The sequence below is a fragment of the Crinia signifera genome, chromosome 11 (genome assembly GCF_055691185.1).
Source record: "Crinia signifera chromosome 11, ASM5569118v1, whole genome shotgun sequence".
Classification (NCBI taxonomy): domain Eukaryota; kingdom Metazoa; phylum Chordata; class Amphibia; order Anura; family Myobatrachidae; genus Crinia; species Crinia signifera.
Genome location: NC_139227.1, coordinates 77,819,647 through 78,060,555, shown reverse-complemented (window position 1 = coordinate 78,060,555; position 240,909 = coordinate 77,819,647). Strand labels below are relative to the sequence as shown.

General features: G+C 43.9%; 5 protein-coding genes and 1 long non-coding RNA gene across 8 annotated transcripts; 5 read left to right on the top strand and 1 right to left on the bottom strand.

The window, feature by feature from the left end:
- Positions 1–14,704: 14,704 nt before the first annotated feature.
- SLC25A45 (solute carrier family 25 member 45) lies at positions 14,705–124,205 on the bottom strand. 2 transcript variants are annotated; one of them, XM_083165214.1, is made up of 8 exons: positions 124,107–124,205; positions 65,922–66,032; positions 30,799–30,866; positions 29,924–29,967; positions 26,420–26,491; positions 20,949–21,131; positions 18,793–19,060; positions 14,705–15,611 (listed from the first exon to the last, which is right to left on the bottom strand). In XM_083165214.1, exons 3-8 carry the CDS (start codon positions 30,833–30,835, stop codon positions 15,343–15,345), a joined length of 873 nt encoding a protein of 290 aa, XP_083021340.1. In that variant the 5' UTR covers positions 30,836–30,866; positions 65,922–66,032; positions 124,107–124,205; the 3' UTR covers positions 14,705–15,342. The 2 variants fall into 2 exon arrangements, with proteins under 2 accessions (XP_083021340.1, XP_083021341.1); XM_083165215.1 differs by lacking the exon at positions 26,420–26,491.
- LOC146046043 (sulfotransferase 1 family member D1-like) lies at positions 40,093–70,398 on the top strand. Of its 2 annotated transcripts, XM_083165212.1 has the most exons (8): positions 40,093–40,169; positions 53,554–53,702; positions 56,189–56,314; positions 56,442–56,539; positions 61,032–61,158; positions 61,237–61,331; positions 65,944–66,124; positions 70,242–70,398. In XM_083165212.1, exons 1-8 carry the CDS (start codon positions 40,147–40,149, stop codon positions 70,352–70,354), a joined length of 912 nt encoding a protein of 303 aa, XP_083021338.1. In that variant the 5' UTR covers positions 40,093–40,146; the 3' UTR covers positions 70,355–70,398. The 2 variants fall into 2 exon arrangements, with proteins under 2 accessions (XP_083021338.1, XP_083021339.1); XM_083165213.1 differs by lacking the exon at positions 65,944–66,124.
- Positions 79,301–107,036, top strand: LOC146045065 (sulfotransferase 1B1-like). The gene is made up of 9 exons (XM_083163755.1): positions 79,301–79,323; positions 81,952–82,100; positions 84,126–84,251; positions 85,514–85,642; positions 87,795–87,877; positions 103,873–103,999; positions 104,075–104,169; positions 105,786–105,966; positions 106,433–107,036. The coding sequence occupies exons 1-9, from the start codon at positions 79,301–79,303 to the stop codon at positions 106,543–106,545; spliced, it is 1,026 nt and encodes a 341-aa protein (XP_083019881.1). The 3' UTR covers positions 106,546–107,036.
- LOC146045498 (uncharacterized) lies at positions 118,070–120,815 on the top strand. The gene is made up of 4 exons (XM_083164350.1): positions 118,070–118,140; positions 118,764–118,829; positions 119,418–119,821; positions 119,902–120,815. The coding sequence occupies exons 3-4, from the start codon at positions 119,420–119,422 to the stop codon at positions 120,448–120,450; spliced, it is 951 nt and encodes a 316-aa protein (XP_083020476.1). The 5' UTR covers positions 118,070–118,140; positions 118,764–118,829; positions 119,418–119,419; the 3' UTR covers positions 120,451–120,815.
- Positions 124,206–124,817: 612 nt separating the features above from the next.
- Positions 124,818–145,874, top strand: FRMD8 (FERM domain containing 8). Its single transcript, XM_083165208.1, has 11 exons — positions 124,818–125,040; positions 129,032–129,113; positions 133,560–133,727; positions 133,818–133,919; positions 135,719–135,777; positions 138,972–139,138; positions 142,005–142,217; positions 142,308–142,431; positions 143,198–143,341; positions 143,678–143,861; positions 143,993–145,874. The coding sequence occupies exons 2-11, from the start codon at positions 129,032–129,034 to the stop codon at positions 144,100–144,102; spliced, it is 1,353 nt and encodes a 450-aa protein (XP_083021334.1). The 5' UTR covers positions 124,818–125,040; the 3' UTR covers positions 144,103–145,874.
- A 24,510-nt stretch (positions 145,875–170,384) lies between these two features.
- Positions 170,385–173,917, top strand: LOC146046035 (uncharacterized). The gene is made up of 2 exons (XR_014465727.1): positions 170,385–170,737; positions 171,095–173,917. It is a non-coding gene; the product is annotated as an uncharacterized LOC146046035 (long non-coding RNA).
- Positions 173,918–240,909: the final 66,992 nt, after the last annotated feature.

Genomic DNA, 240,909 nt, shown 5'->3' with positions numbered 1-240,909 from the left:
ACCCCATATACACCCCCTATACACCCCATATACACCCCCTATACACCCATATACACCCCATATACACCCCATATACACCCCCTATACACCCATATACACCCCCTATACACCCCATATACACCCCATATACACCCCATATACACCCATATACACCCCCTATACACCCCATATACACCCCATATACACCCCCTATACACCCATATACACCCCCTATACACCCCTTATACACCCCATATACACCCCCTATACACCCATATACACCCCCTATACACCCATATACACCCATATACACCCCATATACACCCCCTATACACCCATATACACCCCATATACACCCCCTATACACCCATATACACCCATATACACCCCATATACACCCATATACACCCACATACTCATGAACATATTTATAAAAAGAACAGAAAACATTGCAAAAAAACGCAGACATACTAGTAAATAAAAACTTACATCGGGCAATATGGCGGCGAATTGTTGAAAGCATCACTGGCTGCCGCCGGCGCAGGTCAGACCACCGGCGCTCAACCTGTGCCAGGCTTCTGCGGACGCCAGTCCGGGCGTAGATTAGGCGGCGGGCAGCATTATATGCCCGCCGCTTGTCCATGTTGGACACATATGGGCCCCTGGGCCCCAGGCGCCGGTCCATGACCTCAACCAAGGCCACCAGCTCCTGGGTAGAAAACGCGCTAGCCCTGGTTGAAGTCATATTGGCAATGGCGCAGTTATTAATTGCAGGTACATATATCACTTTTGGTGCTTGCTGATTGGTCTAAAAAATTGTTTGTTTAGTATTAACTTTATTAATCCTTCTTACATTAACAAACTGGATGCGAATAGAAACTTACGCGGACCGTTCCGATATACACACACCATAACCAACAGCATGCTTTCAATGTATAGAGAGACGAACTGTATATACAGTGTGCTGAAAATAATACACGCAACCGTCTACTAATAAATACGCTGCTAAAAGGGCACAATACACCGATTTCCATGGAGAGACGTACTGTATATACAGTGTGCTGAAAATAATACACGCAACCGTCTACTAATAAATACGCTGCTAAAAGGGCACAATACACCGATTTCCATGGAGAGACGTACTGTATATACAGTGTGCTGAAAATAATACACGCAACCGTCTACTAATAAATACGCTGCTAAAAGGGCACAATACACCGATTTCCATGGAGAGACGTACTGTATATACAGTGTGCTGAAAATAATACACGCAACCGTCTACTAATAAATACGCTGCTAAAAGGGCACAATACACCGATTTCCATGGAGAGACGTACTGTATATACAGTGTGCTGAAAATAATACACGCAACCGTCTACTAATAAATACGCTGCTAAAAGGGCACAATACAACATGTTGGTGTATGACAATTTCATACTCATTACATATGTATGGAAAGCATTATAACGTGATGTTTTGAAATGTGACTCAGAAAGCATACACGAACTCCAACAGATACCAGCTGACAACACTCATCATTGGAATGACAGGTGCACACATGTCACCATGTAGCACACAATGCTCCACAACCTGTGTATGTGCATATACAGGTGAATGATCAGGTGCGTTGAGACCTGCGTAATTTAAGCGGGAATTATCGGCGGGAAATATCGGCGTAAATTAGCAACTACATTGCGGGGAAAAATATACGCCCCCTTGTTCATGGCGGGAGATTAACATATAAATATTCAGTCAGATGCAGGCCAGAGTTGCTGCAAACATGTCTAGCTCAGATGATTCCGCAGCTGAGGACGCTCTACAGAGAGCTACAGCAGAATCCCTGCTTGAAGCTTTGCAGAAGAGGGAACAGGAGCGGAGAAGGAGGGCCCAAGAGAGAAGTAGCCTGCAAGACCAAGCGGGCCCCTCACTAACAGGCCCTGTTCAAACTGCACCAGCTCCACAAGGGCCAAGCAACCAGCCAGAACAAGAGGTTGCATCTCTCCAAACAGGTGTGACCCAGCAGGTGCATGGTGAGAGAACTGGGGCCACCAGAAAACGTGCTGCAACATCTAGGGTGAGGACTGAGCAGGATACCACCACTAAAAAGAGAAACCCTGCATTTGTAGAGGCAGAATTGTGAATTTTAGTGCCCAGGGCACGCGAATGGATAGAATTGCCAACCAGGAAGCCGGGTGCCAGTGCAAGGAGAAACCTTTGGGACAAGATCACAGAGGAAGTGAACCAGGTGTCACCAGTGGTCAGAGATTGGCTAGCAGTGAAGAAAAGGCAAGTGTGTTTGTCCCCCTGATAATGTCATATGTGTGTACATATGTTACATGTATGTTTTGAGAATAATAGAAAGGTGTGTTTGTAGATAGTGCTACACTTCAATGTCACATGTGAACACAACCATGTCTAATAACCCACATTTATATATGAAACATGCACCATTGGTGTGATGTGAGGTTATGGGCACAGTTCTGCTCATGTGAAGTATGTGAAGTATGTGATGGGACAAGAGAAAGTGTGTTTTTGAAAGAGTTGTTGTAACATGTTCCATATGATGCTACTGAAACAAGAATGACCAAACTGTGCACATGTATCTGGTGAGAAACTACACATCCCAGTATGCCATCCCATAGTTAAATTACTCCATAATAACCACACTGTCAAGCTATGGTGGAATGTGTAGTTTCACAACAGGTGGAGGTGCATAATTTGGCCATGGATGATGTCATTTCTGCATAGTGATCTATGTATGTGCATTTAGTGGCCTAATGAATGAGATGAGACACTGAAATGCCTCCTAATGGAGACATTAATGTGTGTGTGGGACACATATGGCTAAAAAACATAAGATCACCCACACTAGGAAATGTAACGTAGTCATGATGTTCACTAGCACAGTGGTGCACATATCTCATGGTGATATTTGTATTTTTAAACTTGTAGGTGGACAGACTTCAAAACGACACTGAAGAGGAAGATGACTGACCGGTACAACCACAGCATGTCCACCGGGAGGGGGCCTATGCCAGACACCTTGGAATATACCCCCCTGGAGCAGGATGCCTTGGATGTCATTGATGTGGCCGAGGTCAGGGGGATATCCAATATGGATAGTGAGCTCCCGGTGGAGGTCTTTGCTGCTGCTTTTGATGGTAAGTCACAGTAATGCATTGTATTTGGAAAGATATTTTTTAGTGCGTATGCGATGGTGACATTGTTTTCAATTATTATCCTAGAAGAAGCAGAAACCCAGGATGAACCGGCAGCATCTTCCTCTGCAGAGCCACAGGTGGAGCAAGTGGTCCAGCCTCCACCAAGACGACACCCCCAGACACAGGACACATGGGATGCCAGCTTGATGGTGACGCTGGAGAGGATCGAGAAGCAAGGGGTGGATGCTGCGGTCCGTCAGCAGCAGGTTGTGGAAATTCTGGCGGATTGGAAGGCCACAAACAGGCAGCAGTGTGAGGCCTTCAACCGCATGAATGACACTCTGGCGGCTGGCATGCAAAGCATTGGCCAACACCTCAGCCGCCAGAATGAAATTCTTGCGGAGCTGCTGACCACCGCCAGGTCCCTAAGGGACAATCCCCCATCTGCTGGCCCACCCCAAGCTGCTCCCCAACCTTCCACCTCTGCTGACCCTCCTGTGTCCACTAGGGGAAGACGCCGCAAGCCATCTGAGCCAAAGGCCCCTGTCCCCAAGGCCCCATCTAAAAAGGGGAAAAAAGGGCCCAAATAATGAGACCTGGTTCACTTCCTCTGTGGTTGGACCCCAAATGTTTAAATTGCACTGGACATCCACTTCCTGAGTTGGCCATCGATCCATTTTCGTGCCATGGGCATTAAAGTTCTTATTTTGACCTCTACAAATGCAGGATAAATTTTTGGTGGTGTGTATCTTGCTTAGTATTCACCCTGGTTGTTGCAGTATGTATTCTGGTGTCCCCATTTCTTTCACCATTGCATTTGCAGGGTAACACATGTTTGGAGATATGCAACCTCTTGTTCTGGCTGTTTTTTTATTTTTGTGTATATTTTATTTGTTTATTTGATTTATGACATTAAAGTGTCAAATAAGCTGTGATGCTGAACAGCAAATAAATTTATTTTACCAATTAAAACACAATTGTTGTATGTGTAATTTCTTGTGTGAAACAAATACTACATTTATGTGTACTTACTGACCAGGGTATTTTTGAGCATTTATTGAAGTGTGGTCGAAGTTTCCCATGTGTAACCCTCTCCATGGCCATTCCCATGTTCCTATCCAACTTTTCCCTGCTAATTAGTTTGTGTCAGCACATGTGCAGAGCAACTTAATGGGTGACATTCTATGGGATGAGATCTGCTTTTTTTGGCGTTAATTAGACCACAAAATGGCGATATCGCATTTTTCCCTGAAATCGCCAATTTAATGGTATGCGCTAAGGGGCTGAAATCACATAATATGTGCGTTAAGGTATGCGGACCAAAAGTGCGAGATTATTTCGCATTTATATCGCATCCAGATGTTTTCGTATAGGAAAGTATACAAATCGCTTATTTAATGCAATGCGTTTTCGCAAATCGCACTTTTTAGGTGTCTAATTATCGCACTTATTTCAGACCAGGTTCTGTTTGGCGAATTTGCACAGAACTCATTTTGGTCAAGTGCACACATGGTTAATTTCACCACAGGTGCCCTCATTTTCACTCACAAACACCCCTACATAAACCCCAACAGCATTTAGGACACCTGTGAGGGTTTGAAACATGGAGATTTTGCAGAGTGGTTTGGAGTTGATGATTTGTGATGTGGCCCATTTGGAGGAGCTGCGCAGGAGGGAGGAAGCTGCGCGCCAGATCCAGGTAGCCCCCCGACTACTGCGTACCCCACGTATGTATCGTGCTCGGCTCTACCTGGACTCCCTCTCGGATCAGCAGGTTGTGGGGATGTTTAGGCTGAACCGCATTAACCTGTTGGACTTATATGAGCAGGTGAGATAGGATTTGGACCCTTTTGGGGAAGGCAACTATGCAGTGTCTGGGCTGCACAAATTAATGTGTGCCCTCTACTATTTGGCCACAGGCTCCACTCAGTCTGTGACCTCATGGGCCTTGGGGGTATCACAGGCCACTTTCTCTAAGCATTTCACTCAAGTGTTACTTGCTTTAAAGAAGTTGTGGCGGACATACATCAGATTCCCCAGTTCTGAGCAGGAGTGGCAGGACCACAAGTTGGCTTTCTATAGACTCTCAGCATTCCCTCGCGTGCTGGGAGCTATAGACTGCACACACATTGGGATTAGGGCACCGCACGTGCGGGGACACGTCTACGTCAATAGGCGTGGGCGGCACTCCCTGAACGTGCAGGTTGTATCCAATGCAAATTTGAAAATCCTGAGTGTTATTGCAGGCTTTCCGGGAAACTGCCATGACGCCTATATTCTGAGACACTCAGCCCTCTGGAACAGATTTACCAACCACCAAATGCCAGAGGGCTGGCTACTAGGTAAGTACCTTTTAACATAATACCCTTTCTGTCCCTAATTGTACCTGCTGCAATGTGTATGTTTCCTCTTTCACAAGCATATTGCTCTTCTACCATTGTGTCCTGTTTGAAAGCAACACATACATTACCATATAAGGCAATCACTTCCTATCTGTGTTTTAGGTGACTCAGGATATGGTTGTGTTTCCTGGCTCATGACACCTTTGCGCACCCCAGAGGGCCCTGCACAGCACCGGTATAATGAAGCCCACATTGCAACCCGCAATGTGGTGGAGCGCACATTTGGCGTCTTGAAGAGTCGCTTCCGGTGTTTGGACAGGTCGTCGGGTACACTGCTTTACCACCCTGGCAAAGTAGTCATGATTATCCAGGCTTGCTGCATGCTGCACAACATAGCCCTGTCCCAACCTGCCTATGTAGAGGAGCAGCATGCAGCAGTCGTTGAGGAAGCCCAACCTACCACACCTCCGGTAGTGAGGGGTACGCAGAGGGGGAATCTGGTGCGCACACACATCATCAGCCGATACTTTTCTGGTAAGCACATGTGCCCTGTACTGCAAAATGTACCTGTGCTGTAAGTGTACTCATTAACTAATGTGTGACCAATACCATCTGCTTCCACCCACATTTAGCCTAATACACAGAGCCCAACGGATGCAGATGGTGGTGCTGACCTATCCCTTGCTGATATCTAGCTTGTAAGTACTTTTCAGACATGTATGAATGATGTATGCAGTCAAACATGTCTCACTGGTGTTGTGGAACTACACGTGCCAGCATGCCCTGACACACTCTAAGCATTACAGTCCAAACCATGAGTGTCAGAGCAAGCTGGAATATGTAGATGCACAACCTTTGCCAGCCAAGGAGATACCCCACACTACTTTAGTGCAATCCCATTGTCATATACCATTGCAATATTTTAGACTGCACACAATAATTGCTTAAAAAATAATACACAAACACAATGGTATGCGGCTAGACATTTTTACTTCTGTCTACTTTGTCAGACGCAATCTGCATTTTTGCAGGTGAAAAATAACAACTCTGGGGGCATGTTACAAGATGATTGGGAATGGGAAAAATAATGAAACATATGTAGGAGCTACCTTCTCCCAGCATCAGGCACCCCTACACCACTTCTAGACCCTGTACCAAGCCCACCACGGGTCCTAACACTCCGACGGGGTGGGAAAGTGGGGGAGCCACTTATTGGGGTGCTGGATACACTGCTGAGGGTGGATGCTGTGCCACCTCCCACATTGGCTTCCAGCTGCTGGATTTGGGCCTGCATAGCTAGTAAGGCATTAGTCTGCGCTGTGCATGATTGGGTGAGTGCAGCAATACTTTGCGCCAGGCTGCCAATATGCCTATTCTGCTCCCTTACAGCAGCAGTTAGCTCAGCAAGACGGGTGTCAATGCTGTTAGCAATGCGCACATGAGTGCCTACACCTACCCGTACACTACGTGCCATTTTCCGTAACTGAAGGAAGGTGTCACGCATGTACCCCTGGATATTACCTATTTGGAGGCTTTGGGAGGCCATGAATTCTATCTGTTTTTCCTTGAAATTAACCAAGGAGTTAGCTACTTGGGAAGCCGAAGCGGCTGTATGGGGTGTGTTGGTGGGTGGGGGTGGGTTGGGAGACACCCCACTTGGGGGAAGATCACTCTGTGACGAGGTCTGTATTTCTTCCTCTGCCGCAAAGGTGTCGACTGGTTCAAGAATGATGTCCATTTTGTCTAGCACCATCATTGAAGAATCTGTTTGGTTTGACCCTAGTTGTATAGCACCTGTGGATACAGAGAAGAGGTAAGTACTCATGCATATATAGGCCACACTGTCCTCTATACTGTTTTACATAGGGCTTGAGATGCTGGACGCAAATACCTAGGGGTGTTATGTACTTACACATGTACCCCGATACAGCATGTAACATTCACATTAATAATATGTCACATGCGTAGCTCAGATGACATTCATTTCCGTTGCAATGTAGCAACAGGAGTTGAATGTGGTATGAGATATTGTTGAGGTGACATGGGTGTGTGTACTGTATGTGTAATGGTGTGTTTTTTGTTCATTTACCTGCTTCCGCAGATTCTGCAGCAACGGGCCTTCTGGTCTTGGATGCGTGAGCACTTCGGGATTGACAATCTGTAGAAGGAAAGATGGGCAGGCATTATGGACCTTGCAATGGGGAAGCATTTTGTGCAAACAGGCATTGAGATGACAATAATGGACAATACCCTTTGGACAAGGACTGCTTTATTTCTTTGGCACCATTTTGTTTATGGAACCCACAGATTTTTCTGTGACATTAATAAAATTACACTATTGTACACATGACAACTATTGTATAATCTTTGCTATGTAGGCATGGCAGCTAAACCACCAGTACACCTCTGGGTTTTTGTCCACATACATGTTAGGCTGCTAGAAAGAATGTTACAGTGTTAATCAATGTGAGCAGTTGTGGAACTACAAGGCCCAGCATTATCAGCAATTTTAAAGGAGTAGCAGGCAATTTCTTGTGCATGACCTTGCTGGGCTATGTAGTTCCACAGCAGCACTTTACTTAGCATAACAATACAAGTGAACATTATAGTTATAATACATTAGCATGTATGTTTAGGATTGCATGTGGTCACACTTACCAGCTCTAGATGGCGTTTGTGGCCTATCGGTATCCGCCACGTGCATGCCAGGCAGGACCTCAGGGGGGATGATGCGCTTGAGCTTCACCTCATACTAATTGTAGCACACAGTGGTGGGGCTTCCTCCTTCAGTCTTGGTGGCCTCCTCCAACTCCATGGCCATTTTATTCTTCAACTGCCTTTTGATGTCGTTGAATCTCTTTTTCACATTGCGGACCAGGCGCTTGTGCTGACTCACAGCGTTCACCGCCTGGGTGATGTCCTTCCACATAGCCCTTTTGCGCTGTGCAGTGGTCTTGTGGTGAGATTTGCCAAGCAAACGCTCAAACACTGGCAGGATAGCCCGGACAAGTGCTGCATTTTCTTCATAGGAAAAACGCACCTTTCTGCCACTTTTGGTGCGGCCAGCTTCAACCTCCTCCTCCTCCTCATTTTCAACACCAGCCATGTAGCCCTCCTCCTCCATGGCAGTGTCTTCCTCCTCCTCACCACCATCTGCCTCCACCTCTGACATGTGGCCCTCCTGCAGCTGGTGTGGGGTATGGTCAAGGTCTTGGCTGTAGGATGGGGATGCCAGCGGATCCTCCACCTCCTCCTGCTGGGGCTGGACGCCCAGGGCCTGGTGTGGGGCTGCCCTTGCTGTGGCCATGCTGCCTGCCACACTGCTGCCTCTCACACTTGTCTGGCTGCTGCCACTGGTCCCTCTGCCACTGGTCCCTCTGCCACTGCTCCCTCTGCCACTGCTCCCTCTGCCACTGCTTCCTCTGCCACTCCTCACTCTGCCACTGCTCCCTCTGCCACTCCTCACTCTGCCACCAACACCTGTTCCTGAACGCACACTGCCACTGCTCCTCTCCATGCTCCTTACTTCCTATCAAAGAGTGAAATGGTCGCCAATGACCCTTTATATAGGGGGTGTGATGCATAATGGAGGGGACACAGGTGGGCCAATAGGTTGGGGGGTTCTTACTCATGCGGAGACAGTTTTGTATATCGCACTCCGGTTGGTCCAAAAATCGCACATGACCGGCGGAAGAATTCGCACTATTTTGTTACTTAAAAGCGCAATACTTCGCCGCAAATCGCACCTATTCGCACTTTTCAGCCTCCAAAACGCATCACATTAAATATGCGAATTATGACTGAAAAGTGCGATTTGTAAAAGTGCGATTTGCGGCGATGTGGTGCGCTAAAAAAACATGCGCATTTATGTGCAAGCATAGAATGTCACCCAATAGGTGAGAAAGCAGTTTGTGTGCAGGTGAGGTAGCTCCTACATTAGTAGGTAAAAGCAGGTCCAGAACAATGCTTTCCTCATGGAGTGGGTGAGGTAGACAAACAAGGGTCAAAAGGGACATTTGTGTAGGAATGCATATGTGTCCTCCCTAAAAAAAGATGTGTGAATCGGCCAAACATGATAAAATTGCTTGTGGACAAACATGTTTAACTTTGTACATATATATGATTTTACAGTGTCATAAGCAGATGTAGGAATCCTTTGTTAGAGAGATGTGAGTGCAATAATGTGATTGGTGGCATCTTACATCCAGAGTGTAGTAAAATCCAATTCATAGCAGATCAGATAGTGGTACAGGTCTGTATTTTGGGTACTATACAAAGATTGTGTGCAAAATAGTGGGCATGGGCTTAAAACATTGCTGAAACATCCTTTGTAGGTGTTAGATGTGGTTTATGTTATTGTATCATAAATACAAAACCTATGTTTGTATTAGAGTGAACACGTTGACACATGTCGACTTGTGTAGATTGAGTGTGCTACTGTGTAAAGTCTATGAAAGCACGTAGTGAATGTGTATAACTGTTTACCAAATACCTACCTTAGCATATATAAGCAGGTCTTAAAAAGATTCTTACCTTAAATTAAACAAACCTTTAAATGTCGAGAAGTATAGAAAGATAAGCTTCCAATGTGTTTGAGTGCTGTGTGTGGCTTGCAGGTAGTGAAATCATGGTTTGGAGTTAATAGACTGCAGCATTGGTTATTACATTCAGGTGTATGTGTTTGAGTAGTAATCAGCGTAAATTAGCAAACCCAGGCGCACGCTGGCATGCGGTATCTGTAGGGGTGGTCTGAGGTGGCGGTTGGCGGCCGCCTGTTTTGTGTCCGAAATGAACGGTGCTTTAGCCGATCGTGCGGTAGTAGCACCGTTCATTTTTGGTGCACACCCCCGTGTACGCCCATATTTACGCCCATTTTCCCTCATTATTTCAGCCGCTCCCCTCATCACGCCCCTATGCCGCCCCCAATGCCCGTACTCTCGCGTACAGGTTTTTTCGCACGGAGAGACCCGTCCGTAAGCGTTGTGGAGTGTTCGCGCCTGCGCATTGGAGATGGTACGCATGCGCAGATCATTCAAAACCCCGGAACGTACGCGTACGGGCCGGCCGCACCAACCAGAATAAGGCCCATAGTCACACTGCAGCACTATTAACACCACATTAGAACACTGCAATTCATGTAATAAAGCATCCCTTACTGTACTTCAATACAAAGCAAAGTAGCACTTTTGAAAAGTAACATCTTGAACGCCTGTTGTCAGAACTTCCTCCTAAATCCTGCATAGCAGAATGTATTGGTGCATAGGTTGGTTGTCAACTTTCACTTGTATTAGTACACAGTGCTAAGCACTTCTGTGACTTTTATTGCCACTTTCCACATGCTCTTATTGATGTTAATCTGCGATTTTGCCCAATGATGGGGAAAATCACTGGGGTGGACAATTTTCCATAGAAGGACACTATGGAAAACCGTCCAACCCTTTGCTCGTGTACTACCAGCAGATGAGCGGCGGCGTTGATGATGCGGGAATACACATCAGCACTCACCGCACATCTCTGGCCCGTACACACTGGGCGGCTTTTGAGCTGAAAGCAGCGCAAACTACAAAACTGATTTGCTTTCAGCTTAAAATTGGCACGCGCGTTATAGTTTTAGTGATACAAATGTTTTGATTTCTTTACTCTTCCATTTTGTATATCTATAGAGTGCAACGTTAAATCCCTATTGTTGGATGATGCAAGGCACCAGAGAAACAGTCAGATCAGAGGAACCTCCCAACATTGGCCTACCACAAATTCAGCAGTACCCAGTGTGTCAGAAGTGCTAATCCACCGCCAACCCCTCCTTTACTGTTGTTGTTTTTACTGTTATGTCAGGTTCCTCAAATCACTATTGTCCCACCTTCATTTGTTATGCATGTATACGTCTCACCCACAGCTTAGCTTTGCAGTTGTAAAATTTTGGTGAAAGCCTTGCCTTAGCTAGAGACTGACATTTTGTTGACTTGCATTCACATTTGCTTGTCCTTTAACTATTATATGAGGGTGGACAGTGTTTCCAGATGTATTATATTTACAAAGCGAACATTATATTTCTTGAAAGTGTTCGTATAAAGGCTCCACTGGGGCTGGGACTGATGCGAATGTTCGAATATTCTCTGAAAAGTGCTGTGGAATATGTGTGCGCTATATAAGAAACTGTTAATTAATAAATAAACAAATAAATAATGAAGAGTCTACGAAAATTTGCATGCACTCAAACCACTTGGAGAAGCATGTGGACTAGTCCACAGCTATTTAATTCTACACACTGCACAACGGTCTCCATTACTCCATCTGGTGCATCACAACAAATCCCACGCATTTAATTTCTCAGAACACAAAGTCGTCACAGGGGGTTAGGGGGGTAATTCAGACCCGTCCGATGTTAGGGGTTTGCATTGTCCAGGATGAAAGAGCAGTGGGCTGGATGTACCCCTGAGAATGCAGGTGTGTCGATGCCTGCTTTGGGAGGGATGCTGACATCACATGATGTCAGTGCCTGCCCTGATTTCGGCCTTCTCCGGGCAGGGACATCTTAACACATGGGCTTGCTGGACAGTTGCCCTAGGGCCCTACAATTCTAGGGGCCTTTGAGAGGTTAGTAGAGATTGCTGCCCAGCTGCTTTGGTTGTGAATGACACAAAATCAGAGCTGCCGGGAAACATTCTCTACCCGCCTGCAGGCAAACAGTTACTGGCTGTAAGCGAAGGCTAATTGCTGGATGGCTGATAGCAGGTGAGAACACCGCAGGAAGTTATGATTTTTTTTATCTTTAGTAGGAGCCCTGGTGCAGGGCCCACAATGCCGTTAAGATGGCCCTGTCTCCGGCCAGGACAAAAGTCAGTATATACTGACCTTTATCTACCGAGGGAAAAATCATTAGCTGTGAGCGACCATCAAATGATTTCTAATCCTGTGCAGCCATATGCAAGCGAATGTCTCTGCAAATGCATCCGCTTGCATGCTAGAGAACAGATTCGGTCAGTGTGAGGGGGCTGGCGTTCGGGGGAGCGGCGCTTACCTGCTTGTTAGGCTGCAAATATACGCATTCTAGAAAACAGGTCTGAATCAGGCCCTAGGTCTGGATTGTACAGTGTATGAGCAAGCTCCATTGATGTGTTCATGGGCAAGAAAATCCACCACTTTCCATTACTTGTGGGCAGGTGTATTGTCATGATAGAGAAGGGCCCCACTACAGTGAGTTCCTGGTTGTCCCCTGAAATTGGGTTCCAGCACTTGCAGGAGGTATTTGTGGGCAAGAGTAACGGTGTTTTTTTCCATGAGATGTATGATAGCTACATGATCATGGCCACACAAAACAGCCACCATTCGCTTGGCTATGCTGCACTTACATCGGAACATCTGATGGCACACCTTCTATTGGGGTCCACTGAGTCGAAACTGTCCTGCTGTCGCAGATTACCCTTTTACCCAAAGAAGATAATGACTCTCCAGCAGCCACTGTTGAGCTCCAAAAGATTTGGTGAAGGCAGTGAACATGTTGTCTTCTTCCCTGTGCAGTGCCACTAATGGTTTTTCAAAGGAAAGGGAATTCCACTCCAGGCGCTGCAAACTTTAAAGCTGCATATGATACTTCACAAAAAAGGTCACCGGACCTCAAAAAGACAATACTACAAAAGGAAGAGGAAGTCTCACGTGCGCTAAAAAGTCCATATGTAAATAGATGATCCTTGTAAGAATATGGGTTCTTTTTCTTCTTTCTCGTCTCACACCATTCCAAATATATGGGGAAACAGAAAAAGAATACACCAATTATTGATGTGTATATACAAAAAGCTCCTCTCTCTCTTCAGTGGGATCTATAAAGAACAGAGAGCGTATATCCAAGATCTCCAAGAGTGCTCCAAAATGATTTTTTAGTGGGTCACCCCACTCGTGCATATAGGGACTGTGCTCACATGTATGCTTACACAAGACAGGGTGTGTGAACTCTCATAAAGGTATCTTTGGTTAAGATATGACTCCACAAGTCACGATGACAACAGAATTCTTTTATTCTTTAAAATCACAGCAGGGTAGGGATGGTATACTGACAGCCTTTTTCCCATATAAGATGTAACCCGGGTAGAAATATGGTACCAGATACTGCCAAATACTTCTCCACAAAAACTCTGCTGCTTGCATAAAAGACCAGACACTAGTGTCTGGTCTTTTATGCAAGCAGCAGAGTTTTTGTGGAGAAGTATTTGGCAGTATCTGGTACCATATTTCTACCCGGGTTACATCTTATATGGGAAAAAGGCTGTCAGTATACCATCCCTACCCTGCTGTGATTTTAAAGAATAAAAGAATTCTGTTGTCATCGTGACTTGTGGAGTCATATCTTAACCAAAGATACCTTTATGAGAGTTCACACACCCTGTCTTGTGTAAGCATACATGTGAGCACAGTCCCTATATGCACGAGTGGGGTGACCCTCTAAAAAATCATTTTGGAGCACTCTTGGAGATCTTGGATATACGCTCTCTGTTCTTTATAGATCCCACTGAAGAGAGAGAGGAGCTTTTTGTATATACACATCAATAATTGGTGTATTCTTTTTCTGTTTCCCCATATATTTGGAATGGTGTGAGACGAGAAAGAAGAAAAAGAACCCATATTCTTACAAGGATCATCTATTTACATATGGACTTTTTAGCGCACGTGAGACTTCCTCTTCCTTTTGTAGTAGTGCCACTAATGGGCCTAATTCAGCCGGGTTTATTAATGCGAGATTTGAAGTGGACTGTTTGAAGAAAGCCGCTGCCCAGAGAGCTAAATTGCGAATGGATCCTTAATTGCTATCCATTCGCGAATCCATACGCTTTTCCTGAACCATCTAAGAGTTTTTGCTGTGTGTGCAATTGTGAGTAAGGGGGGTATTTAATCCCCCGCCGCTATTTCCGATGGGGGAAATAGCGGTGGGTGCCTATTCAATGCAGTCTTTCTTGACAGTATTGAACAGGCATCTCAGCAGAATGGACCCGACTTTAGAATCAGTCGGGCCCGTACTGCTGGGAATGGCCATGGATTGTTGAGTTCCCGGCCGTATCTCAATGATCCACAGCCGGATCTCATGGCCACACCCACTTTTCAGCATTCGCCAGGCAGTACATTGAATCCCACCTGCCGAGATGCAGTTGAGCAAGCCGAGAACGGGACCGGGTCACGACTGTCGGGCCAGCATGACAGTCGTGACCCAGGATTGAATACCGCCCTAAGTCTGGGACTTCCCCCGGGACTTTTCACTGATGTCATGGATCCTCCTCAAAAATGCCTGAACACGCCTGCGTTTTTTCCACCACACCCAGAAAACGGTAGATTTCCACACCCAAACACCAGTTACCTGTCAATCAAGCTCCGACCGTATTGTGTTTATGATCCATACCCAAATTTGTAGCTATTTCCCCTCACACATGCGGTACACATGCATATTGTTTGGATGATTCTCTATTTATTGATCCATTCTAAATTAGCCGCTATATACGGGTCTGTGCCTTGACATTTCACAAAAACTTTAGTCAGTCGTCAGAGCTTATAGTTCACAACCAGACAGTCAGATTGTGTTTTCCCTACCTACATCTGGAAACCTATTACACACATCTCGCACAATCTCTTATTATTTGACCATTTCCCACTATTTGTTTCTTTACTATTCTTTATATATTAACCCTACTAAAGACTGTCTTGGCAGAGATTGGCTAGAGTGCCCTATGTTTTATTTATTGCTAAATATCTATAATATGTGTTTAATGTGCTTGTATTGCTGTAGGTATGTTAGTGTTATTTAACCAGTTAGTGTTTACTTTCAAAGCTAGTTCGTTACTTTTTACTGTTTCTTGGAACAATGTAACTTCCATTTATCGTAAGATTTGAAGAAGCTTTTCGTAGCTGAGGAAAGTCACTGCATTAACAGGAAAGGCACGGAGGCTATTGACTGTGAGTCCTTTTAAGAGCACCCTGAACCCTTCTTGTTTAATGCTCTTGTAAATACAGTCAAATATCCCCCGATATTGGACACGATACATCCCATCCATCTGCAAGCGAGACTTCATAACATCCATTGGATTTGCAGCGGCCCATCCTACAGTTCCTGCACAGCCTCCAGCAAAGAGCATAATCCATGTATCTAGAAAGATGAAAAAACAGAAGTGCATCAAATAATTTTGGATTCTGGTTAGTTATACCATTGTCTACGATATATTGCAACCACAAGTCTCGGTGTTACAGTCTAACAGTCTTTTACTGCGGTGAAGTTAATAGCACCGATGACTAAATATGAAATAATCATTCTTTCATACTTGGCCAAATGTAATCGGGTGTGAAAATCGGAAAGTGAGAGATTTTGGGGGAGTTTTCCCATTTTGTTAAAGCAGCAATCATTTAGATTGAAAAGAACAGGTTGAATTTGCCATGTAATTGATTGCCGCTTTAAAAAAATGGTAAACATCTCCCAAAATCTCACACAACCTATTACATTTGGCCCCTGTTCTTAAGCGCAGACACAATTGAATATTGAAAATGCATATATGGAAAAGTGAAGTGGGATCTAGTGAAACAAATAAAAAGAAAACATGACTTTATACTATTGCTTACTACATAAACTAGCACAACTGCAAAGAAGACGTAGAGAAGAAAGGATGTCAGGGGAGGCGGAGTGACGTGGGCATGAAGCAATGTATATTGAGATAAAATTGGAGAATTAAAGGCTCGAAGACCATGTAGGTGAGACAGAGGAGTTTGAATTTAAGTCTAGGGGGGGGGACATTTACTAAGATGGAAGTTCTATTTCACATGGGATGTTGTTATGGCCAACCAATCAGATACTATCTATTATCTTCTAGAAAGTACTAAATAAATTTCCCCCTAGATGTGATTGAGAGCCAGTAGAATAATTGACAATGGTGTTTAGCAGAGAAATACCAGTGACAGAGGAAATTAAGATGGACAGTGTAATGTAGAATGGATTGGCTGACACCCAGCTAGAAGAGCGGTTGATGCTGTCATCACAGAAGGAGCAGTGTGGAGGAGAGAGGGCGCCTTGAATGGGTGAAAGACAATGAATTCAGTTTTAGAGAAGCTAGGTTTCAGGAATCGTTTCATCATCAGTGAGGTAATGGGCAATATTGATGATGCAGGAGTGGACAGATGGTGATGGAGAGAAGAAGAGCATTAAATGTGAGTGCCATCAACATACATGTGGTATTGGAAACTGGAGGAGCTGGGGATCCCTCCAAGAGTAGATGTTTAGATGGAAAAGAGAAAAGAAATGGACCAAGGACAGATCGTTTGGGAACACTAAAAGAAAGAGGCTCAAGGTGGATGCAGGTGTAAAAAAGAACAATCAGTCAAATAAGACATATGCCACTAATGCCCCTTTCAGACCGCACTTAAAAACCGGTATTTTGCCGATTTTTAACCGTTTTAAAACAGTAATCTGTGCGGTCTGAAAGGTGCACAACCACTTTACCGTTTTAAAAAAGCAGGTTTTTTAAAACGGTTAAAATGGAGGGTCCTACCCGTTTCAGACCCGGTATTTTGGCATCAAAATCGGGTCTGAAACGGTATTTGTGACCCAGTGCAGTGAATATTTAATGAGTGCTCATTAAATATTCACTGCGCTTCACCCCAGCTCCCCCCCCCCCCCGCCGTGCGCCGGTTAGCATCCTCCCCACCCCCCACCCCCAGGGCTAACAAACCCCCTTATAAGAAAAGTGACTGCCCCCATATGAAAGACAGGTTTTTTTAAAGGGGCTTTCCTATAGGGCAGCCATTTTCCGAAAGACACTTTTTTTTACAAGTGCAATGCTTCCGTCCATACTGCCGGGATCCTCAACGCGTCGCAGGAGGTACCGGCTGAACGGGGGGGTTCCTTAAAAACATTGGGGGGGTTCCTTTAACACATGGGGGGGGCGGGTTGTGTGTGTGTGTTAACCCGCGGGGGGGGGGTGCCCGGTTGTGTGTGTTAAAAACTGGGTTAGAGAGCATAATGGAGGAACTGGCAAAAAAGGGGGTGAAGCTGGGTCAAAGGAGGCTTTTTTGAGAACTGTGAAGACAATGGCCTGTTTACAGGAAAAGGTTAATGTAACAGAGGAAGAAAATAGGATAATGAAGTGTTGACATGTGTAAAATATGAGGAACCAGATGCACAGCATGACCCCTAGACCTATGACGAAGCTTTGGACAAAGACACAGCTGTACCAATCAGGAGAAGCGAAACCTGACCTCTTGGCCAATGAAGAACATTACTGTACCCTATTGTCTGGACCCTATATAATCAGGACTTTCTATTCTATCTTCTATTTTGGACTGTGCTCAGGACAGAATACAGATACTTGGACCGAGTAGCGCCCGCGTGTTGAGAGATGGTAACTGTGATTTTGTATTGTTGTATTTGTACTGTGGCTGATTGTGCTTACATCTGTTTTTCCCCTTTTCATTAGTTATTGTTAAGTATTGTATAGTGATTCGTATATTCTGTTATTGTTTTCTTATTTCTGTTACCCCCTTTGTCCATTAGATACTCAATACATACGGTGAAGGACTTTGTAGCCTATTCCAGAACTTATACCAAGTCTTGTGTAATTATTCGCAATAAGCACAAGGGTTTACAGGAAATTATACCTGGTGTATTTACGTGTGTTTAAGTACTTAGTACTGCGAAAGGATACCGCCGGTATCGGTTTAGCATGAGAGATACGCTGATAAGGTTCACTACGTGGCGCTATGTATTAGTTCACCCGTAGTTAGGAATAATGGTTATAAGTTTACGGGCACAGTACGTAAACCGAGCAACCTCACTTATTATCCATCTGTTTGGGATTAATTGGACTTTAATATGTGGACCATACTTGCCTCTCCGGGAGAAGCCCAGAGAGGCAACACATCAGGGGGGGAGCGGAGACAAAGCGGACATCACTTGGCCCTGCCCTCATGCCAGAAAACTCCATGATTCGCGGGCCGCTGAGAAGGGGCAGGGCTTAAATGACATGAAATGCAACTACCACGTCATTTTAGCCCCGCCCCCTCTCCGCAGACCTGTGATTTGCGGTAATTGAACCAGCACGGATGGGGTTTGCGGGGGCTCTGGCCAGCAAGTGGGAGACTTGCCCACCTTCCTGGGGGCCAGGAGGCTGACCCGATTTTCTGGAGTCTCCCGCCCATTCTGGGAGGGTAGGCAAGCTTGTGGACACAGTGAGAATTAAATCTACCAAAACTTGCATTTCTAGTTGGATACTCAATCTGTCAAAAGATGGAACAATTGATTTTGTAGGAGAATTTTCTCCAAAACAATTGCTGTAAAATCTTACCAGGCATTTCACCATCTCTGGTCATCCATTTACAAAGAACTTCATAAGTTAAGAAGTATAAGCCAACAGTGGGCACATCGCGGAGAGCCAAAGCAGTAGACCCCCTGTAGAGACCGATAATGCCTTCCTCTCTGACTATGCGGACTGCACAGGAGACAGGGCCACGGTATTGCGCCTGCAGATTGCCAGGTTTTGCTTGGAAACCAAATGACTCCGTTTGGTTCTGCAACCTCACTTTAATCAAGTCGACTGGAGCTGTGAAATATACCTGCAGTTGTAAGAGTGGATATACATGTTCATTCATGAGTTAGTCCTCCAATAAAATAGCACCTTACAATGAGAGATGACCTGTTCGGATCAGCAATTGCATTATGTGTTTATATTAATATACAGTGCCGAGCCATTGAAGACTTTATTATAAGTTGGGAATATGTCACAATTTATAATTACATTGCGTACAGACAATGTTGTCAATGTTAATGCAGCTGAGCCGAGACTCTAAGCTTTATCTACACAGGGGCGGGATGCACTAAAGTTAAAATGGGTGTTTACCACATTTCCGAATGCACCAAAGTTAGGAGGACACTGGTGACTGTAGGAGCTAGCAGCCGCCAGGCATAGTGGTAAACCCACTATTGAAGATTGAAGATTCTAACCCTCATTGTGGCCTAACCTTAAGACTAACCCAAATATTGTCCTGCCATCGGATGACAACATTTTGTTGTCAATTTACAGAAATGTTGACATTATGTCATGTGAACATAAGAACAAAGAATTTGACCTAAGATACCACTTAGCCCATGTAGTCTTCCCTTTTTATCTTTGTTAACCTCAACCCTACTTGATCCTTAGTTCTTTGTAAGGATATCCATATGCCTATCCCAAGCAGGTTTAGGGCCCCATTTATCAAGTAATATTTGCGTCTAAAATCCCTGGTTAACCGCAAATATTAAGTATCACCTAAATGCATTAAAGGGGGACCGCAGCAGGAATCTCCGATCCCTGCTGCGATCCCCCCTGCAGCCCCGCTGGCCGCATCCCCCATAGGTTTCTACGGGGGATGTGAAGCTGCCTGATGTATCAACATCAGGCAGCCCGGCTTCGCATCCCTGGGCTATCGCCATTCTGGGTTCGCGATAGCCCATTGTAGCCTATGGCTACACATTACACTGCCCGGGCGGCAATGCGGTGGCGACTTCTGGGTCAGCGCTTCTCAGGGATGGGCTCCTTTCGGAGCCCTGTCCCTGCGGCCTCTAATTTCATACATTGCACCGTGTGATCTAATTTTACAATGCGATCCTGGGCAGTAATATTCCGGCCAGATCGCATTGTAAATGCGATCTTGATAAATGTGCCCCATGATTTGCTCCCAGCCTGCATCCCGCAAAACCACTGAACTCGGAGGCTATTCATCTGGCCCATGGTCTCAAATCTACAAAATGTCACCATATCCTTTTTTCTATTACTGACATCATAAAAAAGGATGGCTATTAACGGGCAGATGTATAAGGCAGTGAAAAAGTAGGAGAAGTGAGCCAATGGAGAAGATGCCCATGGCAACCAATCAGCACTGAAGTAACATTTAGAATTTGCATAATATACAATTATACAGAGCAGCTGATTGGTTGTCATGGGCAACTACTCCACTGGCTCACTTCTCTTCCCTTATCACTGCTTCATGCAGTACATCTACCCAGAGGTGGATTTTCCACAAGGCAACCAAGGTGCCTACCCATGGCCCAGTAGATCCCAAGGGACCCCATAAAGATATCCTGGCCCTCCAAAACATTCCCAGAGGAGCATTTCATGAAATTGAGTGACTTTAGGACATCACATAGACCTGCCCAAACTTTCAAAACCCTTTGAAGTTCTTTGATATGTGGGCTGTCAGTTTACCTGACCCAGGTATTAAGCCTACTTCCAAAGGACCTAGAGCTTGATTCACATTTGTACGCAATGCATCTGAGCATTTATCTATAGATTGTGCACACACCAAGGTACTTTATGGATGCCACCTACAGTTGGAACCAAAAATATAGTGCTATAGATTGTTGGAGGAAGGAGGGCCCCAAACTGGTATCTTGCCTAGGGCCCCATGAGGTCTAAATTTGCCTCTGCACCTACACCAGTCTTCAAACATGTAATGCAAAACTTACTTGAACAAAGCCTGCAAAGCAGCCTGCCAGGAAAACGTGATGGTTTTTTGGTGGGTTTGACCAGTCCTTACATGTCGTGCCAGATAAATAGTATAATGCATTGCTATATGATCCAAACATTATGGAATTGCTGACTGCCACACTGCCCACAGGAAAACTCATGCCTTTAAAAAATCCAAAAATCTAAAAATGAACAGAAAGTCGAAGTAAGACCAACTGTAAATTGAATTTATAAAGTTTGAAAACAACATACACCTAATCTGACAGCTACTGTAATTAAGGATATCTTTCAATTGAATATATAACTTGAAGCTTTAATCCTATATAGTCAAAAATAAACTTTCCCAAAACACTGAAGGCATAAATAAGAATTCATAAGAAACAAATTAATGTGTATGTATATATATATATATATATATATATATATATATTTAAATATCACATACAGTACACTCAATTTATAACGTTATCACTATAATAACACAACTCTAGGTTGATTTACTGAATTCCAATAAGGATCATCAGAACACTACACAGCTAATAGAATTAATAATATAGGACACTGGTATAATTTACAAGCACCAAAATAAGCACCGATAGCACGGTAATAGGATGATAAGGAGGAAAACTGGGAACAATCATTAAACAATAATAAAGAAAAAAGGAAATAGAAGACATAAATAAATAATAAACATATTATGAATATCACAACACAGATATAACACAATCAATGAAAACAAAAAATGATAAATAAATGCAAGAAAAGGACAGTTAAGCCTCATTAGTCCAAGAGAACACAAAATGCATTTCATAATAAATAATATAAAATATAAAATGAATGTATATATACACTAAAAAGAAGACATCTAACAAAATTGAAGGAAACATACCCACCTATAATGACGGAAAAAATTAAATATGTATCAAATACAAAATACAAAAAACAGAAAAGTTAAATAAATAAAAAATAATAAAAACATAAAAAAAAACAAATAAATAAATAACAAAAAATAAACACCAATCAATGGATAATGAATAATAAATAATAACAAAAATTGACAGGAAATAAGGATATAAAACTACCAAATATCTGAGAAAACTGGAGAGAAAAAGAAAATAATACATCTCCAACATTGAAGGACAACAAACCCAAAAGGGTTAATCACTAATCCTCCCCCAGACAACAGTTACTAAGAGAAGGGAATAAAGACACATTTGAAGTGGCCGTTCGGGTTCCCTGATGAAGCCGGAAGTCCGGTGAAATGCGCATAGGCGCTTGATGTGTGATGTTCTGATGTGCTAATAATGTCATACTTGCCTACTTTTGAAAAATAGTTTCAGGGAGATTATAGTTGGTAGAAGAATTTTGCACAGCGCCCCATTGAGGGGGCGTGTCATGTTCCACTTAAAGGGCGTGTCCAGTTCCATATATGGAGAGATTGTGAAAAGATATTGTGAACATGGCACCTAGAAGCGTGGGTGGGCACTGCAACATTTGAGGGGAATCTTTTACAATTATTTATATCCAGATGTAGATGAGCCCCAAAGCAGTTAGTAAGAGATACTATACTTGGTAAAGTGCTGGGAAATGGTGCTGATGATTCAATGTAAATGTATCTGTCTCTCATTCCTTTTTCCCCCAAAAAAAGCAACAGTGTAAAGTGGGCTAGGTGAAATAAGGGAGATTGCTAGACAAATGAGGGAGAGAGGGAGATTGCTGCTATTTCAGAGAGAGTTTCCTACAGAATGCAGTAGGGTAGGCAACTATGAATAATGTTAAAAATACAAATGCATGTACCCGGAATATGATAAAATAGGCTAGGAATCAGTAACCTCTGTTAACAGTGCGGGGATGATGCATATGTAAGGGGGAAACTGCTGACGGAGCCGTGAAAGCCTGCATGCAGCTAGACACGGACGCCAGCAGCGGGAGTGATTTAATACACCAGCTAATGTCTAAACACATAAGAGGACAAAGACGCTATACTAGTGAGGTTATGAATAATGACATAACCGCTAATTACAGTGCCTGACGGAGACGCCGCACAAGCAAGGGAGAGAAAAGCTGATTGAGCCGTTAGAGCCTGTAGGGGGCTAAGCACGGACAATGGGGCAGATGTATTAAGCCTTAACAAGAGATAAATGCAAGGGTGATAAAGAGGGATAAACATCCAGCCAATCATCTGCTAAATGCCATGTTACAGACTGTGTTTGAAAAATGTCAGTAAGGAGCTGATTGGCTGGACGTTTATCTCTCCTTATCACACTTGCATTTATCTCTTGTTAAGGCTTAATACATCTGCCCCATTAGCAGCTAGAAACAACTACTGCATATATTAAACATCTATCAATGGGGCAGAGGTAATAAACCTGTAGAAGAGATAAACTGGAGATAAAGTGGAGATAAAGTGAAAGGAGATAAAGCACCAGCCAATGAACTGTGTTTTAAAATGACAGTTGGGGGCTGATTGGCTGGTGCTTTATCTCTTTGCATGTTATCTCCAGTTTATCTCTTCTCCTGGCTTAATACATCTGCCCATATATGCCTGTTCATTGTGCCCAATAGAGGGATAACCTGAGAGGAAAAAAAGATTTAAAAAAGCGGCATATTGCACATATACATATGTGAATGTAAGGGGCATTCTGACTAAAAATGTCAGCTTTGTCGGATTGATATGTAAGGGACAGTTACAATAAATATATACACACAAGAGAGAGTGCATAAGATATAGTAACCCTACATATTTGCCCTGCAGATATATAAAATATCAGGAGCATTAAAAACATATAAATATATTAATGCCAGCTGACACACAAATGATGAACAGGTAGTCATAATAATAATAACATATGTGTATACGGTTCAGGCAATTCCAAATAAAGAAGGATTGTTATAAGGTCAAAATAATGAAAAAAGCTCCAATAAGCGTCCCCAATGAGATAAATATATGCATTGATCAAAAGCTATTGAAAATATAAGAATGCTATATCTCCCATAAAAAGCTTGTGTAATATAACAAGGCTGAACGAAAACAAAGCATCATAAAACAGTTATAATTGAAAACTGGCAGCAAGCCCAGGAAGAGATCAAAAAGATATAAAAGATACATGAGTAGAACTGAAAGTGATACAAAGTAGTAGTAAAGAAGTGTCAAATGAGACACATGTTAACAGGGAATCCACCCTATTTCTTCTAAGATAACCAAACGAAGAGAAAGTAAAGGTCCATGCACATGGGGCGACTATGCCCAGCATGTATGGACAGTGATGGTATCGTTCATCGCTGAAGGGAAAGCCGCTCAGTGCCTACACACTGAGCGGCTTTCCCCCTGCACTGACGGAGGGGGGGAGGATTGCGTTGCATAGCGGAGCGCTATGCAAAGCCATCCTGAAAGCCGCGCGCAGCAGCGCTCATCGCCAGGCCATACACACTGGGCGGCTTTGAGCTGAAAGCCTCTCAAACCTGCTGTTTTGAGCGACTTTCAGCTCAGTCACCCAGTGTGTATAGGCCTTAACCTATTCAAGAGGAATACAAATAAAGTATATCCTCATTAAGGGAAACAACGTTTGGAAAAACATAAGGGGCAGTGGTGTAAGTTCTTCCCAGTTGCCCAGAGGCAAAATTAATATTGGTGCCCCCCCCCCCCCCCCCCACAGACACACACACACACAGCACCTTATGTAAATATGTATATATATGCATGTGTGTGTATGCATGTATGTATATTGTGTATATTATGTTTAAAATAAAGAGAGTGTGACGTCTATGGAGGGAGAGTCAGCCACAAAAGCAATATCGACAGCTTTCAATTAACTGATTTAAACTTGCAGAGGAGGAGAGGTGCCCCCTTGGGAGCAGGAGCCCGGCGGCAGATGACTCCATTGCCTCCCAAAGTTCTGCCTCTGATAAGGGGTACATAACACGCTAACATAAGCATACAAATAAAAGCACGTATAAATCAGAACATCACAATCACGTTTTTTTTACATCACTATTTCTTATCTTTATTGCACTTCTTTACTTTCTTTTTCGTGGAGAGGAGAAATGATACACATCTCCCCTCTTTTTAATGAGAGTATAAATAAAGGTTACATTTTAATAAAAATATTTTTTTCTCAAACTAGTTGAATGGACCGCATAACTCTCCCCAGTGGGCACCCAGAATATCTCAAATTTTTTCTTTTCTCACCATACATAGTCAAAGACTAACTCTGATCCTCACCTCTATGGGGGGAATTCAAGTGATGTGCGCAATGGCGGCCTGACAGAGCAACTCAAGTGTTTCAATGCAAGGGGTGCAAAATACATTTAATTGTATATATTTTGTTTATTGATTTATTATTTGTGCTTGCAGGGTAAATACTGTCTGCTTTTGTAGTTGGGAATTTGTGTCGTTTTATAGATAAGCACAAGTATAGTAGACACTAACGGTTATAATGTAGGCAATGACTAGTCCAGTTACTTCATCAGGTATTATGGATGATTGGCGTATATGATTATACAGCCATACTCACTGATACAGTGATTGAATGACAGATGGAGTGGTGACTGTCTTGCAGTTACAAGGTAGTGGTGCAGGGTTCTGGAACAGCGGCCACAAGGGCGTAAACGTACGGGTCTCGGGAAATGAAAAGGAAAATTCCTTCCTACTCAATGTAGGTCTAAGAATACAGTTCCCTAGAGAAACCATTTTGTTGGAGACTGTGCAGTAGCATATCTACCATGTATCCCACAAATGCTGGACATCTTGATTTTTTATACAATCCAAATTTTTCTGTACAGTTTAAGTCTGCTTCACCTACACCTCACTTTTGCCAGATTTACAGACTTTTGTTTGCAGCACTATGAGTCTGTAAACAAAAATCAGTCAGTCTAGGGTGAGATTCGCCACAATAGGGATGAGTCCTATTTATGTTGCCTGCATTTATATGCTGTCGCAAACCACAACCTTCATCAGTATTTCAATTGAACCCTAGTGTAAAACAATTTTTTTCCCTATTGTTCATTTTAAAAGTTACACACCATTTCAACTTCTAAAGTGAATAGGAATAAGTCTCATATTCTAAACGTGTATGCCTTGTGTTACATATACTGATATAAGGCCTCGTTCAGACTTGATCACAAAGAACATTTTTTCTCAAATGGACAACACCATGTGCACTGCAGGTGGGGCAGATGTAACATGTGCAGAGAGAGAGATATTTGGGTGAGGTGTGTTCAAAGATAAATCTAAATTGCAGTGTAAGAATAAAGCGGCCAGTATTTACCCTGCACAGAAACAAAATAACTCACCCAAATCTAATTCTCTCTGCACTTGTTACATCAGCCCCACCTGCAGTGCAGAATGGTTTTGCCTATTTTAAAATAAATGGGATTTGCGATCAAGTCTGAATTAGGCCCATCATTGTCTAGTGATTTTTGGCATAATAGCTACATTATACTCTTCAACTGAATTGCACACAAAACTTACTGTTTCTTTCTTATAAGTTTTCACTATGCAGTCTATAATTCCATGATACCTAGATTGTGTTTGTAGACGCACCTGCAATATAACAACATTCATCATTTTATTATGTTAATGTGATCAGTGGATTGAGACAAGCTGCACACGCTGCCGGTAGCAGCATGTGGAATGCTAAGGCTCATATAATGTTACAATACAAATATGTATTAATCAGCTTGCAACATCCATAAGGAAAACTTAAAAAATATTTTTAATGGTATAATTGTGCAATCAAAAATGTGCATATAGCATACTTGCCTACTTTTAAAGCTGCACTTTAAGGGCGGGGCCTGATGTAGACGTCATCAAGCCCTGCCCCCAGTACCGCTAATTCCTCCTTTTGCATGTCCTGAAGGAGGGGGTGGGGCAGTGGTGTAATTATATATTTTGCTCACCTAAGCCAAAAATGTTTGAGCCCCCCCCCCCCCCAAGACACAAAAAATACCAATTACACTTTATACCTCACAATGTAAAGCCCATTACATATTATACCACATGCCGTAATGCCTATCACACATTACTTTGCATTCCATGATGCCCGTTACACATTATACTGCACACTGCAATGCCTTTTACATATTATGCCACACACCGTCATGCCCATTACACCTAATGTAGCACACCATAATGCCTATTACATATTAAACAACACATCGTAATGCCCATTACACATTATACCACAGTCCGTAATGCCCATTACCCATTTCACTGCACACCATAATTCCTATTACATATTATGCCACACACACAGTGATGCCCATTACACATTAAGCCACATACGGTAATTTCTATTACATATTATGCCACATAAGGATATACTAGGACTGTCCCCTAAGGGTCAGAACTTAGGGGCGCTATGTCACGAGTATGCTTGACCTGCAGCTGTTCGTTGAACGGGGTAGTTATTCCCGTATAGAATTGAATAGAAACCAAAAAGATGAACAGCGCACTAGTGATGAGAATCGATGCAACAATTTATTTAATAACAATGAAAATAACAGAAATTCATAAAATACATGTGTTAAAACTGTAATTGATATATTGCACAATTGATAGCAAATGGGTATAGAATATGGGGGTCCCCCTGCAGTTGGAATAAAGCTTGAGAGTCCGTTCCTATGTTCCCCTGGACAAAATTGGTACGGAATATAGTTACCACCCTTGATGGATGTGAGGATGTCCTCGTCCGAGTGTCCATTAATCGGCCCAAGTTGGCACAAATTACCGATGGTGGAAAGATGACAACGTGCTGGAGTCTCAATGGAGACACGAGAAGACAATGTCCTGTGGTGGTATTTGTAAATCCAGGGGATGGTTCGGGCTGCAATCCAAGATTTTGTGGGTAAATGTAAGGGGGGAGGGGTTCCCCAGTAGCTCCCTGACGTGTTTCGCCACTCCTGGTGGCTTTATCAAAGGTGGATAGCTAGGTCTGTCCATGTTGGTCTTATATACCCCATGGTGTGGGTCACATGGCTCATTAGCCGCAGCTGTGGTGCAATTGCTCACATTAAAATAACATATACAATACATATTTGAACAGGAGGCAAAACCTAAAGTACATAACTGTATGTTTTTAGAGATCTAAACATTAAAAATGACAATAACAATTCATGTTTGGGCCCATAAGTAACGGGACCATAACTCTGTTTTAACATGTGTGAATTACATTAGTAATAACTTGCAGCTGTGTGCTGCTACGTGTGGCCATTAAAGGACAAACATCTGCCTTGGGCCGATTAGTGGACACTCGGACGAGGACATCCTCACATCCATCAAGGGTGGTAACTATATTCCGTACCAATTTTGTCCAGGGGAACATAGGAACGGACTCTCCAGCTTTATTCCAACTGCAGGGGGACCCCCATATTCTATACACATTTGCTATCAATTGTGCAATATATCAATTACAGTTTTAACACATGTATTTTATGAATTTCTTTTATTTTCATTGTTATTAAATAAATTGTTGCATCGATTCTCATCACTATTGCGCTGTTCATCTTTTTGGTTTCTATTATGCCACATAAGTGCTGCTTAACTACATGATTTTTGCCAGGAGTTACAAGCTCATCAAGGGTTTCTTGCTTGACGCCAGGGTTTAAATGCCAAGGCGGAAACATGCTTATTGCCAAAGGGAATTACATGCTTGTTTCCATGGGGAACTACATGCTTGTTGCCATGGGGGATTACATGTTTGTTGCCATGGGGGATTACATGCTCGTTGCCATGGGGATAACAAGATCAAGTACAACTCCTCCTATCCCATTGACAGGGGGGCTTCTCCTGCCTGCATCATGTGCATAGTGGTAAGTACTCTGTGTGTCAGCACACACAATGACAGTTATAGCCTGGAGAATGTAGGGATGGCCATCGTTGACATCGATGGCAATTCGGCAACTGGCCATCGATGCAATGGATGACCATCGATATTTTTACATATTGACGGTCATCCATTGTGTTTGATTGATTGGCCTGTGGCCCAATCAAAACACGGGGTGGGGCTTCGTGGGTGTCAGCTATGCTTCGTGTCCCGGCACTTTGAAAAAAAAAAGCAAAACATTGTTTTGCTGTACCATCGATGGAGGGAAACCATCTGGTTCTCCCCCATCGATGGCAAAAGTATTCCACATCGGCCATGAACCATTGATCATTTCAAATCATTGATAGTTGATGGCCATCCCTAGTAGAATGTACTGGGACACCAGACAGCAGCAGCAGCCACCAGTCACCGCTGTCTATTCCCCAGGTACTGCCAGCTTTGTGAGCATTGGCCCCTGGCTACAATATGAGCAGCAGAGGATGGCTCAGGCCAGTAGCAGCAGTCCCCTCTCACTTTCCCCTCACTGCTTATCCTCCTCTTATTTATTTTTTTGAACAGAAAGCGGGGGGATAGCGCACCCCGCCACGCTTATTAGCTTCCACTGGCTTCGGGTTACGCAGTTATACTGCAGCACCGCGGCGTGGCATAAACGTGGTCAGCGTCTCTGCTTCATTTAGCTGCACAGCATTAGCAGCCGGTGGATGATCAGAGGAGGAGGAGGTCCAGTCTTCCGGCGGCAATATATCAGCGGGGTGAGACCTGCCACGCCCCTTGTCATAACGCCCAACAGCTGTTTTGGTGCAACCTGATGCACCTTAGTCATGGACATAACATCAAGTTGCACCTAAACAGCTGTCGGGCGCTATAACTGGCTACTGAAGGGATGTCTTGTGCTCCATACTGGATAAGTACTTATGTTCTCCCTTCTGCCATTGAAATGGATGTTGGACTTTGTATTGCACTATATGCACTTTTTTATTGCACTATTATGCAATTAAAAAATATTTACATTTGTTTTCCTTATGGATGTTGCAGGCTGTTTAATATGAATATTTTTTATGTTATGTAAACAGGTTAAAATTTAAAACATATCTAATTTTAGTAATAAACTACACTGTATATTACACTTTAATTAAACCTTGCTTGGTCACCTTAATTGTGTCTATTGGATGTCCAACAACAAGCCCGAGAGCTCCTGAAAAAAATACACAAAAGGAATTTTTTTTAATATGGATGTAGTGAGTATTGTAGTATGGCATTACTTTTCCTAAGACACTGGTATCTTCACTCAGCGTAAATGTCACTTCTATTGTCTGATAGTAATGCTGGTTTCCTTTCTCCATTAACTCTGTCAAACTTCTTGCCCTAAGTGGACTTGGAAACTTGGAGAGAGCTAAATTAACAATCAAGCAGCTCCTGCCATTTTTCGGGTGTGTGATCACCAAACACTCTGAATGATATCACTACCCAGATTTAAACACTACGTGATAAAAGAATTCAGAGATCTTGGTTACATATGTTTGCAAATATATGAATAAGCCCCCATGCTACTGTCAAGGCTTCTGTGGGTATTGTGCGTCCCTATTGCTATATCTAGGTGCGGGGTGCCTGGTGAATACCACCAACATGTTAGACTTGCGTCTTTGTGAACCCAGGTACAGGTAAGCATCTATTAGCCATCCGTGACCTGTGACACCCAGCTTAATATGAGCACACCAGGAGGATGGCTTATTATATTATTACTATTGAGAAAACATTGAGTACATGAACAACAACCTTTTTTCACAATAATTGTCACCTTTATCCATATGTATACAGTACAAGTAAATAAAGAAGCCACTTGACAAATATCACTGTACTTTCCGCTCCATTCTTTTCTGAAGTGTTATGAAAACACATGTCTTTATCTCACTACATAGACTGATTGCAAAGGTACTCTGTTAATCAATGTGAAGACCTCTAGGGCAAGTGCTTGGGACATACTTTATAACACATATATTATGTACAGATGAAATGTATATATTACCTGAAATCCAACCAGCGATAAATTCCGAAGACTGCATTACAGAAACTCCAGGTCTGCATGGATGTTTCCTTTAGGAGATAGCAGAAAATACAATGTTTTAAAGTTCAGACAACTTGAACTTTGATTTGTGTGTGGTATTTGTAACATTAATGCTGGCATGCCCCCATTCCCTCTGTCTTCCATGGATAAGCAAAGCAGCAAGTGACAAGGAGCCTGCCAACTGTACCTCAATACCACGGGACATTGTGAGCCTGGGAGGAAAACAGGAAAAGCTTAATCTATAAAAAATAATTTATTAAGGTCAATTAAACCATCCAGTTAAATTAAGAGAAATCAACTGTCCATACTAAGGGGGAAAATTAATAGGATGTGAGATTCTGAAAGTGAGAGATTTGGTAAGAAATCTCCAGTTTTTTTAAAGCAGCAATCATTTACACTGCAAAACCAGTATGATTTTGTAGTGTAAATGATTGCCGCTTTCAAAAAACCCGGAGATTTCTTACCAAATCTCTCACCTTCTGAATCTCTCATCCCATTACATTAACCCCAAGTATCTAATTTAGCCCATAAATCTAATGGGCAAATCTACAATGCCGATCCATTTATCTACAGACCACCAGGTCAGGAAGAGGAACTGGACAAGAAACTATTGGAGGACATCACCAAAATTGTAATAAAAGAAGAGGTAATAATCATGGGATATTGTAATCTTCCTGATGTAAGCTGGGAGGTAGAAAAAAGAGGTGTTTGAGTGGTGCGCTATCAATAGCAGCCGGCACTGGGTTTTCAGGCCCAAAAAAATATATAGGAGTATAAACAATGGTGTGCCAGCGCTAGCTGTTTCAATAAGATATACACGGCGGTTCTAATAAAAAGTAATTATTAACACATTATATATCTATCATAGATATTAAAAAACACATATAAAATAAATTAGAAGCTGCAGGAATTTAGAGCAATGCATACATTTCAGGTGGGTGTATAATAGTCTACAGAGCCGGCCCTAGCCCAAATGATGCCCTAGGCAGGATTTTGGCTGGTGCCCCCTAGGACTGCCACTAGTTCCGCCTCTGACCCTGCTCCCCTTTCCCACCACCATCAACCCTCATCATAGCAGTCATCATTTTGGTGCTCCTACCCGCAATATTTTAAATAGAAACAGTGCACACATTCAGTGCAAAGCCCAAACAGGGGTGTGTTCTTGCTGGGAAGGGGCATGGCCACACAATAGTACCCCCAATTCAAATTATGCTACACAGTAGTGTAACTTTATTCACATTACATCATGCAATGGTATCCCTTATTCACGTTACATCACACAGTAGTACCACTTTACCTTATTTACATTACTCCTCACATTATTCACAATATACCCTTAGAAAAAATCCTGAGAAAATATTGTATTTTAAGCACCTCCATGGCCACACTGCAACCCAGAACAAAGCAGTGTGTGCTGGGCAGAGGAGAAGATCTGCAGCTGCTGTTGTCACTTAAGGGAGGGGGCCTGGTGCCCCCACTGGGCCCTTCCATCAGACTTTGGCCTGGGTAATTTGTACGCCCTACCCCTTTCTCGCGGCACCCCTGATAATACCACACAGTAATGCCCCTTATACATGACACACATTATTAATGTCCTTATAACCATAATGCCCCTTACACATTATGCCAACCTTTATTAATGCCCTTCATACACATAATGACACACATAATGCCCCTTACACATATGTTGCACATTAATAATGCCCTTATACACATGACACACATAATGCCCATTACACATATGTTGCACATTATTAATGCCCTTAAACACATGACACACATAATGCCCCTTACACATATGCCGAACACTATTGCACAACCAACCCACCCGCAGACAGCACTCGCACAGCCACTAACACTGTGACCTCTGCCTCTGCTTGGATACAGATGTTTCCTCATACATATTGCTTCATTAGGCCATGCAACTCCTGGCCCGTTCTGCTAACGTTGGGTGCTTTTTTTTGCTGAAAATTTGTCTTATTTGCATTGTTATGTGACCAGGACACACAAGGAGCTTCCGATGATTCAAAAGATATGTGGCATAAATATATTCTGTGTGCGACTGTGGCTGTACCTGCATACGGAATGCTATGTTACAATGATTTCCATGCATTCCTTTCATATGCAGATACAGCCTCACTGATACACAGAATATAGGCATGCTGCATATCATTTTAATTAGCAGAAGCTGCTGATGCCCCTAGGCATTCCAAATGCCCTAGGCAATTTCCTAGTTTGCCTATGCCTAAGGCCGGCTTTTCTGTCACCTGGAAATGATGATTAGTCCAGGGAAAGGTGACCCCAAGTGTCCTTTGCCCTATAGTTCCAAGGGCTCAAGCCTCCCTATTTGGCGAGTAATCTCCTCTGCGCTGGAATTAGGAATATAGCAGGTATCCCAAAATGAGAAAGTCCAGATATTAGGAGTGGTAGTTCGTCATCGGGAGAATGGACTGGACACTTATACGGATGGATGAGAGTCCAGACAGAAAGGTATCAGGCTCAACGCGTTTTCCCGGCTTATCTGTGGCCGGCATTATCTGCAGTATAATGGCAGCGTGTACCAGTCCTGACCTATCTATAATATATTGCCACTACTGGGTTATGGCAACCTGTATTATTCTCACACACCTGCGCCCACCCCACATCTGCCCCGCTGACAACTGCAGTAACTCGGCACCCACCACTCCCCCACCCACGCCACAAATCATGGGCATCATGTGTGGCCTTATGTGTAATGGGCATTGCGGCATTTGGCTTTATGTGTAATGGGTATTACAAAATTCGCTAAAATGTGCAATGGGCATTACTGTGATTGGTATAATGTTGGTCCCACCTACTACAAATCGGGGTGGGGGGGGGCGCGAAACATGCCCTTGCTCCAGGCACCGTGGAACCTAGCTACACCACTGGAGACTGTACAAAAAAGGGCAACTAATATGGTGCATGGCCTACATCACAAAACGTACCAGGAAAGACTAAAAGATCTTAATATGTATACTTTGGAGCAGAGAAGGGAAAGGGGGGACATGATAGAATTTCAAATATATCACGGAGCAGCAGAACACGAGGACATGCACTGAAACTAGAGGGAGGAAGATTCAGGGGAAATGTGAGGAAGAATTACTTCACAGAAAGACTAGTAGATAAGTGGAATAGCCTCCCATCAGAGGTGGTAGAGGCACATACAGTAATACAATTTAAACATGCTTGGGATAGGCATATTGATATCCTTACAAAAAAATAAGGATTAAATATGGTTTGAGGTAACATGTATAAAAAGGGGCAGACTAGATGGGCCAAGTGGTTCTTATCTGCCGTCACATTCTATGTTTCTATGTTACACAAGGAGCAATAGGATTGCTGACTTTTCATCAGCAACCAGAGAGGGTCGCTGATAAATACAAGACACTTTGCCTGCGGAAGCCGCTGGTGACCAGTGAGCACCCCAAGGCTGGTCGCGGAAGCAGACCGTTGCCCCGTATGCACGGGGATATGATCGCTCAGCGACCATATCCCTGGCGATATAGGCTAAGGATTTCTACTGAAAAGGATGGCCATAAGTTGGAACCTATAGATAAGTATGTATGAGTGATTGTAGTATGAATTCAAGTTTTATTTTTCTAATGTGTCTGTGTGTTATTTCATTATTTAAGCTGTGGAACTACAAATACCAGCAGGCCCTTTAATGCTCCGCATGCTGGGACTTGTGGTTCTCCAAGTGCCTGCATGCAGGAGAGGCTTGCTGGGTATTGGAGCTCCACAGCTTAACTCAATCATTCTAATTTTACACAAAAAAATCAGCCCGGTGCCCACTGGTCAGGGGCACTGGTGACAGCCCTGAGCTTCTGCACTTTATTTGGGGTCCCCAATCCCCCAGGTTCCTTGCCCTGGGGATTAATTCTTTGGCCAGGGAAACTTGTATAAAAAGTTCCCCCGTCTGTGACATTAGCGTACTGGCTGTTTGGGTTTGGTGCTGGTTGTCAAAATATATTGGGACCGTATTAATTTTGTCCCCTGAATTTTGGGAACCAGGGCTGGGCTATGAGCCCGATGATAGTTCTAGAAATATTGGGGGGACCCCACTTTTTGGTCGCAATGAAGTTCTAAAAGCAGGAACGGTTTAATGACACAGGGGGTGGTTTCAGCCTGGCGGGAGGACCCCACATCATTTTTAAAATTATTTATTTTCTCTTTATGACTTTTTGATCTGGCTGATCAGTACGATGCAGCCGTAAATACGGGTCGCCAAATACAAATGGATACGAATGGCTACGACATCAGAAAATAAAAATGAAAATGAATATGACAGCTTTGTAAATTTGACGTATTCTCCATTTGTATTTGCAGTTCATGTACGACCGATCCCAATCATACAGGGATTGGCCGTATATGGCCGTATTAGTAAATTTGCCCCTAGGAGTCTTGTTGAGGGAGACAATGTAATTGCAGATTGCGATTATCCTGAAGAAGCCAGTCATCTGTCTGTCGAGACATCGTTAGTATCTGGACCCGCCGAACACCCCTCTGGCTAAGAGGACCTCGACGGGAGTCTGCCGGCAGACGCTTCCACGTCAACTCCCCGGGAAAAAGGTACCCAGCTAACAAAGGCACTCATTTAAAATACTGAGAATATTTAAACACCACTTGCTTCAAGGAGCACTGGACTCAACCCCCAGGACATAACCTCAAGTGTGTCTCCCCTTTCCCTATATCCACCGTGTGTATGTGTATACCGGTATTAGTATATTATTATTTGCATATTCATATTAAATATAATACTGCATCATTATTTTAGAATTGCATTAGAGATTAGCTTTTAAAGAACCCTTTTTTATATTCCCATCTTTGTTTTCCTCATGTTAAAATGAAATAAAACATAATTTACACATTTTTAATCAGATGTGCTTATTCTCATTTATTACCACTGGTACAGCACACTAATAACTACCGACAGGTATCCTTAAGCGCGAAGTGACACCGCAAGGTGTAACCCCTCCCAATCCATTACTTCAGAAGGTGCCAGTAGTACACCTTCCACACTTTGCAGCTAGCAACCTTCCCGATAACCCATCCCCCAAACACTCTAGTGCGGCCATTTTGATCTATGGGAATCAGACGCCATTTCCACCTCCTAATATTTACATTCTGATGTCTTGGTGGTGAGTGTTGTGCTAGCCACCGCTCTTCTGCCCTTACTGTATATCCGCAGTATACATTGACTGTACTTTATGATGCCTGATTATTTGCACCAAATACTCGAGGCTATTACTGCCTCTATGCAGAAGATTCTTGCCGCATTTGGAGAGGAGGAGATTACATCTAAAAATCCTGCAACTGGTACTTCTGTAACATATGTGGATCAGTCCTGCTGGAAGGAGATATCCCCTTTGCCTTCTGTTATGACTCAAGCTCCTGTCATGGGGGTGTACCTCAAGCTCACTCGTATTGCTTCAGTGGCTATCCTGCTATTAGAACATTCCGTATCTGCCTATTTCTACAACTACCAACCCCTTTGTGTGTACCCTAAGATGTATGATGGAGGGACTACTGAACATCTGCCTTTACAGGGGAAGAAACCTTGGCCCTACTAATATTTATTTTTGGTAATTTTCTTAATGTTACGGTTCTGGTGCTGCCCTACATCCTACTGATAGCTTCTGTTATTATTACTAGTTGGCCGGTGCAGCTTGACCTCCATATCCTTGTGTTGGTGGGGAGGACGGGTTTGTACGTGTTTTTTTTGTTTTTTTATAAATGTGTTTGTGTTTTTTTATATCCTGCTCATAGAAGCTTTACTGTTTTCTGACGGCTTATATAGAAGTATTTGCGTGTGCGAGCTTCCACTTATTCTAAGTTATTCCCCCTTTGTATTCATTCTTTCTTTAGTTCTTTGCCCCAGTAGGTCTATACAACAATTATCCTCCAGTTGGGTGAGTGCGTAGGGTATTTGTTTAGATTAGTTTAGAATGGGTTAAGGGTAAGATTGGTGGAAGGGCTTTAAGTACACCTGAGTTGGGGGTGGGTTGTACAGGGTGGGGGGTTATATGGGAGGTTTGCTTTGGGCCTTTTTGGGTGGTTTACTTTATTAATAATAGTGGGGTTAGTGGGTTATTATAGGTTAGACAGTAGTGCTTCCACCTGTAGACTCTTTTGTGTTACAATTTGATAGTGCTGAGTGATTCTTCATGCGCTCTGATTCTATATATGTACCTCCAACTGCCTCATTGTTTGCGACAACCCAGATGGCGCCCCGGGTAATTGTATAATTGTCTACTTATCCTTGTCATGGAGGGTCGATATTTGCTTTATACAGAATACAGGAATTTGGTATTCACCACAGTGCGCAAACCAAATAAGCTGCTTGGAAAGAAATATTCTAGGGTGTTTCTTCAATACCCCACAAATGTTAAATTGGAAAAGGTGAGTGAATAATCCCTTCAACCAGTGCTTGTGAACAAAGAAGGTTACTTCCCTTCTGGAGTGTTTCAAATGATTATCCTCCTCATATATGAGTCATATCACAATATCAGATCGATGTTTCATGTGAAAACAAGATTAAAAATCATCGCATAAAACTGTATTTAATTCACATGAACATATAAGAACAATGCATAAAAATTCCATACATAATCACTAAGCATACAATAAAGTGACGTAGTGCATGAGATCAATGAGGAATAATTACCAGATGGTAATGAACTGTTGTGTAAAGACAGTTCAAACAGGCATGGAAATATGGATCCCTGGTCACATACAGCATTCCAGTCCATAGGTAAGTGCCTCAAGGAACCGGAAGTGTGACGTCCGCGACGGGTACACCCAGAAGAGACTTCACATACACCCGCAATTACGCTGGTGGGACACGCATTGCGATTGGATGGCGCACCTTTTAAAAAGTGAGTTTGGGAGACAAACTAGCATACACCTTGAAAAAGGACCCAGCAAGGGGTCCGAAACGTGTCGGTGGAGGTGACTGGCAGATATCCTTGAGGCACTTACCTACGGACTGGAATTATTCACTCACCTTTTCGATATTTGCTTTGTTTATCCTGATATATATGCGCACGATTACATGTGTATGATCTTATATGTTACTCTATACAGTTCATATATGATTACGGATTTTCCATATCTCTTATATGCACCTATTGTAGCACTACTGTCTGTATTGTTTCTGTTGGCTCTTTTATGCAAAATCAATAAAAATTTACTCAATTTTAAAAAGGAGCAGACTAGATGGGCCAATTGGTTCTTATCTGTCGTCCCTCTCTATGATTTGCAGACTCCAATGATTGGTGATTTTTACAGTGTACCAGCCAAATACCACAAGTATCCAATTACCAGTGCTAATGTTTAGGCTATTTGGATACCATCCTCACCAATCCACTGACACCAATAAGACTGCATGACAACTTTTATAGTCTATTGCAGTCTTGTTTTGGTATAATTTAAGAATAAGCTCAACAATGCTATTGCAAACACATATGTAAATACAATAGATAAAAAGTATACTGCTTCGGCGCAAAAAGGGTCAGCTTAACACTAAAACCAGGTATTACCGGACTGGTTGAAAGAGGTACACAATATATAAAAAAGGGATAGTGAAGCGCCCCACTGGTGGGATCATCAATGTAAAATGTATAAATCATGCCATCCAATTGTGTCGAAGGGAATGTCCATATATTTGTTCTTACTTCCGCACTCCAAGAACATAAAGGAAAAAATGAAAAAATATATAGGGTATCGGGTCAGTCCAAAACTAATACATATAAATCCTAAATCAGGGGATGGATGCTGTAGTTTTTTCTTTTAGAACCCGATGTTTTTCTTGTACACTTTTAGGGTTCACCACGTGCAGTCAGAAAGGATGCAAACTCACATGTGTGCTAACACATATAAAACGGGGGATATACTCATCAAGGTTTCTTTAGGGGAATCAAATTCACATCCACTTACATTTCATGTAAGACCTCCATGTAAGACCATGTAAGACCTCCAAGGGTGCTTACATGTATGCTTACTTTATTCCTCTCATAAAGGTATCTTTTACATCCAGGCGAAAAGGATTTCTCTCCATGCAGTGGTAAATGTAAAAAAAAAAAAATATTTTTCTACAGATACCACAATGACAATAAAATAAAAGCCCGGGATAACTCACCAGTTCAGAGCAGGGTTATTGGAAGAAACAATTAAAAAGCAAAAAGGCACCCCACCAACGCGTTTGCTTTTTAATTGGAGGTCTTACGTGAAGTGTGAGTGGATGTGAATTTGATTCCCCTAAAGAAACCTTGATGAGTATATCCCCCATTTTATATGTGTTAGCACACATGTGAGTTTGCATCCTTTCTGACTGCACGTGGTGAACCCTAAAAGTGTACAAGAAAAACACCGGGTTCTAAAGGAAAAAACAACAGCATCCATCCCCTGATTTAGGATTTATATTTATTCGTTTTGGACTGACCCGATACCCTATATATTTTTTCATTTTTCCTTTATGTTCTTGGAGTGCGAAAGTAAGAACAAATATATGGACATTCCCTTCCACACAAATGGATGGTATGATTTATACATTTTACATTGATTGATTCCATCAGTGGGGCGCTTCACTATCCCTTTTTTATACATAAGTAAATAAGCAGTAGGGAACTGCGGGATGCAAGTTAGGCCTCTGTGTGCCCCATGGGGCCCTATATACTCCTGTTGCCCATAACTGCTTTAGGACTATTTGAATCTGCAAACAGGTCTGGAAAATTGTCTCAAAAATGTTACTTAAGCCATAATTTTAATCATTATGAAAGAAAGGTTACTGAGTTTGGCAAGAACGTCAATGTAATAAAATTCCTGCAGTACATTTATTGGTCATATGAAATAAAATCCTCTAACGTTTAAGAATTTCTATGATATATTAAATGAGCAGTTTATTATAAGAAAAATAGTGAAGTATGATGTAATGTGGCAGGAGGTCCTATTGCTTTAATACGCCTCTTCAGTTCTCTCCGCAATTCAAATTCCTATGGTCCAATAATTGTCATTAACATGGCAATGGGCGTACACAGACGCCTGCCCAAAGCCATAAATCTGTGGGCATTAAAAGAATAAATCTCACAGTTGACGAGTGACCTCCAATCACCTCTGTCTTATGTGTGCCCAACATCACTGTTATGTGTGTGCCCAGTTCTCCTGGCAGATAATTTTGCATTGGATTGGTTAATATTTTACCTGATCCATATTCATTACAAAAACAGGAAATGATGCCAGTGGAACGGCAACTCTCAATTCTCTGCTCAAGATTCTTGTACGCAACTCAACATGATCAATTTTGAAGAAGATATGTAAGTTTAAACTTATATAATTAATTCTGAATTTAAAAGTAGACCAAACAAGTATATTTCTCAAAATTGTAACATAGTATTTATTCTGTAGTGAGTTATACAGGCGTTCTGGATTTTATACAAGTAGTTTTGGTGAAGTCTCTTACACAGCATAATATTATTTTTGCTCTCTTCAATGGTAAATGTAAATTTCGTTGGGATTTGCCTTGTATGACAATGGACTACTGAGCTATATGGTGCAGATAACTTACTACATGCAAATGTACATAGGTGCTGTATACAGTAGCAATCAATCCATTTATAAAATTTTCATTGTTACTACAGTTTGGAAAATGAAAGCATCTGGATGGTTGCTAGAGGTTCCTTAGTTTTGAGTGTGGGCTCATTCAAGCAAGTGAAATGAGTCTGTTTCAAAATAAACTTCTGCCTATTCCCTTGTAATATCTCTGTTTGTTTAGTGCTAAAATAGAGTTGAAGGAGAAAAATATACAACAATACAATGTGATATGATTGTAGATGGCAGATTTTAATATCTTAAAACCTTAATTTATTGCAGCATAAAGCAGCACGAAAATATCAAAATGTATATAAGCTGTATTCCATTATTGGGGCCTTATTTAGAGTAGGGGTGTACACCGGCCACTTTTTGTGTTTTGGGTCAGTATCTCTGGCTGTGTTTTGGATCTGGATTATTATTATTTTTAACATAAAAAACGCTAAAATTGCACACATTTTTTTTTCTCCTACACTTTTATTAACCTCAATAACATTAAATTCCAATCATTTCCAATCTGAAGCACCTCGCAATATTGTTTTTAGGCCAATAGGTTGTACGAGGTAGCTGGATGACTATGCCAACCGACACAAGTGGGCGACACAATCACTGGACTGATATGGCTAACTTAGTAGCACACCTGGACTGATATGGTGCACTTAGCTGCACTCCTAGACTGACACTACACACTTAGCATCACCCCTAGACTGACACGACACAGCTAGCATCACCCCTGGACTGATACGGCACACGTAGCATCACCCATAGACTGATACGGCACACGTAGCATCACCCCTGGACTGATACGGCACACGTAGCATCACCCCTGGACTGATACGGCACATTTAGCATCACCCCTAGATGATACGGCACAGGTAGCATCACCCTGCCTGGACTGATACAGCACATTTAGCATCACCCCTGGACTGATACAGCACAGGTAGCCTCACCCCTGCACTGATACGGCAAACACAGCATCAACCCTGAACTGACAGCACCCCAAGAAATATACGTCAGACTTGGCTCACCCCAGGAATTATACGGCAGACTGGGTTCACCCCAGGAATTATTCAGCACAGATGGCGGCACCCCTAATCTGATACAGCACACATGGTGGCACACATGGAATTATACGGCTCAGATAGCGGCACCCCTAGACTGATATGGCACACATAGCAGCACACGTGAAATTATATGGCACACATAACAGCAATCCTGAAGTAAAAAAAAAGAAAGAGAAAAACTTTTTTATTCTTTCAATAAAAAGGGCAGCTCCCAAGGAACTATACAGCTGATTTAGCAGCACCCCATGCTGACACACTTGGCTCACCCCAGGAAACACAGAAACAAATAACTCACCCAAATCTAACTCTCTGCACATGTTACATCTGCCTCACCTGCAGTGCACATGGTTTTGTCCATTAGCAAACCAAATGTCCTTTGCAAACAAACCTGAATCACCCCTCTTAGTGTGCAAATGTATTTAACTAATTTTAGGAGAGTTTTTGTTTTACCGCATAGGGGTATAATCAATTCCAGAGGAAACTGCCATCTTGTTGGAAAGATTATTCAACCTGTCGGTAACCCACGTTGATTGGCAGAATAGCCACCAATCCACCTGCTTTTGACTAAAATAATCTGACAGGTTTTGGCCCCGTTTCCGCCAAACGCAATCCAACTTGAAAAAATGTCAGATTGAGGCAGGGAGGATGGCGCCGTCCTCCCGTCCACCTCCCGCATCCTCCTCATCGCTCATGGGGTCCTGCTGCCGGGCCAGGTGAGAGCAGCTCACCCTGCGCCGTCCCACCTACTCTCCACCTCCCACTGTTGCTCACCCGGTCCTGGCACCGGCCGAGTGAGCAGCACGAGCAGCGGCCAAATCCAACATTCGGATTTGGTAGTTGATTGAATAGATAGTGTTGGTCCATTCCGACAAATGAATGTCAGAATGGATCCGAAACTAATTGAATTTACCCCATGGTGTATTGTACTGTATTGTGTGTTCTGACTATATTTTACAGGGCTACTGCTTTGCAAGCTAGAGGATGCAATAATGGTGGAGATCATAGCATGTGATGACTACATGTAAAAGATTGTAATTCGTCAGCACAATTTAATCCATTTGTATTGCTATTCTTTTAAACACAATAATTGTCAAATCATCTGCAAGGTGAGTTTTCACAGCAGCTTCTTAACTAATTAATCAGCACTACCCAGAACCTAAGTTCCCTAAAATGCCCTAAGTAGGGGGGGGGATGCTCTAACATCCCTGCCCCCTTACCGCCGCCCATCGCCGGCTACCGCAAACATAATTATCGCATATGCTCTAACATATGCGATAATTATGGCAAAGGACAGCTCTTGCGTTAAGAGCTGTCCTTTGCGGTGAGAGTCAGCGGGTCCCATGGGGATCCGGCGGCTCTCCCCTCCCTCCCTTACCCGGCTCTGCTGCTGCTGCGCTGGGCTCTCCTCCTCCCTGCACCCAGAAGAGGATCATAGTGCAGAGGAGGTCACAGGTGCTGGGTGACGGGGTTCAGTGCGGCGGCAGTAGGTCGGTGCGGGGCAGCAGTGGGTCACGTTAGAAGCCCATAGGCTTCTATGGGGCATCGCCAGACTTTTCTGTCGATGCCCCCCGTCGTGATAACCCAGCGGGGGATGCTTAGAGCATCCCAAAATGCCGTAAAAACACAGATAACGGTTTTTACAGCATTTTTAGTTTAGAGAATCTCCCCCGTAGTGAGGAACTACTAGCTGTTTTCAAATCACTTCCTGCTGATACAAGTCACCAGTGCCCAGTTGTTGCTAGGCAACCAGGTCATAGCATCTTCTTTTTGTAAGTTGCTGGTCTCTGTTGCAGGTTTCTGGTGATATTCTGTCCATCCGGAGAATATATCTGGTTCGAGTGAATATTCTGCATGTCTTTTCCTTGCCTGTCTATCATATCCTGAGTTCAGCTTGCAGTGGTTTTCAGCCTCACTATGCTTAGGGTGACCAACTCATCCCTTTAATCCGGGACACATATTAATTACACAGGTTCTGTGGCTGGCTTTCACCTGGTTTTAAACTGCCACACCTCAAGACTCCATTTCACCTGGTTTTAAACTGCCACAGAACCTGTGTAATTAATGTGTCCCGGATTAAAAGTATTAGTTGGTCACCCTAACTATGCTACACATACCATCTCACAGTATAGCTGCTTCACATACACTTTGCCTGCATATCAACCCATGGTGTCACAATTATTAAACGCAAGCAATATAAATATCCGCTAGTTAACCCCTCGGTTCCCAGTACTGTGAAACCAGTTATATATTGAGCCAGCCAATACCCTGTGTAGGGTTACCCAGGGCCGGTGCTGGCCATCTCAGCACCCTAGGCAAATCTTCTAAATCACCGCTGCCGCCCCCACCCCCCCCCCCGGCGGGCGTGCGTGCGTGCAGGCTGGGTGGGTGTGCAGGCATGCAGGCTGGGTGGGCGCTACCTGCAGAGCAACACTGACCAGCAGGGAAGGAGGGGGAAGCCATCACCCGCACATTGCCGCTAACCAGTGCGGGGGTGCGGGCGGCACCAGCCGATCAGATCCAAGAGCAGGGGCAGATGCGGGGGGATGGGGGGTAGTGGTACTGCTCACCTGTTCCCTGCTGGGTCCGGGAATAGCTGCTGGTAGTACTTGCTCTCCTCGGGCGGGAGCGCTGCTGCTGCAGCTCAGAACTACAGCTCAGTACCGCCCTCCAGTGGCCGGCGCCCTAGGCAAATGCCTGAAGCTGCCTAGTGGTGGCGCCGGCCCTGGGGTTACCACCTCATCCCTTTAATTCCGGACACATATTAATTACACAGGTTCTGTGGCTGGCTGACTTCAAGGGGGGTATTCAATCGCCGTCGAGCATCTCCCGTGGGGGAGATGCTCGACGGGCCCTATTCAATGCTGTCTTCCCCGACAGCATTGAACAGGGTTTCCTGGCAGAACGAGCCCGACAACTCTAGCTGTCGGGCTCATTCTGCCGGGAAGTGACGAGCTGCCGGCTGCATCTCGTCACTTCCCGGCCGCAACTCGCGGCCACGCCCCCTTCTCGTCCCACTGCAGGCGGGACATTGAATCCCGCCTGCATGTTCTCGGTCGAGCTGACCGAGAACGGGACTGGGTCACGGCAGGCGAGCAAGCTCGTCTGCCGTGACCCGAAGATTGAATACCCCCCCAAGACTCCATTTTACCTGGTTTTAAACTGCCACAGAACCTGTGTAATTAATAAGTGTCCGGAATAAAGGGATGAGGTGGTAACCTTACCTTGCTGTCTCCAGTTAACTGGGTAAGCCCTACTGCTGATGTTTAAGTCCTGGCGTCATTCTAAGTACGAATGGGTACATCAAACACGGTATGAAAAAGAGGTGGCTCTTATAGGCAGAAGACCCTCTGGTTGGCTCTAGGGGACTTACACAATTGGCTGGAGTTCCATAAACACCTGCCTGGTGTGATTGTATATTCCTTCACTTGGGCCAAGAATGAACAAGCAAAATGTCTTCTATGTGCAGAGAACGCAGCAATGGAGGCTTTGCCATGCCTAATTTTAAAATATATTACTACGTGGCCCAATTGACTCACCTTGCAACATGGATAAATGGTGATGAATACTCTGCGTAGTTGGCAAGCTGCATTGGTTGCGTATTTCCCAGCCATTCTCCTTTACAGGCCATATTAAAACCGGGGTGTTAGTATAACCTTCCCCCATTTATTAAACAACTTCGATATATATGGCAGTGGGCATGTAGAAAAATGGAGTTTGATAGTATTGATCCCGATACATAAATATTTTCTATGGCCCAGTTTTCCAGTTTAAATGCAAGTCAAGGAGGAAGAATATGGGGGCATTATGGAGTTTGTTCCGTTGGGCAGATTTTCAATAGCAATGAGTTGAAGCACTTTTCTCAGCTGCAGTCGGAATTTGCACTTCCTAAACATATGTTTTACAGATTCTTGCAGCTGAGGAGTGCTTCAACACAACAAAACCGGTTGAAGCAAATCTTCCTGGCGGAGTCCCCTATGAAAAAATTTATTAAAACTATGGGCAACAGTAAATGCCTATCAAAATGTTATAAATACCTTCTGATAAACACTCAAAGAGACGGTATGGAGGGGTTGATTCATAAGTGGTCGAGTAATATTCTAGAGATCAGTGCCGAAAACTGGAGACTAGCTCTCGACGCTCCCTGCCTGGCTACGAACTCTTTAAGAAATCAGCAGGTCCAATTAAATATTTTATATCGTACTTATCTAACTCCGGATAGGATCTCTAGATTCTCACAGGATAGCTGTAGTCGATGCCCAAAGTGTCATGCAATAGGCTGTGGTTTTTGGCATTTAATGTGGAAATGCTGTGTTGTACAGAAGTTTTAGCAAGAGATTGGGAAGATATTGGCGGATATTGGGCTGGCAAATAATGATTTTCTCCCCCTGGCAATTATTCTTGGGGCATGGCCTAGAAATATTCCACTGGGATTCCGACAGCTACTGTTAAATCTATGTGCTATTGCCAAGGTCGTTACAGCCCGCTGTTGGATGGTTTAAAAAAGGTCCAGGGATCCAGGAATGAATTGCTTTGGTTAATATGAACATGGTACATGAGCAGTATGTGCATTTTCCAGGAACTCTATAGACACATTTTTTGGTATATGGGAGAAGTGGTATTATTCAAAATATGACACTACCAACAAATAGCAGAACCTGAGACTTTACGCCTGTCGTTTAATTTTTTGTTTTTGGTTGTATCTCTTTACACTGTCCACTATCCACAATATGCTATCATTGCACTGGTAAATGCACTTTTAACTTGTATAGTTTTCCTATATGTCCACTATTCCGGGTAATGTAACACTTTGGTTTGCACAGATATAATTTTATATATATATATATATATATATCTATTACACTGTCTGGTCGAAGTCAGACTTGACAAACCACTTAATGTTTAAATGATCGCTGCTCCCAATTTTGCCTGAAATGGCATTAAGAATCCTAATCACCTTCTGTTGTTTGTAACACTTGATTTTGTTTCAGTTGCACTGTTATATATCGTCTATCGATCGAACGTGACACTATAGCACTGGAAACTTTACTTCAATGAATACAGGCTTTGTATTTTCTTATTATCCTGGTTCACGGAACAATCTGTTCTCGTCTTGATAGAGTTCTTACAATGCCGCTCGATCAAAACTTATCTTGATAAAACACTTAAGGTTGAAACGCTCTCCCTCCTGTTCCTGGAAAAATGCTTATTAAATATGGCCCTGGCAATATACCTGGCACTAGCTATAACCTGGGGAGTACTGCACCCCCCAACTTAATTTATCTGAACCATGAATGTAACTGAAGCATATCAACATATTATGCACTACTTATATGTTTATTGTATGTCCAATTTGTTGTCTTGTAATAACTGTATTTGTTAATGTAAAATTTTTTCAATAAAGATAAATATAAAAAAAAAAGAATGAACAAGCATCGGAAAAAATAGCAGCTGTTATGCAATAATGTCATGCAAACAAATAACCACTAAGCAATTCACCCTACAGCTACTGAAAACAGCACTTCTAATCAATTTATTTGCTTGAGTAGTGTTAGATACATTGGTGCCCTGAATAATGCATGCAAACACTAAAACAGCAGCCCCAGACATATGTGTGATATTTATGCCCTATGATGTAGGCAGGGCCGGCGCCACCACTAGGCAAATCTAGGCATTTGCCTAGGGCGCCGGCCACTGGAGGGCGGCATTTTGTGCCGCCCGGTTACCTGTCCTACGGCGCTGTGTATTTAAATCTGGCGGCGGAGGCAGCGGGGGTCCCTGCAGTCCATTAAAAATCACGAGCGCTATCCGCCGGGCTGTGCGGAAGCGCTTCTAGTGTGAAAACTCTGGCAGCACGGCGCACGCTGATCTCAGCCAATCAGCGTGCTGCCAGTGTTTTCACACTAGAAGCGCTTCCGCATAGCCCGGCGGATAGCGCTCGTGATTTCTAATGGACTGCAGGGACCCCCGCTGCCTCCGCCGCCAGATTTAAATACACAGCGCCGCAGGACAGGTACCCCCCCCCCCCCCCCCCCCGCACCGGGGCGCCCCCACCCCGACTCGCCTGGGGCACTCCGGTGCCTTGCACCGGCCCTGGATGTAGGTAGTTATTTTAAAACTTGCATTACCCTATTAGTACACAATAATGCAATAAAGCGTCATTTAGACGAGAGTAGTGTCTTATCCGTTAATAATAAATGTTAATTACACAAATTAAATATATTCCCTTCAAACCATTGAAATGGGAATGTTCTTTCCTTCAGTACTCCAATTGGCAATGTCAATCAAGTAATGTCAGGAGATGGCCACAATTTTAGGTTAGAGCTTCAATAAAAAAAATATATATATAGCATCAGCCTAAAGCTGGCCATACACTTATATGATTTGGGCCCTTTTCACCCGATTCCAACAAATCAGGCTAAAAAATCAGGTACAAAATGTGCCCAAATATATGTGCATAACCTCCAATTCCGAGCAGATAAAAAATCAGGTAAAAAATGTGCCCAAATATATGTGCATAACCTCCAATTCCGAGCAGATGAGTGGTTCTGTGCGCATCAAACCGGATTAGGGTGGATACACTTGCTGGGGGTTGCATACAATACATAATGGAGGAAATTTACTAAGATGTGAATTCTACTTCACATGTGTTGTTGCTATGGGCAACCAATCAGAATCTACTTCTTATTTATTTAGCACTCTCTAGAAGATAGTAGACAGGATCTGATTGGTTTCCCATAGCAACATCACATGTGAAGTAGAATTCACATCTTAGTAAATTTCCCCCAATATGTTAAATGACCACAGGTATCGCATGTGAGGCTGCCTGCAATACCTCGGAGTAGTGTATAGGGGCCTTTAGAGGACAATCTTAATTTGTATAATTAGAAGCCATTAAATAAATTGTCATCATCATCATTTTGCAATATGCCTCGGTAAATGCATGCCCTCTTCTGTTCTTCCTTTTCCGGTGCAAGGAGTTCTAAGTGTAAGATCACAAAATAATATGGGTATGAGTGCATGTATACTTTTGTGGGGAAGACTTGTCTAATGAGCAAGCCAGTTAATTTGCATCATTACAGGGGTGCGGGCCCCACTCGGGTGTCACGCACCAAGGGGTGAAACCAAAATACTGGCTACTGCTCAATGACAGCAGCCTCCAGAGGCCGCCTGCATCCCCTGTAATTATGAAAACGGGGGTCAGGATGCTAAACCACACCCCCTCCGCCAAATCCATACCCACTTCCCCCTTTTGTATGCAGGGACCCTCCTCTACCACCTTGTTGGTCAATTAGGTAAGGGACGTCACTGCGGCCTTTACATTAATGTAGGTCCCTGGGCAAAGCAATGCATAGGGTCTCCAACCTTATATTATCATCTGTTATCATCTGCAAGGCGAGCTCAGGGAGGACAGTAAGCTCTTGTGGAGCAGAAGGGCAGCGATGACTCTGGCTATGACTAACATGTCCAGGGATTGCTATCAATGACTGTCCAGTGGGGTGGAGGGATGGTTATCAGTCATGGGCCATTACAGCCCTGTGAATTCACCAGCCGAACCTGGCATTATAATCACTGCGGGTTTTGTTTACTTTTTTTTTTTTAGTAAATGTGTCCAGATCACATTTCCTATTCAAAGTATGGGAAATGTGATCTGGTAACAAAAATAAATTAAAATTCAAAAGCCCTTTAATGCGTTTAGGTGATACTTACTGAAATATTGTGAATAAAAGTGCAAAAACACTCTTTTTCATATTATTTTAGTAAAAAAACTAAATCTGCCCTTTCATTCTAGATTATATGGAATAAATAGCCTGATTCAGCATAAATTATCATTTTTTGAGAATTCGCAAAATTACAGCAGCCGGGCGTGAATGCGCAAATTAAGGGGAAATCGCTATTAGCGATTTCTTTAGGTAATTTGCTACTCATACTGAATTAGGCCCAAATATGTATTTTAAAAAAAATCCAGGAGGATGTGCATACCTTTTACAGCTTGGTCTTAATTGGTCAATAATACATAGAGGTGAGAGGTGAAACAAGCAATAAAACTAGGTAGGTGAAAGGATAAAAAAAAAAAGAAAAGAGCTGAAAGAGATTATAGGGCGAATTCTAATATAGTGATAATTGGATCATCTATCAACTTGTTTTAGTTTTTAAAGCTTTTGCCCAAAGGCCATCCCTCATTCTCTATGTTCACTTAAGGTGCCCATATACTTATGTGATATGGCCCGTTTCACACGATTTTATCCCATCGGGCCAATAAACTCATGTAATAAGTGTCACATCATATGTGTTTTAGCTCTGATTCTTATTCAATGCGCAGTCCACATCAGATCGGATCTGAAGATCATTATGGCTGACACAAAGATATGACGGATACCGCAGATGGCTTGGATCGGATACAGTGCATTGTAAGACTCGCATTCGCTGTATCATAGGTGGAGCTGCCGGGTCAGTTGGCAGGATATTGCATGCAGGATTTTTACGTTATACCTCACAGAAGTGAATGGGGGTCTTAACCTTAATATTTCCCCTATCCCTTTACTTTTCTTCTCTATTCTTCTTCAGTTTCTTCCTCTGCTTTACTCAGTTTATCCCTTTTGATGGTTTGTCACACCATCCAGAGGCATAACTCCGGGAGGCAATGGAGTCATCTGCCACACATGCATATATTTATATAAGGAGGTGTGTGTGGGGGGGGGGGGGACCAATGTTTATCTTGCCTCCGGGCAACTCGGCCAAGCTTATGCCACTGACACCATCAATGCAATATTCTTTTCCCTCTGTTATACTCTTTTAAATACAGGATCGGGCCGAGATCAGGCTCAAATTGGATGTGTCTGACACATGATCCGATGCCTAGGGTGCCTATTTGGCCTCTGTGGGCTATTTAACATTGTTTCCTATGGAAAAATCGGGTCAATTGAGGCATTGAACAGAAAAATCGGGTCAATTGAGACATTTAACATTGTTCCCTATGGGAAATCGCGGGCATCGCGTCGCACCCGATTTTTTAGTGCATTCAATGCCCGCGATGGCCGCGATGGGCGCCGTGCTAGGTAAAGAGTACCGAATTTTTTTTTTAATTCAGAAGAATGGCCGGCCACTGATTGGCTGAGAGAGCTCTCTCAGCCAATCAGTGGCAGTCCATTCTTTGAGTGTTTTTGGGGATTTCTCCGGCGTCCCATCTTTCAAGTGTCAGAACGTATGTGAGCCCTTCCAGGGAGCTGCCAGGGAGCTCAGGGTATATTGGGTCTGACTTGTCCTTAGGACAAGTCGGACAAGCGTATGGGGCCTTTATAGAAGGAAACGGGGGTTGGATAAAGGTATATACAGTATAGGAATAAAAATAGGAAATAGGAAATATATAGTTCTATAACCATATGCCCATGGAGAGGTAAATTCCATTGACCAGTATTATGATAGTATGCTCTATCAATCATTCTAGGTGGCACCAGTGGCCCATTGTATATTACACCACTATAACTGGATAACAAGTGATCAGTTTATGATGAAACTAGTACAGTGGTTCCCAAACTCTGAGCCCGGACTAGCAGGGGTGTCCTGGATTGGTGGTCCATGATTAATTCAAATTATTTATGGCCGGTGTAACAGGCAAATTGTGTACAAACAGAAGTGAATCCTGTCTATTATCACATAACTGATCCTAAGACAATTTACTTAATTTAAAAAATATTTCTGACTTTCTTGATGAGAAACTTTAGGCAGAAGGGTGCAATGATAGTTGGGAACTACTGGACTAGTATAATTATTTTGATTTGTTTATGAACTATCAATCACTCTTTTGCCTGATGTTACTGGCTAATTGGACTCTCTTGCCAGTAGATTAGAATATGCCATTGATTTGTTTCTCTGCTAATCATCCTGTGATGAACTGTGACAAGCCTTGTTGTGGGTGAAATGCACATGAGGCAGACACAGGTCCTGCTGTTCGCAAGCACGCCTATACACTGCTGGTACACACTTCTTGAAACTCTGGTATTTTTTATAATGCTCTCTTTTCTGGTACCCAGAACTTCATTGCATTGCCCGTCAACATGGGTTACCCCAAAACAGAGCAAAAAGGATCTACCTTTTCCATACTTTCTTTCCTGGAAAAGCTATCAGACATCCTCTCATCCACCATTCAATGCCCAAGCAGCAAACAAATGGAAAGCAGAAATTCATGAAACCCTAGTACAGGACATATTTCTCTATTAGCTATTGACAATACAAGAATATCCATCTAATTTAATGATTATATTGCAGTTTATACATATGTGGTAATAGGTATCTGGTTTTATGATGACAAAATAGCTGCTTCTGTATATTCATTCCAAATAGCTAGCAGGCTAGGGATAGACATCAACCATCGATGAATCATAATCATTGATGGTTTATGGTCGATGTAGAATAGTTTTGACATCAGCGGGGAGAACCAGATGGGGCCCCCATTGATGGCACAGCATAACCAAACAGGATTTTTTATTCTCCCAAAAGTGAAGGGGCAGTCAGTCAAAGGAAAAAAAATGACCATCTAAAGTCAAAATCATTGATTGTCAGCCATTAGATATTATGCTGCCATCGATGACCCCAAGGACGTCCATCCCTATAGCAGGTTACAATGTTATAAGATCTCTATACAGCTGTGAACCCTTTTGGAGCAACACTGACATTGATTGATTTAAAATGGGATTTTTTGGTCTGATTCTAAGTGATGTAAGGGAATATTTGAAGTTTTTTTTATACTTGTTGTAGAAGTGGTTAACACTAAATGCTATTTACCATTGTGTATGTATAGCAATAGGATATGGTAACACATTTTTCAATGTGCCATTGACAGTGGCGGTTTTTACCTATGGGCTGAAGCCCCCCCCAGGTAAAATCCACCACTGTCTCTGCCTAAAGTGAAGCCAGTTGCAGTCTGTGAGACTGCACTGGCTTCACTGTGACTGGCAGTGACTTCCTATTGGAAGTCTGACCTGCCAGTCACTCAAGGCAGTCCCATTGGGAGGTGTTCCCTCCCTCCAGGATGCCTCTCTCTGCAAATGCGCGACAGCCCCCAAAACAGATTCTGCGCATGCGCAGTACCGCGGAGCATACTGCGCATGCGCCGGACCCGATCAAGCCTCCGGGGGCTGCTGCAAAGGCAGTCCACGGAGGCTTGAGCCAGCGCATGTGCAGTATGTATGATGTTACTGTGCATGCACTGGCCCCGTGCAGGGGACTCGGGAGGGGTCGGGGAGCATGGCAGTGGCCGGGGGCGGCAGCGGAGGGGGGGGGGGCACATTACGGCAGCCCCCTCCTCCATACTGGTAAGAGCTGCCACTGGCCATTGATATTGTCACTCTTATCTAACAACTTTATATGTTGAATTTCACACTAGGAATTTGATCCATTTATAGGTCCTGCTAAAACTGGTCCTTGATAAAATATTCTACAGTATTTTTAGGTCTATATATTTGTTGCTATGTTTATTATTTACTAATAAAATTAAAAGTAAAGTTTTAATTATTTAGCAATATTTAACTTTACTTACTTCACTAATGAAGAGTGCCTTGACACATGCAGCTCATCCCCAAGAATGAGGTGAATCCCACTAACATGGGAGCTTTGTGCCTGATAGGTTGTACGCTCCTCCATAGACACGGGTGTTATGAATTTAACATGTGCGTCTATGGCCGGTTATTGCCATAGACTTCCATGTTAATACTTTAATATGGATGTCTATGGTGGGAACCGGAAATTCAGCCAGACAGCAAAGTCAATTGAGGTCACCTTTATGGCTGACCCCAATTGACTTTCCAGTCAGGCTGATTTGCCAGTTCCCACCATAGACGTCTATGATAAAGTCTTAACATGGACATCTATGGTTAGAACTATCCATAGTTGCGCATGATAAAAACCTGAAAGACCAAAAACTGCATCAATGTGGGGCTTTACACGTCCACTGTGGATTTGTATCTGTGTATTATTTAGTAGGATTATTAATTTATACTTGAAGAGAATAAAAACAATTATATTGAAAAAAACATGTTTTATTCCACAGAATAAAAACCATGGATATCCATTCACTTCAGGCGTTGGCTCCTGTGCGTGGGATCCCAATAGGGATAGAAATTGCCAAAAATTGGGAGAGTGTGGAAACCTTTCAAGCCAGGTCTGATGATGTGGTCATATCAACATATCCCAAAGCTGGTAATGCTCTGATAAAACCATTACAGTATATTAACTTATGAAGAAAAAATATGGGGGGTATTCAATGTGGCTGCCGATCAGCGAAAACTGACTATTTTCACCAGCTGTAAATGGGGTCCTGTGGACTGAGGTTGAGAACCACTGCACTAGTGTTTATTGATCATGTGACAAGACCAGCCCGATAAGTGTATATAGATATGCTGTCTGCTCAGATTCAGTCACATTCAACAAAGTTGGTAAGAAGGCACTTCATAGTACAGATGTACAATTGTCTAAAACATCCTGTGGAAGCAAGCCAGGAGTATTTTAAGGCAGAGAAGAAGAATATTCTGCAATTGTCAATCACTTGATCTAAACCCAATTGATCATGCATTTCGCTTGCTGAATACAAAGCTGAATGCAAAATACCCATGAACAAACATCAACTAGACAGCTGCAGTAAAGGCCTGGCCAAGCATAACAAAGGAGGAAAGCCAGCATTTGGTGATGTCGTTGGGTTCCAGACTTCAGGCATTGTCTGCAAAGGATTCTCAACAAATATAAAACATTAACATTTTATTGTCCAATTTCATCTGATCCCCTGAAAACAGGGTACTGTGCATAAAAATGGCAACAATTTCCAAACATTTTACGGTACTTATGTAGTATCTGGGCTGCCGATTTTGTGATTGAATGCCTTACCTTAAGGCATACAATCAGATGCGATGCGATGCGATTCGATGCGATTTTGCATAGGATTCAATGTTACGAAGGTCCTGTTCATTTCCCCACTATCCAAGTGGGCATAGAGTTGATTTTATATAGCGTGGCGAGCGCAGCGAGCCACCGAGCCCTAAGCGTGGCGAGCGAAGCGTGCCCCGCGAGGGGACGCATATTTCTTAAAAAGTATTCTGTGTCCCCTCGCGGGGCTCGCTACGCTCACCACGCTTCGGGCTCGGTGGCTCGCTACGCTCGCCACAGGTTTATATCCAACTCCATGCCCATTTGGATAGTGGGGAAAGGAAAAGGACCCCTTTTTGCCATTGAATTCTATGTTAAAATGGACTCAGACCATTTTAACATTGAATCCTATGGAAAAATCTTGACCATCGCATCGCATACGATTTGGTCGCATGCGATGCGATCCGATCCGATTTCTAAATCGGACGCCCAGATACTACATAAGTACCCATTTTACAGTACAGGTTGACTCTCCCGTATCCGTAGATCTCTTATCCGAATTATTTAAAAAAAACTTGGATTTTTTAGAATATTTTTATTTTTATTTCTATTCCCCCTGCCCCTTTTTTCATACTTACCAAGTCCCCCAATGTCCATGTCGGGCTTCAGGATATTCGTCAGCATCTTCAGCTGTCCCAGGAGCGCACTGCACGAGTGTGTGGGTGCACCGGTGATGTCACGGCTCGCCCGAAAACTCACGCAATGCACTCCTGGGATTACTGAAGAGGATCCTGAAGGCCTCCGGCGGACACTGTGGATGTTGTGGGACCATCGTGGCACCAACAGGGAACCAGATAAGTTTAAAAAAATATATATTCCAAAAACCTTAAATATCCCTTATCCTCGTGGTCCCTAGCATTTCTGATAAGGGATACTCAACCTGTATTTTTAGAACTGATCAGAAATATTAGCAAAGTATTCACTATACCACAATGAACATCTACACGCCCTCATTTTGGTTGACACCCCTCCCCCCACCGCATCCCCTGGCAACTATGCAAAGGGATGTATTATGAAAACACATCCCCTTACATGTCCCACTGGTGGAGAAAAAATTTGATGGTCGACGACCATCGAGTGATTTCTCCAAGGCTCCCAAATATAAGTCAGTGGAGAGTGACTTATATTTGCGGCCATCCAGCCGAAGACAGGGCAGGCGGCTGTTGTCATGTGACGTCAGCCGCCCAGCCCCGACACCCCGGGTTATGCCGCAATTTGTATGGGAATGCTTAGCAATTGCATGGGAACGCCCATGAAACGCAGGGTGTTCCCATGCCCCATAACCACACCCTGCCACCACACCTGTCTGCCCATGTCCACCACCATCCGTCCATATAGACTTGTGCAGGCAAGTCAATATTGACTAGATGCCACATTGTGAATGTGCCAAAACCTGTGAAAAATTATCACTGCCTACACATACATCACTCGTGAGTGGATGACAATGTTATATAGCAAATAATATAAGATTCAATGGGGCAGATGTATTAAAAAGAGATAAATGCCAGGATGATAAAGAGAGATAAACATCCAGCCAATCACCTGCTAACTGCCATGTTATAGGCTGTGTTTGAAAAAAGTCAGTAAGGAGGTGATTGGCTGGACGTTTATCTCTCCTTATCACCCTTGTATTTATCTCTTGTTAAGGCTTAATATATCTGCCCTAAAGTATTCCAATTGTAAAGAGCAATAGAATTTGCTGCGCTATACTGTATAAGAAACTGTTAAAAAATTATAATCTTTCATTTCAATTATTTTTTTTGTAGGAACTACGTGGATGAGTGAAATTTCGGACATGATTTATGCTGGCGGAGATCTTGAAAAATGCCGTAGAGACACCATATATAATCGTGTACCATATCTGGAACAGCAATTTCCAGGAATGCCTTCAGGTAACGGAACAGGCGTTATAATATAACATTCTGTTAGACAGTGATTTTAGCAATGCAAATGTCAATGACATAATTTATTGGTCAGCCTAATTATTTTATCTAAGCAACATATTATTTAATTTGCTAGGTGTAGAACAACTCGGGGCCACACCATCTCCAAGACTTGTGAAAACACATCTCCCCATTCAGCTGATGCCAGAATCCTTTTGGAAAAAAAAATCAAAGGTAGCAACAAACTCCAACATGTCTTAACTCTCAACTGTTGTGTTTTGTTTTTTTTTAAGATAAAATATGTGGGTGCCTACATGGGATACGGTCATTAGGTCAACCCTATTAAAATAGACATTGAGGGGGAAATTTACCAATATGAAAAACCTAGTTTTTCGTATTGGTATTTCCCCTCCGACTGCATACGACTGTTTCAGTCGTATGCACAGTCGTGTTCCGGAGGGGAAATTACAAAGCAGTCATATACGACTGCTTTGTAACCCTCCGATGGTGTAACCATTCGTATTAGCGGCACATATATACGGCCGCTAATACGAATTCGTACAGGCAGTCTGCACGGATCAGTCAGAGTGTAAAAAAAATAGAAAAATTAAATAAATAAATAAAAAAAACAGCGTGGGGTCCCCCCCACAGCTGTAACCAGCACCAGGCTGAAGGAGCCGGGGCCGGTAATTAAAAATCAGGGAACCCGACAAATAGGGGTTCCCCGATTTTTAACAACCAGCCCCAGGCTCCAGGTCCGGGGCTGGTTCCCAAAATACGGGGGACAAAATGACTAGGGGTCCCCCGTATTTTAAGAACCAGCCACAGGCCAAACCAGCCAGCAGGGTAATGTCACAGCCGGGGGACACTTATTATATAAGGTCCCGCAGCCAAAACATTAACCCTACCGACCACTCAGCCTGGCCAGGGGCCCTGGGGGAGTGGGGACCCCCCCAATAAAGGGGTCCCCACCCTCCAGGACTTACCTGACCAGGCTGAAGCCTGGTGCTGTCCTCGATGCCCCTGGGCGGTGGGCATCGAGCTGATAGTGGTGTAAAAAAAAGATTAAACTATTGTCTAATACTGGGGCATTATGAGTCCCAGCAAGCCTCCCCCGCAAGCTGGAACTTGGAGAACCACAAGTCCCAGCCTGCGGGGCATTAAAGGGCCCGCTGGGTCTTGTAGTGCCACAGTATTAAAAATAGTACAATAAAACACACTGACACATACTTAAAATAAAACTTTAATACATACAAAGCCCCCACATACTAATACTTACCTATCTTCTTCCCGTAGGTAGCCCTGGTCCTGTGTCGTCTTCTGGTCCTGTGTCGGCTTTCTTCTTCATGTCGACGTCCTTCTTCAAGTCGACGTCGCTGTCGGCGATGGCGTCCGGAGTCCGGAGTCCGACGAAATCCATGTGGAAGCTGTGGAAGGAAACCATACTCACCTGTCCCAGGGCGACGTAGTCCAGGTAAAGGTCTTTGCAAAAAAACAAACCGACACCCGAAACCAGCCGGACAGCAGGAGCAGCACGGTGTTTGTGTACATCGTGCGGCTCCGCCTCCCGAATGCCGCTATTGGCCGCCTAGCGGCCAATCAGGAGCCGCTAGGCCGCAAGGCGGCCAATAGCGGCATTCGGGAGGCGGAGCTGCACGATGTACACAGAGTACCGTGCGGCTCCTGCTGTCCGGCTGGTTTCGCGTGTCGGTTTGTTTTTTTGCCAAGACCCTTACCTGGACTATGTCGCCCTGGGACAGGTGAGTATGGTTTCCTTCCACAGCTTCCACATGGATTTCGTCGGACTCCGGATGCCATCGCCGACAGCGACGTCGACTTGAAGAAGGACGTCGACATGAAGAAGAACGCCGACACAGGACCAGAAGACGACACAGGACCAGGGCTACCTACGGGAAGAAGATAGGTAAGTATTAGTATGTGTGGGCTTTGTATGTATTAAAGGTTTATTTTAAGTATGTGTCAGTGTGTTTTATTGTACTTTTTTTAATACTGTGGCACTACAAGACCCAGCGGGCCCTTTAATGCCCCGCAGGCTGGGACTTGTGGTTCTCCAAGTCCCAGCTTGCGGGGGAGGCTTGCTGGGACTCATAGTGCCCCAGTATTAGACAATAGTTTAATCTTTTTTTTACACCACTATCAGCTCGATGCCCACCGCCCAGGGGCATCGAGGACAGCACCAGGCTTCAGCCTGGTCAGGTAAGTCCTGGAGGGGGGGGACCCCTTCATTGGGGGGGTCCCCACTCCCCCAGGGCCCCTGGCCAGGCTGACTGGTCGGTAGGGTTAATGTTTTGGCCGCGGGACCTTATATAATAAGTGTCCCCCGGCTGTGACATTACCCTGCTGGCTGGTTTGGCCTGGGGCTGGTTCTTAAAATACGGGGGACCCCTAGTCATTTTGTCCCCCGTATTTTGGGAACCAGCCCCGGACCTGGAGCCTGGGGCTGGTTGTTAAAAATCGGGGAACCCCTATTTGTCGGGTTCCCTGATTTTTAATTACCGGCCCCGGCTCTTTCAGCCTGGTGCTGGTTACAGCTGTGGGGGGGACCCCACGCCGATTTTTTTTTAATATTTATTTTTTTTCTATTTTTTTACACTGAAGCCTGCACGGATCTGACTGATCCGTGCAGGCTTAAAGCAAATACGACAGGGAAAGCAAGGTGTATTTTCCTGTCGTATTTGCATGGGTGTTTTACACCACTTATCAGCCGTATTATCAATACGGCTGCTTAGTACATCAGGAACCACCATTCTTTTGAATGGTGATTTCTGTCGTATTCTATCGATGGTGTAGACATTCGTATTTGTAAATACAAATACGAATGTTACATCTTTAGGAATACGAATTGTTGTATTTTCGGGATTGTAAATCCCGAAAATACAAATTCGTAAAAAAAAGGTGTATTTCTCCCTATGAATACACCTTTTTTCTACGAATCCATTTTGGTAAATGTCCCCCTGAAGGTCGACACCTGAATAGCTCAACATGGTTAAGGTCGACATAAGTTTTTCACCTTTTTTCGAGCCAATATGTTCCCGACAGGCGGCATTTCGTGTCCTACCATCCACTAGGGTGTGGAGGGAAAATAGAATAGTGTGCCAAGCGCAGTGAGTCACCGTGCCATGAGTGGGGACATGGTACATTTTGCTGAAGTCCATGTTGAATAAGTCAACAATCGGGGGGGGGGGGAATTGTGAAAAACGCATGTCGACCTTTTGACTGTCAACCTACCCATTGTAGACTTTTGTGTTCATCCAACCCTGTCGACCTTAGCCAGTTCGACCTATTTTAGGTGTCGACCTAAGGTCTGTCGGCCTTCAGTGGTTGATCCAATGCATGCGTTACATAGTTAAATAGTAGTTAAGGCTGAAAAAAGACATGCGTCCATCGAGTTCAACCTTGGTTAGTGAGTATGATCTATTACAGTGGTTCCCAACCTGGGGTACTAATACCCCAGGGGGTACTCTGCAGACCAGTTGGGGTTACTTAAAAATAATATTGGTAATGGCGTAAGATGAAAAAGTCTTTCGATGGCAGAAGACCCATTGCCATGTAGACGAACCACGTTGTATCACCTATGGTTATGTCTTCAGCGTCTCCCCGTGCTTTTGCCTGACCAGCAATCCACTGTTTGCTAATGTCTGAGAGCAGCATGGGAAGCTATCATCTGCCCTGTGCTGACACAGGTGGAGGAATCGGTGGCATTAATCCTACGGGTGCTAGTGGGAACCCTGGAGACAATACACAACCAGCGGCCAGACATGGAAGGGCATGATTCCTGGCCGCATACTACTACTCCGCTGCTCCTTAATATAAGCACATGAGTCTACGCATAACGCTCACTTCCGCCCCACTTGTAAGTACTGTCTATATTTCAAATTGAGAGGAGGGGGTACTAATCAATGAAAAGCCTAAACAAGGGGTACGGGAGAGAAAAAAGGTTGGTAACTGCTGATCTATTAGCTTTATCCCTTATTATATGTTGTGTATTTTGATATATTTAGACAGATTATGATTATTGTTTGTACCCCTGGATGTTTTTACCCAATAGATGTTTGTCCAACCTTATTTTAAATGTATTTATAGTGTCTGCGCTCGCCACGCTTCGGGCTCGGTGGTTCGCTGCGCTCGCCACACTTTCTATTCTCAACTCCACGCCGACGTGGATAGTGGGGGTATGAAAAGGTCGGAGGACACGTACCGCCGCCCCTCGCGGGCTCGCTGCGCTCGCCACGCTTCGGGTTGGCATTGATATTGGGGGTGGTACACAGTGAAAAATGACAGTTGGGGGCCAATTAACATGTTTACTACACATTTCAATGCATTTTGATGCATTTCAGTGCAAAATCGGGTGCCATCGCATCGCATCGTATGCCATCGTATGGCATCGTTTGGCATCCGATGCGATGGCATACGATTTTTTAACAAAAATTATCAAAAATCTGTAAAAATCGTATCGCATCGTATACCATCGTATGCCACTACATATGGCATACGATGCCATACGATGGGAGCCGTGATACTCCACAAGTACCGAAATGCAAACACTATAAAATGTAAACAATTGTAATTTTCTCTTTGATTCTATTCAGAGATCTACTGAAGCGGTACACTTATTTCAGTGACCTAGTACACAACCAGTAAATAAACAATTTTGGCCACAAAGATTTTTCATTGGCTTAACATGTCTTTTGCTTGCTCTTCTCAGGTTATTTATGTTGCAAGAAATGCCAAAGACGTGGCAGTGTCATATTTCTTCTTCCACAAAATGGCCAAACCCATGCCTGATCCTGGTCCCTGGGACGTATTCCTTGATAACTATATGAAGGGTAATGGTAAGTAAAGGAACCTGGTATTAGTATAGAGAAGAAGGGACTACTTACCATACATAAACATTTGCATTTCTATTATAGTGTGCTATGGCTCTTGGCACAACCATGTTAAAGGCTGGTGGGAAAAGAAGAATGACTACAATATCCTGTATTTATTCTATGAAGACCTGAAAGTGGTAAAGTCAACATTTATTAAGCCACATGCAAAACTATACAATTAACCAATTAACTAAGTAGTGAGAGGGGGATATTACTAAGATGGGAGTTCTATTTCACATGGGATGTTGCTATGGGTAACCAATCAAAATCTACTTCTTATTCCTTTAGCACCATCTAAAAGAAAATAGATAGTATCTGATTGGTTGCCTAGAGCAACATCCCATGTGAAATAGAACTCCCATCTTAGTAAATTCCCCCCTCCCTGTTCACAGCTGCTTTGCTAAATGGGTAATTGTCCAGTATATTTTCCCCTAAGAATCTTACACCTTCTCCTTGCAACTCTGCCATTATTTCCCATGGGGACTGGTCCTACAGTACATCCAACAGCTTGTGGATGGTGTTTATCTGCTGTTGTCCTACAGCATAGACCTCACTATCCAGTATACTGCTAAGACCGGACCTCTGCTGGTGTACCCTGCCTCTACTATCTATATGTCGCATGTCTGATATTTATATGGGCGGGGTTACGGGGCAAATAGGCTCTCTATATAGCCGGCCCAGCTCAACAGGAAATCGACCCTTATGGCAAAAGTGGCAATAGCCAGTCTGCTATCACCATCTAGTGCCTTGATGTGGTACCAAGTGGTCAGTCATCTGTACGGCATATTCTCCTGCTTCTATTGGAAAGTTCACTTGATTAATTATTACTATGTCAAGTTTCAGTCCTGGGGACAGCCAAATACTGGTGAACACATGGGAATGGGGCTTGGTACAGGTGAAGGCCTTGTCAAGATTGGTTCTTGTAAATTGATGAAGCCTGACAATTATGAACTTTTATTTATATGGCAAGTAGTGAACAGAAGAACATAGTGTGGAGAAAGATGGGAAGGTATTCATATGTAAAAGAGAATCATTGTCACACATGGGGAGCTAGATGCACATATACAAAGTCAGAGACACACTATGGGTGGTGAGTCATTGTCACGCATGGGGAGTCAAAGGCACAAATTGGGATTCAGAACACAAATGGGACTAAGGCATTATTACACGTGGGGAGTCAAAGGCATGTATGGGGAGCCAGAGGCACACATGGGGAGGTGGGTCACTGTCACACATGGGGAGCCAGAGGCACACATGGGGAGGTGGGTCACTGTCACACATGGGGAACCAGAGGCACATATGGGGAGGTGGGTCACTGTCACACATGGGGAACCAGAGGCACACATGGGGAGGTGGGTCACTGTCACACATGGGGAGCCAGAGGCACACATGGGGAGGTGGGTCACTGTCACACATGGGGAGCCAGAGGCACACATGGGGAGGTGGGTCACTGTCACACATGGAGAGCCGGAGGAATACATGGGGAGGTGGGTCACTGTCACACATGGAGAGCCAGAGGCACACATAGGGAGGTGGGTGACTGTCACTCATGGAGAGCCGGAGGCATACATGGGGAGGTGGGTCACTGTCACACATGGAGAGCCAGAGGCACACATGGGGAGGTGGGTGACTGTCACACATGGGGAGCCAGAGGCACACATGGGGAGGTGGGTGACTGTCACACATGGGGAGCCAGAGGCACACATGGGGAGGTGGGTGACTGTCACACATGGAGAGCCGGAGGCATACATGGGGAGGTGGGTCACTGTCACACATGGAGAGCCAGAGGCACACATGGGGAGGTGGGTCACTGTCACACATGGGGAGCCAGAGGCATACATGGGGAGGTGGGTCACTGTCACACATGGAGAGCCGGAGGCATACATGGGGAGGTGGGTCACTGTCACACATGGAGAGCCAGAGGCACACATGGGGAGGTGGGTGACTGTCACACATGGGGATTTGAAGTACACATGGAGAAGTGGGTCACTGTCACACATGGGGAGTCAGAGGCACACATGGGGAGTCAAAGGCACACATGGAGGGGTAAGAGACACACTAGGTGAGGAGCAGGCAGAGGTAAAAAGAGGTGGTCTGCAGACTGAAGCATCCCTCCTATGAGCGGAGGGCCCAGGGAAGCAGCTGTCACTGAATACTGACTCAGCAGCAATGATGATTCCTACCTGCCACAGACAGACTTCTTCATGTGAATATGCCGTTTGGAGGAGGTATTGGGACAAATTTAGCCCTACTAGCAGCCCCTGGGACCCACCCGGCCCCAAGCAAAAACTTTGGTCACATAGCGGTAAATCCACTACTGCATGCAGTAGATTGAGAGCTGCAAAATATCAACAGACTAAAGGTTGACAGTATTTAAGGTCGACAGCTTCAAAAGGGTGACATGACAATGGTCAACACCGAAATGGTCAACATTTTGGGGAGTTTTCATGTTCCCAACATTTGCATGATTTACAATCCACATTGAGAATAATAACCTTGCAGAAAGCGTAAAGTAAATATATGACTTTGTACATGTACTGATGGTGTTCACATATATATACTGTATATAAAAGATTTGGCCATAAAATTGTGCTGACCATGGTCCTGCACCGTCTCTGCCCCCATCTGCCTCGGCCCTCTCTCCCCACAAGGAATGGCCCGGCGAGTGTGTACCTGTTAGGGTCTCGGGTGACCTCACCGAACCTGACTCCGTTGATTCCCAGTGAAATTGGCGGACGCGTGCGGTGCTAGGCTTCACCAATAATAGCCGCGTCCGAAGGAGCCCGTTAGTCAGGCTCCAACCCCGATGCCACCTGGTCTTATGAGTGACAACGCGGCCGCCAAGGTCAAAGGTGTACAAGGGGAAAACTAGCTAGACCCAACCGGTGAGGTGCACCCAGCCCTTTAAGAGGTCTTGTACGTGCCACAGGCTAACCGGGATCCCCCTGGGAACAGGCAGTGCCCAGAAGTCAGACTGTATCCAATAACTGGCAATGATTCTAGACTATACCGAATTACAAAAGGTGCTAGAGCTAGCACCGTTTAAGTACAGATGGGTGTAACAATACACAACAGCTGGAATGATATAAATCCTGACAGGTGTAACAATACACAAAAGCTGGTATAATATAAATGCTAATAGGTGTAACAATACACAGAAGCTGGTATCATATAAATCCTGATAGGTGTAACAATACACAAAAGCTGGTATAATATAAACACTGTTCGGCAGATAAGAGAAGAGAGAAATTTCAAACTTATCTGAACCACCGCAGGCTGATTGCCAGGATAACGAGCAGCCAGGACTATCTCCAAGATACCGACACTGGAACGCTGATGACACAAGGCAAGGGTACTGCAACCGAATGGGAACACGAGGAGACAGATGCCAGGAACCGGGAACACTCCAAGCGCCAAGCAAGGAACTATAACCGGCGCTGACTGTCCTGGTCCGGAGGTTTAAATAAGGCGCCAGAGTGACGTCAGCCATGGCGGCACACCCCCTCCTACCCGCGGCTGCCTGGCGTCCCCCGTCGCCTAGGCAACCGCTGCGGTAAGGGAGGAAGGGGCTGCGCTGCAGTAGCAGGCAGCGCGTCCCTGCCGGGCGGAAGTACGCGTCTAATGACGCGGCGGCGTCCCGGCTGCCTAGCAACAGCCGGGACGTGCCGCCCAGAGGCTGCCGGGGATGCGAGAGGATTCCCCGTGCAGCTTCTAACAGTACCTCGCTGAAGCCGTTCATTGATGGGGCCTGCACATGCGCAAATATGCACTTGCAAACATCGGAAAGGGGCCAAATTCCCCCCGTTGAAACCCTGCAAGAACCCAAGGGTAAGAAAATGTGAGTGGCTAATTTGAACACTTTTAACCTAGCATTGAACGCTTTCCTGCTATGGGATGTGAGACAAAACAGCCAAAATGTTAATTGTTGTTCCCCAATGCCACTCATCACAGAGAATTGATTTCCTAACCGGGGGGGTAAATTTACTAAGATGAAAGTTCAATTGAAGGTGTGATGTTGCCCATAGCAACTATCACATTCTATTTTTAGCACCTTCTAGATGATAAAATCTGATTGGTAGCTATGGGCAACACCAGGGCTACCAAGAGAGGGGAGCGGGTACTAATTAACCGGGCTTGCTGGAGGGGCCTAGTGGGGGCCCTGGACCGACTCCCCCTTCCCCCTCCATCCCTCCCAAGCAGCAGCAACAGCACACATCTACAGCATGTGCTGTGCTGACAGCAGGCTCAGCATGAGCGTCTCACTGTCAGCACAGCACATGCTGTAGGTGTGTGCTGCTGCCACTGAGGGGGGGGGGGGGGGGGGGGGGCAAACACTCCACCCTCGACTTTACAGTGTTTTTCAACCCCCTTAAACATTTGGGGGGGGGGGGGTAGCCTAATTGCGGGAGATGGCCACGCCCCAAAATGATATCGGGGCCTGGCATACCTCTCGGCTGCCCTGGCAACATCCCATCTTCAATAGAACTCCTATCTTTGTACATTTACTTCTGCATGTCCAAAGAGATATCAAGCAGTGTTGAGTAATTGTGCAGTGGTTTACTGGGTTCACCTAATAAACCCTGAACCACTGGGCATTGTCGCAAAGGGTTTAAGGATTTAAGTAAGACATTTGCAAGAATTGTATGTTAAAGAACATTTCATTCTGAAACAATATTTACAATAAACATTAAAGGTTTGCAGTGAAAAGTTATAACCATAAATCTCACCCATAAATGTGTTCTTTAATAGAAACCAAAGTGTGAAATCGGGAGGATCCTACAATTCTTAGAAGTAGAGATGAGCGATGATATTCTGGAGAAGATTGTGCACCACACCTCCTTTGAGGAAATGAAAAACAATGATATGGTCAATTACAAAACCATCCCCAATTTACTACTAGACCAGTCCTCTACTTCGTTCATGAGAAAAGGTAACATTGCATTTAGCAAATACAGTTTACACAAATATTTAGATTTCTGTGCAAAATTAATGAAGACCCAATACACTAAGGACTCTATTCAGGTTGGCTCGGTAAGCAGCGAACATAGCAGTTTACTGAGACGTTGTCTGTCCATCCAACCCCCACCCCCCTGCCGCAGCTGATTCCCCTCGGTAAAATGCGAGGGTATGTGCAATGAAAACACATCCCCTCACATGCCTCCGCTGCAGGAGAAATCATTCGATGGCCGCCAGGGGAGACCTCGGAGCCAGGTTTAGGTTGGTCAAGACTTATATTTGCGAACAGGGGAAAAATAATTTGATGGTCGGCAACCATACGCTCCCCTGTGAATGGATGGCTATGCTAAACATCCATTCTCAATGTGGCAGGGATGTTCACATGGGGGCTAGGGGGGTCGGTCATTTGCTCACAAATATTTGCTGCTTAGTGAGTCACCCTGAATCGGGCACTTACCGTAATGTTCTAATCTAGAAGCAAAACATTCATATGCAAGACTGCTCTTTGTCATCTTACACATTAACCGATAACATCTGCTGATCCGATTAATGTTTCAATCTGACAGACAGATTATCGGGTTGTACACCCTGACCAATTTCTACCTCAGTGTGTACTTCCTTAAGAGGATCGGGAGGTTGGGAACGAGATATTGTGAAGCATTTCAGATCCGGATCTCCCAGTCTGAGTGAAGCCATGAATTAGCTAATGCTCCTTCATACACATTGGGGGTTATTCTGTCCGATTCGTAGCCTTCTGAGTCCTCCAAACCCCGCACAGTGAATGCTGGGCCGCCCGCCCCTCATATAGGGGTTCGCCTGCACTGGTTTGGAATGGATGTTTAACATAAATATTGTTGAAAGTGCACCCATATATAAGTGATGCTTAGGTCACTAGATATGCATGCACCCTCGGGAGGAAGTGGGCAGGCAGCTGAGATCCGGTGATGTCAGCTAACCACTCCCCTCACCCGCGTCACCGTGCGATTTGCACGGGTACGCCCAGAGTTTTCATGGGAATGCCCATGAAACGCTAGGCATTCCCATGGGGTAATCACCCGGCCTGCTGCCACACGCCCCTCCACACCCCTGCCCGCAAACCTGGGTGCATGCGTCCAGTGAACACCCTGTTCGCCATGGCCACACGCACCCTGAGATGCGCAGACGCAAAACATTGCTCCCCCGTGCGAATGGGAGGGGGATCGAATGGGCATGAAAAAGGTCCACAACAATCCTGATAATTGCATAGTGTGTACCCAGCTTTATGTGTAGTGTTTCTCCCAAAGTAAAAATCTGTTAATGTAAATAGCTTTATCAACAGTGCAATACATCACATCATATAACGCAGTGGTTCCCAACCTTTTTTCTCTCCCGTACCCCTTGATTAGGCTTTTCACTGATAAGTACCCCTGCTCTCATTTTGAAATATGGACAGTACTTAGTGGTATGCGGATCCTTATGCATGTCCTTATATTAAGGAGGAGCGGAGGAGTATCATGCTCTTCTGTGTCTAGACACTGGTTGTGTACTATCTCCAGGATTCCCGCTAACACCAGTAGGATTAATGCCGCTGCTTCCTCCACCTTTGTCACTGCTGGGCAGATGACTGCTGATGTCTAAGGGCAGCATGGGAAGCTCCCAGTGGATTGCTGGTCAGGCATATGACACAACATGGTTTGTCTCCATGGCAAAGGGTCTTCAGCCATCAAAAGACCTTTTCATTGTCCGCCATTACCAATATTATTTTCAAGTACCCCCAACTGGTCTGCAGAGTACCCCCAGGGGTACTAGTACCCCAGGTTGGGAACCACTGATATAACGTTTCAAGGGGAACCCTTAACTGATGCTGTGGGAAGCAGCAAGTGTAAAATTACAAAAGTACATAAACCACATTTGCAACATTTCTTTAGCTCAGACTTAAGCCAAGTATGAGTGCTTCCCTCAGCTTAAACCGATTTCTATCCTTTCAGATCACCATGTCCTTTACATTTCAGTCATGTTTTTGACATATCCTTGCTGCCTGCAACACTGTATTATAATCAGTGTATTCAATTAGCAAATTATTATGAAGAACATCATCAACCAAATTCCAATTGGAATGTAAGGATATTTATAAGCGTCTGATATCCAAAATGTTTTGACAGCTACTCTTCCTGCCTGTGGACAAACACCTTTAAATAGCCACCTTGTTTTATGGGAAGTGTATGAACCTGAAAGACATGGTGGGATGTAGAAGTCAGATTCAAAAATTAGATTTCTTTCAGAGGACAAGATTAAATATGATCGAGATAAATGGTGATGCACTATGCTATATTATTAGTATACTGTATATATATATGAGAGGTCACTAGGAAATCCACTATTCATTACAAAAGAAATAGAAAAGTAAATGATTGCAGCAGCAGCTCATAGGGTGAGAAGTACTAAGCCTTTAAAAGTGATAAGGGCAGTGGCAAGCACAGGCTTTTTAGAAGGGGGTTTCCAAATGTAATCCAAAATCTCCCACTCTGCAGCACATTGGAGTAAGTATGGCCGTTTGGGGGGAGCGGTAACATCCCTGAAAATTGGTATTTTTATACACTGGATAATGGGGCAGATGTATCATAGCAGCGCTTATCGCGCCGCTATGATACTTCCTGCTTCGCCTCAATAGCGAGGCGAAGCAGGAAGGGACATCGACAAGATGTATTTACATCTTGTCTGCCGAAGCGGGGGAGCGTTAACTCCCCCCTCCGGCGATGTCCCTTTCTGGAGATAGCGCATCAGTTATTACTGATGCGCTATCTCCTGTCCCCCGGCCGGCCGCACTGGGCATGCGCGGGATCTCGCTGTTCACGCAAGATCCCCCAGACCTAACAGCAGGGACAGCGCTGTCCCTGCTGTTTAGATAGGGCTTCGCCAGCCTGATGCTGGCGAAGCCAAACCCGGTGCTGACCGATGCTGACCGTTCATACATTCGGCCAATAGCAGCGCCGATATGGACAGGGGCGAATAGCGCCCCTGTCCATTACCGCATCCCGGCCACTTCATACATGGGGGAGAAGCGGTATCAGTGCACATAACGTGCGCTGATACCCTTCTCCCACATATCGACACATCATACATCTGCCCCACTGTATGGAATACAATATGAATATTTTACAGTACAGATGGTCTATCTATAGTATAGGCTCAGCTGTTTCAAACATTTAAATAAGATAAGTGGTCAGGAAAAGGTTAAACATATATTAAATAAATACATTCACAAACATAATAGAACCAGTACTGCACTAATCACACAATCTCCCACTTCTTGGTAAGGCTCCTGTCTCCTCCTCCTGACAGCTCCTCTTTGGTCTATTGTGATGTTTGAGGGCTCACATTTTATCACTTTTCAAGGTTAGTACATCTGGCCCAGAGACTGGTCCATGCATAGACTGAGCATCTCTTCCTATTGTGGTGTCACTGACAGTACAGAGAAATATGGGGTTAAATTATTCATGTGTTTTAGCATACACTAGTCATAATACACTAAGGGCCTGATTCTGGCTTGATTGGTCCCCAGCGTACTCGCACCGGGGGCCGATGTTTGAGCTCTGCGCATGTGCAGGGCTGCTGTGCGGATGGCTTTGGCGACCTTCACAATTGACAAGGCGTTCCCACAGAGGTGGCCTGGATGAAGGCGGGCAGGGGGCTGGGGGCACCCAATGTTTCCAGGGTGTTCCCACAAAAACGGTGGGTGCGCCCAGAAAAAGGCTGGGCGTCCCCATGAGAACGCATATGATGTCTGCATTCCAGATGCTTCCAAATATAAATCACGCTAGCCTAAACATCCATTTGCAATGAGCTGGAAATGTATGCGCTGCGGATAGTGGGTGGGCATACGCTCACCTGCCAGGTGGTGTTAGATGGCTCGCTAAGCAGCACATTAACGCTGCTTAGCGAGTCAACCAGAATCAGGCCCTAAGTACACAAATCTCCAAGCACTGCACATACAGTAAGAGATAACTTACATCTTCAAGCTCCATTTCTAGTGTATTTGAAGAAATATAACCATGCTATAAAGACAGATAATACTGTAATATAATGGAAATAAACTTGTTTTCTGTACTAAGGTATGGTTGGTGACTGGAAAAACCATTTCACTGTTGCTCAGAATGAGACGTTTGATGAGGACTACAAGAGACAGATGTCGGGCACAGACCTTCACTTCAAGACTGAGATTTGAGAATACAATGCAAGATTATTTTTAACAAAATATTGCAAAGATGATTAAATACAATTAAAATGTTGAATATCGAGGTTATTGTTTCATTTGATCACACACACATAGATGTTGTTGTAATTGTTAAGAATGCATTTATGAAATATAAACAACCCCAATCAGAGAACAAAAAAGCCTCATTTCCCCCCCCCCCATGTTCCTGCAGGTCCAGCCTCCCACTCTCTCTCCAGCCACCCACCCCCTCTAGTCTCCCATTGTCTCCGCAGCCTCCCACTATCTCTGTATCCTCCCACTGTCTCTTTACCCTCTCACTGTCTCTCCAGCCTCCCACTGTCTCTCTAGCTTCCCACCCTCTCAAGCCTCCCACAGTCTCTCTAGCCTCCCACTGTCTCTCTACCCTCCCACTGCCTCTCTAGCCTCCCACTGCCTCTCTAGCCTCCCACTGTCTCTCTAGCCTTCCACTGTCTATCTAGCCTCCCACTCTCTCTCCAGCCACCCACTGTCTCTCCAGCCTCCCAATATCTCTGTATCCTCCCACTGTCTCTTTACCCTCCCACTGTCTCTCCAGCCTCCCACTGTCTCTCTAGCTTCCCACCCTCTCAAGCCTCCCACAGTCTTCCTACCCTCCCACTGCCTCTCTAGCCTCCCAGTGCCTCTCTAGCCTCCCACTATCTGTCTAGCCTCCCACTGTCTATTTAGCCTTCCACTGTCTATCTAGCCTTCCACTGTCTCTCCAGCCACCCACTGTCTCGACAGCCTCCCACTCTCTCTCCAAGCTCCCACTCTCTCTACCCTGCTATCTCTCTACCCTCCCACTGTCTCTCTACCCTCTGTCCCGCCAATCTGACTGATCCGTGCAGGCTTCTGCCAAAATATGCCTGGAAAATCAAGTGTATTTTACCAGCAATTAGCGGCCATATCCCACTTATTACCGGCAATTAGCGGGCGTATATTACATACGGCTGCTTAGTAAATTAGGAATCGCCATTCTTTTGAATGGTAATTCCTATTCGTATTCTATTGATGGCTTATATATTCGTATTCGTAACTACCAATACAAATGTGCCATTAATACAATTACGAATGCACGTATTTTCGGCATATTAAAAGCTGAAAATACGAGTATGCATAAAATAGGCATACTGTATTTTCTAATACGAATACACCTATTTTATGCGTATTTTAGTTAGTAAATTTACCCCATAATATTGGTAACATTAAGCTATAATAATATGCTGATGTGGTGTAAATTATGTTTTTTTTAATTTTTTTTAAAGCGTGTCTGATATTATGGGAAGCCGCAGGGCAGTGATTGCCAACTTGATTCACTTGGTGGGGGTGCATTGGGTAGTCCTCGGTACTTGTGTATTTTGGCGGCGCCCCCGATGTCCGTCGTACGACGAACAGATCGCATCGCATCGCATGCCATGCACCCGATGGCATGCGATGCGATGCGACGCGATTTTGACCCCCTATACGACCAAAAATCGTATAAGCACCCTAAAGGGTGCTTTTGAGCACCCAAATGGGTGCTTACAATGTTAAATGCACCCCCACGCCACCCCCCACTATAAACGTGGCGAGCGCAGCGAGCCCGCGAGGGGCGGCGGTACGCGTCCTACGACCTTTTCATACCCCCACTATCCACGTCGGCGTGGAGTTGAGAATAGAATAGTGTGGCGAGCGCAGCGAGCCACCGAGCCCGAAGCGTGGCGAGCGCTTACCTGTTTACCTGTGAAGGTATCCGCGTCCCCTCGCCACGCTTCCGGCTCGGTGGCTCGCTGCGCTCGCCACACTATTCTATTCTCAACTTCACGCCGACGTGGATAGTGGGGGTATGAAAAGGTCGTAGGACGCGTACCGCCGCCCCTCGCCACGCTTCGGGTTCACGTTTATAGTGGGGGGTGGCGTGGGGGTGCATTTAACATTGTAAGCACCCATTTGGGTGCTTAACATTGTATAAGCACCCATTAGGGTGCTTATACAATGTTTAATCGCATCGCATCGTATGGCATCGTATGCCATGTACAATGGCATACAATTTAAAAATTGTATGCCATCGTGCACTATCGTACGATATCGCGTCGCATCGCATACCATCGTATGTGTTATGGTATGCGATGCGATGGGCGCCGCCAAAGTACACAAGTACCTAGTCCTCTAACCCTCAACAGGGCAGCAGAGTCATCTTAATATCTAATAGAGGCGGAACTCCCGAAGACATGGAGATGCCTAGCTCTGTCCTGAAGGGGGCCTTCTGCATTGTCTCTGACTCCATGTTCTGCTGACCTGTAACATTGAGGGGGGGGGGGGGGCAAGCAGAGATCCATCAGCATCAGTGATTCTATGGCGACACAATATGGACACAATATGGTCCACATACAATACTGTATATGGAAGGCGTGAAAAATGATGCAAAGTAAGAATGCTTTTAAAAATAGAAGTGTTTGTTTTTAATCTATTAACATAATGCTCACGCAGTTTTAAGCCGCCTACATAGATGATTATGTTTCAGTTAAAGACTGTGGGCCTAATGCAGGTTGGCTCGCAAAAATAAAATCTCTCTCTAATGGGCATTGTGCACTGCAGGTGGGGAAGGTGTAACATGTGCAGAGAAAGTTACATTTGGGTGGGGTGTGTTCAAACTGAAATCTAAATTGCGGTGTAAAGATTAAGCAGCCAGTATTTACTCTGCACAGGAACAAAATAACTTGCCCAAATATAACTCTCTGCACATGTTACATCTGCCCCACCTGCAGTGCACATGGTCCAATAAGGAAGGAGTTTGCTTTTACAACTCAACCTGAATAAACCCCTGTGTTTTAACCTACATATGAAAATGATGATCATTACCATCTGTTTGGTATCATTGGTAAATCATACACCTAACATATTTTAGAAAATGGACAAAACCATGTGCACTGCAGGTGGGGCAGATGTAACATGCAGAGTTAGATTTGGGTGAGTAATTTTTCTTCCGTGCAGGGTAAATACAAGATAAGGTCATTGGGTCACCAGCATGATGGTCAACAAGAATTTGGTCGACACCATTAGGTCAACATGACTTAAGGTCGACCTGGGTTAGGTCTACAGGGTCATTATGTCGACCGGGTCATTAGGTCGACATGGGTAAGGGTAACAGGTCATTAGTTCGACATGGGGTTTTTACATTTATTTGCGCAAAAATGTGCCAACAGGCGGTATTTCATGCCCTACCATCCACTAGGGCGTGGTGGAAGAATAAAATAGTGTGCCGAGCGTACCGAGGCACCGTGCCCGAAGCATTCCCGAAACATTCCGGTTAAAAATTTTTTTTTTTACTTTTTCAATGTCGACCCTACCCATGTCGACCTAATGACCCTGTCAACCTTACCCATGTCAACCTAATGACCCTGTCAACCTTAAGTCATGTCTAACTTAACTCATGTCGACCTAAATGCATGTCAACCATAATGCTGGTGACCTAATGACGCATACCTGTAAATACTAGCTGCTTTATTCTAACAGTGCAATTTAGATTTCATATTTACACACCCCACCCAAATCTGACTCTCTCTGAACATGTTACATCAGCCCCACCTGCAGTGCACATGGTTTTGTCCATTTGCTAACATATGTGCTTTGCGAACGGGTCACCCTATACTCCCTGACTTTGTACAAGTGTACCTAGAACAGTGATTCTCAAACTCGGTCCTCAGCACCCCAACCAGTTCACTTTTTCCAAGTCTCCCGACAGATTCACTCGTTACTGACTGACACATTTTAAAAGATGCACAGGCGGAGCTATTTCACTTGCGATGCTGTGAGGTAACCTGCAAAACATGCACTCTGTGGGGTCCTGAGGACCGACCTTGAGAACCTGTGACCTAGAAGACTTGATGGTGTTTTGAAGGCAGAGGGTGGTCACACCAAACGTTGTTTTGATTTAGATTCACTTTGCATCTTGTTAATTGATAAGTTTTCTAACTATGCAGCATTTTTTCCATACCTACATAAAACTTTTGCACAGTACTCTACATATTGTCAACATAGTCAAAAGGTATCCACAAGCAAAAGGTCTTTGTGGCAAAAAACTTTACCATCATCATTGACTCTGATTGGGATTGGTAAAGTGTGCCAAATGCACTGGTAGCAGAGCGAAGGGCCTGGTCCGAAGCATGGCCAGCAGCGCATGTCATGCAAGGAGGTGCGGTATACTATCTGGAGGTCCTGGCGTCCCCTTACATGACACTCTTCTACACGGTGACCTGGTGTGACACAAAGAAACCTTGAAAAACTCATGTCCACCGGTTCTGTGTTGGCCCTTTGCCTGTCAGCATTTTTTTTTCAACCTAATTTTCCACACCCAGCAGGAACATTCTGGGGTCTGCAAATTAGGCCTCTGAGGGCCAGATACAGTGGCGTAACTATAGAGGGTGCAGGAAATGCAACTGCTATGGGGCCCGGCCGCTTGTGGGGCCCGAGGACCTAGCAGGCAATCCCCTGCATCTATAGTTATGGCACTGACTGCAACCTTTATTATTTGATAGTGCCGTGCTGCCGAGTGTGACAACAGCCTAGGGTCTTGCGCTGCTAGTTTTTCCTGGTAGGAGCCTAGGAGGTGGAGTAAAGCAGGCTGCATACAGTGCGTAGAGCAATAGAGTATTGGCTGCTGCAGCTGCTTTCCATAGTTGCCGGGTACTTCCTGAGACTGTAACCAGCGGGCGCCCAGCGGCTCCATTACGCGAAGACTGAGCAGTTTCATATATGCCGCGCTGCTGCAGCTTTGTACGATGGAACTCGGGAGGGAGGACGGCACAGAGCTCCATGACAGCGCTCACAGTGCAGCACACACTAAAACATAGCTAAGAGCAGGTAAATGGGTGGGGACGGGAGGGGGACAAAGGATGGAGGGGCAAGTGGTACTAGTCTGGATCTAGTGGTGTGATTGCTACTTATTCCTCCCCCTTCCTGTGCATCACATACTTTGCTCTCATCCTGCCTGCCGCTCCCTTGCCTCCACCTCACCCCCTGGAAGTCATCCCTCTCGCCTGAAAACCCCACAGGACAACTTCTCCCACCTGCAGCACTTCCCTGCCACTACCCCCACAAGTGATAGCCTCCCTACCCTGCTCTACCTTGCTTGTAATCCACCCATAAGTGACAGCCTGGCCTTTCTTGTGCCTGGGGGGGGGGGGGGGCCTTGTGTGTGTCTGCAATCCCCCCTCCATGCAAGTGACGGCCTGCCACCCCTTACCTTCCAATACCCCCATTACATCCTGCCCCCTCTCCCACTTGCACATGCCTTCCCACCCCCCACAAATAACAGCCTGTCCCGCCTGCCTTCTCTTGTGTACTGCATGTGCCCGTGACCCCCCCCCCACTAATAACAGCCACCTCCCCTGCTCTGTCTTGCTTGCAATCCACCCATTAGTGACAGCCTGGCCTTTCTTGTGCACGGGGGGGCCCCCTATCAAGATTTTGGGTACTTGTGTAGTTTCACGGCGCCACCATGGCGCCGTGCTACTTCCGGGTGTACACTCGCCACGAAATATGTCCAAAAAAGTAACTTAACTCCATGCCAACATGGATAGTTCATACCTCCACTATCCATGTTGGCATGGAGTTGATTTCAAATAGCGTGGCGAGCGTAACGAGCGACCGAGCCCGCAGCGTGGGCGAGCGAAGCGAGCCCCGCAAGGGGACTCAGACGCATGGCGCCATGCTGGCGCCGTGAAACTACACAAGTACCAGATTTTGCTATGGGGCCCTCAAGGTTCTAGTTACGCCTTTGGCCAGATAGATATGTGCATGCACAATTTCCTAATGTCCAATCATTTTTCAGAAATCCAGCAGGGGCACCGGGGACATCCCCAGGTTTCAACCCAGGCAGGGTTAATCCTGGATGGGGGGACTCCTTTATTGGGGGTTCCCCACTCCCCCAGGGTCTGACCGGTCAGGGGGTATAATGCTTTAGCCGCAGGACCTTATATAATAAGTGTCCCCCGGCTGTGGCATTACCTTGCTGGCTGGTTGGGCCTGGTGCTGGTTCTCAAAGTACGGGGGACCCCTAATCATTTTGTCCCCCGTATTTTGGGAACCAGGACCGGCCCTTGAGCCTGTTTTTAAAAAAATATGGGGATGCCCAACTCAGTTTGAGCCTGGGGTTGGTTACGGCCAAATGATTTATTTTTATTATTTTTTAACAATGTAGCCAGCACGGGTCTGACTGATCCATGCAGGCTGCCAACTCGTATTTGTATTTAGTGTCCTTTAGTGTGTGTATGACACGGGTGTCAAACACAAGGCCCGTGGGCCAAATCCGGCCCGCCAGACCTCGTCATGTGGCCCGCGCGAGGAGATAGCACGCAGTGGCAGTGTGTCTAAAGCAGGAGTGCTGCGGCCCGCGTCCACGTCCGCGGCCGCCTTACCTGTTCCTCCACTCTCGGCGGCCATGTTCCTGTAGGCACATATGTATGCGGCTACAGAAACATGGCCGCCGGCCTCCACGGCTACGTGGAGGAGGGCCCCGGCCGCCTGTTCCCTCTGATGCCCGGCAGTGACAGACACTGGGTGGGGACGTCATGACGATGACGCTGCCCGCCCATGCGTCTGTAGAGAAGTAGGAGCAGGCAGGGAAGCTGGACCAGGAGTCGGGGACAGTGTGGCCGCAGCAAGCAGTGAAGAAAAGCTGGAAGCCGCAGCAGCTGCAGGCAGTGGCGGATTCAGGGGGGGGGGGCACCCGGGCATGTGCCCCCCCTGTCATTCATTTTGTAGATGAGGACCAGAGCTTTCCAACGAGCCCAGCCCCATGTCTCTAGCCCCCTGGGAACCGGAGATATCGCCTGGTAAAGCTGTAACATTTTTTCCCCATAGGATAATATGGGACCCGTCAATTCCGATCCCCACCCGGTTCCGACGGCTGCCAGTTCCCCCCCTGGAATCGCAGGAGCTTTCAATATGCGCTTTCAATATGGTACCAGGATGGTCCATATCGGTCAATCGGTTCTAGAGATATAGCGTGTAAATCGATGTTCTTTGAGGGCAGATTACTCTGGAACCAAACGTTCACTGGACCAAAATCATTCAAAGCCCACTCAAAAGTTCTTTAATATGATACTTGTCTCATGTAAATGGGTCAGTTTGTTCCAAAGATATACAGCCGGTTAAATGAGATAACTGGTTAAAGGGGGGGAGGGGTGGTTTTCTCTCCCCCTCACACCAGAAAATGCAGGGACTAGGCTGGTGTAAAAGGGGCCAACCTGGGAATGCATTTTCTGGTGTGAAATGGGTATTATTTCAAATAGCTGGGACCTGCAGTGCTCGGAATACAGCCAGGCTATGCCACTGTCAGTGGCTATCACTTCTGCCTGGCGGCGGCTGTCCCCCATTTACCACGAGCATGTATTTCACCGTTGGCAATGAGCATGTAATCCCACATGGCAACGAGCATGGAACCTCTGGCAATGAGCATGGAACCCTTGGCAATGAGCATGTAGATAAGCAGCACTTACTGTATGTAGCATCATTTTTAATAGGCATTATGGTGTTTGGCATAATACATAATGGACATAATGGCGTGTAACTTAACGTGTAATGGACATTATGGTGTAAATGTTTAATGCGCGCCTTTGGTGGACAATGTCCCTGTTTATGAAGCGTGTTGTGAATTTTGTCTTAATCTGTGTGGCATTATGTGATTTCTAGCTCAATCTGTGTGGCATTATGTGAATTCTGGCTCAATCCGTGTGGCATTATGTGAATTTTGTCTCAATCCGTGTGGCATTATGTGAATTTTGGCTCAATCCATGTGGTATTATGTGAATTTTGGCTCAATCCATATGGCATCTTATGAATTTGGCTCAATGCGTGTGGCATTATGTGAATTTTGACACAATCCATGTGGCATTATGTGAATTTTGGCTCAATCCATTTGGCATTATGTGAATTTTGGCTCAATCCGTGTGTTACTATGTCAATTTTTTGGGGGATTTTGACACAATCCATGTGGCATTGTTTGAATTTTGGCTCATTCCATTTGGCATCATGTATAAGGGGCAAGTATAATGGGGTCTATTATTTTGTTGCATAATGTGTAGAAGTTGTATATGGTGTTGTACACTACACTCAAGGACATGCCTCCTGTTGAGTGGCCACACACCCTTTTGCAGAGCGCGCCTTTGGCGCGCGCACAACTACATCCTTCACTTTTGTTGCCATGGTGGGCCTGCGTACTTTAAATGCCAGGGCCTATTTTTAATCCCATTGCCACCCTCTCTCTGACGCTCTCTTAGCATGTACACTGGCACCACTAACAATCATGGTGCCCCCCCTGTCATTTTATCCTGGATCCGCCCCTGGCTGCAGGACAGACGGAGAAACAGTAAGTGAGGATGAGGATCACACTCACAATAAAAAAAATATATATCTGCTGTTTCCTGAGGTGTCCCCATGTATAATAATAATAATAATGTCATGACACCACAGGCTGCTCCTTCTGTATAATCATTTATGTGTCATGGCATTACTTTTATTATATTATACAGGGGGAGCAGTCTGTGGTGTCATGGCATTATTATTATACAGGGGGAGCAGCCTGTGGTGTCATGGCATTATAATTATACAGGGGGACCTATAGATACAACCGGCCCTTTGAGGGTGACCAAACTGCTGATGCGGCCCCCGATGAATTTGAGTTTCACTGTGTTCATTTTCTGTATTCGTAAAAACACTGTATGGGGCTTTACAGTTGATGAATGATTTGAATCACCTTTGTCTTATATAAGGCCAACATCACTGTTAAGTGTGTGTCCAGTGACCCCGGCAGATATTGCATAAATCTGGCTAATAATTTACCTGATTCCTATAATGTATATAACCCATCTGGAATATTTTTACGAATACAGAAAATTAACACAGTGAAACCCACCTCAAGCCCCTGCTCATTAAGAATCTGGTACATAGCTCACAATGATCGATATCGAAGATGACATGTAAGTTTTCAATTTAAAAGAAAAAAACTAACTCCAAACAAAGATATATGGCAAACTAGTATATTTTGTATATATGTAAGTGTTTAGTGGGAGTTATACAGACCGTCTGTATTTTATACAAGTTATATGGTGGAATCTGATTTAATTTATTGTATATGACTATTCAGTTGTAATTTCCCAGATTTTCATATTGGTTACGGCTAAAGGTGCATACTGGGCGTTTTTGCCCAGCATGGATGCACAGCAATGATGCCGAAAATTGCATGACTTGAAAATTGCTCAATGCATATTTTTAAATGTAATTAAAATTATTGTTAGTGCAGAAAATATAGTTATGTGATTAATTTTGTAACTTCCTTGGATCAGGGCCTTCTTCTCAACAGTATTTTTCAACCACTGTGCCGTGGCACACTAGTGTGCCTTGAGCTGTTCTCAAGTGTGCCCCCTGATCTAGAGATGCCCAAACCAGTTTACAGCCGCCACCAGTTCAACTGTTATGTACCGGTCTCTTCTTTTCATGTAAAGAGCCAATGTATTTTATTTTTGTTACCTGTGGGGACCAGTGTGATTGTTTTTTATATGGGGACCTATAGGTTTGGTTTTTTTTCCTGTGGGGGCCAATGTGTTTTGCCCTATGGGGATCTCATGGTGTGCCTTGGCAATTTTAAAATATTATTTAGTAAGGTAAAAAGGTTGAAAATCACTGCCCTAGTAGTATGCATATACCTCCCAACTGTCCCAATTACAGTGGGACAGTCCCACTATTTGGAGACCCGCTGTCCCTACCGCGAGTGGCAATGACCTGTGAGTGAGGGTAGTTGGGAGAAGCCAGAGATCACCGGAGATCTGCTCTGTGCAGTGAGGAAGGGAGATGGGAGCTGCCTTGTCGCTAGGGGATTGCAGCGCTAGGCCACGCCCTCTCTCCCCAAGGCCATTATCCATTAGCTCCAACCCTTTTCAGGGAACTGAGGCTTAGGGGCAGCAGGTCCCGATTCAGAAACTGCAAAATTTGGGAGGTATAGTATGCGGACACCTCCTTTGTTTCCCTACATCTCAGCTGCATTGGTAATGAGAATTGTGCTGCTAATTGGTACCTGTGCTCTGTTTTAGTTTTACAGTTACTGTAATGTTAAGTCTTGTGTACCCTGTATTGTTCTAAAATGCACCATATATGGCGCTGTGAACCACTTGTGGTGCCTTATAAATACAATGTAATAATAATTAAGGTTAGAAATATTGGTGAAGAGATTAGGATATTTAATTAAAGAACATATGCAGCAAGAAGTATATACACATGTTTTATAAATTCAAATAAAAAATGGGTAAAAAAAGATTATAGGTGAAATTTAGTAAGAAATCACTGGGTTTTTTTTTAAAGCGGCAATCATTTACACGTCAAAATCAAACTGTTTTTGCAGTGTAAATTATTGCCGCTTTAAGAAAACTGGAGATTTCTTATCAAATCTCTCACTTTCTGAAACTCTCAACCTATTAACTTTCCCCCTATATTTCCTATACTGTATAAGGTAAACATTACAGGTCATTATGATGAATAAAAATGTTTGCTTGCAAATTTTTACACCTATTTGGAAAAATTCACTTGGCACTCAAAGGGTTAAATAACATGCCAGAAGCTCATAACAAGCTGCTTTGTGGCTAACCTATATTTACCAACTGACCAGCAAAATATAAAACAATGACATTGTTTCAGATGTGATCAGAAAAACACAATGTGAATGTCAGCTCTGCAAGCTAAGCAGAAAAGCGCTTTATGAGGCCACACGCTAAGCTTGCAAAAAATCTGTCCCACATGCATCCATCTACCGTCACAGTGGAGCAGAGGCTAGTGATTGCAAAATGGACCATCTGTCAAGTAACTTGACATAAACTGTGATCCCATACAGATGGAGCGGGACTCCATCTATCCAGGGGATGGCGATGGCGACGCCAGCTGCCATCCCCTGCCCCGCGCCATCTGTATGCCGGCGGTGCTGCCGGCGGTCGCCCGGTGTCTACATCGGGTCCCCGCATGAAAAGGGGCATGGCCTATACTCACGAGGCCAACACCCCTGTTTTCACCTCTGTGGGGGCATGAATAGATGCTGTTAGCATGCGCACAGCCACTATCCACGGGTGACAGAGGGGACTCCAAACTGCCCCTCCCCAAACTGGACAAAAAATGGGACGTTCCCGCGGAAAACGGGACAGTTGGGAGGTATGTGATCCTATATGCATATTTAGATATAACTATCCTTATATTGATTTTTCATACAGCCAGTGCTGGTATATTTGTATTTCTCATACTGTGATTCTCTTGTACAAATGACTACAAACAGTGCGCCTGTTTCAGACCAGTGCGTAGCCTAGTGTACAGGTAAACACTGACCCGCCACCCAGAGGCGCTTCAGAGGTAAATAAGACATGATATAAAGAGTATTCATAATCCAATTGTGTCCTACTGTTTTGTTCATTTTGCCAGTACAGTTAAAATACTGAGACACAAAACTGCCTTAATGTGGGTTGACAGTTCAACAGTATATTTGATGAATTACTTGTAACTGATAATCATTTCCTATAAAAAGAGAATGTAAAGCAATTGAATTCTAATAAATCTTTTTAATTCCACAGGATAAAAAGAATGGACTTTAATTTAATTCATAGGTTGGCTCCTGTGCACGGGATCCCAGTTGGGATGGAATGCGCCAAAAATTGGGAGTGTGTGGAAAAGTTTCAGGCTAGATCTGATGATGTGGTCATAGCGACATATCCCAAATCTGGTAATGCTCTGATGAAACCATTGTATAAATGAATCATATTAATCAATGCGCGTTGCAGAAAGATTATTGACAGATAATATAATATGAGTAGCCTAATAGAAAAAAGGACCAAAACTCCCATTATGATACCCTGGTTAAGGATAATCAGATCCAGATGATGTCAACATAGTCAATAGGTCAACACAAGCAAAGTGTCAACATGACTATGGTCCACACATGAAAAGGTTACCATTAGTTTTTCATGATTTTTTCAAAATTCTTGGACTTTTTAATGCTTTACCATCCACATGAACTCAGTAAAGTGCACCAATTGCAGAGCAAGGCACCTGGCCCAAAGCAAAACTCATGTATCCGCATTTCGCTTGTGTCTACCTTTATCCAAAATCATCTTTGTGCGTGTGGACCAGTAATCAGTGGATCCAGTAATCGAGTGCTACCAACAGTTAATGTTTTCCAGGTCTTGTCACAGAATCACAAGTGAACTAATTAGCTCCACCTGTGAATCCTTTAAAATGTGCGGTGAGTAAAGAATACACCTGTGCACCAGCTAGGTGGTCTGGAAAATGTTGGTAGCTCTCGAGAACTGGTTTTGGCTACCCCTGCTGTAGACCTTTTGGTTTCAAGAGATGAAAGAACAAATAGCCTCTGGTAGGGGGCACGCTATTCAACAGAGAGGAAGAGCTCAAATGCTGCTATTAAAATATCATTTTTATTAGATATGCATTTAGAAGAAAGAAGAAAACCTTGCATGGTAACGTCTCTTGCACTACTGCCCTCTCCTACAAGCCCTTCACTGGTTCCCTTTTCCTTTCAGAATCCAATTTAAGCTTCTCACACACACTTACAAAGCCCTCACGTCTCTTCCATTTACATCTCTGACCTTAATTCCCTTTACACGTCCACACATCTTCTTTTCCGCTGCTAATGCACACCGCCTCTCCCCCACCTACTGATTACTTCCTCCAATTTCTATCTCCAAGACTTTTCAGGTGCTGCTAACTTTCTCTTGAATTCTCTACCTTTTTCACTCAGACTATCCACCTCTCTACAAAACCTGAAATGTTCTCTCAAGACCCACTTCTTCACCAAACCCAGTCAACCCTCTGTTCCATGCTCACTGTCTACCCATCTATTTCCCACCTGTATTTCTGCCCCCTCCTTTAGAATATAAGCTCTCACCAGCAGGGCCCTCTTCCCTTAGGTGCTTTTCCTTCTCTTACTTAAACCATCTTAGATGGAACCAAATCCTGGGATTTCCGCTAATACTTATTTCAGTGTCGTCTGCTGATGGAGCTATGTTTATGTACCCTGTATTTGTCGCCATATAAAGGATAATAATTATAATAATGTATCATTTATTGCCTGTGCTATTCTATGCACTATTCCCTGCTGTTAATCACATGTATAGTGGTATTTATTAAGGGTTAAGATAGCTCTTGATATGACCAGCAAGTCCTATTGCTCTTGCATGGCTATCAGCCCATTCATGTGCAAGCCGTGGCAAGGGGTAGCTCTACCATTAGGCAGCTAGGGGCTCCAGAATATGGGGTGCACCCCTGGGTTTAACTATCACAAATTTAAGAATTACTCTGAGAGAGGCATCCTTGATGGCATTGCCTATCTGGCACAAGCTTTGTCAATTTTTGCTTTCCAGAGCTTGATGCATTTGGGGATTGCAGCAAAGGGCAGTTATCTGAGGTTGTGCTTAGTAGTTCCTGCCCTAAATGAGTAAAAAAGAATGCAATATAGAGAATATATAAACAGATCTATGCATAGTAATTTACTGGTTGATTTTTATACCAATATTGTAATGAAATAGTACAAACACAAAAAAAGCAAATTAACAGTTAATAGGTTCACTCTGTGAAAGTGAGGGACCTATGGAAAATTAGCCATGCCCTCACAGATATCACAGAAGACGGTCTGTCACTCATGAGCGGATGACAATGTGATATAGCAAATTATGTGGGATTTAAGGTTTTATCTGCATTCGCCTTCAATTTATATATTCATTTATTTTTTGAGGAACTACATGGATGAGTGAAATTGTGGACATGATTTATGCTGGCGGAGATCTTGAAAAATGCCGTAGAGACACCATATATAATCGTGTACCATTTCTGGAATTACAAATTACTGGAATTCTTTCAGGTAAATCAACAGGGGTTATAATTCAAAATACTGTTAGACCAGTGGTTTCCAACCACAGTCCTGACTAGGAGGGGAGTTTCAGCTTCTAATGCTGAATAGTGAACATTGCTATCTGGTGATTTTAGGTAAAAATCGGGTCTCAGGGACCATTTTTCCATTGGGTCCAATGTAAAAATCAGGTCGGTCGCATCGTATGCCATTATAATGGCATGCGATGCGACCGATTTTCGAAGTGCGATAAAAACGTCTTTAAAGCCCAAAAATCGTGTCGGTTGTGTCCCATTGCATACCTTAAGTTAAGGTATGCGATGGGACCCGACGGGCGCCGTGCTAGGAAACAAGAACCAAGACTTTAAATCAAGAACTTTAGAATGTTGTCCATATACTATGAAGAAGGGTGTAGAATCAGTAGCAGTATGATATTGGAAATTATAAGCAAATTCTGTCCATGGCAAAAGTTTGAACCAATTGTCCTTAGAGGATGTAATTGAAAGTCTTGTGAAGATCTCCAACTCCTGGTTTACTCTCAGTCTGTCCATTGAACTGAGGATAATAAGGAGAAGAGTAGTTTAATTGCACGTGTAAAGTATGACTTTTTAAAACCAAGCCACGAATTGGACACCTCGATCAGAGACCATTTTTGTTGGAAGACCGTGTAATCTGAGCACTTCACAAATAAAAATTTGGCCTAATGTGGGTGCTGAAGGTAACCCGGAAAGGTGTACATTTCCAACCAGGGGAGGAATATGGTTGTATAAATCATTTCTGTAAATTTTCAACAATGTAGTCTGACATGGCTTGGGTTTCCAGAACTGATAATGGATATGTTTGTCCCACAGAAGGAGATTTACTGGGTAATAGACCAATGGGATAATCCCATGGATGATTGGAAGGCCCTGGTTTGTGTATGTCTGATGCTATTAGGGGTGGAGCAGTGGCAACCATTTCTCCAAATGTCAAAGTGTCGCCACAATTGCAGGGGAGAGATGAAGCCAGGATCTCTATCAGCGGATGTAGATTTCCTAGCCTCTAGGTAGGACTTGTGGTGGCCTGCTTCCTCGACTCCATGGGTCATAGAGCCTGCCAATGTGCCGTAGAAGGACCCGGTTTGGAGCATTAATGTAGCGTGACGCCTCATTCTGCATTACCATATTAGTGTTATCACTGTCAGTAGCAACAATAGCATTTTTTAATTCACATCTTAATGAGGGCCAATCTCATATCTATTCTGTTTAAACAGTATTTTCTTTAATTTATTATAGGTGTGGAAACACTTGATGCCACACCTTCTCCACGACTTGTGAAAACACATCTCCCCATTCAGCTGATACCAGAATCCATTTGGGAAAAAAACTCAAAGGTATGTAAACAAGCACGGCATGCTGCACCACGTTTGCATCGCCATTCCGCTACATTAAGCTACTATAAGTAGCAACAACGTAGTTGGACACATCAATATACATCAGAGCAGGGGCGCTGGAACGTTTTTATGTTGGGGGGGGGGGAAGATATAATCTCATTTTGGCGCCCCCTAAATTGCTATATGTTACCCTCGGGCACTATACACACTGGCAGCGGCATATACACGTGGGCATTATACACAGGGCAGCGGCATATATGCATGGGCATTATACACAGGGCAGCGGCATATATGCGTGGGCATTATACACAAGGCAGCGGCATTTACGCATGGGCATTATACACAGGGCAGCGGCATATACACGTGGGCATTATACACCGGGCAGCGGCATATACATGTGGCCAGAGACACCAGGACTGACATTAATCCAGGGGTTGTCATTTACTCGTAAAAAGTGGAAAAAGTGGCAGTGTCACCCCCAAACAGATTTATGTGATTATGTCTGATTATGATAATCAGATATAATTACATAAACCTGTTTGGGTGTGAATCCAGGGGTAAATGACAACCCCTGGATCTGTCAGTCACTGGGGAAGGGAGGGTGAGAGGAGCAGCATTTACCTTTAAGTTTTAGTTGTGGCAGCACAGCGTGATGGCTGCTGCTGCGGCTGTTGTAGGATGCTCCCGCGGCTCCCGCCCATGCACTGATCCACGCGACCAGTCTCCCTCCCTACGGCCCGCATCACGCCCGCCAATCACTGTGGACGCATCACATCCACAGCCACTATGATTGGCGGGCGCTGGTTCTCAACATCTCCCCGCAGCAGTCATCCATGTGGGCGGACGGCTGCGAATAGGAATCGGATTCTTGCTGAGGCGCTAAAGCAGCTGTGCGGGCGGGCGGCTGCGATTAATCAGTAATATAGGCGGACGGGCGGGAGGCTGGATCAAGCTTAATCAGCCCACCGCCCGCCCGCCTATATTTCTGATTAATCAGCCGCCCGCCCGCACAGCTGCTTTAGCGCCTCAGTAATTTGGGGGGGGGGGGGGGCAAGCTGCCCCCTCGCCCCCCCCCCCCCCCCCCCCCGTTCCGGCGCATCTAAAGATCTCAAAGTTATCATCCAAACATCTCAATCTGGAAGATGAATAAGAATACCAAGGACCTCATTCAGGTCCACACGCAAAGCAGCTTTGTGTGTGGTTTAAAACCGCCCACACGAACGCCGGCCCCCCTCGCATGCCGAGTTCCCCTGCACTTGCGCAAATGGATGTTTAGCATAAACATCCATTCGCAGCAAGCGTGCGGGGAGGAAATCATTTGATGGAGCCGACCATCAAATGATTTTTAAGGTGCACGCAAATCTAAGACACTCTCTGGTGTCTTAGGTTTGTGTGCTCCCTGTACGGGAAGCGAGCGGACAACTGAGTGTATTCATGGGAGTGTATTCATGGGAAAACCCATGAAATGCTGGCCGTTCCCATGGGCACAGTCCCTCGCTGCCACCCCACGCTCGCACCATGCGGCCGCACATGTGCATAAATGCTTATGCACAGTCACTAAAAATCGTTCCCCTGTGCGAACGCGCAGGGGACCATGCAAACCTAAATAACGTTCCAAAGTGTTAGCCTGTGTGTGCCCACCACTCCCAGGAAATTCTGAGCTGCCCTGCTCAGGGTGCAAGGCATCTTTACACCAACTGCTCTGTACAACAGCAGAGGTAAAGTAGTGCCCCTCCACACACACACACACCCATAGAACACAGCCTGCAGGAGGAGCGCAGTAACCCAAAAACACTTGACAGTTGGGGAAAAGGATCTTCTTACCTCATCATCATCATCATCATAAAATGTAAGTGGGTCAAAGTTTGCAGGGCCACCAACAGGAGGGGGGGGGGCTATGGGTACAACTGTCCTGGGCCGGCCGCTCTAACAGAGGGTAGGGCCCGGGCAGCAGCCCGCCAGCACCCCGATTCACTGCAGCTGCCCCTCGCCCACGGGTCAGCTGGCCACCATCCCCCACTTCACAGCAGCGGCCTGCGAGTCCTCCACAGCCTGCTGCACAGACACAGCAGTCCCCAGGCCCGGCCGGATCCTACTGCTGCCCACTGCCTGGGGACATACACAGGCAGTGGGCAGCAGGAATGCTGGGCGCCTGCACTGTAAGCCACGCGTGGTGTGACGTCATCTCACGGCTTACAGGGCGGGTGCCCAGCATGCCAGATGCCAGAGGACTCGGGAGGGTGAGCCTGAGAAGCCGCGGCCACAGGTATACTTTTAATACACGTGCACTATAGCGCATATTTTACCCAGAAGTACCTTTCAGGGTCTCACTTTTTTAGAATGGGTGGGTCCCATGGGACCCATTCTGCTCGGAATGTACAGCGGGTGCCTTGGCCTGGGTATGGCTGCTACAGCAGCAGGGGTAACAGCGCAGTGGGGAAGGCAGAAGGCATGTTGCGTGTTGACCTCACGGCAGCGCATGAGGAGCTGGCAGGGGGGGGGGGCGCCTGGTGCGGAGGATGGGGTCCAGCAGCAGCTTCCTGCAGAGCTCCGGCTACTAATAATCACCGCACTGAAGCAGCAGCAGCATGGGAATGCTGCTTGCTCCTGTTCTGCTGCTTCAGTGCAGTGATTATTAGTAGATGCCAGTGCTGAGGCTGCCGAGACCAAGAGCCAGAGGTCAGGTTAACCCCTGGCAGAGAGCAGGTTCACCCCTGGCAGAGAGCATATCCCTGTGGCAGAGAGCATAACCCCCTGGCAGAGAGCAGCTTAACCCCTGGCAGAGAGCATGTTAACCCCATGGTAACGAGACAGAGCATGTTAAACCTTGGCAGAGTAGGCAACTACTGGAAGAGAATTTAACCCCATGGCAATGAGCATTTACCACTGGTAGATCAGCTAACCCCATGGCAATGAGCATTTACCACTGGTAGATCAGCTTACCCCATGGCAATGAGCATTTACCCCTGCCAGAGCATGTAACCCCAATGTAACAAGCAGGTTAACCCCTGGCAGAGCATATTAACCCCTGGCAAAGAGCATTCAACCCCTGGCAACAAGCATGACATACAAACAGACATTAGCTCTATGAGGAAAGATATCAAATAGGTTAAATATCAAATTAAGGAGGCTGAGAGTCAGGTCTCCAAATTGGAAGACGGCAATAACATATTACTGACACCCTCTCAGATCAATTGCGAGATGTAAAATACAAATGATCTGATACTGAGGGGAGACTACACCGAAATAATGTGAGATTCATGGGACTGCCGGAATATGAGGAAGGGACAGATGCCATAAAATTTATGGAAAAATGGATTATAGAAAAATTAGCAAACGAGTCATTTTCCAAACTCTTTGCCATTGAAAGAGATCAGAGTCCCATTTAGACCAGAACCCCCGGGGCCCCACCACAGATGATTATAAAGTTACTTAACTAAAAAGGAAAGTCTGAGGCTCCATTGTATTCCAGGGGTCCCTGCAAACCGGCTAATTGAAGTATTGTATTGAGGTCCTGGTAGTTAAGTAACTTTTTTTGGGGTTGAGTTGGATTGGCACAGGTAAGGAGTGATGTGTTAAATTTAAATATTAACCAACATATGTGCCGTTGCTCGGTTGTATGATTAAACGGCAAGGGCTAACGGTTGGTGGTGCTCCCAAATGGAGTTCAAATGTTGAACTAAAAAGGAAAGTCTGAGGATGACTTAAAGGGAACCCGACAAGGTTTTTTGGGGCACACTTGAAAATAGTAATAAACGTTTGATATGGTGTCAATTAATTAAAACGTAACTTTTAATTTTTGAAACACTTAAAATATAAAATTAGCATAAGAGGGGGTATACATTTGCTGAGGAACTTCAGGATTGTTTAATTAATTCCTCCTCTTCCGAGCAAAAAATCAAAGTTATACTGACTCTGTCAGGTACTTAATAGTAGGTAAACTTGGCGAAAATTAGTCACTCATATAGCTATTTCTTGGCATGAGAACTATAGCAAAATATGATTGTGACATCCGATTGTCATCAAAGTATGAAATAGCAGTTCTGATGGCGCAGGACACACCTCCCCTCAGTAGTCAAATTAAATTAATTTTATGAGGTGTCAAAAGAGAGAAAAAAGATAGAGTCACAGCATAACAAGAGGGAAACAGGGTGAGAGGAAAAGGTATGGGTATAGATAAAGCGTCACTCTCACAGCTAATTGACCTCTGCTGTTATGAAAGTTTACGGCACCGACTATTCCCTGTTAGTTCCCCAGACAGGTACTTGGCCGGCCCTTCACTGTTTAGCTTCTGGGTTCGGATGGTACCAGGCGATTCAGTGAGGTATGGCTGTATGATTATAATGAGAGAGCCCTGCTGGTGGAGAGTGAGCTCAAGAGTGCTTCTGCTGTTGGTCCTGCAGCAGAAAAATCCTCCCTGTTACCATCGGGGCCTTGCAGGGTGAAAATTAGCAGGAGGGCCAATGAGAGAGCCACTAAATAAGAGATAGAGGGTGGTCAAAAAAAGAGGGAGAATGTTGTGCCTGAGCCCAACTTCTGCTGTCCCCAATCTTACAATGTATAGGATTGGGGATGAGAGAGAGGGGGTGAAGCCATCCTCCCTGGAGTGGAAACAAAAGGGCAGTTTGCCCTGGATAGAGAATGAGAGTGGGTGAAAATTCAGTAGATATCTGAATGTCAGGGTGGAGAGATGCTAGATTAGAGTAAAGATGGTGAATGTACCCTCAGTCCAGAAGCTGGCTAGTGTTCTGGGTGTCAGGATTTTAATTGGTCTGATCACCCAGTTTACCCCGGGGTTTGTTTAGGTACTGTTTAGTGAAAAAGGGGAAAAGTGACAGATTCTGACATTTAGCCAAATTGGCAGATTCTTGTCACTGTAGTGTTACAGGTGTATGCAATGGATCAATTCAGATATGGCACCAATCTCCTGTCAGTACTACAAATGATGCCACCTGCATGTGGCTTTCTCTGTAAATAAATACAGCTTGTAGCATTTGTAAATAGATAAACCGAATGGATATAGTCAGGGTTGGCATAAATATCCTAACAACAACACTCGCAGTATTTTATAGCCATAGATATCGCCTGCTGGTGTCTTAAGAAGATGGATTTTTGGGTACACCATGTAGTAAGTAGTAATAGATCCAGACTGTTTCTACAATGAAAAATTAGTAGATTGGAGCTTACATACAAGATATACTAAGCAGTAAATATATCCAGACTGTTCTTACAGTGACAGATTGGTTGATTGGATCTAACAGGTCCTGGCCGTAAGCCAAGTCAGCAGATCAGAGTACGTACGAAATACAGCACAATTTGTGATGAAATATCACCTGTACATCATATAAGCACAAAACGTAAAAAACAAAACAAACAGGCAATCCTGTTAAAGCTGCGTTTTTTAACATGTGCACATATTGTACACGGAGCTGTGTTTAGTAAGCAGGCTCTGGTATGTAAGTGCTGTCAACTAATATACAGCACAATCTGTGATGAGATATCACCTGTAAATCCTCTAAGCACACATAATGAAACAAAACATACAGGCAATCCTGTTAAAGCTGCATTACTTTACATGTGTACATGCTGTACACAGAGCTGTGTTTAGTAGGAAGGCTCTGGTGTATAAGCGCTGCCGTCCAGTAAATTACTTGCAGGCGCAGCCTGCTTTACCTTACTGCCCAGATGCAGTGGAGAAGGCGGGAGACAGCCGGACGCCAGAGCGGGGTGTCCGTGGAGGACACGGACTGTGGGTATCCTGAGGGGGGGGTGTCCTGCGCCATCAGAACTGCTATTTCATACTTTGATGACAATCGGATGTCACAATCATGTTTTGCTATAGTTCTCATGCCAAGAAATAGCTATATGAGTGACTAATTTTCGCCAAGTTTACCTACTATTAAGTACCTGACAGAGTCAGTATAACTTTGATTTTTTGCTCGGAGGAGGAGGAATTAATTAAACAATCCTGAAGTTCCTCAGCAAATGTATACTCCCCCTTATGCTTATTTTATATTTTAAGTGTTTCAAAAATTAAAAGTTATGTTTTAATTAATAGACACCATATCAAACGTTTATTACTATTTTCAAGTGTGCCCCAAAAAACCTTGTCGGGTTCCCTTTAAGTCATCCTCAGACTTTCCTTTTTAGTTCAACATTTGAACTCCATTTGGGAGCACCACCAACCGTTAGCCCTTGCCGTTTAATCATACAACCGAGCAACGGCACATATGTTGGTTAATATTTAAATTTAACACATCACTCCTTACCTGTGCCAATCCAACTCAACCCCAAAAAAAGTTACTTAACTACCAGGACCTCAATACAATACTTCAATTAGCCGGTTTGCAGGGACCCCCGGAATACAATGGAGCAAAAATTGCAGTTTTTTAAAGACATTGCTATCGAAATCCAAATAGATAGAGCTAAATATGCAGAGTTTAAAAAAGAATACGTAAAAAAGATCTAAAACATTCCATGCTATATCCCGCGATACTTAGAGATGTGGTAGGGGGTGAAACAATCTTCTTTCAGACAGCAAACGAAGCAGCAACTTGAATAGACAAGTGGGATCCGGGAGTTCGGCATAACAAAAAAATATATGGACTGTCAGGGAGCTAACCGTATTTTGGTGGCCTAAAGTAAAAGCTCCACTCAAGGGAAGGGAATTAAGTATGCCATTGGGAGGTTGGTATACAGGGAGAGGGGTTGGGGGGAGGGGGGAGCAAGGGGTTAGTTTTGCATATTTGTATTTGTTCAGAAGTGCCCAGTTACTGTCATAAAATAAAAATATGGCTATATAGAGTACAAGGTCCGTACTCAATGAAAAAAAGATCTTTGAAATGGTGGTAGTTATGTCCTGGAAGATTAGGGGCATAAATGACAAAATTAAGAGGTCACTGGTCATGCAACAATTAAAACAACATAATGCAGATATAATTTGTCTGGTTGAAACTAGAGATGAGCGGGTCCGGATCTCCGGGTTCCGTCAGATCCGAATATGGTGATCCGAGTCAGGATCCGAGCCGGCTCGGGAGTTCCCGCCTGAATTCCGGACCGAAAACGAGGCAAAACGTCATCATCGCGCTGTCGGATTCTCGCGGGATCTGGATTCTATATAAGACGCACGCACGCCCCGCCATCTTCACTCCATTATAGGAGAGGGAAGAGGGTGGTTGGGATCTGTGCTCCGTGCTCTGTGCTCCGTGCCCTGTGCTGTGATTTATTTAGTGACTGATTTTTTATTTTGTTGTAAACTAGATGCTGCAGTGCTCACACGCAGGGGCTGCAGTGCTGCTGACTGTACACTCAGTGTACAGGGGCTGCAGTGTCCATAATACAAGGGGATGTGTCCAGTGTGTCAGGGGCTGTGTCCAGTGTACAGGGGCTGTGTCCACTGTCCAGGGGCTGTGTCCAGTGTCCAGGGGCTGTGTCCATTGTCCAGGGACTGTGTCCAGGGTGACGGGCTGTATCCAGTATCCAGTGTAACGGGCTGTGTCCAGTGTCCAGTGTAACGGGCTGTGTCCAGTTTGATGGCATATATCTAGTGTCCAGTGTGACTGACTATATCCAGTGTCCAGTGTGATGGACTATATCCAGTGTCCAGTGTGACGGACTATATGAAGTGATCAAAATTGTCTAGAAATGAGTGGAATTTAATGTTGTTACGCTTAATAATACTTTAGGGGCAAAAACAGGCCCAAAATCTGTTATTTTAGCAATTTTTAGCATTTTTCCCAAAAAATCCCGATCCAAAACCAAAACCCGCAAGGGTGGTTTTGCCAAAACCAGTCCAGATCCCAAACACGAAGGGAGATCCAGATCCAAAACCAAAACCCGAAAAAGTGCCCGCCGCTCATCTCTAGTTGAAACCCACTTTGTGGGCAATAAGCTTTAGTCCCTTAAAAAACCATGGGTGGGATGGACATATCATGCTCCATTCACCTCAACATCAAGGATTAAAAAAATCCCTTCCCTTTGTTTGCAACAGGGTTAAAATCGATATGCTAGGGCGATTTGTGTTTTTGAATTGTACAAATTCAGTACAAATGCTCCTATTGGAGATTTACATTCCACCTCTTTTCTCTTATGAAGTATTACCAAAAGCAGTAGAATTTATGGCCATGACCCCAGATCTGCCAGTGATCTGTACCGGAGACTTCAATAATGCCCTAGACATGCATTTAAACAGATGGAGTAAATCGCCAATGGGTACAAGTAAAGGCAATGGAAGGTTTGATGGTATTGTGCAGAACTTAGGATGGGTCAATTCCTGGAGAGAGAGGAACCCGGAAGGGACCCAATTTTCAAATTTTTCAACCTCATACCAGGCATTTTCAAGAATCGACCTGATGCTAATTTCCAGTAAAATAATGCCAAGAGTAATCAGAGTGAAATATTAAAATAGAGGGATATTAGATCATTCCCGTGTGTTATTGGAATTATCTGATTTTAGAGGTAGAGAACATTATTTTTTGAAATTTAATCCTAGGTGGTTGGACAGGATGGAAGAGGTGCATAAGCTAGAGGAAGTATGAAAGGAATTCTGGGTAATAAACAAAGGCTCAGTCTCAGTTGCAGTTATCTGGGACACTTTTAAAGCATTTATGAGGTGGGTATTAAAAAGGAGCATTAGTGACATAAAAAAATAAGGGTACTTGTGTAGTTTCACGGCGGCACTGGGAGCGCATCGCATGCAAATTGCATACGATGCGATTTAGCAAACCCCCACTATGCACGTCAGCCTGAAGCATGGCGAGCGCAGCGGTACGCATCCTCCCGACCTGTTCATACCCCCACTAGAGCCGATTTTATAAAGTGTGACGAGTGCAGCGACCCACTGAGCCCGAAGCGTGGCGAGCAGACGAAGAAAACGAGCTTGAACCGTGGCGAGCGGATATGCATTACTTGACGTGTATTACGCGTCACCAAGTGGGGATCGCTGTGCTCACCGTGCTTCGGGCTCGTTTTCCCCTCGCCACACTTTATAAAATCAACTCCACGCTGATGTGGATAGTGGAGGTATGAACAGGTTGGGAGGACAAGTACCGCGTCCACTCGCCACGCTTCGGGCTGACGTGAATAGTGGGGGGGTGCTAAACCTAGATAGTGGGGGTGTGCTAAATCGCATCGAATCGCATGCAAATTGCATGCGATTTGCATGCAATTTGCATGCAATGCTATCCATGGGTAGTCCCGCCGTGAAACTACACAAGTACCATCGCATTGCATGCAAATCACAAGCAATCGCATGCGATTTGCGTGCAATGCGATCCCAGCACCGCCTTGAAACTACACAAGTACCAAAATAAGAACAGTAAAAGTATTACAGCTAGAAAATAAATGTGGACTACTTGAAAAGCTATACATAGAGAATAACTCTAGCGATGAGACTATTTGGAATTGGAATAAGGTTCATCAAATGGGTGCAATTGCTATTTGCAGCTCCTAGTGCCAGAATGGGAATAAATGGGAGGGTCTCCCAGTGGTGTAACTATAGCTCCGCAGCCCCCGCGGTGGCGGGGGGGCGCAGAGAAATTGGGGGCGCCGCCGGGGGGGCTGTGGGGCTATAGTTACCCGCGGTCTGCGTCTCGCCCAGCTCTCTGCCGGGACCTGCCTGACCGTCACGGTCCCGGCCGGCTCCTGCTGCAATGAAAACTGACAATTAGAAAATGGCTGCCCCCATACTGCAGACAGTTTTCTGTCTGCAGCATAGGGGCAGCCATTTTCTAAGAGTCCGTTTTCATTGTAGCAGCAGGAGCCGGCCGGGACCGTGACGTCAGGAAGGTCCCGACAGAGAGCCGGGCGAGACGCAGACCGCGGGTAAGAAGGGGGGGCAGGTTAGGTGTGTGGGGGGCGCCGAATAAACGTGCGGCGGGGGGGCGCTAAATAGTTAGTTACGCCTCTGGGGTCTCCCAACCCTTTCCCCTTTACAATTTGGATTCACTAGTAATATATATAATTTGGATTCACTAGTAATATATCTAAGTTCCAAAATAAAACTATGGTGCAAACTACCTTTGACTACAACGGAGAGAGTCATACCCCTTTCAGACAGAAAATGAAATTACCGGGTGAAGCAGTTCTACCCGGTCATTTTGTGAATAACACGGGTCCTTTTACTTTGTGAAAGAGCACACTCGTGTCGTAAATCCTTTGTCTCCAACCCTGGAATTGACCAGGGTCGAAGACATGGGATTTATGACCCATGTTGATCCTTTCACACAGAAGAAATACCCGTGTTATTCAGCAAATTACCGGGTAGAAATTTTTGTCCCGGTAATTTGTTCTTCTGTGTGAAGGGGGGGGGGTTGGCTGCTCCCGGCAAAATGACATTTGAAATGCTGTGTATTTGCCGGGATTTTCAGACTTTTCTGTCTGAAAGGGGTATAAGTCTCCTAAAAATAATAGTTCTTCCTAAATTTTTATCTCAATGTTATATACCAGACGTCTATTTTAGGAAGGTTAACAATATGTTCTCTTTGTTTGTATGGAACAATGTGCACCCTAAAATCCAACTTTAGGTTTTTCTGAGAAAGGGTGGAGATGGTGGGATGGCCCTGCCAGCGAAAGAACTGGTAGCACATGGCGAGATTGGGATTACCCCACTGCAGAAATTATTGAAGGGTCAGATAGGCAAAAAAGATCTCCCTCTGGCAGTTCAAGCAGTTAGAATTTGTATAGAAACCAATACACTTATTCAATTCCATGAAATAGATGTGGACCACCCAGTAAGCGACCCACATGGTTTTAAAGAAATAAAAGATCTTTAAGTAACTAAAATATGGGGTCTATCTCATATATGAGATAATCGCACTGAGCCAGTTATACTGAAATAATGGAATAAAATTATTCAATCGATTACAAGAGGAATTTTCCTTGCCAGTAACACATTTCTTTAGATACCTGCAAAATGAGATGCGCATTAGATACCCATTTTAATGGAGAATCACCAATTTTTGGGGTATCTCCAATCAAAAAATGGCTAAAAGCAGAAAGCAAGGTCAAAATGGTTTCAAGAATATATAATCACTTACTTCAGGCTAAAAATAAGGATGGTTTGAATTAGAGATGTGCATTTCCAAATTTACCCAGATCTCAAAATGGGATCTTATTGACTATCTGTCTTGCCTCAACAGAATAGAATTGTGACACTAAGTCACTACATACAACGCTCACTGTTTCACTGAACAGGCACTCAATTTAAAGAGAGTCAAGACATGAATTAACTCAATACTCCTTAGTTTATTATACAAGTATCAAGCTAAAACATAATACAATATAATTCTAACAGTCTAGAGATTATTGGTATAAGTTTTCAGTTAAAAGCATCAATACATCACCGGATATTGTAGCATCACCCGAAGCTTTGTCCTTGATTGGGGAATTCCAGCAATCAGCACGGGGAAATACCGGGACTCACGTAGCACGTCTGCTGCGTCCAAGATGAATTCCAAATTCCCCGTAGAAATCCCCAACCTTATATACCTAACTTTTAGCTAACGAACTATTAACTAACTAGCCAATCTTATATATCTAACTTTTAGTTAACGAACTATTAACTTACTAGTGTCGCCTTGAGCAAACATCTTGCGACCACGCATCATACTGTACTGTTGGTTTAAACTAGTTTTAACAGCTTTTGCCTCTTGTAGGTTTGAACTTTAATAACCCATCCTGCATAAGAAAGTTATGGCTCGCTGTAGCACAAGATGGAAGACAATTATTCTTCTTTATATCATACACACCATACAACATGCGCGTCACAGGCGTATCCACCACAATCGGTCCTTAATTGTTTCCATCATGTGACGTACGATGTCATAACTGATTTTGGCCCTTTACAACATATTTTGTAAAAAACCACACAGTTCCAGATGGTGATTACCAACATCAAAATACATATTACTAAGATAGGGTGTATTAAAACTTCAAACAGCTTTGAGGCAGAGGGTGAGAGGCCAGTAAATGCATCCCACCAATGATGCGAAGTTGCATCTTGAATGTCAGATCCGATTTTGATCAGTTTTCAAGCAATGATTGTTGTGGTCACTTGATGTTCCTTAATACTAGTATTTAATAATTTTATATGTGCCTGAATATGTTCTGATTTATTAAGCAAAGATTTCAATTTGTTTAGATTAAAATCCCAATTAGGTATGTGAGTATTTTGTGGCCTCCAAAATGTAATTACTTTCTCATGTTGTTCTTCAAACAATATATATGTTTGATTCTCCCAAATTAAGGATGATATATTTGCTAAACATCCTACAAAAGGAACTTTCATTCCTGGAACAGCCACTTGGTCAGTTACCAAACATACCTGCTGGGGAGCAATCTCAATCATCATTCTATAAGCAAGAGGTAATATAGTCCATTGACAAACATTAATTCCTTGCTGCAATAAACATGGTTCATATGCCGCTGATTGTATATTACAAATCTTACCTTCTAAAGATTGTGTGCATATATCTAAGTTATGTGTTCTATTTTTCTCATCTAAATACATACCATTCATTTTAGGCATCCAGTACCACTGATGACCTGGAGGGCCCAAAAGCAATGGCAGGACTATATACTTACACATTACTGATTGTTTCGTTACATTATACATTACCACTGTTCCCATACACATTGTATCATTACATTGCATTTTCTGAGCATCAATATGTACCCAAAAACTGCTCATGACAGTCTTGTTAAACATTTGTCTCCAAATCTGTTCATTACCGGTCATCAACATGCTTTGCATTGACACCTTTTGTGACTGTTCATTCATAGTCTTCAGAGTACATATTGTCCAATTAACAAACTTAGTAACATTGGTGTCAAAACCTTGATCAAAATACAATGAGGCAGAAATCAATTGGTTAGTCAATGTATGTACACCAGCTGATATTTTTGCTGGTTCAAAAATAGTTGGCATCCATTGTGCCTGTAAAGTCAGTCCATTATTGATTTTACTTCCAGCATTATGCATTCTATTAGCTAAAGTTTCAATGTCCCAACTATTGAGTACTCCAGTTACTGTTCCCACCCCTCCCAACAAAGTGTCATACCATGCTCATTTTCTCCTAGCTAAACATTCCACATTGGAGGGTGGAAACACAATTTGGGCTAATATTACAGTCTTTTGTGCATTGATTCCAACACGTTCACAAGTATCTGGCAGTCTTTTGACTTGGCCTGGATCTATTTTAGCAGAGTCAATGTTTATAAACACCAGATATTGTCCCCAAGATGTGCGATTATCAATTACTGTAGCATTAGTACACACCAAAGTATCAATTTCTGAAATATTAAATTTCCATTCATATTGTCCTTTATGTTCCTGGGAACAATTTCTTACACTTCTTACTCGATCCCGTAGGGGCCAATATGGAAAGGTTGACCCTCGTGAGCAACAACTAATATTTACACTGGATGTTATGTTGATAGTCCCTGTTGTATTATGCAAAGCATATGTGGGACGGTATCCTGTATTATCAGCCACCGATCCACTCCATCGAGTTCCTCCGAAAGTTAAATTGGCAATAAAGCACCTTGTATTGCTGGCACAAGTAAAGTTGTCCTGCTTTCGTGGTTTGGAATCATTCTTCCATCCCCAATGGGTCACAGAAGCGTTGTCTCGTTCAACCGGAACTCCAGGCGTCCAAGCTTCTCCGACGTTTACAGCCAGTAACAGCATACCAAGGATTCCAAGGGGTATAAAGATGGATGTAGGAATCTGTAATGTAAACAGGTCTGATTATTCACGTAAGTAACATTTTTCTTGTGGAACGTACTCCCACTTTTCCTGACCTGGCTTCATTACCAATAAGACTCGGTCCTTGCCTACTGCAATGACTTCAGCTTGCTCAGGCGGTCCGTGAGTCTTCTGGACCCAAATTTTGGCTCCTACATTGACAGTGTCAGAGGACCCAAAACCTTTGTCTCCTCTTACAGTCAAGGTAGTGGGGGCTTCTCCCTCCTTCAAATTTTGTATTAATATTGGGATCAATAGCAACTGGGCTATACGGTCCCCGGCTGCTACTATAAAAGGCTCTTTTCCAGAGTTATGTAAGATTACCTTCAACTCTCCTTGGTAATCTTGGTCAATAACTCCTCCTACAACCATAAGTCCTTTACTGGTCATGCCTGATCTGGTTGATAATTGCCCATAATACCCTTCTGGTATTTTGCATCCTATCCCTGTGGGAATCACCTTAGTGGCTGATGGTACTATAACTTCTGAATGTAGTGCATGCAAATCTGCCCCTGCTGAGTAAGGGGTAGCTCTAAATGGTTCTTTTGCCTGTTTGTCTGTTTTCCAATATATCAAACTGTCTATTTTGACAGTATTGATAGTTAGATCAGGGATCAACATTTGTGTTTCTTTGCTATTTTGCATTTCAGCTACTGTAGCAGTCTTGGGTTTAATGACTGCCTGGGCATCTGCTTGGGAATTAAATAAACATTCCAATGAGTCAAGAGGCATGTGAGCATCTACATGAAATACAGTCACTTTAGTACTTTTCACAATATCTTCAATTTCCTTCCATATCTCTTTCCCATGAATTTTCCAATCATGGCTTTTCCAGCTCATCATCCAAGTAGCCAGACCATTGGCCACTGACCATGAGTCTGCATACACATAACACTGTCCTCCTTTTTCCTGTCTTATTGCCAAGAATACAGCATACAATTCAGCATACTGGCTACTCTTGCCATCTCTTTCCATCACCAAAGTATTTTGTAACTTAGGATTTAAAGCTACTGACTTCCACTTTCTGGATCCTGCAACGTACCTGGCTGAACCATACGTAAACCATGCATGTGCTTGTTCTTTTTCTGTTAACTGGGAATATGGTATTCCCCATCTCACAGGTGACTCTTCTAATTGTGTCTTACCCTTGGGTTGACTGTCATATGTAAGGGCATCTGCTACCTTTTCATGTAGTGTAGCCACTCCTCCCTCTCCTGCTTTACTTCTTTGGGATATGTACCATTTCCATTTTATGATACTCTGTTCCTGTGCATGTCCTATCCTATTTGATTTTGGATTTGACATTACCCAATTCATAATTGGGATCCTAGTTCTCATCAGTACCTCATGTCCTAGGGTTAACTGTTCTGTGTCAACTAGTGCCCAATAACACCCTAACAATTGTTGTTCTAAGGGGGAATATTTATCACCTGCTTCTGGCAGCTTTTTGCTCCAGAATCCTAACGGCACTCGTTTTCCCTCCTGTTTTTGCCACAAGGACCATGTAGCATACCTGTCCTGTACAGTCACATGAAGCTCTACTGGGCCTTCCTTAAGAGGCCACAGGTCTACTGCCTGTTGTACTGCCAATTTAGTCTGATCAAAAGCTTCTTGCTGTTCCTCTCCCCAGGTAAACTTAATCTTCTTCCGAGTTACCTTGTACAGGGGAGCCAACAACTGTCCTAAATGAGGTATATGCTGTTTCCAAAATGTGAACAATCCTATGTAAGATTGTGTCTCTGTTTTATCCCTGGGTGTTGCAAAATCTAAGATTTTCTGTCTAGCTTTTGGTTGTGTTTCCCTATGTATCTGCCGATATGCGGACAGCAATATCCAGCAGCATCTGCCTAAAGCAACTGCATCACCTGTCTTAACAGGGAGACTCTCGAGTACTTTAACAACATCGAGAGGTTCTGAGTCTTTTAACTGCCTATCCCAATTCTGCCGATATGCGGACAACAATATCCAGCAGCGTCTGCCTAAAGCAACTGCATCACCTGTCTTAACAGGGAGACTCTCGAGTACATTAACAACATCGAGAGGTTCTGAGTCTTTTAACTGCCTATCCCATTTCTCTGCTAGCCCTGCGTTTAAAAATTCCTGTCCTAATTGGTGGTAGGGTGCCTCGGTCCAGCCGGGCACTTCTACCTTAGTCTTTTCTACTTTTTGTGCTTTTCTACACATATTTTAAAACTTTTGTCAAAGTGCCAAGTGCCCAAATTTGCTCTATAAATTCGTTATATCTTCTTGACTATGGTGGCAATATTATTTTATCAACACACTTGCGATAGGCTGCCACGTGCAGCAGACAGAGTCTAATCGCTGATTTTGATGTATTAAATATGAAGCCTCATGTAGCGTTATCCCAGGAGATTGGGAAGCATAAGACCGCTAGTCTGTTGGCATTCAATACATCAATACATTTACAAGATACATCCCATCCTCGTCGCCAATTTATGTCTTGCCTCAACAGAATAGAATTGTGACACTAAGTCACTACATACAACGCTCACTGTTTCACTGAACAGGCACTCAATTTAAAGAGAGTCAAGACATGAATTAACTCAATACTCCTTAGTTTATTATACAAGTATCAAGCTAAAACATCATATAATATAATTCTAACAGTCTAGAGATTATTGGTATAAGTTTTCAGTTAAAAGCATCAATACATCACCGGATATTGTAGCATCACCCGAAGCTTTGTCCTTGATTGGGGAATTCCAGCAATCAGCACGGGGAAATACCGGGACTCACGTAGCACGTCTGCTGCGTCCAAGATGAATTCCAAATTCCCCGTAGAAATCCCCAACCTTATATACCTAACTTTTAGCTAACAAACTATTAACTAACTAGCCAATCTTATATATCTAACTTTTAGTTAACGAACTATTAACTTACTAGTGTCGCCTTGAGCAAACATCTTGCGACCACGCATCATACTGTACTGTTGGTTTAAACTAGTTTTAACAGCTTTTGCCTCTTGTAGGTTTGAACTTTAATAACCCATCCTGCATAAGAAAGTTATGGCTCGCTGTAGCACAAGATGGAAGACAATTATTCTTCTTTATATCATACACACCATACAACATGCGCGTCACAGGCGTATCCACCACACTATCCATATGTCACATGTTTTGGAGCAAAAACATGTGACAACATATAGCCAATAAGATCCCATTTTGAGACCCAGGTAAACCCGGGCCTGCACATCTCTAGTTTGAATAGCTTAAGAGAGATATAGGAAAATTACATTGGGCATATTGACACAGAGGAATGGGACAGTGCTATGTCATTGGTGCAAAAGGCCACAAACTCAATGAGTACAACAAATACAACTGTACATGCTGCACAGGTCATATACCACAACTGTTTGAGGAATAGCCTCAGGCAAATGCCCAAAATGTAATAACGTTTCAGGAACCTTTTACCACCTGGCTTGGGAGTGTCAAGTGGTCTAGGAATTTGGGTAAAAGGTTAAACAGACCCTGAGAGATACAGGAGTAAATGAGGAGACGTTGACATCCAAATGTTGCATTTTGAATATGATTGTGGACAGGTAGAGTTATGTATATATGATTTTGAGCAGTTTCATATACCTTTGTTAGAAAATGATTAAGGTTGTCAGGGTGAGGGTCTACGGAGCACACTGCCTTGCAATGCCTGATGGTAACAGGGGAGTACCCTTGCTGTTGTTTACCTAAAAGACCACCCCTCTTTCTGGAATTGTATATAGGCACGAGACTCTTTCACTCCTCATCCTATACTGCAAAGCACAACGAGTTAGCAGCAGAAGTTCCGTGTACTATAGAAGTCCCAAATTTGTCTAGAAATTTGAAAGATTTCTTTTTCACAATATTCTTGAAAAAAAAAATGTTATTAATTTTTATAATTGTTACCTGTGACCCATGATTATATCCTTATTACCAACTCATACTGAGTGACACACAAAGAATACCGATGGGGTATCGGGAATAAGGAGATATGATGGTCCTCTTTATTACCACAACCTGGTTGGCATCATTATTCTAACTATATATTGTCAGGCTAATCAAGGCATGAAATTATCCTTCTTCAGGAGTATATCCCATTCAACATGTTAATATTTCTAATAAAATATCTTAAATACATTAGTTCTTGGGTTTCAAGCGTGTACCCCACCTGAGTTTCTTTTCTCTTTTTTTTGTAGTATATATTGACTTATGTATGTGACCTAGTGTAGTAAATCAATAATTTTACGGGGCATATTCAATGAGCTAATTGTTAGTTACTTATGACATGGCACAGGGAGAGGTTAGTCACTTGAAAAGTCTTTCCTTGCACTAAAGTCATGGTTACCATGTAGAAACTAACTGATTCTACATAAATGGCGGAATGTTTTCCACGGAGCTGCAAGTCTGCAAGAATCCCAAGTTGGACCAGGCCAGGGCGATTATTAGCTCAGTGCAAACCCGCCGGCTAATTGAATATGCCCCAATATTTTTATTGGTCTAAAAATCTCTATTTGCTCTTCTCAGGTCATTTATGTTGCAAGAAATGCCAAAGACGTGGCAGTGTCATATCTATATTTTTACAACATGGCCAAATTCTTGCCTGATCCTGGTCCCTGGAACGTATTCCTTGATAACTATATGAAGGGCAATGGTAAGAAAAGGAACCTGGTGTTGGAATAGAGAAGAAACTACTTATGTAGCATAAACATTTGCATTTCTATTATAGTGTGCTATGGCTCTTGGCATGACCATGTTAAAGGCTGGTGGGAAAAGAAGAATGACAACAATATCCTGTATTTATTCTATGAAGACCTGAAAGTGGTAAAGTCAACATATATTAAGCCATATGTAAAACTGGACACCCAATGAACAAAGCAGCTGTGAGAAGCCAACACCTGAACCCCACTGCTCTACCATTATTTCTCAGGGGGATTGGTCTTGCATGGTTAAATAGGGGTATGCTTATAAGCCAACATCTTGGGGATGGTGTCTAGTCTTCTGTTGTGCTGAATCACATATAGATGATTAAACAATATGCACGCAGCAATTTATGGCCATCCGATTCCCCTTGAACCCCGGGTGGCAGGATCACATGTGGTCCTTTTGGATGTGATTTATCGCATGCGACCCCATCCCAGGCTGCCGGAAGGAAGTCTGAGTTGGAGGTCGGACTTTCAAGCAGGTCCAACCTCCGGATCTGATCCGATGCACATGGTGCTGTGCATTGAATCGGATTGGATGTGAAATGCATGCAAAGCAGCTTTCTGACTCCCAGATGGCCTGCCCTGCTGCCCGCCAAATTGACACACCCCCCACCACCATATCACCTCGCATGTGCCCACAGCAGGAGAAATCATTCGATGGTTGCCGACCATTGAATGATTTCTCAAAGGCAGGCAAATATAGGTCAGTGGAGACTGACTTATATTTGCGGGCTTCCAGCCAAAGACAGGGCAGGCGGCTGACCTCATGTGAGTCAGTGAGGCCGAGTCGTGTTCGACATCTGAGTTCGACAGATGGTGTAGCCATACCTTCTCCCTTTGGGGGGCATATGCCGCTGACTTTCACCCGGAGCCCTGCGTTGATCACTTCCTCTAGGAGTCATGACGGGACCGTACTTGATGCGCCTCCTGTCCCGGCCGGGGGGAGGCGCACCATGTGCCGGGTCCTCCTCACCGCATCCTGTGCCGGGTCCTCCTCAGCACTCCTGTCCTTCTTTCCTTCCACCTCGTCTGCTGGGGCAGTGGCTGATGCGCCTCCTGTCCCGGCCGGGGGGCGTCCTGTACGGAGAAATGTAGAGACCAGGAACACTGAATAAAGGTTCCCCCAGGACTCCCTTTTGCCTAGTACCTGTATGATATGAATATTATTATTGATTAATAATCCTTATGTAGAGAAATTCACTGGCAAGACACATTTGGTATATTCAGTCTATGGGTCTGATTCACACTTTGGTAAATGCAGTACGGCAGGAATCTGCTGATATTTGTAGCGAGACACTAATGCTGGGCATACATTAGGGCAACTTCCCCCCATGGAAAAGTTGCCCGCGATATATGGCCTACGATCCCAGCCAAGCCTGCCCGGCTCAGAAGCAATCCAACAGATTTCTTTCATGCTCTGGTGCGATGCACACGGGACCCTGCATCGCATCAGACCTGCTGTCAATCACATGCAATTTGGGCACTTTTCTTGCAATTGATCACCGCAATTGTATGAAAAAAGCCCAAGGTTTAGTTATGTGGTAGTGTACAGTTGTGCTTCTGATTGTCTATATGTTTTATGATTGACAGCCACTAGCATTGGTTTTATCTATCCCTTTGGCCACAAATGATTTGTTCCTGGATCAGCAACCCAAGCCATTCCTGCAAGTGTCCTGAGGCACCATAGAAACACAGTTTGGGAAGCTATAATGTCTCAACTATGTTCTTTAATAGAAACCAAAGTGTGAAATCAGGAAGATCCTACAATTCTTAGAAGTAGAGATGAGTGATGGTATTCTGGAGAAGATTGTGCACCACACCTCCTTTGAGGAAATGAAAAACAATGATATGGTCAATTTCAAAAACATACGCAAGTTACTGCTAGACCAGTCCTCTACTTCATTCATGAGAAAAGGTAACAATTCTTTTTAACTAATAATATTTATGAAATAAAGGGGGAAATTTACTAAAGGAAATTTGTAAAAAATAGGAGTATTTGTATCCAGAAATACACTTATTTTTGACATTTACTATCCCAAAAATACGGCAATTCGTGTTCGTATTGATAGCACATCAATACGAATACGAATTGCCGTATTTTCGGGATAGTAAATGTCAACAATAAGTGTATTTCTGGATAAAAATACACCTATTTTTTACAAATTTCCTTTAGTAAATTTCCCCCAAAATACATATCTGTGCAAAGTAACTTAAGATTAGTTAATTTATAAATGTGTTTTGGCATTTACTAGTCATCATAATACACAAATTACACAAACCCCCAAGTTCCAAGTATTGTAGATAATAGATCCTATACTGTACATTTACTAGTTAAATTTACAGTTTAAATGAATGGAAATAAACTTGTTTTCTCTACTAAGGTATGGTTGGTGACTGGAAAAACCATTTCACTGTTGCTCAGAATGAGACGTTTGATGAGCACTACAAGAAACAGATGTCGGGCACAGACCTTCACTTCAATACTGAGATTTGAGACAATGCAAGATTCTTGTCTCTCAAGATCACTGTTTAATTTGGTCACAGTCATGGATGTTAATGTAATTGTGAAAAAGACTAATTAATGCATTTAAGGAATATAAACAAATCTAACTAGAGAATATGAAAGCATAGAAATCTAAAATTAGACAACACGCAAAATAAATGTGCAAAATGCTGGCCTTAATCCCACACACATTTCTAAGCACCTGTTTAAAAATGCAGAGAAATCATATACGACAACAGAGACAATAGAGAGCACCATCCTGATTTTCCCACCTAAAAAGTATAGAATCCACCAGATCAATGAAATGGTGAGTTTAAAGTAACTAAAATAAGGCACAAAACCACCCAACAATGATGAACCTGTGTCAGGTGATTGCCAGGACACGCTGCAACTGGCAGTGTCACATATACAATTACTTATTCCTACCGTTAATTATTTATTGCCATAACACCTAGCAGTGCTGATGAAGTTCCAATGTTCTCACCCTAACAGTGGGGGCCTACATTTCATTTGTAAGCCCAATTCCTCCTTCTAGTTAATTCTTTAGTTTAAAACAAGCTGGGCTGAGTCACATTATGATAGAGTGAGCGAATGCCATGGATTTTCCGGATAAAGTGTGACCACCGCCACCTGTCATGTCCAGATGCAACAAATCCATTCAACTGACAATGAGGCTCTTTATGTGCTAAGTTGCTAGGGATATATTCACACTGTCTTTATCGTTTTTACTTTATTGTTCATTTACTTGTAATGTGAAAAAAATTTGCTACTTTTTTCTAAATGGATCAACTATTTTAAATTTGAATGCCCGCCCCCCCCTCGTGTATATATGCAGCAGCATGGGAATGGATGTGTACTCTCACACATCCATTTGCATGCAACCGTACGCAGGGAAAATCGACCATTGCATGATTTTTCAACCCCCCCATTTGCACAAAAAAAGTCAATCTATACTGTCTTTTATTTGCTTCGGCTATGGCCGAGAACGGGGTGGGCATTGACGTCACGTGACATCAGCCACACCTGCGTTTATATGGGAATGTCCAGCATTTTTTCTGGGCGCACCCACCGTTTTTGTGGGAACGCCCAGGAAATGCTGGGTGTCCCCTAGCGCCAGCCCCACGTCCGACCCCTGCCCATCCCGAGTATAGTCGCCGAAGGCATTTGCACAGCGGCCCTGCACATGCGTATGTTTGCCCTGCAGTGCCAATTGAACCTGAATCAGGCCCTATATGCATCCAGTTGTGTCATTTAAAAGGAGAAAAAAATGTATTTTACTGAAACTGTAATGAATGCCATGTTGCCTTTGTATTCTATCTGCATGTACTTCAGCATAGGCAACAACTGCACAAATACAGATTATAAAGCACAAAGCAATAACACTTCAATTTTGAGCGAACAGCCACTTTTTCCTGGCAGGAAAAACAAAAAGAAAATTTGTGATGCTCTGCGCTGCTGTAGATCTAATAATAGTTGTTTTAGTCTTCTGATCAAAAAATGATGAACCCGGACACACTGTTTATATCATAAATTATTTATAGAAAGATAGTAATAATAATAATAAAAAACATTACGGTACTTGTTTCATAGCGCGGCCACACCAATTTGCATCTGGGTGGTCGTGTCAGAAAAATCGCGTCGTCTCATCGCATGTGACCAAATCGCATGCGATGTGACCAGTGTTCCCTCTAAGCTGTGCGCACGTGCGCGTGCACACAACTCGACGAGCGTGCGCACAGACATTACAACAGAGCGCACAAAGCAGCAGTGGTCCCTTTTTGCAGTTCTGGACTCAATTAATGTGTGTTTCACCCATTAACTACATTATGTGCTGTGTTTTGAATGTTTAAATGTTTAATATAATTTTGAAGTAAAGTTAACACAAATGCTGAACGTCATTTTCCAGTTATATATAAGTGACGCACAAAATTTTTAATTTCCTTCCAAAGTTGCACAGTCAAAATCTTTTGCCGCACACAGCCTTTGTAAAATTAGAGGGAACATTGGATGTGACCGATGCGATCGACCCGATTTTTACATTGAATCAAATGTGAATAGGGTCCCTGGGACCCTATTTTACATTGGATTCAATGTAAAATAGGTACTCTTTACTTAGAAGGGCGCCCATCTCGGCCATCTCGGGCATTGAATGCACTAAAAAAATCAGGTGCGATGCGACAGACGAGATGCCCGAGATTTCCCATAGGGAACAATGTTAAATGTCTCAATTGACCCGATTTTCCTGTTCAATGCCTCAATTGACCCAATTTTTCCATAGGAAACAATGTTAAATGGGCCACAGAGGCCAAATAGGCACCCTGAAGTGAATAATGGCCACACGAATTGTTAACGCCACACCACGATCAACGTCAACCCAAAGCGTGGCGAGCGCAGCGAGCCCGTGAGGGGCGGCGGTACGCGTCCTACGACCTTTTCATACCCCCACTATCCACGTCGGCGTGGAGTTGAGAACAGAAAGTGTGGCGAGTGCAGCGAGCCACCGAGCCCGAAGCGTGGCGAGCGCAGCGCGCCCCGCGAGGGGACGCGGATACCTTCACAGGTATCCGCGTCCCCTCGCGGGCTTCACAGCTATCCGCGTCCCCTCGCGGGCTTCACAGCTGTCCGCGTACGCTCGCCACGCTTCGGGCTCGGTGGCTCGCTGCGCTCGCCACACTTTATATTCTCAACTCCACGCCGACGTGGATAGTGGGGGTATGAAAAGGTCGTAGGACGCGTACCGCCGCGCTCGCCACGCATCGGGTTGACGTTGATCGTGGGGTGGCGTTAACAATTCGGGTGGCCATTATACACTTCAGGGTGCCTATTTGGCCTCTGTGGCCCATTTAACATTGTTTCCTATGGAAAAATAGGGTCAATTGAGGCATTGAACAGGAAAATTGGGTCAATTGAGACATTTTACATTGTTCCCTATGGGAAATCTCGGGCATCTCGTCGGTTGATCGCACCCGATTTTTTAGTGCATTCAATGCCCGAGATTTTTTACTAACGATGCCCACGATCAAAATCGTGGGCGCCCTTCTAAGTAAAGAGTACCGTAAAATATTCCCCAGACCCCCAATTTTACCCCCTCAACGCCGCCACCCCACGATTGACGCCAACCCGAAGCGTGGCGAGCGCAGCGAGTCCGCGAGGGGCGGCGGTGCGCGTCCTCCGACCTTTTCATACCCCTACTATCCACGTCGGCGTGGAGTTGAGAACAGAAAGTGTGGCGAGCGCAGCGAGCCACCGAGCCCGAAGCGTGGCGAGCGCAGCGAGCCCCGCGAGGGGATGCGTATAACTTCACAGGTATACGCGTCCCCTCGCGGGGCTCGCTGCGCTTGCCACGCTTCGGGCTCGGTAGCTCGCTGCGCTCGCCACAGTTCAGCAAATGGTGGTAGCCTCTGGGCAAACAATAATTAGTGAGCCGGTGTAACAATATGTAGCCAGTTCCTTAGCATGTATGCAGACATGCAGAATAGTCTCTAGTTGGCAGTCAGTCACTGGTTAGGGCAAAAAGGTGATGGTAAAATCAGATCCTTGTGTATACTCACAGAGCGTAGCAGGCTATGCAGGGTTCACCAGAACATAGGAGCGTACCCGCCGCTGTTAACCACCCTGGTTAACAGCGGCGGGTACGCTCCTATGTCAAGCTCAGCTGTTTGGAGGCGGGTAGACAGCAAATGAATGAGGATCGGCGTTTAAGTTGGCGGTATTGGAGCAAGGCACGGTGTTCAGCGTGGTTGATGCAAGCCGGCTGGGGGAGGACTGGAGACTCCATGGAAGGTGCAAATTACATACAGATAGGTGCAAATTACGTCAACGCGCTTAGTAACCAAGATACACTGGGAACTTTTTCAAGACGGATCAAAAAAACACCTTTTCCTGCAAAAGGGTATCTAAAATGGAAAACTGCTCCTTGTCCTCCTTCTGTCTCTTATTCCCAGACAGATGACACTCATACCCCTTTCACACCAGCCTAAATTCCCAGGTAAATTTACGGGGATTTCAACCCTGCTAGCTAGCAGAGTTGCTCCCGCAACCAGCTTGGGTTACTGGCTAGTGTGAAAGGGGCCAACCCGGCATCTGCTCACCGGAGTCTGTGGAGTCTGGGACACAGCGGCAGCCAGGGTGTCTGACCCGGAGGATCCCATCCGTATGCCTGTGGGGGGCAAGTTCCGTTCAGGGGGGTCCGGCCTGTTGCTGCTGGTGGAGTGTGCAGCTCCGGGCCTGGTGAAGAGACCACTGAGCCGCTGCCAGCAGTAACATCACGCATCTCCTGCGGTCTCCCGCCGCTGGGTGACTAATGGGTATAGTTCCACCCTGAGCCAATCCCCAGCCGGCCCCGCCAGCATCATCCCACTGACCCCGCCTCCCGCCCCCTCACACCAGAAAATGCAGAGACTAGGCTGGTGCAAAAGGGGCCAACCCAGGTATGTCCCTGCATGATCCAGGGACCATATTTCGAGTCCCTTCATTTTCTGGTGTGAAATTTTATTAGAGAAGAAATGCCATCTTACAAATACAATTCATATGGGGGAAAATAAAAGTTTTTATTTTAACCACATAGGACGATGATTAACAAGTTGTATGTACCATAGAATTATAAAAATTTGATGACTCCAGAAATGTAAATATATTGTTGGCATCTACAATACAAAATTATCCATACTAAGAGATAAATAGTAGCAATTACATCTTGGAACCTACTGTATCATTTTCAGTGTGTGCTGTTGAAGCAGATGTATCTAACCATTCAGTACATAGAGGCTGCCGTGACCTCCTCCCTAAAACTCTGATATGTGTATAAATAGCATACAATGTAGTCAGAACTCAGATTACATGTTTTGCTTTTTAGTCATTAACTTTACTATAAAAACACAGTCTTCTTTGTTGTCAATGCAGAATTTTCGGTACTCTTTACCTAGAACGGCGCCCGCGATGTTCATCGCGATTGTCGGGTGTAAAATTGCGCTCATCGCGGTGATTGAGGCATCGCGGGTACTATTTGCGGGCCAAGATCATCGCGATGACCGCGATTCCTCAACTTTCTAATCGGCAGCATGTAAAATCGCGGTGATTGAGGCATCGCGGGTGTTATTTTGGTGGTCAAGATTCCCGCGATGCCCGCGATCACCGCGATGGTAGTGATTCCTCAACTTTTTCGTCGGCCCCATTGTAGAATCGCGGTGATTGAGGCATCGCGGGTGTAATTTTGTGCACAAGATGCCCGCGATCACCGCGATGACCGCGATTTCGCATCTGTAATGGGTTCAAATGACCCATTCACATCTGTAATGGGTTCAAATGACCCTTTAATGACCCTAATTCTGCATGGTAACATCTGTAATAGGTGGAATGGCCCTTAGTCTGCCTAGCTACATCTGCCCTAGGTACGTCTGCCTAGTTACTCATGTTGACACCATCCTCCTGTCTGAGGCCAACGCCCTGTGTCTGCATAGTGACAGATGTTTATAGGACAATAACAACAAAGGGTACATCCCACTGCCTCAGACTGCCCCCCTGTGACAGTTTAAAAGACCTTGATTTTGGGGGGAAATTTGTGGGTTGAGAGGAGCTGTGGTTTGAGAGAGAGAGATTTGCGTTTTGATTGATTATTACTGATTCCTGAGAGACTTCTGCTGATTCCAGTGTTGCTGCTGCTGCTGTTCATTCTGCTGCTGAGTCACCGTGATTACAGAGACTGTGCTGCTGTTGCTGTTGGTGACTGAGGCCCTTCTGCTAATTCGGCCTTCTGCTGTTTCTGCTGTTCCTGTCATGGCCATGGCATCTGGAGTGAACATGTACTCCCTGCCTCAGACGGAGGCGGAGGCGATCCGATTTCTCCAGGAGCATCACCTGTTGCCCAAGGAAGCTACCTGCGGCAATGGGCATGCCATGAAGCTCAGCGAGAAGGAGGTGATGTGGCGCTGCCACGTGAGAGCCTGCCGCCAGAAGATCAGTCTCCGCGCTGGCCTCTTCATTCCTGGGTGCCGGATGTCGTTTGTGAACATCATCAGGTTTATCTTCAACTGGTGCGAGGAGCTGACTTCCGGCGACTACTGTGAGCGGCACCTTGGCATCTCCCCCAAGACAACGGTGCTGTACAATAAGTACATGAGGGAGGCGTGCCTCATGGACTTGATGGCTCAGCCCCAGCGCCGCATTGGAGGGCCCGACAAAATAGTCGAGGTCGACGAGACTCTGTTTGTCCGCCGCAAATCCCATGTCGGCCGTGTGCTACCCCAACAGTGGGTTTTTGGGGGCATCTGCCGGGAAACTGGGCAGTGCTTTGCCACAAAAGTGGCCACCCGGGACGCCCCCACTTTATTGGCTGCCATTGTGGAGCATGTGGAGCCGGGCACCACCATCTACAGCGATTGCTGGAGGGCCTATAATACAGAACAGCTGGAGGCTGCAGGCTTCCAGCACGCTCAAGTGAATCATAGGTTTAACTTTGTGGACCCCACAACAGGGGTGCACACCCAGAACATTGAGCGCATGTGGGGGGCGGCGAAATGGCGCAATAAACGCCACCGGGGTACTGCCAGACATTTGCTGGAAGGGTATCTACAAGAATTTATGTGGAGAAAGAGCATAGGTATGAACCAAACTTTTGAGCGTATTTTACACGCCTTAACATTGTTAGAGAAAGATGACTGAAAAACTATGGACTTTAAACTTGAAAAGCTGTTTTTTTTATGCTACTGTTTGTTTGCATTTCAATGTTATCTATTTTTTATTCAAGTAAATTACTGCCTTTTATTCAAACTTGTCTTTACTGCTTTACTGAGTCAGTTGAGTGATTTTGCATGTATGAGTGAATTTGCACACACACCTGAATTAGGCCCATTTCATGCTCTCACCCCCAAAAAAGTAGTTAGATTCCCTGGCATCTTAAGCAGTGTTTCACCCATAATGTTGCACCCCTTAGCCATATTTTGTCCCTGTAATTAATCATATATCCCCCCCTTAGCCGTATTGGGTCCCTGTAATAGTTCATGAATCACCCCTAGCTGTATTGGGTCCCTGTACTTTTTTGCTAAATGTACATTTGGTTCAAATCACTTGCTGACACCTCTCACACTGCTTATGTGTGACAGAGGATCACAGCAATCTCATTTTAGTATATCACCCCTTGCCTTATAGTGGCCCTGTAATTATTGACCTGTAATTATTGCCCCCCTCGAAATTACACCTGCTGTCACATCTCACAATGTTTCTGTGTGACAGAGGTTCACAGAAATGTGATTCCAGCATCATTTTAGGCCAGATAACATTGAAATCGCGCTCATCGCGGGCATCTCGGGCATTGAGCTGTGTAATGTACACCACAATGCCTGGGATGCCCGCGATGACCGCGATTTCATGCACTTTTAGCACTAGTAAAGTAACATTAAAATCGCGGTCATCGCGGGCATCGCGGGTATTGAGCTGTGCATTGTACACCTCAATGCCCGCGATTACCGCGATGCCCGCGATTTCATACAGTAATGTCACTCAAACTGAAAAAATGCATGTAGGGAAGGCAGGAAGTGTCCCAGCATGCATTTCATTCAGTACAGAGCGCGCATTAGCTTCCACACCCTGCCCCTGAGCACATGTAAGTGGCCTGTGGCGTTTTTGGATGAATTTTGGGGGGGGAGAGGGGGACAGGGGGGGACAGGGGGACAGGGGGGGAGAGGGAGGGGGGGAGAGGGAGGGGGGAGGGGGGGGGGGAGAGGGAGGGAGGGGGGGGGGGGAGAGGGAGGGAGGGGAGGGGGCACATGGCTTCTGTGGAAGAAGGGTAGAAGGGGGTCCCAGTGGCAGTTGGAGGGGTGTGGATCATTGGATCTAATGTCATTTGGTCGACCCCAGTAGATTGAATGTGTGAAAAGGTTGACATGGGTTTATGTCGACCTTCCAACTATGTCGACTGCAATTAGGTCGACTGGGGTTAGGTCGAATTGCTCTTTTGGGGTTTTTTTGGGCCAAAATGTCAACAGTGTTGACATGGACACTGTTGACATAGTGAATCGGACACTCAACCACGCCCTAGTGGATGGTAGGGCATGAACCACCGCCTGTCGGCACATGTCAGCACCAAAAAAACCCAAAAAGAGCAATTCCACCTAAGCCCAGTCGACCTAATGGCAGTCGACATAAACCCATGTCAACCTTTTCACACATTCAACATAGTGGGGTCGACCAAAAGACATTCAAACTAATGTCATTCGATAAAATGACCGCATCCCATATTATCAGTGAGTGACTTATGTTGCTATATGGTATTGCACATAGCAACCAATGTAAGTCTGTTAAAATTACAGTGGATAACATTGGTTGCTATGCGAAATAGCGCATAGCAACATACGTCACCTGCATATATTAAGTTTGTGACAAGTGTTGCTATGCACTCTTGCACATAGCAACCAGCATTTTACACTGTAAATTAACATTGAAACGGTGGTTGCTATGTGTAAAAAGCCATAGCAACATATGTCACCATGCCTTTTTACACATAGCAACCACCGTTTTTAACACCGCTTGCTATGTGCAGTAGCACACGGCAATGTACGTCACCATATTATCAGTGAGTGACTTATGTTGCTATATGGTATTGCACATAGCAACCAATGTAAGTCTGTTAAAATTACAGTGGATAACACTGGTTGCTATGCGAAATAGCGCATAGCAACATACGTCACCTGCATATATTATGTTTGTGACAAGTGTTGCTATGCACTCTTGCACATAGCAACCAGCATTTTACACTGTAAATTAACATTGAAACGGTGGTTGCTATGTGTAAAAAGCCATAGCAACATATGTCACCATGCCTTTTTACACATAGCAACCACCGTTTTTAACACCGCTTGCTATGTGCAGTAGCACACGGCAATGTACGTCACCATATTATCAGTGAGTGACTTATGTTGCTATATGGTATTGCACATAGCAACCAATGTAAGTCTGTTAAAATTACAGTGGATAACACTGGTTGCTATGCGAAATAGCGCATAGCAACATACGTCACCTGCATATATTATGTTTGTGACAAGTGTTGCTATGCACTCTTGCACATAGCAACCAGCATTTTACACTGTAAATTAACATTGAAACGGTGGTTGCTATGTGTAAAAAGCCATAGCAACATATGTCACCATGCCTTTTTACACATAGCAACCACCGTTTTTAACACCGCTTGCTATGTGCAGTAGCACACGGCAATGTACGTCACCATATTATCAGTGAGTGACTTATGTTGCTATATGGTATTGCACATAGCAACCAATGTAAGTCTGTTAAAATTACAGTGGATAACACTGGTTGCTATGCGAAATAGCGCATAGCAACATACGTCACCTGCACGCTGCGCTTGCCACGCTTTGGGTCCGCGTGGATAGTGGCTGTGGTTTTTTATGTCATTGAAATTGGATTATTGATGGGGTTTTTTTTTTGTGGTTTGTTTTTGCAGTTGCTGTGTTGCGTTTTGTTCGGCCTGCAGTTTGGCCCGTGGCCAATTGAGCGCCTTTAAATAAGGTAAATTGTGCTTCTAATTAATTTGTAAATGTGTCCTAAATACCTTTTTTCCCCAGTGTACCACGGCCACTATCCACGCGTACCCGAAGCGTGGCGAGCGCAGCGAGGCCCGCGAGGGGCGGCGGTACGCGTCCTCCGACCTTTTCATACCCCCACTATCCACGTCGGCGTGGAGTTGAGAATAGAATAGTGTGGCGAGCGCAGCGAGCCACCGAGCCCGAAGCGTGGCGAGCGCAGCGAGCCCCGCGAGGGGACGCGGATACCTTCACAGGTAAGCGCGTCCCTTTGCGGGCTTCACTGCAATACGACCACAGATACCAGTGAAGGCCGCAAAGGGACGCGCTTACCTGTGAAGGTATCCGCGTCCCCTCGCGGGGCTCGCTGCGCTCGCCACGCTTCGGGCTCGGTGGCTCGCTGCGCTCGCCACACTATTCTATTCTCAACTCCACGCCGACGTGGATAGTGGGGGTATGAAAAGGTCGGAGGACGCGTACCGCCGCCCCTCGCGGGCCTCGCTGCGCTCGCCACGCTTCGGGTACGCGTGGATAGTGGCTGTGGTTTTTTATGTCATTGAAATTGGATTATTGATGGGGTTTTTTTTTTTGTGGTTTGTTTCTGCAGTTGCTGTGTAGTGTTTTGTGTGGCCTGCAGTTTGGCCCGTGGCCAATTGAGCGCCTTTAAATAAGGTAAATTGTGCTTCTAATTAACTTGTAAATGTGTCCTAAATACCTTTTTTCCCCAGTGTACCACGGCCACTATCCACGCGTACCCGAAGCGTGGCGAGCGCAGCGAGGCCCGCGAGGGGCGGCGGTACGCGTCCTCCGACCTTTTCATACCCCCACTATCCACGTCGGCGTGGAGTTGAGAATAGAATAGTGTGGCGAGCGCAGCGAGCCACCGAGCCCGAAGCGTGGCGAGCGCAGCGAGCCCCGCGAGGGGACGTGGATACCTTCACAGATAAACGCGTCCCCTCGCGGGCTTCACAGGTGTCCGCTTTTCGCCACGGACACCTGTGAAGCCCGCCAGGGGACGCGTATAACTGTGAAGGTATCCGCGTCCCCTCGCGGGGCTCGCTGCGCTCGCCACGCGAGGGCTCGGTGGCTCGCTGCGCTCGCCACACTATTCTATTCTCAACTCCACGCCGACGTGGATAGTAGGGCATGAAAAGGTCGGAGGACGCGTACCGCCGCCCCTCGCGGGGCTCGCTGCGCTCGCCACGCTTCGGGTACGCGTGGATAGTGGCTGTGGTTTTTTATGTCATTGAAATTGGATTATTGATGGGGTTTTTTTTTTTGTGGTTTGTTTCTGCAGTTGCTGTGTAGTGTTTTGTGTGGCCTGCAGTTTGGCCCGTGGCCAATTGAGCGCCTTTAAATAAGGTAAATTGTGCTTCTAATTAACTTGTAAATGTGTCCTAAATACCTTTTTTCCCCAGTGTACCACGGCCACTATCCACGCGTACCCGAAGCGTGGCGAGCGCAGCGAGGCCCGCGAGGGGCGGCGGTACGCGTCCTCCGACCTTTTCATACCCCCACTATCCACGTCGGCGTGGAGTTGAGAATAGAATAGTGTGGCGAGCGCAGCGAGCCACCGAGCCCGAAGCGTGGCGAGCGCAGCGAGCCCCGCGAGGGGACGTGGATACCTTCACAGATAAACGCGTCCCCTCGCGGGCTTCACAGGTGTCCGCTTTTCGCCACGGACACCTGTGAAGCCCGCCAGGGGACGCGTATAACTGTGAAGGTATCCGCGTCCCCTCGCGGGGCTCGCTGCGCTCGCCACGCTTCGGGCTCGGTGGCTCGCTGCGCTCGCCACACTATTCTATTCTCAACTCCACGCCGACGTGGATAGTAGGGCATGAAAAGGTCGGAGGACGCGTACCGCCGCCCCTCGCGGGGCTCGCTGCGCTCGCCACGCTTCGGGTACGCGTGGATAGTGGCTGTGGTTTTTTATGTCATTGAAATTGGATTATTGATGGGGTTTTTTTTTTTGTGGTTTGTTTCTGCAGTTGCTGTGTAGTGTTTTGTGTGGCCTGCAGTTTGGCCCGTGGCCAATTGAGCGCCTTTAAATAAGGTAAATTGTGCTTCTAATTAACTTGTAAATGTGTCCTAAATACCTTTTTTCCCCAGTGTACCACGGCCACTATCCACGCGTACCCGAAGCGTGGCGAGCGCAGCGAGGCCCGCGAGGGGCGGCGGTACGCGTCCTCCGACCTTTTCATACCCCCACTATCCACGTCGGCGTGGAGTTGAGAATAGAATAGTGTGGCGAGCGCAGCGAGCCACCGAGCCCGAAGCGTGGCGAGCGCAGCGAGCCCCGCGAGGGGACGCGGATACCTTCACAGGTAAGCGCGTCCCCTCGCGGGCTTCACAGGTGTCCACTTTTCGCCACGGACACCTGTGAAGCCCGCCAGGGGACGCGTATAACTGTGAAGGTATCCGCGTCCCCTCGCGGGGCTCGCTGCGCTCGCCACGCTTCGGGCTCGGTGGCTCGCTGCGCTCGCCACACTATTCTATTCTCAACTCCACGCCGACGTGGATAGTAGGGCATGAAAAGGTCAGAGGACGCGTACCGCCGCCCCTCGCGGGGCTCGCTGCGCTCGCCACGCTTCGGGTGCGCGTGGATAGTGGGGGGGGATTTCTATGTCATTGAATTTTAATTAATGATGTTTTTTTTATTTTTTGGGGGAATTGAAGTTGCTGTAATCGGTGGAAGTGCAGATAAACAAATTAAAAAGTAAACGCCGTTATCTCCTGAATTAGGTAAGTCGTGCTTAAATTGTTCTTCTAATTAATTTGTAAATGTAACCCAAATGCCTTTTTTTCCCAGGGTACCACCCCCACTATCCACGCGCACCCGAAGCGTGGCGAGCGCAGCGAGCCCCGCGAGGGGCGGCGGTACGCGTCCTCCGACCTTTTCATGCCCTACTATCCACGTCGGCGTGGAGTTGAGAATAGAATAGTGTGGCGAGCGCAGCGAGCCACCGAGCCCGAAGCGTGGCGAGCGCAGCGAGCCCCGCGAGGGGACGCGGATACCTTCACAGGTAAGCGCGTCCCCTCGCGGGCTTCACAGGTGTCCACTTTTCGCCACGGACACCTGTGAAGCCCGCCAGGGGACGCGTATAACTGTGAAGGTATCCGCGTCCCCTCACGGGGCTCGCCACGCTTCGGGTGCGCGTGGATAGTGGGGGTGGTATACTAGCAAATGTGAATGATTTTTGGTGAAAATGGAATCGCCTCACATCAGATGCCATGGGACTTGTGCCATTTGGTGTGATGCGATACCATTTTGACATACCGTATAGACATCAATTACTTATAGATGGTTTTGTTTGTGTTTTTGTTTTACAGCAATGTCTGAGCGAGAACTCACAAATGGTTTTATGGCGAAGGTCATTGATCTGTATAAGGAGAATAGGTGCCTCTGGGAGATGAAACACCCGGATTACCACAACAAGGCGAAGAGGAATGAGGCGTATCGGAAAATGGTGGCTCTTATACGCAAACGGGTACCTCGTGCAGACGTCGCCTGGGTACAGAAGAGGATGACGAATATGCGGACAGTTATGGTGAAGGAGATGAAGCGAGTACAGCAGTCTCAGAGTTCCGGAGCCGATGCTGATGACGTCTACGTGCCGAAATTATGGTACTACGAGCGGATGAAGTTTATCTTGGAGCAGAGACAACAGAGTAGAACAGGGGGAAGTGATACGGAGGACACCTCTTCGTCCGTTGCAGCGGAGAGTGTGGACGTTGTAAGTATTTCCTGACAAATGTCTTGCATGTAAGTGAAATGTCATGTTATTAACATTTTCCCTTTTTTTCCCCTTTCTAGGAAGTTCCCCCTGAGACAGAGCAGGAGCCTGTGGCAGTTGCAGAGGGGGACAGTACTCCGATGACGGAGAGCACTGCACCTGCTATCCCGAGGAGGCGTCCCAGAAGACAGCTGTCCAGCACTGCTCGTAATGTCCAAGGGCATGCTAGCACGTCGGCACCGGAGGCACCGGAAATTCCCCTTGACGATTTCCAAATTTTTTGTAATAATCTTGCCGTGGAAATGCGAGGCATGGCGCCAGACCAGCTCCATGAGTCCAAGAGGTTGATATATGGCGTTATAATGCGTGCATCAGAGAGAAGTCTTTCTAGTGCATGCAGTATAGAGCCACCTGCCAACGTCGTATGGCAAGCAGCCCAAATGCCCAATTACCCCTATCACTACCCTTCGTACAGTGCGTCGGGTTATGCTCCGCCTCCTCCTGCCCCTGTAATGTACGCGCCGAGGCCCCCTTTGCCACCAGTCACAGACCCTTCGTCTTTGCCTGGGACTATTTCAAGAGCTCTGTTGAGCACACAAAGTCCCCTCCCAGGTGAAGAGCGCCATTAATTAGTGATTTGGTTTTAATTTGTTTCTAATTATTGTGCCTTGCAGCAATGCCCTTGTTCCACTCTGTTTGTTATTTGCTCCATGATGAACTTTGTTGCTCGTAGGCCATAATTTCGGTTACTGATGGTCGCAGTATCGGACTCCTGGACTTTGAGCTGTCCGTACTTGTTTTGCACCTTCACCATGGACTGTTCCGCATATTTGCATTTTCTTCTGTACCCAGTGCATGTTTGCATTAGGGTGCCTTTTTGCGTATTGAGCCCCATTTTTTGTATGCCTCATTCCGATTTGCCTTGTTGTAATCCAGTTCCTCCCAAGAGGCATCTATTCTCCTATACTTTCAATGACCTTCGCCCAGACCTTCCCCCCCCCCCCCCCATTCTTAAAAAAAAAATGAAAAAATAAAAAAAAATAATTTATTTTATACTACATTTAAAAAATAAGATATTTTATTAAAAAATAAAAAAAAAGCGTCATAATTTGAAATTCATAACCTGTGTCGTGTCTTATTTCATTGTCTTATAATTAAGGGATGCCAAGTAATTTGATGTCTTTTTTAATGGTATTTTGTTGCTTTTTTGCGCAACTATCGCCGTGATTGCAGGCACATGACGGCCGTGGTCACCCGTGATGCAACCGGACGCCATGTGCCCGCAATCACGGCGATATGTGCGCGGTTTGCCATGTAATTTGATGTGTTTTTTTATTGAATTTTGTTGCTTTTTGCGCAACTATCGCCGTGATTGCAGGCACATGACGGCCGTGGTCACCCGTGATGCAACCGGACGCCATGTGCCCGCAATCACGGCGATATGTGCGCGGTTTGCCATGTAATTTGATGTGTTTTTTTATTGATTTTTGTTGCTTTTTGCGCAACTATCGCCGTGATTGCAGGCACATGACGGCCATGGTCACCCATGATGCAACCAGCCGCCATGTGCCCGCAATCACGGCGATATCTGCGCAGTTTTAATGTTAAATCGCCGCGATATGTGCGCGTTTTTACTGTAAAATCACCGCAACAGGTGTGCGGTTTGATTGTTATCTATGACATTTAAGTGTTAGGTGGAATTTTCATGTATTTTTGTATTTTTCACCTTTTTTTAATTGAGGGATGCCATGTCATTTGCTGTGTTTTTCCTTATTTTCACTTGTCTTTTTCCACAGCCAGAAATCGTGGTCATCGCGGTCATCGCGGGTACATTATTGTGCGCCCGCGATGCTAGCGACATCGCGATGACCGCGATGATTGATCAATCGCGCCCATCGCGGTCATCGCGGTCGTCGCGGGTACATTCTTGGCCACCCGCGATGCTAACGACGCGATCAATCATCGCGTCGGTCGCGATGTCGTTAGCATCGCGGGTGGCTACTAATGTACCCGCGATGTACCAGCGACGACCGCGATGGGCGCCGTTCTAGGTAAAGAGTACCGAATTTTCTGTTGTATATGAGCATTTTGCTCTTCACATAGTTTTACCATTTCTGAAATGATTCTGGGTTTATGTAAAACATGCCACAAAAACACACATAAATATAATTGCATTGCATGAGTGACTTCATTAATAATTCCATCAATTTGATGTTACAATCTAGATTTAAGCATGGATATCCTTAAAGCCTGGACTGCAATGATGGAGTTTAAGAAACTGCATTACTGTAATCGCATTACACATTAGGGGCCCCCACATACTGTAGCGCAGTGGCAGACTGACATGTCTGGAAACTGTGGATCAGAAGAAGGACATAGAACCAGCCAGCTAGGGATTAGAGACGCTCCAATCCCAGGATATAAATCCCAGGGTTTTTCTATCCCGATCCCGGGATTGCCCATCCTACTCATAATGTATTAATACAACATTAATTTAAAGAAAGCAGTATGGGAGACAGTGGATTATAGCAGTACTTACTGACAGGTCAGGAAGGGGGGGGGGGGGTAATTTACACAGTCTACATACAATACAGGAACTAGTGTTTTTAGAAGTATTCAGCATTCTCCTGTTAACCGATGTGTCTAGCTGTGGGAGGATATGGTAAGGTTCTGAAGTGTAATGGGGAGAGCATTTGTTTCCCCTCTACCGAAGTCCCATACAGGGTGAATAAAGCTAGATGGATCAAGGGCTTTCAAGCTTCCTATCCAATCCCCTGTATCTTGTCCACAGGTTAAGGTATTTGGTTAGTAGGTGGTAGTAGTGCCACTGGTGTATACAGCCAAAGCACCCCAGAAGTATGCAGGTTCTTCTGGGTTCAGGCTGCTGCAGAATCTGTCTGGGAAACTATAAGTGGGTTCTGGCAACCCCCAGACCCCCCACTCCAGCCACCCTTCCACAAAATCAGATTTAAGTGTTTCAAAGCCTGTCTTCGGTATGCCAAGACACAGGCCTCAATTCCAGCACAATCCCAGAAAAAACAGGACATAGCGTAGAGCAACCCTACGTTATGGTCTTTCATTTGTGTTCTGCATTTGAAATCTCATGTTCTTTAAAGCTGGGACATTTTGTATGTTTATGCAGTGCTGTGTATATTTGTGGCACATTATAAGTATCACAATAATGTTGTAGAAATGGAAGTGAACACAGACACAAAGTGCTCTTGAAGTAACCAACAAGTAGAAATAAATGTCACCAATAATGGATCCTTGGAAAATTCACAATAATAACATACTGTAGTTGAACTATGCTTCAGTATAAGGTTGGCCATCGATAACTTAAGTTCCTGTGATCACTGTGGATTTTCTTTTACCATCAATGGGGGAGACCCAGATGGTTTCCTCCATTGATGGCATAGAAAAACATTTGTTTTGATGGCTTGGACACAGAGCATAGCTCTACCCAATCATCTACGAAGCCCCGCACCCCAGGCTGTGATTGGCCCAAGTGGTTTCCCACGACAGTTTGTGGCCATCAACGGCCATTCGCATTTACGTCATCAATGGCAACTTTGTATAGTGAGCACACCAATGGCCATCCCGACTTCAGTATGAGTGGAAATGAATCCATTGGGAACAAGAACCACCTAGATTTCCTTAGTCTAGGACTACGGGGCCAATTCAGACCCATTTGTTACGGGCCAATTTCGGTTCCATCCCCGATGGTTGGGGTTCGCAGGAACGAGCGGTTTTGGCAAGTTTAATACTCGCTGAGCCGTTTGCTTTATAGTGGGAGGGAAGGGGGCGCGCAGGGGGCTGGAGCAGACGAACGCCCATTTTATAGGCGAGTCCATAGAAATACTAGGCAATCCCTGTGAAGGCAGGTGTGTCGAAGCCTGCTTGGGGCAAGCGGCTCACATGATATCAGCGACCTCCCCGAATTCGGCCATCTGCGGCCAGGAAAAAAAGTCAGTCTAAACTGATCTACAAACGGAAGAAAAATCATTCGATGGTGAGCGACCAATTAATGATCTTTCACCTGTGCGGCAGCACGTAAATGTACATATCCACTCGCATGCAAATGCAAGGAATCGATCGGAAGCGAATATACACTGCCTAGCAAACAGGTATGAATCAGGCCCCATATTATTTAATAAAATTCAGAGATCATTTCAAATATCTGCAGTAATTTTAACCCCTAGAATGCATGTAACAATGTACAGTAATGTATGGTTTTATATAACAGCCATACTGTATAACCCGCACGTACTGTGAAATGTGTGCATACCTTGCAGGCAGCACTGGTCCAAGGTCCAGAGTACAGCAGCTGCGGTCACGCCACGTTACTACCGATCGATTCGGGACAATGTGGAGGGGCGTGGCTACATCTAGGTGGGCGTGTCACATTTCTAGTGACAGGGTACCAGAGCCCCCAATGGGGACCTGGGCTATTTTTGCAGCCTGTCAATAATAATGTGTGTCAAGTGATGAGTGGGTGCTGCTAGTACCCTCAGCACTCCCCCGCAGATGGCACAGGGGGCGCTCTCATGGCTGAGCTGCAAAGTGCATGCACTTGCAGAACACTGGGGAAAATAGGGGCTGATTTCACGTCTGACCTTGTGTTCTATCTAGTTGCTGCGCTGCGGCGCATTGTACGTACTGTACTGTAGTATGTACAGTATATTTGCGCTCGGTGGTAGAACAGCACGTCACAGCCCAAGTAACACGCACACAAAGACCTTTCCACACCAGACTTTTATTACTGTGTACTCAGCATTGGCTGTAGTGTAAGCATCCCTCCCCTCTGTCATCTGTAGTGTATACAGTACGCAATGTGCCCTCGTCCTCCTCCCCGCAGTCAATGCCTGGGAGCAGGATACTTTCCACACATTCCAGGAGCTAGATCAGGCGCGAAGGCGGCGGCAGCCGGCCCTATGCGCCACAGACGTCACTACTGAGGTAATCCTGTCCAGAGAACTTTTTAAACAGACAGCGCCTCGCACGCTGCCATTGGCTGGCTACAGAGACGGAGCGGTAACAGCGACATGATTGGTTAAACCGCGGCTGGCATAACGGGCATATCGAGTCGTGCAACGCAGGCGAGAAGATTCTATTGGCTGGTAGCGGCGGTGGCTCCGTGACGTCAGCTTCCTGGTTGTGCCAGAGCTGGGGAACAATAAAACGGGAACTGGCGATCGCCTCGTATCTTCCGTACGTGTACGGTGAGTGCGTCCGCGGGGCGGCTACTGTGCTCTGTTGTGGCCAGCTATTACCTGTGCTTTATATTGTCATCTATTATTTTTTCCTGTCAGGCTGTCTTACCGCGCTTCGCTATTCCAGACCTGCGCCTCTAACTCGCCTCTGTAAATAGTTTTGATTAAATGGATCTATTGCACATTCCTGGTGCGAATGCCCCAGGGCGCACATTCTTGGGCGACTGTCCCAGGGGTAGGGGTAGGGGTGGATTTAGTTTGAAACAAAAGAAACTTAAGCTTTAGAACCCCTGAAGCAACTTTTTTTTAATGAATAATTTTTTCATAAAAATATGTATGGGGTTGGTTAAACCCAATACACACAGGGCAATTTTGCCTAAGCTACATGCTGAGAAACGTAGGCTAGGGAAATTGCCCTTGAGTTTCCCAGTGGCTAGATTGCATGTATGGGCAATCTGTGCTAAGTCACTTTGTTGATGCGCATATATGCGATCTGACTAGATCTTGACTACAAGTGGTCAAGAGCTAAATGGCCGATGGTGATGTATCATGGGACCACACACATGGAGCGATCTGTGCTTAATTTCTAATCGATCTAGACAAAACGCTTAAAACTAAGGCTAAAATCGTCCTGTGCCTATGCCCCCTAATGGGGCCTACACACAGGGTGATGTGTACCAGCGATATGAGAAATGTAGATTGCTCACCACATAGCAATGTGTGCTGAGTGACCTGTCGGGGCCAGTGTTCTCCGGTGAGGACACCGGTGATCTGACTAGGGGTTCCCAAACTTTTTGGAATCTTGGCACCCGGAAGCATCAGAATTATTTTGCGGCACCCCTAGGCTACAGGTTTCTCATTGAGAAAGTTAAAAACAAATATTAAGTTAAATATATTGTGTTTACATCTCATCCTTAGGGTCCGTTATGTGGTAATGGACAGGATTCACTTCTGTTTGTGCACAATTTGACTATTATGTTGGACATAAATAACTTGAATTGATCCTGGACCACCAACCCAGGGCACCCCTGCAAGTCCTCCAAGGCACCCCAGGGTGCCACAGCACACAGTTTGGGAACCCCTGGACTAGGTGTATCATTCATGCATGGTTATAGTTCGTGACCAATAACATTATGTAGTGCAGCATAGCGGCTATTACAGCTTGGGTGCATGATGCTTCGTACCATGGGAGTTGCTCAGAGTTGTAGCCAAGCTCTGTGATTTGAACTCTGTAAATAATGTGAAAAGTGTATCCCTTTTTAGGGCGCATACACACTGGGCTATATGCTGTCTGATTAGCAGTCTTTTGTGACTATGCTAGGTTTGATGTGTTACACATCAAACCTAGCGACATCATGCATGTTAATGAAGACTGAACAGTGACCATCAATTAACATTGCCCCAGTGTGTACAGTTCTGGGCTAATGGGGATTTGTTCTGATGGAGATTTTCTGGTCCTCCTGATGGAGGGGGACCTGCAAAAGATCACACAGTAGTAGACCAGCACATGCACAGATCTTCTAAGCCCTTGATGGCTAACCTTGACACTCCAGCTGTTGTTGAACTACACATCCCAGCATGCTCTGCATCAGATTTAGCATTGCCAAAATAGCAAAACTGAAGCAGAGCATGCTGGGATGTGTAGTGTCAAGGTTAGCCATCAAGGTTCTAAGCAATGTAGTAACGTACTACTCTGAATCAAATCAAAATCTAATAATCATTTATTGTCACCACAACATAAAAAAATGCATAAGTGAAATTCCAAGGAAGGAAAAGAAGAGCAAGAAATACTCACAATTCACATACTACAATTCAAACTTAAAATAACAGATGGGGAAAAAACTATTCCGCAACTCACTAGTACTGCAACCTAAGCACCTAGACTGTTTCCCAGAGGGCAACAGGGAGAAAAGAGAATAACAAGGATGGCTAGGATCTAAAATAATTGTATTAGCCTTAACTTTTCCCCTATTTATAAAAATGTAGGCCATCCTAAGCAAGGGTTGGCCAATGACTTTTTCTGCGGCCTTACCTATCCTGTCTAGGGATCTCCGATCATAGAACTTAGAATTGCCATACCATACCGCAATGGCATAAGTCAGCAGACTCTCCATTACACAACAATAGATATTCATAAGTATTGGCCTAGATCTGTGATGGCTAACCTTGACACTCCAGCTGTTGTTGAACTGCTACAGTTTTACTATTTGGCTATGCTAAAACTGATGCAGGGCATGCGTAGTTCAACAGATGGAGTGTCAAGGTTAGCCATCAAGGGCCTAGATAATCTCCCCGCTGCTCGCAGTCTCCGCTGGGAAAAAGGTGTCGCTGAGGCTTTCCAACTGCTATAGCGTTATGTGAGGACCAAGACAGATCTTCAGTAAATGTAATCCCCAAAAATGTAGTATTAATAACCCTCTCCACCTCCTCGACCATTTAAAACCAGCGATCTGATGGTTGATCTTCTAAAATCTATGACCATCTCCTTTGTCTTTTTACCATTTAGGAGTAAGTTATTAACCTCTCCCCATTTAATCAATTGCTGCACCTCCATTCTATAACTCTCCTCCCCCCACTGATCAAACCCACTACTGTGGTATCATTAGCAAATTTAACAATGAGGTTGGACATCGACAATTATGTACAGTATGATTGAATGGTATTTCCCACAGTACCTTTAAGACTTAAGTGACAGAGAAGTAATTTACCAAACACTTCTGCTCCTCCACTTATACACATGAACAGTTAAAAAGATTACATTCCTTCTGATTGTCTTTTGGTACTCCAATTACAGACAGATGGGGTTCTCGATCCTCAATTATTTATTATTTCTTTATTATCATTTATTAACAGTTTCTTATATAGCGCACACATATTCCACAACGCTTTACAGAGAATATTCAAACATTCACATCAGGGAGACTATACAAAATGCGCACAGTTGGAGCCATGGTGGGAATCGAACCCATGACCTTAGTGCTTTGAGGCTGTACAGTATATCACCAAGATACACAGCCTGGTGTGATTTATTTTCTAAAGTTCTGTGAGTGCCGCCATCTACAGCCTACGTACAACAGGTATACTATATATACCTAGGAAGGCACCTGGGCATGCAAACCTTCTCAAGTCACAGGGGAGGCGAGGTGCCCCCTTGGGAGCAGGAGCCCGGCGGCTGATGACTCCATTGCTTCCCAGAGTTCTGCCTCAGTTCATTACCTTTTAATTATTCGATTCCCCTGGAAGGCATTTTTTATATAGCAATATTTCTTTAATTAAACGTTATTACACTATGCATATTGTATTCTTTTATATGGAATATCATTATTGAAGATCAAGAACCCCATCTGTCTGTAATTGGAGTACGAAAAGAGAAGCAGAAGGAACATAGGGGTAGATTTATTAAACTCGGTGAAGTGATAAAATGTCTGGTTTTTTTCACCGACCCATCAGCTCCTACCTGTGAAGCTACAGGCTTGGTTTGATAAATGACAGGTAAGAGCTGATTGGTCGGTGATAAAAACCAGACAGTTTATCACTTCACTGAGCTTAATAAACCTGCCCCATAACCTTTTTAACTGTTCATGTATATAAGTGTAGGCGCAGAAGTGTTGGGTTATTTATTTGTCTGTACACTAATCTGATTTAGGCTATCAGAGCCGTGGGGCAGGGGGTTGGGATCATTTGGTCTACATCATGATGGCCGACACCATTAAGTCGACATGGAAAAGGTCAACATGGTTTTCATTAGTTCAACAATGTATAGGTCGACAGTCAAAAGGTTGACATGGGGTTTTTCTACTGGTTTTTTTACCTCAATGTCAACACAGTCGAAATGGACGCAGTTTAAAGTGCACCACATCCCCTACGTACTGCACCTTTTGTTTATACTGTAGTGTAATAAATAATTTCTTGCATAATAATGTGTTCTCATATGTATGCTGGTTGTTTAATAACTGCTGAATTTGTTATTCTGATAAAATGATCATTTTCTGTTGTTTAGATGGATGGAAGCGGATTATCGCCACCATTGGCATTGAATGAATATTTATTGCAAGGCAGTGTATCTTCTTCAGGAGCACGGTGTATGTAGAACGTTTGCTTATTCAAGTGCCTTTTACAAAAAAAGTATCGGTAACATACCATAAACATAAATATTGCTGCTAGTGAAACGATGCTGTCATTTTCATCATGGTAGTCATGGGTTTAATATACAATGTAAACAAGGGGGTAGACACTGTGATAATTTGCGCTTGGAGCAGCTGGTGGAGAAAAACGCTATTGTGGTGTCCCCACATTACGTTTAAACGATTGCAACAGTGATTTTGTGTGAAACACAAAAAGGTGCGTATTCTCTGCCTGCGCTTCAAATGATAGGAGACTTCACGTTCCTGATGTAATGGATAAGTCTTCTCTTCTCCACCGCAATATAGCTCTGGAGGGTTCAGAGTAGTCTGGTATTCCCAACAAGGTGTTTAATGAGAAGATCGCAAGCAGCCCTTCACCATGCAATGGAGAGAGGACTAGATACCGTACATCCCTGGTAGGGGATAAGCGTCTCCTCTTCTCTGTTCTTCTAATAGCATTGATTGGAAGTGATGATGGCAAGTAATCTCTTGTCACTCCACTCTCCGGAGCTCAGTCTAAGGGCAGTATTTAATGAGGGTTATTCGCCATGGTCTACAGCGTATGTGTGCTATTTTCATGCTGTAAGGTGAATCTTTTTACTGAAAAAGTGAATCACCCTATTCAACGTGCAATATTCGCCGACGGCAAACAGTGAATGACAGACAATTCACCGTCTGATAGTCTCCGCAATTCACTGTGGTTTTTCAATATGATTAACCATGAGTGTATGAACCAGTGATTTTCGCCGTGTGTCACCGTGTAGCAATCGCCATCTTTTTATGGTGAAGTGGAATGTGAACTTTTAAATAAAGGTATTTTTTTTTTTTAAATTTGGTGTAAAAAAATCAGGAATTTTATTCTGTGAAGGGGCATGCTATTTGTATTCATGTGCTTACAGCAGGGCTCGACAAACCCCGGGGGCCAGGTCGCCACGGCGACCAGATTCTGCTTCCTGGCGACCAGATTTTCTTGGGGAGGAAGCAGAATCTGGTCATGGCGGGGTGCACTTGCGGTAACAGCCAGACAGAGGGGCTTTCAATCTACCTGGCGGTATGAGAGCTAGTTCAGATGTCCATCCCTGTAGCTGCTTGTGCCTTCCCTGGCAGCTCTGCAGAGAACTGAGCCGCCTCACTGCCGAGCACCAGAGCTGCCCGCTCCCGATAGCACCCCTTAGGCAGCCAGAAGCCCCTTCCTCCGGCGCAACTCTCACCCTGCTGCGCGGTCAGACACTCAAAGCCTGTCTGTTTGTGCTGCTCTCTCCGTCACTCACTGCCCGCCGGAGAGAGTGCACCCGGCGGCACAGACTGCACTGCAGGTCCGGGTCCACCTCCGCTCTGTGCTAAGCGCATGGGGAGATCTCAGACACTCCTCCACTCCCAAAAGCGGCACTGGCAGTGAGGCCTCGCTCCAACACATGGACCAGAGGCTAAGACTCCTGAGAGGGGGAGCTTCTGCTGAGGGGACCAGGTACTAAGCACAGTGTGTGTCTGGGTCAGGAGGAGAAGATCTGCGGGCTGCAGCACAATATGTGTCAGAGAATAGGCTCTGCAGGCTGCAGCACAATATGTGTCAGAAAAAAGAGGCTCTGCAGGCTGCAGCACAGTATGTGTCAGAGAAAAGAGGCTCTGCAGGCTGCAGCACAGTATGTGTCAGGGAGGGGAGGCTCTGCAGGCTGCAGCACAATATGTGTCAGGGAGGGGAGGCTCTGCAGGCTGCAGCACAATATGCATCAGGGAGGGGAGGCTCTGCAGGCTGCAGCACAATATGCATCAGGGAGGGGAGGCTCTGCAGGCTCCAGCACAATATGCATCAGGGAGGGGAGGCTCTGCAGGCTGCAGTACAGTATGTGTCAGGGAGGGGAGGCTCTACAGGCTGCAGCACAGTATGTGTCAGAAGGAAGAGACTCTGCAGCCTGCAGCACAATCTATGTTAAGGAGGAGAGGCTCTGCAAGCTGCCATATCAACCCCTATCCCCTCTCACAGTACAGGCTGCTGGGCTGCCTAAAGAATGCATCAGCGCACAGCGCCAAACTTAGGAAGAACCCATATGTTGCATAATATGTAATATTCATTACGACATTTGGTATTATATGTGATGGGCATTACAGTGTTTGGTATATGTAATGGGCATTATGGTGTGTGGTGTAATATGTTTTTTTGTAAAAAGGGGGATAGCGAAATTATACCGGTGCACAGGTTATGAAGTTCCAAAATATGATGGTAGAAGATATGTGGTGTAATATGTCATAGGTATTACGGTGTGTGGCATAACGTATAATGGGCATTATGGCATGTGGTATAACATGTAATGGGTTTTGTGACATGTGTAAAAGGCATTAGTGTAAATTTTTGGTGCGCGGCTTTGGCACGCACTGTCCCTATTTTTAGTTTGTCTGGCTCCTACTTTTTCATCCTGGCTCCTAGATTTTAAAGAAATTTGTCAAGCCCTGGCTTACAGCACATGAATATATGTTTATATTCATTCACAGCCAGCAGGGGGCCGGGAGCCGAGAGCGGCTCATTATATATTCATATATTCACTGCTCCCGATCATTACATATGCACGATCGAGAGCAGTGCAAGCGGCTCCCTACCCGGTCCCCTGCTAGCTCTCCCGGGGGGGCAGCTTGTGATGCCTAGGTCCCGGGGAGCCCTCCTCCCCCCACATACATTCTGGGGCAGGCAGGGAGACTTCCATCTCCCTGCCTGCCGCTTTCCTGCGGCGTCCGCCACAGGGGTTAAGAATCACCGTCAGGGGCACTGAATACTGTGACAGCGAGGGCTGGCAGCGAAGGCTCCAGCCCTCCGGAACACGGTGACAGTGCAGCGAATCCTAAACAGGATTCGCTGCACATGCCGATTAATGTAATTGAATACTGCCCTACAGTATGTCTGCTGCTCATCGTGAAGACTGAGCTCCGGAGAGTGTGATAAGTGTAGTGCTAGTGTGACAGAGTGTGTCTTGTCCCTGTGCTGACTGGTCGCCTGAGACACACCCATAGTGGAGGGACAAGAGATTATTTGCCATCATCACTTCCAATCAATGCTATTAGAGGAACGGAGAAGAGGAGACGCTTATCCCTACCAGTGATGTACGGTATCTAGTCCTCTCTCCATTGCATGGTGAAGGGCTACTTGCTATCCTCTCCTTAAACACCTTGTTGGGAATACCAGACTACTATAACTCTAAACCCTCCAGAGCTATATTGATGCGGAGAAGAGGAGACTTGTCCATTACATCAGGAATGTGAAGTCTCCTTTCATTTGCAGCGCAGGCAGAGAATACGCAGCTTTTTGTGTTTCACACAAAATCACTTGCAGTAAATTTACAATGTGTTTGTAGCTCTTTCAAATACAAGATGGAAAACTAGCTTAACCACTTGAGTGGTATGGACATTTTCCAGGCTCAGCTGCGCTGCTGCAGCGGGCTGTCCTGGAAAATTTCCGGGCATAACACTAATATCAAGGTGTGCGCCAGTGGTGTCTGCTGCTGTGCACTACTGTCACATCACCTGTCCAGGCAACCCCCACCTCCCCTCCCATCGCTGCCGATCGCCTCTCTGCTCCGGCGATCACCGGCCCCCACCACTATTATTTGCAGGCGGCAGGTTTGGGGGGGGGGGGCTCAGGAGCACTCAGGAAATCAGGCACCCGAACATCCCCGAGCCTGCCACCTGTGGTCACTGCTGTGACTGACAGCTGGGGCAGCGGCAGAGGAGCTCCGGTGTACAGTCACAGAGTGGAGGTGAAGGGGGTGCCCAGACAAGTGGGTGGGAGGGAGCCTATGCTCTGTGGTGGGTTTTGCTGGGGCAGGCAAACCTGCCCTGGTAAGTTTGCCCTGCCCTAGCAAAACCCACCACTCAAGGGGTTATGGGTCCATTTATCAATTTGCCATTCTCCTGATGCCTGGGTCGGGATCCAACGTATTGGCAATCGATTTGCCAATTGTGACTGAAAAATGATGGGAATCGGTAAGATAGCGATTTTTAACATGCTTGGTTTGACTGATCCCCGACAAATCGCCAAAGATGGGGTTCCGCTGATCAGCAGGTTGATTGGCATCAGGGAATCAACACAAAGATGTTTGAAAGTTTTAGGATTGCCAAATAGCAAAACTGTAGAAAGGCATTCTGGGATGTGTAATTCAACAACAGCCGGGGGGCCAAAGGTTCCCCATCCCTGATTTAACCCTAGAGAGCTGTGAAAACACATCTACATAAATAAGACTTGGATATGAAGTTTCAAATACAGTGAGAGTGTTTAGAAAATGCCCTGAAATCACCCTGTGTGTAGGTCCCATAAGAGTGACACCAGATAAGCAGTGTAATGTTACCAGTAGAATATTAAATTGTTCAAAATGAAATGTAATATTCTGAAAACTTTCACACCTCTTCTCTTCTCAGCCATGGATGTGATTGTGTACTTAATGAATGATGAGGCAATTCCGCTTACAGTGGATGGCCTTTCAGTTATGACAGCACATGAGTTACACCGGATCATCCGGGACACTCACCATCTCCCTGATACTGCACAGGAAGTGTTTGCCTTGTGGCTCATCTCTCCGCTCCTGGGTAAGGAGGATACAAATGAAAGCGTCATGTTACATGGCGAAACTCATAGCAGTGATGTGTACTTGTTTGACATTTCATTTTCTCCACCAGAGGTACAACTTAAACCCAAGCATCAGCCGTACAAAGTTTGCAGACAGTGGCATGATCTCTTGTCCCGTTTTACAAATTGTTCTACAGAGGAACTTCAGCAAGGTATTGCTTAATTGAGAATTTACCTTTGTGGTAGTGGCAGTAAGTAGTTGCGTTTTTTTTTCTTCTTTTTTTCTCCACATATATATTATTAGGGCTGCTGGTTGTGATTATGTATAACTCCATTCAAGTCTAAAATACAGGACGATCCAATATTTCAAAGTAGATTTAATTTTTTTAGCGCTGAGTTTGCAGAATAAATCTTCTCATCATATATATCCAAAGCAGAATGTCCCAAAAGATAAAGGAACAATAGGGAAGTACAGTCATTTAATTCACAAAAACAGATTTGTAAGATCCACACAAAAATCCACATAGATACAGGTTAAAAATCAGTAATCCTAAAATGTATACATCATCCATACGGACGTGGTATATGGTAGATAAGCAGCAAATTACCGGATGCAATGTGAACTGAAATGAAACTGTTCAGTAAATGTAAGGTTCAGTGGCAACAACCCCGGGTGATATTCACTGGTCGCAGGGTAGATGTTAACAGCGTTACCGGATCTGCCCTCCGTCTCCATGTAGCCATGATACAACCGAACGATGCGTTTCTAACCTTAAAGCAGGGTCTTTTTCAAGGCCTTTCCGAATGCTTCAGTGGTATTGTTGTGGGGTAACGTGCAGCGGTCACTTTACATCATTGTGTACAGTTACTTTTCTCTGATAGGGGGAGTGATTCTAGGTCCCACGGTGATTCATCAGTAACTTGTTATTCATGTCTAAATTAGAGCTTTCATTTGCTAAAGAAGGAATGCCTTAAGCACAGCCTGCAAGATTGACAGCACACCGTCACATTTACCAGTTTAGGTAATGCCTGATAGTCTGCGCATTATCCTCCTTATGCTCTATAGGAATAATTTGTTTTTTTCCTGGTCTGAATTGCACCCATCTCTGAGTCAGGCCTACGCTGAAGCATCCTCACTGCTGTACGGATCTCCACGCCAAGCCACACTGGCTCCTCTTCTTTCAGCTTAGTGCCTTCTACTAAATAGCATTCTGCTTTATGTATACAGTTGCCACCAATGGCCAAATGAAATAGCCTCAAAGTTCCACAGATGTGTGTGGTGCAGGTCGAACACTGAGGTTTTTTTTTAAAGGGTCATTCATTTACATGGCATACTTTTGCTTTGTAAATGACTGCCCCTTTAAAAAAAAACTCAGAGTTTAGACAGCATACTGTACGTCCGCCGAACTCTGAGGCTGTTACATTTGGCTACAAGTGTTTGTAGTGCTATATGGGGGAAATTACAAAAATACACCTCAATACACTATAAAAATGCTAAAACAGACCGTAAAACAAAAATAAAATTCAATGGCACCAGAAACAACTAACTGTAGCACTTAGTAACTCTGTCATGGGAAGGCATTGAATGTAAGCTCTCTCATGACATGAGCAAGGCCCTGTATTCGTTTTCATGTCTGCATTTATATTGCCTACCTTCTGTATTTTGTTATGTATGCCCTTTTTTTTGGGGGGGGGGGGGGGGTTGCTGTCTGGTGCTGCAATGCAATTGTAATCGCAACAATGAAGAGTATTAAAAGTATTGTTCTGTGAAAATCCTTTCTGTAAACTTGTATTTCAGCCTTTATACTTAACTACTTAAATGATGTACCCTACCCTTTGAATCATTTTATATGCAGCTATTAATAGATCTATAACTCTCCCAGTTAAGGTGTCCTTATTCAGGGTGTAGCTAAATAGGAAATTTATGACCAGCTAATTTTGGGACTTTCTTGTTGTAGCTAATTTGATTACATGCAACATTGTGCAACATTTATTTTTGTTCTTTATTCAGATGAACCCTCCCTTCAGTTTCGCAGAAATATCTTCTTTCCTAAGTCCCGAGAACTTCAGGTGAGTTCTGGTTCTATGTATGTACAGTAAATCTTAGAGAAGTTCTACTTAAAGTTTGTAGGAGAAAGGAATGACTACTGTTGGAATGACACACACGGTTTTTAGTACTCAGGACTAGTAATTACAACTACAGGTTGAGTATCCCGTATCCGAATATCCGTTATCCGAATTATTCCGAAATACGGACATTCCAGAAAGTGAAAAAAAATTATTTTTTTGCTAAAAACTCACTGGGGACATTTGTAACAGCATCACTGGGGACATGATATGTAACTGGCACTATATATGTGCAAGACAATGATTGCTTGGCATTCAAATTCAGTGCTGAGATAGTACACACATTTTGTTTCACGTTTTGAAACCTTGTTTTTTGAACAATTAAAATATATTTGTGTGTATTTTATGTGGTAATAAAATATATTTGTGTGTATATTATGTGTTTATACAGCATAAATGCAAGATACTTCAAAATACATCATTGAAATATTAAAATATTCCGAAATACGGAATAATCCGTTATCCAAAATTCTCCTGGTCCCGAGCATTTTGGATAAGGGATACTCAACCTGTATATCTATATCTAATATAAATCTACCTCTTTGTAAACCTTTTCTTTTTCAACTCCATGGCAGCCATAAGACCTTAAGGTATGGGTGATTAGTCCTATATATGTGTTTGTGCAAGAACATCAGCTCCATCGGGAGGTTAAGAGGTCAGCACATCACTTAATGCAAAACTCCCATGTCTGCGCCGCGCCGCACCACCCACGTCCCGGTTCCCCCTCCGTGTGCTGAGTCCTGCTTTATGGGCCCAAGAGCTTTGATGGGATATTGTGGTTCCTCCAGTCACATGGTGGCGTGCCTCCCGTCCTTTTGGAATATCTGAAGCAGCGTGGGTGACCACTTTCTATGGCAGGTCTTTAAAGAGGTGGCTTTCCTCCAGAATATAGTGCCGTGAACCTGAGTATAAACCTGCGAGTACAGGAGTATGGGTCATATGGTCGACAGTATTAAGGTTGACACATGGGCTAGCCCCTTGATGGCTAACCTTGACACTCCAGCTGTTGTTGAACTACACATCCCAGCATGCTCTGCTTCAGTTTTGCTATTTGGCCACGCTACATCTGATGCAGAGCATGCTGGGATGTGTAGTTCAACATCAAGGGGCTAGGTCAAAAGGCACGGCCGCTGCGCTCACCGTACTTTAGACACCGGGGCTCCCTACGCTCTGCACACTATCTATTTTCCCACCACGCCCTAGTGGATGGTAGGGCATGAAATACCACCTACAAAAACTGTGAAAACCCCATGTCGACCTTGGCTCTTGTTTACCTTCAGTGGTCGACCAAATGCATGTCGACCTTAGTGCTGTTGACCTAACGACCGTATACCAAGTCCAGGGTGCAGTTAGACACCTATAAACTAGATGCTCCCTGTCCTGTGTGTAAGTTGTGGTAGGTGTTTGTAGCTTTGCAGTAAAATCATTTTATGGTTCTAAATAGATAAATACTAAAATTTTGCTCAACTAGTTCCTGAGGTATTGTTCGCCCCGGGAACTCACCCAAATTAGTTGCAACAGAGGCCAATATTTTTGCCAGGACTGATTTATGGATCCTTGATTTGGCTGTGAGATCAAGGAGATGAGCTTTTGCCAGGTCCACACACAGGATGAGGAGCACCTACTGTATTTTCTATGCTTTTAACTTAACTCTGGATTCACGTTTTATTTTTCTTTCTTCATATCCATCAGTAACGTATCCTTGCTTCCCTCTCGTGTCTGTTTTTACACAAAACAATTCAGTACAACCTATCAACTTTTAGTTCTTGTAGGAACTCGGCACGGTCATGCTCTGTGCAAACTTGTTCTAGCAAGTTGGGATTAGGCATGTACAGTAACTGTGTGTAAATGAGGGGAATGGACTGGAGAAGCCAGAAGTAATTAAGGCATATTCTATGTGGGCAATGGTGACCTACGATGTAAGCAAAGTAGCTATGTCATTATATCTTCATATCTTTACCAGAGATTAGCTTCCAGCTGTGACATTGCTGCTGCTGCTGCTGCTGCTGCTGCTGCTTCTGATCAGTTTTCCGAAAAGCTGTTTAATGAAATATCTTTTTTTGCACGTTATTTTTACTTGTACTGTTATAGAGGGAGAATAAATTAGTGTGGTGAGCGCAGCGAGCCCGCAAGGGGGGGCATCCACGTCCCCGTCCCCCCCCCCCCCCCTTGTCAAGATTCCGGCGTCAGGATTTTGAACGCCGGGATTTAGAAACACTCCCCTTTCTAATAGGTTTTCAGTTTGGAGTTGAAGTGAATTATCAAGTAAAAGTTAGTTCTATAAAATGATGGTGGACATGGCTTGTCCCATATGATGCATTTTGATTTTATATCCATCCCCCTTTTTTTTTTATTTTATATTTTTTATATATATATATATATATATATATATATATATATATATATATATATATATATATATATATATATATATATATATATATAACTTCCTCGTTAAGTTTTAACAAACATTGCTATGTTTTAATTTGCACATATATCCTGTATATGCCGGTGGAATGGCCTTTCAAGGCAAATTTTCCCCAAATCAAGCAGTTTTAAATAAGTACATTTTCTGTCATTAATGTTTTGGGATGTTCTGTAATACATTAAACGTGAACTGTCAAAGTTTCTAAATAATATTATGCATATAAGATAATGAGGTCAATTTGCTAAGTTGTGAGTTCAACCTATAGCAACCAATCAGATTCTATCTATTGTCTTCTAGAAGGTGCTAAATAAATAAGAAGTATAATCTGATTGGTTGCTTTGGACAACATTCTATCTTCAATAGAACTCCCATCTTAGTAACCCTAATGGGATATATTCAATTTTGCAAGCTATGACAGCGAGCAGTGCTGACTATATATTATTTTCTAGAATTCATTTTCTAATCCTAGGCACACCTTCAGAAATCTGTTAAACTTCAAGAATATTAAATTATAATGGTGTAGATGTATTATGCCTGGTAAAGTGATGAAGTGGAAGGTGATAAAGCACCAGCCAACCAACCAGCTGATTGGCTGGTGCGTTATCACTTCCACTTCATCACCACTTTTTTCTGGAGTATGTTGTTTTTTTGGTAATTTAATAAAATTTGAAGTGAAAACCAGTTATTACAGTTCGCTCTTGTTCTACAGCTATGTAATGAAGAAATATTACGGCTGCTGTATGAGGAGGCAAAGTACAATGTCCTGGAAGGAAGGTACCCGTGTGATGTAGAGGATTGTGAATTGTTGGGTGGTCTAGCTTGCCGGCTAGAACTGGGACCATATAATCAAGAAAAACATACACCTTCTACATTAAGGTATGATATTATGTTTCCATATTATCACTGATTTTTTTTTTTTAACACATACCAGAGAGATAGGGAAGTGATTCAGATAAGAGAGGTGCGAAGTCTGCCTTGCATCAAGCTTCTCCACCAACATTTGTTAATTCTAAGTATTTCCCATTAATGAACAACTGCTCACTGCTGAATCATATTCAGCTAGTGTAGAAATAGTTTTTTTTTTCTTCTTTTGGTGAAGTTCATTAGAAGCTTCGAAACAGACAAGAAACCGAAAGGGCATCTAAACTAGTGTTTTTATTCAAAATGTTTAATGCCAGCGACACATCCAGTGCTAATGCTTAACTCCTTTGTTTTTTTTGTGTTTGTGCATTTCACTGAAAATAACTTGTATGTTTAGTCTAATGTTTGGTTTTCTTGAAATATTTCAAATCATATTAAAGCCTAATAACTTTGGTTTGTTAGGGGTAAATTTACTAAGATGGTAGTTCTATTGCAGATGGGATGTTGCCCATGGCAAACAATCAGACTCTACTTATGTATTTAGCACCTTCTAGAAGATAATAGATAGAAATTCTATTGAAGATTGGATGTTGCCCATAGCAACCAATCAGATTCTATCTATTATCTTCTAGAACAGGGATGGGGAACCTTCGGCCCTCCAGATGTTGTTAAACTACACATCCCAGCATGCTTTGCAACAGCTTTTGCAAGGCCAAATAGAAAAACTGTAGCAGGGCATGCTGGGATGTGTAGTTCAACAACATCTGGAGGGCCAAAGGTTCCTTATCCCTGTTCTAGAAGGTGCTAAATAAATAAGTAAAATCTGATTGGTTGCTATGGGCAACATCCCATCTGCAATAGAATTTCTATCTTAGTAAATTTTCTAGGTTTTTTTTTCTCTAGGTTTCTAATACATAACAATGGCCCTTATTCTGATTCGGTCGGTACGGCCCGCGTGCGGCCGTACCGCCGATGTTTGGACTCTGCACATGCGCAGAGGTCAATCTGCGCATGTGCAGCCCCCTTCGCCGCAGACGTATTTCGTCCGCCGCAAAGGGGGCGTATAGGGGCGTGAGAGGCTTCATGCCCTCATTTCCCTATGTGTACGCCCCGCGTTTCATGGGCGTTCCCATGCAAACGCGGGGCGTATGCATGGTAATGAGGGCATGACGCCCTCATTACCATGACATGGGGGCGGAAAGCTGACGTCGCCGGATGTCAGCTTTCAGCCCCCATACAAGCTACCACACGGACGATTGTCCGTGTGGTCTTAGCTTGCGGGAGCTGCCGCGGCGTGCGGACCTGCCTTCGATGGTCGACGACCATCGAATGCAGGGGGCAGCTCCCACCATGGTGGAGGCGTAGCCTCCACCATTTTAATGCGGATCGCCAGCCGTCCGTGTACGGACGGCCGTGGCGATCCGTCTGGTGGGCGGCCCTTGGTTTGTGCGGTCGGAGCCCCGTGTGCGGCTCTGACCGCACCAACCAGAATAAGGGCCAATGTTTCACAGTATTGTTATATAAAACATGATTACTTTTTTTTTTTTCTTTCATTAAAATGTTAATGCAAACAAAGCGGGGTTTTATTTTTTTAAATGGGGTTTTTGCCAACCCTGCTCTCCGGGTATATGAAAAAAAAAACACTCCTTGAATGAAAAATCCTACTAACTCTCTTTAGGGTGGGGACAATTTTTTTTTCCCTTCCATAAAATAATTACGCCAATATTCAATTATCCACTGTTAATTTCCACTGTTAAGCTTTAGCTTTTGTCTGTTTATTTCTTAAAGTCTTTTACTTATATTAACATGTTGTATATTTTAAATCCAACTCATAATTCAAGGTGAATAATGGTATTTAAAATATCTTAGGGCCCCCATACATTAGGCCAGCTTGTCCTAAGGACAAGTCATCCCTGACTTCCCCTGAGCTCCCGAGGGAGAGCTTGATAAGAGTTGGCACTTGATATGCTCTTTATTACATGTGATAAGGTGTGATTTATTACATGTAACCCGGGGTAGCGGCAGGAGAGCAGGGTCCGGGGTAGCGGCAGGCAGGTACCAGAGAGCAGGGTCCGGGGTAGCGGTGGGAGAATATAAAAAAATCCTATTCAAAAGACTGGGCGGCCGCTGATTTGCTGAGCTCTCATCCAGTCAGCGGCTGCCTAAGTCTTTTGAATAGGATTTTTTCTATTCTCTTACCACTACCCCGGACCCTGAACTAACTATCCCAGTGTGCAGGTGCAGCACCCTATATTCCATTTTCTGCAAATAGCCTGCCCCATATGTGTGCTTTTCTTCACAAAAGACCAACAGTCCCACTCACTGTGAACTCCATTCTGGTCTGGTGAATAGAACGGTAGGTAATGTGTTTACATTATTGGCGCCCTTGTGTGGCTGAACCACCAGGCACGGAGTATGTGATTTAGGTAAGTTGCTGAATTTTCCAGCAGGGGTTAAAGGCCCATACACATTGGGCGACTTTGAGATGAAAGGTGCTCAAAAGACCAACTTTGAGTGGCTTTCAGCTCAAAGCCGCCCAGTGTGTATGGCCCGGCGATGAGCGGTTATGCACGCTCCCACATAATCGCCGGGAAAGCTGCTCCTCTGCTGGAATTACCAACAAAGGAGTGGCTTTGAGGGAAGGCTTTGCATAGCACTGCGCTATGCAAAGCCGCCCGCCCCCAGCTGACATCGCTGGGCAGGGGGAAAGTGGCTCAGTGTGTATCGCTGGGCATAATCTCCCAGTGTGTATGGACCTTAAGTCCTGCATAACCAGTGTACAAGAATCAAGGTTCTGCTACTATTTCTTTATATAAATAATATTTAAACCCGTATTTTCCCTCACGTAATGTATTGTATTTTCTTTCTGCTTCTCTTTCAGGCCCCGGTTGGAGTATTTTCTTCCGCCACATATATGTAAAAAGAGGAATGGGCTCCTGACTGCATTTAAGAATAGAGGGAATCGGCAAGCAAGTTTCGAGCAGACTCTGCTGAACACATATAAAACGGTTACAGAAAACATTTCATGTGGAGAGGGCGAGGCAGAGAGTTATAAGGAGTATCTGAAGAAGTGCCATGAACTCCCGTATTACGGGTAGGAAGATCTTGGGTAGCTAAAATGGAAGAGCAATAATGAAGTATGGTATTTGTTACATTGAGCTTTGCCTTTTTTATTTGCCATCAGGTGTGCGTTTTTCTTGGGTGAAGTTGAAAAGCCTACCCAAGGAATCCTGAACAGGAATGGACGCAAGACTGTATCTGTGGCCATTAATATGGAAGGGGTCTCTGTTATAGATCGAAAGGAAAAGGTATATCTAAAAGAACATCAAAGGCTCTTCTTTCTTTTATTTCTTTTTGAGAGCCAGATGTATCAATCTTCAATAAAGTGATAAAACAGAGTTACAAGGAGTTAAAGAAATCCAGGAGAGGGAACTACCCATACCCCCCCCCCCTCCTCCTATTTGTATTTCTTTAACCCCTTTTTTAGCATTCGGATGACTGCTGTCAACTGCCTTGATAAGGGCCCATACCTCGAATCATTGGTATTACATTTGGGAGGGCTGCTTCATTGTACTACTCTGTATACGGCACCCCAGCGGACACCTGATAGAGATAGATATATATCCAGATGGAGTGCCTCTAAGCCAGCGCTGGGAATCACCAGATTCCCTTGGCTGGCGGAGAGGCACTCCATCCGACGGAGACCTGCGAGCGTCTCACAATCGCATCCTTGTCAACATGGCTGCGGGGAGCGCTTTCCCTTCCTGTCTCCGCTTCAGGGAGATGGACAGGGATCGGGGGAAGTGGCGGAGGGCTCCGTCGCAACGGGGCTCGCGTGTGTGTGCATGCGTGCCCTCCTCTGGTGGATGATGATTCTATCACCAGGGAGCTGCTCCATCTGTATATCTTTCTGTAAGGTGCTAAGTAAGTTATTTGTAACCAGAACAAGAGAGGAAAGAGACTGGAATAATATTGTAGTCCATATAAGTTTTCCAACATACGTTATTGATTCTTATTAGGTTAATTTCACCCTTTTTTACTAATATGGTGTCTCTCCCCCCTAATCTTTCACAGCATATTTTGATAAGCCTGAAGTTTTCGGAGCTGTCCTGGGATCATACCTATCCAGCTGAAGAAGAGCACATCCTTTGGCTTGAATTTGATGGTGACAATGAAGGAACGCCAGTTAACAAGTTGCTTAAAATTTATTCCAAGCAGGTAATATTTCTTAACCCTTTTTTTATAACGACCAGCCTTGTGTAGGTCCAGTTCTCTGTATAGCTAACTATCCATGGCTGTGATATATTATAATGTTTTGCTAGAAGTTTTTTTAGGAAATACATTTAAATCTACTTTTGGCCGGGGACAATAGCCATGCCTTTATAGGTGATCTATCTGCTGTTCAGTGTTGCCGTTACTTTATTTACCAAATACCTTTGCCCCCATGAACCTTCGTATTCTATAAATGGGTCTTCTTTTATTTGGGTTTAAAAAAAAAAAATACACGATTTTAACGGATTATTGAAATAGATTCACCTACATGTCTTCTTCCAGGCTGAGCTGATGAGTGGACTGATTGAGTATTGCATAGAGCTTGGCCAAGGTTCCGAGTTAATGACTGCAGACTCTGCACCCCGGAATCCACAAGTGTCTGAGAAGGGCAACAAATTACGTAGACAAGACAGTGTCCTGTGTAACCGCATGAAGCACCTCACTACTATAGATTATGTTGATGATGGTAAGACAATCAATTATTCTATAAAGATTGCATTACCTTCCTATACAACTATGCTAAATTATAGGATGCTTACGTAGGTCTTCTAATGTGACCGTACAAGATATTAATGCCTTTCTTTTTTTTGTCCCCAGGGACTGAAATCAAGCGTGTGAAGCCCAAAAGAGCAGCATCCTTTTTCTCTCGGCAATCTACTCATGGTTATGCATCTGTGCAGCCTTCTGACATCTCTGGACAGAGCTGACCCTTTCATTAATAGATCACAAAAGCCAAAATGACTTCTAAAACGCTAAACCCTTAATTTTCATTGTACGGACCAAGACGAACGTAATAGCCCTAATTGTGCCTTATAATAACACTGGTGTGCCTGCAGGGGATGGCCCAAGACAGGGCTGCCAACAGGTCGGCTGTGCCCGGTTATATGGAGGGGGCGGGGCCACATCCCATTTTGAAAACAAAATAAACGAGAGGGAGAGAGAGACCAGGCTGCAGCTGTCTCTCTCCCCATCTCAGCATATGGCACTGAGCAGTGTGTGCTGAGCTGGTGAGTGAGGCAGTTCTGCATCTCTCTCCCCACTGCCCTGGCTCCCTGCAACAGTGAAAGGGGGAGCGGGCCCATGCCCGGGTAAAAAGTGCCCGCTCAACCGCCCCCTCTTGAAGCCACTGATCAGATTGCAGAATGTATAGTTGGATTTACTGTTCTGTTCTAAATTATGTATGTGTCCTCCTTTTTTAGAGGAGTTTTTTTTATTTTGCACAGCAAATGTGTAATCTGTCACCAACGAGGTTATTTGTTTAAATAGTCATCAACACAGACAATGATCTCCTCTCCTATGAATTCAATTCTAGTAAAGGAACCATCAACCACATGATATTAAGTTAAAATAATACATTCAAAGTTAATGTTGGTGGTGTTAGAGTTTAATTCTGATTGCATTTGTTTAGCTGCTGGGAAACCAAAAATAGTATTTTCTTCAGATCTATGCATTCATCTCAATATTTGGAATTGCTCTTCTTATATAGCCACTTGTATTGCACATGCAGTTTCCTTCCTTTGTTCTAGCCTTTATTGATCAGAAGGGAATTCATCTTTTGAAACATTGTATATATTGTTTTTATACAAAATTGATTTTTGTTCACTTGATTCTGAAATGAATAATCCAAACAGTCACTTTTACTTGTATCTGAGAAATCATTAAGGCCTATTTTTCAAATGACGGCCCAGTAGTTCAACTGCTTGGGGCAATCGAGTCTTTCCGTATCCTTACACAGTTGATTGGAATTTGTTTACTACTTGTTCTTTAATGTTAATTTGGTTTTAGAAACCAAAGAGCATTTTATGTACTTACACACACACACTCACGTTTAAAATAATACTTTGTATTCCCAATTTTGCGCTATAATGCACTAACAGTCAACATTAAAACGTTATTCTGCCTACATATTGTGCACGTAAATACGAATCTTTTTCTACCGATCCACCATCATATGAAAAATTATAGCAAAATGGCTTCTCGCTGTACTTCTTGACTACTGTGGTGAAGTATTTTCCTAGCACTTGTTTAGGTACAAAGTCACTCATGGCTGCTCTGTCTATGAGTAAAGGTGCGTACACTTTACACAATATCATTAACGAACAATTTCATATCGTTAACAAGTTTCCCCTTGAATTGCCTGTACTCCTGGACAAACTATAAATTAACAATATCGTTCAGCAGCCGCATCCAGGAGCATGCGGTTTTTGACGAAATATTTTCTATTTTATATTATTGACTGAATAATGTGTACGCACCTTAAGACTGTATTATCTATTACCTCAGGCATGTCTTGCAATAGTTTCAGCTTTATCTAATAGCAAAACTGTGGCAAGGCATGATAGGATTTAGATTCACAACAGCTGGAGGGCCATAGTTTGGACATGCCTGTATTACCTTATTTGATAGGTTAATGTTATCATTTTTATACTGTAATGTCATTTGTACTAACAGGGATTGAAAATAAAGACTGTGTGTAGTAGTGTTGTCCAGAGAAGTGTTTATTAAACAGCAGTAAGAACAAACCATGAACACCATGTAGGACTGTGGCCAGGGACAACAGCCATGCTGCCAAGATGGCCACCACTAAATAATCAGTGACATCTTTCAGTATTTAGAATATTGGGATTCTGACAATCTGCATGGTGAGGGCAGGGATTTTGTAGCCAAACCACTCCCATTCATTACCAGATTTTCAACCAGCCCATCAGACTTTAAGCCCTTATGTGCAGGGTCTTCTCCCCTCACATTCTCTTTTTTTTTTCTCCACTTCTATTTTCATCTTTCCCCCACTGCCAACAACCTTTCAGTTTGGCCACCCTGCTGATTATTTGGGTACTATGGCTGCTGATGCAGCAATGTTTGTGAACCATGTTATGTTTGTATTATCAGTAATTGTCATCTTGTTTGTTTATAATGTGTTAGTGTCTGTACTTTGTGCTGCAGAACCCTTATGGCACAATATAACTAAAATACAATCATAACTAGTTGGATGGTTGGGAAAATAATCTAAAAGTGTATGGACATTTTATGGTATTTCAGGGTGTATTTAGCAAGCAAGTTTTAAATCCTGTGGAAATTTTAATTCAGGCATTACAACTATGGGGTATATTCAATTAGTGTCTGATCCATTTCAACATTTATTTGTCAGAATGGATCCGACACTACCGATTCAAATCATCAGCCGGCCAAGACTAGGTGAGCGGCGGCAGGAGCCAGGACCGCTTCGGGTGAGCTGCACTCACCCGGCCCAGAGGTGTTACGGGTAAGCTGGCGAGTTGCTACCCAGCGCCGTCCTCCCTGCCTCAATCCGACTTTTTTTAAAGTTGGATTGAGATTGTCGGAAATGGAGCCAAAACCTGTCGGATTTGGCCCGTTTCCAACAAAAGCATGTGGATTAGTGGCTATTCTGCCAATCCACCTGTTTTTCGACAGGTCAGAACATTCCGACCTGTCGGAAAAAAAAAAGCAGCCAGAATGAAATAGGTCGGAATCCCTTCTGTCCTAAATCTGTTGGAAACTGCCATCTTTCCGTAATTATAAATATACACCTATGTAGGAAAAGGTTGAAGAAGAGTAATCTGTTATATTTTCCATGAATGCCTACCACATTGCATTGTATAGAGCAGGCATGTCCAACGTTGGCCCTCCAGATGTTTTGAAACTACACATCCCAGCATGCTTTGCAATAGTTTTAGCATTCTCTAATAGCAAAACTGTTGCAAAGCATGCTGGGATGTGTAGTTTCACAACATCTGGAGGGCCATTGTTGGACATGCCTGGTATAGAGTAAGCCATGCCTCTCTACAGTTCTTTAACCCCTTCAGTGGCAGGGGTATTTTTTAGGGAGCACTGCCAACTGGGCAAGTTTTTATTTTACGGGGAGCGTTCCCTAAAAAAACCAACCCACTCTGTTTCCAGGGGCCGTGCAACGCCGCGCACTAGATCAGCCTTTGCCCCCCGACAACCTGGCTGTGTGTGGTGTGACGTTACCAAGGTCACGCCGCACACAGCCGGGGGGGGAGGGGGACCGGGCAGCGGCTGAAGCTGAGCGCAGAGCTGATCTCCGCACTCAGCGGCGGTGCCCGAAGAAGGGCGCATAGACAGTGGTGTTCCCCAGGATTTTCCGGGTGTGCCAGTCTGGGCATAGCCCGGAAAATTCTCGGGAGTGCCAGCGATAGGGTTAATGTTTCTGCTGTTCATATAGCAGAAAAATGTTAAGACTATCCTTTCTTACATGTAAACTTTGTTTAACAACATCCATGAATGGCTTTATATGAGGAAATTTCTGGAGGTCTTCCACAAACTGCAGATACAGATGGACCAGGGTACTGCTGTATGCGCGTACTAATGTCTCCAAGTATATATGAATACATATGTAATATGAATGAGCCTATAAATACGCACACACTATACATTTATAGTTCATGATGCATACACTTTTGCTTCACAGAGCTTTTTAATGTCCGTTTCTGTTAGAATACAATATGGCAGTGTCAATAATGTGTTCTCATGTACCCTGCCAAAGAGCTGTTTGATCAGACAGCAGCACCATAGTGCTGAAGGGGAGTGCTCCGATTATCGAGAGGGGAACTGTAAATCAGGGGTGGCCAAACCGCTCCTCGAGATCTACCAACGGTCCACAGTTTTCATGTTACCTAGCTGGGGCACAGCTGTCGTCATTACTGTCACATTTTAAAACCTGCTGCATTTATTCCTACTATAGATCCACAGGTTGCCTGAAAACATGCATCGTTGGTAGATCTTGAGGACAGGTTTGGCCACCCCTGCTGTAAATATATTCTCGTATAGCAATGTACACAAAGTGAAACATTTTAATAATCACAACTATATTGGCTGAAAATATTCAAGATAACATCAGGATTATCGCTAATTAGAATGCTTTGTAATATAAAGTGTTGCCAGTGTAATAACAAGATTTGTAGGAAGACATATGAAAATTACCCTGGGGATTGGCAAAAGTTTGGTGTTAATATGAAACCTGTTAGGACAGCATGGATGGCGTAATGGTTAGCATTACTGCTTCACAGCACAGCGGTCATGGGTTTGATTCCCACCATGGCACTAACTGTGCGGCGTTTCTATATTCTCCCCATACTAGCGTGGGTTTCCTCCGGGTACTCCGGTTTACCCCCACAATCCAAAAATATACTGGTAGGCAAATTGGCTCCCACCAAATTAACTCTATAATTAATGTGACTGTATGTGGTAGGCAATATAGATTGTAAGCTCCACTGGGCAGGGACTGATGTGAATGTTCAACTATACTCTGTAAAGCGCTGCGGAATATGTGAGCGCTATATAAATAACTGATAATAAATATTTTTTGCTTGAATGTACACAAAGGGGATCCTTTGTGGAGAATGAAAGAGTGAGAAAATGACACAGGTATAACTGATACAGAGCTTATGTAATAGCCTGCGAGTGCATGCTCTGCAGAATTCTAGTGTTTCTGTCTGCAAACTGCAATCAATTAAAAGGCAAAACCCCAGGGAACTACTGGAGAAAAGTAACAGTTTCTATAAATAAGTAGAAACAAAATTAAACAAGGTACAGGAAGGGAAAGTGAAAAATTAAAATAACCCAGTGAAAATTATAACCTAATATGTAACAATAAACAGTTACTCCAAGTACTAGACTAGGAATTGAAAAAGGATCAGAAGAAAAACCTTCAGCAGCTCCCTGAAGAACTGTGAAATAACAAAATAAACCGCTCACAGGCCCCATACACACTGGCCGTCGCTGATACAGCTGCAGGTGGCTGATATTGAGCACACTGAACAATATCGGTAAACTATATCATATATAGCCAAGTTGACCTGCATGTTCAGCAGGCAGAAGGGGCCACTAGTAATGCGCAGGAGCGTGCTTCGTTAACAATATTGAGTGTACACGCTAGATGATATTTTAGAAGATATCGTTTGCAAGCCCTATTCTGAGCAATATTAATATTATTATAATTTTACTACTTGTACTACTAGAGGCTTGTGGCCAATGATGGAGATGAGTATGCAGACAAAGATGGTTGCTGAGTGTTTGAGTATGGGAGAGCTGTGAGTGAAATGTGAAGGGAAGAGGGCCCTGCTCGGAGGAGCTTACAATCTAGTAGGAAGGGGAGACAGACCGATTACATGAGGTGGTGGCAAGTGGGTGGTGGCTTGATAGCAGGATGTAAGAAGGCAAGGGGGTCAGAGAAGCAGCCTCAGGACTTGTTTATGCAGCGGATATCTTTTTCGATATCCTCTAGTGCAGGCTTTCCCAACCACGGTCCTCAAGGCACACCAACAGTGCAGGTTTTAGTGATTTCCAGGCTTCAGCACAGATGGTTTAATCAGAATCACTCAGGTACTAATTAAATTACCTGTGCTCAAGCCTGGATATCACTAAAACCTGCACTGTTGATGTGCCTTGAGGACCGTGGTTGGAAATGCCTGCTCTAGTGTGTATGGGGATTAAGTCCCATGGTACTGTATATTTATAAAAGTCCAGGTTCTGTTATTTGCTTCTACATTGTGTATTATTGTTGTACAAACAGCTACCAGTATTTTTTGTAAAGATTGTGGCACAAGGCTAGAAATGAAAAGGTACCTGGCCCTATTTTTGCATCCTTGGGGTGAAATGTAATACACTTATCTCCAGTATATATATATAGGCCCGCCATCAGGAATTTTGGGGCCCGGGACTCCTTTCCAGTCTGGGTCCCCCCTCACTTTACTTACCGTATCCCGGCTCCTGCTCCCCATCTCCTCTTCCACTGTGGCTGCAGCCCAGAGGTCCCGGAGCGCAGGCTGCCAAATAAAATGCAGCACCGGCTGGTGAGCCAATCAGAGCTCACGTACCGGCAGCCACTCTAATTGGCTGACCGTACGTGAGCTCTGATTGACTCAAAAGCCGGTGCAGTATTTTGCCTGCCGGTGTTCTAGGTTGAATAAGCCTGCGCTCCGGGACCTGCTTTGCAGTGAAGACAGTCGTGGGTTGCAGTGGGCAAAATGAGCTGCCCGGGCCCTTCCAGAGGCCAGGGCCCGGGACAGCTGTACTCCTAGCAACCCCCTATTGGCAGCTTTATATATAGATAGAGAGAAAACGAGAAAAGGTGGCACTCGCAGGCATAAGCAGAAGCACAAATCCGACAACAAACTCATGTAGCAACGTTTGGTCTTGATTGACTGTTTTCATATAGATATATCTTATACTCCATGCATTAGCACCTAAAGCCCCATATACTCTCTTGCCGGTGTCCCCTGCCACCAATATTCACGGCGTCTGGGTCCTGGCGGGGGGCAGGATTCACCAAGTGCATACACACTTGCCAATGTTGGTTCCGTGGTGAGTGACAGCCGTGCTGCCGCTGCTGCATGGCCATCGTTAACGATTACCTTCCTTCGTCTGGACATGTTGAACAAGGGAGGGGGTCATTAATGATGTGCGGAGTGCGCTTCATTAACGACAGGTAGTGTACACACTAGGCAGTATAGTCCATAGTATTGCTCAAATACAATATTGCCTTTTGTGCCTTTTTGTGTATGGCGCTTTAACCCTAGACCTCTGCCACCCTAATAATCACTGCAGTGTCCTGTCCCCTGTAACTGTCTTTATTTACCATATACTTGTCCTAAATTGCCTTGTACTGTAATTTGTTGTTTTGTTTTTGCTCATTTATGTATTGTCAGGCGCTGCGGAAACCTCCCAAGGATGCCTCAAATTAAGATTGTTATATCACCAGTGCTTTGTGAAATGTATATATATGCCAACGTTGCCAGGACCATAGTCAGGGAATATGAATCACTTTAATTATTGCCAGCAAATGACCGGAAGCCAATTAAGTTTAGTTCATTATCGTGAGCAGGGCTGGCATTTTTAGCAGATAGTTTGCACATCTCTCACAGCGATGTTGGCACTCCGATGGTTAAAGCCACATTACTATATATTGAGTGCACAATAAGAAATCGCATTACCTGAGATTGCTGCGTCTGACTGGTTCTCAGGCACACGCCCTCGTCAGAGGGGGAGAGGGGAGGGTAGAAAAACAAACATGAAGTGAATTTAAGGCGCTAGATGGCAGTGCTTAGCCTCTTAAGCCCCAGAACAGGCTTCTTCTGGAATTTTCCACTGTCAGTGCTTAAATATTTATTGGAAGCATTCCTGGTTGTTTTTTTCAAGGGCCGCTTATACAGCAAGTCGCTCATTCACAGTTATTACAGTTAACAGTTCAGCAAATCTTGTAGTCACAACTCAGGGAAAACTGGGTTCACGTTTCTTTCATCAAATGGTCAGAAGATCACAAATACATGTGTTTATTATTTTGAGGGAGAGCTTCCAGCTTTACAAACCCATTGCGATTTTGACAACTGGTTTTTGTTTGATTGTTTTTAAAATCCCACATCTGATTCACACATGACTCCTCTTTGTAATAAGCTGGGTACACATTAAACAATATGTGTACCCAGCGAGGTCATACATGATGGTACGCGGCTGGGGTGCCAACATTGGCAAATGCATATACACTTGCAGCTGTCGGCCATGATGAGTGTCGACAGGGGCATCGTGGCTGGCAAGAGGGCCGATAGAGGGTTTCGCTGATGACGCACGGGAATGCGCTTCGTCAGCGACATAGTGCGTACACACTACACCATATGCACAAAACTGTCATTTTTCCTTATCATTTGTAATATTGTCTAGTGCAGTGATTTTCAACCTTTTTACCTTGCGGAACACTAAATAAGATTTTAAAATTGCCAAGGCACACCATGAGATTCCCACAGGGCAAAACACATTGGCCCCAACAGGAAAAATAAAAAAAACTTGGACCCCATATACAAAACAATCACACTGGTCCCCACAATTAACAAAAATAAAATACATTGGCCCTTTACATGAAAAAAGAATCAGTAAATAATAGTTGAACTGGTGCTGGCTGTAAACTAGTTTGGGTATCTCTAGATCTGGATGCAGATCTCTAGATCTGGGGGCACAGTGGTTGAAAAACAATGCTCTAGAACCGGCATGTCCAACGTTGGCCCTCCAGATGTTGTGAAACTACATATCCCAGCATGCTTTACCACAGTTTTGCTATTAGAGAATGCTAAAACTATTGCAAAGCATGCTGGGATGTGTAGTTTCACGACATCTGGAGGGCCAACGTTGGACATGCCTGCTCTAGAATGTGTACACACGTTAAGTAAATAGGTGAACCTGATTACCAGAATCATCCTGTTTGGACTTTCTATATGATTAACACAAAAATATTCTAGTTAAATATCTAATAAAACTCACATTTGTTTCAAAATTGTTTTATTTGTATTAGTGACTGTAAAAATACTCTTTGTGGACACCAGGGCCGTTTCTAGAGGCGGACAAGCCGTGCAGCAGCCCGGGGCGCCGCACGGCTTGTCCGCCTCTGTTTGACAGCCGGGGCGCCCTGCAGCTCCCCCAACGCCGCGGCCGCCGCAGCCTCCTCCCCGGCATCCACACACAAGAAGCAGAGGGAGGGGAGGGGAACGCATCGCGCGTCTCTTCTTCCCCCTCGTTCAGTGTGTCACTGGGCTGTCAGCCTATCAGAGCTCGCGGGCTGGCAGCCAATAAGGAGCCAGCCCGCGGGGTATGAATGGCTGATGGGCGACGGCTCAGGACAGACAGGTACATACACACTACACAGTGAAGGGGAAGGAAAGAAGCGCGATGCGCTCCGCTCCCCTCCCCAAGGAAGCAGCGCTGCAGCAGCACTCCCCAAGGAAGCAGCAGCAGAGGCGATGGCACAGGGGGAGACACAGACACAGTGAGTTTGGCACTGTGGGGGCATAGATCTATGGCACTGTGGGGGCATATGTTTGGCACTATGGGGGCATAAGTGTGGCACTGTGGGGGCATATGTGGCGCTGTGGGGGCATATGTGGCACTGTGGGGGCATATGTGGCGCTGTGGGGGCATATCGGGCACTGTGGAGGCATACATCTGTGGCACTGTGGGGGCATATTTGGCACCGTGGGGGCATATATCTGTGGCACTGTGGGGGCATATGTTTGGCACTGTGGGGGCATATGTTTGGCACTATGGGGGCATAAGTGTGGCACTGTGGGGGCATATGTGGCACTGTGGGGGCATATGTGGCGCTGTGGGGGCATATCTGGCACTGTGGGGGCATATGTGGCGCTGTGGGGGCATATCTGGCACTGTGGGGGCATATATCTGTGGCACTGTGGGGGCATATGTGTCGCACTGTGGGGGTATATATTTGTGGCGCTGTGGGGGCATATCTGGCACTGTGGGGGCATATTTGGCACTGGTGGCATATGTGTGGCACTGTGGGGGCATAGCTGTCACTGTGGGGGCATATATGTGTGGCACTGTGGGGGCATATTAGTAAACGGCATCAGTTGTGCGTCAGCGGCGCATGGGGCATAATTTGTAATGGCCATTACGGTGTGGGGTCTAATGGGCATCACGGTGTGCGACATAATGTGTAATTGTCATCACGGTGTGTGCGACATAATGTGTAAATGTCATCACGGTGTGTGACATAATGTGTAATTGTCATCACGGTGTGCGGCGTAATGTGTAATTGTCATCACGGATAAATAGTGTATAATGATTTAAGTAGCCTGTCATTGTTTGGCCTTGATCTGTGAGGTGTACTAAGTCCCTGTGTGGCCTTCAGCCGGCCAACTTAAGTGCGGGAGGACAATGACAATACCTGCGGTAACCAATGTCTGGTCATGCAGGATGCAAACGTGTGATGTAAGGTAATTGTTTTCCTGCTAGACCACGCCCTTATATTAAGCCACACCCTTTTTAAAATTAAGCCACACCCCCTATTTCGGCGCGCGCAATTTCCACAGTACCATGTTATGTATTTGGTTGGGGGGGGGGGGGGCGCATTTTTTTTCCTTCGCCCTGGGAGCTAAATTGTCTAGAAACGGCCCTGGTGGACACTTCTGCAGATTTCTGGCTTTGTATCTATTACAATGACAGATGAACCATTGTAATCAGCAGACGTCACTCTGTGTTATGACTGTGGCAATCTACTGCAACACTCAGCAACCATTACGTGTGTGTATCCATTAGCAACAGTTAAACACAATTGGGTAAGTTTACTAAGATGGGAATTCTACTGAAGATGAGACTTTGCCCAAAGCAACCAATCAGATTCTACTCCCTATTAATTTAGCACTTTCTAGAAGATAATAGATAAAGGACCAGATGTACTAAGCCTTAAAAAGTGATCAAATAGAGAGTGATAAACCACCAACTAATTAACTCCTAACTTTCATCTTTCAAACACAGCCTGTGACATGAGCTTGACCATTGTCGACCTAGACCCATGTAAACCTTGCTGCCTGTCGACCTAGTGGTGTAGACCCAATGCTTGTCGCCCTAGTTGGTGTAGACCTAACGACCCATGCCCCTTTTGACTGAAGACCATTAGTGGTTGACCATATGACTGTCTATCATGAGTCAGTCTATGATCAGTCCGGATACCACTGTGATCATGGCACATGTACAATCTGCCAATAAAAGCTCAGTTACTCTTCCGAGTCTGCCTAGTACTGATCCCCATAAGTCTTTTTAGACCTGCTTAAATGGTTTTTGTGATTTCTGTGGGCGTGTTGGCTTAAGACTGTACAATGCCACCAAGGCAGGGGGCTTGGGGAACCAAAAGTTCATATATTTTTATGTGGCTCAGGAATTGGGGGGGGGGGGGGGTTGGTGCTTATGTCAACACGGACACGTATACCTGCATACCTGCCCATGACTCTCCATGCTTTGGCATAGTATTATATCCTCCCTCTATGCCCGCTGGGATGGTAAAGTAAGAACATTTACACGTCGACCTTTTGACCATGTCAACATTTAGTGTGTTGACCTTTTGCGTGTCGGCCAATAGAGGTCAACCTATTGACTGTTAACCTAATGAACGCCTTCCCCTGGAGGGTATACGGTCATTCCTAAGTTAATAATTTTATCGATAACTTTGTGCACTAGGCATCTCCATAGACATGTATATCGCATACCTCCGAACTTTTCCATGGCAAGAATAGGGACACCGCTGTGTGAGCGCCCGAAATGGGGTGTGGTTTATGCAAATTGGGTGTGGTATATGCAAATGATGGCCGCGCCCCGTTATTGCCCACTGCGTCTCTGAAAAGATGATGTGGGCATGCGCACAGCGTCTATTCTGTCAGATTGGGGGGGACTCCCAACTCCCCCCCCCCCCCCCCCCCCCCCCCCCGTAGCGGGAACGTCCCCAAAAAATTTGACTTTCCCACGTTTAGTATTGTTGATATAGATATAGTTGCTGTATACCTCTTCCCCTCCTTCCTTTTTTCCCTCTGCCCTCCACCACTCTACCCCACTTTTTTTTATTTATTTGGCAGTTAAAGAAATATTTTATTGAGATTATTGATCTTTATTCTTGGCAAAACTCAGGGTCTGAAAGGAGCTTATGCTATCATTAGATTAGTAAATAGTGATTACCACAGACGGATGCAAAAAACAGAAAACTTATAATCAGATCAGGGCAAAGGACACATTTGTTGGCTCCTAATCTTGTTTACAAATATGAATAAAAGCTGTACGCAAATGCCTGTATAATTGCATGCAGTAACTGTTGCAAATGTTGCTCCCGGCTCTATGTATATTTATTGAGACATTTTGCTAATCGTAGTTGTTGAGTACAAAGTTGCAGCATTCATCGCAGATCGTGAAAGATTTTTATAGAGCAGTGGTTCTCAACCTCGGTCCTCAAGGACCCCAAAAGTGCATGTATTCCAGGTCACCCGGCAGGTGCACAGGGGCACAAATTTTTTACTGACACATTTTAAAAGCTCACAGGTGGAACTAATTATTTCACCTGTGATTCTGGGCCTTATTTTAGTTCACTCTTAAGCTGTGTACACACGGGAGCGATATATTGCTGAGCAATATATTGCCCAGTGTCTCCTCTGCCGGGAGAGCCGCAGAGGGAATCGGCTGGTCACAGGAGCAAGCTCCTGCGATCATAAGGCGGCTAAAAAGTGGAGCGCGCACCTGACAATTTATTGCCGGTGCACACTCCAATCGCTGGCAATATGGTCACTCAGCGACCATATCGCAAGCGATTATAGCCCATGTGTACGCACCTTTAGAGGCAAATTCCTTCTCAGATGGACAAAACCATGTGCACTGCAGGGAGGGGGCAGATGTAACGTGCAGATAGAATTAGATTTGGGAGAGTTATTTTGTTTCTGTGCAGGGAAAATACTGACTGCTTTATTTTTACACTGCAATATAGATCTCACTTTGAAGAAAAAAAACCCCAAATATAATTCTCTCTACACATGTTTTATCTGCAGTGCCTTACTAACTGCTTTGGGGCTCATATACATTTTAAAAGATTTCTCTCAGATATAGCAGTACACACCCACGCTTCTAGGTGCCATGTTCAGAATCTCTTTTCACAGTCTCTCCATATATGGACATAGACACACCCTTTGGGTGGAGCATGACATTGGGGCACTCATTGGGGCACTGTAGAAAATTCTACTATCGACTTAAATCTCCCTGAAACTAGTTTTCAAAAGTAGGCAAGTATGGTGTGGAGACCTGGAAAATGTGCACCGTTGGGGGTCCTTGGACCAAGGTTGAGAACCGCTGGTATAGAGAGTTTTTACACTCCCCTCCTTAGCAGCAGTTTAGACAGTGCCCAGAGATACACTATTGTCCATTTTTGTTTATCCATTGCGGATCAGTTCTTTATTGAAGTTCTGAATAGCCTTAAGGGGTGTACACATGGGCTGCAGCTGGGCAATTTTGACTAAGCAAAATTGCTTTTATGCTGGCCACACATCAGACTAACTTTCCTCCAACCATCCAACGAGTTGCTTGGATGGAATAAAAATATGGTACTGGATGGGAGCAAATGTAATATTTACGTCACAAATTGCTTCCAAAATCTGGAAAAGCACAAAAACTGTCGCTCAGACACGGTAATGTAGTGGAACCTGTTTGATTTAAACAATTTGTTTTTGTCCTTTTTCCTGGGTTTGTGAGCACATTTCTGATTGTCCTTTGCTCCCATCCAGTACCAGATTTTTATTCCATCCAAGCAACTAGTTTGCTTAGACAAAATCGTTATGTCGCTGCCGGAGATATACCGGTGCCCATAGATGGGTATGGATCGTATTATCGACCACCAGGGCTGGCGCTACCACTAGGCAGCTCTAGGCATTTTCCTAGGGTGCCGGCCACTGGAGGGCGGTAATGAGCTGCCTGGAGGAGCAGCAGCAGCAGCAGGAAGTGTCCCGACTCCCGCCGGCGCCAAGGGGAGCAGGAGGAAACACCGTCCTGGGAGCAGGCGACCACACTTAGGCCGACAGTCATTAGGTCGACACCGTTGGGTCGACAGGCAGCAAAGTCGACACCGTTTTAGGTCGACGTGGATGAAGGTCGACAGGTGTCTAGGTCGACATGGAACACGGTCGACATGGGTTTAGGTTGACAAATGTGTTAGGTCAACATGGGTTAGGTCGACAGGTCGCAAGGTCGACATGGGTTTTTTCACAGTTTTTTTACCCGAATGTCGACACAGTCGACATGGACACAGTTGGAAGTCAACTTTTGGACTGGTATAATTATAGTTTGTGCACCGCTATTCCATTTTTAGAACTGGAAAGAAGAGCAGAGATCTTTTAGGATACAAAACTATGACCCATGATATTATGGTTAGACTTGCCTACACTGACAAAAGCCCTCATACTGGCTGCTTCAGTTCCTGGCAAATTCGCAATGGGGACCGATGTGCAGGACTTCTGTGCGGGTGACTTGCATAGTTGTCGTGGCGTTCGCATGGGGGGGGTGGGATGGAGTCGAGCGGGGGGCATCTGCATGCAAACGACCTGTGTTTACTGGGCGTACCCACAAAAATGGTCGGTGCGTCCTGGAAAATGCTGGGTGTGCCCATGCGAACGCAGATGGGCACCTGCTTTCCGGGGGTGGGCTGATGATATCAGCCATCTGTCCTGTTCTCAGACCCAGATGCCGCAAGTCTAGGTCAATCAAGATTGGCTTACATTTGCAATCATCAGCCACCATCTTAAGATTTCGGCCCTGAACGCTACCCTGCAAAACATCCATTCGCAAAGTGGCAGGGATGTTCAGAGCACAAAGGTGGTGTGCATTCGCACGCCCGGCACACAGCGTTAGAAGGCTTGCTTAGCAGCAAATTTTCACTGCTTAGCAAGTCAGAATCACCCCCAAAATTTCTGGAAGATTTCGCTGTGTCAAGTAAATAAATCCTCCTGCATCTTGTCCAACTGACTGCATCGATGCATGGTTATTTCGCAGCGCCCGCGAATTCGCACGGGGACCGATGTTTTGCATACGCGCATGCACAGCAGCTTTTCTGCGCATGTGTATACGCTGGGTGCATTCGAACTTGACTAAAAGTCTGTTTGCTCAATGCACAAGGGGAGGAGAGGTGCGTGGGGTGCCGGGCTGGACCATTAGCATATGTGAACACCAAGCGTTTCATAGGCGTCCCCATGTTAACGTTGGGCGTACATATGCTAAAGCATCCGTGATGCACGTGTGGGGGGCGGACAACTGACTTAACCGGATGTAAGCTGCCCACCCAATTCCATGCAATTCTATAACGCATATGTAAGTGCCTTCACCATCATTCGATGGTTGGTGACCATCGAAAGATGGGGGGAGGTTCCCCCTAGCATACGAATGGATGTTCATGTTAAGCATCCATTTGTAAGCCTTGTGAACAGTTCCCGCTTGCGAATGTGTGGCGCAGGCTAACCATTCACAAGGCGGGGTTAGGGTGACTCGCAAGGATGCAAATCCGCATCCGAGCAAGTCAACCAGAATAAGGGCCTTTATGCAGTCGGAGTGGGCTGAAACCACATGAATAATGACAACACAATTTCTGGCAGATACTCATCCAGGATGTGGTAGAATGGATTCAACAAAAACTATAGACTTGGACTTTTGTTTGGTCTCTGGTTACAATTCTGGGGGATACATTAGAAGAGTAAATATGGGTATTTGATCTGGTGGGACCAGGGTAGGGATGGACATTGACGCTAATGGATAGCAATGATCAATGAGCCAAATTCATGTATGTGCACAATGCAGAATTTTTTAGCAGTGGACAATTATCAATCTCAAGACACAAGTGCCAAGGTACCTTTGCAAACTTGACAGAAAGGGACGACTTGGGGAGGTAATGGAGTGGGTAAAAAGCAGGTATGTCAGGGCAGTTTTCAAGGTGTGTAGTTGCCTAGAGCTGCAGTCATGTACATAGGGAAACATGGTGCCAGAGTCGCTACTACTGCAGCCAATCTACAGAGAACTTTGTGCTGGCTCCATTGTCTGGCATCATCATCTGAAGCAAGTCATCTAAAGCAAGCAATGAGTTAGAACTGGAATGAAGTTTTCAAACCATCTCTCATCTCCTCTGTACAGGTACATGAATGCCATTTTCCAAAACCTGATGCTTTTTATTTAAAAGAACAGTCTGCAATGGAAATGTGTTTTGCTACTGGGAGCCTACAACATCCCCCACCTTTAATCAGATAAGCTGAGCAATGTGTGCAAACACCAACCCCTCCCCCTGTACCAGCTGACCTAACTTTCCTTTAAAATGGGAAATTTGGAGTCTGGCATCATCATCTGAAGCAAGCAATGAGTTAGAACTGGAGTTTGGACATAAACCGAAACACTGCCACATTTTATTTTGCTTTTCCCAAATTACGATCTGTCTCCGCCTCTGAGCTGAGGAAAGCTATGTATTACTCTTTGTTTTACTGTTTCTTTACCATGATCTTCATCATATACCTCTACCCCCACTGTATGCTGTTCCTTCACTAATTGCACACCCTGCCAGCAACTAGCTGGCAGGGTGTGTCAGCTTTGGAAGAAAAGTGGTTCATAAATACAAATATTATTATTACTGCTGCCTTTAAACAGCATGATCAAGATGGCGCCGCTGATGGCTGCCTAGGAGCTGTGCAGCTCAGTCAAATATATTCCCTGTGTGATAACTGTACTGTCTCTGCTTGTATTGTTACCTACCTGGCTGTTTCAGCGACCAGTGGCGCCGCTGATGGCTGCCTAGGCACTGTTCAGCTTGGTGGGTATGTGTTCCCTGTGTGATAACTGTACTGTCTCTGCTTAATGTTACCTACCTGGCTGTAGCAGTGACCAGTGGCGCCGTTGATGGCTGCCTAGGCGCTGTGCAACTCGGTGGGCATGTGTTCCCCACATGTAATGTCTTAATGAAATGTATGTAATGCCTTCTCTCCCCCCCCCCCTCTTCATCCCTGCTTGATGCTGCACTGTAAATCCATGCGCAAGCATACATGGCCAATAAAGTTGATTCTATTCTATTGAACATCCATATCCATTTCTGAGCTGCACTTCTTCTCCTGCAATATTTAGTAGTTCTGTAGTCTGAACAATGTTTCCAATTCAAAGGACTTTGCAGCTTTCTGAGGCGCGCATGATAGCTAGCTTGTTTCTGTGCAGCTGCAGTTACCTGGAAGTGGTGTTTGCAACTCAGCCTATGGCCATAGCTAGGACACAGGGCTCTGTAGTAATCACTATTGATGCCCCACAGAACCTGCATTCAGGGTGCTAAGAATGACACCATGCAGCCAGGATTCCTGTTGCAGCACCAGTCTTTCAGACACTCCAAGCAGGCATTCTGCAGCCAGCTGGAGTGGGTGTGGTATGGCGACCCAACAGTCGAGATTCTGATGGTCAGTACTCTGTCATTGGAAAAAGAGCAAAGTATTCACACGGATAATCAGGTGCTGGGGCAGGAGCTGGATTCCCTAGGTAGCAAAATCCTAGAATCCTGCTGTTTGCAATTTTTGAAAGGGGAATAAATGCCAAAATATGAACGCCAATGTATTTATTTGTGGTATTAAAAAAATATACAGAAAACCACTTTTTTTACCATTTTAGTTCAATTTAATTTCACCTGGGTGAATGCAGGAATGAATATACGATTTGTATGGGACCCCCCCACAGCACAGCACTCCAGGAATAAAAAAAAAAAAAAAAAAGATCTTTAACGTGCAATGTTTAGGGATGCAAACCCCCGTCGTCAGGTAAACAGCATACACATATATATAAAAATGCTTCGAATAGTGGCCACTTTCCATTAATGTTTCATAGCCTTATTGTATACAAAATACAAATAGTCCACCCGAATGAAACGGCACACACATTATGTAATATCTGGGCTCCCGTTTTTCTTATGAGACCGCGTCCCCTCGCGGGGCTCGCCACGCTTCGGGCATGGTGGCTCGCTGCGCTCGCCACACTATATAACATCAACTCCATGCGTAGTTGGATAGTAGGGGTATGAAAAAATGGGGTGCATTTAACATGGGAGCCCAGATAATACATAAGTACCCACATTTATTTAAAGTTTCTTCTATAGTGCAGCAGATTCTGTTGCGCTTTGCAATGGTAGACAGTGATAAAACAAACTCGGTAACGACAAACAGACTTGGAGGTTAGAGGGCCCTGCTGCAAGTTTACAATCTCACTTTCCATTAATGTTTCGTAGCCGTATTGTATACAAAATACAAATAGTCCACCCGAATGAAACGGCGCACACATCAACAACATATTTGCTTTGCAAAGTTCAACTGCCTTAATTGGTCTCTGCTTACCAGGGCCTGGGTGCGTATCCAGGACGAATCAGAAGAAGACACTGGCAGTAGCAGAGGGTGGCTAATGAAATTGGAGCTGGAGACGCTTGTTTCAGCGCCCTCCAATTGTGAAGGCGAGTTACCCACGCGGAAAGATCCTAGCTTTGAATCCTTAGGAGCCTGCTTGCAGGCACCTTGCAGCCAAGCGGGTCCCATTGGCCACCTCTGTGTTAGAATGAGCAAAAAGACTTAAGGAGCCCATATACTAGTGTGATTTGGGCCCTTTTCATCCGATTCTGACGCATTGCTATGGAAATCGCGGGAAAAGTGTCAAATATTATGTTATCCCATGCTCATTGGATTGCAAGATTGACACTGCTGCACCAAGGTTACATCATATCCTGGGACTGTGAATGGGATTGCATGTGATGGATTCAGTATGAAATCCCGGCGGTCGGGATCCCGGCGTTCAAAATCCCGATGCTGGAATCCCGACCGCCGAAATCCCGACAAGGGGGGGACGTGGATCGCCCCCCCTTGGGGGCTCGCCACGCAGCTACGCTACGCTCGGCACGCTAATTTATTCTCCCTCCAAGGGTGTCGTGGACACCCACGGAGGGAGAAAGTGTCGGGATCCTGAACGCCGGGATCCCGACCGCCGGGATTTAAACTGCATCCCGCATGTGATACATCATATGCAAAAGGATTGCATACTAGGGGAGTTATTCTAGTTCATTCTTTCTGACAAATTCCTTCTTAGATGGGCAAAACCATGTGCACTGCAGGTGGGGCAGATGTAACTTGTGGAGAGAGAATTAGATTTGGGTGGGGTTTTACTTCAAAGTGAGATCTATATTGCAGTGTAAAATAATGCAGTCAGTATTTTCCCTGCACAGAAACTAAATAACTCAGCCAAATCTAATTCTCTCTGCACAAGTTACATCTGCCCCACCAGCAGTGCACATGGTTTTGTCCATCTAAAAAGGAATTTGTCAGAAAGAATGAACTAGAATAAGGGCCTATGTATGCGATACTAGCCTTTGGGGAGCCCAGCGGTTCTCAGAGCCAGAGCTTGGAAATGCTGCTTCAAAGATTTAACGGATCCCGAAGCCATGACTGGGATCGCATATGATAAATAGTATGCAAAAGGACCACATATGGTGTATTGTATGCGATCCTGCCGATAGGAAAGCTGTCTGAGAGTTCAACGGAAATTGCATGTGACTTCAAGACTCCAGTAACTTGCACTGGTTTAATGAACTTTAAGGGTTAAATTTACTAAAGCATCTAAAACTTTAAAGAGGTGATGTTGTCCATCCATGGCAACCAATCATATTCTGTTTATCATTTTCTAGGACACAATAGAGAAATGATAGACAATTTTTACCCCTAATGCTTTTTTTCAGTACTTGTTTCCTAGCAGGGCGCCCAGGTTTCCTACGTACGCTCAGTAGTTAATTTAGTTAATTTATTCACTGCACCCTGAGTGAAATCGCATCGCATGGCCCTTTTTTGTGGCGTGAGATGTGAGATGAGATGAGATGTGAGATATGCGATCTCAGTAGTTCATATGGTAAAACACTTAAAACACCACCACTCTCCACGTCACCCCGAAGCGTGGCGAGCACAGCGGAACACGTCCTCCAACCTTTTCATACCAGGGCCGAAACTAGGTGTTTCGGCGCCCGGGTCGGCAGTCATTTGGTCGCTCTCCCCCCCCCCCCCCAAAAAAATCACTGCCTTGGGGTCAGGCAGCGGGGGCCCGGGAACTGGAGAAGGTTAACTCCGGCTCCTAGCGCTGCCGGGAAGTGGGCGGGAGGCAGATTTTGAAAAGACTTGCCGGACGCTGATTGGCTAGTCTTTTCAAAATCATCAGCGCTTCCCGCCGCCAGGCAAATAGCGAGCGGCTGTGTATGTGAAAGCCGCCAGGCAAATAGTGAGCGGCTGTGTATGTGAAAGCTGCCGCTACACCAGTCCCTGGACCCCCGCTGCCAACATACCTGTGTGTAGCGTCCAGGGACTGGTGTAGCGGCAGCCTTCACTAACTCCATCTCCTAGCGCTATCTGCCTGGCGGCGGGAAGCGCTGATGACTTTGTAAAGACTTGCCGGACGTTGATTGGCTGAATTCAGCCAATCAGCGTCCAGCAAGTCTTTTCAAAACCTGCTTCCCGCCCACCGTCCGGCAGCGCTAGGAGCCGGAGTTAACCCACCAGTCCCCGGGACCCCGCTAGGACCTGGCATTAACCCACCAGTCCCCGGACCCCCGCTGCTCATCCCAGGGACCACGCTGCTGGGACACCACACTAGCGCCCCCACCCTCCAGCGCCCGGTGTGCGTGACCCCCTAGCCCCCCCCCCCTAGTTACGGCCCTGTTCATACCCCTACTATCCACGCCGGCGTGGAGTTGATTTTATATAGTGTGGCGAGCTCAGCGAGGGAACACGGAATACATGTAAAGTATTCCGCGGGGCTCGCCACGCTTCAGGCTCGGTGGCTCGCTGCGCTCGCCACACTATATGAAGTGGACTCCACGCCAATGTGGATAGTGGGGGTATGAAAAGGTCGGAGGACGCGTTCCGCCGCCGCTTGCCACGCTTCGGGGTGATGTGGAGAGTGGTGCTGTTTTAAGTGTTTTACCGGTACTTGTGTACTAGCACGGCGCCTACGATAATTAGTCACCCGATTTTTGATTGCATGCCATACGCCCGATGGCATGCAATGCGATTTTGCCCCATATACGATGTTAAATTGTATAAGCACCCTAATGGGTGCTTACAATGTTAAATGCACCCCCACGCCTCCCCCCAAGTATAAACGTGAACCCGAAGCGCAGTGAGCCCGTGAGGGGCGGCGGTACGCGTCCTACGACCTTTTCATACCCCCACTGCGCTCGCCACGCTTCGGGTTCACGTTTATACTTGGGGGGTGGCGTGGGGGTGCATTTAACATTGTAAGCACCCATTAGGGTGCTTATACAAGTTATAATCGCATCCCATCGCATTGTATGCCATATAAAAAGCCATACAATTTTAAAATTGTATGACATTGTGGTGCATCGCATTGCATGCGATATGGTCTGCGATGGGCGCCGTGATAGTACACAAGTACCATTTTACCATATGAACTACTGATATCTCATCTCACATTTCATCTCATCTCACGCGATGTGCGATGCGATTTCACTCAGGGTGCAGTGAATAAATTAACTAAGTTAACTACTGAGATCGCATCGCACACATTGCAAGGCACAAATAGCCATGCGATGCCATTTTCACTATGCAGAATAGCCCTACTAGGAAACAAGTACCTTTTTTTCTGAATATATACAGTTATCTGAAAAAAAAACAAAAAAACTGCAGGTATAGTTTTGGTAAGTACCACATAAAAAAAAGTAAGTGATAAGGATGTTGGAATGAGACGAACATACACATGAAAAATTTCTCTCAGTTCTTGAGTGAGAGAACTCTCAGCATCGAAGGGGTTAAACATCATAATACCCATCCCATGAAGCACTTACATCCGCCTCAGGAAGGATATGTGAAATTTGATCTACTTGTTTTTACTGCAGTGAGAAAATGGAGGTGGGGGAGGGATGGGGGAGGGAGGAATGTGGAATGCAGCCAGGGTGGAATTTTCCAGTGACTTCGCTCTTGAAAACAACTTGCAAAGGCAAATCTGTGCATGTATCCAAAGCAAAGATAAACTTCTCTTAAACCAATATCAGAGAAACAGCATTTCATTGTTTAACTTATATAGCAAATATTTGCCATCGCCAATCATGTAGCACGGGGAGGGGGGGCCAGGGGTTTCAAGTAAATCCCTAATCATATATAAACATACGTATTATTGTATTGAGCATGTATTATATGTGCTGTATATGTATATAACCTATAGATTGTAAGCTTGCAGCAGGGCCCTCGTCTGTCTGTCTCATGTTACTCAGTTTGTTCTATCACTGTCTTTAATGGTAAAGCGCAATGGAATCTGCTGCCCTATATAAGAAAATGCAAACAAATACAAATAAATATATATGTATATGTGCAGTGCTGTACGCATCAGGAGTCCTATCTGTGCAGTGCGCATGTGCCGAATGGCGTGTGCCCCGTGTGGGGTGCTGAGAGGGTTCTGGTTGGATCCCTCTCATAGTCTTCGTTTGGGCAATACCATCTGAAGATGGCTTTGCCCACCACAATCAAGCCTCGGAATCTATCACAAACCTCTGAAAACAGCATTTTCAGAGGTTTGGCTATATTTTTTAGCTTCCGGCATCTCGCCCTATATCCAGGTAACATCTCCGGTAGCTGACTGAGTCATTGGCGTTATTTGCTAGGCTGAAAGCACCCCCAATGCGATTACAAGTATTCTGAGGACAAACATCACAAGCCATAGATCTGCCCCCATAAAGTGAAACTAGTGCTCCCAACCAGGCTGGGTTTTAAAATGACAGTTAGAAGCTGATTGGCTGATGTGTTATCACCTTCTATTCTTAGAGTGTGTACACACGGTTCGATGTTCTGTGCGATCCGATGTACGATTCGATGTTTTGTCCGATTTTTACTTTTTCCTTTTTTTTTTTTTTTCTCTACTCCTTAAGATATGCCTTATGCAGCCCACACACGCACCGATTCCAGCGTGCGTTGTGGGCTTAACTAGCACACACAGCATCGCATCGTATGCCTTGTGCATACGATGTGCATGCGATGCGATGCTGTGCTAGAAAAAGCTAGTACAAAAAGTATGTGCAGCACATACTTTTTGTACTGTACGATGAGGTGCCGCGGGAGCGCGCACCCCATCGTACAGCATCGCACCGCCGGCATCGGCGCGTGTGTGGGCTGCATTAAGATATGCTTAAGATTTTGACTTTTTACCATACAATTTGCTATGCGATTTCCTATTTGATTTACTATGCGATTTCCTATGTGCCTTAAGATTTGCTTAAGATTTTGACTAAGCGATTTTGACTTAACAACAGGATGACTGACAGGGCACTGGAAATCGTATAGCACATCGCATCTTAAGCATATCGCAAGGCACATACGATGCATGCGATATGCTTGCGATTTGTGCTAGATAGAGTGTGCTGCCCACTCTATCTCCCCTCCGATCTCTCCTTAAACGGGAGCGCGCATCGGGCTAGGAAGCCCTTACAATGCATACAATCAGTATGCAATATGTATGCGATATGGCTTCCGATGTTGACGATATCGTCAACATCGGAAGCCATATCGAACCGTGTAACTCTTCCCCAGATTTAATACATCCGCCCACCATCTTATTTTAATGACTGAAATGAAACATTCTTTTGTTTTTATTGTTGTTGCTGGTGTTGTTTTTACACCAGATTCTAATGATAATGTTAAGTATCATTTTGACAAATAAAATAACAACTTTTGCTTTGGATCAAAGATCCTGGCTAAGCAAGGCTCAAATGGCAAAAAAATAGCATAGTAAACAAACAATACAAGTTTTAAACATACTTGTATAACAAGTCATATAGTAATTATTATAACTTCAACGTGCAACACCAAGAGGAATGCTCATTTACATTCCAGAGCTATTTCTGTACGAAGGCTGATGTTCCTAATATTTATGGGTGTATGTGATATGGCCACAATATGAAAAGTTATTTTGCTGTTTGCCAATAAAACCGACTGAATAGAGACATACTGATATTTAGCTTACATAAAATATTTAAGATTTTAGGGGCGATTTATCAAAGCTTGGAGAGAGGAACAGTAACAATCAATCAGCTGCTAATTGGCATTTTAACATACAGGGCAAGATGCACTATGCTTCAAAAGTGATAAAATGGAGAGTGATAAAGAACCAACCAATCAGCTCCTGCTTGACATTTTTTAGACACAGTCTGTGACATGGAAATTAAGAGCTGATTGGCTGGTTGTTTATCACTCTCCATTTTATCACTTTTGATGCTTAGTGCATCTGGCCCACAGTCTGTAAAATGACAGGAGTTGATTGGTGTGTACTTTATCTCTCTCTCTCCGCTTTATCTCTCTCTCTCCAAGCTTTAATAAATACCTGCTCTATTTTTCTTCCACAAAATATGTCGTGTATCTACAGGAGCGAGAGAATGTGCAAATCCTTAGACAGAAGTATGATTGAGACGTGATCCCTAAGCTGCGAATCTTCAGAGCCCAGCGATCAGGCAAATGCTGCCCCGCTAGAGTGTCTCCCCGCCCCTGTGCTGGGCTGCGAATGTGTTTGCAGCTGTGCAAACAGGAAAATCCATATGGAAACACTCACCTCAATTGGATCCACCCCCGCGTGCAGCCACTAAGTAAGTCTAGACTTACTCGCCGATGCGATGACCGTGGGGAGATCGAGGCCGCTGGTGACTCCCAGAAAACGCTGGGTAATGCCCACAGACGCCATCTGCCTGTCAATCCACTTGCGAACAACCAGCGATGACAAGTCATTGCTGGCTTTGTTCATAGGGGGACCCCTCACATGCGCACTGCGTATTGTGCGCATGCATGGTTGTGCAATAATTTGCAGCTGTGCGAATAAGTATGAACTGGGCCCTATATTCTGTGATTAGGCGAAAGCTGGAACTGTCCGCACTCCGGAAAGCCAAACTGTACCATCTATCTGTAGTGACAGAGTGGTTGCTGTGTGACAGCTGTCACATACACATGGATGGACACAGAGCAGCAAAAGTTTCTGTGGGGAGCCGGTGCGGTCCAGACAATGATGGCCGTGCTATCTCTCTGATATGTGCAGCAGCTGTGGTTCAGGAGGCAGCTGTACATCTCATTGAAACAAATGGCTCTGTGACATACATGGGGACATGCACAGAGAGCTCCCCAGCAGCAGAGGTTGCTGCATGGAGCCGGTCTGTTTCGGCGTTCCGCCAATCCCCAATATATTTTGCACTAAACTGATACAATAACAAATAGAACTAATATGATTGCAAAAAAAATTGGATTTAAATATAGAAGATAATTATTTTATTTTTTTAAAGTTGATGGAACACATTAAGCATTAATTGCTGGAAAAATAATGTTACGCTTTAGATTTACTAATACCGTTTTCAGACCGCAAATGCCAGGTTGCACCCGGGATTAGGACACAGGTCCCATCCCCAGAGCAACACGGCGTCTAAAACATTTGCGGTCTAAAAGCTCTGTGTCCGATCTGGCTTATTGCCGGGTCAGTGACATCACATGGGGCGGAGCTGAGCGGCAGCGCGTCACCGGGGGCTTGGGAGGAGGCAGAGCTTGGAGGTGACAGCGCTGCCTCCTCCATACTGGGAACAAGACCAGGGTCGCTCGACACCGCAATAACCCGGGTCTAGAGCGCAGTCTGAAAGTGGTATAAATTAGATGCAATTTGTCCTTCATAGTCATGAAACCTATTAGAAAGCAAGGTTGCAAGGATTTTGACAATTTTCTTTTTTTTTTTTTAATTGAGTCTTTATTTAATTTTTTTTAAAACATAAAAAATTCATAGAAAACACAAAACATATACCAATCTGTATATCCAAAATTTACAACAAGAAATGTAAACATACAACATAAAACAAAGTGCACACTGGTAACACGTAAAGCATTGCATTAATACTGACAATTTTCAATATAATTACACTCTGGTTCTTCGCAGATTTGTAGAAATAAAAAAAGGTCAGTTTTTGTACACTAAAATTAAAAATCTCAGTAATTGACTGTTGCAAAAATAAGAAACATGTTCGTGGAATAAGGTTATATGTTAATTTTGGAATACAAAGTTGCTATATTGTTTCTTTTAACATCTACTTCACATTTACTGCTGATTACACACTTTAGAAGGTTAAATAAATTAGATGTATTTTTATTTAGCACTTATGAGTAATGCAGAAATCTGTAATAGACTTAATAGCTGTGGATTCTAGAACTCTCTGGAAGATTTGCCTCAGTCTCATTTTTTTCTTTCTTTCTTTCTTTATTATTCACAACAAGCGTCTGAGACCAGTTTCAACTGGTTTTCAGACAGATCTATATTCTATTCTTCTGCAGTAAATATCCTTGCGCCCAGTTTGACATTCACAGATGGGTGCGGCGTGTTATTATTGTATATCAGATCTATCCGCCAAGTGAGTGTAGCTACTGGGATAAATCCGCCTGCCTGTATAGTCGGGAGATCAGATGACACTATTTAGTAAACGATAGATCCTGAATGTTAATACAGAAGTTTCCATAATTGTTAAACAGAGTTATAATGAAACAATGTTCCATTAAAGGGCTTTGAGGGGCTTCACAAAACCTGTATTTTGAACAGGGGGAGAAAAAAAAGTCCGTGCGCATGCGTAATCCTGGGCACCTAGAAGTTCTGGAAATTTCCACTACCTTTAAGATTTTGAGCGTTCTTTTTTATTCTATTTAGCGCATAAAACTGATTTCTGCTTATGGGGTATTTCAGTCCCTGTCAAAAAAAATCATTTGGGAACGAAAGCAATAGAGTCAAAAAGATATTTTAAAGAATTTGCTTATGGGACTATTTTTCTATAATTTGGCGGAAGTAGTACTGCAGTACGGAGTTGTCAGTCCCTGAGTACTATATAAGCAGATGGCTGAACGCGGTGTACGCTAGTTCTTCATCGGGTGGAAGAGGCTGTAGAAGAATGAAGCGGCGGAGAGGGCGGAAGAGAAGCAGGTTGCGACTTCCAACCATTGCTGTCAGGTATGTATGATGTCCCGGCAGCGGTGAGTATGTGTTGGGTGGAGTCTCATATACAGCGCTATTTCTATTAAATTTTAATAGTTTTGGAACAGTCTGATTCATCAAACTTTCAACACGGGCTGTAATAATAAAGGCAAGGCAGTATTATGAAACATAATTGCTATAGAAGTGGGTTCTTTAGGGTATCATTCTACTCTACTAATTGTAGCTTCTGTCAGTGGTAAAAACAATATGCAGTAATCATCACGAAATAATGAAGTATAATATCTGGGGGGGGGGGGTGAGTTACTGATGAGTAGGTAACTGTGTAAAGGTTTATGGAATGCTACATCTATGTGGTCCTCTTATGATCCTTAGGAATGGTCTTGAGAACGAGGTGCCGTCAGGTGGTGTGCTGGATCATGCTTGCCCTAGGAAAGAATGTTCTGCTGATCATGAATCCCAGCTGTAACTGAGGAGCACATATAAACCAGGTTTATGCTGCTAGTACTATGTACTTAGTTTATGTTTTAGAATAACTTTAAAGTATTCGTCTAACAAATAAGGATATGACTGGTGACGTCACTGCAGAGTAGCATACAACTGGTGTGGCCACTAGGTGGCAGTGAATGTCTGCTTAAAAATTAGTTTAAATGGCAAACAAAGGTGTGTAGCCTTTCGTTGTGTCTGGTGGGGGGGGGGGGGGGGGGTGCTTTTTGAGTTTACTTCACTTTTATTTTCCAGGTTTAACTCCTTTGTGAAACCTTGAACTAAATAGGCTCCCACTGCTCTGTAAACTTAATGTTGATGTTTTATAAAGACCTTGGGTATTTTTAATATTATAGCTTCTGGCTAGGCCAGTGGTTCCCAATCTTTTTTGAATCACGGCACCCTTAGAATATAAGATTTTTTTTCATGGCTCTCCTAGGCCAATTTTTTTTTAATTAGACTGGGTTTATATGCGATTATTAGGGTCAGTTATGATACAGGGCAGGATTTCCTTTTGTTTGTACACATTATGATTGGCAGCCACCAGCACTGGTTTTGCTTATAAATAATTAACCATTAATAATTTGAGTTGGTCCTGGACCACCAACCCAGGGCACCCCTACATGTGTCCCGAGGCACCCCAGGGAGCCACGGCGCACAGTTTGGGAACCACTGGGCTAGGCTATTCCCTAAACTACTTGAGCGTTAATTTCGTTTGTAGTAATGACACAATTTGTGTAGGGGAGGTGTTGCAGTTATAAATGTCCAGCCTTCCCTTGTGGTGTAGTATTTAAAGCTAGGAAGGGCAGGTGCAAATATATCATTTTTTTTTTTTTTTTTTCTCTCTTGTGTGGGTGGGGAGGGGGGGTGGTCATAAATGGCTATTTTTAGATTCTTTACAGATTACACCCTCATACCAAGCAGTTCGTGTTTCCTGCCACAAGAACCACAGTGGATCCTAACATGATGCTTCCCTTAGCCTGAGATGTACGACCCGAGACCAGTGTACCGTTAGGAGTTTGTCCCTCCCTTGTTGGCCAAAGATGTTTCCTACCTGTCTGATTCTTCATACAAGTCCCATTACTGCTGTCCACACATAGAAGAACTCCTTGGTTCCTGATAAACGTCAGATGTCCTAGCTTTGGGTCCCTAATAAAGATGCGCATCTAGTGTAAACCCTCCTCTACGTGTGATAGTCCCCGGAGGTGCGCTATGAACATTAATCTCTTCACTATGAAGATCACAAAGCCCCCAGTTAAGAACTCTTATGATGCCAAGTCGTGCCCATTTTAAAAACTCTTATCCTTATCGCTATGGATGAAAATCAAAGTTGATAGCTTACTAACCTGCAGTTGCTAGCAGGGCAATATTACCAAGTCGTTATGCCGTGTATATTAGCCTTGTTTGTCGTTGGCTCATTGTGTATACATTTATACTGTAACTTGCTCAATGTATATGAGTTTACTACTTTAGTGTGCGCCACATGAGCTACACACTTTGCTTGCTTGTATGTTTATAATTATTCGTGATTTGTGTTCGAGTCCTTATTCGTGATGCCAGAAAGGCTTGTGTTTTTTATTTCTGTGGTATGGGGTAAAATAGTGGTACTTTGCTGGTCATCTTTAACCAGGTATCCTACAGTAATACTAGTGTAAACAAAATGGGAAAACACATTTGCTGAATGAGGTATCAAATGATAAACTTACATCTACACCTAAGCACAACACAAACCTTATGACTTCATTGAAGATGCGAGTCTGCAAGCAGATATTGTGAGTCCCAACAGTTACAGCAGAGCTTCAGCGACAGCTAAGGATGGCCAAGGAACAAGCCAGGACGTCTGCATAACCATAGATTGTAAATGTATAGTAAGGTCTAAGCAGAACATTCAAATGAGGTCTATTACAGACTAATACACAATATAACATGGAAAAAAACATTCGTTAGAAATCCTTGGTAATAATAGCACCATACTATCTATTTAGGTCATTATTCAAAGTGTATGAGGCTTTGTGTGCATAAATACAGGTACTTGGTTCTGTTGCGTAAGTGAGGATGTGAAGTGGTTTTTATAAAAAAAAAAAAATACACAATCAGTTAATACCTTATTCAACAAACCGTAAATGCAATGGTTATACTTTGCAGGTAATATCTAAGCACGTATATCGTGACTGGATGGTCCGTTAAATAACATATACAGTATGTCAATAATTGCACCAGGGAAATACTACCACAGGAATACAAAATAAACCTCTCTATACCATCTATTTAAACCAAACCTGATGAAACTGCCTTGTGGTTAATGTCAACTACGGATTCAAAGATAATTCAGCAAACACTAAATGATTTCATCTCATCTTCCATTGTTCTATGCATTGCAAATGACAAATCTGCCATTGCAGTGGCTGAGGGTTGATGCTGGGTTACACTCTAGCAATGTAAAGTAATCTAGCTTTAAAAAAAAAAAAAAAAAAAGCATGGTTGCTGATACCATAATCAACAGATCATGTGGGGTCAGGATTTTCTAGCAAGAAAAAATAGTAAGGCAATAGTCTGTTTGGTTTAAAAGGGACTTTGAAGTATTTAACGCCATAGTAGGCATTTGAACCATTATGTTATTTCAATTTAAACGTACTTTAACACCATATAAATTGACCTCTTGAATTATATTTTTTTATTCTATTTAAATAAAATTGAAGTTCTTGGTTAAAATCTAGTCTTCTTTAATTTGCTGCTTTTGTTGTGAATAATTATTTCTGTTATGGCGTTTACTCTTTAACCTGGTAAGTGCAATATCTAAATATTCCTTGTCTTTATAAACTCATTGTTCAAAGTGAGTGTTCTGCTGAGTAACTACTGACTGAAAAGAAAATGTATTGGAACCATATTCCCAATCCCTATGTATAAAGGTATGTAAATTAAATAGGCAAAGTTTGACAACAATAGGGGGTAGTAATGGGTTACTTTTCGTTTTCTAGCTCCTTTCAATACAAATAATTTTGTACTAATATGGTAATGATGTATTGTTGGTTTATCATAATATCGCTTTAATCTGGGGCACCTATGATTTAACAATTTGTGGCTGATTTATAACTGGGTAAACTGCAGGCTTGCATTTAGTTAGCCGCAGAACCTGTGTACATAATGGGTATCTCCGATTACAGGGATATTCTGGCACACCCAGTCACATGGCAGTGCATCTTGTAAACCAGGCATGTCCAAACTATGTATGGCCCTCCAGCTGTTGTAATTCCCATCATGCCTTGCTGCAGGTTTTGCTATTAGGGAATGCTAAACTATGGCAAGGCTTGCTGGGATGTGTAGTTTCACAACAGCTGGAGGGCCACAGTTTGGACATGCCTGTTGTAAACTCTACATAAGGTTCTGCAAACCTTAAATCTGGGTGTTGTCCACTGCATGTCGCGGCTTAACCAATTACTGTGACTAATGATATTTTCTTGAATCTGTTGGTGCCTTATGATGTGCTGAATGCTGCCTTAAGAAATGGTTCCACCCATTGTCTGGTTGTGTATAGGCTTTAGTGTTTAGCTACAAGTTTAAATGTTATCTACAGTAAGCATGTTTTCTAGCTAATTTATCATGCTGTTACAGTACGCAAGTTCTGGTTTTAAACCAAGTTTGCCATACTCCTTGATTTCTCTGACAGACAATTGTACCCTGTTCCTAAAGGTGCATGTGCACCATCAGCCAGTGTACCATTGATTATGTCTGTGAATGGTGTTCAGATATATTGCGTCTGCTGTTTGTAGCGGTGATCTGTGGACCGCCTGTACAGCAGCGCTGGGAGCTGCTGGTGATTGACAGCTCAGTGGGCAGGCACATGCAAATGAGTACCCAGTTGGGATGTCAGTCCTGACAGATTGGACAGTGTGTGTGTGGAGAACACATGCTGCCCGATCCATCTGTGTGTGCCCAGCTTTAGGGGGTTATGCAATCCCGGATCACTACTGTGTCGGTCCATCCCAACAGCTGTGATCCTGGACTGTTTGCATTTTGCTCGGCAGCAAATCGTCAGGCCGGATTCAATGACCCAACTGTCAATCAGCAAAAAGGAGGTGTGACATAAGAACTGCCTGTAAGCTCGCCAAGCCGCGACCTTTCTCGGTAGATCGGGGCCGACCGCTTTTAAAGTTGGGATCATTCTGCCGAGATGCCTATTCAATGCTGTCGAAAGACAGTATTGACTAAGCAGTCGCAGCTATTTCTCCATCAGAAATAGCGGCGGGGGATTGCATTCCCCCCCCCCCCCCCCCCCTTAGTGTCTGTTCTCCTCATCAAGCCCTCTCCCAATTATGCTGCTTCTATCCTTATTTAGCTGAGATATTAATTAATATCTAATAATAATTAGCCGAGATACAGCATATTCAGCCAGTATTCCCACATGGGCTGCCTCTCCATACATTAAAGGCCCATACACAATAGATTCTTTCCAATCTTGCTGGTTGGAATAAAAATCTGGGAACACATTACAATCAATCATTTGCTCCCAAACGCTGGAAAATGGATAATATCAGTCATCTGCTTAAATTTATTCAACCAATTTCTCTGTAGGACCACATTTTTGTCTATTTTGAATGTTTAAGAGCAAATGGTAATTTGCTCCCAAAAGTTTCCAGATTTTCATTCCAAACAGCCAGATTGGCAAAATGATCTAGTGTGTATGGACCTTAAACCACGTTTAATGCTTTTTCTAGTCTAACTTTCCTCTTGTTCTACATCAGTTATCACACTGCCAGATGTTACACAGGTTCCCTGTACCATATAAAACTCTGTTCCACACATATGAAGCCTTTTAGTCACTCCCCTCCCTTACAGATCCAGTATAATTCCCACACACTGGTCTCGGCAAATCAGTGCCACCTCCTAGCACTTAACTGATTATTTACTACTTTCATTCCGAGCACTCTTTCCCATTTTACACACTCGCCCACTCATAAGTGCTTGTATCCAAATCTTCAAACATGCCCCCCTCCAATAATGTAAACCTATATTGTACAGCCCCTTTTGATTGTAAGGTCTCAAACATCCAAGAATTTCCTTGCCCTACGTTGTACAGCGATGCTGTATGTAGATCTGTACTGTAAAGTAGATCTGGTTTGCTGTGCAGATACATCACAACCTGACATTAAGTAATTATATCTTAGCAGTTGAAGATGTATAATTTAATGTGTTCATTCTGCCAGCGGACTTTTATTGTTATGCAAGAGTGTGGCCCTAATACTAATTATGGTAAATATACAGGTTTACAGAAAATTTGCACAGTGGCTTAAATACTTGGCAAATGTTTTGTTAATGGTGGCAACAGTTTATAGTATGAAGACCATTCTGGTTTTAGTGATTATGATCGTACTAGATTTACCTGTACCCATTTAAAATCAAATGTGTGTGTGTGTGTGTGTGTGTGTGTCTTTTACATAATATACTGTGTACACTATCCATAACCATGCATGCTCCTGCATGAGGGGACTTACAACTAGGAGGAGCCATTAGGCTTATGTATTTCTTCTGTAAAATAGCTGCATAGTCAAAGATGCCTTATAAGAAATTTTACTTTCTATTAGTTATTTGCACATAGATTTGGCATTAAATGGGTCTTTTGTGCGTCTGTTATCTCTTTAATGTATGTTGAGATTAGATCACTCTAAATGGCAAGGTTTCTTAATTTCGATCCCTAGGTGTACTGAATGATGCATGTTTTGCAGATCTAGTTGCTGCACAAGTGTATACTTCTTACTGGATGGTACATATCAAAGTTACAAAAGTAGCTTATGGTTTCCATTGCAGTACTGAGATGATCTGTAAAACGTGCACTTAGTAGTCCCTGGATAAACAGTGTTGTATGGTATAGATCTTCTAAATGAATTAGGATTGCGTTGGCACCAAGGTTTTATCATGTAGTGATTTAGGGGCATTTTTTTAAGAGATTTCACAATCTCTTAGAAAATACTCCTACATTGCTCTGTGTATAGGGGCATAGCGATACAGAAGCATGCTTGATATTAATCGCAGGCAGGGCCAGTGTTGCAGACACCACTGATACATAGTTGAGTGATTTAGCATCACTCTTCTGTATCTGCATATGTATGCCATGTTAGGCTGTATAGATTATGGTCAAAAGACAAGCCTGTTCAGTTGCAAAGCAATTTTGGCACATCCTGTAGTAAATGCTACTAACTTTTTTTTTTTTTGTCTTTTATTTAGGAAGCTTTTTTTTTTTTTTTTTTTTTTTTTTCATTGTAATTCACTTAATGTTTTCTCAAAGGACCATCTTCTTGATGACTCCTGTATATGCATTACACTCTGCTCACTTCCCTTCCCCATGCCAATACCACTAGGTCAACAGTCACTAGGTTCACATTGACAAAGGTAGACACAAGCTTATGGTTGACATGGGTTTCTGTTTGTCGACATGGACCCCCGTGTAAGTGAGCAGTGTTCCCTTGCATAGCACACACCTCTGCCCCCCCCCCCCCCCCCCCCCCCCCCCATTTATTATTATTTTTTTTTTTTTTGACCATAAGCGTGTATGTCGACCACTTCAAGGTACGACCTAGTCACTGTTAACCATTAGTGGTTGACCTACACAGTGACTGTATCCCGTCTTTAACTAGGATATTGAAGGCTGTAGATTTCACTGCCCTAAAATGATCTTTTCTTTAGTAGTAGCATTTAACAACTTTAATTGCCAAGTAACAGTCACTGTATCCACCCTCTAAAACTACATATATTTTAAATGTAACATTTTTATAGTGCTTTTTATATAGCTAACAAATATTTACCATATTTGACCCTGCCTTAGTTACAACCTATATGCATCACCACATAGCTTCCTCTCGTAATCTTCCCCCACCCATTCCAAATAAAATAAAGTTAGGTTTATTGGCTTCTGATGGAATCAGGAGGAAACCTCCACATGCAGGGAGAGGATACAAACAACAGAGTGGACCCTGTGGGACATTAACCTGTGACCACATCATTGTGAGGTAGCAATACTGTCTATATATCATTGTAATTCAGACTGCCAATTCTCCTTGTTTTTGGAAATCTTTTAATCCAGTTAATAGAATACTCTTTCATAATTTCAGATTAATTCAGTAGGCCAAGTATTTGATGAAACGCAGCATTTTATGACACAAACGCATTTAAATAATCCCAACTAGCCACATTGCATTTACAACAAAAATTTTTTGTTTTTAATCCCAAAATGTAATGCTACAATTACTAACCCTGCTTTAACTCTTCATGTGCAGCACTCGCACATGAGTGCCATCTAGTATGATGTTAATGAAGTATGGAACGATCATATTCTGTCTTCTTGGCACAAACAAGGTTTCTAGCATCCACAGGAGTGTGCAGTCACTTGTGCGCAAAGAGCCGTGTAGGCGATCTGTCATTGCGAAACTGTATATTATGCGGCCATTGCTCCAGTGTGTAATCGGCTTTACTGCTGGATGCAGTAGCTATTTAATATTGTGCTGTACATGCTGAGTTCTCAACTGCTAGGAATAATAGATCATTGTGTAGATTAATCCTCATTGTAGTCTAAAATACACCAATCTGCAATATTATATAATTTTCTAAACCTTACTAGTGATGAAACTTTGGATTCCAAAACTACAGGTATAACCTTTTTAAGACCTAATATGGAACTAAACTTATTACCAATCTCTTAACTTATTGTGTGTAGATGGGCAGACTTTCCTAACCTCCAAAGGTTAGTAGGCAACTGTGTTCCCCCGCCTTTAGAAGTGTATTGTCTAGTAACCTTTGTACATGAATGACTCTTATATTGGTATCTAGGAGATATACATTCTGTCCTCTTTATAGGACCTGAACATTCTCATACTTGAACTGCACTTGGTGTGCATCAGGACCGTATCAGTTGGCTCTAATTTGATCGTTTATATTGCACCTCTGTATTACACATGATTTTAAATAAATCATTGTGCCCCCTTCCCCAGTAAAGCTAATTTTGGGCACAAGGTTATTAACCTTTCAGTATGTTTCTATAGTGTAGGTGTAAATGAAAATTACAAGGTAACCAAGTGCTGTGAAGTAGTAATGCTAACCACTGTGCTGCTCATAATTATGGTTATTTTTGCAGTAGTTTCATAAATTCTAATCAAAGACTCTTGTAGAAAAGACGTAGGGTCATCTTCAATCAGGAATCTCAGGTTATATTCTCCTCCCCCCCCCCCCCCCCCTGTAATTGACCCTATACCCACACACTGCCCTGTAATCTGACCCTATAGATTCACTGTCCTATAGCCTGACCGTCGTAGCCCCATACACTGCACCGTAGCCTGACACTTGTTGCCACATACACATTCCTACACACTGCTGCTTAGTCTGACTTCCTTAGCTCTGTAACCTAGTCCACATACTGGCACACTGCCCCTTAGCCTGACCACCTGTTGCCCCACACACACTCCCTCCCTTACACTGACCTTTAGCCTCACATTACCCTGTATCCCCAATTGTGCACACTGTCCCATAGCCCCATACTGCCCCATAAACACTTTCACACTGCCCCGTACCCTGACCCCATTGTCTATGTCCATAAGAAGCAGGTAGACTTCTACACGGACAATTTACTGCAATGCAAAGTGTAGATATTTAAAAATAACATCTTGATTTAATTCCTAGTTAAATGTTACCAAGTCCTAACCAATACCATATTAGATACAATTTATGTAATGTATATGTTCATCCAATGACACAACCTTCACATTATATTGCAAATATGCCAATTCTAGAAGTCATAATAAAAATGTTTACCTTCAGGTTTATACTTAGTGGTTTGTAGATATTTAATGTAATTTTTTTTGCTTACTCAAATTTTAAAGTTAAGAAATTCCAACTAGATATTTGAATATACTTATGGATTTTGAGTATTGGAAAAGCCTTTAGAAGTCATTGAGGGGTATTCAGTGGCTGACACTTATTCACTGCACTGCAAAAGCCTGTCCTTACTGTGCAGTAAATTACTTGTTTTTAGGCAATAATGTGTATAATCCCAGATAAGTTCCCAGCCCCCTGCGTAAGAACTCAAAAATCGGACTCTTGAGGGTTGCTTATTAGGGATTCTGCTTTACGTGCATGAGGCATATGAAGCCTTATTCCCCTATATAAGTACTAGGAAGTAGAAGGTAAATGGATTACATTGGGCCTATCCAATTAGCTGCTGTTTGGGGTTTCCTAGGATGCCACTTTCTGTGTGTATCAACTTTTACAGCAAAATGGTTAAGACCTTTTTCTAACTGTAAAATGTTGTTCTAAAGTATGAACATGTGCAGTATGGAATTATCACTTTTCCTCTTTTTTTTTTTTTTTTTTGCACAAAATTACAATGTACTTTTCTATAAAAGTCCTTTTTACAGAGCTACAAAAAATCTGTATTTATTTATATCTCTATAGCTTATAAAAAAAAAAAAAAAAAAATATTGAGGGCACTCCCCACTTTTGATTAAGAAATTGTTAAAGGGGTTTTTATTTATATAAAAACATGTTATCCAGGATCTTTGTCAAAATCACAGATCAGGATATAGCAGATCCTTCCACACCAAGCACCTATCGTATTATAAGTAGAGCTGAGCGGATTCGGTTTTACTTGGATCTCAAAGCGGGATCCTATTGGCCATGCAAAACACATGGCATTGCAATAAGAACTGAGTAAAACTGATCCTGCTCATCCTAGTTGTAAGGTGTCTTATTTAGAACTAACAATTTCTAAAAAGACAATGGCATTTCCAGATCACATATGGCCCAAGATATGTGAATTTAAGGCAATCCGAATATGGTCAATATAAAATATTTGTTCAAAAGATTCAAATGCTTAATACAGTTCTCCAGACAATAGGTAATATAAACTTTTTTTGATAAACCAAATTGCAGTTTATTTTTGGCAACAGTAATAGGTGACCAAAAAAGGCTGCATGCTCCTCTTTTCTCAAAGGGCAGTATTCAATGAAAATATTCTCCGTGCATGGCGAGCGTTTTTTTTTTTTCACTCGACGTGTTTTTGCAGAGATTCTCCATGTTTGGAGATTCTCCGCCACGGCACTTTAGATAGTATTCAATGTGACTGTTATTCGCCGCCCCTCGTGGCGAGTATCAGCCAATCCGGCGTATGAGGTGACACCGCAGGGAGCCTGAGGACGGCAGCAGGCAGGGAGATGGAAGTCTCCCTGCCTGCTCCAGAACGTATGTGGGGGGGAGGTGGGCTCCCTGGGAGCCAGGCAGCACAGGCTGCCCCCCCCGGGAGAGCCAACAGGGGGCCGGGTATTCACTGCACCCGATCGTGCATATGTAATGATCGGGTGCAGTGAATATGAATATCTAATGAGCGGCTTGGCTCCCGGCCCCCTGCTGGCTGCTCTGTGTAAAATATTATATATAATTTTTTTTTTTTTTTTTTATTAAATATATACTCGTGCTATTATAAGCACATGAATAAAAATAGCATGCCCTTTCACAGATTAAAATTCCTGACTTTTTGACACCAAAATTAAAACCATAAACCTTTTTATTGTAAAAGTTTATATTCCACTACTTCATGAAAAGATGGAGAATTGCTACACGGAGAGACATGGCGAAAATCACTTAGAAAGACGGCGAAGTGCACATTGAATAGGGTTGCTCGCTCTTTGAGAGCAAAAGTCTCCATCCAACGCGAGAAAAAGCACAAACTCTCCATAAAACACGGAGAATTTTTCTCATTGAATACTGCCCAAAGAACTTGAATATATATTTTTTTTTATTCTCAGCAGACTAGGCAAACCAATGATAGGGCCCCTATATTGTAGAGAAATACCCAATGTTCCAAAATCTGGCAATTCTATGGTAGTTTAACACATATTTACGAAGTAGTTGAAGGGGGAAAGCGGGATTTGTTTTTTTTTATTATTTTTTTTTTCAAAGTTAATCAAATCAGTCTACTTTCACAACCTTCTCTAGCTCCATATTAAAGAAACCCTTCTTTCGGTTGGCGAGAAACTTCCCTGTGTACAGTCCTCCTGGTAAACCGATACCCCTGATTTGACCCTTTAAGAGTATGCTCTATATTTATTATATGTTATGACTCTAAACCAGGGGTGTCCAAACTTTTTGCAAAGAGGGCCAGATGTGGTGACGTGAAAATGTGTGGGGGCCAACCATTCAGCCTGACCTTCTTTGAATCAATAATCACATCAGAATGGTCCCCTTCACTGTATATTCCCCACCTAACCCCCCCCCCCCTTCTCTGGATTTCCCCCACTCTTCCCCATTCACTGTATGTCCCCTAGCATGCCCCTCCACTGTATATTCCCCTGCCTGACCCCCATTCTCTGTATTTCCCCCAGCCTGCCCCTCCTTCACTGTGTCCCCCCCCATTCACTGTATATTTCCATAAACTGCCCCTCCTTCGCTGTATGTACCCCATTCACTGTATGCCCCCCCATTCACTAGGTCACCCAGCCTGCCCACGCTTCTCTGAATGTACCACATACTGCCTCCCTTCACTGTATATTCCCCTGCAGGAGAAGATGCTTGGGCTCCGCTGCCGCCCTTCCCAGTGAAACCGAGATCACCTCCACTGACCAAACGTGCTGCCTCGGTGTCATCATTGACTCCTCCCTCTTTCACCCCCACATTCGTGCTCTCAGTCTTGCTGCTTTCACCTCCAACATCTCACGCATCAGACCATTCCTCTCCACTGATGCGACCAAAATTCTCATTCACTCTCGTCATCTCCTGCCTTGGCTACTGCAACATCCTTCTCTCCGGGCTACCTCTCGCCCGCCTTGCCCCTCTCCAATCCATTCTTAATGCCGCTGCTAGGCTCATCTTCCTCTCCCGCCAGTCTAACTCCACCTCTCCCCTCTGTCGATCTCTTCACTGGCTCCCCATTCCTTTCCGGGTTCTCTTTAAACTCCTCCCCACCACCTACAAGGCTCTCTCCTCTTCCACCGCTCCTTACCTCTATTGACTGATCTCTATCCACACTCCTTCCTGTCCTCTTCGCTCCACCTCTGACCTCTCACCTAATCACTTCCTCCCACTCCCGTGTCCAAGACTTCTCTCGCGCTGCCCCCTGCACTGGAACAACCTCCCTCCACCCATCAGGCTTTCTGATTCCCTTACCTCCTTCAAGCGCTCCCTCAAAACCCACTTCTTCCGCCTAGCCTATCCCTCCTCCTCCTAACCTGCCTCCCCTACCCCTCCATCTGTTCCCATCCATTCCTACTAATCCTATTGTCTTTCTCTGGTCCACCCACCTCCTTTTAGTCTGTCAACTCTTATGAGTAGGGCCCTCTTTCCTGACGTACTCACCCTACCTCTTTATCTCACCAGTGCTCCTGCCCTGTTCTTCCCTTCCTCTACTTCATCTTCAGTCTCCTCGACAATTTTGACACCTACTTCAGATGCTGATTTTAGTTCTACCAGCTGTACTCCTATTTATGCTGTATTTTATCAACACACCCTGTACGTTACCTTGTAATTTGTTTTCTGTTTGCTATGTACGGTGCTGTGGACACTTTGTGGCGCTTTTATGAATAAACAAACTGCTACTAATACTCTGCATATAACGGGAGCAAGCTTCCCCTTTGCTGCTCCCCGCACACTGCTGTCACTGATCGCGGTGGAGAGTGATATATAATTGCAGGAGTTGGACACATACTCATCTGAAAGATGGCAAAGACGTCTCAGTGGCAGCTGGCACCCCCTCACCAATGCAGACCGCAAGGTAAATGCAAGGTAAAGGCACGCTCGCCCAAGTCCCACCTCTAGAATCCTGTGCTGTGCGTCCCACGTCAGCCTCCATCCACCCGCTTCTGGCTGGAGGCTGCGGGCCGCTTGAAGTGACATCACGGGCCGGACTTTGGACATGTCTGCTCTAAACCCTTAATTATTTTATTTACAGTTTCTTATATAACTTAATGTTTTTGTTTTTTTGTGGACTGGTACTGTACTTCAGATGAGGCTGTACCAATAATTTCTATGGTGGAATGATGGCTCTTTCTGCTGCTCCTTGAGCACTGCAGTGGAGTCTACTGTTTAAAAACCCTCAAATCCTTCTAAATTAACAATTCCCCAAGATTTTCCCCATTACATTTATAGATGCATGCATGTTTCTGGTTCCAATATGCCTAACTTTACATCTATCACACTATTAAACATCTTCCATATTGCTGCCCAATCCATTTAATTTGCTCTGCAGAGAGGAAACATCCTGATCTGCTTTTATTAACTTCTTAGTGTCCTCTGCAAAAATTGACACTTAAACCATCGCTTAGGTCATTAGTAAATATGTTAAGGTTCTGTGCTGGGGCCACTTCTTTTTTTGATGTATACCACTTAGATCTTTAGCCCAATTTGAAAATGTTCAATGGGTCTTGCTTCGTAGACCCAGCTCCCATATTTTGTAGATAAGCCTCATGAGCGGCCCTGTATCAAAGGCCTTCGCGAAATATAAGTAGAACATCTACTGTGTTGCCCTTGTTTAAGTTCCCTCTCACTTTCTTATAGAAGCTAATTAAGTTAGTTTGACATAACCTATTCCTACTAAATCCATGCTGGTTTGCACTATTAATTGATTTTATAATAAATAACAGAAATTGATTGTCCTTAAATGCTTTGTTATAAAGTCTTTATGCATGTTGTTCATTAGCTAATAATCTTTAGAGTTAAATAAAGTCTATCTGTGTAAAACTGGAAAATAGTCCCTGTAATAAATGCACAAGTTCCCTATATAGCTATGTAATAAACATTACACTTGATTCCATGTAGATGATTCTCTTATCCTAACTCCCAAGAGGTACATTATGCAAAAATAAAGCTTTAGAATGAATCCATTACAAGCGTAAAGAAACAGGTGACCATATTGTATACAAGCCTAACTAATGCTGTGTACACACCAGAATGAGATTTTGACTATATAGTCAAAATCGCAAGCAGATCGTATAGGGTTTTTTTTTTGTTTTGTTTTTACCTTGCGCTCCCGTGACAGCACAAATCGAACCCCAGATAGACAGGGCAGCAATGACTATAGTGCAAAGATTGTATAGCAGTCGAATAGCAAGGGAATCTCCTCATGTGTTCTCACCATAACACCCATATATTTGTGTGTTTTAGAGCCTTCCATATTTAAGAAACTTCAGAACTAGGTCAAATCTGTGCCAGAATATATGCCTTTAACTTGTTTCACCAAACTTATAATGCACTTATTTTCAAAGCACTTCACATTAAATGAATTGACTACTAATAAAATAAAACCAACTGATGCAGCAAAAAAAGCATCAACCGATGTTTACATAAACTGCTATAGAGGTAACACTGTAAAATGGAAAGGTATATTAGAAACCATGGGGTACATTTATTAAGATGGGAGTTCTAACATTGAGTGTTATGGGCAACCAACAGGCATCTACTTGTTTATGTAGCACATTCTAGAAGATAAGAAATCAAATATGGTTGCCTATAGCAAAATCCAATCTTCATAAATTTCCCCCATGTATACTTTGTACTGTATCAGATTATGTAACTGAGTGCCAAGTGAATTTGTCACAATGGGTCTGACAATTGCCAAGCACAAATCTTTTTATTCATCATAATGACCTGTAAATGTTCACCTTATGTAGGAAATATAATTTTTTATTTTAATTTATATAACAAATATGAGCACCGCTGGCAATTTTTAGTGGTTATTTTGTATTGCTCACAGTTGTTGGCACACAAAGGGTTAAACAGTCCTGCCTCTAATTAATCTTACCCTAATACAAAAAAAAAAACATTTTGCTCATCTACTCTTCCCCTTCAAAGCTTCTAGCAGCTTTTCTTTGATTGTGATCACCTGCATATTAATAAGCAAAACTTTTTTTTTTTTTTTTTTAACTTCTCAAAATAACAAAGTTTAACAAGGGCCAGCTCTGTCTTACTTTCCAAAGCATCTCCATTGTATTTTGAGAACCAGGTATGCTTAAATATGCAATTTTTCCAAACCTAACTAGTGATAAAACTTTGGATTCCAATACTAACCATTTGAAGACCTAATATGGAACTAAACTTGTTACCAATCTCTTAATTATTTGTGTGTAGATGGGTAGGCTTTCTTAACCTCCACTCCTGAAATGCTGTAGGCAACTGTGTGCTCCCTTAGAAGTGTATTGTCTTTGAACTTTTGTACATGAATGACACTTGTATCTTGTAGAAAAGATGTTGGGTCTTCAATCAGGCTGTCTCTGGACCAAAAGGAGTCCCGGACATCCCCCCCCCCCCCCCCCCCTCAATAGTTTCACTCTGGCCCCCATAGCCTCACACACTGCCCCATAGCCAGACCATTGTAGCTCCACACTCACACACTGCCTCATAGCGCAACACATTTACTCACACACTGCCCATAACCTGACCCTGTAGCTCACACGCACTACCCCATAGCCTGACCTCTGTAGTCCCACACTGCCCCAAATATTAAATCACTGCCCCACAGTAAAGATGTTGTGGTTTGTTTGTTTGTTTTTTGCCACTAAATAATTTTGGCACAACATTAACTTTTTTAGTGTTTCTATTGTGTAGGTGTAAATGGAAATTACCAGTTAAAGTGCTGTGAAGCAGCAATGCTAACAAAAGTTGCTCATGTATCCTGGTTATTTGTGTCAAGAGTTCCTCTTACCCCCACCCCAATAGTCTCACTCTGGCCCCATATCTGAAAATACTTCCCAATGGCTTCACACTGCCTCATAGCCTCACACACTGCCCTGTAGTGTAACCACACTCCCACTGTCCCATAGCCTGACTCTTGTAGCCCCACATAATGTTCCATCGCCTCACCTATTCTCACACGTGTACACTGCCCCTTAGCCTGAACCCTATAGCGCCACACACTCCCTCACACACACAGGGCTGACAGACACCCCCCCCCCCCCCTTAGCATCACACACTCACTGCACACTGTCCTGTAGCCCCCCACACACACTGCTCTTTAGCCTGACCCCCTATAGGTGCGCACACACATACTGCCCTGCAACCTGTGGACCGACACCATACACTGCTCCGTAGCCCCCACACTCACTCTGTCACGGTCTCGTAGCCTGGCCCCTGTAGCACCACACTGCCACATTGCATCACCCTTGTAGCACCACACATACTGCCCTGTAGCCTGACCCCTGTTGCCACACTCTCCTGTAATCTGACCTCTTCCACGATAGCCCCACACTCTCAGACTGATCCATATCTTGACTTGTATGCACACTGCCCCATATCTCCGCACACTGTCCCGTAGCATGACCCCATAACCTCTCACACATACTGCTTTTTAGCCTGACCCCTGTTGCACAACACACATCCACACACTACCACTTAGCCTGACCCCCTTAGCCCTATACACTGCCCCAATGCCTGACCTCATATCCCCACACACCCTGACACACTGGGCTGCTGCCCCACACTCCCTGCCTTGTAACCTGAAACCCCTGTAGCCGCACACTCACTCTCTCCTATAGCCTGGTCCCTGTTGCCCCACATGCACACTGCTTTTTAGCCTGACCCCCTGTTGCACCACACACTGCAGCTGTAGCCCCACACTCCCTCACTGTCCCATAGCATGACCCCTGTATCACCACACATACTGCCCTGTAGCCTGACCCCTGTTGCATCACACACTACCACTTAGCCTGGCCCCCTTAGCCCTTCACACTGCCCCAATGCCTGACCATTGTATGCCCACACTGGGCTGCTCCCCCACACTCCCTCACACACAGCCACTTAGCCTGACTTCCGTAGCCCCACTGCCCCACATCCTGACCTGGATCACCACACACTCGCACATTGCCCTGTAGCCTCACACATATACTGCTCTTTAGTCTGATTCCTGTAGCCTGACTGCCCTGTAGCATAGCCCCACACACTACTGTGTCTTGACCCCATAGCCTGACCCTTCTAGCACCACACTCTGTCCCACAGCCTGCCTTCTTAACCTGACACACTGTTCCATTCCTACCCCCATAGCAACGCACAGCCTCACACATTGATTGCCCATATCCACACTGTCCCAAAATCTGCCCTTATAGCTAAACACACTGGCCATCATAGTCTGTGTTTTTTTTTTTTTTTTTTTTATATATATATATATATATATATATATATATATATCTCTATATCCTGCCTCATAGACTCACTCATGTCCTACAGCCTGCCCCCTTAGCCACACACACTTCCCAAATTCTGCCAGTTTAGTCTCTTATCCTGGCCCCATAGCTTGCCTCCCTTCCCCATAGCCACACAGACACAACCCTATAGCCTCACACACTATTCCATAGCCTGACTCCATGGCCACTTGCTTTAAACTCTGACCTCAGACCCACACATACTTTCCTAGAGCGTGCCAGCATTTAATTACACTGGCCTTATTGGTATACACTGTTCCATAGGCCCGCATGAATTTTCATAACCACACACCATTCTATAGCCTGCCCCCATAGTTATGCACCCTGCAAAAGTCCATAGAAAACACTCCATGCTCCCATGGACCTGCGCTTATGTACTTCCTTCTGTCCAGGTCAGCAGAGTTCGCTCCTTGTACTTTACTGTTTAATGAAGTGGGGGAGCATGCCTGCAGTGGAGTTGCATCATGATAGGATGAGAAGTGCAGGTCATGGGTCACTAGGGTTGCCACCTATCCCGGATTTAGGGGCTTCTTCTTGATTAGGTGTCAACTCTAAAGGACTTTTCCAGATTCCAGGATTCTCCCGGAATCCTGGTGTCTGGAAAAGCCTCCAGCCTCACCTCAGTGTCCACCACCGCTGCACGTGCCTCTGCAGCCTGACAAACGTACTCGCGAGATGATATCATCTCACGAGTATTTGCCCTGCAGCCTGCCACCCGCCCACCATGACCGCTGGTCTGGTGAATCCCAGCCTGACCTGCCTCCACCATGACCGCACTGCTGCCAGCCGCCCCACGTCCGTGTGAGCCGAGTACGGTGTGAGACTCCCTGCCTGCTGATCCTAGCGGGGCTGAACACTTTTCAGCTGCTGCCTGCCACCTGCCTTGCCCAGCCAGCAGCCATCAAGCTCTGCATTTATTAGGTAACTAAAGCTCAGCAGTATATTACATACATACATACATACATACATACATACAATTTGACGGCAGATAAGAACCATGTGACCCATCTAGTCTGCCCCTTTTTTTTTATTTTTTTTACCCTTCAGGTAATCTCAACCCTTTTTAATCCGTATTTCATTGTAAGGATATTCATATGCCTATCCCAAGCATGTTTAAATTGTTCTACTGTCTTAGTCTCTACCACCTCTGATGGGAGGCTATTCCACTTACCCACTACCCTTTTCTGTGGAGTAATTCTTTCTAACATTTCCCAGGAACCTACCTCCCTCCAGTTTCAGTGCATGCCCTTGTGTTCTATTACTACTCTTCCTTTGAAGAAAATTTCCCTCCTGTGCTATGTTAAAACCCTTGATTATATTTGAAAATTTCTATCATGTCCCCCCTTTCCCTTCTCTGCTCCAAACTATATATGTTAAGATCGTTTAGTCTTTTCAGGTAAGATTCTTTATTTTTTTTAATGTTATGTAGGCCATGCACCATTTTAGTTGCCCTTCTTTGTACACTCTCTAATGTATTTATATCCTTCTGAAGATATGGTCTCCAGAACTGGACACAGTATTCCAGATGAGGCCGTACCAATGTCCTATAAAGTGGCATTATTAATTTTTTTTTTTTCTGCTACTGATTCCTCTCCCAATGCAACCAAGCATCTGACTATCCTTCCTCGTTGCTTTGCTACATTGCTTTTCTGCCTTTAAGTCACTTGAAATAGTGACTCCTAGATCTCTTTCCAACTCAGTAGTTTCCATTATACTACCCTTGATACTATATTGAGCCTTTTATGTTTTTGAGACCCAAGTGCATCATTTTGCATTTTTTTAGCATTCAACTGTAGTTGCCATGCTCTTGACAAATTCTCAAGTTTACTTAGATCATCAGTCATTTGATTTACCCCTCCTGGTGTGTCTACTCTGTTGCATATCTTTGTGTCATCTGAAAAAAAGGCATACTTTCCCTTCAATACCATTTGCAATGTCACTAACAAAGATATTAAAGAGCACTGGTCCAAGTACAGATCCCTGGGGTACTCCACTGGTAACATGTCCATCCATATAATGCACTCCATTTACTACAACTGTCTTGTCTCCTATCCTGCAAACAGGTTCTTATCCATTTAATTGTCTTCTAATCCAATCCCACAGTTTCGAAGTATATTTAGCAGCCTGCTATGTCGGACAGTGTCAAATGCCTTATTGAAGTCTAAATATTAGACACCATATATATATATATCTCTATCTGTATTAAATGACACTCCCACTGTAGAATGTACCACGCCCACCTTTGAAGGTGCGCGCCTTAGGGTATGGAGTTGAAAATCTCCAGGAATAGATGAAGAATGAGTTGGCAACCCTATGGGTCACTGACATCTCTAGCACAGTGCTTCAGACAAAGGCTCAGCACTTAGCAACCCTGTAGTCCTAGCTTAAGGCTGCAATGCTATGGCTATTGGCCCGGTTAGCACATTACTTGAGCTTCTGTGGTCTTTTAATACTGCCTACTAGCTCTATATGCTTCTTTGCCATTGACTTCTTCTTCTTTCTATCTTGTTTTTGGTGCTTTTTGCACCAGTCATATTTTGATAGTAATTTGTTCTTCTCATAACCTAAAATTCACCTATAAAACATCATAATGGTGACCATAGATACATAACACGTTACATAATCTGCCTTGACCTTGTTTTCACTAGGCTGTGCTCAGTCTCTGATTTTACTAACACTCCCTTCCCTCTCTCTGATCACAATCTCATTACACTCTCGCTCTCCTCCATTACCCCAAGCTCACTGACACTGAAGTCATGCAAGCCTACCCTAACCCGCCGAAATCATAATGCTATTCATTTTTCCACAACTTTCTACCTCCCTGCAACAACAGCTCTCACTAATTTCTACATTTGACAGAAAAGGGTATACCATAGGGCATCACCCTGCACTCGATTTTACACTTCAACTAAGTCTACAGCACAGACAACCCCAGAACACCCCCCTGCACACCATTTCTACATTTAACTCTGCTGTTTCACATCTCTACCAGACTCTTGAAACAGCCCTTGATGAAGTGTCTCCAGCTTCCCATTACACCCCACGTAGGCTTAGATGCCAACCGTGTCACTCCAAGATAACTACGAAATCAGTTGCATAAAGTAGAACGCCAATGGCGTAAATCTCGTAGTATGACTGATTTCCTTTTATATATAAGACTAGCTATCATTCCTACTGCAATGCTTTGGACACTGACAAACATACTACGAATCTCTCATCTCTTCTCATGCCTCCAACCCTAAGCGACTTTTTAACACATGTAAGTCTCCGGCTACCATCAGTGCACAAGAACTTGCCTCCTACTTTAAGGAAAAGATTGATAACATCCGAGATGAAATGGTATGCTCCACAACCTCTAACCCTTTCTTCCCCACCTGAACCCTCTGGCACTTCCTTTTCATTTGTGGGCTTAAATTAAGAGAAAGTATCCACACTTATTATCCTAATGCTCTACTACCTCGCCTCTTGATCCTATACCTGCACAAGTCATTAAAAATCTATCTTCTGTGCTTATTTCAACCTTAACTAAAATCTGCAATCTCTCTCTTGCTACTGGTACTTTTCCTTCTCTGCTCAAACATGCACTGATTACTCCCATTTTGAAAAAAAAACAAAAAGGATGAGATTTAATAGGACGAGAGATTCAGAAAGTGAGAGATTTGGTAAGAAATCTCCAGGTTTTTTTTTTTTTTTTTTTTTTTTTTTTAATAAAGCGGCAATCATTTACACTGCAAAATTAAACTGGTTTTGCAGTGTAAATGATTACCACTTTATTAAAAAAAACTGGAGATTTCTTACCAAATTTCTCACTTTCTGATTCTCTCACCCGATATCTCGATCGAGACTGTCTACATCTCTCTTCTGCACGGATCATTGGCTCCCATTCACTATTAAAGGACTTTCATTGGGCTGCTCCCATCCTATGGAATGCCCTTCCGCATACAATAAGACTCTCCGCTAGCCTCCAAACTTTCAAGTGTTCCCTGAAAACTCACCTCTTCAGGCAAGCCTATCATATTTAAGTTCTACACGCATAACCCTCTGAGGCACTTATGTATTACGTAGCTTCCCGTCTGGACTTGTAATTTGGTGGGACTGCTATGCTATAACTAATGCCTGTCCTTGTATTTCCCTCCTATATCCCTATAGATTGTAAACTTGCAGCAGGGCCCTCTAACCTCCCATGTCTCTGTTGTGACCCAGTTTGTTTTATCACTGTCTACCATTGTAAAATAAAATCTGCTGCGCTATATAAGAAACGGAAGCGGTACATCTGTCAGAACAGACTTAGGTCTACAGTCATTAGGTCGACCCCGGAAGGTCGACATGGTTTTAAGTCGACAGTCATTAGGTCGACATGAGTTTTTCACTGTTTTTTTACCCGAATGTTGACATGGACACAGTTGGAGTCGAACCGCAGCCCCTTGCTTCGCTCGCAATGCTTCAGGCACGGTGCCTCGCTGCGCTCGGCACACTATTTTATTCTCCCACCACGCCCTAGTGGATGGTAGGGCATGAAATACCGCCTGTCGGCACATGTCGGGTCAAAAAACTGTGAAAAACTCATGTCGACCTTGAGCCATGTCGACCTTGGGGACAGTCGACCTTCCGGGGTCAACCTAATGACTGTCGACCTAAGTCTGGTCTGACAGATGACAGTTTCCCTAAGAAACTGTAAAATAATAATCTAATACATAATCTTTTTGTATGTCTCCTTAAATATTCATGAGGGTAAGGTTGAATTTAGTAGTATATGGCACATTGCATTGGGGAACTTGCATAACTTTAGTGGACTGGTACTGTACTTCTGATGAGGCTGTACCAATAATTTCTATGGTGGAATGATGGCCCTTTCCTCACCTGTATCCCCTTTTTATGCATGTTAATACATTAACTTTTTCTGCTGCTCCTTGAGCACTGCAGTGGAGTCTACTGTTTAAAAACCCTCAAATCCTTCTAAATGAACAATTCCTCCAAGATTTTCCCCATTACATTTATAGATGCATGCATGTTTCTGGTTCCAATATGCCTAACTTTACATCTATCAGACTATAAAACATCTTCCATATTGCTGCCCAATCCATTTAAGTTGCTCTGTGGAGAGGCAACATCCTGATCTGATTTTATTAACTTACACAGTTCTTCGTGTCCTCTGCAAAAATACTTTTAACTTCTCAAAATAACAAAGTTTAACAAGGGCCAGCTCTGTCTTACTTTCCAAAGCATCTCCATTGTATTTTGAGAACCAGGTATGCTTATATATGCGATTTTCCAAACCTAACTAGTGATAAAACTTTGGATTCCAATACTAACCATTTGAAGACATAATATGGAACTAAACTTGTTACCAATCTCTTAATTAATCGTGTGTAGATGGGTAGACTTTCTTAACCTCCACTCCTGAAATGCTGTAGGTAACTGTGTTCTCCCTTAGAAGTGTATTGTCTTTGAACTTTTGTACATGAATGACACTTGTATCTTGTAGAAAAGATGTTGGGTCTTCAATCAGGCTGTCTCTGGACCAAAAGGAGTCCCGGACATCCCCCCCCCTCAATAGTTTCACTCTGGCCCCCATAGCCTCACACACTGCCCCATAGCCAGACCAATGTAGCTCCACACTCACACACTGCCTCATAGCGCAACACATTTACTCACAAACTGCCCATAACCTGACCCTGTAGCTCACACGCACTACCCCATAGCCTGACCTCTGTAGTCCCACACTGCCCCAAATATTAAATCACTGCCCCACAGTAAAGATGTTGTGGTTTGTTTGCTTGTTTTTTGCCACTAAATCATTTTGGCACAACATTATTAACTTTTTAGTGTTTCTATTGTGTAGGTGTAAATGGAAATTACCAGTTAAAGTGCTGTGAAGCAGCAATGCTAACAAAAGATGCTCATGTATCCTGGTTATTTGTGTCAAGAGTTCCTCTTACCCCCACCCCAATAGTCTCACTCTGGCCCCATATCTGAAAATACTTCCCAATGGCTTCACACTGCCTCATAGCCTCACACACTGTGCCCTGTAGTGTAACCACACTCCCACTGTCCCATAGCCTGACTCTTGTAGCCCCACATAATGTTCCATCGCCTCACCCATTCTCACACGTGTACACTGCCCCTTAGCCTGAACCCTACAGCGCCACACACACTCCCTCACACACAGGGCTGACAGACACCCCCCCCCCCCCCCTTAGCATCACACACTCACTGCACACTGTCCTGTAGCCCCCCACACACACACTGCTCTTTAGCCTGACCCCCCTATAGGTGCGCACACACATACTGCCCTGCAACCTGTAGACCGACACCATACACTGCTCCGTAGCCCCCACACACTCACTCCCTCACGGTCTCGTAGCCTGGCTCCTGTAGCACCACACTGTCACATTGCATCACCCTTGTAGCACCACACATACTGCCCTGTAGCCTGACCCCTGTTGCCACACTCTCCTGTAATCTGACCTCTTCCACGATAGCCCCACACTCTCAGACTGATCCATATCCTGACTTGTATGCACACTGCCCCATATCCCCGCACACTGTCCCGTAGCATGACCCCATAACCTCTCACACATACTGCTTTTTAGCCTGACTCCTGTATCCACCCACACGCACACTGCCCTGTAGCCTGACCCCTGTTGCACAACACACATCCACACACTACCACTTAGCCTGACCCCCTTAGCCCAATACTCTGCCCCAATGCCTGACCTCATATCCCCACACACCCTGACACTGGGCTGCTGCCCCACACTCCCTGCCTTGTAACCTGAAACCCCTGTAGCCGCACACTCACTCTCTCCTATAGCCTGGTCCCTGTTGCACCACACACTGCAGCTGTAGCCCCACACTCCCTCACTGTCCCATAGCATGACCCCTGTATCACCACACATATTGCCCTGTAGCCTGACCCCTGTTGCATCACACACTACCACTTAGCCTGACCCCCTTAGCCCTTCACACTGCCCCAATGCCTGACCCCCTTAGCCCTTCACACTGCCCCAATGCCTGACCATTGTATGCCCACACTGGGCTGCTCCCCCACACTCCCTCACACACAGCCACTTAGCCTGACTTCCGTAGCCCCACTGCCCCACATCCTGACCTGGATCACCACACACTCGCACTTTGCCCTGTAGCCTCGCACATATACTGCTCTTTAGTCTGATTCCTGTAGCCTGACTGCCCTGTAGCATAGCCACACACACTACTGTGCCTTGACCCCATAGCCTGACCCTTCTAGCACCACACTCTGTCCCACAGCCTGCCTTCTTAACCTGACACACTGTTCCATTCCTACCCCCATAGCAACGCACAGCCTCACACATTGATTCCCCATATCCACACTGTCCCAAAATCTGCCCTTTTAGCTAAACACACTGGCCATCATAGTCTGTCTTTTTATATATCCTGCCTCATAGACTCACTCATGCCCTACAGCCTGCCCCCTTAGCCACACACACTTTCCCAAATTCTGCCAGTTTAGTCTCTTATCCTGGCCCCATAGCTTGCCTCCCCTCCCCATAGCCACACAGACACAACTCTATAGCCTCACACACTATTCCATAGCCTGACCCCCATGGCCACTTGCTTTAAACTCTGACCTCAGACCCACACATACTTTCCTAGAGCGTGCCAGCATTTAATTACACTGGCCTATTGCTATACACTGTTCCATAGGCCCGCATGAATTTTCATAACCACACACCATTCTATAGCCTGCCCCCATAGTTATGCACCCTGCAAAAGTCCATAGAAAGCACTCCATGCTCCCATGGACCTGCGCTTATGTACTTCCTTCTGTCCAGGTCAGCAGAGTTCGCTCCTTGTACTTTACTGTTTAGTGAAGTGGGGGAGCATGCCTGCAGTGGAGTTGCATCATGATAGGATGAGAAGTGCGGGTCACTAGGGTTGCCACCTCTCCCGGATTTAGGGGCTTCTTCTTGATTAGGTGTCAACTCTAAAGGACTTTTCCAGATTCCAGGATTCTCACGGAATCCTGGTGTCTGGAAAAGCCTCCAGCCTCACCTCCGTGTCCACCACCGCTGCACGTGCCTCTGCAGCCTGACAAACGTATTCGCGAGATGATATCATCTCACGAGTATTTGCCCTGCAGCCTGCCACCCGCCCACCATGACCGCTGGTCTGGTGAATCCCAGCCTGACCTGCTGCCAGCCGCCCCACGTTCGTGTGAGCCGAGTACGGTGTGAGACTCCCTGCCTGCTGCTCCTGGCGGGGCTGAACACTTTTCAGCTGCTACCTGCCTTGCCCAGCCAGCAGCCATCAAGCTCTGCATTTATTAGGTAACTAAAGCTCAGCAGTATCATACATACATACATACATACATACATACATACATACATACATACATACAAACAAACATACGGCATATAAGAACCATGTGGCCCATCTAGTCTGCTTTTTTTTTTTTTTTTGTTACCCTTCAGGTAATCTCAACCCTTTTTAATCCATATTTCATTGTAAGGATATTCATATGCCTATCCCAAGCATGTTTAAATTGTTCTACTGTCTTAGTCTCTACCACCTCTGATGGGAGGCTATTCCACTTACCCACTACCCTTTTCTGTGGAGTAATTCTTTCTAACGTTTCCCCGAAACCTACCTCCCTCCAGTTTCAGTGCATGCCCTTGTGTTCTATTACTACTCTTCCCTCCTGTGCTATGTTAAAACCCTTGATTATATTTGAAGATTTCTATCATGTCCCCCCTTTCCCTTCTCTGCTCCAAACTATATATGTTAAGATCGTTTAGTCTTTCCAGGTAAGATGACTTCCTCATTGCTTTGCTACATTGCTTTTCTGCCTTTAAGTCAATTGAAATAGTGACTCCTAGATCTTTCCTCCTCAGTAGTTTCCATTATACTACCCTTGATACTATATTGAGCCTTTTATGTTTTTGAGACCCAAGTGCATCATTTTGCATTTTTTTAGCATTCAACTGTAGTTGCCATGCTCTTGACAAATTCTCAAGTTTACTTAGATCATCAGTCATTTGATTTACCCCTCCTGGTGTGTCTACTCTGTTGCATATCTTTGTGTCCTCTGAAAAAAAGGCATACTTTCCCTTCAATACCATTTGCAATGTCACTAACAAAGATATTAAAGAGCACTGGTCCAAGTACAGATCCCTGGGGTACTCCACTGGTAACATGTCCATCCATATAATGCACTACATTTACTACAACTGTCTGGCTCCTATCCTGCAAACAGGTTCTTATCCATTTAATTGACTTCTAATCCAATCCCACACTTTCAAGTATATTTAGCAGCCTGCTATGTCGGACAGTGTCAAATGCCTTATTGAAGTCTAAATATTAGACACCATATATATACATTCCTGTATTAAATGACACTCCCACTGTAGAATGTACCACGCCCACCTTTGAAGGTGTGCGCCTTAGGGTATGGAGTCGAAAATCTCCAGGAATAGATGAAGAATGAGGTGGCAACCCTATGGGTCACTGACATCTCTAGCACAGTGCTTCAGACAAAGGCTCAGCACTGCAATGCTATGGCTATTGGCCTGGTTAGCACATTACTTGAGCTTCTGTGGTCAGAGTGTGTCTCCAGCTTCCCATTACACCTCACGTAGGCTTAGATGCCAACCGTGTCACTCCAAGATAACTACGAAATCAGTTGCATAAAGTAGAACGCCAATGGCATAAATCTCGTAGTATGACTGATTTCCTTTTATATATAAGACTGTCCAAAGCATTGCAGTAGGAATTGTAGCTACTGACAAACATACTACCAATCTCTCATCTCTTCTCATGCCTCCAATCCTAAGCGACTTTTTAACACATGTAAGTCTCCGGCTACCATCAGTGCACAAGAACTTGCCTCCTACTTTAAGGAAAAGATTGATAACATCCGAGATGAAATGGTATGCTCCACAACCTCTAACCCTCTTTCTTCCCCACCTGAACCCTCTGCCACTTTCTTCTTAATTGAATGCCCTTCCACGCGCAATAAGACTCTCCGCTAGCCTCCAAACTTTCAAGTGTTCCCTGAAAACTCACCTCTTCAGGCAAGCCTATCATATTTAAGTTCTACACGCATAACCCTCTGAGGCACTTATGTATTACGTAGCTTCCCTTCTGGACTTGTAATTTGGTGGGACTGCTATGCTATTACTAATGCCTGTCCTTGTGTTTCCCTCCTATATCACTATAGATTGTAAGCTTGCAGCAGGGCCCTCTAACCTCCCATGTCTCTGTTGTGACCCAGTTTGTTTTATCACTGTCTACCATTGTAAAATGAAATCTGCTGCGCCATATAAGAAACGGAAGCGGTACATCTGTCAGAACAGACTTAGGTCTACAGTCATTAGGTCGACTGTCCCCAAGGTCGACATGACTTAAGGTCGACATGATTTTAGGTCGACAGTCATGAGCTCGACATGAGTTTTTCACTGTTTTTTTTACCCGAATGTCGACATGGACACAGTTGGAGTCGAACCGCAGCCCCTCGCTTCGTTTGCAATGCTTCGGGCACACTATTTTATTCTCCCACCACGCCCTAGTGGATGGTAGGGCATGAAATACCGCCTGTCGGCACATGTCGGGTCAAAAAACTGTGAAAAACTCATGTCGACCTTGAGCCATGTCGACCTTGGGGACAGTCGACCTTCCGGGGTCGACCTAATATCCTTGCGCCTCAGAAGCCCGGAACCCCAATCTTGTTGTATTGTATGACCTTCCGGGGTCGACCTAATGACGGTCGACCTAAGTCTGGTCTGACAGATGACAGTTTCCCTAAGAAACTGTAAAATAATAATCTTAATACATAATCTATTTGTATATCTCATTAATTATTCATGAGGTTAAGGTTGAATTTAGTAGTATATGGCACATTGCATTGGGGAACTTGCATAATTTTTGTGGACTGGTACTGTACTTCAGATGAGGCTGTACCAATAATTTCTATGGTGGCATGATGGCCCTTTCCTCACCTGTATCCCCTTTTTATGCATGTTAATACATTAACTTTTTCTGCTGCTCCTTGAGCACTGCAGTGGAGTCTACTGTTTAAAAACCCTCAAATCCTTCTAAATGAACAATTCCCTAAGATCTTCTTCATTTACATTTATAGATGCATGCATGTTTCTGGTTCCAATATGCCTAACTTTTTACATCTATCAGACTATTAAACATCTTCCATATTGCTGCCCAATCCATTTAAGTTGCTCTGCAGAGAGGCAACATCCTGATCTGCTTTTATTAACTTGCACAGTTCTTAGTGTCCTCTGCAAAAATTGACACTTAAACCATCGCTTAGGTCATTAGCAAATATGTTAAGGTTCTGTGGCCACTTTTTTTGATGTATACCACTTGGATCTTTAGCCCAATTGGTAAATGTTCAACTTACCACAACACTCTTCTCCAGCCAATTTTTGACCCAAGTACAAATGTTGCTTCGTAGACCCAGCTCCCATATTTTGTAGATAAACCTCATGATATAAGTAGAACATCTACTGTGTTGCCCTTGTTTAAGTTCCCTCTCACTTTCTTATAGAAGCTAATTAAGTTAGTTTGACATAACCTATTCCTTATAAATCCATGCTGGCTTGCACTAATAATTTCAGTTATTATAAATTAAGTGTCCTTAAATGCTTTGTTATAAAGTCTTTATGCATGTGGTTCATTAGCTAATAATCTTTAGAGTTAAATAAAGTCTATCTGTGTAAAACTGGAAAATAGTCCCTGTAATAAATGATTAAGCACAAGTTCCCTATATAGCTATGTAATAAACATTACACTTGATTCCATGTAGATGATTCTCTTATCCTAACTCCCAAGAGGTACATTATGCAAAAATAAAGCTTTAGAATGAATCCATTACAAGTGTAAAGAAACAGGTGACCATATTGTATACAAGCCTAACTAATGCTGTGTACACACTGTACAATCCAGCATGAGATTTTGACTATATAGTCAAAATCGCAAGCAGATCGTATAGGGTTTGTTTACCTTGCGCTCCTGTGACAGCACAAATCGAAACCCAGATAGACAGAGCAGCAATGACTATAGTGCAAATCGAATGTAGATAGCATGAATTGTATGTAGATAGTGCAGAGTTAGCAAAGATTGTATAGCAGTCGAATAGCAAGGGAATCTCCTCATGTGTACTCACCATAACACCCATATATTTGTGTGTTCTAGAGCCTTCCATATTTGAGAAACTTCAGAACTAGGTCAAATCTGTGCCAGAATATATGCCTTTAACTTGTTTCACTAAACTTATAATGCACTTATTTCCAAAGCACTTCACATTAAATGAATTGACTACTAATAAAATAAAAACAACTGATGCAGCAAAAAAAGCATCAACCGATGTTTACATAAACTGCTATAGAGGTAACACTGTAAAATGGAAAGGTATATTAGAAACCATGGGGTACATTTATTAAGATGGGAGTTCTAACCTTGAGTGTTATGGGCAACTAATAGGCATCTACTTGTTTATGTAGCACATTCTAGAAGATGATAAATCAAATATGGTTGCCTATAGCAAAATCCAATCTTCATAAATTTCCCCCATGTATACTTTGTACTGTATCAGATTATGTAACTGAGTGCCAAGTGAATTTGTTACAATGGGTCTGACAATTGCCAAGCACAAATCTTTTTAGTCATCATAATGACCTGTAAATGTTTTCCTTTTATGTAGGAAACATAATTTTTTATTTTTCTTTATATAACAAATATGAGCACCGCTGGCAATTTTTAGTGGTTATTTTGTATTGCTCACAGTTGTTGGCACACAAAGGGTTAAACAGTCCTGCCTCTAATTAATCATACCCTAATATAAAAAAAAAAAAAAAAAAACATTTTGTTCATCTACTCTTCCCCCTCAAAGCTTCTAGCAGCTTTTTCTTTGATTGTGATCACCTGCATATTAATAAGCAAAACTTTTTTTTTTTTTTTACTTTTAACTTCTCAAAATAACAAAGTTGTAACAAGGGCCAGCTCTGTCTTACTTTCCAAAGCATCTCCATTGTATTTTGAGAACCAGGTATGCTTAAATATGCGATTTTCCAAACCAAACTAGTGATGAAACTTTGGATTCCAATACTAACCATTTGAAGACCTAATATGGAACTAAACTTGTTACCAATCTCTTAATTAATTGTGTGTGTAGATGGGTAGGCTTTCTTAACCTCCACTCCTGAAATGCTGTAGGCAACTGTGTGCTCCCTTAGAAGTGTATTGTCTTTGAACTTTTGTACATGAATGACACTTGTATCTTGCAGAAAAGATGTTGGGTCTTCAATCAGGCTGTCTCTAAGCCAAAAGGAGTCCCGGACATCTCCCCCCCCCCCCCCCCCTCCCCTCAATAGTTTCACTCTGGCCCCCATAACCTCACACACTGCCCCATAGCCAGACCATTGTAGCTCCACACTCACACACTGCCTCATAACGCAACACATTTACTCACACACTGCCCGTAACCTGACCCTGTAGCTCACACGCACTACCCCATAGCCTGACCTCTGTAGTCCCACACTGCCCCAAATATTAAATCACTGCCCCGCAGTAAAGATGTTTTTTTTTTTGTTTTTTTTTTTGCCACTAAATAATTTTGGCACAACACTATTAACTTTTTAGTGTTTCTATTGTGTAGGTGTAAATGGAAATTACCAGTTAAAGTGCTGTGAAGCAGCAATGCTAACAAAAGTTGTTCATATATCATGGTTATTTGTGTCGAGTTCTTACCCCATCGAAATAGTCTCACTCTGGCCCCCATATCTGAAAATACTTCCCAATGGCTTCAAGCTGCCACACATCCTGCCCTCATAGCCTCACACACTGCCCTGTAGTGTAACCACATTCCCACTGTCCCATAGCCTGACTCTTGTAGCCCCACATAATATTCCATAGCCTCACCCATTCTCACACGTGTACACTGCCCCTTAGCCTGAACCCTATAGCGCCACACACACTCCCTCACACACGGGGCTGACAGCCTCCCCCCCTTAGCATCACACTCACTGCGCTGTCCAGTAGCCACACACACACACACACTGCTCTTTAGCCTGACCCCTATAGGTGCGCACACATACTGCCCTGCAACCTGTAGACAGACACTATACACTGCTCCATAGCCCCCACACACTCCCTCACGGTCTCGTAGCCTGGGCCCTGTAGCACCACACTGCCTTGTAGCCACACTGTCACATTGCATAACCCTTGTAGCACCACACATACTGCCCTGTAGCCTGACCCCTGTTGCCACACTCTCCTGTAGTCTGACCTCTTCCACGATAGCCCCACACTCTCGCACTGATCCATATCCTGACCTGTATCCACACACTGCCCCATATCCCCGCACACTGTCCCGTAGCATGACCCCATAACCTCACACACATACTGCTTTTTAGCCTGACTCCTGTATCCACCCACATGCACCCTGCCCTGTAGCCTGACCCGTTGCACAACACACATCCACACACTACCACTTTGCCTGACCTCATATCCCCACACACCCTGACACACTGAGCTGCTGCCCCACACTCCCTGCCTTGTAACCTGAAACCCTTGTAGCCGCACACTCACTCTCTCCTATAGCCTGGTCCCTGTTGCCCCACATGCACACTGCTTTTTAGCCTGACCCCCTGTTGCACCACACACTGAAGCTGCATCCCCACACTCCCTCACTGTCCCATAGCATGACCCCTGTATCACCACACATACTGCCCTGTAGCCTGACCCCTGTTGCATCACACACTACCACTTAGCCTGACCCCCTTAGCCCTTCACACTGCCCCAATGCCTGCTCCCTCACACACAGCCACTTAGCCTGACTTCCGTAGCCCCACATCCTGACCTGGATCACCACACACTCGCACATTGCCCTGTAGCCTCACACATACTGCTCTTTAGTCTGATTCCTGTAGCCTGACTGCCCTGTAGCATAGCCACACACACTACTGTGCCTTGACCCCATAGCCTGACCCTTCTAGCACCACACTCTGTCCCACAGCCTGCCTTCTTAACCTGTCACACTGTTCCATTCCTACCCCCATAGCAACGCACAGCCTCACACATTGATTGCCCATATCCACACAGTCCCAAAATCTGCCCTTATAGCTAAACACACTGGCCATCATAGTCTGTCTTTTTATATATCCTGCCTCATAGACTCACTCATGCCCTACAGCAGTGGTTCCCAAACTGTGTGCCGCGGCTCCCTGGGGTGCCTCAGGACACTTGCAGGGGTGCCTTGGTTTGGTGGACCAGGATCAATTCATATTATTTATGGTCAATGTACCAGGCAAAACCAGTGCTGGTGGCTGCCAGTCATAATATATATGGACAAACAGAAGCAAATCCTGTCCCTCACCAAATAACTGTGACCTATAAACACAATGCACTTCATTTAATATTTTTCTTCTGAATTTCTCGATTAAGAAGCATTTGGCCTAGGGGTGCCTTGTAAATATTTTGATGCTCTAGGGTGCCGTGATTAAAAAAAGTTTGGGAACCCCTGCCCTACAGACTTCCCCCCTTAGCCACACACACTTTCCCAAAACCTGCCAGTATAGTCTCTCACCCTGGCCCCATAGCATGCCTCCCCTCCCCATAGCCACACAGACACAACCCTATAGCCTCACACACTATTCCATAGCCTGATCCCATGGCCACTTGCTTTAAACTCTGACCTCAGACCCACACATACTTTCCTAGAGCCTGCCAGCATTTAATTACACTGGCCTCATTGCTATACACTGTTCCATAGGCCCGCATGAATTTTCATAACCACACACCATTCTATAGCCTGCCCCCATAGTTATGCACCCTGCAAAAGTCCATAGAAAGCACTCCATGCTCCCATGGACCTGCGCTTATGTACTTCCTTCTGTCCAGGTCAGCAGAGTTCGCTCCTTGTACTTTACTGTTTAGTGAAGTGGGGGAGCATGCCTGCAGTGGAGTTGCATCAAGATAGGATGAGAAGTGCGGGTCATGGGTCACTAGGGTTGCCACCTCTCCCGGATTTACAGAATTCTCCCTGATTAGGTGTCAACTCTCAAGGACTTTTCCAGATTCCAGGATTCTACGTCTGTGTGATCCAAGTACGGTGTGAGACTCCCTGCCTGCTGCTCCTGGCGGGGCTGAACACTTTTCAGCTGCTGCCTGCCACCTGCCTTGCCCAGCCAGCAGCCATCAAGCTCTGCATTTATTAGGTAACTAAAGCTCAGCAGTATATAGTATACATACATACATACATACATACATACATACATACATACATACAATTTGACGGCAGAAAAGAACCATGTGGCCCATCTAGTATGCCCCCTTTTATTTATTTTTTACCCTTCAGGTAATCTCAACCCTTTTTTTTTAATCCGTATTTCATTGTAAGGATATTCATATGCCTATCCCAAGCATGTTTAAATTGTTCTACTGTCTTAGTCTCTACCACCTCTGATGGGAGGCTATTCCACTTACCCACTACCCTTTTCTATGGAGTAATTCTTTCTAACATTTCCCCGGAACCTACCTCCCTCCAGTTTCAGTGCATGTCCTTGTGTTCTATTACTACTCTTCCTTTGAAGAATATTTCCCTCCTGTGCTATGTTAAAACCCTTGATTTATATTTGAAGATTTCTATCATGTCCCCCCCTTTCCCTTCTCTGCTCCAAACTATATATGTTAAGATCGTTTAGTCTTTCCAGGTAAGATTCTTTATTTATTTTTAATGTGATGTAGGCCATGCACCATTTTAGTTGCCCTTCTTTGTACACTCTAATGTATTTATATCCTTCTAAAGATATGGTCTCCAGAACTGGACACAGTATTCCAGATGAGGCCGTACCAATGTCCTATAAAGTGGCATGATTAAGTATTTTTTTTTTTTTTTTTTCTGCTACTGATTCCTCTCCCTATGCAACCAAGCATCTGACTAGCCTTCCTCATTGCTTTGCTACATTGCTTTCCTGCTTTTAAGTCAATTGAAATAGTGACTCCTAGATCCCTTCCTCCTCAGTAGTTTCCATTATACTACCCTTGATACTATATTGAGCCTTTTGGGTTTTTGAGACCCAAGTGCATCATTTTGCATTTTTTTTAGCATTCAACTGTAGTTGCCATGCTCTTGACCAATTCTCAAGTTTACTTAGATCATCCGTCATTTGATTTACCCCTCCTGGTGTGTCTACTCTGTTGCATATCTTTGTGTCATCTGAAAAAAAGGCATACTTTCCCTTCAATACCATTTGTAATGTCACTAACAAAGAAATTAAAGAGCACTGGTCCAAGTACAGATCCCTGGGGTACTCCACTGGTAACATGTCCATCCATATAATGCACTACATTTACTACAACTGTCTGGCTCCTATCCTGTAAACAGGTTCTTATCCATTTAATTGTCTTCTAATCCAATCCCACACTTTCAAGTATAATTAGCAGCCTGCTATGTCGGACAGTGTCAAATGCCTTATTGAAGTCTAAATATTAGACACCATATATATACATTCCTGTATTAAATGACACTCCCACTGTAGAATGTACCACGCCCACCTTTGAAGGTGCGCGCCTTAGGGTATGGAGTCGAAAATCTCCAGGAATAGACGAAGAATGAGGTGGCAACCCTATGGGTCACTGACATCTCTAGCACAGTGCTTCAGACAAAGGCTCAGCACTTATGACAGCAACCCTGTAGTCCTAGCTTAAGGCTGCAATGCTATGGATATTGGCCTGGTTAGCCCATTACTTGAGCTTCTGTGGTCTTTTAATACTGCCTACTAGCTCTATATGCTTCTTTGCCATTGACTTCTTCTTTCTATCTTGTTTTTGGTGCTTTTTGCACCAGTCAGATTTTGATAGTAAGTTTGTTCTTCTCATGACCTAAAATTCACCTATAAAACATCATAATGGTGACCATAGATACATAAGACGTTACATAATCTGCCTTGACCTTGTTTTCACCAGGCTGTGCTCAGTCTCTGATTTTACTAACACTCCATTCCCTGTCTCTGATCACAATCTCTTTACACTCTCGCTCTCCTCCATTACCCCAAGCTCACTGACACTGAAATCATGCAAGCCTACCCTAACCCGCCGAAATCATAATGCTATTCATTTTTTTACAACTTTCCACCTCCCTGCAACAACAGCTCTCACTCATTTCTACATTTGGCAGAAAAGGGTATACCCTAGGGTATCACCCTGCGCTTGATTTCACACTTCAACTAAGTCTACAGCACAGACAACCCCAGAACACCCCCCTGCACACCATCATTTCTACATTTACCTCTCCTGACTGCTGTTTCACGCCTCTACCAGATTCTTGAAACAGCCCTTGATGAAGTGTCTCCAGCTTCCCATTACACCCCACGTAGGCTTAGATGCCAACCGTGTCACTCCAAGATAACTACGAAATCAGTCGCGTAAAGTAGAACGCCAATGGCAAATCTCGTAGTATGACTGATTTCCTTATATATAAGACCAGCTACCATTCCTACTGCAATGCTTTGGACACTGACAAACATACTACCAATCTCTTCTCATGCCTCCAACCCGAAGCGACTTTTTAACACATGTAAGTCTCCCGCTACCATCAGTGCACAAGAATTTGCCTCCTACTTTAAGGAAAAGATTGATAACATCCGAGATGAAATGGTATGCTCCACAACCTCTAACCCTCTGGCACTTCCTTTTCATTTGTGGGCTTAAATTAAGAGAAAGTATCCACACTTATTATCCTACTGCTCTACTACCTCGCCTCTTGATCCTATACCTGCACAAGTCATTAAAAATCTATCTCCTGTGCTTATTTCAACCTTAACTAAAATCTGCAATCTCTCTCTTGCTACTGGTACTTTTCCTTCTCTGCTCAAACATGCAGTGATTACTCCCATTTTGAAAAAAACACAAAGGATGAGATTTAATAGGACGAGAGATTCAGAAAGTGAGAGATTTGGTAAGAAATCTCCAGGTTGTGTTTTTTTTTTTTGTTTTGTTTTTTTAATAAAGCGGCAATCCTTTACACTGCAAAATTAAACTGGTTTTGCAGTGTAAATGATTGCCGCTTTATTAAAAAAAAACCTGGAGATTTGTCTACATCTCTCTTCTGCACGGATCATTAGCTCCCATTCTCTATTAAAGGACTTTCATTGGGCTGCTCCCATCCTATGGAATGCCCTTCCGCATACAATAAGACTCTCCGCTAGCCTCCAAACTTTCAAGTGTTCCCTGAAACTCACCTCTTCAGGCAAGCCTATCATATTTAAGTTCTACACGCATAACCCTCTGAGGCACTTATGTATTATATAGCTTCCCTTCTGGACTTGTAACTTGGTGGGACTGCTATGCTATTACTAATGCCTGTCCTTGTGTTTCCCCCCTATATCCCTATAGATTGTAAGCTTGCAGCAGGGCCCTCCTACCTCCTATGTCTCTGTTGTGACCCAGTTTGTTTTATCACTGTCTACCATTGTAAAATAAAATCTGCTGCGCCATATAAGAAACGGAAGCGGTACATCTGTAGGTCTACAGTCATTAGGTCGACTGTCCCCGGTCGACCTGACTTAAGGTCGACATGGTTTTAGGTCGACGAGTTTTTCACTGTTTTTTTTTACCCAAATGTCGACATGGACACAGTTGGAGTCGAACCGCAGCCCCTCACTTCGCTTCGGGCACACTATTTTATTCTCCCACCACGCCCTAGTGGATGGTAGGGCATGAAATACCGCCTGTTGGGTCAAAAAACTGTGAAAAACTCATATCGACCTTGGGGACAGTCGACCTAAGTCTGGTCTGACAGATGACAGTTTCCCTAAGAAACTGTAAAAAAAATAATCTAATACATAATCTATTTGTATATCTCCTTAAATATTCATGAGGGTAAGGTTGAATTTAGTAGTAAATGGCACATTGCATTGGGGAACTTGCATAATTTTTGTGGACTGGTACTGTACTTCAGATGAGGCTGTACCAATAATTTCTATGGTGGAATGATGGCTCTTTCCTCACCTGTATCCCCTTTTTATGCATGTTAATACATTAACTTTTTCTGCTGCTCCTTGAGCACTGCAGTGGAGTCTACTGTTTAAAAACCCCCAAATCCTTCTAAATGAACAATTCCCCCAAGATCTTCCCCATTACATTTATAGATGCATGCATGTTTCTGGTTCCAATATGCCTAACTTTACATCTATCACACTATTAAACCTCTTCCATATTGCTGCCTAATCCATTTAAGTTGCTCTGCAGAGAGGCAACATCCTGATCTGCTTTTATTAACTTGCACAGTTCTTAGTGTCCTCTGCAAAAATTGACACTTAAACCATCGCTTAGGTCATTAGCAAATATGTTAAGGTTCTGTGGCCACTTTTTTTGATGTATACCACTTAGATCTTTAGCCCAATTGGTAAATGTTCAATTTACCACAACACTCTGTTCCTATTCTCCAGCCAATTTTTGACCCAAGTACAAATGTTGCTTCGTAGACCCAGCTCCCATATTTTGTAGATAAACCCCCTGTATCAAAGGCCTTAGCGAAATATAAGTAGAACATCTACTGTTGCCCATGTTTAAGTTCCCTCTCACTTTCTTATAGAAGCTAATTAAGTTAGTTTGACATAACCTATTCCTACTAAATCCATGCCGGTTTGCACTATTAATTTCAGTTATTATAAATCAAGTGTCCTTAAATGCTTTGTTATAAAGTCTTTATGCATGTTGTTCATTAGCTAATAATCTTTAGAGTTAAATAAAGTCTATCTGTGTAAAACTGGAAAATAGTCCCTGTAATAAATGATCACGCACAAGTTCCCTGTATAGCTATGTAATAATAAACATTACACTTGATTCCATGTAGATGATTCTCTTATCCTTACTCCCAAGAGGTACCTTATGCAAAAATAAAGCTTTAGAATGAATCCATTACAAGTGTAAAGAAACAGGTGACCATATTGTATACAAGCCTAAATAATGCTGTGTACACACGGTACAATCCAGAATGAGATTTTGACTATATAGTCAAAATCGCAAGCAGATCGTATAGGGTTTGTTTACCTTGCGCTCCTGTGACAGCACAAATCGAAACCCAGATAGACAGAGCAGCAATGACTATAGTGCAAATCGAATGTAGATAGCATGAATTGTATGTAGATAGTGCAGAGTTAGCAAAGATTGTATAGCAGTCGAATAGCAAGGGAATCTCCTCATGTGTTCTCACCATAACACCCATATATTTGTGTGTTCTAGAGCCTTCCATATTTGAGAAACTTCAGAACTAGGTCAAATCTGTGCCAGAATATATGCCTTTAACTTGTTTCACTAAACTTCTAATGCACTTATTTCCAAAGCACTTCACATTAAATGAATTGACTACTAATAAAATAAAAACAACTGATGCAGCAAAAAAAGCATCAACCGATGTTTACATAAACTGCTATAGAGGTAACACTGTAAAATGGAAAGGTATATTAGAAACCATGGGGCATCTACCAATAGGCATCTACTTGTTTATGTAGCACATTCTAGAAGATAATAAATCAAATATGGTTGCCTATAGCAAAATCCAATCTTCATAAATTTCCCCCATGTATGCTTTGTACTGTATCAGATTATGTAACTGAGTGCCAAGTGAATTTGTCACAATGGGTCTGACAATTGGCAAGCACAAATCTTTTTAGCCATCCTAATGACCTGTAAATGTTTTCCTTTTATGTAGGAAACATAATTTTTTATTTTACTTTATATAACAAATATGAGCACCGCTGGCAATTTTTAGTGGTTATTTTGTATTGCTTACAGTTGTTGGCACACAAAGGGTTAAACAGTCCTGCCGCTAATTAATCTTACCCTAATACCAAAAAAAAAAACATCTACTTTTCCCCTTCAAAGCTTCTAGCAGCTTTTCTTTGATTGTGATCACCTGCATATTAATAAGCAAAACTTTTTTTTTTTTTTTTTTTTTTTTTTAACTTCTCAAAATAATCAAAGTTGTAACAAGGGCCAGCTCTGTCTTACTTTCCAAAGCATCTCCATTGTATTTTGAGAACCAGGTATGCTTATATATGCGATTTTCCAAACCTAACTAGTGATAAAACTTTGGATTCCAATACTAACCATTTGAAGACATAATATGGAACTAAACTTGTTACCAATCTCTTAATTAATCGTGTGTAGATGGGTAGACTTTCTTAACCTCCACTCCTGAAATGCTGTAGGTAACTGTGTTCTCCCTTAGAAGTGTATTGTCTTTGAACTTTTGTACATGAATGACACTTGTATCTTGTAGAAAAGATGTTGGGTCTTCAATCAGGCTGTCTCTGGACCAAAAGGAGTCCCGGACATCCCCCTCCCCCCCACCACCTCAATAGTTTCACTCTCTGGCCCCCATAGCCTCACACACTGCCCCATAGCCAGACCATTTTAGCTCCACACTCACACACTGCCTCATAGCGCAACACATTTACTCACACACTGCCCATAACCTGACCCTGTAGCTCACACGCACTACCCCATAGCCTGACCTCTGTAGTCCCACACTGCCCCAAATATTAAATCACTGCCCCACAGTAAAGATGTTGTGGTTTGTTTGTTTGTTTTTTGCCACTAAATAATTTTGGCACAACATTATTAACTTTTTAGTGTTTCTATTGTGTAGGTGTAAATGGAAATTACCAGTTAAAGTGCTGTGAAGCAGCAATGCTAACAAAAGTTGCTCATGTATCCTGGTTATTTGTGTCAAGAGTTCCTCTTACCCCCACCCCAATAGTCTCACTCTGGCCCCATATCTGAAAATACTTCCCAATGGCTTCACACTGCCTCATAGCCTCACACACTGCCCTGTAGTGTAACCACACTCCCACTGTCCCATAGCCTGACTCTTGTAACCCCACATAATGTTCCATCGCCTCACCCATTCTCACACGTGTACACTGCCCCTTAGCCTGAACCCTATAGCGCTACACACTCCCTCACACACAGGGCTGACAGACACCCCCCCCTTAGCATCACACACTCACTGCACACTGTCCTGTAGCCCCCCACACACACTGCTCTTTAGCCTGACCCCCTATAGGTGCGCACACACATACTGCCCTGCAACCTGTAGACCGACACCATACACTGCTCCGTAGCCCCCACACACTCACTCCCTCACGGTCTCGTAGCCTGGCCCCTGTAGCACCACACTGTCACATTGCATCACCCTTGTAGCACCACACATACTGCCCTGTAGCCTGACCCCTGTTGCCACACTCTCCTGTAATCTGACCTCTTCCACGATAGCCCCACACTCTCAGACTGATCCATATCCTGACTTGTATGCACACTGCCCCATATCCCCGCACACTGTCCCGTAGCATGACCCCATAACCTCTCACACATACTACTTTTTAGCCTGACTCCTGTATCCACCCACACGCACACTGCCCTGTAGCCTGACCCCTGTTGCACAACACACATCCACACACTACCACTTAGCCTGACCCCCTTAGCCCTATACACTGCCCCAATGCCTGACCTCATATCCCCACACACCCTGACACACTGGGCTGCTGCCCCACACTCCCTGCCTTGTAACCTGAAACCCCTGTAGCTGCACACTCACTCTCTCCTATAGCCTGGTCCCTGTTGCCCCACATGCACACTGCTTTTTAGCCTGACCCCCTGTTGCACCACACACTGCAGCTGTAGCCCCACACTCCCTCACTGTCCCATAGCATGACCCCTGTATCACCACACATACTGCCCTGTAGCCTGACCCCTGTTGCATCACACACTACCACTTAGCCTGGCCCCCTTAGCCCTTCACACTGCCCCAATGCCTGACCATTGTATGCCCACACTGGGCTGCTCCCCCACACTCCCTCACACACAGCCACTTAGCCTGACTTCCGTAGCCCCACTGCCCCACATCCTGACCTGGATCACCACACACTCGCACATTGCCCTGTAGCCTCACACATATACTGCTCTTTAGTCTGATTCCTGTAGCCTGACTGCCCTGTAGCATAGCCCCACACACTACTGTGTCTTGACCCCATAGCCTGACCCTTCTAGCACCACACTCTGTCCCACAGCCTGCCTTCTTAACCTGACACACTGTTCCATTCCTACCCCCATAGCAACGCACAGCCTCACACATTGATTGCCCATATCCACACTGTCCCAAAATCGGCCCTTATAGCTAAACACACTGGCCATCATAGTCTGTTTGTTTTTTTTTTTTATATATATATATATATGTGTGTGTGTGTGTGTGTGTGTGTGTGTGTGTGTGTGTGTGTGTGTGTGTGTATGTATATATATATATCCTGCCTCATAGACTCATGCCCTACAGCCTGCCCCCTTAGCCACACACACTTTCCCAAATTCTGCCAGTTTAGTCTCTTATCCTGGCCCCATAGCTTGCCTCCCCTCCCCATAGCCACACAGACACAACCCTATAGCCTCACACACTATTCCATAGCCTGACCCCATGGCCACTTGCTTTAAACTCTGACCTCAGACCCACACATACTTTCCTAGAGCGTGCCAGCATTTAATTACACTGGCCTCATTGCTATACACTGTTCCATAGGCCCGCATGAATTTTCATAACCACACACCATTCTATAGCCTGCCCCCATAGTTATGCACCCTGCAAAAGTCCATAGAAAACACTCCATGCTCCCATGGACCTGCGCTTATGTACTTCCTTCTGTCCAGGTCAGCAGAGTTTGCTCCTTGTACTTTACTGTTTAGTGAAGTGGGGGAGCATGCCTGCAGTGGAGTTGCATCATGATAGGATGAGAAGTGCGGGTCATGGGTCACTAGGGTTGCCACCTCTCCCGGATTTAGGGGCTTCTTGATTAGGTGTCAACTCTAAAGGACTTTTCCAGATTCCAGGATTCTCCCGGAATCCTGGTGTCTGGAAAAGCCTCCAGCCTCACCTCAGTGTCCACCACCACTGCACGTGCCTCTGCAGCCTGACAAACGTACTCGCGAGATGATATCATCTCACGAGTATTTGCCCTGCAGCCTGCCACCCGCCCACCATGACCGCTGGTCTGGTGAATCCCAGCCTGACCTGCCTCCACCATGACCGCACTGCTGCCAGCCGCCCCACGTTCGTGTGAGACTCCCTGCCTGCTGCTCCTGGCGGGGCTGAACACTTTTCAGCTGCTGCCTGCCACCTGCCTTGCCCAGCCAGCAGCCATCAAGCTCTGCATTTATTAGGTAACTAAAGCTCAGCAGTATCATACATACATACATACATACATACATACATACATACATACATACATACATACATACATACGGCAGATGAGAACCAAGTGGCCCATCTAGTCTGCCCCTTTTTTTTTTTTTTTACCCTTCAGGTAATCTCAACCCTTTTTAATCCGTATTTCATTGTAAGGATATTCATATGCCTATCCCAAGCATGTTTAAATTGTTCTACTGTCTTAGTCTCTACCACCTCTGATGGGAGGCTATTCCACTTACCCACTACCCTTTTCTGTGGAGTAATTCTTTCTAACACTTCCCCGGAACCTACCTCCCTCCAGTTTCAGTGCATGTCCTTGTGTTCTATTACTACTCTTCCTTTGAAGAAAATTTCCCTCCTGTGCTATGTTAAAACCCTTGATTATATTTGAAGATTTGTATCATGTCCCCCCTTTCCCTTCTCTGCTCCAAACTATATATGTTAAGATCGGTTAGTCTTTCCAGGTAAGATTCTTTATTTTTTTTAATGTGATGTAGGCCATGCACCATATTAGTTGCCCTGCTACTGATTCCTCTCCCAATGCAACCAAGCATCTGACTAGCCTTCCTCATTGCTTTGCTACATTGCTTTTCTGGCTTTAAGTCAATTGAAATAGTGACTCCTAGATCTCTTTCCTCCTCAGTAGTTTCCATTATACTACCCTTGATACTATATTGAGCCTTTTGGGTTTTTGAGTCCCAAGTGCATCATTTTGCATTTTTTTTTAGCATTCAACTGTAGTTGCCATGCTCTTGACCAATTCTCAAGTTTACTTAGATCATCAGTCATTTGATTTACCCCTCCTGGTGTGTCTACTCTGTTGCATATCTTTGTGTCATCTGAAAAAAAGGCATACTTTCCCTTCAATACCATTTGCAATGTCACTAACAACGATATTAAAGAGCACTGGTCAAGTACAGATCCCTGGGGTACTCCACAGGTAACATGTCCATACATATAATGCACTACATTTACTACAACTGTCTGTCTCCTATCCTGTAAACAGGTACTTATCCATTTAATTGTCTTCTGATCCAATCCCACACTTTCAAGTATATTTCGCAGCCTGCTATGTCGGACAGTGTCAAATGCCTTATTGAAGTCTAAATATTAGACGCCATATATATACATTCCTGTATTAAATGACACTCCCACCGTAGAATGTACCACGCCCACCTTTGAAGGTGTGCGCCTTAGGGTATGGAGTTGAAAATCTCCAGGAATAGATGAAGAATGAGGTGGCAACCCTATGGGTCACTGACCTCTCTAGCACAGTGCTTTAGACAAAGGCTCAGCACTTATGAGAGCAACCCTGTAGTCCTAGCTTAAGGCTGCAATGCTATGGCTATTGGCCTGGTTAGCACATTACTTGAGCTTCTGTGGTCTTTTAATACTGCCTACTAGCTCTATATGCTTCTTTGCCATTGACTTCTTCTTTCTATCTTGTTTTTGGTGCTTTTTGCACCAGTCAGATTTTGATAGTAATTTGTTCTTCTCATAACCTAAAATTCACCTATAAAACATCATAATGGTGACCATAGATACTACATAATCTGCCTTGACCTTGTTTTCACCAGGCTGTGCTCGGTCTCTGATTTTACTAACACTCCCTTCCCTCTGTCTGATCACAATCTCATTACACTCTCGCTCTCCTCCAATACCCCAAGCTCACTGACACTGAAATCATGCAAGCCTACCCTAACCCGCCGAAATCATAATGCTAATCATTCATCCACAACTTTCCACCTCCCTGCAACAACAGCTCTCACTAATTTCTACATTTGACAGAAAAGGGTATACCATAGGGCATCACCCTGCACTCGATTTCACACTTCAACTAAGTCTACAGCACAGACAACCCCAGCACACCATCATTTCTACATTTACCTCTCCTGACTCTGCTGTTTCACACCTCTACCAGACTCTTGAAACAGCCCTTGATGAAGTGTCTCCAGCTTCCCATTACACCTCACGTAGGCGTAGATGCCAACCGTGTCACTCCAAGATAACTACGAAATCAGTTGCATAAAGTAGAACGCCAATGGCATAAATCTCGTAGTATGACTGATTTCCTTTTAAGACTAGCTACCAATCCTACTGCAATGCTTTGGACACTGACAAACATACTACCAATCTCTCATCTCTTCTCATGCCTCCAACCCTAAGCGACTTTTTAACACATGTAAGTCTCCGGCTACCATCAGTGCACAAGAACTTGCCTCCTACTTTAAGGAAAAGATTGATAACATCCGAGATGAAATGGTATGCTCCACAACCTCTAACCCTCTTTCTTCCCCACCTGAACCCTCTGGCACTTTCTCCTTAATTGAATGCCCTTCCACGCGCAATAAGACTCTCTGCTAGCCTCCAAACTTTCAACTGTTCACTGAAAACTCACCTCTTCAGGCAAGCCTATCATATTTAAGTTCTACATGCATAACCCTCTGAGGCACTTATGTATTACATAGCTTCCCTTCTGGACTTGTAACTTGGTGGGACTGCTATGCTATTACTAATGCCTGTCCTTGTGTTTCCCTCCTATATCCCTATAGATTGTAAGCTTGCAGCAGGGCCCTCTAACCTCCCATGTCTCTGTTGTGACCCAGTTTGTTTTATCACTGTCTACCATTGTAAAATGAAATCTGCTGCGCCATATAAGAAACTGTAAAAAAAATAATCTAATAAAGTTATTTTTTTATATAAACTGGATAAAAAAATAAATAATCTATTTGTATATCTCCTTAAATATTCATGAGGGTAAGGTTGGATTTAGTAGTATATGGCACATTGCATTGGGGAACTTGCATAATTTTGGCTGTTCTCCTAAATGTAAAATCGATTTGAGGCTAAATGAATCTGCACCTCAGTATTGTATGTGAAAAGTTACCAGGTATATGACCAACATTTTTTTTTTTCTTCCAACACTTATGACCTGAAACCTAAAGATAAAGGTTCCTCCCTCCTCCCCTTTCCTTTGATGTACTCTCTATTGCATTTGTGAATTCCAGCACATTAAGCAGTTATTGTGTCAATATGCATATACATTCAGTAGCTGGAAATTTGGCTTCTTCTCCTTATTCATTCCACCTAGACCTCATGTCAGCAGTTGAAACCATTGTCTACCTCAGGGGTCTTCAACCTCTAAGACAGTGTGGGCCACATTAAAAATTTCAACGATGCCCAAGGGCCACTAAGCTCTACTGTGGTATTTAGCACAGCCCCCGCATAGATAGTTGGCACAGCTGCCCATACACATAAACCCTGCCCCCAATATATAATCTGCACCAGGGCTATTTCTAAAAAAATAGGGTCCCAGTGCGAAAAGAATAAAAATGCAGCCCCCCCATACATAATTTAGTGTTTAAGAAATTGAGCGTGCTCTGAAAAAGGGGCATGGCCTAATTATAAGGGGCGTGTGCTAATTATAAGAGCGTGAACTAGCAAGAAAAAAATTACCTGACTTCACTTTTGCAACCTGCATGACCAGACATTGGTTACTGCAGGAATGGTTGTCTTTCCACACTTAAGTTGGCTGTCTAAAGGCCGCACAGTGACATATAAACATGAAGGCCCTTTACACCATGATGCCCATTGCACCTTACAATGTAAGGCCCCCAATACTCCTGCTTATGCATATGATGCTCCCAGCAGTGCCTCTCACAAAATGCCACCAGTATTGTCCCTCACAAAATGCCCTAGTATTGCCCTCCATAGTCAGCACCACATTGCACTGACAGCCCCCCTCCCCCATACACAGGGCCACATTGCACTGCCAGCCCCACCCTCCCCCCTAGAAAGCACCGCAGTAGCTAGCCGGCATCACCCTCTCCTGAGACACTTGTCTTAGTGTCCCTTGCAGAGGTCTCCTTCAGAGGGCTGCTGCTGGCGGCAGCATTGGCTGTCTTAACAGCCAAGGAGCAGGCAGGGACAGGTGCGCGGTTGTCACTCACTCCAGTCTCCCAGCTGTCTGAAAGGGGACAGGTGCGCGGCATCAGGAAGTACACAATGGGCATGTCCCGTCCACCCCAGCCAGCACATCCACCTCTGCCACTTCCCACTGCTAAATGGACAGTGCGTGGAAGGAAAATTTTTTTTTTTTTTTAATGATTTTTTTTTTTTTTTTTAATCCCTAATGGGCCACGGGTTGAAGACCCCTGGTCTACCTATTTCTCTTGCTTTTGTGATGGGTTTTAATTTTATTTTATATATATTTTTTTTTTTGTCTGTGGTGAAAAAAATGGCCTGTTCAACCATGACTTTCTACACACACGTCCTACTGCACCTGTATTCACTTTATTTAAGACAGACCATTCTTGGTTCTCTAGATCAGTTATTCCATTTTTATAATCTATATGCAATGTACTAAATGAATTCGCAATAAATCAGAACAAAAGCTTTTTAAAATGCAACAATAACTAACCCTGCTATAACTCTTCATATGCTTCACTGACCGAATATTCAAAATTTTACTGGAACCAAAATTTCTACACTTTTTTTTTTTTTGTTTTTTTTTTTTTTATGAAGTTACTCATTATCCTTAATATCCAAACCATTTTCTAAGTCTAATTTGCAATATTCTCCATAGTAGTGGGACTTGTGTGATCTTGTATGTTATGGGTTTGTCTGAACGATGTTGGCAATTTTAGGCTTATTGTATGTCCTGAACATGATTGGGCAGTTGTCACATGTTTATAATATAATGTGCTAAAGTCAATTTCATACTGCAAACTCCTCTTTTAAAAATTAACTATTTTATTAGGATAAGTATGGGTAATCAACATCAATTTATTTTCATTATTTACTTATGATTGTTCGCAGACAGATACAAATCCAGTAGTTAAATTTGTGGATGACACTACTATGGTGGGCCTATTCACAGATGGTGAGGATAGGGCTAATAGAAAGGAGGTGGACGGGCTACTTAAATGGAGTTATGCGAATAACCTAGTTTTAATCCAAGGAGATTATGATTGATTTTTGCCATTTTGGATACTAGTGGTTATGTTACGTGTGTGTGTGTGTGTGTGTGTGTGTATATAATAAAAAATATATATATATATATCTCCCAGATTATTGCGGATGGACACGGAACCACACCCTTCTGTGTTTAATGAACACTTAGTGTTTGGCTTTTTTTATTTTTATTTTTTTTTGTTGGGCAGCCTTGTTTATCCTTGGGACATCAATGCAAAGTTAGTGGTCTATCTGCACAGGTTCTGGAGGAGGTAGAATTGTATAACAATCTGTATTTCTTTCCAGTGCAATTGGGTAGTATACATGATAAAGTGAACTGGTTTGTTTCTCCAGAATGCAATTTGAGAATTCTGTAATACTATATAAGTGCAGTTGCCAAGGTAGTCTCCCAAAATATAACAGAAGGTGAACAAATTTACACCATATTAAAGGGAGACAGTGACTTGTAGGAGGCTGAAAAATGCAAAAAAAATAGATGTGTGCTTTTAAGTCCTTAACTTGCAATTAAAGACAAAACTGCATTACTTGCCCACATTTCTCCAATATTTAAAAGAAGTACAAATTTATTATTTGTTTCCTCTCCTTCCCCCTCCCCCCTAAAGTATGAGGTAGTGCGCTAAAAATCTAATTTCCTCAAACTATATTGCAACAAAGTTGTGTGTGATTGTGGTTTTTTTTTTTTTTTTTATTCATTAATGTTAGTAGGCTGGCACACATACAACAAATAACTCCCCTCATCTACTAGACTTAAATGTGCAGTTAATAAAATACATGTGTAGAGGAACAGGGAACATTACATGTATATTTCTGTAAATTGCACATATCAGCCTCTAAATCTTGCCTAACTTTAAAATATTGTCTACATGTTGCTGATTCTCCCTGTAGTCTTGTATGAAAAACCTTACTCCATAAGCACACTATGATTGCAGTGCAGAGATTGCTTGCTTACATTTGGAAAGCCGCAAGCCACAGCAAAGAGTCTCTGCTCTGGTCGTACACTACATGATGATAGCACCACTTTGGATCACACATTTTTATGTATTTTTAAATTGCAAGCCAACTTGCCTGGATGCACCTTGGGATCCTCCAATATTACACTCTGTTCAGCATACTCTCCAGCTCCTGTCCCCATTTATGCCTCTCAGAACAGTAATACACTGTATAAAAGTTCTTTAAATCTATTTTCCCTGCAGTCTTGTAACTTTGAATGGATTTTAATGTAAAAAAAAAAAAACCTAGTTCTCCACACAATAAATCCATATTAAATTTATCAGCTAAGCAATATAAACGTTTTGCTCTACTGTAGACCTGTGCACTCTGTGTCCAGTTCTGAGCATTGGCTGCAAAGTGTCCCTGGCCATTTGTAACTGTTCTCATAGTTACAAACCACATAGATACATTGTGGTGACTTCCAGAGGGACATCACTCAAAATTAAACTGCCTTACTGATCTAAAATCCATTTATTTTGATACCCGTGATTAAAAATTTTTTAAAAAAAAAGTTTATATTTAAATTTAATATAAATAAAATAAAATCTACATAGAAGTGGTCTTATTTTATTTTTTCCATAACAAATGATCTAAGATCCAGGATTTTCATTGTTAACCTACCAGTTCTTCCTGCCTCCACTGAAGGTGTTTTAGCTCCCAACATTCTCCAGTGTCTGCTGCAGTTTGGACTCCTAAAACTAAAATCCTAATCAAACACCCACTGTCGACAATACCTGTCCTCTATCTTTCAAACTAGCAGTTTGGTGGTTATTCACAATACTTTAACCTCTTAAACACTACTACTCCTCCTCTTAGAGTACTGTAACCTTCTTCTCTCTGGCTCCTTTTTTTTTTTTTTTTTTTTTTTTTAGCTATCCTCAACTGCTGCCTTCATTTTTTTATTCTTAAATTTTGTAGGGTGCAGGGAAGCTAATAAAGCGCTGGTCATAGGCATAAAAAAATAATGGAAATTAAACATTTTACTCCTTTCAAATCCCTTAACACCTCTATTCCTTAATTTCCAATCCCTCCTAGCCATTTTGCTCTGCCAAGGACTGCAATTTTATTACTACCACTCCCTAATACATTACACCTAATATGCACCTTTTTTCCATTCTAAGCCTCCTCTCCAGTCTGGACAACCCATCCCTGCCTATATTACAGCAAGCATGTAATGTCCTGAGTGGGAGAACTCTTGACTCTTTAACTATGGACCTTTTTATTCTGGTCCGTTCGCAAGCTTCCCCTTCATTCACACGGGGCCGCAGACACATTTCTGCGCATGAGCAGATGCAAGGCGCATGCGGCCACAGCAAACAGACTGTTTGCTGGGTGCACGCACCCAACATTGGGGCGGTGTGCCGGGTACTTGTCCATTCGAACGCCCAGTGTTTCATTTATTTTCCCATGGAATGTGCCGGGGTGGGCTTCTGACATCACCAGTTCCTCCCGTGTGTGTGAGTGTGATGTGAGTCACTTTTATATATGCGTGCATGCACCACCTCTTTTTGATGTGGGCATTCCCTGGTCACAATGTTTGGACTACCAGGTAGCGGCCTGGGGAAATCATATGCAATACATAGTGGGCGCTGAATACAGTGAAATCAGATCTGACTATAGGCACTTGTACAGATCTAACAGCTATACTAATTGTGCTGCCCAACTGATATAACAAATACATTTAATTTTGCAAACCCCAATGTTCTCTGATGCTGCATTGGACATACATTTTATTTCAGCGCCATATTTCTGTCATTTTGTAAGTTTCACTGAAATTTATATTAAAAACCAATTGTGCATTAGAAATAGTTATAGGAATATCAATATTGGCATTTTGTAATAGTCCATTAACTCTTATGCCTCTGAGCAAGTCTGGTTGCCAGGGGTATTTATTAAAAAGTGGTGGCGACACACAAAAAATAATTTAAAGTTGAAAATGTTTTTTTTTTTTTTTTTTTGTTTTTTTTTAGGCAGATGTCATCTTTGCATTTGGGAATCAACTGTTAATTCCCTGCTTTTTGGTATAACAAAACCTAAATCTGGAGATCCTGCTGTCGTATTAATAGACTTGCACAGCGGCAACTACATATTTTTCCCTTAATATTTAATGTTCTAGCTAGCGTTATGTACACCGTTAAACTACGGTGTACAGTACTTTAGTTTTTTGGGCCATTATTTCTTTATAGCCATGATCTCTCACATGTTACCAGAGCATATTTGATTACTAAGTTGCTGCAACCTACTCCCTTGTCCAATGCCAGTGATTTTTCTACTCTGGATTGCTTTAAAATACATAAATGTGTGCAGGAGAGAAATTCTTATTTTTCTTTCATACTCATGGTGGACACTGGGACAGTGGGGTGTGGGTGGAGCTACAGCGACAGGCACCAAGGAGATTAAATTTCTTTGGGTGCAGCCCAGGCTCCTCCTCCTCCACGCCCCCCCTAGGCTTCAGTTGTTCCTTGGTGCCGGTAGGCACAGGTACTTAAGGAGAGGGCTCCGTGCCCTTGTTTTTAATTTTTATTATTTTTACCTACAGGAGACAGCGCCACTTAGCAGCTGCTCCTGCCTGACTGAGTCCGGCACACCAGTCTTATGACGTGATACCGGACGCCTCACAGCACACGGAGGGCGCCGCGCACAGTCAGAAGGTAAGCGGGTCCTGTCTCAGCTGAGCGGGACGCCGTGCGGCGATACCGCTGGGGGAAGGGTGCATCCCCCGGCTGGTCCTGGCAGCAGGCACCCGGTCGTTTCCGTGGGCCGCTAGACCACCAGTGTTTGTTTTATGGGGAACGCCATTTTTTAAGGCGCATAGCACTGGGGTTCCAGGGGGAGGCGGTTACGTCCCCAGCGTCCGCCTCCGATATACAGAGCTGTCAATCACGCTTCCCGCGCTCAGCTCTGCTTCTCCCCGCCTTCGCAGCGTCTGCGCGCCATTACAGGCACAGCGCTGAGACGGAGAAGTGCACCCAGACTCCTGCTCCGCGACACTGGGATCAGGTTTTCTTCTTTATCTTTCCCCTAACGCTGATATCAAGCTATTCTTAGCACTGATACAGCGTATATATTGTGTGCTTGTATTTTTTCACTTAACCCTAGCTTATTGGTTAGGGCTTGAGTGTTTTTCAGTGTGTCTGTGAATAGACAGCCTGTCATTGTCAGACTTGTGTTGGGGCTGGTGACTTATAATAATGTCACAAAAGGGGAAGCCCACAGCAAAACCCTCAAAGGGTACTGCTCCTGTTTTGCATGCTTACACATGTGGCAATTGCAAGGAGAATTTCTCCTCAGAGAGGCAGACAGACCCGGGCTTGTGTGACCGTTGCTCTGAAAATGCACCCTCGCCTCCCAGGCATCCTGTACAGGAAGCTACTGAGCCAGCTTGGGCATTAACTCTGTCCACAGCAATGAGGGACTTAGCCACGCAGTTAGCTGCAGTCAGGCCGCACAAGTCTGTTTCTGAAGGGACCACACCACAGGCTGGGTCCTCAGTACCTGCCCCAGAACCTACCTGGGTTCAGGGTTTATCTTCTTCTGTACAAGGTTTAGTACAGGTGTCTAACTCCCTTCAGTCTATTCTGAAGGCACCGGGTAGGCGCAGGACTCTGCCTGTTTCTCATGATACTGACGATGGAGATACAGATGAGGAAGGTGCGGCTGGCACCGATGACAATGATGTGGATGATGATGATGAAGATGAGCCAGATTCCTCTAAGGAGGACCGTATGACTCAGTCAAGGGTTGATGCCCTTATAAAAGCTGTCCGCTCCTCTCTTAAAATACAGGAGGATCAGCCTGCATCATCAGATGCTCCTGTCTTCAAAAAGAAGAAAAAGGAGATAGCATCATTTCCTCCCAGTTCTGATTTGGATGGGGTTTTGTCAGAGGCCTGGGCTCATCCAAACAAAAAGTTTTTAGTCTCCAAGCGCCTTCTGTCTTTTTTCCCCTTTAATGCGGCTGACCGCAGTAAGTGGGAATTGGCTCCCCAGGTGGATGCCCATGTGGCTAGGTTGGTAAAAACCACCACGTTACCTATCCCCACAGTGGCCTCTTTGAAGGACCCCACGGATAGAAAAATAGAAAATTGCTTAAAGGGCATTTTCATAAATGCAGGGGTCTCTGCACGCCCGGCAATGGCCTCAGCTTGGGTATCGAGGGCCATAGCCTCCTGGGCTGATGAGTTACAGGAGGCCATAATTTCTGGTACACGCCGCTCTGAACTACTGTCCTCTGTGGACCTGATTAGAGAGGCGGCTACTTATCTAGAGGAGTCAGCAGTGGACGCTGTCTCACTCTCTTCTAGAATCTCGGCCTCCTCAGTGGCGGCTCGCAGGGCCCTCTGGCTGCGTACATGGAATGCCGATGCAGACTCTAAAAGAGCCTTAGAGGCCTTACCATTTTCAGGGAGCGTGTTGTTCGGTCCAGAGCTGGACAAGATAGTGACCACAGTGGCCACTTCAAAAACAGCGTTCCTCCCATCTGCACCTCCAAAAGGCAGGGCAGTAAATTTTCGCTCCTTTCGACCCCAGGGGAGGGTTAGAGGTCAGCCTTCGGCCAGACCGTCCCAGCAGAAGAGAGCCCCCAGTACAAGGGGAAGGCAGTCCTGGACAGGACGCCGGCAGACTCCCAAGCAGGCTGAAAAGCCCGCGGCATGAGGGTGGGGCGGCCCACCAGGATCTCCGAGTGGGCGGTCGCCTCCTGCATTTCTCCAACATATGGCAGAAGACCTCATCAGACAGATGGGTCAATACCATAATTCTGCAGGGGTATTCACTACCCTTCCAGGGGCGACCCCCAGCTCGCTTTTTCAAAACAGGCCTACCACAGGACCAGGACAGAGCACAGGCTCTCTCCGAGTCCATTCGGTCCCTCCTGGACAGGAATGTCATAGTGCCGGTACCCACCAGTCAGCAGGGAAAAGGGTTTTACTCGAATCTTTTCCTGGTAGGGAAACCGGATGGTTCCTACAGGCCCATCCTCAATCTGAAAAGCCTCAACAGGTCCATAAAGGTACCTAGGTTCAGGATGGAGTCCCTGAGGTCAATTCTCCAGGCCCTAGAACCGGGAGACTTTATGACATCCCTGGATATCAGGGATGCATATCTGCATGTCCCGATAAGGGAGGAATCCCAGTCTTTCCTAAGATTTGCAATCCAGAACTGCCATTATCAGTTCACGGCGTTGCCGTTTGGCCTTTCCACGGCACCACGGGTCTTTACAAAGATCATGGCCGTGATGGCGGGGGCCCTGAGGTCCCAGGGGATTCAAATCCTCCCTTATCTCGACGACCTACTCATCATTGCACAGTCTCAAGAAGTTCTCCTGATTCACCTCCAGATCACAGTGAACTTCCTGGAGTCACACGGGTGGCTCATCAATTGGAAAAAGTCCAGTGTGACCCCGGTCCAGGACATGATCCACCTGGGAGCGCGGATAGACACAGTAGCAGAAAGAGTCTATCTACCAGAAGAAAAGATCACTTCCCTTCATGTAATGTTGAAGGCATTCTTGAAGCTTCACAGGGTATCAGTGCACCACAGTATGAAGATTCTGGGGAAGCTGGTATCCTGTTTCGAGATGGTAGAGTTCGGCCAGCTGCACTCAAGGCAGCTACAACTAGAACTGCTTCGGAGATGGAACCGCTCACAGCAGACTCTCAAGACTCAGACTTTTCCCTTGTCCACTCGGACGAGACTCTCTCTTGCTTGGTGGCTACGCCCAGAAAACCTGCGAAGGGGTCGCCAGTTCTCAGCCCACAAGTGGGAAATTCTGACCACAGATGCAAGCCTCAGGGGCTGGGGAGCGGTCCTGGGTCCACACTCTTTTCAGGGTCGGTGGTCAAAGGGAGAAGCAAAGCTTCCCATAAACATCTTGGAGATAAGGGCCATCTCCCGAGCCCTCGAGGAGGCAGAGCACTTAGTCCAGTCCAAAGCGGTGAAGGTCCAGTCGGACAACGCCACGGCGGTGGCATATATAAATCACCAGGGCGGGACCAGGAGTGCAGCAGCAATACGGGAGGTACTCCCTCTACTTCAGTGGGCAGAGGATCATCTTCTGGCATTAGCAGCAGTTCACATTCCAGGAATAGAAAACTGGGAGGCCGATTTCCTAAGCAGGCAGGACATACATTCAGGAGAGTGGAGCCTTCACGAGGAGGTATTCAATCAGATAGTGGGTCGCTGGGGCCTTCCCCAAATAGACCTCATGGCCTCCAGGTACAACCACAAGGTACCTCGGTACGGGGCTCGCTCAAGGGATCCAGGAGCAGCATTAACAGACGCCCTGTCAGCCCCTTGGCCTTTCTCCCTGATATATGTTTTTCCACCAGTGGCTCTCCTGCCGCGGCTCATCCGGAGAATCAAACAGGAACCAGCAACGTTTATACTTCTGGCACCATACTGGCCGAGGAGAGGCTGGTTCACGGATCTGCTAGCACTATCCCTGGAACCTCCATGGCCTCTTCCTCAGAGGTCGGACTTGCTGTCTCAAGGCCCGTGCGTACATCCAGACTTACAGACGTTGGCTTTGACGGCGTGGCTATTGAAAAGCAGATCCTAAGGAAGAAAGGGTTTGCTCCAGGAGTAGTTCAGACCATGTTGGCTGCACGCAAGCCTTCATCCTCACGGGTTTACCATAGAGTGTGGAGGGCTTTTTACTCCTGGTGCAACCAGAAAAATTGGTCGCCTCAAGAGTTTCGGCTCTCCAGGGTCTTAGCTTTTCTACAATCGGGCCTGGAATTGGGATTGCGTCTGGCATCCCTAAAGGTGCAGGTGTCGGCGCTTTCGGTACTCTTCCAAAGACGCCTCGCCAAACGAATGGCTGTTCAAACGTTCTTACAGGGGGTCTTACATGTTCAGCCCCCAGTTTCTGCCCCCACACAACCGTGGGATTTACCGTTAGTACTGTCAGCTCTTCAGGGTGCACCGTTCGAACCCTTAGATGCAGTAGACATAAGGTGGTTATCCTGGAAAACTTTGTTTTTGCTGGCAATTGCTTCTGCTCGACGTGTGTCGGAGTTGTCCGCACTGTCACATGTTTCACCCTACCTGATTTTTCACAGGGATAGGGCTGTTCTAAGGACTCGGAAGGATTTTCTCCCTAAAGTAGTTACACGATTTCATTTAAACCAGGATATTGTTGTTCCTGCCTTTTCTCCGTCGGAGGACTCCTCGGAGTTATGCTCGCTAGATGTAGTTCGAGCTCTTCGGATTTATGTCAGTCGTACTAGAGAGTTACGCAAATCAGAAGCTCTGTTCGTGCTGTATGACCCGGCAAAGCGTGGTTGGCCGGCTTCGAAGCAGACTCTGGCCCGCTGGCTGCGCCTAACTATTAAGCAGGCTTATTTGAGTGCAAACAAGCCTGTTCCGGTTGCGATTAGGGCCCACTCTACTCGTTCAGTGGGATCCTCCTGGGCGGCCAGTCAGGGGGCATCAGCAGAGCAATTGTGTCGAGCGGCTACGTGGTCTTCGCCTCACACATTCCTAAAGTTCTATCAATTCGACACGTTTGCCACAGCAGATTCTGCTTTTGGCCGTCGTGTCCTCAGTGCAGCTCAGGTGCGTCCCACCCTTTGAGGGGACAGCTTTGGGACGTCCCACTGTCCCAGTGTCCACCATGAGTATGAAAGAAAAAAGTGGATTTTGGTCTTACCTGGAAAATCCTTTTTTCTGAATCCATGGTGGACACTGGGCACCCACCTCACGCACAAAGCTGACAATGAGAGGGGTTTTTTTTTCTGTCTTTTTTTTCTTGATCGCAAGAATTCTCTTCAGTATGTATGGTTTCTACTCTTTCTCTTCCTGTCCCTACCGGGCTAGCTTTATAACAACTGAAGCCTAGGGGGGGCGTGGAGGAGGAGGAGCCTGGGCTGCACCCAAAGAAATTTAATCTCCTTGGTGCCTGTCGCTGTAGCTCCACCCACACCCCACTGTCCCAGTGTCCACCATGGATTCAGAAAAAAGGATTTTCCAGGTAAGACCAAAATCCACTTTTTAATTTGTCTCAAATATATTTCTTGACAGATTACACTAAATGATTCTAATCAAAAGATGGATGAATGCTACAGTCTCTTAACCTAGTATGTGGTTTCTTTTTGCATAATGGTAAATGCTGTAGAGAAGTGGGTCCACTTGGAGCTTTGTCCATAATTGCTCCATAATTGACCCAGGTTCCATGAGTCAAGTATAGATTGGCCCTATTTTTAATAGGGTCTAAACTCGATCCAGGGGGATTAAAGTAAACCTTGTATTTAAGATTACAATCCTAACTATTAAGAATGTTTTCTATAGATGTTAATATGCTGCTAGATTTGGGAATTGTTCTGAAAGGAATAATATTTAAATTAAAAAACAATTATTATTATTTTTTTTTTTTCAATAGACTCCAACATATTACACTCTCATCTCAGGGTATCTTATTAAATTTCTCTGTAGAGTAATTGTCAGAAGGTAAATTGTATGGTAGTAAACCCACAAACCTTACGATAACACTACAATTGTCTTCAGGCTCTATTGCTCACAAAGCAACAAACCATGCCATTCATATACCATGCTTTTTACTATGGTTTAAGGCCACTTCCAAATTGTTGCTGTTGTAATCCTAGTTTGAAAGATACCAATGTTTGAACAAAGACTATTTTCATATTGGTACCTCCAGTCAATTTTCTTTCATAATGTTATCCTTCAAAACCTGGACTGTATTATTGCCTTTCATTTGTGTAACCCTTGCCCCTTCACATTAGGTTCTTTTAAAAGCCTGATTTGTGTTAACACATATTTACACTGATTAAAAAAACTATATATGACTACTAGACAATCCACTATTAAAAGCTAATGATTTGCTTCTAATCAGCAAGATTTTAAGATAACACATGGTACTTAAAAAATTTTTTACTCTGGAATATGAAAATAACAAAGTTGGTCTTCAACAGACCTACAGTATTCTCATATATCAACTATAGACAAAGTGTATCCCTTTTTTATTATGCTATCTAGATAAAACTTTGGAAGTAACTCTCTACCCAGACCTTTATTCTAACCATTGAAGGGTCTTTTTTAATTTTGAGTATTCAATTTTCCCTTTTTTTTTTTTTTTTTTTTTAGTGGTTAGTTCTTGCACTGTTTCCAATAAGAAAGTGATGTCATAATTCCAGCAAAGCAGGAACATAAAGAATCCTAAAATTCTTTAAAGCAATCTTTAACTGAGCACTTAAATTGTACACTTTTACATTTAATGTGTGTGTGGTTTTTTATTTTTTTTCCATCAACATAGTTTTTGCACCTATGGAAAAATGAACTACTTTAAAAAGCCATATGCTTTGACCATTGTATGTAAACTCACGGCAGAGAATACAGAAATATTCTGTGATAGAAATGTGGTGTATTGTGTTAAAAACAATGAATTTGAAAACAGATGAGTGCAGTGAAGGATAGCTCTTTAATAGAGAAAAACCTATATTGTAATTGTATCTGTCTAAACACTGCAATATACTGTGCTACAAACATTTGTTCATGTAATCTAGTGGGGGGGAAAAAAAATTGTAGTTTCATACCAATATTTTATGTATATCTATGTAAACTATTAGCCAAATACCAAAGGAGCTGCTATCCGATTGGGTTACAAAAAATATTGTTCAGCCCTGGAATTCACTTTATACTCAGCCTCTTCAACTTTAGACACAGACAACTGGTCCAATTAGCGAACCTGGTATGACATTATGATGGGAAACTTTGCTTCTCTTTGCCTATACATAGTATCAACCGTTTGTGAGGTTGAAAAAAGATTAGTCAAGTTCACCTAATTGTTCTCCTGCAGTGTAAATAGCCCAGGTGAGTTTCCGATGACCCAATGTGGCTGTCCAATCTGAGTCCACAATATAATTAACGAATATACCTTTGGATACAATTTCTGTTAAATTTGTCTGAATCTGCTGTCACAAGTCTCTTGCAGAGTATTCAATATTTTAACTGCCCTTCCTATGCTGATTGAGTAACTTCCTCTCTTCCTTTTAACCTTAGTGGTTGACCGCATGTCCTGTGTACAGTCCTTCTGGTAAACAGTTGGCTCTATTGACCCTTAATGTGTATTATTAATCCCCTTTTAAGACCCCCTTCTCCAAGTACCTAACCAGGCTAGCCTTTCCTCGTAACCCAATGACTCTAAACCCTTTATTTATAAAAAATTTTGTTGCTCTTCTCTGAACTTTTCAGGTTCCCATATGCCCCACTTTATTTTATTTTTATATATAAATGGAGTGGTGATCACAACTGTACACTGTATATAAATCATTGGGACGGCCTCATCTAGAATAGAGTAGCAGATTTACTCTTTCCAAACTATGATGTTTTATGCATGCAAATACAGGTTGAGTATCCTTTCACCAAAATGCTCTGGACCAGAAGAATTTTGGATAATGGATTATGCCGTATTTCTGAATATTTTCTATCAATGTACCTTGCATTTATGTTATGAATACACAAATATTTTATTTGTATGTTTTGAAACTGTTTCATGCACAAAGATTGTGTACTCAGGCACTGAATTTGAATGCTAAACAATCCGTTTCATGCACATATTTAGTGCCAGTTAGATATGTCCCTAGTAGTGCTTTTAGAAAAAGGGGGGTGGGGAAGTACATTTTGTAAACTATGGTTTTCTGAATAATTTGGATAACTGTTATCTGGATAAGGGATACTCAGCCTGTACCTTATTTGCCTTAGCGGTATTGTCCAATGTCAAGGTGCAGCAGCAAAGTCTGTCAGTGAGCACCCCAGATACTTCCCCATTGACAGTTCCCCTATATTTCCCCCATTTATTTATAGATTGCTTGCTTGTTTCTGCTCCCAAAATGCATAACCTTACACTTATCAATATTAAACCTCCCAACCCTCCAGTTTAAGTCTTTTAATTACCTTACATACAGTAGTTTATTGTTATCTGCAAATATGGTTACTTTGCTAACGAGGCCAATGCCTAGATCATTAACAAATAGTAAGTGGCCCAAGCATAGACCCTAGAGGAACAAGCCCAATTTGCACATTTCCATTTACCGCAACATTATTTCCTATTTTTTGCCTATTTCCCATATTTTGTAGATCAACCTCATTGTCCTGATCATAGTTCTCACTCACCACCTCATATAAGCTAATTTAATTAGTTTGGCATGACCTATGTCTCACATCTAATAGCACAAAAATGGAATGAAGGTTAGCGTAGCGCTGGATGTATATTTGTAGTTCGCCCTTCTGAATTTCCTGGGGTCTTACCCTATAGGACCCCCAAAAAAGAGATTCACTATATACAAATGGAATTCAAATTTTAGGCGCTCTTTATATGGACATATTCTAAATCCGAAGACTGAATGGCAGGGTGTAAGGAAAAAAGGTACTTCCTTTTATGTAAATTTCTACTCCACCAAATTCCTCTTTTTCTCTCTGCTTTTCTCTACAATGGATGGATATGTGGAAAAGAATATATAATGGTGTTATATCTTTTTTTTTTCACGGCTTATATTATATGATCGATCTTTTAAAGCGGTTTGGACGCGTACCAAACTCATTATAAAACGTGTTTGAGAAAGTGTATCAAGGTATCTTTCTACTAGGTGACACACACCTGTACTCACGATGTAATCTGTTGTACCAATCTCATCAAGGTTTCTTTCTCTTTCATTTCTCTTTTCATCTTTCATATGTTTCACATCTGTTTCCCACTTATAATATTATTGCATGTTAAGTACCCCTCAATACTACTGTATTCCTTAAAATACCCTGCAGTAATTTCCTGACTATTGATGTCTAATTTACGGATTTATAATTTCCTGGATGTGTTTCGACTTCACTTTTTTTTATATAGTGGCACTATATTATCCGCCAGTCCCTTGGTACTCTGTCTGATAAAATGTAATCTGTGGAAATTAAGTATTTACAGTTTGATAAAACAATCTTATTTATGTATACTTTATAACCCTTAAATAGAACGACAAACGCTGAAATAATTGCACACCGACACAAACTTGTAAAGTATGTCCATGCTTTACTTGTAAATTAGCTTAATTACAGGTGCAGACTAACACAAGAAACATAAAATTGATTAGCTAATACTTAAACAATAATTCTAGATCAAATCAAAATGGAAACCTATCAAGGACAATGATCAGCCATTAAACCTCATTTCATAGTTACCTCTAGCTTCCGTGCTTGCCTGTTCTCCCTCAACTGCCTGCCTCTTCCTTCACTAACTCTGATATTTGAACATTAATCGCATTAATTACTCATAAGCATTGAGTCTTATTGGCAAGCTTTGCTTTCAATCCTGATGTCATCATTAACCCAATACCCAACTTCCTTGTTACTAGGGAAAGATTCAGTGGCCTTGGGGTCTACGCATGTGTGGCCCTGTTCTCCATATTGTTACGTTTGTAGAGACTAGCTGGCTGTCCTTGCTCCACTATACTGTCAACGTCACATTAAGCTTCTAAAACCCAAAATAATTCTCTATAAGAAATCACTTTTACAGCACTGTTCTGACTCATCAGCGATTTTATAAAGATTTTATGCAAGTCCTAGTTGACAAAATGGTTGCTGCTTCTAACAAACACCTGCTGCTTAGCGCAACGGGTAAGCCTCATACCCCGTGGCTAGTACCTTGTACAACAAGCTAACTCCATCTGCAGCAATAAATAACAGTATTTAGGAAAACAGAGTAACAAAAGCATAGCATTATTGATGCGTTTTAACAGTTCCATCCCCTGAACTTCGTCATATCTCCAATGAAAGTTCATATCTCTCGCAAACCGCATCATTAGTCTCTCTCAATACATCAGAAAACCTTCTTGAGGCATTTCCCCAATATACAGAGAAATCAATAATATTATCTTGGCAAAAAACATTAAACTTCTCAAAGCATATATAACGTTGACTTATGCAAACCAGTTATTGGGGTTCAACCAAGTAAACCAACTGTAGGGAATCACATCACTCACACCTGTTTTAGTAAACTAATTTTTAACCCAAATTTCATTCAATTTTTCCTTTTAACATCACCACCAGTTTAGTATTTGTGGTGATTGTACAATATTTAAGTTATATTCACAAATTCAAATAGAATTTTATAAACTTGGGATAATGTAAATAAATGTTTCTTTAATATACCATGTGTTACTTCCAAATCATCATGTTGGATTACCACTGAATTAGTAAAAGTACAATTTATTACAATAGCTCTTTTTGTAACCATTTAGAAACCTTAACTTTGTACATATACTATAATCCTTGTGGTAATGTCCTTGGCTTATGAGACAGTGGGCCTTATTCTAGTTCACTCCTGACAAAATCCTTCTTAGATGGACAAAGCCATGTGCACTGCAGGGGGGCAGATGTAAAATGTGCAGAGCGAATTAGAATTGGGTGAGTTATTTTGTTTTTGTGCAGGGTAAATACTGGCTGCTTTATTTTTACACTGCAATATAGATCTCACTTTGAAGTAAAACCCCACCCAAATCTAATTCTCTCTGCACATTTTACATCTGCCCCCCTGCAGTGCACATGGTTTTGTCCATCTAAGAAGGATTTTGTCAGAACTAGAATAAGGCTCAGTATGTTTGAGAAAACATCATAAGAAACAATTTAGTGAGTACCCTTTTTATCTAGATTTTTCTACTAGCTCACCCCACTCTGTCACATGATGACTATAATGTTTTGTTGTACTCCAAAAGAACTCCTGTCATTACACTCTTTACCAATTTAGTGTATTTAATGATCTCTAAAAGAGCATTTCTCTAATCATGTTCAGTTATTCAATTTTTTGTTAACATGTGATACTTTCCTGATTATACGTTGGACACTTTGTTAATTTTTAAACCTGGGGAGAGTCAGTAACCTCATGAGATTCACTTGTGTGAATCCTACATAGAAAGTGTAGTGTTTGATTTGAATAAAATGAAAGTAGCCATTAACTCAAGATTACCAGAGTGATACAGTAGATGATGATATAACCGACAATCAGTTTACTTTTTTTTTTTTTTTTTTTTTTTTTTTTTTTTTTTTTTTTTTTAGATCATCTCATGAGTGTCTAAAGAAGAAATGTCAGTTTGCTTATACATATTATGTTTGCACCATTGTTACCATCCTTACTCATAATGGTTCTTTACTGATGCCTCACTAGATGTATTTTATCAACGGTTCTGGTGTGGGAGTTCTTAGTTACTTTTATGTTATTACTCGTATATTTATTTTAAACCTTCTAATTAGTTTAACATAGTGGCTATCTGTGGGGGTTTTTTTAACCATCCTCTGATGCATACGGAAACCTGGGACCATCAGTAGTATGATGTATATGTGTGTCTGTTATGATTATTACTATACTTGTGGGATTAAATTTAAAAGCAGAAGTAGAATACACCACTATGACTCTAGAATGATAACTATACACACTATCCTTGCCAGTAACCAATCCCTGGTAACCCTCATTCACTATAAAAAGATGAAAGAAAAAAAAAATGACTTCTTCAGTTAGGGAGTGTATGGGAAACTTGGTCACTCATGGGAATCCTTCTTTTACACCTTGTCCACCACCCGCAGGGACACCTCCTAAGGGTATCCCCTGATTCCGTGGACCTTGTCTTGGTCTGTGTGGGGGCCCTGGACAGGCCCATCATCAAATAAGTTTATTAAGTTAACATCAAAGTCACAATATTTATCTGCATCAGTATATTTTTCTTTCAACTGATATCACCACTGGGTCGGAAGCCTTCTTGCAGTGAGACGCATGAATTCAATCGGTTTGTTTCACAGGGACGGGTCTTGCCTTTGATCTACGAGACATTTAGTTGTAAGAAATTTCTCACCATTGCACTCCAGGCTGTACTTTATAACAACATCCCTTCATAAGCTTGCTTTTCTGGTAAAGTCGAGATGCTGTGAGAATTAGTGACGTCTACTGCTGGATGTTGAATTAGGGTTTGATGGTCTCCCAAAAAATGTATATAAATATCAATTAAAAAAATTATCTTATAAGGGGACAGGTTCAGTGGCTGCTCAGGAGTAGTGTGAATGTTCATGCAAAAGCTCAAGTCAACTCATGGTAATTTCCACACCCACCTTAAATAATGTGTTCTCAATGTGCTATATTTTTTATTTTTTTTTAACATGTTCAGTTTTGACAAACCTTTTTAGTGTGTGGTTAGTGTTATTAACTTTTCATACCCATATATTGACTTATTCCTTAGAATACTTTTCCTGTAAAAATATGTACCTACATTAAATTGTATAGTGGCCATCTTGTGTTTGTTACCAAGTGAAACAAGATCACTTTATAACATGTGAGCTTGACACTTAACTACTACATTTTTACAGGGAGTTGCACAGCCTCAATGAGCTCCTTTTACTTGCTGTGATATTAGCGTATTATATCATAGCAAAATCACGATGAGGATCTCTAAATCCAATACTACCGCATATCCCATATATGGCCATCCTGAGTCTCCTTGTTGGTGACCACTACAATCTTTGCAGATGGTAGTGGCGTGTCAGATATCAGGTCTGATTGTGAGGAATATTTAAAGCAAAATTTCTCCAATCTTCTAAATCCATCTATTCTCCCTCCATCCTCTGGGACTCCTAGGTTCCACAAGGTAACAGAGTAGCAGGATATAGCATACCATACCTGAAAATGGTCAGGTCATGTGGTGCTAGGAGCAAAAGTTCCCAACGAGAGAACCATGTACTGGAAATGTGTCTTGTTCATTAGAAAATATGTGTGTGGTGTCCTGTAATTTCTATATAAGGGCTGCAGCAGCCGCCACAGTCCTTTAACATGTTGGTAAAGCAGATGTCACTCGGTCTAGTGCGCAACTGTAGCACCCAATGGGTCTATGTGAACCCCCATGTATATGTGTTCAAACTCCCAAGGCCGCTGATGCAGTTTAAATCCCGGCGTTCAAAATCCCGACGCCGAAATCCCGACACTTTCTCCCCCCATGGGTGTCCACGACACCCTCGGAAGGAGAATAAATAAGTGTGCCCGCTGCGTGGCGAGCGCAGCGAGCCCTCAGGGGGGGGGGGATCCGCATCGTGTGTCGTCTCCTCTCTCCCCCCCCCCTTGTCGGGATTTTGAACGCCGGGATCCTGACCGCCGGCTTTTCATGCCGAATCCATATGATAGAAACCACAACATTGGATAGGTCAGTGGCAGTGCGTGTATCAGAGCCTCAAATGAAGCAATGATGTCAGTATATTGTACTTTGTCACCTCTGTGTCAGTTAGATTTAGTAGTGGTAATAGAAAAGGTGTCAATAAGAGAATCCTGTAAAGAATTTAAGCACATCATTAGATCATAACCATATTGATCAGCATCGTGGTAGCAATCTTGCAACTCATTGGGGAACATAGTGGGGCTGTCAATAAAACTTTGGCCTAATTGAGTCCACATGCATTGGACTGTGCTGTAAATAAATGCAGTAAGTCCGGACTATCTGCTATTTGATAGTAAGATGCAGATCATAAATCAATAACTAGATGCCTGTAATACTTCTATAACTGTAAAGTGAATTGATTTGCATGAAAAAAATAATATCACATTAGGCAAATAATCTACAATAACAGTGTTGCAAATACTATGGGTATTAAATAATATGCCTTGTAAAAATTGGGGGGGGGGGGGGGGGACTTTCTGATTTTAGACTAGTATTGTGAAATCCGTGGATGTTTTTGGCATCTTACTTAAGTTCAATATATGTAACCTGCATGTCAGTGGTCCATAGATGTTCAGAAACTTGTGACGGGTTGAGTAATGGAAAACTCATCAAAGAACTATTGCTAATGCCCTATGAGCATCACTCGTATCCTGTAACCCCATGAGGGTCCTCATATCGGTTAGTGCCTTCTGACAGCAGTCTCTCTCATGGATTCCTGTTAATACACAATTTCTTCAAAACTGTGAGGGAAAAACAATCATTAAAAATATTTGAGATAACAGCAAGATTAGTTGTGCTGCAAATGCAATTTACTAGTAGCAGTACCCAGTAGTGCTGCACATAATAGTGACCTCCATTCTTTATTTGTGGGCTCATATGCATAACCAATGGATCTAATAAAGTGGCAACATACAATCAGATAACTCAGTAAGGAAAAAACACAACTCAATATGCATCCTATAATGTTTGATAACACAATCTTATTTATGTATACTATAATGATCACTATAAGATCTGTATTTTTCATTAAGGGCTTTAATAAGGATTCTGCAGAGTTACCTGCAGACTCAATATTTTCTAAAGAATTTCTAGTGGCTCAGTAGTAATATAGTTTAAACATTTGCTTTTTCTGTGCAGAATTAAATGTATCCATTTGTAAATTAATCCCTTCTCTGAAATGGTCACACCTCTATTGACTGGGATTTAATTTAAAAAAGCAAGCAGAAGCAATAGCATTGTTAAACTCAGGCATCATATTAGCATTTGTCATTGGGAAAAAATGGCAGTTTTTTTAAACACGTTGTTAAAACAACATTATCACATGAGGGAGGCAAAGGGTAGGGGGCTGGTGGTCATCTTTTTGGTATGGCTGATCACTGTCCCATACAAAACATTGCAATAACTTATATCTATTCATTGTGCTTTTTCAAAAGGAGGAAAAGAGCTTTCATTCTAAGATCTTTCAACACATTGTTTAAATATCCTTCTTATGGAAAACAGTTTAGATTTTTCACATTGAGGAATAAACTTTACTTCTCATTATATTAATCTCATTAACCATTTCCTGCTTTTAATTTCCTACAGAGTTATTTCTGATGTTTTACCTCATCACTAAAGACTTCTTCCTTTCTGCTTTTTCAAAAACTTCAAAATTATTCTTCCCTTTAAGCTAAACTAGAGCTCTAGAAAAGACCTCACCTCTCCTCACTGAACAGAATTAACCCTTCAGTGAGACAGTACAATCTTTCCAAACATGTGGGATATCTCAATTCTTAGACCCTTCACCACCTGTCACCAGACCATTGCGCGTTCACTCTCATCAAATAATCATTACCTCGCAGGTGCATCATCGCCAATTCCAACTAACTATGACCAGCATAGTATATTCTATACCTGCTCACACCAGTCACGTACTCAGAACTTTCTGTGATCCCATACAAATGCTTAAAACGGTGTTAAATCTTTCAAAGACAAAAAATGAAAAAAAAAATGTCTTGTCAAAAAATCCTAACCTTGCGTTGTCATTCATTGTTACCACACCTACGCCTTCCACATACTGTCATTTCTTGTCACCAGTATAGTGGGTCACCTACTGTCATTCTTTGTTACCAGTAGTCAAGTGTCCCTTTCCCTCCCCCTCCCTCTCTTCACTTAGACTATGCCTTCGCGTAGGTGGCAGACACCCTCTGCGACTCTCGCTACCAGTCAGCACTCTCGCATGAACAATCAAATCATAAAATGTCATTCTTTGTTACCATATCTGCACATTGTCTAAGCGATCATTTCACGTTCAGATCACTACCCGTCCCCTGTTCTTATCTAACTCCGGCCACAGTATTAACACCTTAAGCTACTCTATCAATTTAAAATTAACCACAAATCCAAAAAATGGCTTAAACCCACAGTATTGAGTCAGTTATCACTGATTACCTTCCATTCATAAGAATAAAAAATAAAACCCAGGACTTATCTGTGCATTACTCAAGGTATATCTGATTCGATATATGTATCCAGATCAAGCAAAAAGGAAATAGAAATTGCCAACAGAAAACACGGTCTAATATATCAATATGAACCTTTAAGAATAGATGTTATATTGGACTTGTATCTCATCAATATATTTCTCTTTTCTTATGCAAAATGTATTGCTCATTAAATGAAAAAAAACATTGAATTCACATCATTTTCCTGTTTCTTCACCTAACCTGGACAACTCCTTATCTCGCATTAGATCAACTGAATCCATCACTTTAGCGTTTCCAACTCACCGCTGCTTTGTTAAATAAACCCAACAAAAATGAAATAAAAAAAAACCATAGCCGAAAAACATCAGTCCTCCATTACATACTTCACTTCCACAAGTCAAGAGACCAACAAAAAAAATTTCTAATGAGAAAACCTCGATCTTTCTCTGTTTTCAACAATATTCTAATTAACTTTTTTATTTATTCTGGTGGTCAAAATGAACGGTTAATTGGCTTAAGATATTAGTGTCTACTCCTTTTTAAACTCTGCATTTTAACGGACCTCTGTCTATGGATATAAACAAATCAGCACAAACTGTTCCATTCTACTCAGACTTTGCTAGATCTAACATTGCAAATTATACATCATATACAGTAGACCTGTTTAACTGGTCCTTTCCGATCCCCCTCCAATCCGGGGGTTTCCAAACAATACAGAGTATGGAAAAATCATGCATTCTATTTCTTCCACATGTTGCTGGCCAGTCAAACAAAGAAATGTAAATGCACAACCTCCTCTCACTGATCACTAAATTATAAGCACGGGGAAAACCTTTAACAAATATATATGCAACTTCTTTAAAATGTATGGATTGGAGAAACAAAAAACTCTACCAGAACAACCACTACAGATTAGTTACTTCAGCAATATTCTCAGAAGACAATATACACCAAACAATCCAACTGTGGTCAAAAAATAAAAACCAACAAAAATACTGTTATTTTTTGAAAATTGAAATTGAAAAAAAGAAGAAAATCATTGCAAGCATAACCTTTAAGTTAATATGCTTGTTATAGTCTGCATGCTTTGCAAAAAAACAAAAGCAATATTCCTAATTCAAGCAAGGTTGTTTAAAACTTCTTCCCAAGTTTTTTTTTTTTTTTTTTTTTTTTCTTGCACTCCTTATCTATTCTGACACAGAAGAAATGGGCGATGCGGGGGGGGGGGGGGGGGGGTTCTAGCAAGCTGACAGTCTGCAACATGCAGCGTTTTTTTTCCATGTGTTAAATTATGATCTTTTTTCTTTTATAATTAAAGGTGAGAACTTTAAGTAACTTTGCTTACCACACTATAACAGAAATTGAGAGATAGATGGAAGAAAATTGCACCGTCTTTACAATTATTTTTTCTATTATATTTTTTTTAAATGGCTAATTATTTGTGCAAACTTTGATTCTCTCAATTACTGACAAATGTGGGCACCAATATTCTTGATCTCGCTGGGGCCTCCATGTTTGATAACGCAATCTTATTTATGTATACTTTATAACCCTTAAATATAATGACAAACGCTGAAATAATTGCACACCAACACAAACTTGTAAAAAAAAAAAATGTATGACCATGCTTCACTTGTAAATTAGCTTAATTACAGGTATTTGCAAATGCAATGACTAACAAGAAACATAAAATTGATTAGCTAATACTTAAACAAACAATAATTCTAGATCAAATCAAAATGGAAACCTATCAAGGACAAGGATCAGCCATTAAACCTCATTTCATAGTTACCTCTAGCCCCCGTGCTTGCCTGTTCTTCCTCAACTGCCTGCCTCTTCCTTCACTAACTCTGATATTTGAACCTTAATTAATCACATTAATTACTCATAAGCATTGAGTCTTATTGGCAAGCTTTGCTTTCAATCATGTCATCAACCCAATACCCAACTTCCTTGTTACTAGGGTAAGATTCAGTGGCCTTGGGGTATACGCATGTGTGGCCCTGTTCTCATATTAAGTTTTTATAGAGACTAGCTGGCTCTCTAGCTTGCTCCACTATACAGTCAACATCACATTCTTTAGCTTCTAAAACCCCAAATAATTCTCTATAAGAAATCACTTTTACAGCACTGTTCTGACTGTGCTGTAAAAGTGTAATGTTTTTATGCAAGTCATAGTTGACAAAATGGTTGCTGCTTCTAACAAACACCTACTGCTTAGCGCAAAGGGTAAGCCTCATACGCCGTGGCTAGTACCTTGTACAACAAGCTAAGGCCATCTGCAGCAATAAATAACCGTATTTAGGAAAACCGAGTGTAACAAAAGCATAGACTTATTGATGCGTTAATTTCTGTTTTAACAAGTTTCTTATATAGCGCAGCATATTCCATTGAGCTTTACAAAAGTTTAATCTATCTACTTCTGAGCTCGGCTCTATTAGAACTCTTAATAGTAATGGTACACTATCATTTCTACTGTGTTGTAGTAATTGCAACATTTAAATCTCTAGTAAATACTGAGGCGAAGGAGTTTAATTCCTTAGCTTTATTGAAAGTATCATATCAGCCTACCTAACTTTTTATGTTATTAATAATCCTTTTTCCATTAATATTCTTTACCAAAAAAATAGGGTGTGACCTTGCTTTCCATTGCCATTTGCTTCTAGTTTTCCATATTGGCAGTATTT

Excerpts from the sequence above, each read along its gene's own strand:
- SLC25A45 (XM_083165214.1), bottom strand. The coding sequence starts at position 30,835 with ATGCAGTCTTCGGAATTTATCGCTGGTTGGATTTCAG. Across the intron at positions 29,968-30,798 it reads TATCGCTGGTTGGATTTCAG|GAGCTCTCGGGCTTGTTGTT; the intron begins GTAATATATACA and ends TATTTTTTTCAG. Across the intron at positions 15,612-18,792 it reads CAGAGATGGTGAAATGCCTG|ATACATGGATTATGCTCTTT; the intron begins GTAAGATTTTAC and ends TCATCTTTCTAG.
- FRMD8 (XM_083165208.1), top strand. The coding sequence starts at position 129,032 with ATGGATGGAAGCGGATTATCGCCACCATTGGCATTGAATGAATATTTA. Across the intron at positions 135,778-138,971 it reads CTAAGTCCCGAGAACTTCAG|CTATGTAATGAAGAAATATT; the intron begins GTGAGTTCTGGT and ends CTTGTTCTACAG. Across the intron at positions 142,432-143,197 it reads TTATAGATCGAAAGGAAAAG|CATATTTTGATAAGCCTGAA; the intron begins GTATATCTAAAA and ends AATCTTTCACAG.
- LOC146046043 (XM_083165212.1), top strand. The coding sequence starts at position 40,147 with ATGATCAATTTTGAAGAAGATAT. Across the intron at positions 53,703-56,188 it reads ATCAACATATCCCAAAGCTG|GAACTACGTGGATGAGTGAA; the intron begins GTAATGCTCTGA and ends TTTTTTTTGTAG. Across the intron at positions 56,540-61,031 it reads TTTGGAAAAAAAAATCAAAG|GTTATTTATGTTGCAAGAAA; the intron begins GTAGCAACAAAC and ends TGCTCTTCTCAG.
- LOC146045498 (XM_083164350.1), top strand. The coding sequence starts at position 119,420 with ATGTCTGAGCGAGAACTCACAAATGGTTTTATGGCGAAGGTCATTGAT. Across the intron at positions 119,822-119,901 it reads CAGCGGAGAGTGTGGACGTT|GAAGTTCCCCCTGAGACAGA; the intron begins GTAAGTATTTCC and ends TCCCCTTTCTAG.
- LOC146045065 (XM_083163755.1), top strand. The coding sequence starts at position 79,301 with ATGATCGATATCGAAGATGACAT. Across the intron at positions 82,101-84,125 it reads AGCGACATATCCCAAATCTG|GAACTACATGGATGAGTGAA; the intron begins GTAATGCTCTGA and ends TTATTTTTTGAG. Across the intron at positions 104,000-104,074 it reads TAACTATATGAAGGGCAATG|TGTGCTATGGCTCTTGGCAT; the intron begins GTAAGAAAAGGA and ends TTTCTATTATAG.